This window comes from Cricetulus griseus, chromosome 2 (genome assembly GCF_003668045.3).
Source record: "Cricetulus griseus strain 17A/GY chromosome 2, alternate assembly CriGri-PICRH-1.0, whole genome shotgun sequence".
Classification (NCBI taxonomy): domain Eukaryota; kingdom Metazoa; phylum Chordata; class Mammalia; order Rodentia; family Cricetidae; genus Cricetulus; species Cricetulus griseus.
Window position 1 is genome coordinate 376343830 of NC_048595.1, and position 250145 is coordinate 376593974.

At 48.9% G+C, this 250145-nt stretch overlaps 6 protein-coding genes across 16 annotated transcripts; 2 read left to right on the forward strand and 4 right to left on the reverse strand.

The window, feature by feature from the left end:
• The first annotated feature begins 2963 nt into the window (after positions 1-2963).
• Pick1 (protein interacting with PRKCA 1) lies at positions 2964-22846 on the forward strand. 3 transcript variants are annotated; one of them, XM_027403990.2, is made up of 13 exons: positions 2964-3376; positions 3533-3636; positions 4558-4669; positions 11557-11685; positions 13170-13236; positions 14482-14571; positions 18150-18203; positions 18539-18601; positions 19283-19416; positions 19714-19806; positions 20662-20712; positions 21522-21666; positions 22087-22295. In XM_027403990.2, the coding sequence occupies exons 2-13, from the start codon at positions 3596-3598 to the stop codon at positions 22140-22142; spliced, it is 1035 nt and encodes a 344-aa protein (XP_027259791.1). In that variant the 5' UTR covers positions 2964-3376; positions 3533-3595; the 3' UTR covers positions 22143-22295. The 3 variants fall into 3 exon arrangements, with proteins under 3 accessions (XP_027259791.1, XP_027259789.1, XP_027259790.1); XM_027403988.2 differs by having other exon boundaries at positions 2965-3376; positions 22082-22846; XM_027403989.2 differs by having other exon boundaries at positions 2965-3226; positions 22082-22846.
• Positions 22847-24632: 1786 nt separating this feature from the next.
• On the reverse strand, positions 24633-28921 carry Slc16a8 (solute carrier family 16 member 8). The gene is made up of 4 exons (XM_027403987.2): positions 28649-28921; positions 27891-28034; positions 26874-27656; positions 24633-25117 (listed from the first exon to the last, which is right to left on the reverse strand). Exons 1-4 carry the CDS (start codon positions 28857-28859, stop codon positions 24789-24791), a joined length of 1467 nt encoding a protein of 488 aa, XP_027259788.1. The 5' UTR covers positions 28860-28921; the 3' UTR covers positions 24633-24788.
• Positions 28922-30407: 1486 nt separating this feature from the next.
• Baiap2l2 (BAR/IMD domain containing adaptor protein 2 like 2) lies at positions 30408-56883 on the reverse strand. Its single transcript, XM_027403996.2, has 14 exons — positions 56076-56883; positions 55243-55318; positions 54771-54857; positions 54149-54210; positions 42258-42329; positions 41718-41834; positions 40812-40958; positions 33891-34043; positions 33490-33619; positions 33184-33379; positions 31812-31934; positions 31375-31582; positions 30996-31039; positions 30408-30837 (listed from the first exon to the last, which is right to left on the reverse strand). Exons 1-14 carry the CDS (start codon positions 56124-56126, stop codon positions 30762-30764), a joined length of 1542 nt encoding a protein of 513 aa, XP_027259797.1. The 5' UTR covers positions 56127-56883; the 3' UTR covers positions 30408-30761.
• A 124-nt stretch (positions 56884-57007) lies between these two features.
• Positions 57008-152890, reverse strand: Pla2g6 (phospholipase A2 group VI). 4 transcript variants are annotated; one of them, XM_027403992.2, is made up of 18 exons: positions 152779-152867; positions 152334-152398; positions 144053-144304; positions 84789-85004; positions 83642-83825; positions 80777-80964; positions 78154-78250; positions 77047-77229; positions 72442-72550; positions 71182-71346; positions 69324-69402; positions 67159-67322; positions 65406-65556; positions 60193-60329; positions 59715-59869; positions 58446-58613; positions 57964-58037; positions 57008-57717 (listed from the first exon to the last, which is right to left on the reverse strand). In XM_027403992.2, exons 3-18 carry the CDS (start codon positions 144259-144261, stop codon positions 57573-57575), a joined length of 2424 nt encoding a protein of 807 aa, XP_027259793.1. In that variant the 5' UTR covers positions 144262-144304; positions 152334-152398; positions 152779-152867; the 3' UTR covers positions 57008-57572. The 4 variants fall into 4 exon arrangements, with proteins under 4 accessions (XP_027259793.1, XP_027259796.1, XP_035296653.1 ...); XM_027403995.2 differs by lacking the exon at positions 71182-71346 and having other exon boundaries at positions 152779-152866; XM_035440762.1 differs by lacking the exon at positions 71182-71346 and having other exon boundaries at positions 57573-57717; positions 152334-152371; positions 152779-152890.
• Positions 152891-184101: 31211 nt separating this feature from the next.
• Maff (MAF bZIP transcription factor F) lies at positions 184102-194852 on the forward strand. Of its 4 annotated transcripts, none has more exons than XM_027404001.2 (4): positions 184102-184360; positions 192480-192671; positions 192785-192851; positions 193207-194852. In XM_027404001.2, exons 2-4 carry the CDS (start codon positions 192583-192585, stop codon positions 193639-193641), a joined length of 591 nt encoding a protein of 196 aa, XP_027259802.1. In that variant the 5' UTR covers positions 184102-184360; positions 192480-192582; the 3' UTR covers positions 193642-194852. The 4 variants fall into 4 exon arrangements, with proteins under 4 accessions (XP_027259802.1, XP_027259804.1, XP_035296655.1 ...); XM_035440764.1 differs by lacking the exon at positions 184102-184360 and adding an exon at positions 184557-184844; XM_027404003.2 differs by lacking the exon at positions 192480-192671 and having other exon boundaries at positions 184106-184360.
• Positions 192704-238971, reverse strand: Tmem184b (transmembrane protein 184B). 3 transcript variants are annotated; one of them, XR_004768607.1, is made up of 10 exons: positions 238846-238971; positions 215062-215315; positions 213668-213833; positions 205507-205597; positions 205146-205221; positions 202175-202266; positions 201248-201417; positions 200720-200914; positions 195637-195774; positions 192704-193404 (listed from the first exon to the last, which is right to left on the reverse strand). XR_004768607.1 is itself a non-coding variant. In XM_027403997.2 (9 exons), the coding sequence occupies exons 2-9, from the start codon at positions 215251-215253 to the stop codon at positions 198013-198015; spliced, it is 1224 nt and encodes a 407-aa protein (XP_027259798.1). In that variant the 5' UTR covers positions 215254-215315; positions 238846-238971; the 3' UTR covers positions 196044-198012. The 3 variants fall into 3 exon arrangements, 2 of the variants coding, with proteins under 2 accessions (XP_027259798.1, XP_027259801.1); XM_027403997.2 differs by lacking the exons at positions 192704-193404; positions 195637-195774 and adding an exon at positions 196044-198254; XM_027404000.2 differs by lacking the exons at positions 192704-193404; positions 195637-195774; positions 213668-213833; positions 238846-238971 and adding an exon at positions 196044-198254 and having other exon boundaries at positions 215062-215199.
• Positions 238972-250145: the final 11174 nt, after the last annotated feature.

Consider the following 250145-nt stretch of genomic DNA (forward strand, 5'->3'; position numbering starts at 1 on the left):
ATGGTTGCAAGCTTTAAGTGGCATGACTAAGATAAAAGAGAGGTCAGGGTCTGCTTGGAGAGAATGGAGAACAGGGGGCTTGTGCAAGCAGGAATGAATTGAAAGGCAGAGTCGGAGCTTGACAAGGAACCTGAAATGAGTGGTTATCTTCATTCTGTTTTAAACCCCAGGAGCCCTGCTCCTCTTGATGAAAGGCCTAGAAGTCTCTATGAGGTCTCTGCTGAATACTCCACATGTGAAGCTTGCCGGTGATCCCATGAGACATGCGTGGTAGCCTTGTTCTCCAGTCACCATTCCCAGCTGTCTATCTCACCTGGCACACAGATTCTCTGAGGTCAGACACTGTATCCTCACAGCCTGCCTCTAGAAGCCTTTACCTTCCTCTCTTCCTCTGCTGGCACAGAGCACTTCCTGTAGGATGGAGAGCCTCTTCCTCCAGGAAGCCTGCCTTGGTTAGAGCACTCCTCTGGGCCCACACAGTATCCTGCTCTCCAGGGATAGGGAAGCCCTTGTTCAGGAGTATTGGTACACTGAACAGCCCTTTCTGGTATCTAGATACTACATTCTGGACCTCTGACATCTTTGGACAACACCCACAGAACTGTGCAAATGCAGCCTGCAGGACCCTTCTCCAGATTCTCTCTATAGGTCTGAGAAGAGCCCAGGGATCCGAGTTCAGGACACTTCCCAGGTGTGCCACACACAGAAGCATAAGTACTGTAAGGCCCTTTGGAGACATGGTCAGCCCTGCCCTTTGAGATGGTTGGACTACATGGTTTTCCTGTGAGGCAACAATGAGACCTCTGCCACCTGTGTGACAGAGCTCACTCACAAACCACATTTAAATTCCATCCTTTATTGGTTGCCTTGGGAGGATGGTTGCTCTGCAGGCACCCAAGGACTGTAGAAAAATGGCAATTGCCTAAGGTTCCCAGTGAAATGGTGGGGCTTGGACTTATGCTGTTCATCTAGGGGCTGGAAAGGTGAATTTGATGCAAATTCTGGGCTGGAGGGTGCTGCTCCACTGAGCCCAGTTCAGTACCTAACTGGCCTGTGACTCCAGCATAATGGAGGAAACTGGGGCCACTCCTGCTGTCCTGGTCACTTCTCCTTGAACTTGTCCAGTCCTCTGGACCTCCTGAGGCCACCCCAATCGTCCTTCCTGGTCCCCCATAGAGAACCATGTCAATTTCTACAAGCATTTACTCCCAGCCAGATTGTGCTGGTGACTTGCCCCAAATTCCTTGCTATAAAATTGCAGAGCCTGGGTATGAACTAGGGTTGTGTGGGGGAAAGAAGCTGAGGAAGCCCTGGGTTGGATCCCCAGATCCACATCAATTGGGCAAGCAGCACCAAGGACATGAAGGCAGGAGGATAGAACTTTAAGGCCATTCTCAGGTAGTGAACTTGGGCTACATGAGATCTTATCTCAAAACCAAAACCACCATCCTGAAAACAGAGCTTGGCAAAGCCACTCCTGCCACTGACCACATACAATAAAGGGAAGGTGTCTCAGAGTCCATTCTCCATTGCACAGGGTAGCTGCCAGGACTTGTTCCCCTGTCAGGAGGTGGAGATGTACTAGGATTCTCTGACAGTGATCTGAGCCACAGAGCAGTGGGCACAGGGGAAGGTGGTTGCCATGGTGGCATTCAACACACCTGCTGAGATAGTTCAGCTCCCTGCAGGTGATGGGAGGGCTTCCAGAGGACATGTGGATAGTCATCCCATACCACTGTGGGGTCTCTGTGAACACTGAGGTCAGCAAGGTGTCAATCTGGGAGAGGCAAGATGGCAGTTTGGCTCATATGACTCAGTGGCCAGTGCTGGTGCAGCCTTTGGAGTCTTCCCCTTGGGGAGTTTATTTTGGGCATATATAATCAGCACATTTCAGTAAAAAAGTATCCTGGTGATAATTATTCAGTAATGTGCACATCAGACCTTGAGACATGACTACACTGTAAAGGACAAGTGATATCTTCCATAAAGATGGGATGCATCGATGAACTGAGGAAACAAGCTCAAGATAAGGATCTGGGGAAGTATCAAGTGTGGTCTCAGCCTGCAGACAATGCAAAGATCACTAGGCAGTTAACCATGTGCATTGCCTGCCTTCTGGGCAAACAGGTTCTTCATCTCTCCCTTCAAGTGACAACCCTGTGTGTTTAGCACCCCTGGTTCCCCTAGTGGTTATCTGGGAGCACAAGGACATGCCTCCTAATGTACCCTCTAATCGCTGTGTAAGGGCACTGGTGCCACTCTGCCTGGATGAGGTGGTTTCCAGCACTGTGGTCCTAGCAGGGTCATACTCTTCCAGCCATTTTATTTGACATAATCGTTGGCAGCAGGGGTCGGTGCCTGGAGAACATTGGCCTCCCCAGCTGGGAGGCATTGATGGTGTTTGTTGAGCCTGAGGGACATGGGGGCTGTATCTTCAAAAGGACTCCAGGGCTCAAGGGACTAAGGAGGGGGTTTGGTATGATGGAGCTTTTGCCAAAATACCTCAGAAATATTGACTGAATGCTAATAGGATGTATGTGGGGAAACTGAGGTACGTGCAGGAAAGCCAAACCGAATCTGTCCTTTAAAAGCCCACAGAATATACCTCTCGTGGCTCCAAGTTTACCACAGATGTTCAAAGGGCCCCAGACTGGCGGTAGGGGTTTCAGGACCAAGATCTGGATCTTAACACCAACTGTAAGCATCTCTGAACAAAGTTACTCCCTCTCTCAGGAACTTAATTTCTCTGTGAGACTGAGATCTTGAGGGGACTTCCAGCCCTGGCGCTTTGTGGTAGAGGAAACACTGGCTTTCCTTAGGAATCGGTACTGCAAATGTGAGAGCGAAGGCTGTGAGGTCTGCAGTTCACTGAACTTCGTCGGCCCCAAGATGCTTCCGTTGCCCCGGCAACCGCCGGACCTGCGTGGTCCCCAGAGTGCCGCTAAGGAAGCCGGGAAGAGCCCTGCCCTCCCCAAGATGGCGACACAGCCAAGGGAGGAGTCCGGGACCGCTAGAATGTCTAGACCTTTCCTTCCTTTCCCTTCTTTTCACACGAACAGCGAACTTCCACCAACACTTGTTCTTTTTCCTGGTTCAGAGAGTCTCGGAGCGGAGAGAAAAGGATTGCCTGCAGGGATTGGGGCAAATACCCAAGGGGAGAGGCGGGACTTCCGCGTCCTGCCGGAAGTGACGAGACAGTCGCGATCGCCGCCAGGTGGAACGGCAGGTGGGTTCAGGTGCCAGCCTGGCCCAGGCCTGGCTGTGGGACCGACTCTCTCGGTGAGCGACCGAAGAGGCTCCCAAGGGTCTGGAGACCGCAGGGCGGATTCTGGAATCCGAGCCCATCGCCCTGGCCTGGGGTCGTCCCCTGTACCAAGTAAGAATCACCTGCCCGCCTTCCAGCCTTAGGCTCCCTACCCCAGTTCGGAGGGGAGGACCAGAGGCCCGCTGTCCTGGATGGGGGAGGGGTGGGAGCTTGGGGCTGGCATCTGGGCACTTCAGTTCCCCGAAGCCCTGTTTTTTTCTCTCCCAGACCCAGTTCCCCATTCCCCTCCCGAGCTGGGCAGTTAGCCAGTCGGCCCCAACTCTTGGAACCATGTTTGCAGACTTAGACTATGACATCGAGGAGGATAAATTGTGAGTATTTTCTTCCCCAAGACCTGGGAGCTGAGGACCCAGGTCCCTCGTGTCCTTGGGTGTCCTAGCTCCACACACTTTTACTTCTCGGCGTCCAGAAGCAGAAATGGGCCCAGTCATCACTTCTGAGGGGTGTGACAGATTAACAGATAAATGACGATTCAGGCTGTGTAAGCCCTATGGCATGATCCATCCACAACACAGCAGGTGGAGCTGTCCTGCTGGGGTGGTCTGGGAAGGTGGCAACCTAGCCAGGGTTGCAAAGGCTGCATGGGGATATCCCTGACCTTCCTCCCCAGCATAGATGACCAATAAGGTAGACTTTCAAGAATTAGAAGGTACTCCCAGAGTGTGGAGTAGATTTCATGGCCTTGTGTGTTTTTAATCCTTAGTAAGGGGTGAGCAGTCATTGGTTGTTAGCAAATCGGTCTTCAGTAACCAAGCTGACACCTGAGCCTGTTCATTACAAGACACACCTAAGCTCATTGATAGCCAATGCTGGGTGGTAACTGACAGTATAATTGGAAGATGGCTGGAGGATAGTTGAGTAACTTTATTCTAAAAGGAAGGTGGCTATAATGTCCTGCAATTGCCTGAGATGGGGACAAGGACATAGCCCGGCTGAATCTTTAAGTTTGTTTCCTTGGACTAAGATGGGGAGAGCCTTCCATGCGCATTTCATGTAAGGTCTCTGACCAGGGAGCCTCATTTCACTTTATGGATGAAGAGAACAGATGCAGAGAAAGTTCCTGACCTGAGTCCCATAGCGGATATGGCAGCTCTGGGCTTCGATCCTGTAGTCATGACTCCTGAGCATGTTCTGGTACCAATGTTCTTGCGTAGGAAAAGGCTACTCTGTGTAGCCTGCTCCTTTCAGTCATCCTTTCTCCAGAATTCACCTTCACTTGCTTCTATTTGCAGAGGCATCCCCACTGTGCCTGGGAAGGTCACCCTGCAGAAGGATGCTCAGAACCTGATTGGGATCAGCATTGGAGGAGGGGCCCAGTACTGTCCCTGTCTCTATATTGTCCAGGTATGAGGCACACTTTGGAGGTGGGGGCAGAGTCCTGGGTAGAGTGAGTCACCTCCCTTCTTGGGTGTGACAGAAAGAGGTGCGTTTCTCCACTTTGAAAAAGCTAGCTCCAGGGGCTGGAAGATGGCTCAGTCAGTACAGTGTTTGCCATGCAAGCTTGAGTAGCAGAGTTTGATCCCAAGCACCTGAGTAAAACACCGGTGTGTGGTAGTGTGCTCCTGTCACCATAGTGCTGGGGAGGTGGAGACAGGTGGATCCCTGGGCTTCACTAGCCAGTCAGTCTAGCCTAATAAGTGAGTTCCAGGCCACAAAGAAACACTGAATCCAAAAAAAAGAAAGAAAGAAAGAAAGAAAAGAAAAAACAAGTGGTTGATACCTGAAGAATGAAAGCAAAGAGTGACTGACCAACACACACTTGTGTGTGGAAACATATACACAGAGACACAAAAGTCTATCTTGTTTCTTTAAAATTTTATGATTGGTATTTGCTTTTTTATGTGTGTTTGATGTGTGTGTGTGTATGTGAGTGTGTGTGCCCTTATGTTATGGCGAACATACAGAGGTTAAAGGACAACCCTCAATCAGTCAATTTTCTACTGTGAGATCACAAGTTTGAAATCCACAAACAATCAGATTTGCATAGTAAGCACTGCACTAGCCGAGGAATCTCAGCAGGCCTTCTTGTTTTTGAGGTCTGTTCTTAGCAGGGCTGGCCACCACTCTAAGTGGGACTGTCCCTATTGTTTTTCACCTGTTTGCTTACAGCTTGTTCTGATCTAGCTATCTGGCAGACTCTTGGCCTTACATCATGTGTATTCAACTGAAGTTAGTGCTGGTCCGTGACTAGTGTGTAATAGACGTTCAGTAACAGTCTCCGATGAATCTGTTTGCCAACTGAAGTAGGAAGGCTGTGAAATAATAATGTCCTTGCTGGGCATGGCCCCATATACCTGTGGCCCCTGTACTTAGAGGTGGAGGCAGGGAGGATCAACAATTCTAAGTCATGCCCAGCTACACAATGAATGAGTTTGAGGCCAATGTAGGCTACTTGAGACCCTGTCTCAGCAAATAAAGGAAAGAAAATGGTAGCCCAAGATTCACATGAATATCCCCGAATACCAGTGAGTTTCTTATTCACTCTAGGTCTCAGTTTTCTGATCTGAAAAGTGAGGGTTTAAAGTATGTAACCCATGTTTAGTTCCCAGCACTCCTATCAGGAGGTCACAGACACCTATAACTCAAGTTCCATGGGATCTGATGCTGTCTTCTGTTGTCTCCAGTCCCTGCATACATATGGTACACAGACATTCATTCACACATACATACGAAATTTTGAAAGTTAAATAAATGCACAGGGCCAGGCACTTAGGCAGCTGCACCTAGTCACAGCTGCTATGGTTCCTGGCAGCTGCGCCTTTCCCAGCTGCTATGTTAGTGTTAGGGGAGCCACCCTGTGATCCAGCCACTGCTGTGCAGGTGGGGCAGGCCTGTCACGAGGCCTCCTTCACCAGGTGCCTGGCCAATCTGTGACATTTCTGTGGCCTTGGGAGGATCCACACTCTACCCTATTGGGATACCTAGCAGAGTAGGCCTCGGGCAGATAGGACATTGGGTCTTTGGGAGGATCATCTGCTCCTGCCTCTACCTATGAGGGTGATTTGGTCTCCTCTGCCCCAGGAGACATGAGGGAGGCATTTCCCAGGTTCCTCCTAGTCACATGCCTGCTCAGCATCTGTGCCACTCCCCTCAGCCCTGTGGGTTCAGGACCCGAAGGGCATGCTTGTTTGCATGAACTGCATTATAACATGATGGGGTTTGTTGTGTTTGCGTATAGCAAGTCAGGTGCAGGAGGCCTGTGTCTGCCAGCAGTTCGTGCCCTCTCTCACCCTGCCCTTCAGCTACTGCCGCAGATATGACTCCCCTGCTTTCCTTGGTTTTGTTATTACTTTTAATTATGTGTGTGTGCGTATGTGTGTGCACTTGAGTCCATGCAGACCAGGTGTCAAATCCCTCTGAAGCTAAGTGGGGACTGGGAACTGAACGTGGGGCTTCTGTAAATCAGGATGCACTCTTAATTGCTGAGCCACCTCTCCAGCCCTCCTGGTTTTGTTTGTTTTCTTGATTGATCACTTGTTCTTGGTTCAGGAGATAAGAGTTCAACTCTCTTCTAAAACCACATATCTCCCTCTTACCCTATCTTCCCATCACAGTCACTGTTTTGACTCAGTATTAGCACCACAGGCAACATTCGAGAAACATTTTCTAAATCCCTGTCTAGCTCTGAAGGCCAAGCGGATGGAAAAGGGACAGAAACAAGCCTCACCCTTCTGTAGCACTTAGGTTGAACTTTCTGATGAACTGGTGTCTTTGTGTCTTTCTTTCTCTATTTATTATTTTTTGTTTGTTTGTTTTGAAGCAGGGTTTCTCTGTGTAGCTTTGGAGGCTATCCTGGAACTCACTCTGTATATCATCAGGCTGGCCTCAAACTCAACTCGCCTGCCTCTGCCTCCCGAGTGCTGTGATTAAAGGCGTGTACTTACTAATGTGTGTGTGTGTGTGTGTGTGTGTGTGTGTGTGTGTGTGTGTGTGTGTGTGTGTGTGTTTTGCCTGCATGTGTATCTGTATACCACATCCATGCCTGGTGCCTCTGGAGGCCAGAAGAGGGCATCAGATCCCCTGGGACTATAGTTATAGACAGTAGTGAAACACCATGTGGGTGCTGGGATTCCAACCCAGCTCCTCTGGAAGAGTGGCCAGTGCCCTTAACTGCTGAGCCACCTCTTTAGTCTTGAGTTGCAGGCCTTTAATCCCAGCACTCGGGCAGGTGGATCTCTGAGTTCGAGGCCAGCCTGGTCTACAGAGCAAGTGCCAGGACAGGGCCCAAAGCAATACAGAGAAACCCTGTCTCAAAAAACAAAAACAAGCAAGCAAACAAAAAAAGCAGAGTCTCATGTAGCCTACACTGGCCTCTTATTCCCCATGTAGCTGAAGCTGGCCTTGAACTACTGATCCTCCAGCTTATACCTCAAGTGCTAGACTTAGAGGCATGTACCGCCATGCTCAGCCCATTTTCTTTTTAGCAGAGCTTCTTATTGTCATTGGTATTTCCTGCTATTTGCCCCCATGTGATCTTCTTGCTTTCTGAATAGACTTTTCACAGTCAGACTTTCCCATCCTGTTCAGGCTTCTGTCTGTCCTCAGTCTAACCCCTTGGGAACCTTTGCTCTTCATTCCCAGTCCCAGGCCCCCCTTTTGGCCTCCGTCCCCATCTGGATGGAGCACGTCCTCTGGCTTTCTGAGGAAGAGCAGATGGACAGTGTATATTCTAGAGATCTCTTTTGAATTTCTGTTAATGTTGTTCCCTTACTCCTTGAACATGAGCTCAAGTTCAGGAGTGAAGGTCAAAGGGCTGGGGAGGCGCAGTGGTAGGGTATGTGCCTAGAGTGGTCCATCCCCAACACTTAAAAATAATAAGTTTGGAAATAAGTTTCACTTAGAACTTTTGAAGAATGTTTATTTTTTTAGATTTATGTGTGAATGCTTTGCCTTTGCGTATGTGTGTGCACACCATGCATGCCTGGTGCCCATGGAGGTCAGAAGAGGGCATCAGATCCTCTGGAAATGCAGTTACAGATGACTGTAAACCACTATATAGGTGCTGAAACCTGAACTCAGGTCCTCTGCAAGTACAACAAGTGCTCGTAACCACCGAGTCATCTTTCCAGCCCTTAACACACACACACACACACACACACACACACCACCCCCTACCCCCCACCCCGTTTTTCAAGACTTTCTCTGTGTAACAACTCTGACTGTTTTGGAACTAGCTTTGTAGACCAAGCTGGCCTTGAACTCACAGATTGTCTGCCCCTGCCTCCTAAGTGCTGAGATTAAAGGAGTGCACCACTACTGCCTGGTTTGCATCCCCTAATTTTTATTCTTTAAGTAAATAAAGATTTTAAGGCTGGGTCTAGTGGCCCACACCTTTAATCCCAGCACTAGGGAGGCAGAAGCAGTCATATTGTGACTTCAGGGATATGTAGAGAGACCCTGTCTCAAAAAATCAATAAAAAATGGTAAAACCCACTTATTTAGTAGAGGGGGCTCCTGTATCGTGGCACACGTGCCGAGGTTGGAGTGCAGCTTGTGGGAACTGGTTTTCCTTCCACCATGTAAGTCTTAGGGTTTGGACTCAGGTCACCATGCTTGGTAGTAAGCTTTTCCTACTGAGCATCTCGCTGGATTTGGTTAGAAATTTGATGATGTCATTCCATTATCAACTGTCACCAGCACTGTGTCTTTCTTACTGGGACTTTTACTTATGTGTGTCTTATTCTTATCTATCAAGCCTTTGAGGAACTGGTCATTCTTGCATCTCAGGTATCAGGGTGACAGCTGCAGGCACAACTCTGTTTGTGTCCTCAGAAAGTGACATCATCTGGACCTCTCTTTGATGGCATCCTGCCTTGTGTGGTCCTTACTGCCTCTCTTGTTCTCCAATTGCCACAAATACCCATACCACAGAACTTACCCTCTTAACCATTCTTAGGTGGCATTAAAATATACTTGCAGTGTGGTGCAGCCGTCACCACTGTCCAATTCAGAACTCTGCATCTTTTAAAACTGACTGAGCATAGCCTCGCTGACTCCCTCCTTAGCCCCTGCAGATCCCATGCCCCTCTGTTGTCTCTGTGGCTTTGACTATTCTAGGGACTCTTCTTCTTTATTTTTATTTGTTTGTTTGTTTTTCAAGACAGGGTCTCTCTGTGGCTTTGGAGCCTGTCCTGGAAATAGCTCTGTAGAGCAGGCTGGCCTCAAACTCACAGAGATCCGCCTGCTTCTGCCTTCCAAGTACTGGGACTAAAGGTGTAGGGACTCTTGTACCTTGAACTATTAGAATTCATTGTACTATAGTTTCCTTTGAACTCAAAATAACAAGTTAAGTTTCTGTGTCCCTGCTGTCTAGAACTCTTGTCAATCACTTGTCTGTGTCTGCAGGAAGTTATTTCTATATCTCTAATCTCCACTGTCAGTGCCACATTATTTGATGACTCTAGCTTTGTAGGAAAATTTGAAATCAGATGTGAGTCTCCCAGATTTTATTATTCTTTCTGAAGATTATTTTGGCCTTTCAAAGTTCCTTGATACTCTGTATGAACCTTAGGATTTAGGTTTTTAGAATTTTTCATATATAAAAATGTCCCTGGGAGCCGGGCATTGGTGGCACATGCCTTTAATCCCAGCACTCGGGAGGCAGAGGCAAGTGGATCTCTGTGAGTTCGAGACCAGCCTGGTCTACAAGAGCTAGTTCTAGGACAGCCTCAAAAGCCACAGAGAAACCCTCTGAAAAACCAAAAAAAAAAAAAAAAAAAAAAAAAAAAATGTCCCTGGGACTTTGTTAGGGAGCTCACTGAGTCTGCATATTGTGGAGGGCGGTATTGTGTCTTATGTCACATCTTCTCATCCACAAGTATGGACCATTGCTTTCAATGCTGTGTCCAGATACCCAAGGGGAAGTTAAGGAAGGGATTTATTTTGGCTGGTGTCACAGGTTTCTGTCCCTCAGTGTGGAGCTTGTGGCTGAGTCGTCACATCAGAGGCATCCAGAGAACAGGAGTGTGTGTGCCCTGTGCTGGCTGCCTTTCTCTTTCTCCTTTCCCTCCGTCCAGGCTCCAGCCTATGGGATGGTGCTGCCTGCGTTCACACACCTCCTTAGGTAACCCCTATGGAAACATCCTCACAGACACACATGAGGTCCTTGGGGTTCCTCAGACACCATGTGACAGCAAAGTGCACTTCTCAGTCCAGTCAAGTGAACTATCAAGATGCTGTCAGCTTGACATCGACCTTAAACCACAGCATCCACTGAAAGGTTCATCTTCATCTTACAATCCAGATGTATCCCGGTGTATTAGTTATCTTTAAAGATCTCCACAGTATTGTTTCTGTTTTTAACATGATCTGTTTTGTATGTGTTTGTGCACGTATGCACACGTGCCATAGCATACTAGTGGAAGTCAGAGGACAGCTTGTAGGAGTTGGCTCTCCTACCCCAGAATTGCCCACTGGGATAAGTTTACCACACTGGGGGCTTCTCTAGCCTGCACCTCCCAACTTTTCTAAATTTCCTCTGCAAACCAGGCTTAATGGCTGGCCATTGATCATGCTTCGTCACAGCAACAGCCTCACCTCTTTAGTGCCCGTTTTCTGAGTTGGGCTTCATCATTGCTGTAACAAAATGCCTTTCAGAAAACTTAGTGAGGAAGCACTCATTTTGGTTCCCTCATATTTCATGGCAGGAGCACAGCAGCTGTACCAGTAGCCTTTCTCCTAACCAGGTGTGTGGGGTGGTACCACCCCACTCAGTTCATTCTCTCAGACAACATCTTCACTGACATCTTCACTGACATATCCAAGGGATGCTTCACCAATCTCTATCCGCTCACGGTGGAGGTCAGGTCTAGCATCCATAGAGTCTTTCTGTCTGATAGTGCCTGCTTTCTAGCAGTGTTCATAGTTCCCATTGTCTGCCCATCACAGCTTGTGACTTGTATGATCTGAATTGATACACGTTTAGCTTGGTTACTCCATTTTTCCTTGAAACATTGTAAAAAAAAAAACATTACAAAGCATCCTTTAGACATGGCTCTTTTTTTTTTTTTTTTTTTTTTAAGAAAATTTAGAAACTAAAGATAACATAGACATGGTGGCTCATATTCCTGTGGACTGTGAAAGCCACTGTATTTGCTGTATAGAGAAAATAATTTCACCTGTTGGGATCCACAACGTGTCTGCTTTCGCCTTCCCTGGCATAGCCTGAGGTGGAGGGAGGGCCTGCCCAGGTCCCAGGTCAGTCCCATTGTCCACTTTCCACACACCCACAGGTATTTGACAACACACCTGCAGCCTTGGATGGCACCGTGGCAGCTGGTGATGAGATCACCGGGGTCAATGGCAGGTCAATCAAAGGGAAAACCAAAGTAGAGGTGGCAAAGATGATCCAGGAGGTGAAGGTAAGACCGCTGGGAAAGCAGCTAGAAGCTTACTCCAGAGTGTGAAATGGAGGCTGTCAGGTCCCTGCTGAAGCACCCTGGCTGCCAGGGGCCTAGCAGGCTTAAGGGTTACTGCCTACTTCTTGTATAGCAGTATGAGGGACACATTCTAGTGTCCTGGGCCCCCTGGACCCTCAATTAATGCTAAGTATTCTTGGGACTTGTCCTGGGCCCCCCTAAACTCCCAGAAGTGCTAAACACTCCTGAGGTGTGATGTCCCTGGTTGGAGCTGCAGAGGCAGCTACATGCCAACAGTGACCTCCATGGGTCAGTGAACTCTAGTGACCACAGCTAGGCCATGTTTGCCCTAGAGTTTTGTTGTGGGGACTGCTTCCCAAATTCCCAGGGATTTGGGCTATGGAGAACCCAGTCTAGAACCCACACCTCTTCCCTCCTGCTAGTTCCCCTCCCCAGATGTTCCACTGAGACCCTTGCTCCATGCAGTGTCCTTGTCACTCACAAAACAAGCATGGCCTTTTTCATGTTCCCCAGCAGTTCAGCCACTGGAGACCCTTGTGAAAACTGGCAAGCGAGCTAGCTGCGTGAGAGTGCAAAGCCACTGATGGGAAGGCAGTCCCAGACCAAGGGTGGGGTCCAGCTCGTGTAGACTTGGGCCCAGTGCCTGAGGCCCCAAACCCCAGCCAGGCCAGTGCCTTTCCCTTCCTGTTGCTATCCACCAAAGCTCCAGGACCAGCCCCTACTATCCCCTCCTTTAAAAAATATTTTTTATTGGATTTATTTTATTTTTATGTGCATTTTGGCTGCAAGTATGTCTGTGCACCACATTTTACTTTCTGCCCTTGGAAGTCAGAAGAGGGCATTAGATCCCCTGGCATTGGAGTTATAGATGGTTGGGAACCACCATGTGGTGCTGAGAACTGAACCATCTCTTCAGCCTCCACTCTCCCCTTCTTGCTTCCACTCAGACACACACCACCCTGGCTTCCTCTGATCCTGTCCCCGAGTCACCCTGGTACTTAGTCCTCACTAAGGAAAGGATGACCTCTGTAGCTCCTCCTAGTGCCCCTCAGGCATCAGGCAGACCAAGCAGGGGCTCAGAACTCAGCCATTTCAATCCCAAGGGAACCCTTCACACCCTGCCCCTAACCTGATTGGTTCACTTCGTCTGTGCTGTGGGTATAAGTTTTCAATCCAAGTTTGATGTGAATAGATTCAGTTCCAGTCTCAAAGGCCTTAGGATTGCAAGGGCTAGAGTGACCATGGTGGCCTCCTGTGGTCAGCAGCCCTCCCCTGGGCAGTCACTAGAATATGGATCTAATGAATCCCCAAGTCACTCGGCATCTCCTGCTGGACTGGAGTCCCTGAGAAGTCCTGCTCCTTTCCTTATGGTTGGTGTTCTAGTGCCAGGCAGGTAGAAAATAGTGTCTGGGAGGGCCTGGAGTCTGGGAGCCACTATCCTAATTGTGTCTGTGCTGCTCTTTCAGGGGGAGGTGACCATCCATTACAACAAGCTGCAGGCGGACCCTAAGCAGGGCATGTCCCTGGACATTGGTAAGCCAGGCCAGAGCAGCCATGTGCCATGGGCTCTGGCTTTTTCTGTCCAAGCTAATCCAAAAGGCTAGGAGGAGCCAGGTGCTCCCCTTGTAGCTCTTGACAGGTCTCTGGCCCTACATTCTCACTGCCCTGTGTCTTACACCTCCCAGACTTTGACTTGTGTGCCATGCCTGTATGTTTTGGTTTGTTTTGTTTTATTGGTTTTTCGAGACAAGGTTTCTCTGTCTAACAGCCTTGGCTGTCCTGGCACTCGCTCTGGAGACCAGGCTGGCCTCCAACTCACAGAGATCCGCCTGCCTCTGCCTCCCGAGTGCTGGGACTAAAGGCGTGTGCCACCACCACCCAGTTTGTCATATCTGTTTTTAATCCCCCTCCTCCATGGCCTCTCCTGCAGTGTACTTCCAGGAAGACTCGGGTGCAAACTGGACCTCTGGTGTAGTATTTGGCAAGTTCCTCTGACTAGAAGGGCAGGACCTTAATTCTGTAGCAGCCGTGAGGCAACAATAGTTAGCTACCACTTCCTCTGGGTCAGCCACATGACACAGTGAGAGGCACAAGAGCCACACTCAGATAAACACATGCTCACCTACAGCCCCACAGCCCTTCAGTACAGAGGCTTAGGGCAAATGAGCTCACCAGAGGCTGTCCTGGAACTTGCTCTGTGGACTAGGCTGGCCTTGAACAGAGAGATTCCCCTCCTTTGCCTACCAAATGCTGGGATTAAAGATGTGCACCACCACACCTGGTCTGACATTCTGCTCTTAAGCCCTTTGATTCCAGCCCAGGACCCCTTCCAAGACCTTAGCTGGTTATATGCAGTGACCAGCCAGTGGCTCTTAATGGTGCCTGCTACAATGATGTAATCCACTTGATAACCCACCTCCAGAGCCCTTGCCTTGGTACAAATTGTCTCTTATGCTGGCTGGAAGAGAAAGGACAAGGCCCTCTCTGTCTGGCCTGTCAGCTATTTCTTAGCATGGACAAGCTCTGGGCTCTCAGTGACACCAGTGGCAGACAGCAGGTCTCAGTCCTTGTGCCAAGCACTTCATGTTTATCTGTCTGGCTCCTCCAAGTTGGGACTGAGTGGGACAGGTAGCTCAGGGCACACTGCTGAGAGCCACTGTTTGCTGACCAAACCCTGGGCCGTTCTTTTCCACCCACTGGCACAACCTGCAGCTGTGATGGGGCTCAGGCCTAGACAGCCTGGTCAGCAGCACTCATTGGCCCTTCTCTTTTGCGCAGTGTTGAAGAAAGTCAAACACCGGCTGGTGGAGAACATGAGTTCAGGTACAGCTGATGCCCTGGGCCTGAGCCGTGCCATCCTGTGCAATGGTGAGTTGTCTTTCCACCAGCTCCATGGCTGACTGCCCATCAAGCTAATGGGTCTGAGAGCCCTTCCCTGCTTCAGTGTGGGCAGCCAAGTCACATCTCTGTCCCTGGGGTCCTCTTCTGCTCTCCAAGAGCAGAAACTGTCAACTGTGGGCTTTTAGGTCACTGCTGGGGGGGCGGTGGAGGGAGAGGTACACAGACTTGGGAGGACAGGTGCTCCCTTCCAGCTTGGATGCCTGGCCAGGGTGAGTCCCACCCCACTGCCTGCATGCTCCCTGCATAGCTGCCCTTGTCCTGCTCCTGTGCTGTTCACCTCAGTCCTGCCCTTGACCAGGAGGTGGCGCCGCTGCCCGTCTCCACTTGTTTGCCTGTGCTCAGAGAAGCCATGTGCAGGCACTTTACACACACAGACACATGCACTGGATGTCTCCCCAGGAGGCCGATGGAACTGTGGTCCTGCCATTGCCAGCCTATGCTTATAAATAGCAGTGCTATGCATGTACTCGGGGAAGATAAAAATACCCATATAAACTGTGGGCTCAGCTGGGCACATGGTCTTTATTGGCTGGGAGAGTGGGGGTGGGGCCTGAGCATGTTCCAAATGGGGTACAAAGTGGCGGCTGCTATTTTCAGCCCCGTGGTGCCTATAAATCCTTGTTACTGTAGTCACCATGCATTGAGATGAAATTAGAACTGGTTGTTGTTTCCCCCGAACCATGCAATTTCCCTATCTGGAAATAGGATTTCTAAAATTGAAGCTGTCATGATGTCCCATGACCCAGCTAAAAACAACTATGCCTGCGGGCCCCATGCTCATGCTTCAGAGAGCCGGGACCTAGGCTGTGGGCTACCACAGCCTCCTGAAGACCTCTAAGGTGTCTACCTTCCCCCCATTCTCCCACTCAGGGCCCTTCACACAGCCAGCTTTCCTGTCCAGAGAAAAGCTTCTGCCTGTGCTGTGTCCCTCTTCTGCTCAAAAGCCCCTGACTGAGCAATCTCCACACCAAGAAAGCCAGGAGAGCCAGGCTCTGCTCACACAGGCATGGCTCAATGACTCCAGGCGAGTTGCCTACCATTCTGCCCTCAGCTTCCTCTGTAGAATAGGCCAAGTGGTCCCTGCCCATGAGGTACAGGCTAGATAAGGGCCAGGGGGTCATCAGGGGGCTTTCAGTGTTCTGGCTCCCAGCAGGGTGACTCAGTGTGGCTGCAGGTGTTCTCAGGCCTGGTCAGGGCCTAGAGGGCTTCACCCTCTCATGAGAGGTATGTGTATTTCATCCCCGCAAGTGGGGACATACCCAGAGTTGGGAGCCCAAGGAGGCCATGCTCCCTGCACTCCCAAGCCTGTGTCTAACCTTTCCATCCCTCCAGTCAGCTGCCTCCCATGTCCAGACTGTCCTGAGTTGAGGTGGCTGTTGTTCCTTTACCCCCTCCACCATCCTGTTCTGGTCACTGGCTACTGGCTGACTCCTCTGATGAACTTGGAGCCCCAAGGGCAGGACCTGAAATTTGGTTTTACCACAATCACTCCCCAGACCTAATGTGGTATTGTGTGACAAAACTTTTTTTTTTTTTTCTATAAAGGAAAACATTTAATTGGGGGCTGACTTGCAGTTTCAGAGGTTTAGTCCATTGTCGTCATGGTGGGACATGGCAGAGTACAGGAGGACATGGTGCTGGAGAAGGAGCTGAGAGTGCTACATCTTTTTTTGTTTTGTTTTGTTTTTGTTGTTTGTTTTTCGAGACAGGGTTTCTCTGTATAACTTTGGAGTCTGTCCTGGAACTTTGTAGAGCAGGCTGGCCTCGAACTCACAGAGATCCACCTGCCCATGTCCCCTGATTGCTGGGATTAAAGGTGTGCACCACCACTGCCTGGCTTTTTAATTTTTTTTTCTTATTTATAAGTGCCCGTCCTTGGCTTGGCTTGTTTCTAGCCAGCTTTTCTTTTCTTTCTTTCTTTTTTTTTTAAAGAATTTTTTTTATTAGTTCAAATTAGGAACAAGCTTGCTTCACATGTCAATCCCTTCTCCCTTTTCCTCCCCTTCCCCCCAATTTTTTTTTTTTTAATTTAACTTCTTTATTGATTCTTTTGGAGTTTTACATCATGCACTCCAAATCCTGGTTCTCCCCATGTCCTCCCCTCATCCCTACTGTGCCCCCACAAAAGAAAACAAAAGTAAGCAAGCAAGCAAGCAAATAAAAGCAAAGACAAAACAAAACAACAAAAACCCCTCAAAACCAAACCAAAACAACAACAAAGAAAAATCTCTTTGCTTCTCCTTCTTTCCTGCCTTTCCAATACCTCTTCATTTGTATTGGAGGCTTCGGTGTGTCATCCAGTATACCCCTTTATCCTGTCAGCTTTACTGGCTTTGCAATGAGTCACTGGTCTGGTTCAAGGCCTCTGGTTTCTGGTACACCATCCTCACTGGATCTTCCCCAGAACTCCTCTAGGATATCCTCTGGTCATCCTGAGTCATGGAGATCTGGGGGTATCATTCCACAGGACTAGTTCCTTCATGAGCTCCAGTAGATCCTAGATGGGGTAGATGCTAGGGTAGGCCAACCCAAGGCCCGACTGTGGGCCTGGGTGGTGGTAGCCAAGATGCTGACAAAACTTTTATTGGGACGCCACAACACATGTCTGCTCACCCAGATTGGGAGCCCACGGCAGACCAAAGTACAGATATCACCAAGTCCAAGCTGGTGAATCAGTGAGCTTTATTGGGATCATTGACAGGAACAGAAATGACTCAGAGACAGCTACATTACCAGGACTCATCCCAGCATGGGTGACAGCTCACAAAGCTGGGACCCTGGAGCACACTGCACATCCTGCAGGCAACTCAGCAGGTTGGAGAGTGTCCTTCCCAGGTGCCTCAGTTAGTCCAGACCTCTTCCAGGTAGCTCGTCTTGTTTCTGCTTCTCTCAGGCAGCTTGTCTGGTCTCCCTTCCGAAGTCTAGCTCAGTCTGGGAGGATCACTTTGGCAGCCAGGGGTCGAGTGACTCTGCCCAGTTTCAGGGAGAACTATGTACTTAGTCTATACTTGTTTGGCCATTGGCTGTGATCAGCAAATTCTAGTGAGAGACCTTCCTCCAAGCCCTCCTAAATCCCTTCTCCCTGACCCCAGCCCATCCTGTGCACTTGTCAAAGCCAGCCCTGGCCATGATCAAAAGGCTCTCCTCCTCTCTAACTGCTGTGTAGGGAGCCTTTGCTGCTGGCCCAGGATTTGCCTTCTGGGCCTATGGGAAGCTGCCCTTGGGTGCGGCCTAGGGAAAACCCACCCTCATACACTTAAGACTTTGGAAAGAGCTACACTGAAATGGCTGTCAGCTCCTAGATTGCCCCAGCCAGTGGTAGGTGGAAGGAGGCTCCTGACACGGGTCCTGAGCTAGCTCTGCCTGGCTCTAATTCTCTAGGTTTGCAGGGAGTTGAAGAGTAAACCCTGAGGCCCAGGCTTCCTGGTTTTTGGCAGAGGCTAGTCCTCAGGGACTACCCTTCACTCTCTAGCCTAGCCTCTGCTGGGCTGTTGTCCTCCCTGGCTTGCCAGGCTCACAGCCTCTCCTGTTCTTGACCTCCACAGATGGGCTGGTAAAGCGACTGGAGGAGCTGGAACGCACTGCTGAGCTGTACAAAGGTAGGTAGGCTACCTACTGCTGGTCTACCCTAGGGACCCCTGTCCTAGAGAATGGCACTGGGGCAAGGAAGCTACCTAGAAATTTTTGGAAAGAGTAAATGTATCAGACGCCCCTCCAAATTCCTACAGTCCCAGAAAGACTGTCATATATAAACCCAGCTGCTTGTTACATGGAATCCACATAGAGGGCCAACTCAGCCTTCATCCCCAGGCCTTGGGGAAGACCCTGGGACCTAATGACCAGTGAGGACCTCAGGTCCTCACTTAAAGGCTGGGGGCCAATGTGATTCCTAATTTCCGTCTCTGTCTTCTGTCACTTGGGTCTCTTCCCACAGGGATGACGGAACATACCAAGAATCTCTTACGGGCCTTTTATGAGCTGTCGCAGACGCACCGGGGTAATGGCATCCCCAGACATGCCATGTGACCCTGCAAACCCCTGTCCCTCAGGGCTCAGTAACACCGAACAGTGAAGTATGGCTAGATTCCTCTCTGGGGCTCTTTTCATCCCTATGCCAAGGCCAACTCCCAGCTCTGACCTCCAGCCTGACACCGGGTGGCAGTGACCATGGAGCATCTGGTCCAGCTGGCCTTTGGAGGATGCCATGTATCTCTCGATGCTACTTACAGTGCAGGCAGCCTCTCTTCATTTTGGTCTCTTCAGTACCATGGTGGACAGTAAAGACACCAGCCCATTTATTGGCCAGGAAGGGAAACCCAGACAGGAAGTGGATCCTGAGCTTACGGTGGCAGAGCCTGGCATTCCAACCCAGGGGTCTAGAGTCAGCCTGGTCCTCTGCTCTTGCCTAGCATGACCATCTTAGATTTTCACTTAGCCTTTTGTCTGGCCACTTGAGGGAATAAAAACTAGCCCCTTGGGAGCCTAACCCCAGAATAAGGATGCAGCAGCTACTTGGGAGTATGGTCTAGGCCTCTTGAAGTTGTACCTCCTTCGAATGTAGACCCTTTGAGCAGACCTTGGCTTTCTGCTCATCAGGCCCCTGTCCTGCTGCCCAGCAAGCCCCTGGCTTCTCCATTAGGGGGTCAAGAAAGGGCTTTAAGGCAAACTTGTCATGCAGCCTTTGGGGACGTGTTCTCTGTGATTGGGGTACGGGAGCCGCAGCCAGCAGCAAGTGAGGCCTTCGTGAAGTTTGCTGATGCACACCGCAGTATTGAGAAGTTTGGCATTCGGCTACTGAAAACCATCAAACCGGTGGGTCCCTCAGAGTGCAGTATGTCCCACTGGCCAGAACAGGAGGGACAGCTTAGCACAGGAGGGGTTCTGGGCTGGAGTCAGGTGCCAGATGCAGACACCTCTTGGTCACCTCTATGGCTGGCCAGCCATCAGTTACTGTGCCTCCCTGGGTCCCTTTGACCTCAAGACTCTGCTGGGTCACAATGTGCCCTAGGCCTGACATAGTCTTCTAACCTTGACACATGCCCTTTGTCAGATTTCCAAGTCCACTGGAAGGGATGACACATCTGTGCCATTTGTCACCCAACCTTGTAGATGCTGACGGACCTGAACACGTACCTCAATAAAGCCATCCCTGATACGCGTCTCACCATCAAGAAATACCTGGATGTGAAGTTCGAGTACCTGGTGAGTGGCCTACATTGCTTGCCAGCTGGGGTGAGCCCATCCTGGAAGCCAGCCCTGAGACAAGCAGCCATGACATGGCAGGCAGGATGGGGCCAGACCTCTGCTGGGTCAGGAGTGTGGGGTCAAAGGCCTGACTAATCAGAAGCAGCCTAGACCCTGAATTCCCACACCAGGGAGCTTGGAGCTACCTAGAGCCAGGAGAGCTCTCATTCTATATTGTGTCTACTCCTTGGAACTTGTCACCTTTAGCAACAGCTCAGACTAGGTCTGGGATACTTCAAAGGACATTTGGAGTCCTAAATGATAATCCTATTGTCAAAGAAGCCTAGAAGATGATGTGTTAAGTATTTAGGCTTCTTGCTGTGGCACTTCTCAGTGCTTTGACTAGGCCTGTGCACATGTCTTCAAGGAGCTCCCAAGCTCTTTTGTTCCTCCAGCACCACCGACACGATGCCTTTTGGATCTTTCCTATTCTGGAGATAGAACCCCGGGCCTTAAGCATGCTAGGCAAGTGCTGTACCACTGAGCCACACCCTGCAGTCCCCGGAGCATCTCCTTAGACTTGAATTTGGTTGCTTTGGGATTTCTCAAGCCTTCAGGCCATTGCACCTCACAGAGGAGTGCCTCGTCCCTCTGCTGCCCCTTTCCTGGGCCTCTGTTCATGCCTGCTTCTAGGCTTTCCCAGGTGGTCCAGACCTAGGTGGCCTATGTGGCCACTGCTCTCTTGGTGTGTCCAGGTTCCCAGGTGACCTGAGGGCATAGGGAGGCAGGGCAAGAGGGAGCTGGAATTATGAGGATGGGCATCCAGGAAATTTGGCCACTGACTTCTGGCCTCACCCATCCCATCCCATACAGTCCTACTGTCTAAAGGTGAAGGAGATGGACGACGAGGAATACAGCTGCATTGTGAGTACCAAAGGGGCCCAGGCTGGTATCAGGAAGGCTTGGGGTGCCCACACCTCACCTTCAGAAAGCCCTGGGTCTACCAGAGGTATTGGGTGTGTCAGGCATGCTGGGGTCTTAGTTTGGGGCTGTCAGCCCATTTAACCAGCTCCTCTGGATTGGAGTACTAGCTCATTTGCCATGAAGTGACTGACTCCCCGGGCCTGCTCTAGACCAGGTACCCCAAGTTTGTGAGGCTCCTATGGGAAAAAGCTGACTGATTTTACTTCTGAGCTATGCTTTGATTTAAAAAAAATAGTTGGTGTTTTTGTTTTTATATATAAGTGTTTTGCCTGTGTGTGTGTGTGTGTGTGTGTGTGTGTGTGTGTGTGTGGGTGGTTCCATTTTCATGGCTGATGCCTGTGGAGGTCAGAAGAGGGTGTTGGAACTAAAATTACAAACAGTTGTGAGCAATCATGTGGTTGCTGGTAACTGAACCCAGGCCTCTGCAAGAACGAGTACTCTAACCGCTGAGCCACTCTCCAGCCCCTGATTGTTTTTTGTTGTTGTTTTTGTTTCTAATTTGTGATTTGTTTGCAGTCAGGGTCCATCTTTTGGCCAATATTCATTTATTTCATGTGAGCCGTGTTCGTGTTTCTGTGGTTGATTTTTTCTCCCTCCAAAGTTACTGTTTTGAGCTTCTGTCTGTCACTGGCATCTGAAAGCCCATTGTGGTACAGCTGTGAAGTGGGCCAGCCCTGCAGTTTTCCAGCCCCATCTGTCCTGGGAGGCCCAGGTCAGCCCAAGAGAGCTGACAGGCTTGCCTGCCCCAGGCCCTAGGAGAGCCCTTATACCGAGTGAGCACAGGCAACTATGAATACCGCCTGATCCTGCGCTGCCGCCAGGAGGCTCGAGCCCGCTTCTCCCAGATGCGCAAGGATGTGCTGGAGAAGATGGAGCTGCTCGACCAGAAGCATGGTGAGGGGCTCTAGAGGCCTGTGCGCTACCTTAGTTGGTTCTTTCTTGCCACTTAGCCCCCAGGGTGGGTGCTGTTCTCTCCCTAGATCAGAGATGAGGCCTAGAGAGGGTAGTCTCCCAGAGGCCTCAGGACCAAGCCCTGGTAGGAGTCCACCCAGAGCCTGGCTGGGTTGGGGCCAAGGCTTGGGTCAGTGATCTACTCACTCAGGCAGCCTTCTCTGTTTCCTGAGCTAGGAGTTTAGAGGACTAGGTGGCCAACTAGGCAGTGCCAGGAAGCCTTTGGCTGTGCCCCTTTGCACCCTTCCTAAGGCCTGGGGCCCGGAAGTGCCCCCCAGTGGGAAGGAAGGCCAGCTCCAGGTCTTCCCTGTGAGGAGGCCGCCATAGCCACTGGGCCTGTCTCTCACCTCCTGCCCAGTCCAGGACATCGTCTTCCAGCTGCAGCGCTTCGTGTCTACCATGTCCAAGTACTACAATGACTGTTACGCGGTGCTTCGGGATGCCGACGTCTTTCCCATTGAGGTGGACCTGGCACACACCACTCTAGCCTATGGCCCTAACCAGGGTGGCTTCACTGATGGAGAGGATGAGGACGAGGATGAGGAGGATGGGGCAGCTAGGGAAGTGTCCAAGGATGCACGTGGGGCCACTGGGCCCATGGACAAGGGCGGAAGCTGGTGTGACTCCTGAGTGCCCCCTCAAGTGGACCTGGGGGGCAGGGCAGCGGGAGGACCGCGTCGGGAACGGGGCGGGGCCACTGTAGGACAGTGAAGGCGTGTAGTGGCGCATAAAGGCCTGCTGGCTCGGGGCGCCTGCCTCCCTGCTCCTCTGTCCTCGCACAGTGAACCCAGGCTGCAGCCTGGGACCTGGACTCTGGCCCCCGTCCTTCATTCCCACCTCCCAGCTGGAGGGAGAGCTGGGCCTTGGACAGAAAAGAGGAGGGGCTGGAGCAGGCAGAGTGCAGGACCTGTCCTGTGAGTACCTCGGTGGTGCCAAGCCTGCAGGGAATGGGAGCCGGGTGGACATCCGAGGCTGGGGCCAGTGTACCAGGCCGGCCCCCCCGAGTCCACATGCACACCTTGGCAGCCTATATTTATTTGTTTCTGGCTTAGCCTCAAGGGCTGGATGCTGGGCCTGTATTGAATAAACAGAAACCCAGACAGAATGGATGGGCTCCTTGCAATGGCTCAGACCCTCCTCTGCAACCAGATCTCAGCTGCCTCCTGGGTCATGAGGGAGGGTGTGGGACACAAGGCTTAGGCAGTTTTCTCTGTGTCCATCATTCATCTCTTGAAGCACCTACAGGAGCAGCTTTCTTGTTCCCATAGTGTCTGGGGTTGAGAGGCTCAGGACCATACATGAGAACAATGGAGCTGAGCTTGAGTCTGCAGGTCCCAAAGCCTTGACTGTCACCTGCTCCCACAACTTCCAGCATCATTGAGCACTCTCCCTTCAACCCTTTCTGTATACCTGGTGATGAAGTAAACCTTTGTTTGGGCAAGGGGTCAGGACAGACACTGGTCAAGTGATAAAAGGCTGGCGGGACTACTCCAGGAGTACCTGTTCAGTTCAGGCCCAGGGGCACAAGGGAGATGCTGCCGCTCTTAGGCAGTAGTCTGGCTGGCTGCTTTGCCTGGCTGGGTGTGGCACACACCTGCAACACTTTTATACTGAAATTCCCATTAGGACAAGGATATGGCCATCTTGAGAGCAGAAGGGGAAGGAATGTGCAGAGTTGGCAGGGTCCAAAGTGGAAGAGCAGCTTTGCTTGGTAGCTTTGAGCTCTGCAGTCCTGCAGAGACCCAGGTGGGACTGGAGGGAGATAGCCTATCACCATCCATCCCATGGGGTCCAGCACTGCATCTTTGAAGAGACATCCTGTTAGTGATCACGGGCACAAATCAAAGCCAACAGCTTGAAGCTGGGCATGGCGGCCCATGTCTTTAATCCTAGCGCTTAAGAGGTAGAGACAGGTGGATCTCTGAGTTTGAGGCCAGCCTGGTCTACACAGAGAAACCCTGTCTCAACAAAAAACAAAACAAAAAATTACAGCTTGGGCCCCAACAGTGGCCTCTGTACCCTGGGCTGATTCCTACCCTCCTCATGTTTCCCTGTGTGAAGTGTGGGTAAATTCTACCTTGTTGGATTGTTACGAGAATCAGTGAGATTCATAAAGGGCATAGAATAGTCTTGACCAAGGTAGCACTGTAGGTACATGCTTAGATAAGATGCCAACCCTTCTGGAGTCTGGGAGCCACAGATAATGGAAGTCAACAGAGCATTGCCTGGATTCCCCAAACCTTGGACGGAAATCATGAGGCCCAGCTGGGAACAGTAGTTGGGAAGGGGCCATTTGTGGGAGGGATTCTGCTGAGGTCTAGCTAGAAGAGTTGGGAGTGAGACAGGAAGGTCCTCACACGGGTCCAAGTGCAAGTGTTGTGAGTGATAGTGGACATCTGTAATCCTGGCACTTGGGTAGCTGAGGCAGAATCTGAGAGTGGTCATGGCCCACAAGTCCCTGTGGTAGAGAGCAGGTGCCAGGGCCACTGATGAACGGGCTGCCCACAAAGCCACAACTATGTCCTCCAGGAGTGACAGTCACTAGAGATCCTCTAGAGGGGTGGCCATTCCAGGCAGTGAGGGGACACCCACACCTCGAGAGTCCCTGAGGTTTTTTCTGCTGACCACCTAGCTCCCATGCTCTCTGGAATTGACTCTGAAGTCTACACATGAAGACGACCCAAGATAGGTCTCCACTCCTGACCCTGACCTTGGGCTCTGCTTCTCGTTCAGATGGCGGCCAGGTGTGCTTCAGCATACAGCATCCCCAACAGCCTCTAGGTCTCTAGTGGGGTTCCCCCAACCATTCCTACTGAACTCCAATGGCTCTTCTTACCCCTCCCCTAGTTCAGGTGGCCCAAGCCCTGGCAGAGAGAGGTACAGGAGCAGAATTTGTCTTTCGGTAGACCTTTATCTTGTGCACTTGTCGGTCCACAACAGCTTCACTGGGAACAAACAGCCTGGCAGATGGGGTACCCCAGGAACCACCCCAGGCTGCCTCCCCATGTACCGGGTCCTCAGAGGGGAAGCTGTGTTCTCATGCCCTCTGGCCACCTGCCTGATGTCTACACAGACTCGTGACCCAGCCCAGGCACTTCCTCCACCTCTGGTTCTGGTTCTGGCCCTGGGGATCCCACCCGGGGGCTCAGCACCTCCAAAGCCTCAAGACTGCCAGGCTCCTCAGTGCTGGCAGGCATTGGCTCAGAGTCTCTCTCGGCCTCCACATCCTCGGTGTCACTGGCTCCTCCCTCAGCAGGTAGACCTGATGGGGTGTCCTCAGAGCAGTGCAGGCAACAGTAGGTGGCAAGTGCCATGAAGACTCCTGCCAAGGCCACCTCAGAGCCAGCAAGGTAGAAGATGATCTCATAGTTCTTCAGGGCATCCACCAGGCGGCCTGGGGAGGGGGGAGGTGTCACAACCTGTCAGGGTCTCCTCTGTACTAATTGGATGGGACTTAACTGGTGACACACATATGCCCTATCTTTATTCCCGATTACAAATGCAAAACTCCACATGGATCCTTTCTTGTGGTGTCCCAAATGTCTTCCCCTCCCCTCCCCTCAATCTAACACTTCTGAGGAGGTAATATCGTATTATATTATGCCTTATAGTATACAAGGTTTCCCCCTCCACATCAATGCGAGTCCGCAAGTGACTTGGCCTGCTTGTGGGTGTTAGGGTGGCAGTGGGACTGGACCCTGCTTAGCTCTGGCTAGGACTAAGGGCTTCCCAACTCTTTGTACATAATCTGGCCTATAGGATTTGGCTCAGCATCCTCATCAGGAGCTACAAGCCATCCAAACAGAGCTGGTGAGGCGCCTCAACACAGGCTGGGGGTGTAGGGCTCTGCCTGTGCTCCGGAAGAGGCTTCATATCCTTTCATTGTCCAGGCTCCTTTCCTGGGCACAGTATCTCTGTATGGACGGAAATCTCTGGTTTTGTTTTGGGGGATTGAACCCAGGGTGCCACACATGCTAGACACATGATGACCTGCCACAGCTACATCCCAGTTCCCACTGTGCTGTTCTTCCATGGGCTTCACGTAAGAGTATTCCTTTGTCTACACCAGGTTGTGATCTGCAGGAAGTTTCCTGATGACTATAAGTTCACTCCATCCAAATGTCTCAGTCCCTCCCCTGTCTGGCCATACTCAGCTTTGGGGTGTCCCTCACTTTATCAACAAGCCTGCCTTCTTTCCCTATTAGATCGATCTAACAGCAGGTGGTCCCTGGGCTTCTGCGTGGGCCAGCCTTGAGGCTTTTTGGGTGGTGGACTTGAGAGAGGGTACTTTGGTTCAGGGGCTTTGCCTTTTTTACTGTATCAAGCAGGCAGATAGAGTGCTTGGGACACTGCCATCTGGCTGTCTCTGAAGGAAAGCTGGCTGCTTACTCCATCTCTGTTGCAGCCTGGGCTCCATCGTTGCTTCCTCTCTGCTATTCACTTCTGAAGCCTAACTGTGGCTCTCTCACTTAAGGCTGGCTCCCTGCTTGTTCAGTATAATCGGACAACTCAGGAAGGTCTGGGTGTCTCGGTCTCAGTCTCCACCTTTCCCATCTTAGCTTAGGCCTTACTTGTTCAATGATACTTCACCCAAGCAAGTCCCCAGCCCTTTCACACTGTGCCCCACCCCCTCACCTGCAGAACTACACCAGGATGAACAGAGGACCTGACAGACCAGCACCCCTACTCTCCCCCTGTCATCTGAGCACCCCTTCTATGTTCCTAGTCAGGGCTGGTTCCCTGTACTGCCTTACAGGCTGGGACTAACGCCCACACACATTCAGAGCAGGTTAGCTCTCTGCGAGGGCAGATCCGGGCCCACAACTCAGGCTAAGCTTCCGGATCTAACCCCTTCCCCGGCCCTACCCCCCGTGCTAACTGCTTGAGAAACCTGACATGCCCAAAACGTCTAGCCACATGGCTAGATGGCTATTTGTGTATTTCTTCTTGAGACCGACCTCTGACTTTTCCATCCTCACCCCTGGGGGTAGTCCCTGATTCGGGGAGGAGTTCCCTGGCTGTAGAGGGAGTCCACCAACCAGGCTTTCCAGCAAGGGGGGCTGCCTTCCCCTCATTCCTGGAAGTTCTATCTAAAGGGCTTCCCTTACACAACAGGTCCCATGTTTAGCCACCCTTCCTACGGTGCGCACCCGCAGAGGGCGGTCCTATGAGCACCGCCACGGCCTCCACGAGCAGTACCAGGCCCAGCGCACTGGGGAAGCGGGGTGCACCCACAGTCGCCATGAGCACCTCGAACTGCAGCGCTCCCACCATGCCATAGGAGAGGCCGAAAGCGATGCAGAAAGCCACGAGGGTGCCATAGGAGCGCGCACGCGCGCTGATCAGGTCTGTGAGCCCGTTGGCCAGCAGGGCCAGACTGAAGAGATAGGGGACGTGGGGTCGCAGGCGTGCCAGGCCTGCCAGGGCACCGCACGCCGGCCGCGCCACGATGTCCACGAAGCCCACGATGGACAACAAGAAGGCGGCCTCCGCGTCAGGCACACCCGCATCCTTGGCGTAGTTCACCAGCAGGATGGGGGGCACAAAGAGCCCAAGCGCCATCAGGAACTTGGTGACCACGTACACCACGAAGGCACGGTCGGTGCACACCGCCACGTCCAGCAGGCGGCGGCGAGCCCGGCCACCGGAGGGCGCACGGTCCTCCGCAGGGTCTGGGCACGGTGGAGGCGGGGGCCCTGGTGGCGGCCGCATGATGGCCCCACAGGCGCAGCAGTGCAGCAGGAGGCCCCCGAACAGCAGGAAGCCGCCACGCCAGCCAAAGCGCTCCCCCAGCAGCTGGCCGAGCGGCGACAGTGTGGACAGGAACACCGGGCTGCCTGCCGCTGCCAGCCCGTTGGCCAGGGGCCGTCGCCGCTCGAAGTAGAGCCCCAGCATGATGAGCGATGGCTGGAAGTTGAGGGCCAGGCCCAGGCCTGCGGGCGAGGCGACACGGCTGGGGTGCCCCTTCTGGCCTCAACGGCAGGGCCAGGCTGGGCCGGGACAGGGAGGATAAGTCCGAATCCGGGATGTTGAGCCGGATACTGGAGGGGGCACCCCTTTGGGGGAAACTGGGGACTGAGAGACTTGCAGCAGGGACTCCCGACCTGCACCCACATGTGGGTTACGACACCCACATCCCTGCAGGGGAGAGACATGGGTGCCCTCACCTGTGAGCACCCCAGCTGTCAGGTATAGCTCCAGGAGGCGCGAGGCAAAGGAAGCCAGGATCATGCCCGCAGAAGCCAGGAGCCCACCAGCCAGCATCACTGGACGACAGCCAAAACGTGTCACGAGGATGCTGGACAAGGGGCCTGTGGGCAGAGCAGGGGCACCATCCAGGTTAGACCAATCTTCCCTCCAGAAAATGTGCCAGGCCTTGCCTTGTACCTCTGAGGTCTGAAAGACGGTATTTACTCCCTCCTCCCCAGCCTCTTCAGAGACAAAGAGGGCAGTGTTTGGTTGAGGTCACACAGCTTGACAGGCAGACAGGATGGTGTGTGTGTGTGTGTGTGTGTGTGTGTGTGTGTGTGTGTGTCTGTCTGTCTGTCTGTCTGTCTGTCTGTCTGGTGGCCACCCATCCCTCACTTTCTTGAGAGCCCAGAACCAAAGTAGGAAGGATGGCTTCCACTCTTCATCTCTGAATCCCACCAGACCACTATCCTCCTGAAGGCTCCCACCGTCTCAAACTCCAGCATCAGTGCTATGGGGAGCTGGAATGCTTCTCCAGGTTAATGTAGCCCAGTGTAGGTTTGCTGGCAGGAAATTCCTCCATGCCAGCATTAGGAGGGGGTTTCCATTTCCATCTATGTGCCCTACCTGCTCTTTTCTAGGGCTGAGGCTTCCACGTGCTGGGGGGGGGGCAGCAGTGGCTCTAGATCCCCTACCCCAGATGCTGGACCCCAGGAACTCTGGGAGGAATGCTGACCCGTGCCGTAGAGCATGGCCAGCATGATGGAGGACACCCAGGCTGTGTCACTGTAACCTGCACCGAAGTCGTGCTTGAGCTCTCCGAAGAAGACGCTCACAGCCTTGGGGAAGCCGTAGGCGAAGCCGGTGATCACGAAGCAGGCGCCCAGCACCACCCAGCCCCAGCCACCATCTGGGGGGTTTGCAGCCCGTCGTGAGCCAGTGCCCATTGCCTCTACCTCTGCTGGGGAAGAGGGGGACAAAAGGCCGTGGTGGGTGCTGTAGAGGAGTGGATTAAGACCCACAAGGAAAACAGCCCCGGGCTGCCCACTGAACCCTTTCAGGGTTATAGATCCAGCAAGGGAGGAAGGCCCTAAGTCTTCCCACCTTCCTGCAAAGGCCTGTGAAGGGTGAACGGAGACTTGACTTCAAGGGTTCCTCACAAGGGTTCCTCTCCTCCTGGGACCTAGTAATGACAAAAGAAGGGGTGCAGTGAGTGCCAGAGCCCAGAAGCCACTGTGGACCCCTGAGGTAGGTGAGTGAGTGTGCAGGACTGTCAATATCTGCTATGAGTACATGTAGGTTTGTGGGTTTGTGGACAAATGAGCCAGTCACCCAGTGGGGGCAGATGCCAGCTGCAGTGGCCCTCTAGTTTGTTCCTAACTTTTTTCAGTGACCAGGAATAACTCATGATTAAAACAACAGGGAATACTGGCCTCGTCTCAGCAGCCTTTGGTCCAGCTTGTACCAGTTCTGGAAGGAGTTTGCCCTGTGACTTGGACAAGTCTCCTTTCCTGGCTGAGCCTCAGTTTCCCCACCAGTAGGATGGCTGATTGAGCACCGGTAGACCAGCTGAAAACCTTGGGGAAGAGGAGGGCCTCTGGAAGAGAGACCTGAACCCCAATACTCCATAACCTAGGCTCTCCATCCTTAGGCATGGGATGAGTTCCAAAGTCCTACTGCATCCACCACAGGTGAGGAGGGTGGGGGCCCAGGGAAGCCCTAAAGGCTTTCCCTCCAGGACCTCTCCCCAGGGACACCTGGGACTCTGCCCTCCCCCAGTTTCAGGTTCTGACGTTCCTTGCCCCCCATCCCCAGCATGGCTATGAACACAGGGATGGGAAACTGGGCCCTGGCAGCCCTCCCAATACACTCACCTGGACTTGCCTCACATCTCCTGAGGCCTTCAGGGAGGGGCTGCCTCCAGTTTCCTGAAACTGGCAGATACACCAACAGCCTTGACTGGCTCCTGTGGCTGCACTCTTGCCGACTCAACTCCTACCCCAGGCCTGCGGCTTATAGTCCCCTCATCCCACCCCTGCTAAGAGGCTTTTACCAGTAAGGGAGTTGAGCACAAGTGACCATGAGCCAGCGGGCCAAAGGGCAAGGATACCCCCCTTCACCTTCCGGGTACTTCTGATAGAGGCACAAGCCCTGCCTTGCAGGGGGTGGGGGGATGATCTAGGCATGGGGGTACAGTGCACCATTGCTCCCACCCCAGCCCCAGGTCACATTCCAGGAGGGGCTCCTGGCTTCCCTTGGATAAGGCTAATCCAGTCCTGAGCTTGGCTGTGAGGGGGTGGAGGGACTGGAACAAAGGGAGCTGTGTCCAGCTAAAGGGAACAGGCGCCATTCTTTGGGATGCCATTTGGAGGTGGGGGGTGAAGGTGAGAGCCATAGTGCAACCCAAAGAGTCCCGAGGGGCTGGAGGAAAGACAGCCTAGAGGAGCCCCACCTCCAAGGCCTTACCCTGTCCCCAAATCAGACAGCTTCACTGCCACTGTGCCCACTTTCTTTATTTTTTACCATTTACAAAAGCTAAACAGGGACATATATGGGACAGGGGTGGAGGAGGAGGCATTTGCCTTTGGGGAACAGGCGGGAAGAAGCTGGGAGGCAAGAGGCTGGATCCTGGGGAGTCTTGGGGTCCCTGAGAGCAACAAGCTGCTCTGTGACCCCATCCCCTTCTCCCTGCTCTGTGTTGCAGGCCCAGCCCTCAGGGAGCTCCTGGGCTTCAGGCAGAGGGGTAAGGATGGTCCCCTGGCATCTTGGATCCACGGCTGCTGCTGTTTGCTGGAAGAGCCTTGGGCAAGTGTGCTGGGCCACCTCAGGCCCCGGTGCAGGACGTCGCCTCAGCGGATGAGGGGTGCTGAGCGGTCATTGGTGACAGTGGGACGCAGCTTCACAGTGGCAAAGGGATTTGTACCCCTGTGGGGGATAGGCTAGGGTAAGGGGGGCAGACACCCCCCTTCCCCGTCTGTGTGTCTAGGGAGAGTGGCCAGGCAGCTGGCCAAGCATCTGCTTCTTGCCACCCGCCTCTTTAGAGTCACCTGCTCCCATCTGGCTTCCTGCCCACTGGGACTCACCGTGGAAAGAGCTCTGGGGGTTGCTGTTCCCAGGACATAAGTTTCTGTATGAAGGGAGGGCATGTTCAGGGGCAAAGGGAAGATGGGCTCCCACCACTCACCCCAAGAGAGCACAGGACTGGGAGGTAGAGGCCCTGAAGGGCCAGATTTGAGGACACAGTGCAGCTCAAAGTCTGGTTTCCGAGAAAGCTCTAGGTTTTGCACAGTGCCATGGCCTGGGGCTAACTGCCCCTGCAAGGTAGAGCTGGTGACCCCATGGCCCCAGCCCACTCCTTCACCACCATTACCAAACCACTTCCTATCCCACCAAGAATGGCCAAGGTCTCCCTTGCCGGGCTACTCCATAGGTCTGGCCAGGCTGAGGACAGGTGGGGCTGACCTTGACATCGGTGGCTGCCCCCATGCTGCCCACACTGCTTCGCCTGCTGCTGGGCAAGGGTGTGGGTACGGGGCTGGGGGCACGGCTGGGGACACCGCTGGGGTTCCGGGAGCGAGACTGGCTATCCCAGTAGTCTGATGAGGCTGCAGGGTTGCCTGGCCTGTCCAAGAGGTCATCAAGGCTGTGGCTGCCCCGGAGGGGGTAGGACCTGAGTCAGAGAAAGCAGGGAGGTCCGATGCCCACTCCCACCTGCTGGGCCTGAGGCTGGGGAATGACTGTGAAGGAGCCTTGAGAGAACTACACAGCAGCCTTCATTAGGGGGTAGGAAATATGGGCCACAGTTCTCAAGAGGCCAAAGAGGACAGATTTTTATCTCATATATGCTTCCTAGAGGGAGGGACAGCCACACCCTTGGGGCCCCACCCCAACTAAGGTACCTGGAAGGCAGTTCATTCATTGGGCTCATGGAGGCCATAGAGTTCATGGGAGTCACGGGGTTCATGGGGTTCACTGGCATCTCCTCCAAAGGTTTCACATAGGCCTCAGGGAACCAGCCACTCCTGTAAGGTGGATATCAATGGCCCCTTGAGCAAGCCCTAGTAAGCAGGGCAGCAGGCAGCCTGGGCTCTGAAGACAATACAGACAGTGGCCTGCCTCACCCCACCAACATGGCTTCCTGGTAGTCAAGGCTTAAAAGAGCCTGTGCCACTTAACCTCATGTTCCACCGGGGACATACAGTGATAGCCCTCAGCCATGGGCCCATTTCACAGTGTTCAGCACCAGTTTGGAGTTGGCCTAGGCTAGTGAGTGGCACAGTTATGAGAGTCCCCAGCCACCTGGTTAGGTACCCCTTAATCTTTCAGAAAGCCCACAGAGGATGGACAGCAGACACTGGGAGAATGTCCCCCAGAGAGTACTCCTCATCCAAAAGTGACTGACATAACAATCCATGCCCAGTGAGGAGATGCTTCCCTGACCTCCACCCTGCAGGCGGTGGACAGTTGTATCTAGTAGGCTTTGTGTCAGTGTTCGGCAAGCCACCTGTGGGTCTGTCTGCATGGCTGCAGTTGCATACCTACAGTTGAGACTGTCACTGCCCTCTGCTCCTGGTCCATCAACTTCCACCCCTAACTAGAAGTCACACTACCTCCCTCAGCCCCCACCTCGGCTCACCCACCCATAACTCACCTGGGCAGCCACCCACGGGCCTCCACCAGTGTATCCACTGGTCACCCATCCATACTTTCACCTGGGCCCCCCTCAACCCTATCCCCTACTTGCTGATCGTTCACCGCCCTGTTCTTGTGTGGGACTGCTCCCAGCTGTCACCTCTTGGCCCTTCAGGGCTCGCACATTGGCTTCTATCTATATCTTTCTGTACGCCCTGGGAGAGAGTCACAGGCTGAGCCACATCCTGTCCCTTCTTGCAGAGACTAGAGCCCCTTACACTCCCAAGAGGGCCACTAGTCCCATTTGTGTGGAGACTCAGGGGTGTCTAGCTCACTCCTCCTCCACACTAGGGTGCAGAACAGCTCGTTTGAGTTCTTCGGGGGCTGTGAGCTGTACAGTGCTTGCAGGGATCTCAGCTCCGGCACAGGAGGGTGCAGAGGGGTGCACAGGAGGCATGAAGGCAGTGGGGTTTTGCCGAGTCCCTTTGCCCGCTGCCCATCCCATCTATCCCCTTCTCCGAGGCCCCTACTTGGTTCTTCTCAGCCCCACGAACAGCTGAGTAGACGGGCAGGGATTGGAGAAGGGGACAGGGAGGCCTGGAAACCTCGGTGGAGCACAGACCCTGGGGCTCCACTCACGCGGACGAGCCCTCCAGCTTGCCATAGAGCCAGCCGTTCCGAGCTTCGGGCACCAGCACCTCAACGACGTCTCCAGCCGAGAAGCGCAGCAGCGTGTGGTTGGCACCCTCCGAGTGGGAGACCAGGGCGCGGACTCTCCTGGCACCCCCGCCGCCAGGGGAGCGGGAGCTCTGGGTGCTGGTGGCGTAGAGCGAGGCTGCGGGGATGAGTGAAAGTTCTCCCAGCAGTCCATCCTCAGGCTGCAACCCAGTCCCCAGCCCCTTCCTGGCCCGCCGCCCCCTGCACCTCTGTGCATGGGGTACCCACAGGCAGACGGTGTCCGGGGCAGTGATCGGCGGTCTGGCTCCAACTGGGACGCGGACCTTGCCTCGGCGGGCTCTGGACCGTAGGAGCCGGAGCCATGCCGGCTGCGGGGGGAGCCATACTCTCTCGGGGGCTGCGGGGGAGAGGGCAGGGGGTGGGGCGGGAGGGGCGGAGCCTCGCTAGCCCCACCCCCAGCCCCAGTCCCAGGCGTCGGCATAAGGGTTGGGGACACGGTGGGGCCACCACGGGGGCGCAGAGGCCACCCCCCGACGCCAGGGCGTGAGGGGCGCAGCGTAGAGCGGGGTAGCGGGGGACGGCGGGCTCCAGGCGAAGGGCGGCGATGCCCAGGGCCCAGCGAAGGGCGATGGGGGTGCGAAGGGCGGCGGGGGCGGCCAGGGCCTCACCATGTCCAGCCGGGTGGGCGTCAAGCGGCCCGAGGGGTAGGGCGGCCCCAGTGCTGGGCCCAGCAGCCCCGGGGAGTGGGCACGCGACGGGCTGCGGCTGGCCTCCGTCTGCTCCTTCCACAGCAGCACACGGTTCTGTAGCATACCCCGGGCCTGGATGGAGATACTGTGGTCAAGTGTGGCTCACAGATGCTGGGGCCCCCGACAGGTGTCACGTCTTGAAGATTGCTTAAGATACCACCCCTTATCTGGGAGCCTGCCTTTCCTATGCAAAGGCTGGCACCTTGCAGAGGCAGCGGTGTTGGGGGCTGAGGTGCAGCCCAGACCTGTTGGGGTTAACCATACCATCTGAGGCCTGCCCACCTTTCCCTGGCCCGTTCCTTATCAAGGAAACCATGAGCGGGCCTGTCATGCTCTGGGCTCCACAGTGGACCATGGTCCTTCACCATGGTACTAATCTGAGCAAACTGGATGCTTTATCATATAAAATAAGGTGAACTGGGAAGTTTGGGCAAAGCAAAGTGTCTAGGCCATGTGGGATCTCTTGGGCAAACTGGTTAGCTAGATCAGCCCAACAACCACCGGGCTCTGGATTCAGCAAGACTTTGCCTCAGTAAATAAAGCAGAGCTCAAGCAATGATAACACCTGCCTTTATCTCATTTGCATCTCCTGCTGGCCCTGCTACTATCCCAGTCTTACAGAAGAGGGTCAGAGAGTTCAGTGATGGTCTCACAGCTACCCAGCTGCAGAGGCACCTCCCATGGACACCTTTCAAGGAAGCTGGAGCAGCTGCTGGCACCCTTAGAACTGTTTCCTGCAGCAGTGACCACAGTCCTTACATTGTAGGAGCAGCTGGTCCAGCAGGCCTGGGTCAACACCATGTTTCCTTCCTGCCAGTAATTAGCATAGGAACTCAGAGAGATGCTTCAGGGTCAGTGAACTAGACTGCCTGTCTAGTTTAGAGGGATCTTTGCCCAATTTGGGAGCCCCTGGCCAGGTCTGAAATGCCAAGGCTGGTCTGGCAGCACTTAACTTCCCTCAGCCCTTCCCAGTCCCAGTAACTGGCACCTAAGAAGAGGCAGAGTGGAACTGGGGTTCCAAAGCTAGAGAAGACACCAGTTGAGAATCTTAAAAATATACAGGAGGAGCAGAAAGAGGATTCTTGGATGATAAGAGGAGATGGCTCAGAGGGGAAAAGATCTAGCTGCTCAAGCCTCGTGACCCAAGTAGGAAGCCTGATGCAGGACACACACCTGTAAATTCACCACTCCTACATCGAGGCTCAGGCGAACTCGCCTAGGGTACACAGTGCAGCCAGCGGCAGCAGTAACAAGAGACCCTGTCTGGACAAGGTGGAAGGCAAGAACCCACGAACCACACATGTACCGTGGCACATGTATGCACAAACAAATACTAAAAAGAAAGAAATCACCAGGGCTGTGGTGGCACATGACTTTAATTCCAGCTCTGGGGAGCTGAAGGCAGGAGGATTAGGAGTTTAAAGTCAGGCGGGGGTGGCCCACTAGGGCTGTGCTCTCCTATAATCCCAGCACTCAGGAGGCAGAAGCAGGAGGATGGTTGCAAGTTTGAGGCTATCAATTCCAGCTGAATAGCAAGTTCCAAGCTCGCCTGGGCTATTACATAGTCATGGGTCACCACCAAGGTTTTCCCAGAACATGAGGTGGTGGACTGGGGCACAGCTCCAGGGCAGGCGCTCTCCTAGCATTATGTAGCCATTGTACCCCCTCAATAGGGGCCATCACTGACCCCAATTCAAAATTTTAGACCTTGATGTTTTTTTTATTTAGTTTTTAAATTTTATGTGCATTGGTGTTTTGTCATGGATGTCAGGTCCTCTAGAACTGGAATTACAGACAGTTGTGAGAATTGAACCTGGGTCCTCTGGAAGAGCAGTCAGTGCTCTTAACCACTGAGCCGGGTTTTGATGTTCTTACAGACTTAGATAACTTTTTCAAGTGAAATGTCACATGGTCGAAGGTGTCTTATGCCGGGGCTTTTCACCCTCCACCTTCACCTCCCTGTACATTCCTGTTCTGCCCACCAGGTCTTCCTCTGCCACCCAGAGCCTAGACCCTAACCTGACTTCCTCCAGTGTCCTGGCTTTTGATCCAGCTGAAGAACCTCCTTCCTACAACATGCTCCCCCGCCAGTAACCATCTCCCAGGGGTCCAGCCCTCATCCTCACCCTCTGCACCTCCTCCCACACCCTCATCCTTGGACCTAAACCACCATCCCCAGCAGACCCTCCCCCAACCACCTTTTCCTTCCCACACCTGATCTTGGGCAACAATGTCCCCCTACCTACATAAGGTGGCAGGAAGGATGGCCCCACCAGAGTCCCCATGCCCTTCACACCAACAGAAATGGACATCATAGGCTGGGTTATTCTCTGAAAACACACTCCGTTTCTGAAAAACAGTTTACCCGAATAAGTCAAGCCTATGACATCACCTGGCATGATACATATTATATCCTGACCTCTACCCTCGAACAAGATGAAAAGGACCATATCTAGAAGGCAGTCAGGGACCACACTGATAAACTCCATCAACAAAATGACACCTTCCTCTCCGGGAGAATTCAGTCCTTTTGAGGGACCCAAATTGGAATTCTGGGCACACAGCCACCGAGACCGAATGTCTGCAGCTAGTGGTAACTTACTTAGCTGAGCACATACAATAACATGCCCATCCCAGAGTGAACTTTGACAAGCTAAAGAGGTCACTCAGGGCTCCAATAAAATCCCCATGCTTCCTATTCCATCTCACTGGAGCAATGGTACGGTGAACTAATGTGGACATTAATTCCCCAGAGAGAACTTTCTTACTCCATGTCCATTTTCTTCCATCCAAGTATTAACCAGGCCCAACTGTGCTGAGCTTCCGAGATCAGACGGGATTGGGCATATTCAGGGTGGTATGGTCATTGACCTCCATGTCCATTTTCTGGGTCAGTCTAGCCTGGACATTAGACACAAGCTGTAAAGACTAGAAAAGTGACAAGAACTCCTCAAAATGATTCCTCGGTGTGGGTCTTTAAGGTTTTTAACAGCAGAGAGGATGAGGCTAAGAAGGAAAAAGAAAGAAATTGTGAAAAGGATCAGAGAGGATGCCATGGCTGCTTCCAATTCCTGGCAGCAACTCTCCAAAACCCAACCTAGGCTGTTACCCACTGTCCCAAGGAAGCAGAGTCAGCCTCCTCGTCTTTGACTTTTGATGCAATCAAACTGGCCATTTAGGCTAAGGAGTGTCCTAACCCATGGCCACCTTTCAAGGCTTGTCCCAAGCTGTGGGAAATGGGGCCACTGGAAGGTAGATTATCACACTGAGTGACATGGGTTAGCCCAGACCGACAACCTAATAACAGCAGGAGTCTCAGGCATTCTCCATAATGCACCATGTACACCTAGTTTAGTGTGGCCACACCACCCTCACACATTCCCGTACCCCAGTGTCTTGGTGCTCACTACCATTATTAGGCAGGGATCTCTTGTCTAAGCTTACTGTTTCCATGTTCATCCTTCTCTGAGGATGTTCACACTTTTCCTCCTTAGCCTGGGCTCCAGTGACACCTCCACCCTAACCCAGACCTCCACCCAAAGCCCTCCGTCAACCCCTAGCCCAGGACACCTTGAACACCTCACTAGCTAACTATCATGGTAGTATCTTCATAACCTAGCGAGACCCTTCTACCTTTGTTGTCCAGGACCAAGGTCCTCTCACTGCCACCTCCATGACTCTCAATGACCACAAGTTGAGCAACTACTTTTTTTTTTTTAACCCTGCTAATTTACCTCACAATACTTCCATTCTAGGTGTCAAAAGCCCTTATCAATGACACTTACCACCTGGTCCAGGACCTCAGGAAAATCAATCAGGCCATTGTTTCCCCCATCTCTGTAGCCATTAACCCATAGGCACTTCCCTCTTCCACCACCTCCTCTCCTGACTTCTTGTCTGTCTTTGATTTGGAAGATATCTTCTTTACCATCCCCCTACATCTGTCATCCCAAACCCTTTTCATTTTCACTCAGGAGGATACAGACAGCCTGCACATCGAGCAACTCACCTGGATGGTTCTGCCCCAGGGATTCTGAGACAACCCTCACTACTTTGGCCCTACAGAAGGACCTCACCAACACAGATGTACCCAGATTGCTTCTCCAGTGTGTAGATGATCCCCTCTTCTGCAGCCTTTCCCCCACAGACCAACCTCTAGCACTCCTCAGACCTCCTTAACTCTTTGACTTCCTGGGGATACAGCGTCTCCTGAGACAAAGCTCAGATCTGCCAACTTGGGTCACCTGTCTGGGCCTCCCAGTCTCACAAAGCGCGAGAACTGTACCCGACCAGAATAGAGGAGCTCCTCACCTAGCCCACCCCATGAACTAAGTGTGAGCTGCTTGCACTACTACTTACATTGCGCTGGGAATATGGATCCCCAACTTCTCTCTTGCTTTCTCCCATAAACTTACTCTGTGGGAGCCCTTCAGACTTACACAAGCCTTTTGTCTCCTTTACATGCTAACCAAGAACAAACCCTTGCAATATTCTGTCAAAAAGTGGGGTGCACATATCCTCTCATAGCCTTTTGCTCCAGTTAGACATGATCACCACACCAGCATCTCTGTCTCCAAACTCTGGCCACAGTGACACTGCTTATCCCTGAGGCAAATAAAATCTCACTTCCCAGCTGCTACACATTCTTACTACACACTCACTCAAGGACCTCATTGGCCACCATGCTTTCCCCACACTCCCCCTGGCTCTGAGTCCAGCTTCTCCATGCTTATTTACTAGATCCCACCCTTGTATCTGAGCTAGGCCCGTCCCTCAACCCTTTCACACTCTTCTCCAATAACCCCTTCGGGTCCTCAGACATCCTTCACTTTTTCTCTGATACACTTGGCCTGTCTTGTAACCCTTTGCCCACTGGACCCCAATCAGTTTGACTAAATGTCCTCAAGAAAAGCCCTGCAAAATTCCATTTCAGTGATGTTGGAACATGGAATGAGTGTCTTAGCTCCTACCCTGAACAAGCCTGTGTTGTGATAACACTCCATGGCATGGAAGTCAGGACTGTCCCTGAGACAGAAGAGACCCGAGCATTGTGGCTGCCTCCGAACAGAACAAACTGTGGATGTGTGGACACTAGCTGGTCTTTCCTGGTTTGACATTGCTAGTCCAAAGGCACGGCCAGGGGCCCCCACACAGGGACAAGGCACCAATTCTTCTATTGGATGGGGAGCTTAAGGGGGCATAATTTGGGAGTTAACCATAAAAAACTCTACACAATTTTAGATTGGGATTAAATATCTATAGGACAAATGGCCCCTCCAAACTTTATAGTTGTCCCTAGGACCCGAACCCATTTCTGTTCCTGTGTGCACAAACAACCTAGACCCTGGGCACCCCAGCTCACCAACTCCCTCCTGGGATCAGGGCCCCACAACCACAACCACAATCACAATCACAATCACCCTTCTTTAATCCCAACACCCCTCTCATAAAAATGCTCCAGCTGGGAAATTCCAGCCATGTCTCACTGTCCAGAGCCAGGGAAAAATTCATGGATTTGTTTGAGAGCCAGCCAAATGACACATACCGGGCAGGCATACCCAGCCTAACACAAATCAGCCAGTCAATAGATGAACCCTGCTTAGCTGGAACCCTGGTTCAAATAATTGGCAAGGCCAACTGTATAGGACCAGAATCAAATTGTACCCAGCTGGTTCTCAAGACAAGTGCATCAAAGGGTCCTTGCTTTTTATGTCAGATAGTACTTAACAGTTACTACCCTGGAGGACCATGTGCCAGTCTTCCCCATGCTAGGCTTAGATGCTATCCGGAATGTTTATCAATATCTTGATCATAGCAGTAGAAGAAAGAGAAGCCCCAGGTTCCTTCAGTACTCCTGGGGGTGGCCCTAGAGAGGCATCAATGACAGGGCTCCAACAGTTACAACACAGCCAGCCAACTGACCAATCAGGTTAAGGAAGACCTGCTTTGGTATAACAAAGCATAATCACCTTACAAAATCAAATAGATCCCCTAGCTTCGGTGGTCCTCCAAAACCGCAGAGAACTAGACTTAATGACTGACAACAGGGGGCATCTGTGCCTTCCTGCAGGAAGGATGCTGTTTTCATGGGAACCAACTTGGCCTTTTGAGACCATGCTAAACAATTAGGAAGAATCAAACACAGAGAAAGGCAGACAGTACTTTCTGGAAGGACACCTGACTACTTGGGGACCGTAGGTTGCCCCTTTGGCAGACCCAATCATTATGCTCCTGCTAACTTGACTCTTTGGTTCCTGCCCTTTCAGCTGTCTCACCAAGTTTCTGCAGCAAATACTTTCACTGCCCAGAATTCTTCATGGCCAAGGACTACCAGACGCTATCCTGGAAGGGACTTCTGCATGCCCCCCTTCCACTGTTGAGACCATTAACTCCCTCCAGCTGGAAGAAGACCCCCTTGAAAAAAATCTACAACTCCTTCCCCCTTATTCTCTTTACCCTTCCAGTTAGCAGGTCATACCCCAGGTATAGCAAGCGCCAGCTTGAATAGGGATGGCGGAATTCCCATTTAGAAGACACAGGCTGTGGACTGAGGAGGTAGCTCCATCAACAGAGTTGAGTCCTTGAGGCCAAGTAAAGTGTAAAAGAGAGAACCAACTACACAGTGCTATCCTCTGATCCATTAAATAAATGACTTGCATATGAATGAATAAATGTGTGCATGCAAAACAAATAATGAATTAATAACATATGCAAATGAACACAGAAACAGTGTTGTGAGGTTAATTTCTCCTCAACTGAAGGGGGAGGGAAGGAGCATCCCTGTCTCTTGCATACGGCTGACACCGGAGGGCGTGGCTTGCCTTCCCCAGCCCCACTCACCCGGCCCAAGAACTGCAGGAAGGTGTTAGAGAGCAGCAGGTGCTTCTCAGCCAGGAAGCGGTAGCGACGCTTCTCTTCCAGCTCGGCTGCGCGCTTGCTCTCCGACACAAAAGCCTGCATCTGTGCGTGCAGCCGGTTCACGCTCTCCTGGAGGCAGAAGGAGAAGGTCTGGTTGGGGGGGTCTGAGCCCTGTTCTGGCTCAGATGCCCTTCTCCAGGCCTCCCCTGAACGCACAGTTTGCACCTTCAGCCTGTGTCCTGTCTCTGGTACCCTGCACAGGGGAGTGCAGAGGTGGCCATAGGGAGAATGTTTATGGAAACAGGAATGACAGGATGAGTGATGCTCTATTGGAAGGGAGATTCTGGGGAGAGGAGACAGCAGCTCATTAAAAGGGCAGTAAAGAGGCGGGCGGGGTGGTGGCACGCCTTTAATCCCAGAACTCGGGCAGGTGGCAGGTGGATCTCTGTGAGTTTGAGACCAGCCTGGTCTACAAGAGCTAGTTCCAGGACAGCCTCCAAACCACAGAGAAACCCTGTCTTGAAAAACAAAACAAAAAGGGGCAGTAAAGGACCCAGAGGTTAAATCGTGGGCTTGGGTCCCAGAGACCCAAGGGATGGCAGGGATGGCAGCTGGGAGTGCCCTTGACAGGGACTGGATGTCTCTTTTCAGGCATGCTGTGGGTAGACCCGTTTTTTGCTACCCATTCAAGAGTAACAATGGTCCCCCTCTTTTTTTTTTTTTTTTTTTTTTTTTTTTGGTGAGGCTGAGGGAAGGGGAGGTGCTGAGGGTGGTCTTTGGTGACTCTCCCCTACTGTGCTCCACAGCTGGGATCATTTTGTGTGGAGGAGCTCACAAGGGCTCTAGGGTTTCCCCAGAGACCTATCCCCAGCCACTCAGCCTTCATACCTTCATCTCCCTTGCATTCTTGTCCCTCTTGCGTTCCATGCGCCAGAGCTCAGACATGCACTTCTCCAGGTTGACCGCTCGGTGCCGATACTCAATTTCATAGTGCTGGCAGCTATCCTGGGGTACGACAGAGAGGCATGGGGGATCCCCATATTAAAGAGGCCAGGGCTTAGAGTAGTGGATAAGGAACCAAGGGGCCTAGATGGGACTGTGTACAACCTGGGGCAGGTGGATGCTTGGGGTTGTCTGGTCCTCTCCTGCAAGGGTGTGTGTGTGTGTGTGTGTATGTGTGTGTCTGTGTCTGTGGCTGTGTCTGTGTGTATGTGTCTGTGTCTCTGTGTGTGTGTGTGTGTGTCTGTGTGTGTGTGTGTCTGTGTGTGTGTGTGTGTCTGTGTGTGTGTGTCTGTGTGTGTGTGTGTGTGTCTGTGTGTGTGTGTGTGTCTGTGTGTGTGTGTGTGTGTGTGTGTGTGTGTGTTTGTGCGTGCGTGCGTGCATTGTGCATCCAGTCTGGGAGGGGCTGGGGCAGAGAGACAGACTTACTTTGATGAACTGCATGTCCAGCTTGGTGTTCTTCTCCATGTGCTGGAGCAGGTCTCCATGGAATGTCTGCACCTGAGTGGAGCACAGGTTGGGGGTGACCAGGATGCCCTTGGACCCCAACAGCTTTACTTTTTATCACGATGCTGCCCACCAGGCTATGGCCCACATAACAGAGAAATGGGGACGATAAGGTCGTGTGGCTGGAAGGAAGAATGCAGAGTTTACCAGGCTGCTGGCTTGGAATCTGTCAGTCAATGTGTTGAAGGCTCCTGGGTCTCAATTTTTTAGTCAGTCTGGGCCCTGTGTATTCATTCTGTTTCCTCTGCCTGTAGTTTCTGCTCCATCCTCAAAAGCTGCTTTCCTTCCCTTCTGCTAAGAACCCTTCCTGCCTCCCCAGGCGGAATCCACCACCTGGCCCTCGATGGTTTCTATAAGGCACACACACTCCTTTGCTTTCCCAGCCATGGGGAAGAATTTACTACAGTTCCCTGTCTACAGTCCACTGGAACTGCAGTGAGTATAAGGGAAGTGAAGCTCTGGTCCCCAAAGCATGGCAGAGCCTGGCCTATATAAGAGTCCAGAGCTGCAGAGGCCTGGGAAGGGGGAGGCAAGAGGGGAGCGCCTCACAAGCACCCCTGGGGGAGGGGCAGGAGAAGGCTGCTGAGCCGCGGGTCTAAAGACCTGTACATCAGCCCTCATTCTACTTCCAATGTGCTTTGTGACTTTGTACTAGCTGATGTCTCACTCTGGGCCTCAGTTTCCCCAGATGCTCTCTAAGAACCTGATGAGTTCTGATGCTGTGGACTGGGTAGGGTGCTGGCACATTCTTATTCCCTGTAATCCTCGAGATGCTGGGCAGAGTCAAGCCTGAGCCATTGGGTGTTAGCTGCAAGGGAACAGGTCACCTCCGCCCCTCTGACATGCTCACTTCTGCCTGCTCTGAATGCCTTTCCTGTACCCTTTCTTCACCCGTGGGAAGCTTCCTGCTGCCTGGCCCCTTTCCATGGGGCTAAGGTACCACACAAAAAAGGAATGCTCTGAACTTCCCTGTGTGCAGAGAGTTAGTATGCTGGAACATTCTTAAGGTTCTCCCAAGGTTGTTCTTTTTTTGGTAAAAATTTATTTTTTATGTATGCAATGTTTTACCTGCAGGCCAGAAAAGGGAGCCAGATCACATTATAGGTGGTTTGGGGAATTGAACTCAGGACCTCTGGAAGAACAGCCAGTGCTCTTAACCACTGAGCCATCTCAACTCCATGGTTGTTCATTTGCTCTTTTTTTCCCAACATCACCCTTCCCAAGGGATTGCCACCGCCCTCTGCTGGCCTTCCTGCTTCTGTCCTCCTCCCCTGAACTAAAGGCTCTTGGTATGGAAGCCACACTCGTCCTATTAGAATATAAGTCAAGCAGTGAGCAAGTCTCGCTATGCAGCCCAGGCTATCCTTGAACTCAAAGTCCTCCTGCCTCTGGAGTGTTGTGGTCACTGTATGTGCCACTTCACCTCACTAAGCTCCAAACAATTGGAAAATGAAGTTGGTAATGCCATTTACGGTGACTTCAAAAACATCAGATAGGGCTGTGGATGGCTTGGTGGGTAAAGCTCTTACACAAGAGTGAGGATCTGAGTCAGAAACCCCAGAACCCATGTAAAGCAGTATACAGTAGCCCAGAGAAACCCAGTGAGCCTCTGACAAGATGGAAGGAAGAGACAGAAGAAACTCGCAGGCCAGCTAGCCTGGTATAGACCTTGGCAAACAACGAAGACACCATATCTCAAACATGTAGAAGGCTAGGACTGAGACCTGAGTTTGCCCTCTGACCTCCACAACTGCGCCATGGCTTGGGCATGCCCAGTCCTCACACACAATGAATGCACACATATATAGTGCACACAACACTCACAAAGACTTTAAGACATCCAATAACCAGGAACTAACCTGTCCTAGGATGTGTAAGACTGCTATGGTGAAAGTCTTACAACACTACGGGGGCTCTAGCATATGCGTGATCTGAAGACGTATGGTTAAGGTGACTCCCCACCCCCCAGAGCAATCCTTGTCAAATTCCAGCAGGCTTTCTTGAAGAAACCTACAGGCTGAGTCCATGATTTATAAGCAAATGGAAAGAGAAAAACAAAAACAAAACAAAAAGCTGGGAGGTGGTGGTGCACGCCTTTAATCCCAACACTCAGGAGGCAGAGGCAGGAAGATCTTCATGTTTTCGAGGCCAGGCTGGTCTACAGAGTGAGTTCCAGGACAGCCAGAGTCACACAGAGAACCCCTGTCTCATAAAACCAAAATAATAGTAATAATAATATGAACAACAGATGGATGGATGGATGGATGGATGGATGGATGGATGGATTGCAGGCAAATGATCAAATGATCTCAGCGAAGAGAAGTGGTGTTCTTAGCCAGCCTACTCTCAGAGCTCACCCTCAACTACACGGAGGACACCATGGGACCAGCCTATGGACAGAAAGTCAGCATGGAACAGAACAAGAGCCCAGACATGCTTCCCCCGCCCCATGTCCACTAGTCAGTTTCCAGCCTACTGATGGCTGAAGGAAACTTTCCAGTGGTGTTGGGATATCTGATTATCCTTGTGTGTGTGTGTGTGTGTGTGTGTGTGTGTGTGTGTGTGTGTGTGTGTGGTGTGTGGTGTGTGTATGCTGACTCTACATACAAGGACAGATTTGAGAAGGATCAGAAACAAATGTGAGGTCCAGAAGACAGAGTTTTCAGAGGAAACCAAAAGGACACCTTTGCCATAGAGCAGCAAACATTTCTCTTTTCTTTCTTTCTTTCTTTCTTTTTTTTTTTTTGGTTTTTCGAGACAGGGTTTCTCTGTGTAGCTTTGGAGCCTATCCTGGCACTTGCTCTGGAGACCAGGCTGGCCTCGAACTCACAGAGATCCGCCTGCCTCTGCCTCCCGAGTGCTGGGATTAAAGGCGTGCACCATGCACCACCAATGCCTGCAAACATTTCTCAGTAAGATGTAAGCATGGAAATTCCTGCTCATCGAAGACTGGTCAGGATGCAGAGATGGTGTGGGGGTAAAGGCACTGGCTGATCTTGCTGAAGACCTGGGCTCAGTTCCCAGAACCCACATAGTAGTTCATAATCATCTAGAACTCTAGTTCTAGGGGATAGTCTTTTGGCCTCCACAGGCATTGCATACAAATATACATATAGGCAAACACTCATACATATGAAATAATTTTTAAAAGACTACACTATATGTACATAATTTTTTGTGAGAGGGTTTTTCTGTATAACCCTAACTGGTCTGAAGCTTGCTATATAGACTAGGCTGGCCTTGAACTCAGAGATCTGACTGCCTCTGCCTCCCAAGTGCTGGGATTAAAGGCGTGTCCTACCACACCTGTGAATAGAGGGGCTGGAGAGATGGCTCAGTGGTTAAGTATACTGGTTGCTTTTCCAGAGGACTTGGGTTCAATCACCAGCACCAACATTATGGCTCACAGCCATCTCTAACTCTGGTCCTAGGATATCTGACACCTTCCTCTGGCCTCTATGCTGACGAAACACCCATACACATAAAATAAAAATTTAAAAAATAAATAGGTACTTAGTTATGGCACCAATAGACCATAATATCAACTAGCATGGCACAATAGATAACTCAAGGGTGCAGTAGTGGTGTGCATACATTGGTGGTAACAAGCAGCTCTCTAATTGGACCTAAAGCCTGCTCAACAAGAGGAAAACCATATGTGGTACTGGAAACCTAGCCAACTACTCAGTGCTAATGATGTCACGGCTCTTGGAAGAGAGCCCACAAGCACTTAACCAGCCCAGCACAATCCCTAACTACACTCTAAACATTTGTCCTTATATCCATAGGTAAGTGTGCTTCTTACCCCTCATCAAGGAAGCTTGTCTTTGCAACAGAGACCATTACAGAAACCCACAACCAATGCGGAGTCATGGAGCCCAGTACCAATGGTTACACCTCTAAAATACTCCTGCACCTAAGCTTCAAGGAACACTGTGGAAGAGAAGATTGCAAGATTGTAAGAACCGGAGGATCGGGGTGTTTGCTATGAGATTGTGTCCCATAGCAATGTCAGAAGCTACACCCATAAAGCCTCACCAACATGACTGCCCAAATGTGAGCTGAACAAGGACGCTGATAGACATGTCAGTGTGGGCAGGGAAAACCCACAAGGTCTCAACACTACACAAAGAACTACTTGGCCACTAAGGGATGCCCAGAGTGGGAGAAATAGTCTTCCTTGGGGAAGAGGGCCAACTGGTAATCCAATACCAAAAGGTCAGCCATGAAAACACACATACGAGGGGCTGGAGAGATGGCTCAGTGGTTAAGAGCACTGGCTGCTCTTCCAGAGGTCCTGAGTTCAATTCCCAGCAACCACATGGTGGCTCACAACCATCCGTTATGAGATCTGGTGCCTTCTTCTGGCCTGCAGGCATACATGCAGACAGAACACTGTACACATAATAAATAAAAAATCTTTAAAAAAAGAAGAAATTATACAGACAGAGCAGGTCACAACTGGGGACATATATGTACATATATATGAATGTGACAATTAATGAAAATAAATTATGTAGATAATTAATAAGGCCATGAATGTGAAAGAAAGGAAGGAGGACAATTTGGAAGGGTTTGGTGGGAGGGAGGGGAGGAGGGAGATGATGTAACCTCAAAAATAAAAGAAATAAGTAGAAAGAAAAAGAAAACAGATGGTTAGATAACTGGTCATGGGTGCATGCCTGAAATCTTTGCATATAAAAGGCTAAGACAGGAGAGTGGTGTGAATTCAAGGCCAGCCTGGGCTATGTAGAGCGACACTGTCTAAAAAGCCCATAAAAAAAGAAAAAAACAGACAAGCTAAGACTGGGGAAAGGTGGTCCCTGAATATTTACATCTGACAGAGGCTCATATTTTGATTATACAAAGAACTCCTATAAGCCAGACATGTTGGCATTTTTCTGTAATCTTAGCACTTGGGAGAAAGAGGCAGGCAGAGGTCTATGAGTTTGAGTTACATAGGGAGATCCTGTCTCAAAAAAGGTCAACAGTAAGTACAGCCCAATAAAAATGGCAAAACACTAAATGAATGCTCTCAGGAGACCACACACAGATGTTCAGAGAGCCCATCTAAATCACAGCCATCCAGGGTGTATGAAACAAAGCTACAGTGAGGAGCATACCATAACCAAAAGAGGACAAAACAGAAGACGACTGACTGTGCTGGCAGCCGAGAAGCAGCGATGCTTGCCTGCCATTGTGGGAGCTCAGAGGTCAAAAACTCCAGAAACTTCTTTGGAGTTCTTTACAAAGCGTGGCGGCTCACAATTGTCTGTAACTCCAATGCCAGGGGACCCAAGACCCTCACACACATATACATGCAGGCAAAACACCAATGCTCATAAAAATAAAAACAGATAAATTATTAAAAATAAATAAACTTTAAAAAAAATAATAAATAAATAAATAAATAAACTTGAAATTATATGTTTAATGAGCATGGGGCTGGAGAGAGCTCAGCACTTGTTCCGTAAACATGAGGACTTGAGTTCAAATCCCTGTGTGTGTCCATAACTTCAGAGCTAGGGGGTGGGCAGAGGCAGGTTCCATGAGCATACTGTCCAGCCAGCCCAGCCAAAACTTGGAGCTTCTAGCTCAGTGAGAGACCCTGTTTCTAGGTGATAAGACAGCAATAGATGGAGGAAGACACTGACATCATGCTCAGGCCTTTTGTGCTCATGGGCATGCAGCCTGCATTTAGCACAAAACAAGAGACACCAGGGAAGACAGGCAGGAGGAAGATGAAGAAGGGAGTGGGGAGATGGCTCAGCAGATGAGAGCACTTATTGTTCCAGTAGAGGACCAGAGTTTGGTTCCTAACATCCACGTATAACTCCAGGTCCCGAGGACGCCCTCTCCTGGCCTCCATGGGCACGGCGCACACATGGTGTGCAGACACACATGCAGGCAAGACACTCAGGTGCATAAAATAAAATATAAATAGTTTTTGAAGAATTACATTTCGGGTCTGGGTAGACGGCTCAGTGGTAACGTGCCTGCTGCTTAAATATGAGGGCCTGAGCTTGGATATCCAGCACCCACAAAAGAAGGTGGGCATGGTGGTGTGTTCCTGTAACCCTAGGACTGGGGGATGGAGGCAGGTGGATGCCTGGTGTCCACTAGCGGCCCAGTCGAGCTGAACTGATGCGCTCCAGGTCCAGTGAGAGACTGCACTTCAGAAGCTAAGGTGAAGCGAGATACAAGTTACTGATGTTGACCTTTGGTCCACTCGCATATGAGCATATGTGGGCATTTGCATGTACATGTACACACACGCACGCACGCACGCACGCACGCACGCACGCACGCACGCTGGAAGAAGTATATCACACACCCAAAAATAACCCAGACTGATCAATCTCAAAATGTATTCTAGAAAAAAATATTAGAATTAAGGAAAGGAAAAAGGGGATCACACAACTAGGTGAAAAAGAACAAGTGAAGAACTGGACAGGCAGACTTCTACAGCAGAGCTCAGGGTTCTGGGCCAGGAGAAAAACACTCAAGACATTCCAAGGAAAGGAAGAGAGGGAGTGGGGGGAAGAAATAGGAGTGGGGATGGGAGCAAAAGAGGATGGGAGGGAAGCAAAACGTCTTTTTACTATAACAAGAATAAATGCCACCCAACAGCAAGGACTCAGAGAACAATGTCCCAGGATCCCCTTCTTGTGGGAGCTGCTGAAGGACAGCCAAAATGACCCGAGTCACACTGGCTGGTGGGTGCTGCCAGGCCACAGCCCGAAGATGAAGAAAGCAGAGGCAGGTGTGGCACTCTCGGATGACAGCACATCTGCTCTCAGGACACAGCCCACTGCAACTGCTCTCCAGAATGGTCCATGTTCAGTCAGCAATAGCTGTTCCAAGGCTGCTGTGTGGGGTGTGGGATGCAGCAAAGGGGGCTGCAGAACATCCTACTGCTTCATTCTTCACATGCCCACAAAGAGGGACCCTTGATGGGGGATGAAGGAGACAGGGGTGTGATGGAGAAGCTGATGGGGCAGCTGAACTGGAAGCTCTAGACATTTTATCCTTTTATCAATTGTGTACGTATACCGATGTGTGTGTATACAGATGTGTGTGTATGTACAGATGTGTGTATACAGATGTGTGTGTACAGATGTGTGTATACAGATGTGTGTATACAGATGTGTGTATACATGTGTGTGTGTATACAGATATGTGTGTATATACAGATGTGTGTGTAGACAGATGTGTGTGTAGACAGATGTGTGTGTAGACAGATGTGTGTATACAGATGTGTGTGTAGACAGATGTGTGTGTAGACAGATGTGGGTGTATACATATATGTGTGCAGACAGATGTGTGTGTATACAGATGTGGGTGTATACAGATGTGTGTGTATACAGATGTGGGTGTATACATATATGTGTGCAGACAGATGTGTGTGTAGACAGATGTGTGTGTATACATATGTGTGTGCATACAGATGTGTGTGTATACAGATGTGTAGGTATACAGATGTGTGTGTATACAGATGTGGGTGTATACAGATGTGTGTGCATACAGATGTGTGGGTATACAGATGTGTGTGTATACAGATGTGGGTATACAGATGTGTGGGTATACAGATGTGTGGGTATACAGATGTGTGGGTATACAGATGTGTGGGTATACAGATGTGTGGGTATACAGATGTGTGGGTATACAGATGTGTGTAGACATATGTGTGTATAGACAGATGTGTGTGTAGACAGATGTGTGTAGACAGATGTGTGTATGTACATGCATGCAGATATGAATGTGTGACTCTCTGTTTACAGGCCACTGAGAAAGACCAGAATCAAAGATCAGTTTTGGAGCGTTCAATGTTCCCAGTGTCCACATTATGGTCTCAAAATACCACTTGCCCCAAAACTTACAAACAACATCAGGGCCCAAACACACCGGGGCTATGTGGAGAAACAGCTAAGTCCACGTCAGAACACAGATCCTGTCTACAGGGCACAGAAGCTGGAGATCCAGGCTTCCCTGGCTAAAGACCTTGCACAGAGATAACCATTGCTCAGGACTAAAATAGACACAAGAGGCTGAAACGCTAACACTGATGGTAGCAGAAGATACAGCAATAATGGTGTGAGCGAAAACATCAAGTTAGGGCTGGAGTGGTTAGTATTTGGTGCTCTTGTTAGAGTTTGGCGAGTTTCGTTCCCAGCATCCACATGGGGTGACTCATATAACTCCAGCTCCAAGGGATCTGAGTTTTCTGACCTCCAAAGGCACCTACATACATGTGGCATACATACATAAATATAAGCAAAAATAAATCTTTTCAAAAACCAAATTAATACTGTAGAGATGGCTCCAGCTTTAAGAGGACATACTGCTCTTGCAGAGGACTAGAGTTTGGTCCCCAGCATCTACACTGAGCAGCTCTCAAGTGCCTGTAACTCCAACATCAGGGAATCTGATGCCCCCTTCTGGCCTCTAGGGCAATTACACTCACATGCATATACCCCCACTCAGACACACACTCATGCACATTAATAATAACTCGGTTACCTTCAGAGGAAGATGGGGGAGGAACAGCACTTGTTGTCTTGAGAGCTGAGGGGAGGGGAGGGGAGGGCAGTGAAGTGTTCTGCCTTTTGTGATGGTGAGTAGCCACATGGTGAGTAGCCACAGAGACAGGGAGCATATCTCTATAGGCACTGTGATGGTTTGAGTAGGAATGGCCCCCATAGATTCATATGTTTGAATGTTTGGCCCATAGGAAGCGGCATTATTATTAGGTATGACTTTGTTGGAGTACGTACAGCCTTATTGAAGGAAGTGTGTCACTGTGGAGGTCTCTAATGCTCAAGCTGTACCCAGTGTGGACACACAGTCCACTTCCTGCTGCCTGTGGACCAAGATGTGGGGCTCTCATCTGTCTCCAGTACCATGTCTGCCTGTACACTGCCATGAAGATAATGAAATAAACCTCTGAAACTGTAAGCCCCAACTAAATGTTTTCCTTTATAAGAGTTGCTATGGTCGGGGCTGGAGAGATGGCTCAGAGGTTAAGAGCACTGCCTGCTCTTCCAGAGGTCCTGAGTTCAATTCCCAGCAACCACATGGTGGTTCACAACCATCCGTTATGAGATCTGGTGCCCTCTTCTGGTGTGCAGATATACATGGAAGCAGAATGTTGTATACATAATAAATAAATAAAATCTTAAAAAAAAAAGAGTTGCTATGGTCATGGTGACTCCTCACAGTAACAGAAACTCTAGCTAAGACAGACATATTTAGGGAGCAATGTTCCCCCAGACAACCGGCAGTGCTGGTGAACCTGACTGACAAGTGGCTCTACAGAGTAGGGTGCTCCCCAACAGTAGGACCCAGATAAAGCCTGGGGGGAAAGACCCAAGGCCTGAAGAACACACCAGACCAAGCCAGGAACATGGCGGAGACTCCCAGGAGTTAGGAGGCCAGACCAAGGGGCCCTGTTCAACAGCCAAGGAAAAGAATGGGTACAAACGAAGGGGAGTCAGTCCATTTTTAAAAAGAGGCCTGAAAGAATCGCATCAAAGGCTGGGGGAGGTGGCGAACGCCTTTCATCCTGGCACTCAGGAGGCAGAGGCAGGAGGACCTTTGCGAGTTCAAGGACAACCAGGACTATACAGAGAGACCCTGTCTTGAAAGAGAAAAACCTCATATTCTAGGTCTTGGGATCGAATTTGGGGGACAACCTATGAAGAAGTGCCAGCTCAGACATTCATTGCAGTGAGGGAGGAAGGGGAGGCTGTGACTTTGATGGCAACACTGGAGGGGCCTCCCAGGGCCGGGGTTTGGGAGCAGACCGAGTTCTAGACCTGGGAGCTAACGCTGACACTGGGCTGGGTCATCTTATCATGGTGAGATTTACTGTATTTATTTGTAATTTTGCCATTTAAAAAAAGATCTTTAAGGGCTGGAGAGATGGCTTAGAGGTTAAGAGCACTGGCTGCTCTTCCAGAGGTCCTGAGTTCAATTCCCAGCAACCACATGGTGGCTCACAACCATCTGTAATGAGATCTGGTGCCCTCTTCTGGCCTGCAGGCATACATGCAGACAGAACACTACACATAATGAATAAATAAATCTGTTTATAAAAAAAAGATAAAAAAATATTTTTAAGAAACTTAAGCCAGAGCCTGTCGCTTCTTTACCCAAAGAGTCACTGATAGAGCTACTTTCAGAGAGCAATGGCCAACCATGGCCCTGCTACTGGCTCATCTTCTCCTGGCTCTTGTTGCTCGCTGTAGACTGTGTCCATCCCTGGGTGGGGGGCTTCCAGAGCTCCTCCAGGCCTTCCCCAACACCCCTTCCTCCGCATGGCTTCCTTTACAACCCCCCAAACATTCCCTGCCTTGTAACTTTGAATTTACTGTGAGACACATATGGTTCCTGGCCACCCATTTGGTCTTGTCCCTCTGTGGGAGGGTGAGATTTCTGTCTGTATTGTAGCCATCCCCAATGGGGCCCAGGATCTGTATGGAAAAGAGAACCAAAGGGACAGCCTGTTGTGCTGTTCTACTTGGTGTGGTTCTGGCTGGGGGCCCTGCCCAGTAGTCACAGCCAAGATGTTGGTGCCTGGAGAGGCAGCTCTCCTTACAGAGTGGACCTGGGTGACACTTATCCCTGCCCAGCCCAGGTGAACCACAGGAACGTACAAAGCCAAGTTCTATCCCCCTAGAGAACCCTACCAGGAAATGTGATTATTTCCATTTTTTAGGTAGGTGAAGTGAGATCCAGAGTCCAAGGCACCAGCGCCAGGCTCTGAGCCTGAATTACCCTCCTACCTTCACTTTCATGTGGTGGTCGCAAACACCAGCACCTGCTGGCGCTAGGAAGGAAATGTGGGTGCAGCCTGCTGGGGGGAGGAACACTGTGCCAGACTGCAGGAGGAAGGAAGGGCTGGCAGTTCCTGGCCATGAGGCCAACAAGATGGCAGCCCAGGACCACATCTGTAGAGGGCCAGCTGCTCAGGGTAGCAGGGCTGGGACCCTGGAATGGACAGAACTGTTGGGTGGGTATGCCAGGCATGAGGCCTTTGCTGAGGTGCCTGTATTTGCTCCTGATGGCAATGGCATGGCATATTCAGACCCCCATGGCTGCAACTAGAGAGTTGGAGGGAGGAGCTGGAGAGGGACAATGTCCTGGGCCTGGTACGGTAGACCTTTCTCTTCTCAGCTCCACCACTCATTCTAGAATTGTGGGCAGTGATGCCTAGACCCTGACACTCAGCTCCTTGATAAAATGGGACAGAAAAGGCAGTGGCAGCTAGGATTGCTGTGGCTTGACTAGGCTAACTTGTCTTCATGTTGTCAATGGCCAGTGGAGCCTAAGAGGTCACTCCTAGATGTGGGTATGAGAATGGGCTGGCTCTCTCTCTCTCTCTCTCTCTCTCTCTCTCTCTCTCTCTCTCTCTCTCTCTCTGGTGTATGCACATACAGGTTTGTATGTGTCTATATGTGGGGGACACATGAACATGTGTGTGTACATATATGTGAAAGCTAGAGAGCGACAGCTAGTGGCTTCCTCCATGGCTTGCCACCTTACTTTTTTCAAGGCAGGGTCTCTCACCCACTCACAGCTCACTGACTCACAAGACTGTCTGGCCAGCAAGCCCTAGGGTCCTCCTGTCTTCATTTCCTGGTGCTGGGATTACAGACATGTGCCACCATTTGGTGCTCAGGATCTGACCTGAGGCCCAGGCTTGCATAGCAAGCACTTTACCACCTGAGACTGTCTCCTCAGCCTCTGGGCCCTCGTTCTTGAACCGCAGCCCATCTGCTTGAGTGATTCTGGCCCTGGGGCCTGATACTTACCACCACCTCCAGGTCTGAGTTCAAGTGCCGCTGAGTGTCTGACATCTGAACCAAGATCTCACCTGGAGGCAAGAGGGGCTGCCGTTAGTATGGAGAGTCTGCTCCATCTGCCTCCCTCATGCCAGAAGCCCGCAGGGACAATGCTGGCTGGACTGGAGTCCAAAGTCCAAGGATTTCACACATGGCTTTGGCTCAGGACTTGGTAACTCTGGTCTACAGGGAGGGGTAGGGAAGAACTGAGTACAAGCATGAGAGATGGGGCTCCCAGCACTGGCCATGGGCCTGTGTTGAGGTGGGGGCTTCTGGAAAGGCGTATGTGCAGAAAGAAGGGAGCCCTAGTGAACCCCAGAGCGAGGGCCATATAGGCCCTAGAGCCAAGGAGACAATAAGAACACAGATAAGCCAGATGCATGGCCTTAATCCCAGTGCTCATGAGGCAGTCAGGAAGATCTGTAAACTCAAGGCCAGCCTGGTGTACAAAACGAGTTCCAGTACAGCCAGGGCTACGCAGAAGAAGCCCTGTCTCGAAAACAAAAGCAAACAAAAAACCACAGGCAAAGAGCTCTGGGCTGGGACAGTAGGAGGAGGCTGGGAGTGCAGGGTCAAGAGGGCAGAATCTCACCCAGAATCTGTGATGTGGAGCTCTGCAGAGCCTGCTCCCCAATCTTCTGGATGGCGCTGAAGTACACCTCAGCTGCCTCGGACAGAGCTGCCGGAAAGTCGACAGTTTAGGCCCAGTGCTCAATCTGTGCTACCCTGATTGTGTGGAGGGGACACTGAGATGTGGTGGGGTGGGTAAAAGTACCCTTGGGTGATATGCGAAGCTTGATCCTGCCAGGGAACAAAGAGGCAGCTACTTCGTCTACTGCTGAGGAAGAACTAAGACCTTCCCTGTGTGTCCTGGGGGAGGGCTGCAGGCACCAGTGTGCTCTCGAAGGAGTGGGCAGGGCACCGAGTGAGGAGTGGGCTGTGTGCAAAGTCTCTGGGAGTGTATGTGGGACCCAGGGCTGAGGGTGAGCCCAGCAGCTGATAAGGAGTGCTGAGCTGTAGCCCCAGCGATGGCTGCGGCTGATACTAGGGTAGATGACACTCACCATGGAAGGCCCGGAGGTACTTGTTGCCCAGGTACACCAGATTCTCTAGTGCAGGGTTGAACTGCTCCATGATGCTCTGGGCCGGAGGACAGGGGACACAGGTCATGGTGGTGGAAAGATGGACAGATGGACAGAAGCACCTAGCCCGTGAAGCCCACCTTGACCTCTGAGGTCACCAGAATCCTGGCTCCCTCCTACAAATGCCACAGAGGCATCTAGGGGGAGCCAGTCCCAAGCCAGGAGTCCCTTGCAGACAGCTTCTGCCACACACCTGCCCGAGAGAGGCCTGCTCCCTCCTGACCTGAGGAACCTCAGAGTTCTCTTGGTCTCACTGACTGAATGCAATCATCTCTCTGCTGCCACCCCACTGGGCACAACTCAGCCCATCCTGTGCCCAGGCCTCACCAGAATAGATTCCTGGGGCTGCCGACATCACCCTGCATCTTCCCTTTTTCAAAAAGACCCCTGCGGTCCACAATGTGGTTGGGTTACCACCCTGGGCTGTCTCCAGCTGGAGAACACCCTGAGCTGTGGGGCAACCCTGACACTTAGAATTGGGATTTGACTGCAATCCCAGTAGCACCTCTTCTCCCCTTGCTGACTTTGAACAAGCTCTTTAATCCCTGTGGGTTCAGTTTCTCATCTACCCAATAGGCCAGTTATTTCCTACCTCACAGGTGAGGGTGTGCAAGGGGTGCATGGGGAAGGGTCCTTCATACAATTCTCAAGCCCCCCTCCCCACTCCCACACCTACAGTTTAGCCCAGCCTGGGCTCTCCCCCTGTCCTGGAGCCAGCCTGGCCTCTACATGCTGCCCGTGGTCCATGAGCTCACCTTGTAGATGGCCATGGTGGACCTGTAGAACTGGTCCATTTCGGGGGCCATGGAAGTTGGCGCTGGCACTGAGGAGGCAGGTGGCTTTAGCAGGGCTCGGAATGCTGGGGTCAGTCTCTACAGGTGCCCAGTGCTCTGTTTCACAGGCAGTGGGCAGCGAGGAAGCTGTTGAGTGGAGCCTGCAGATGGAGTTCTGTCTGGAAGGAGGTAGCTGCTTAATTATTCACCAGCTTGGGGGGGGGATGTCAATGCGATCTGGGGCGTAACCAGACCCTGTGGGGACGGGCACTCTGTGACGCAGGCAGGCTCCTGTGAGATGCCCTTTAATTATTTACCTTCTGGGCGTGGACTGGTGGGCATTCATGGATGGGCCACTTTCCTAGGTCACCTCCTACTACAACCCTCCAGTCTTTCATCTGTCCCTGTCCACCCTATAGGGTCTGGAACACACACCTTCCTGCCAGAGCAAGCTGAGGCACCTGTGGAGGACTTACTATTCTCACAGGCCTCATCTCTGTTTGGGATCCTATGCCTTGAGGGGGACCCTGCCCACCCAGTACTCCTGTCCCCAGTGCTGGGGATGGAACCCACTCATATATTCTGGGCAAGTACATCATCACCGAGTTTCCTCTGCAGTCCTAATTCCCTACTTCCTAATGCCGGAGCAAAGATGACACAGATCTGAGTCCCACAGAGTTGGGCCAGGAGTGTGGCCCTTTTTTCTCACTACCCAGCCATGTGTGCAGACTGTTTGTCCTTGCCAAATCTCAAAAGAGGCTCCCATCAGCTTCCCTGGCAGGTGGGCCTGGCACTAATGCTCCCTACTCTATTGTCTGTTATATTAGGGCCAGAGGAGAGGCTGTCCTGGTCATGTCTAAGGTAGCAGGGTTGGGGACAGGGTGCACTCACACACACACACTACACAGGTGAGCTTGAGTCTAGACCCATTTATTTCACAGTTGAGGTGGCCTTGAACCCCTCCCCACTCTCCTTCCAGAGAAGAGTACATGCACAGGATTGACCTTTGAGAGCTGGGAGGACTCTTAAGGTGGGGTGGCTGCAGGGGTGGGGTGATTGGCAGGTGCAGAGGGGCAAAGTCGAACAGACTGGATTTCAATAGCCTGGATTTCACCTGATGATGGGGTGGAACTCCATTTCTGTAGACACTGACTTCAGGAAGTGGAAAGAAGGGGTGGGCTTTGGTGGCCATGGACCCTGGAAGAACCCTCTGGGTACACTGGACACCTTAGTGTTGATCTCACTGATATTTAGGGCAGTTGATGGAGCCAGTTGTCCTTCACAGTCACATAAAGGGGCTGAGGGGAACTCTGGGCTTTCAGCCTAGAGTGGCAAAGTGCAGATGGGTCAGGAGAGGTGCCTTGTGGGAACCTGTTTGTGCTCTGAGCCCCAGTCCTCAGGTAGACACAGCCGCCTGGCCCAGCTTGGCCCCCAGTGTGCTGGGTAGCCTGGCGCACCCCTGCCAGCAGGGCCTGGAGCTCAGGGCGACAGCAGCATTTGGACAAGCTTCTGGAACTCCTCCCGGTGCTCATAGATGTAGACTTCTGTCTCCCAGAGGGCATTAACCAGCACTGCATCATTGACCTCATCCAGCATGATGTCTGATCCTAGTTGGGGGTTCAGTCTGTTGGGAGAAAGGGGGAGAGGGTCACTCAGGATGCTCGGCCTGGGTAGGGACGAGAACTTGGGCTGGGAAGGGGCCAGGGAACAGAGTACTGCCCTGAAGCTGGAAAGACCACATCAAGGGCTGGTGGGTACATGTGTCGATGAATGTCATTAGTGGGGAGTAGGAGCAAGGACCTCTGTTGGTGAGATGGGTGTAGGCGGGCTCACCAGGCCTGGGTGGAGTCAGGTCAGACCCAAACCTTACCTGAAGTACTGGATGCCAACCATCTCGCTCCAGGCCCGGGCCCGGTCCACAGCCCGACCATCTGGATCTGTGCACTGAGGGGAAACAGTTAGTAAGCCCGGGGTCACAGTGCCCTGCTACCCACCCTCCAAGATCCCTGGATTCTAGCCATTCATTAGCAGAGTGATCTGAACAGGTCCATGATTCTGGGCCTCAGTGACTGCCTCTCAGGATCTCTGAGTGGCAGTAAGAGCAGGGACAAAGGGTCTCCCACTCCGTACCGTGCATTTGTCTGCACACATTCTGACCTTCCACAGAGCTGTGTGCACACGGAGACCTACAGGCAAAGAACATTTGAAACCCTGGTGGGACCTGGTCAGCCTGGAGACTGAGTCTGGGCTGCCTCCCAGAATTGGGCTGATAGGGATGGACATGGCAGAGTGTGAAGGCATTGGCCAGAGATGGAGACCTGAGGGAAAGACCAGGAAAGGATACTGACTCACACAGTCTACCACCATCTTGCCCAGTTCCTTGGCTCCAAAAACAGTCTTAGCCAGTTCCCAGGGGTTGCTGGGGCGGAAGACATCTACACAGGTTACGGGCACTTGAGGGGACCTTCCTGTCCCCAGAGAGACGACTATGGAGAGTTTCTTCACCTTGTTGCCTTGGCCCTGGGGTGAGCAGGACAAAGGCAGTCAGAGATAGGGATCAGTAGGGTCAGAGAGAGGCCAAAGCTGAGTGCAAGACTGTGAGGGGCAGAGACAAGGCCTTGTACACGCAGATTCGAATCCTGGACAGCCCCTGCAGCTGTTCCCTGGAAGAGCTGGTATGGGCATGCCAATCACACCTCTAGGACAGAAGAGGGCCTGTGGGTCGAGTGGAGCGAGTCGGTGCTGAGGCTGAGCTGACTAGAGGCGGCCTTGCACTTGCTCAACCAGCTCTGCTGCCAATTTGCTGGGTAACCTTGATGGAATTCCTTCCCACTAAGGGACCCCAACACCTCAGCCTTAATAGGTTCTGACTTTGACTGGACATGTCTGAAACTGCCTGAACTCCTTCAGGAACCCACCCTATCTGCCAAGGGTGTCAGTGCTCCAGGACTATGCTGGGACTTGTGTGACTGTGGAAGCCAGCAGTGTACACCTGGCTAGGTGCCTTCAAGCAGTGCACAGGTACCAACACCCTGAGTCCCCAGGGCATTCAGATAGGCACTGCTATTGGTTGGAGGCTAGGAAACTGAGGCAGGGTCAGCTCACCCACAACACTGCTCTACCTCTCTTGGCACACAGGCCTTGTCACCCTGCTCTAACAACTTGGGTGAGGGCCACTGCCTGCCCTTGGTCACTGCCTCCACACTGCCCTGTGCCTTAGGACAGGTTCCAAGCTCAGGAGCCCTTCCCCAGACCTTAGCCCTCTCACACAGGCCTCCTCCTCCTGCCTCCGCAGGAGATCTTCCAGAACTGACACATATGGGAGAGAATCCTGTTTATGCAGTCTCCAAGCAGAATGCAAGCTCTGCAAGGCAAGCGTGTGTCCCAGCTGGGTAGTGTCAGATGTGCAGCCTCTCCATTAACAGCAGGTGCGGGCTGCCGATCCCGTCATCACAGTCGTCGCTGTGCTCCGGGTGGATGGAGCCTCACAAGTCTCCTAGCACACACTGCCCAGCAGACAGGCCTTGTGTGTTGAACAAATGGGTGAGGACATGTATCAGAGTGGTCCTCTGTCATCAGCAGTGTATGGTCGTGTCCAAATGTGACCTGAGAGGCTCTCACCTTGCGGATCATGTCCTGATTGTATTCATGGATTTCAGTCATGGCATCTAGTGTGGGGTTGTTGGCCAGCAGCCCACCATCCAGGAAACGTCCATTGGGCCGGAAGTAGGTTGGGGCTGCCCCACTGCTCCGGGCTGCTCGCCATACCAGTTGGTCTAGGGGTGGGAAAAAAGGGTGGCTCAATGACATAGACCTGTCCCTTCAGATCTCAAGGTGCAGAGGGAGGAACCAGGAAGTCTATAGAAACAGGACCCATAAGGCCTTGCTGCTGGATCTTACCATCTTGATGAAAGGCTGTGTGTCACTATGGACTTCAGGGGCCTCTTGTACTCTGTGAGGCTTAACAGCCTCCAGCAACACTTGTCCTTAGCCAACCGAGACCAGGGAAGTGATGTGGGTGTCCAGCACCTTATCTGTGACTCCTCATCCCCTACTGGCCTCAGTGAGCCCTTCCCATGGACACATCAAATACACTGACCTGCAGGCTGAGTTGGCGGCTTCAGGTTAATGTTTTGGTTGAAGCGAGGTTCCCGAATGACCTCTGGAGCATCGTAATTGCGGAACAGGTGGAGCTCTGCTGGCTGCCGGTCAGACAGTGTCCCTGTGAGCATCACCCTGAGGGAACAACAAAGGAGAGCTGGCTCAGCCACCCATCATCATCTCAACAGTTTCATGTCCAGGACCCCTGTTCTAAGTGGGCTTCTCCCTGGCTGTCCTCACACAGGTGTCTTCTATAGACCTGGGCAGCTTCATGAAGGGAATTGGCCAACTTTGCCCCACTCACTCATAGCTGTTTCCCTCTATCTAATAACCCCACTCTGGAAATTTCTGGAAATTCACCCAAGAAGGTCTCCAGGGCAGGAGATAGGCTTCACAGAGCCACCAATGGCAGCATCCATTATTAAAACAGGTGACTGGGGGCTGGAGAGATGGCTCAGAGGTTAAGAGCACTGACTGCTCTTCCAGAGATTCTGAGTTCAATTCCCAGCAACCATATGGTGGCTCATAACCACCTTGAATGAGATCTGGTGCCCTCTGCTGGCCTGCAGGCAGAAGACTGTATACATAATAAATAAACAAAATCTTAAAAAAAAAAAAGAATTAGTTTAAAACATAACAACAACAATAACAAACCAGATGACTGGGAACAACTTCACTGTCCATCGGCAAGTCAGCTGCCATAAGCCATGACTCCTTATTCACAGGGTGGCATGACACTGAAGAACAACTGAGGTTGTTCTTCACTTGCTGGGGGTATGATTGCCAAGATACAGGTATATAAGGAAAAGTAAGGTTTGGAGCAGTGCCTTCAGCATGCTGTGAGTTGTTTAAAAACAAATCAACAGGCGTGACTACTCAGCAGGTAGGGGCCAACTCTGGAAGGCCCCTGAGAGCAATGAGCAGACTACAACTCCAGGACATGGAGTGAACTGAGCTGGTGGAGAGTATCCCCCACTGTGACCTTCCACACTTTTCTTTTATGTCTTCTTTCTGCCATTTCAACAGCCCATTAAAAAAGCCCTCTTCCCACCCTGGGAGGGGGTGGGGCTGGAGAAACAGCTCAGCAGTTAAGAGCACCTGCTGCTCTTTCAGAGGACCTGAGTTCGATTCCCAAAATCCACAGGATGGCTCATAACCATCTATATATAACTTTAGTCCCAGGAGACCAGACCTCTGCTGGCCTCTGCAGGCACTGTCTGTAGTACACAGACATACATGCAGGGAAATAGTCACATACATAAAACAACAACAAAAAAGAGGGCTCCTCTTAACCCTGTAACACAAAGAGCCCAGCACAGACCCTTAAAGACTAGCATGTGTTCAGATCCTTGCATAGCATGGTTCTGTGAGCTGCAGCTCCCACCCTGGAGAGGAAGTTCATCCTGCAGGAGCTCTCAGCACCATGGCAGCTGGCCACCCTGTATACTCTGTTACAGAGCCTATATAACTGGAATCGAAGGGCACGTATGTGTCAGTGATGAGAATGGAACCCAGGGCCTCTGGAAGAATGGCCAGTGCTCTTCACTGCTGAGACATCCCTCCAGTCTAAGAGGAGCTGAGAAGATGGCTCGGTGGTCAAGAGTACTTCCTGCTTTTACAGAGGACCGAGTTTGGTTCTCAGTGCCATGTCAGGAGGCTCATAATCGCCTGTTACTCCAGCACCAGGGAATCCATAACTTCTGGCCTCCGAGGGCACCCACACACATGGGCACACACCCACATACACAATGAAAAAATAAATATTTTTTTAAAAGGATAGGACACCTGACAAGACAGAATAAATGAGGGTCAAAAGTCCACCAAGCCGGAGGTCTAATGGGAGACTTTTCTATATTGGCTTGGGACTCTGAAGGATTACACTCCCAGGATAAATACAGACCAGACACAAACATGCCGTTTTGCTGAAAAAAACATATTATTATTTTATACTTTTTTGTGTACAGGTGTTTTGCCTGCATGTATATCTATGCACTGCCTGCTGAAAACAAAAGAGGGCATCATATCCCCTAGGGCTGTAGGCTGTGAGCAGCCAAGTAGGTTCTGGGAATCAAATGTAGACCCTCCACAAGAGCAGCAAATAAACACACTCTCTCTCTCTCTTTTTTTTTTGATTTATTTATTTATTATGTATACAGTGTTCTGCCTGCCAGAAGAGGGCAACAGATCTCATTACAGATGGTCATGAGCCACCATGTGATTGCTGGGAATTGAACTCGGGACCTCTGGAAGAGCAGCCAGTGCTCTTAACCTCTGAACCATCTCTTCAGCCCCAGCAAATAAACACTCTTAACTTCTACACCATCTCTCCAGCCTCAACATGCACCTTCCTCACCCCTGGAAGGTACAGGGAAATGAAACCCTGGAATGGAACAAGGGTGGAACAAACCTGCCTGTCAACTTCTAGTTTGTGCTCAAATCATCTAGGGACAGTCCCAAAGCTTCCATGACAATAACCCCATGAAAGTAGCAGAGCCAGAGGCAAGCCTACCTCCCCAAGGAACAGCATAAAGCCCTCCACGGGAAGTGGGCCCATTCTGAGTTTCCAAGAATATGATTTTCAACACTAAGAAGCAGTGCAGACAGTAAACAGATAAACAGGGAGGGACACACAGGAGAGGTCACCAGGAGAGCTGGGAACAGAGCTCAGCAATGGAAGACACCCACTCTGGGTCAAGGCAGACTAGAGACAGCAAAACACAGGCACAAGCTGCAACAGACCACAGCACTGCAGTTAACAAACGCAGGCTTGATAACATCTTTGTTGTTGCTCTACAATGCTGGGAGCATACTAAGCAAGCACTCTATCTGCAGCCCAAGTCTCATGACATTTTCAGGGGACAGGAGGTAATATCCTGGAAGACCAAAGAGTGCTTTTCTTGGGAGGAGGGTGGGTACACACACCCATATGCACATGTACGAGAACATTTTTTTTTTTTAAGTCAATAGATGGGTTAAATAACAAAGCTACAGAGAGAATCTGTGGACTGGAAAACAGGCAAGCAATTACGCAGACTGCAACACAAAGACATCAGATGTTAGAAAGTGGGCATAGTGGCGCATGCCTTTGATTCTAGCACTCAGGAGGCAGAGGTAGGTGGATCTCTGTGAGTTCAAGGACATTCCGACAGGAAAGTCAGGGGAAGGAAGGAAGGAGGGAGGGAGGGGAGGGGGGGAAGGGAGGAAGGAAGGAAGGAAGGAAGGAAGGAAGGAAGGAAGGAAGGAAGGAAGGGAAGGGAAAAGGGGGGTAAAGATAGAAAATTAGAGAGAGGGCTGGCTGGTTGATTGGCTCAGTAGGTAAAGGCACTGGCTGTAAGTCCTGACAATCTGAGGCCGGATTCTTAGTACCCACGCGGTAGAAGGAGAGAAACAATCCTAAATGTTGTCCTCTGACCTCCATGTTCTCATTCTCTCTCTCTCTAAAGTAAATGCTAAAAATTTTAACAAGAAAATGCAAGGGAGGTTAAAAGCTCTAGAGGAGACAAGTATGCTTCTAATATGGGCTTAACTAAATTTACAGAGGAAATCCACACAAGGAGAGAGACAGGGCTGTGAGGGGTGAGGAATGAACTAGCAGAGACAAAAGTTAAAAAGATGACTCAGTATTCCAAAACCAAAGAAAGACGCCAGGGTTTGAGACCACACAGACACATCACAAGAATCCACCTCTGCATATGTCAGCATCCTAACACTGAGCAGCAACGCTGAGCAGGCAAGCAACCGGCAGAATCTACACACAAGAGACGGTGGCCTCCACGGAAGCAACAGACGGCAATTATGTGCCGAATATTAGAGCCCCTGATTTCATAAAACAAACACTAAGACATAAAAGACCACATAGGTCCTGAAATAATAATAGTATTCCACTCTTATACTTTGATAGTTCTTCCAAACCTAAAACAAATGAACCTCAGAAGTAAATATACTATGTATCTTAGAAGGTTTCTATGCTGTGATAAACACCATGACCAAAAGCAACTTGGGAAGGTTTATTTCATCTCACAGCTCACAGGGAAGTCAGGGCAGGACCATGGGGGCAGGAACTGAAGCAGAGGCCATGGAGGAACACGGCTTACTGACTTGCTCAGCCTGCACTTCCCAGAGATGGCACTGCCCTTCCCTCTGCATCAGTCATTAATGAAGACAATAGCCCACAGCCAAAGCTATTCAACAAGAATAGCTTAAAAGGAATAGCTTAAAAGGAATGAAGAAGAACCCCCGTTGCTGGGCCTTGCTCACTGCTCCACTTCCTCCAGGCAGCCCTCTCCTTTCTCTTGCTTCCAGCCACTCAGTTGGGTGACAAACACTGTTCAATGGCCTGTCTGTGTTAGAGGCCAGGGCTGCAGAGTACAAGGCTGCCATGTTCCTGCCTTTTTTTTTTTTTTTTTTCAAGACAGGGTTTCTCTGTGGCTTTGGAGGCTGTCCTGGAACTAGCTCTTGTAGACCAGACTGGCCTTGAACTCACAGAGATCTACCTGCCTCTGCCTCCCGAGTGCTGGGATTAAAGGCACGTGCCACCACCCACCCGGCACCTTTTTAAACTCATAGCGTAGCCAAGAATGTGGGCCTTGCTGCAGGCATGTCTTCAGAGCCACAGGCATGTCTTCAGAGCCGCAGGCATGTCTTCAGAGCTGCAGGCATGTCTTCAGAGCTGCAGGCATGTCTTCAGAGTTGCAGGCATGTCTTCAGAGCTGCAGGCATGTCTTCAGAGCTGCAGCATATCTTCAGAGCTGCAGGCATGTCTTCAGAGTTGCAGCATGCTGCAGGCTCTTCTGGGGCCTCTTTAGCAGCTTCCCTGCCTGCTGTTTAGCTTACTTCTCTCCCAGCTGGAAGGGAAGTTAGCTCCAGCCTTTCTACCCTGGGGTGGCTCTCCTCCTTCCCTTCCATGGGCACTGCAGAGCTGGTCCAGCAGATACCATGTGACAGAACAATGAACAAGCACGGTCTGGTATGGCAATATCCCATGAAAGGTTAAGGAGTTCACTAGGCCTGCCAAACCTGTCCAGCTGACTTGGAAAAAGCAGGCCCCACTCTCTCCAGGAAGCTCCAGGCCACCAGCTCTGGCCCTCCCAGTCCCTTTCCTCTCCATGGGTACAGACAGTCTCCTCATGTTCCCAGGAGAGGCCCCTCATCTAGACGGGATGAGGTACTGTCCTGATCCCCAGATTTGGGCAGGCAGGAAACGTGGCTTACTTGGGTTTTTTGACATCTGTCATCTTGGTGTGCTCCCCAAACTCCCGCTTCAGGAACTCCTCCAGGGGTCCAGACTCATAGGGCCGTGAGCCCCGAAACACCTCATCTTTCATACGGAAGTACACACCACGCATATAGGCCATGGACTTACCTAGGAAGAAAAGATGAAGAGATGGAGAGACCCCTGTGGGATGGCAGCGCGCTAAGCATGGGCAGGCTTCAGGAAGCATGGGCAGGCACTGGCAAGAGGTGGTAAAGGGATGCATCTGTCAAAGGGCTAGTGGAGCACAAACTTCCGGGCCCTCCTGTAAAACCTGCCCACATAGGCAGAAACCCTTTTAGGGTTCTCTACTTAAATTTGTATCACTAAAAAGGGTCTTGAAGATATAGAACTATACAAAGCTGGTCCCATTTCCCTGTCACAGTAAAAGAGGAACAGCACTGTCCTCTAAGCCTGCAGGCCAGACAGGCTATGGGGAGGTGTCCAGTCATTTCACAAGCTCCTCAGGGCCCAGGGCGTGCAAGCAGAGGGGCCTGCTGAAGCAGGCCTTGTGTCTGTCTGAGGTTGAACTGGGCAGCTTCTCATTCCCCTGCCATAGCTCTTCCAATCTGAAGATGAGCTGGGACTTCTGCCCGTTCTGCAGGAGGAAAATCCCATGCACTATGGGTAGAGCAGGTCCTCTCACAGGCCAGGAGGGACTCTGGGGAGCTGGGCTGACTCCTCAAAGCCAACCCTGGCTTTGGTCTGATGTGCAGTAAGGCCCTCTCTGGTCATCAGATTCCCTGTGTGCTCACCCCACAGAAACAGGGCAAGAATCTTCACACAAGTGAAGCACTTGGCACTAGACCATCGCAGATGATCAAACCTCAGAAGCTCTCCCTGGTAGAAGACTTCCTTTCCAGAGCCTCACAGGAAATGGCCCCCACAGCTCCCTAGGATGGCTGTGCCCATATTCCTGTGGCCTCACTCCAGGGCCCTGCAGATGCAGGTGCCTGTACCCCTTTCTCACCAGGAGCTTCCTGAAGCCAGGACTCAGTTCCACATCCTCAGAGCCCATGAGTACTCATGATGCCTATACTTAGGGTGGAGGGAGGTGTCCTCCCCTGGTGCCTCCAGGGCCTTAGGTCACCAGGATCCTGATTTTGGCAGGTACTTTGGTAAAAACAGGATCTGGCAAACAGCCAGGCAAGGAGTACCACTTGGGGAGGTGGAGACCAGGGACAAGGCCTATAGGGATACAGCTGAGCCTTAGTCTAGGAATGTCCAATCAGCCAGCACCACCCAGCTCAATCACTCCCCAGAGGAGATGCCAGGCCACCTGAATGGCAATGCTGGCCCTATATGGCAACCTCCAGTTATTCCAAATGCCTGTACTTATGCAAGGCTAGCTCAAAGGAGGCAGACTAGTGGCCTGTGAGGTGATGGGCTGAGTCTAGGGAAACCCTTCAGCCTGGGTTCTACCACAATTGTGCCATGCACCTCTGGCACACCCCAGACAGGGTCTTGACTGTCCAAGCAACCCAGGGATCTGGCATCCTGTGACTCACTTATTATCCCAGAAATGCCCATTCTGTCCACTAAAGGTGTTTCTACTGGCAGCAGCTAGCAGGGTCTATGGTGCTGGCTTGCAGGAGTGTGGAGGTGAACAAAGACCACTGAGACATAAAACCCTCCTAAACTGGCTTTGTACTCTGATCTGTGAGGCCAGATGGCCTGCTTGCCCACCCCACCATGCCCAGAGGCTATGCTCACTGTGCAGAATGGCCAGGGCCAGGATGCCCCCAGTGCTGGTTCCTGCCACCCAGTCGAAGAGGTCCTTGGTGGCCACACCTGAGGCCTTCTCGATGGCAATGAGGAGTTGGATGATGACCAGGCCTTTCACGCCCCCTCCGTCCAGGCAGAGCAGGTGATCATGGCTGCAGTGAGGATAGCAGTGGGCCAAGAGGGTATCATGATAGCACTCTCGACCTCATGTCCCCTGAGCTGCACAGCAGGGGACACATGAACAAAGCAATGGAGCCTGCCTTGGAGCCTACTTGCTATTGGGCATGGAACCAGGTGGGTAGGAAAGAAGTGTTTCAGACGTGCAAAGGGAAAGGAAGGGTGGGGAACAAGGAGGAGGCCGGGGTAGGGATGGGGTGAGGAGCAGGGTGGCAAGTGGGATAAGGAGTGGGGTAGGGAGCATGATGGGTGAGGAGCTTGGCTTCCGAGTCATACATTCTTGCAGGCTTGTGCAACCCGCAGCCTGTGAGTTGCATGTGGCTGAGGACAGCTATGTGACTTAAGGCATAAGGGGTGTGTGTGTGTGTGTGTGTGTGTGTGTGTATGTGTGTGTGTGTGTGTGTGTGTGTGTGTGTGTGTGTGATTTTGATGTTATAATACAATTACATGGTTCTTGTGCATGAACTCTGTAGATGACTATGTCAAGTCTCATTGTTAAAAGGTTGTACACTTGGGCTGGAGAGATGGCTCAGAGGTTAAGAGCATTGGCTGCTCTTCCAGAGGTCCTGAGTTCAATTCCCAGTAACCACATGTTGGCTCACAACTATCTGTAATGAGATCTGTTGCCCTCTTCTGGCCTGCAGGGTACATGCAGGCAGAATACTGTATACATAACAAATAAATAAACTTAAAGAAAAAAAAAGAATTGTTTAAAAAAAAAAAAGGTTGTACACTCTTGCCCAGCCCAGCCCAGTCCCAAAGATGGCAGAAAATGCAAGGTGCCAGGCCTCTATGAACATGCCCTGGGACACTTGCTGTCTATGTTCAACCCTCCCTTTAGGCTCATTTTCTCCTCTCAGTTTTATGATTTTGTTATGTTTTTGGTGTTGTGAGATAAGAGTCTCACAGTATCTCAGGCTGGTCTTGAATTCACAATCCTCCTTCCCCAGTCTTGAGCTGTGAGATTTACAAATATGTGCCACCATGCCTGGCTTCTCAGTTTAATTACTGCCTGTAAGAACTCAATTGTGATTGTTGGCATTAACTGTCAGCTTGACACAACTGCTGAATGGCCTGAGAATAGTCTTGATGAGAGACTGCCCATACTGGGTTGGCCTGTTCAGATCTGTAGGAGAGGAAGACCCCAGCCCATTGTGGGCAGCACCATTCCCTAGTTAGCGGGACCTGAACTCTGTACAAGAGGAGGAATCAAGCTGAGCACAAACAAGACAGTGAGTATGGGTGCACTGATTTCTCTCTGCTCTTGAATGTAGATGTGATGTGACTAGTTGTTTGAAATTCCTATTTTGACTCTTCACAGTGATGGACTGTACCTGGGATTAGAAGATGAAACAGACTCCTTTCTCCCATGAGCTGTTTTCTGACTGCTGCTTTACTACAGTAGCAGAAATGAGATTGGGATACCCACTCAGTGCCAGCAGGATTATCTGGAACAGCTGCCACAGCCCCTAACTCCTTGTGGTGGTCCTGCCAGCCTCTGAAGCAACCATTGTTTGATCACACTCCACCTCTGGACGACAAGCTCCCATCTCTGTCTCTGCCCTATCTCCCAGGCCTACCTTCTACAATGCGCCAGGGCACACAACCAGGAAGCAAAATCTGAGGAGGGAGGAAGTCAGGTTGGGAAGCCAGTAGCAGAGGGAAGGAGATGCAGGCATCTCTCCAGAAGGGGTTCAGTCCACCTTCTCCCCATAAATCATAAAGCCAAGGCAAAGACAATGGGACTATATACACTGCATGAGGCCAAGCTCAACCCTGCTGCAAGGCCCTGTGCTGGTCTCTGGAGGGGGCATCATCTGTCACTAAGGAGCCGCCACAAATCCGAAGACTTGGTCTCTACCATGACGGTGCACAGCTAGGAGAAAGCCTCCCAGCACGCGGTGGGGATGAGGAACAAGTCCACTGAGAGCTCCAGGAGAACTTTCACATATCAGCCTGGTCCTCAGTCTACTTACATTCGCTTCTCATCCCTCATGGAGCTCAGGATGAATGCTGGCTTCCGGGCTCGGGAGATGGGCATGAGGTCCTGAAGCTCTGTGGGGACAGGGCAGGACACTCTGGGGCCAGCAGATCTCTCCCAGACCCCACAGGTCTCTAGAGCAAACAGAACTGTGCCCCGTCCTTATGTACATCTCGAACTCACATTCCACCGCCCCCAGCATCGCCTCCTGCTCCAGGAGGGGCTCTCTGCTCCAGGATAAAGCTAAGCTAGATGCCATGGGCCTGCTAGCGGAGCTGGCGTGAGGAGGGAGCCTGATGCTTTGGGAAGGGCTCCCCACCTGTCCAGCTAGCTCCCAGAAACTTCTCGATCCCACCTACAACCTTGAAGCCTGACCTCTCAGGTGTGTCCTGTCATCTGTCAGAGCAGATGCTGCTGACAGCCACCCATGCCTTGACCACAGTCTTTCAGCCAAAAGGGCCAAGCTCCACAAATGAAGGGAAACATCCCAGTCATCCCTCAGACTACCCTTGTCCTGTCCCAGGTCTAGAAACTTCCTCCATGCCTCTGGGCTCAGATCCGCCCATCTGCTCCATCTAGTCGCCACCCTCTGTATACAAGCCCCACTCCCAGCCCCAGGTCACCCTGCATGACTGGGTTGACAGCCACTGTGCAGTGAGGCTACAGGCAGCAAGGTAGGTGGGTGCCAGCAGGGCTTCTTAGCACGCACATGCCATGGAGCAGGCAAGGTACACATGCAGGGGAATGACCAGCAAGACAGCAGATGGGGCCAGAGACAGGGTGTAGGGACGGCGCCTATGCCTGGGTATGCAGCTTGAGAAGGGGTGGGGTGGGGTGTGGAGGTCTAGCTACAGTAGAGTAGGGCAGGCTCAGCGGCTTCTTTAGGCTCAGGCATTACCCATTCACCGCTGCACACCAGGCCCACCATCCAGCCTGGTTTGAGTGACTGCCTGCCTGTGAATGGAGAGAAAAAGGTGGGTGCTGGGGGATTTCAGCTTTTCTGCCCTCCAGAGCTCTGGGCCTGGCTAGGTTGGCAGGCAGAGTTGGGATTGGGGTTTCTACCTCCACAGTTAGAGACGTTTGGCTGCTTAAGACTCAGTTCTGTTTAAGGACTCTCACTCCCAAACATCTTAGGTCCCTGGGTGGGCCAGAACACAGAAGGCCCCGAACAGGTCCCCATCTACTCTAGGACTGTCTCTAAGGGCATCAGTGACACACAGCAGCAAATGTTGGCTTCTTGACCACTTCAAAAAGCCTGTAAGTGCCAGGTGGTGGTGGCACACGCCTTTAATCCCAGCACTTGGGAGGCAGAGACAGGTGGATCTCTGTGAATTTGAGGTCAGCCTGGTCTACAAATTGAGTTCCAGGACAGCCCGGGCTACACAGAAATACCCTGTCCTGAAAAACAAAAACAAGCCCCCCCACACACACAAAAAAAAAAAAAAGGAAAAAAGAAGCCTGTAAGTAAGTGAAGGAGCCAGCAGGGGGCATATCAAGTCTTATGCTACCCAGATTTAAACAATGTGAGAAGTTGGAGCCAGGTGGCCTAGCAGCTCACCAAACCACCCACCCTTCCCTCTCAGGGAATGGGAAGCTGGGACAGTGCCCACCTGAGAAGTACCATTGGAAATAGTCACCCTGAGCCCATGTCCAGGGCATCCTCTCAGGGATCTCACCTAGTGACCTGGTAGGCCTCAAGGATCTGTGGGTCATTTGGTAGCCCACACTGGTTGATAAAGCTTGGCCCTCCTCCCTTCAACTATTTCTGCCCTGAAGCCCTGTTCCTTTTAGTGGGGGCTTCTGGGATTCAAGGGCCCAGAGCTGAGGAGTCGGGAGGGAAAACAGTGGCCTACCTAGGTTGTTTAAGCTGATTGCTGGGGGCTGAGTTTTGTCCAGGGAGAAGATGGGGTGAGGTGTTGCTGCAGAGCTCTGGTCCGTGGGGACCCCCTGGATGAGTGGGAAGCGGTGGTCAGCACCCACAGTTCTCAGCAGACTCAAGAGCGCCTTCCTGGTAATCACTTGTCAGGGTTTGGGAAGGAGAGATGGCAGAGGGTAGACATGGCGTCAACTAGCAAGTGAGACCCTCCCTCTTTACACATGGTCCTCATCTAGCAGGTGGCCTGGCCATGTGGGGTAACTACCCTAAATGGCATGTTGACTGGTCTGTTACATCAAAGCAGCCTCCTGGCACCAGGGAAGGGGTGAGGAGGACTGTGGGATATGGCATGAGGGGGGCAGAGTCATCCCAGTTACTGTAGGCATTCCATCTCTCCTTCACCAGCTGTGATGCAAAGCTATTAACTCCATGGTCAGCAGTTCTCAAAAAAAAAAAAAAAAACAAAAAAAAACAAAAAAAAAACCAAAAAAACAAGGGCTGTCCCTTGCAGAGTCCCAGAGGGATGAGCCAGCCAATGGCACCAATCCCAGGAAACAGAGGAGACCTCGGATAGGTTGCCACAACTAGCACCTTCACCTGCTTCCACCTTGGGCTCCCTGTCTTTTCTGCAGGGTTAGCTCTGAACCCAGGGCTGGGCAGAGCTGGAGAAGGGAGAAGAGGGAAGAAGGGGGAGGGGGAGGGGAAGGGAAGGGAAGAAGAGGGGGGAGGGAGGAGGAGGGGGCCCATCTAGGTTGTTTAAGCAGATGGTGGGGCTGAGAGAAGAGGCCAAACAATCAGGGCCACACCCATGCTAACCCTATACTCATGCAAGCATTCCAGAAGGGATGTAGGCTTCTATGAAGGGAAGCTGCCTCCTATAACTCTGAGGCTAAGCACAGTGGATAGGGGCAGCAATGCACATGCGAGTCTATGTATGCACCCAGCATGTATGCAGTGTGGGCATATGTGAACATGCATGGCACATGCAATGACCCTATGCTTGCTCTGCTGCTGTGGACCTGGTCCTATCCGCACTGGGAGCCTGAACACACTCACCCTGAGGTGAGGACCATGCTCAGGAAGCCCTGGGTGGGCCTGCATCTCCTGTACTGTCTTTGGGGAAAGAGGCCACTCAGCAGGGAGCAGCCAGGCCAATCTGATACCTTACAGCTGGAACTTTCCTCCTCAGTTTCCATGCCCCCTCCCCAACTCTGGTCCCAGACTGCAGAACACATACGTTTGCTGATCTTGGAGGCCATGAAGGCAGGAGTCTCCCCAAAGTCATTAGGGGTATCCACTTCTGCCCCAAATACAATGAGGGCTTTGATCATCTCCATGTTATCTTTCTGTTGGGAAAAGAAGATGAGAGAAATAAGCAACAGCCCAAGACACCACCTACCGACTCCCTCACAGAGACTTGCAGCAGCATGAGGAGACACCGGGGTCCCCTGACATGACAGAGAACAAGGCTTGAAGACTGGTGTTGTCACCAATGACCTTCAGAGCACCCCTCAGGGAGCGCCCAAGAGCTCAGGAAGAAAATGGAAGAACCCTGGAGCAGATGAAGTCCTGAGTGGATGTGTGTTACTGACATGGTGTAGCGACAAGGACCCCAGTGGGAATGCTGAAACCTTCCCAAGTTAGACTCAGGATTGGAAAGTCTTCCTCTCATTTGCAGACGTTGACAATGTGCAAATATCAGCAACCGCAGCTTCCTCCTCCCGTATGACAGCAACCTGAGACCATGCTCCAACGGAGACCCCCACTGAGACTAGCTAACCCCTCCTCTTGCGGCTGCTGGCCCAGCAGAGTCAGCACAGCCCACCCCACCCCACCCCAGCTTTTCTGTATGTACATCTGTTGCTTCTTCATTCCCCTACACCCAGTAGAGTTTCAAGGACCAGCTGACCCGGAAAGATTCACCCCACCTCTTCCTCACAGCAAGCAATGTACCTGAACTGACAACCCAGGAGCCATAGTGGGGTGGTTTGAACAAGAATGGCCCCCACAGGCTCATATATTTGAATGCTTAGTCACCAGGAAGTGGAGCTCTTTGATAGGATTAGAAGGATGAGGAGTAAGTGTGGTCTTGTTGGAAGTGTATCACTGGGGGTAGGCCTTGAGGTTTCAAAAGCCCATGCTAGGCCCAGGTTGGACACACACACACACACACACACACACACACACACACACACACACACACACACACACACACACACCACTTGTGGATCAGGATGTAGCTCTCAGTTATTTCTTTAGCCTGCCACCGTGCTCTCTGTCATGATGACTAACAATGGACTAAGGCTCTGAAACTGTAAGCAAGCTCCCAATTAAATGAGTTGCCTTGGCCATGCTGTCTTCACAGCAACAGTAAGGCATCTGGGGACATGAAAGGGCCAAATGCTGCCAACACTCAGGAGCAATACAGGATGCATGAGGACTGCGATGCCATCTTGCCTGTCCACTCCCCCAGGGGCAGCCTTTAAGGGAGTAACTTCCCGCCCTCAGAGTCCCATGCAGCTAACCCTTGGGCAGGCAAGCACAAACCAAAGGACTGGCTGCCTGGAAACCTAAACTCTATTCTAAGAGCCTGATTTTCCTGCCAAGGGTCTGCAGTGGTACCCAGAATTCTCTTTTCCAAGTAGTTCATGTTCCATTTGGATTTATAGGGACACAGGCAAATACGTGTGTTCTGGTCACCCAAGTCTTTCTTTTCTGGATTTTTACATATGCACTTAAGGTATTGCTATAATAGGGTCTCCAAATAAACTTACATGTGTTTAAAATTAAACAAGCTTATGGGGCTGGAGAGATGGCTCAGTGGTTAAGAACACTGACTGCTCTTCCAGAGGACCCGGATTCAATTCCCAGCACCCATATGGCAGCTCACAACTGTCTGTAACTCCAGTTCCAGAGGATCTGACTCCCCCACACAGACATACATGCAGGTAAAACACCACTGCACATAAAATAAAAATAAAGTATTAAAGATACCAGCTGAGTGTGGCAGTGCACTTGGAGGGCTGCGTTAGGGGGGTGCCACAATTTCAAAGCCAGTCTGGATTGTAAAGCAAGACCTTGTTGGGGGAGGGGAGAATAAATTCACTTGAAGAAGTGATTAAATATAAAACGGTCAAAATGGCCAGTAACTTACCAAAAACTGGAAAAATGGTTCATATGTGACAGTACAGGGAACAAAACCACATCAACAGCTCTCAGAGTAAAGCCTGGGGGACCCATAAGCTTAGGAGAACATTCCAGACAGTCTGTGAAGTTTTTTTTCAAGGCAGGGTTTCTCTGTGGCTTTGGATTCTGTCCAGGAACTAGCTCTTGTAGACCAGGCTGGTCTTGAACTTACAGAGATCTCCGCCTGCCATTGCCTCCCGAGTGCTGGAATTAAAGGCATGAGCCACCACCTCCTGGCCAGCCAGAAGTCTTTTGTGTAGCAGTTCACAACTACATGTGCTCCCTCAGAAAATGAAGGAAGAAAGGAAGGAAGGAAGGAAGGAAGGAAGGAAGGAAGGAAGGAAGGAAGAAAGGAAGGAAAAGAAAAAGACCAGCTCTGCTGAAGGATGCATCAGTAAGAATTAGACAACTGTGTGAGTTACCAACTCAACCAGCTGCTTTGGTTGGTGGAAGGTAGGAAAGACTGCCAAATAAACAAACTAGCAGTGTTCAGCCTTAGGCAAAAAATGAAGGCAATGCCAGGCATGGTGGTATACGCCTTTAATCCCAGCACTAAGAGGCAGAAAGAGAAGGATCTTTGAGATTGAAGTCAACCTGGTCTACAGAGTGAGTTCTAGGTCAGTCAGGGATACATAGAGAGCTCTTGTTTCAAAACAAAAACAAAACAAAAAATGAATGCAGTGAGCCTGTCGCTTTAAGAAAGCAAATGACTATTTTTTTGCTCATGATAAAATTTAAACTTTCAACTGGGCAGTAGTGGTGCAGGCCTTTAATTCCAGCACTCAGGAGGCAGAGGAAGGTGAGTTCGAGGCCAGCCTAGTCTACAGAATAAGTTCCAGTACAGTCAGAAACTCTGTCTCAGGAAAAAATAATTCAAACTTTCAAGGAAAAAAAATCATATCTGCCTATGCTATGATGGGCTTAACCATTTCCTCACATTGAAAGGCTTTCCAGATACGCATTCATTGCACCAGGGTTTTCCAATCGCAATACGAAGTCATGAATGTATAAGGGGATCTCTGCTAAGTACAAGAGGAGCCAGGGGCAGTGGTGTCACAAAGTTCAGGGAGATGGCTTCAGAGAGGCCTCTGTGTTCGTTCATTTGGCATGTCAGAAACTGCCACATGACAAGTTCTGGCATAGCATCAAAGCAACTCAGCAAACATCTAAAAAGGTGTGTACTTTCCAGCCATGGGAGGTGGGGGGGGTTTGGGGGGGGATGGGGGGGATCCAGAACTTCTGATGTGTTTTTACATGTCCCAGGAGACATGAGGATTCATGGTTTTCTGCATAAAAGGATTCACAAAAGTTTCACAGCATGTAAAATAATGTTGCCTTTTTTCACTCATTAATTTTTTTTTTGGTTTGGAAAATAAAGTTTTTCATAGAAATGTTACTGTTAGCTAGGTGTGGTGGTACATACCTTTGATCCCAGCACTTGGCAGGGCAGGCAGAGGCAGGTGGATCTGTGAGTTTGAGGCCAGCCTGGTTTACAGAGCCAGGGCTACACAGAGAAACCCTGTCTTGAAAAAAACAAAACAACAAACAACAAGGAAAAGAAAAGGAAGGGAGGGAGGAAGGGAGGAAGGGAGGGAGGAAGGGAGGAAGGGAGGAAGGGAGAGAGGGAGGGAGGGAGGGAGGAAGGGAGGGAGGAAGAGGGAGGGAGGAGGGAGGGAGGGAGGGAGGGAGGGGAGGGAGGAGAGAGGAGGGAGGGAGGGAGAGAGGAGGAGGGAGGGAGGGAGGGAGAGAGGGAGGGAGGAAGAAAAGAAAAGGAACACATGTTACTGATGCATGTGCCTGGTTTTTACTTTTGAGATAGTCTTACCATGTAGCCCAGGCTGGCCTTGAGTGGTGAGCCTCCTGTTGCTGCCTGAGTCTTGAATTTCAGTGCACTACCAGCCAGCTGTTGGTGGTGCACACCTTTAATCCCAGCACTCGGGAGACAGAGGCAGACGGATCTTTGTGAGTTCAAGGCCAGCCTGGTCTATAAGTGCTAGTTCCAGGACAACTAGGGCTACACAGAGAAAGCCTGTCTTGAAAAATCAAAAAACAAAACAAATAAGTGTACTGCCACACCTTTTTTGTTTCTGACAGTCTCATATTGCCCAGGCTGGCCCTGAATACTGTGTAGCTGAAGGTGGTCTTGAACTTAGCCTTTAGCTCCTGGAGTATGCTACCATGCCTATATTTTTAGCTTGGCCATTTTTCAAAAGTATAAATGGACCAAATAAATCAAAAAGTTGGAGAACTGCAGAACTAGATTCTTCCACGGGTCTAGCCTGTGCTAACAACCTCCCTGGTCTTATTAGACTTTCAGCCTCTTGGGCAATGTGCCCATGACAGTCATGGTACAAAATAGGCTGTCCTTTACTGTGGGCTAAGGCTTCCCTCAGCGTGTCATCTGAGGCTACGTGGATAGCAGGTGGTGCTCTTCCCACAATGGGCTAAGAAGCTCATACTCTTGCTCACCACACTAGAGTGCTTTAAGGCTGAAGTCGGTCTCCTAACAACCAATGGCTGCCCCCAGGTGCTTTGGGCTAAGGGAGGAGGCCTGTCTGACGATGCAGCAGCCAAGGAAAGGACTCTGCTGTTCCTTCCACACCCCCACAACAGCCGGCGGAGCCAGCACAGGGAGGCCATGTGGCCACAGGCTCACCGAGATGGCCAGGTGCAGCGGCGTGTTCCCATGCTCCCCTGGGGTGCCTGCGTTGGCCCCGTAGGTCAGCAGCACCATGACGCAGTCAAAGCGGTTCCGCATCACTGCCACATGCAGGGCTGTGTTCCCCGCAGCGCTTGTGCTGTCCACATCACAGCCCCGCTTCAGCAGCATCCGGGCCATCTGGGGACACAGACCGGGTGGCACTCAGGGGCAGCCTCCTGGGCAGCCCTCCAGGATAAGCAAAGGAAGAGAAGTCCAGAGGCAGGCCCCAGGTCTAAGAGTGACCTTAGCCCTTAACCCACACATACCAGCTCCTCAGGAACCAGGTGACATATACGTGAAGATGCACAAATTGATTCCAGATGCTTCTGTTCCCTTCCTGCAGCTACAAAGGGGTCTCTGGGCCAGGTCCCATAGCACTGACTCCCTGAGGTCCTCCCCGGGATATGTCCCAGGGGCCTTTGCATGGTATCCTGGCTTACTTTCAACTGTGAGGAGGACAGTGCTGAACCTAAAGCCCGGCCAGCCCTTCCTGTAGCGTGATCCTGGACCCATCACTGCAGGGCCAGCTCTTCAGTCCTGACAGGGGACACACTTGCATGCCTCACAGATGTGGCATTGAAGGAATACGTGTGAAAAAGCTGGTGTCCCATAGAGGTGGTAGCCCAGCCCTCCTGCCTATCACATGCAAGTACAGGCCAGGGTGTTGGTGGCCCACATGTGTTGCTAAGCTAGGCTACCTGGGCATCCTCTCAGGACAGAGCCACTGGGAGACCTCAGCTTGGGTGGCCACCAGGCTCTGAGTGGGGGCTGCTGTGCCCAGTGGCCATATCACCATTGCCCCCTTCTACATGTAAGGCACAGTTTTCCATTCATTGCCTTGTTAACTTCCCAAGACCTCCAAAGTCAGGCAGCAGGGTCCCCAGTCATGGACAAGGAATCAAGGCCACCAACCAGTGAGCAGCAGGACAGTGGTGGGACCTCAACTGTTCCTGGGCATGTCTGCCATGCACCCTTGTGAGACTTGTCACCAAGTGCCACTGTCATCCCCTCTCAGGCATCTCCTCTGCCATGCTCTGCCTCTCACAAACTGACTCTGCCTACCTCGGCATTCTTGGCCCAGTGGAGCGGGCTGGCTCCATAGCGAGGATCCTTGCTGTGGATCTGGCTGCTGTCCATGCTGATAATCATTTCAGCACACCTGGGGTGAGAGCAGGACAGTGAGGGACACTGAACTGGGACACCCAGGACTTCTCCTACTGATGAGGGAAGCTGCCATACAATACAGCCAACTAGCTGGCCTGATGATGACCTCCTAGATAGCACAATAAACAGAATTACATTAAACTGAAAAACTGTTAAACAGCAAATGAAATGACTAACAAAATGAAAAGGCAACCTATATGCTGGGGTAAAAATTGAAAACTAAGGCCAGGTGTGGTTGGAATTACATTTGTAATCCCAACATTTAGGATGCTGGCACAAGAGGATTCTAAATTCCAAGCCAGATTGGACTGCATAGCATAGGCCTTTCTCAAAAAGGGTGTGTGGGGGTGGAGCACAAAATGGTTGAGCAGGTGAAAGTGCTTGCTGCTAAGCCTGAGGACCTGAGTTCAATCCCTGGGATACACATGAGCAAGTAAATACATGTAAGACAAGAGCAGTAATAACTTTAAAAAGCAAGTCATGGAGCCGGGCTGTGGTGGCGCATGCCTTTAGTCCCAGCACTAGGTAGGCAGAGGCAGCCAGATCTCTGTGAGTTTGAGACCAGCCTGGTCTACAAGAGCTAGTTCCAGGACATCCTCCAATGCCACAGAGAAACCCTGTCTTGGAAAAAAATTAAGCAAATCACTTATCAGGTATGGCATGGAACATTATAGGTAGGTTATAGCAAGGTTGGGAAATCTCTGCCACGGAATACCTGCTAATGATGGCATTCTTAGTTTGGGGTTGGTTGGAAGCTAGTGGTCTGCTGAAAATATTTTACCTGATAGACACAGAGATGGACATGAATAGCTGTTAAGGGGACTAAAGGGTGTCCAAAATAGCACCACATGTGGTGACACATGTCTATAATCTCAGCATTTGGAAGGCAGAGGCAGGAGGATCAGGAATTTAAGGCCAGCTGGGTTTTTTTGTTTTGTTTTGTTTTATTTTGTTTGTTGTTGTTTTTTGTTTTAAGATTGCCCAAGAGAACTCAGCTTTGGATCTCAAAATTCTACCATCACAATCAAGAGACTCTACTCCATTACACAACCTTGTTGAATCTCCAACCCAGGGATGGCTTTCCCCGACCTGGAATCTTATAGACCCAAATAGACATTTCCCTAAAGAAAACATAAAAATGACCAACAGATCTGTGGCAAACTGTTCAACCTAAGTGACTAAAAGGGAAATGCAAATCAGAACCACTGAGATCCCATCTCTTAGCTGTGAGAACGTCTATTACCAAAGTGCAATAGGCATGGTGCTGGTGAGGGCGTGAGGAGGAGGGAGCACTCAGGTACTGAGCAGAGGAGAGGAAGCCCTCACACACTGAGCAGAGGACCTCCAACATGGGAGATTTAACAGTTCACTACTGGATGAAGAATAGGTCAATGAAAAAAAAATCAAGAAAAAAATTCCTGGAATTAAATGAAAACAAAAAACACAACACAAAACCCCTGGGACACATTAAATGCAGTGTTAGAAGGAAAAAATTATAGTTCTAAGTGGCTACATTGAAAAATCAGAATGAACACTAATAAATGACTCAATGATACAACTCAAGAATTTGAAAACACAAGAACAAGCTAAACCCAAATCCAGTGGAAGGCAAGAAACAATAAAAATTATAGCAGAAGTTAATGAAATAGAGACAAAGAAAACAATACAAAGAGTCCCCAGACTCCATTCTCTGCACAAAAGTCTTCACTGGACTGTGACTCCAGACTCACCAAGGATGACCAGTGGGGCAGAGAGGGCACCAAGGAGGGATCACACAGGCACAGAGAAGCCTGAGGCAGATGGGCAGCATGTGTCATCTGGTGTCCTCTTGGGTAACTAGGCCACCTGTCCCACCTCTGCACTACAGAACACTACACTGTGGGGGGAGCTGAGTCTGACCTGCTCCATGGACAGGGCTTCTCTCATTCACTCTCAAGGCCAGTGCTTTGCACAGAGCCAGGATGAAGACCAACTGAGCCCATTCACTCACTACGGTGTTCTGGCTGGGTGGTATTTTGCAGTATTTTACTATTTAGTTCTCCAACACAAATGGAGCACTTCGTGGGACCTGACAACTTCCAGAGTTTACAGGAGAGCTGGAGAGTGGCCCTGGACTCCTAAGACAAGAGCTTGGTACCTGCCTCCTGCAGTACTGCCAGCTGCGAAGAAGCAATGTGCTAGAACACAAGGCCTTGGACCGTCAGGGCTAGTATCCTTGGGCTGTTAGCAAGCACAGAGCCAAGTGCTGCAGACCTTCCAAGCCTCAGGTTTGCAGCAGACTTGAGAACTGACACATAAAGGCTCATGGTCAGAAACCTGGGTGCCTTAGCACAAAACTCTAAACAGTTTATTCTTTACACAATGGTTCACGGACATGAATGTGCAGATACCACATAACAGCATAACAGTGTTTTCTCGAGGCTAGCTCCTTTGGCAAATTACCTGATGAGGTTTGAAGAACCAGGGCCTCTGCCCTGGGCCCTGCAGGGCAGTGGGAGGGTCATGTGAGGACAAGGCTTACCCCTTCTGGGAGAACTTCATGGCTGTGTGGATGGGAAAGCCACTGGGTCCCATGACGTTGCAGCGGGCATTGCAAAGCAGCAGGACGCGTACCATCTCCTGCTTCCCCATCTGGCAGGCCAGGTGCAGTGGAGTTAGCCCTTGTTTGTTCACCTGGTTCAGGCCAGCTGAGGCGTTCTTTCCTAGGAGCTGACGGGACAACACAGATAAGCTACCTGCCACTCCTCTCTCTAGAACACTCCAGGAGCCATCTTCCTCGGGACACCGAAAGGGAAGGGACATTTGACTCCACAAGAATAAAGAGGAGCAACAGGAAATGAATGGAGTTTGGAGAAGATAAGAAAAGTCTGACAGTGAGGTCAGTGTGTGGGGTGTGGATCCAGCCTGACTGTGGCTCATATGAACACTTCTGAAGACTCTCAACCCAGGTGTGGTAGCACATGCCTGTCATCCCAGTACCAGGGAGACTGAGGCAGAAGGTCAAGTTCAAAGCTAGTCTAGAATACACAGTGAGTTCCAGGTCAGCCTGAGCTACATGAGACCCTGTATAAAAAGAATAAAAAGAACTTTGTTTTCTAGGTGGAGAGATTTTTTTTTTTTTTTTTTTTTTTGGTTTTTTGAGACAGGGTTTCTCTGTGGCTTTGGAGGCTGTCCTGGAACTAGCTCTTGTAGACTAGGCTGATCTCAAACTCACAGAGATCCGCCTGCCTCTGCCTCCCGAGTGCTGGGATTAAAGGCGTGCGCCACCACCGCCCGGCAAGTCTTGTCAATTTGACGTGGCCTGGAGTTATGTGAGACAAGAGGCCTCAGCTGAGGAATGGTCTGGGCCACAGTAACCTGTGAGGATATCTGTGAGTGACTGTCTTGATTATTAATTGATGTAGGAAATCCCAGCCCACTGTGGGTGCTACAATCTTTAGGCAGATGATCTTACACCTAGCTAAGTCAAACATGAGGATCAGGGAGCAAGCCAGAGAGCAGTGGTCCTTCATGGTTTCTGTTTCAGTCCTAGCTTGAGTTCCTGCTCTGACTTCCCTCAATGACAGACTATAATCTAGACATGTAAGTCAAGTAAATTCTTCTCTCCCCTAAGTTGCTTTTGGTCGGAGTGGTTTATTACAGCAACTGAGACACCTTCAATCCTGAAGAATATATCTTTCTGCATGCAGGTATTATGTTTTCAATAAAAGAAATCAACTAGGCCTAGTGGTAGAATGCTTCCCTGGCATGCATAAGGTTCTGAGTCCAATCCTTGATACCGCGCCTTCCTGTCTACCCAAATCCTAAGGTACTCGAGTCTTTGGTATGGAATGTACCGGACAGTACTTGTGATCATCTCTAGATGATGTCTACAACCTCATACAATGTAAATACTAGATGAACAGTTTTCTGGGCTTTGTTTTGGTTTGTTTTTTTGAGACAGGTTTTCTCTATGTAACAGCCCTGGCTGTCCTGGAACTAGCTCTGTAGACCAGGCTGGCCTCAAATTCAGAGATTTGCCTGCCTCTGCCTTCCAAGTGCTGGGATTAAAGGCATGTGACACCACTGCCTGGCCAGATGAACAGTAGTTTATTAGGAAATAACAATGAGGAAAAATTATTCATACACATATGTAATTTTCCTCCATATATGAAACCCACCCAAAGACACCAAAAGTGACAGTGCTAGCAGGAAGCTGAAAGGAGTTTGTCCTTTCACTTGGGGCTCAATGCCATCTCCCTGATGTTAGTTATGACCACTGGGTACTGATGTAACACAAGGAAGGCTGGGGACCCAGAAGTGGGGCAAAGAGCTGGCAACATGGGGGAAGCCTAGGCCAGCCTGCCCCATCCCCAGGCTGCTGGCCCTCAGCAGCTACATTTCTTGCTTCTACTGAACCTATTTTCTGTATCAGGAAAAGATAGCAGTATTCCAGGAAGGCATTTTGAGAATTGAGTAGAACACATAATGCAGACACAAACCAGCATCAGTCAGGGGACAGGTGAGATGCATGGCCACTGGCTAGGCATACCCTCACTCCTCCTCCAGCACTAGGCATGCCTTCCTTTGGATTGCTATGCATTAGACACAGGTGTGTATTTTCTAGCACAACCCAGATGCTCAGCAGAGAGGACAGAACCTGCAGGTCGAGCTGCTCATTCTAGACAATACAGCACAAGGTGGGTGTCTCCCTTTCCTTCTAGCTGAACAGTGGCTTCTCAACAGCACCACTCCATCTCTTAGCCATGACGATGGCTCAATGGGAAAGCACACTGGCTGCTCTTCCAGAGGGCAGAGGTTTGAATCCCAGCACCCATATAGCAGTTCACAGCATCTATGACTTCAGCCCCAGGAGACTGTTACCCTCTTCTGGCCTCTGAAGGCACTGCACACATGGTGTGCACAGGAATACATGCAGGCAAAGCACCCGCACACATAAAAATAATACATTAAAAAGAAAAGAAAATTAAAACATCTTCTGTCCTAGCACAAGCATCTCCAGGTACTGGACAGTCTGGCTTGGTTTGAGTGCCTATAAATTAGGTCAAGTCCCAGTGTACCTTGAGCCCTCCAGGGAGCAGCTGATCTGATACACCCAGCCCAGGGGCTGGCTTTGAGCAGCTACTGAGCTCTACGCCTGACTGGAGTTTCCATGGAGTCCAGCTCACTGAGTTGGAGCACTTCCATGGCTAAAGATGTGTCTCCCTCTAAGTGTCATGGGGTGGGGGCAGGGATGGGGAGCGATGAAGGAACTTAGGCCTCAAAGATCAAGGATGGATGAGTGAGAAGCCTCAGAGTGACCCACAAACCTAAGGCTTCAAAGCAAGTTTCAGGAAGAAGGAGGTGCTTGGTTGCTCTGTCCCCTGCCCACCACCCCAACACTCACCTGCAGCACCTGGGAATTGTCCCCTTGTACAGCGTAATGGAAGGCCGTCTCTCCTTTGTTGTCAGTGACATCCATTTGGGCATGGCAGTACTGTACCAACTCCACCAGGATCTCACTGTCACCCTTGCGGCATGCCAAATGCAGTGGGGTGCAGCCCTCCTCATTCTCTGTGCTGTTGGCGCAGCTGTTGGGGGGCATTGGGGTGAGCAGTGATAGGTAAGTAATAAAATGGAGACCAAAGGCAGGGATGCTGAGAAGTCCAAGTACACGATCCAGGCAAGATTTGAGGGTTCTGGGATGACTCAGATCAGCTCCAGCTCAGCCTGAGCTACTGCATCGTGTCTGCTGAGCTGTGCCAGGCTGCAGTGTGTTCTGCTCACCTGTACCCTTGGGCCATGCCAACAGAAGGGGGCAACAGGATGACAAAGAAAAGGGTCACAGAATACAGAAACTTGTTGAACCTCCATACTTCAGGAACTGTTGTGAGATGGGATACCATGGTGTCCAAGGTCATGCCTGGGAGGTGGACAGCTCAGAGACAGGTTTTGGCTTTGTTTTTGAAATAAGGTCTCACTGTGTAGACTAGGCTGGCCTTGGACTCACAGAAATCTACCTGCCTCTGCCAGGCAAGTGCTGAGACTAAAGGTGGCAATACCATGTCCAGCTTGATAAGGTTTTAGCTAGAACCCAGGCATTAAACCGAGAAGTACAGGGCAGCCAGCCAGTGACTTGCAAGGGCATCCAAGGTGACCTCTTAGGTGAATTTGCTGACACAGCATTTACTACCCGGATATAAAAGAGACCATCCAAGCTTCCAGGAAAACAGTGGGGCTTGGGAAAGAGACTATGATCTGAGCCCCTGTTCAGCCCTTTGCTACCGAAGAGCTAGCTAGCTGTGACCCTGGTCCAGGGCCTCTCTGAGATGACAGAATAGCTGGACACTTTCAATGCCTGCATCTCCTCCTGACTGTCACCAGGGCTCCCATGGAGTAGCCATGGCAGTGCTGCTCCTCTCTCACCCAAGCCATGGGAGAGAATAATGGCTGAGTGGGGATACTGCACCCCAACAGGCAGCATGTGAGTACCGCAGGGCTGGTCACCACCACACTCCAATGGCCCGAGCCTCAGGCAACACCCAGACTCTCACCTGATGATGCGGCTGTGGTGGAAGCACTCCCGAATGCCAAGCTCCACCGCCAGGTGTGTCACCGTCCAGCTGGGGTGGCTTCGGATCAGGTCAGACAGGTGCTGCAGCACCTCCACATGCAGGACCTGCACAGAGCTCTCGTAGAAGGGTGGCAGCTGGGAGGAGAACTGCTGGAAGTTCACCAGGGCATCTGCCTCTGACTCCAGCTGGAAGAGTCTAACGCCAAGGATAGAGGCCACGGAGGTGAGTCATGGGGACAGAGGCTGGCCAGCTGAAGGGCAGTGCCCAACATAATCAGACCACGAATGCCACAAACAAGGCACCCTCTGTCCCAGGCTGCAGTCAGTAGGCTCCCCTTGTTCCAACACCATCCTCAAAAACAGAATTTACTTTGGATTTAACTATCCTTGAAGTCTTTCATCTGGTGGTTTATACCTTACTTAATGAAAGCCATGTCAGAGTTTCCTCTAATTTGATTGTCACATCCAGGAGCCTCCGTCTCAAACTATGGATCTTTGCGTATGGTCAGAACTAAGTGATAGTTAACCTAGATGGCCAACTACAAAATACCATGTGAGTTACTGCTAACCTTGCAAGGGATATTATATAGATTTTAAAATGGTTTAATGTAATAGGGAGGGGCTAGCAAAATATCCCAATGGGTAAAGGCATCCACTGCCAAGCCTAACAACACCAGTTCAATCCCAAGGACCAACATGGAAAAAAGGAGTAGAACAAAGAGTCAACCTTTGACCACCTATGACATGAACCACACTCGACACTATGACAGGACCACACTCTACACTATGACAGGACACCACTCTACACTATGACACGAACCACTCTACACTATGACACAACCCCATTCTACATTATGACATGACCCCACTCTAGACTATGACAAGAGCCCACTCTACACTATGACAGGACCCTACTCTACACTATAACTCGATCCAACTCTACACTACTACATGACCCCAGTCTACACTATGACTCGACACCACTCTACACTATGACAAGACCCCACTCTACACTATGACACGCCCCAATCTACACTACGACAGGACCCTATTCTAACTATGACACCACCTCACTCTACACTATGACACGATCCACTCTACACTGACAGGAATCCAATCTACATTATGACAGGACCACACTCTACAGTATGACAGGACCTCACTCTACACTATGACTCGACCCTACTCTATACTATGACATGAACCCACTTTACACTACAGGACCCCATTCTACACTATGACAGGAGCCCACTCTACACTATGACAGGACCTCACTCTACATTATGACACAACCCCACTCTACACTGTGACAACACCGCATTCTACACTATGACAACACCGCACTCTACACTATGACACAACCCAACTCTACACTATTACAGGACCCCACTCTACACTATGACACGACACCACTCTACACTATGACAGGACCCCACTCTACACTATGACACGACCCCATTCTACACTATGACAGGACACCACTCAAGACATTGAAAGGACACCACTCTACACTATGACAGGAACCCACTCTACACTATGACAGGACCGAACTCTACACTATGACAGGCCCCACTCTACACTATGACAGGACTCCACTCAACACTATGAAATGACCTCACTCTACACTATGACAGTAGTGAACTCTACACTATGACAGGACCACATATTATAAAATGACAGTACCCCACTGTACACTATGACAGGTCCCCACTCTACACTATGACACAAACGCACTCTACACTATGACAGGACCCCACTCTACATTATGACACCTCCGCACTCTACACTATGACAGCACACCACTCTAAACTATGACACAACCCCACTCCACACTATGACAGGATGCCACTCTACACTATGACACCACCGCACTCTACACTATGCCGGAACCACTCAAATTATGAGACAACCTCAATCTACACTATGACACAACCCCACTCTACACTATGACATGACCCCACTCCACACTATGACAGGATGCCACTCTACACTATGACACCACCGCACTCTACACTATGCCGGAACCACTCAAATTATGAGACAACCTCAATCTACACTATGACAAAACACCACTCTACACTATGACAAGACCCAACTCTACAGTATGACTCGACCCCAATCTACATTATTACATGACCCCAGTCTACACTATGACTCGACCTCACTCTACACTATAAAAAGACACCACTCTACACAATGACACGACCCCACTCTACACCATAACAGGACCCCACTCTACACTATAACACGACCTCAAACTACACTATGACAAAATCCCACTCTACACTATGACAGGACCCCACTCTACACTATGACGCCACCACACTCTACACTATGACACGACCCCACTCTACACTATGACAGGACCCCACTCTACACAATGACTAGACCTCACTCTACACTATGACAGGACCTCACTCTACACTATGACAAGACCAATCCTACACTATTACAAGACCACTCCTACACTATGACACAACCCCACTACACTATGACAGGACTCCACTGTACTTTATGACAGGAGCCCACTTGACACTATGACAGGAACTCACTCTACACTATGAAACGACCCCAATCTACAATATGACACTACCACATTCTACACTATGACACGACTCCATTCTACACTATGACACAACCTCACTCTACACTGTGATATGACCCTACTCTACACTAAGACAGGATCCCTGCTCTACACTATGACAGGACTTCACTCTACACTATGACAAGACCACTCCTACACAATGACACAACCCAACTACACTATGACAGGACCCCACTGTACACTATGACAGGAGCCCACTCGACACTATGTCAGGAACTCACTCTACACTATGACACGACATCACTCTACATTATGAAATGACCCCACTCTACAATATGACACCACTGCCTTCTACACTATGACACGACTCCATTCTACACTATGACCCAACCTCACTATACACTGTGATATGACCCCACTCTACACTATGACAGGACCCCACTATACATTATGACAGGAGCCAACTCTCTAATATGACAGTACCCCACTGTACACTATGACACGTCCCCACTCTGCACTATGACACGAGCGCACTCTACACTGTGACAGGACCCCACTCTACACTATGACATGAACCCACTAAACACTATGACAGGACCCCATTCTACACTGACAGGACACCACTCTACACTGTGACAACACTACACTCTCCACTATGACAGGACGCCACTCAACACTATGACACGACCTCACTCTACGCTATGACAGGACCCCACTCTACACTATGACAGGACCCCAATCTACAATATGACAGGAACCACTCTGCATTATGACAGGACCCCACTATACACTATGACATGACCCCACTCTACAATATGACAGGACCAAATCCACACTATGACACAACCCCACTCTACACTATGACAAGACCCCCTTTACATTATGACAGGAACCAACTCTATACTATGACAGGAGCCAACTCTCTACTATGAAGGACCCTACTCTACAATATGACACGTCCCCACTCTACACTATGACTGGACCCCACTCTACACTGACACCACTGCACTCTACACTATGACAGGACTCCAGTCTACACTATGACACAACCTCACTCTACATTATGACATGACCCCACTCTACACTATGGCAGGAGCCCACTCTACACTATGACACGACACCACTGTACACTATGACATGACCCTACTCTACACTGTGACAGGACCCCATAGTACACAATGACAGGACCCCACAACACTATGACACGACACCACTCTACACTATGACAGGACCCCACTCTACACTATGACACGACCCCACTCTAAACTATGTCATGACCACACTCTACACTATGACCGGAGCCCACTCAACACTATGACAGGAACTCACTGTACACTATGACACCACTGCACTCTACACTATGACAGGACCCCACACTACACTATTACAAGACACAACTCTACACTATGACACTACCCAACTGTACACTATGACACAATCCCACTATACTCTATGACAGGACCCCACTCTAAATTAGGACAGGACGCCATTCTGCATTATCACAGGACCCCACTCTACACTATAACCCCACCACACTCTAGTCTATCACACGACCCCACTCTACACTATGACACCACCGAAATCTACTATATGACACGACTCCATTCTACACTATGACACAACTTCACTCTACACTATGACATGACTCCACTCTACACTATGACACAACCGCACTCTACACTATGAAATGACCCCTCTCTACACTATGACAATACCCCACTTTACAATGTGACATGACCCCACTGTACACTATGACATGACCCCACACTACACTATGACAGGACCAACTCTACACTATGAAACAACCCCTGTCTACAATATGACAGGACCCAACTCTACACCATGACACAACCGCACTCTACACTATGATACGAACACAGTCTACACTATGACACAACCCCACTCTACACTATGACAGGACCCCACACTACATTATGACAGGACATCACTCTACATATTACACTACCCCACACTACACTATGACATGAACACTATCTACACTATTACAGGAACCCACACTACACTATGACAGTACCCCACTCTACACTATGAAACGACACCACTCTATATATGACACGACCCCACTCTACACTATGACAGGACCCCACTCTAAACTACGACAGGACCCCACTCTACACTAGGACACTACCGAACTCTACACTGTGACAGGTCTGGCTCTACACTATGACACCATCACACTCTACACTACGACAGGATACCACTCAACAGTATGATATGACCCCACTCTACACTATGACAGGACCCCACACTACATTATGACAGGACATCACTCTACATATTACACTACCCCACACTACACTATGACATGAACACTATCTACACTATTACAGGAACCCACACTACACTATGACAGTACCCTACTCTACACTATGAAACGACACCACTCTATATATGACACGACCCCACTCTACACTATGACAGGACCCCACTCTAAATTACGACAGGACCCCACTCTACACTAGGACACTACCGAACTCTACACTGTGACAGGTCTGGCTCTACACTATGACACCATCACACTCTACACTACGACAGGATACCACTCAACAGTATGATATGACCCCACTCTACACTATGACAGGACCCCACACTACATTATGACAGGACATCACTCTACATATTACACTACCCCACACTACACTATGACATGAACACTATCTACACTATTACAGGAACCCACACTACACTATTACCCGTCCACTCTCTACAATATGACAGGACCTCACTCTACAATATGACACCACCGCACTCTACAATATGACACAACAACTCCATTCTACACTATGACACAACCTCACTCTACACTATGACATGACCCCACTCTGCACTATGACAGGACCCCACTCTACACTATCACAGGACCCCACTCTACACTATGATAAGACCCCACTATATACTATGACACGACACCACTCTACACTATGACAGAAACCCACTCTACAACCTGACAGGACCCCACTCTACACTATGACATGACCCCAACTACACTGTGACACGATCTCACTCTACACTATCACAGGACCCCACTCTACATAAAGACATGACCCCAATCTACACTATGACAGGACCACACTCTCCCCTATGATGCGACACCACTCTACATTATGACATGACCCCAATCTATACTATGACAGGAGCTCACTCTACACTATGACAGGACCAACTCTACAATATGACACGACCCCAGTCCTCACTATGACAGGACCCCACCCTATACTAGGACCAGACCCCAGTAAAATTATATAAGGACCCCACTCTAAACTATGACAGGACCCCATACTACACAATGACAGAACCCCACTCTACACTATGACAGGCTCCCACTGTACATTATGACAGGAGCCCACTATCTACTATGACAGTACCCCACTGTACACTATGACACGTCCCCACTCTACACTATGAAACGAACGCACTCTACACTATGCCAGGACCCCACTCTACACTATGATACCACCGCACTCTACACTAGTACAGCACACCTTTCTACACTATGACACGACCCCACTATACACTATGACATGACTCCACTCTACACTATGACAGGACGCCACTCTACACTATGACACCACCGCACTCTACACTATGACCGGAGCCCACTCAAATTATGAGACAACCTCAATCTACACTATGACAAAAGTCGACTCTACACTATGACAGGACCCCACTCTACACTGTGACTGGACACCACTCTACACTATGACAAGACCCCACTCTACACTATTACAGGACCCCACTCTACACTATGACACGACACCACTCTACATTATTGCAGGACCCCACTCTACATTGTTACAACACCACACTCTCCACTATGACAGGAAGCCACTCAGCACTATGACACGACCTCACTTTACGCAATGACAGGACCCCAATCTACACTATGACATGACACCACTCTACACTATGACAGGACCAAATCCACACTATGACACGACCCCACTTTACACTATGACAGGAGACCACTCTATACTATGACAGGAGCCAACTCTCTACTATGACAGGACCCCACTCTACACTATGACACGACACCACTCTACACTATGACACCACCCCACTCTACAATATGACACCACCGTACTCTACACTATGACACGACTCCATTCTACATTATGACACAACCTCACTCTACACTATGACATGACCATATTCTACAATGTGACAGGGGCCCACTCTACACTATGACAGGACACCACTATACACGATGACATGACCGCACTCTACACAATGACACGACCACACTACAATATGACAGGACAACTCTCTACACTATGACACTACCCCACTCTACACTATGACAGGACCCCATTCTACACTATGACAGTACCTCATTCTACACTATGACATGACCGCACTCTACACTATGACACGACCCCACTCTACACTATGACAGGACCCCACCCTATACTATGACCAGACCACACTAAAAGTATATAAGGACCCCACTATAAACTATTACAGGACCCCACCCAACAATGTGACGGGACACCACTAACACTATGGTGGGACCCCACTCTACAATATGAGATGACCCCACTCTAAATTATGCCTCGAACCCACTCTACACTGTGAGAGGACCCACTATAACCTATGACACCATCGCACTCTACACTATGACAGGACCCCACACTATATTATGACAGGACACCAGTCTACAATATGACACAACCCCACTCTACACTATGACGCGTCCCCTATCTACAATATGACAGGACCTCACTCTACAATATCACACCACCGCACTATACACTATGACACGACTCCATTCTACACTATGACACTACCACAGTCTACACTATGACACGATCCCACTTTACATTATGACAGGACTCCACTCTACATTATGACATGAACAATTCTACAATATGACACGACACCACTCTACACTATGACACGTTCTCACTCTACAATATGACAGGACCCCAGTCTACATTATAAAATGACCCCAATCTACAACATGACAAGACCACAATCTACACTATGACAGGAACCCACTCTAAACCATGACAGGACCCCACTCTACACTATGACATGACACCACTCTACACTATGACAGGACCTACTCTACAATATGACACAACCCCACTCTACATTATGACACTATCTCAATCTTCACTATGACAGGAACCCACTCTACATTATGATATGTCCCCAATCTGCACTATGACAGGACCACACTCTCCACTATGACATGACCCCACTCTACATTATGACATGACCCCATTCTACACTATGACAGGACAACACTGTATACTAAGATATGACTGCACTCTACACTATGAAGTGATCCCACTGTAAACTATGACAATACCCCAGTCTACAATATGACAAGACCAACCTCAACACTATGACACGACCCCACTCTATACTATGACATGACCAACTATAAACTATGACACGACCCCACTCTACATTATGACAATACCCCACTCTATAATATGACATGACCCCACTCAACACTATGACACGACACCACTCTACACTATGACACGAACCCACTCTACAATATGACACCTCCGTACTCTACACTATGACATGACTCCATTCTACATTACGACATGACCCCATTCTACACTATGACAGGACCACACTGTATACTAAGATATGACTGCACTCTACACTATGAAGCGACCCCACTGTAAACTATGACAATACCCCACTGTACACAATAACCCCTCTGTACACATTCTACCCCACTGTACATTATGACAGGATCCCACTCTCTACTATGACAGTACCCCACTGTACACAATAACACGTCCACACTCTACACTAGGAAACGAACACACTCTACACTATGAAAGGACCCCACTCTACACTATGACACCACCGCACTCTACACTATGACAGCACACCACTCTATACTATGACACGACCCCACTCTACACTATGACACGACCCCACTCTACACTATGACAGGACACCATTCTACACTATGACACCACCGCACTCTACACAATGATACCACCGCACTCTACACTATGACAGGACTCCAGTCTACACTATGACAGGACTCCAGTCTACACTATGACATGACCCTACTCTACACTATGATAGGACCCAACTCTACACTAAGACAGGAAACCACTCTACACTATGACACTATCACACTCTACCTATGCCACGACCGCATATAATCTATGTCACGTCCCACTGTACACTATTATAGGACCCCACCCTACAATGTGACAGGACACCACTAACACTATTGTGGGACCCGACTCTACAATATGAGATGACCCCACTCTAAATTATGCCTCAAACCCACTCTACACCGTGAGAGGACCCACTATAACCTATGACACCAGAGCATTCTACACTATGACAGGATGCCACTCAACACTATGACACCACCCCACTCCACACTATGACACGACAACACTCTAAACTATGACAGGACTACACTCTGCACTATGACTGGACACTACTCTACACTATGACAGGACCCCAATCTACACTATGACATGACACCACTCTACATTATGACAGGACCCCACTCTAAACTATGACAGGACCCCACTCTACACTGTGAAAACACCACACTCTCCACTATGACAGGATGCCACTCAACGCTATGATACGACCTCACTTTACGCTATGACAGGACCCCACTCTACTCTATGACAGGACCAAATCCACACTATGACATGACCCCACTATACACTATGACAGGACCCCACTCTACATTATGACACCACCACACTCTACACTATGACAGGACCCACACTACACTATGACAGGACACCACTCTACACTATGACACGTCCCCATACTACACTATGACACAAACCCTATCTACACTATGACAGGACCCCACACTACACTATGACAGGACCCCACTCTACACTATGAAATGGCACCACTCTATATTATGACACGACCCCACTCTACAATGACAGGACCCCACTCTACACTAGGACATTACCAAACTCTACACTATGATACAACTGTACTCTAAACTATGTCACGACCACATTCTACACTATGACAGGACCCCACCCTACACTATGACTGGACCCCACTAACACTATATAAGGACCCCACTCTAAACTATAACACCACCCCACACTACCCTATGACATGAACCCACTCTACACTGTGACAGGTCACACTCTACACTATGACACCATCGTACTCTACACTATGACAGGACGCCATTCAACAGTATGACACGACCCCACTCTACAATATGATAGGACCCCACTCTACACTATGACAAGGCCCCACTCTACAATATGATAGGACCCTACTCTGCATTATGACAGGATCCCACTCTACACTATGACACGACCCCACTCTACACTATGACCCGTCCCCTATCTACAATATGACAGGACCTCACTCTACAATATCACACCACCGCACTCTACACTATGACACGACTCCATTCTACACTATGACACAACCTCACTCTACATTATGACAAGACCCCACTCTACACTATGAAATGACACCACTCTATATTATGACATGACCCCACTCTACAATATGACAGGACCCCACTCTACACTATGACACTACCGCACTCTACACTATGACACAATCGTACTCCAAACTATGTCATGACCTCACCCTACACTACGACCAGACCCCACTAACACTATATAAGGACCCCACATTAACCTATGACACGAACCCACTCTACACTGTGACAGGTCCCACTCTACACTATGACACCATCGCACTCTACACTATGACAGGACCCCACACTATATTATGACAGGACACCAGTCTACAATATGACACAACCCCACTCTACACTATGACTCGTCCGCTCTCTACAATATGACAGGACCTCACTCTACAATATCACACCACCGCACTATACACTATGACACGACTCCATTCTACACTATGACACAACCTCACTCTACACTATGACATGACCCCACTTTACAGTATGACAGGACCCCACTCTACACTATGACAGGACCCAACTCTACACTATGACACGACCGCACTCTACACTATGACATGACCCCACTCTACACTATGACAGGACCCCACTCTACATTATGACACCTCCACACTCTACACTACAACAGGACCAAACACTATGTTATGACAGGACACCACTCTACAATAGGACACTACCCCACTAAACAATATGACACGAACCCACTATACACTATGACAGGACCCCACACTACACTATGACAGGACCCCACTCTACACTATGACAAGACCAACTCTACACTATGACACTACCGCAGACTACACTATGACACGATCCCACTATACATTATGACACTATCTCAATCTGCACTATGACAGGACCACACTCTCCCCTATGACACGATCCCACTCTACATAATGACACGACCCCATTCTACACTATGACAGGACCTCACTGTATAGTAAGATATGACTGCATTCTACACTATGAAACGACCCTACTGTAAACTATGACAATACCCCACTCTACAATATGACATGACCACACTACAATATGAGAGGAAAACTCTCTAAACAATGACACTAACCCACACTATACTATGACAAGAGCCCACTCTACAATATGACAGGACACCATTCTACACTATGACAGTACCCCTCTCTACAATATGATGTGACCACACTCTACACTATGACACGACCCCACTTTACACTATGACAGGACCCCACCCTATACTATGACTGGACCCCACTAAAAGTATATAATGACCCTACTCTAAACTATCACAGGATCCCATACTACACAATGACACGACCCCACTCTACACTATGACAGGGCCCCACTCTACACGATGTCATGACAACACTTTACACTATGACAGGACCCCACTCTACACTGTGACACCACTGCACTCTACAATATGACAGGACACCACTGTGCATTACGACATGACCCCAATCTACACTATCACACCACCCCACTCTACGATATGACACGTCCCTAGTATACAGTATGACAGGACCCCACGCTAAAATATGACACCACCACACTCTACACTATGACACGACCCCATTCTACACCATGACACGATCTCACTCTACACTATGACAGGACCCCACTATACATTACGACATGATCCCAATCTACACTATGATAGGAGCTCACTGTACACTATGACAGGAACAACTCTACAATATGACACGACCGCAGTCCTCACTATAACAGGACCCCCACCCTACATTATGACCGGACCCCAGTAAAACTATAAAAGGACCCCAATCTAAACTATGACAGGCCCCAAACTACACAATGACAGGAGCCCACTCTACACTATGACACGTCCCCACTACAGGATGACAGGACTCCACTCTACAAAATGACACCACCGCACTCTATACAATGACATGACACCATTCTACACTATGACACTACCTCACTCTACACTATGACATGACCCCACTCTACACTATGACAGGAGCCCACTCTACACTATGACAGGACCCAACTCTACACTATGACACCACCCCAATATACTCTATGACTGGACCTCACTCTAAACTAGGACAGGACCACACTCTACAATATGACATGACCCCACTCTGCATTATCACAGGACAACACTCTACAGTATAACACAACCCCACTCTATCACACGACCCCACTCTACACTATGACACCACTGCACTCTACACTATGACACGACTGCATTCTACACTATGACACAACTTCACTCTACACTATGACATGAGCCCACTCTACACTATGAAACCACCACACTCTACACTAAGACACGACTCCATTCTACACTATGACACAACTTCACTCTACAATATGACATGACCCCATTCTACACTATGACACGACCCCACTCTACACTATGAAAGGAGCCAACTCTACACCATGACAGGACCCCACTCTACACTATGACAGGACCAACTTTACCCTATGATACGACCCCACATTAACAGTATGACACAATCTCACTCTACACTATGACAGGACCCCACTCTACATTATGACATGACCCCAATCTACACTATGAGGAACACACACTCAACTATGACACTACCTAACTCTACATTACGAAATGACCCCACTCTACATATGACAGGACCTCACTGTATACTAAGATATGACCACACTCTACACTATGAAACGACCCCTCTCTACACTATGACAATACCCCACTTTACAATATGACAAGACCCCACTGTACACTATGATATGACCCCACTCTACACAATGACAGGACCAACTCTACACTATGACACCATCACACTCTATACTATGACAGGACGCTTACTCAACAGTATGACACGACCCCACTCTACACTATGACATGTCCCCAATCTGCACTATGACAGGACCCCACTATCCACTATGACATGACCCCACTCTACATTACGACATGACCCCATTCTAAACTAAAACAGGACCTCACTGTATACTAAGATATGACTGCACTCTACACTATGAAACGACCCCACTGTAAACTATGACAATACCCCACTCTACAATATGACAAAACCCCACTCTACACTATGACACGACCCCACTCTATACTATGACACGTCCCCACTCTACAGGATGACAGGACCCCACTCTACAAAATGACACCACCGCACTCCATACAATGACACGACTACATTCTACACTATGACACAACCTCACTCTACACTATGACATGACCCCACTCTATACTATGACAGGAGCCCACTCTACACTATGACAGGACCACACTATACACAATGACATGACCCCACTCTACACTATGACTGGACTGTACTCTACACTATGACACGACCGCACTCTACACTATGACACGACCGCACTCTACACAATGACAGGACCCCACTCTACACTATGACACCACCGCAATCTACACCACGACAGGACCCCACTCTATACTATGACGGGACACCACTCTACACAATAACACTACTCCACAACACTATGACACGACCCCACTCTACACTATGACAGGACCCCACTCTACACTATGACAGGACCTAACTCTACACTATGACACAACACCATTCTACACTATGACACGACCCCACTCTACACTATGACAGGACCCCACTCTACACTAGGACACGTCCGTACTCTAAACTATGTAGACCACATTCTACAGTATGACAGGAGCCCACTCAACACTATGACAGGAACCCACTGTACACTATGACACCACTGCACTCTATACTATGACAGGACCCCACACTACAATATGACAAGACACAACTCTACACTATGACACTACCCAACTCTACACTATGACACAACCCCACTATACTCTATGACACGACCCCATTCTGCATTATCACAGGACCCCACTCTACAGTATAACCCCACCCCATTCTATCACACGACCCCACTCTACACTATGAGGCCACCACACTCAACACTATAACACGACTCCATTCTGCACTATGACACAACTTCACTCTACACTATGACATGAACCCACTCTACACTATGACACCAACACACTTTACACTAAGACACGATTCCATTCTACACTATGACACAACTTCACTCTACACTATGACATGAACCCACTCTACACTATGACACCACCCCACTCTACACTATGACAGGAGCCAACACTACAATATGACAGACCCCACTCTACACTATGACATGACCCTACTCTACACTATGACAGGACCACACACTCAACTATGACACTACCTAACTCTACATTATGACATGACCCCACTCTACACTATGACAGGACCACACACTCAACTATGACACTACCTAACTCTACATTACGACATGACCCCACTCTACATATGACAGGACCTCACTGTATACTATGATATGACCCCACTCTACACTATGAAACGACCCCTCTCTACACTATGACAATACCCCACTTTACAATATGACAAGACCCCACTGTACACTATGACAGGACCAACTCTACACTATGACACAACCCCAGTCTACAATATGACATGACTCAACTCTACTCTATGACACAAACCGCACTCTACACTATGACACGACCATACTCTATACTATGACACGACCCCACTATACACTACGACAGGACCCCACTCTACATTATGACACCACCACACTATACATTATGACAGGACCCACACTACACTATGACAGGACACCACTCTACACTATTACACTACCACACACTACACTATGAAATGACACCACTCTATATTATGACACGACCCCACTCTACAATATGACAGGACCCCACTCTACACTAGGACACTACAGCACTCTACATTATGACACAACAGTACTCTAAACTATGTCACGACCACATTCTACACTATGACAGGACCCCACTCTACAATATGATAGGACCCCACTCTGCATTATGACAGGATCCCACTCTACACTATGACACGACCCCACACTACCCTATGACACGAACCCACTCTACACTGTGACAGATCCCACTCTACACTATGACACCATCACACTCTACACTATGACAGGACGCCACTCAACAGTATGACACGACCCCACTCTACACTATGACAGGACCCCACTCTACACTATGATAGGACCCCACTCTGCATTATGACAGGATCCCACTCTACACTATGACACGACCCCAATCTACACTATGACCCATCCCCTCTCTACAATATAACAGGACCTCACTCTACAATATCACACCACCGCACTCTACACTATGACATGACTCCATTCTATACTATGACACAACTTCACTCTACACTATGACAGGACCCCACTCTACACTATGAAATGACACCACTCTATATTATGACATGACCCCACTCTACAATATTACAGGAACCCACTCTATACTATGACACTACCGCACTCTACACTATGACACCACCATACTCTAAACTATGTCACGACCACATTCTACACTATGACAGGACCCCACCCTACACTATGACCTGACCCCACTAACACTATATAAGGACCCCACTCTAAACTATGACACGACCCCACACTACCCTATGACTCGAACCCACTCTACACTGTGACAGGTCCCACTCTACACTATGACACCATCACACTCTACACTATGACAGGACCCCACACTATATTATGAAAGGACACCAGTCTACAATATGACACGACCCCACTCTACACTATGAACTGTCCACTCTCTACAATATGACAGGACCTCACTCTACAATATCACACCACCGCAATCTACACTATGATACGACTCGATTCTACACTATGACACAACCTGACTCTACACTATGACAGGACCCCACTCTACACTATGATAAGACCCCACTCTACACTATGACACGACACCACTCTACACTATGACAGGAACCCACTCTACACCATGACAGGACCCCACTCCACACTATGACAGGACCCAACTCTACACTATGACACGACCGCACTCTACACTAACAATACCATACTCCTCACTATGACAGGACCCCACTCTACATTATGATACCACTGCACTCTACACAATGACAGCACCCCACACTATAATATGACAGGACACCACTCTACAATATGACACTACCCTACTAAACAATATGACACGAACCCACTCTACACTATGACAGGACCCCACACTACACTATGACAGGACCCCACTCTACACTATGACATGACCCCACTCTACACTATGACAGGACCAACTCTAAACTATCATACAACCCCACACTAACAGTATGGCACTGTAGAGAAAGCTGTAGCCACGCCTTCTTAGGGGCTGGCTACAGGTGTGACTGACCAGGCTTGTGAGGGCGTGGTCAGAGTGAAATAGTGGGACTGCGTTTTTGGTTTTGGTTTCTCTTTGCTGCTTGCGACACAGACCTCTACCATGCCAGCTGGCTAGGTTGCTCTGTAAGTAAGGCTTTTCCCTATTAAATACCCTTATATTTCTACCTGACTCCATATTGGTAATTTCCCACAATATCTGGTGTCAGAAGTGGGATATTGGAAACCTACACCCCATTTGGGACAGGCTGTGGGTTCCATCGGGCCCGCGGCCTAGGCCGGGAAAGCGCCCTCTCTCCACAGGTGCTCCCAGCTAGCAGCAGACCCGCTGCTGCTGAGCTGCTCAGAACCATCCACCCAGCTCGGAGACAGTTTCTAGCTGCCTAGAGTCCAGGTAGGCCTCGGCTTTCAGCAGAGGCTTCCCCTGGCCTGCGGGAAAGCCAAATCTGTTTCAGTGGTTGTAGCCGCAAGGCCGTATACTCTCTAAGATAAGCGCAGCCACTTTTGTGACCTCTCTCCACCGCTGACCGACTGCTGCCAAATACCTCGGAATAACTGAATGCCTGTGCGACCTGCTGATCAAACATATTTACTGCATCTGGAGTAGAAATCAGGTAAAATTATGGCGGAATATTTATCATTTGCTAAAATTGGTAATATTTTTGCTTATTACATGAATTCACTGTTTGAGGAGGATGTTAATGTGCCAATTACTGGCCTATATGCCATAATGGCAGTTAGCTTGCTGGTACAAATAGTATTACTAGCCAGAGGACTCAGGAATAGGGATAAGGATAACCTCACCACCTGCTTGCAGGAAATAACAGCTTTACGATTAGGTCAGACCACAATTGTGCAGCAAGTGGAACAGAAATTGGATGATAAGCTTGGCTCTGTGTCCAATACACTAAAGACAGAGCTGTCTGATGAGATGCAGCATATTTATGATAAACACAGAGAGAGCCTCCATGTCTGAGGCCTTAGAGGCTAGGCTGTCAGAAGACCATGACCAGCTAAAAAATATCTGTAGCCAGCTAGAAACTCAGATAGGCAATGTTACCTAGCAACTAGATGCAACGGTGCAAAATACCGAGCATAGGGTTGAAGAATTGGACAATGCCATTCAATCAGTTATTGAAGCATCCAAGAGAGCAGATCAGAAATTTGAGTCTAGATTTGAATGTTTGGAAGATAATTTAGAGTACAGGGCTGACAGATTACATAGGTCCATACGGTCGATTGCTGAGGACTCAAAATCAGTAAATCATGACCTGGAATCTAGACTCCAATACCTAGAAGGCAGTTTACATGCCATCCAGATGCTGCCTAAGGATGATCATATTAAAGACCTAGAAAAACATGTAGATGAGCAGTTAGAGCAATTTACAGATTCACTAACGTGCTTGGAATCTTTTATGATTAAGGAGATTGAAACTTTTCAAAAGGATATCATTGCTAGGCTTAAAGATCATTGGGATGCCTCAGAAGCAGAATCACTCCAATCCCAGGCACCTACTCCACCCAGGTATCGTGACTATTCTTCTAAGGTTGTTACTCGTACACCATTAGTGTACCCAGCTACCATGGTAGAAAAGCCAGCTTCTAAGAAACACCCTCATGGACGAATGGCTTATGAATGGCAACCTATACAGCCGAAGGATCTTAAGAATATTAAAGAATCAGTTGTCTCATATGGTCTCCATAGCCCATACGTAAAACAGCTATTACATTCATGGGCAACCTTTAACAGGGTGACACCCACAGATTGGGAACGATTGGTAGCAGCTGTACTTGAGAATTCATGCCAAATCCAGTGGAAGGCATTGGTAAGGGAAGAGGCAAAGCTCCTTGAGCGTCAGGGCATAAAGGAAGGTTTTGAAGCCCCTCTAAATAAGCTTCTTGGTCAGGGTATTTATGCTGACCCACAGGTTCAGGCTGAATATGATGATGATATACTGTCTCTATGCAGGAAAGCAGCATTAAATGCCTGGGATAAGGTTCGTGAGCCAGGAGAACGCCTAGAAGCTTATACCAGAATAGAACAGGGACCTACAGAACAGTTCCAGGATTTCTTACAAAGGTTAACTAGGGCAGTAGAATTACAGGTACCAGATCCAGAAACAAGACAATCAATTATATATACAATAGCTTATGAGAATTCAAACCCAATATGCAAAAGAATACTTTTGCCTTTAAAGATGAGATCAGCTCCGTTAGAAGAATGGGTTTTGTATGCAGCCAACATTGACTATAATGTGCAAGATACTGGAGCTTGGGTAGGAGAAGCCATCTCCAAAGGTTTAAAACGGCAACAGGAAATTAAAAGTTCTAGAGGTGAGGATGTAAGGGTTTGGCAAGGAGAAGCACCTTACAGAAGTCAACATAGATACCAAGAGGCTAGAGGTTACTACTACTATGAACCAGAACCTTGGGTAGGAAGAGCCTTCCCCTGGAGACCATGAAGGCTCCAGGAACCTACATGTTTCAACTGTGGTAAAATGGGACATACTAAGAGAAATTGTAGACAAATGAATTCTAACAATGCCTCATATGGAAGGCCACTGCCTTTTGGATTGTGTAGAAGATGTGGTAAGGGCAGACACTGGACCAATGAATGTAGATTGACCAGGGACATACAAGGAAACCCCTTAAGGTCGGGAAACCCCGAGGGGGAGGCCTCAAGAAGGCCCCCACATCGAGAAAGGTCAGGTCATTCCCAGTAGCAGTGGAAGACAATCTCTCACAGGAACAATAGATAGTTCTTTGCCTATTGTGAAAAAAGATACTGCTCTAGATGGTAGTTTAAATAGTGATGAAGAATCAAGTGTGAATGGACAAAATGAGAAACGCATATTTTGGCAAGCTTCTATTAATGATAAAATGCCTCAGTTGAAAGTGAAAATTAATAATAAAGTTATTTCTGGCTTAGTGGACACTGGGGCGGATGTAACTATTATTACTCAAAAGTCTTGGCCTCAAAAATGGCCTCTCAGAGTGGCAAATGTACAATTTTTAGGAATTGGAACTCTATCTAGAGTTCGACAGAGTGTTAACTCAGTGGTCTGCATTGGACCGGAAGGACAGAAAGGGATACTGAAACCATACGTGGCAGATATAGCTATAAATCTCTGGGGTCATGATCTCTTACAGCAATGGAATACTCAGATTAATATTCCTCCAGTGTCAGATACAAATTATGTACAATCTTTAGATAGTAGAAAAGATCTGGTAAGACGCTATGGAAAACGGTTACCAACCATCCATGCTGTACAGAAACTAGGTACAAATGATGGACCTTCAGAGGAGCCAAAGGCCCTGCCATTGAAGTGGCTTACAGATGAACCAGTTTGGGTAGGACAATGGCCTATGACCTCTGAGAAGCTAGAGGCTTTAGAAAAGTTAGTACAGGAACAGCTAGACACTGGACATATAGAGGAATCTACCAGTCCTTGGAATTCTCCTGTATTTGTCATCAAAAAGAAGTCAGGTAAGTGGAGAATGCTGACAGACCTGAGAGCTATAAATAAGGTAATTCAACCAATGGGCTCTCTGCAACCTGGAATGCCATTACCTTCCTTAATACCTAAAGGATGGCCTATCATAGTCATTGATCTAAAAGACTGTTTTTTCACAATACCGTTACAGGAAAATGATAGAGAAAAATTTGCATTTACTGTACCAACTCTTAATAATTCACAGCCAGTTAGGAGATATCAGTGGAGGGTTTTGCCACAAGGAATGCTAAATAGCCCTACTTTGTGTCAACACTTTGTACAGCAACCTTTGGGAATAATTCATAAGAAATTTTCACAATCTCTTGTTTATCATTACATGGATGATATTCTTTTATCAGATTCTAATAAGGAAACTTTGGAACGTATGTTTGAAATGTTGAAGGAAGTTCTGCCTTGTTGGGGATTACAGATTGTACCAGAAAAGATACAAAGAGGAGATTCTATTAACTATTTAGGTTACAAGATAGACTTACAAAGAATCAGACCTCAAAAGGTACAAATTAGGAGAGATCGGTATCAAACTCTTAATTCTCTTCAGAAATTATTAGGGGAAATTTCTCAATTACAGACGACTATTGGTGTAGGACATGACTTAAAGCATTTAAAAATGGCCCTTAAAGGTGATAAGGACCTAAACAGTCCTAGAATATTATCTGCTGAGGCAGAAAAAGAGTTACAATGGGTAGAAAACAGAATATTGGATGCACATGTAGATCGGATAAACCTTAATTTAGACTGTATTCTGGTTATCTTGCCATCCAGAGAATACCAGAGCAATTAGCAACAACTATCCCAAAACTGACAGAATTAAATTCATAAAAAAGGCAGTCTGGATTCTTCCACGTATTGTAAGACAAATTCCCATTTCTGGAGTTCTTACCTTCTACACTGATGCCAACAAATCAGGTAAGGCAGGTTATAAAGCAGGTGAGGTAAGTAAAGTAGTTCAAAGTCCATATACATCTGTACAGAAGGCAGAATTATATGCAATTCTCATGGTACTTAAGGATTTTACAGAACCTCTTAATATAGTTACTGATTCCCAATATGCAGAGAGAGTCATGTTACACATTGAGACTGCAGAATTTGTTCCTGATAATACAGAATTAACTTCTCTGTTTTTACAATTACAGGAAACTATCAGAAACAGAAGTAATCCTATATATATTACACATATCAGATCCCATACGGGTCTGCCTGGCCCACTAGCACAAGGCAATGATGAGATTGATCATTTATTAATTGGAAGTGTGCTAGAAGCCTCAGAATTTCATAAGAAACATCATGTAAATAGCAAAGGTTTGAAAAAGGACTTCTCCATCACTTGGCAACAAGCCAAGGAGATAGTGAAAAACTGTCCTACTTGTTCCTTTTATAATCAAACTCCATTGCCAGCAGGTTGTAATCCTAAGGGCATTCGGAGAAATGAGGTTTGGCAGATGGATGTCTTTCACTTTGCAGAGTTTGGAAATTTGAAATATGTGCATCATACTATAGACACATTCTCAGGGTTCCAATGGGCTACTGCTCTTAACTCTGAAAAAGCTGATTCTGTTATTACACACCTGCTAGAGGTGATGGCAGTTATGGGTATACCTGCACAAATAAAAACTGACAATGCTCCAGCATATGTCTCTACAAAATTGGAACAATTTTTCAAATATTATAACATAAAGCATGTTACTGGTATACCACACAATCCTACAGGACAAGCAGTGGTTGAGCGATCTAATAGAACACTTAAGGAGATGCTCAAAAAACAAGCTTGGAAGACTAAACCCCCCAAACATAGGTTGCATAATGCTTTATTAACACTAATCTTTCTTAATGCCAATGAAAAAGGACAAACAGCTACAAAAAGACACTGGACGGTGGAGAAAACTGCTGAACTCAATCAGCCGGTATACTTCAAAGATGTACTAACCTCTGTATGGAAACCAGGACATGTGTTACGTTGGGGTAGGGGTTTTGCATTGGCTTCTACAGGAGAAGAAAAACTTTGGATACCATCAAAGTTGATCAAGATTCGAGTGGAAAAGGAAAAACCTCTCAACGAGGACAAATGACAGGTATTCTAAGGTATATCTTATAAACTAAATAGAAACCTCCCAAAGGAAAGGGAAGTGTTTTGCTTTTATCTTCACAGGAAAATTCATCTTCAGAAGGCAAAGGACACTGCATGGGTAGATGCTTAAGAAAAAAAGGTAGCTATAACCATCAAACAAAAGGAACGTGCTATACGGTAAACTTTACAGCTGTCTCTCAGAGAACTCTATTTCTCTTCATTTCCTAGTCCCTATTCAATTAAACCAATGCTGGATTTAGAGGTAGATTTGGCTTTCCTCCTCTAAAATCCAAGCACATTATTTAACTAAACTTTAGTGTTTCTGTATTGTATCAAGAAGCCAATTGATGTAATACAGAATAAAAGAAGAATTTGGGGACTGTCTTTGTCTTTTCTTGGATCTTTCTCTCAAGGTGTACACCCTCTCATAATTGTTATGCTCTCATGGTTACATTCCTCAGCATGTGTACAACACAAGCAAACATTTCTCTGCTAACTGTTTATGTTTGAGTCCCACACAGCCAATGAAGACCGGCCTGACAGCAATCCCTGGACACCCTGGAAAGAAAATGGGCCACACCTCCTCGACTGCACTGGATTCAAATTGCTCCATTTCAATGGACACTCTGGCCAGAGGTTTGGGTACTGACTTCAATCAAGTTGAGGATTTCAAGCAAGATCTTCAATCAAGTGAATCCCATCTAACATGGACTGGATACTAACATTTTCTTCCTACAGGACCCCACATGACTATCATCGTCCCATTTCAGCAGGAAGTAACTTGGAGAATGCTACGCCCCCTTTCCCCATTGTTGTAAGTTAGGATAGTGTATATACCTAGTTAGGGATAGCTTCCTATTGTCTTTGGTTGGAATTGGAATGAGGTGTTCAGGCTTGGATACCTCTGTCAGATGACTTTAGGGTTTAGTTAAAATAGATAGTTAGGATGTGACATAAGCAGGTTGTTGTATCTTCTTATATTTTACCTTTATGATTGTTAATTTTGGATACTTTGTACTGTTAAGTTTTAATCCTCTTTTAGACTAAAAGGGGAATTGTAGGGAAAGCTGTAGCCACGCCTTCTTAGGGGCTGGCTACAGGTGTGCCTGACCAGGCTTGTGAGGGCGTGGTCAGAGTGAAGTAGTGGGACTGCGTTTTTGGTTTCGGTTTCTCTTTGCTGCTTGCGACACAGACCTCTACCATGCCAGCTGGCTAGGTTGCTCTGTAAGTAAGGCTTTTCCCTATTAAATACCCTTATATTTCTACCTGACTCCATATTGGTAATTTCCCACAATATGACACAATCTCACTCTACACTATGACAGGATCCCACTCTACATTAAGACATGACCCCACTCTACACTATGACAGGACCACACACTTAACTATGACACGACCCAACTCTACATTACGACATGACCCCACTATACATATGACAGGACCTCACTGTATACTACTCACGGCACTCTACACTATGAAACGACCCCTCTCTACACTATGACAATACCCCACTTTACAATATGACAAGACCCCACTGTACACTATGATATGACCCCACTCTACACTATGACAGGATAACTCTACGCTATGACACAACCCCAGTCTACAATATGACAGGACCCAACTCTACACTATGACACAAACCGCACTCTATACTATGACACGAACACACTCTACACTATGACACGACCATACTCTACACTATGACATGACCCCACTATACACTATGACAGGACCCCACTCTACATTATGACACCACCACACTATACACTATGACAGGACCCACACTACACTATGACAGGACACCACTCTACACTATTACACTACCCCACACTACACTATGAAATGACACTACTCTATATTATGACACAACCCCACTCTACAATATGACAGGACCCCACTCTATACTAGGACACTACCGCACTCTACATTATGACAAAACAGTACTCTAAACTATGTCACGACCACATTCTACACTATGACAGGACCCCACTCTACAATACGATAGGACCCCACTCTGCATTATGACAAGATCCCACTCTACACTATGACACGACCCCACACTACCCTATGACACGAACCCACTCTACACTGTGACAGATCCCACTCTACACTATGACACCATCACACTCTACACTATGACAGGACGCCACTCAACAGTATGACACGACCCCACTCTACACTATGACAGGACCCCACTCTACACTATGACAAGACCCCACTCTACAATATGATAGGACCCCACTCTGCATTATGACAGGATCCCACTCTACACTATGACACGACCCCACTCTACACTATGACCCGTCCCCTCTCTACAATATAACAGGACCTCACTCTACAATATCACACCACCGCACTCTACACTATGACACGACTCCATTCTACACTATGACACAACCTCACTCAACACTATGACAGGACCCCACTCTACACTATGAAATGACACCACTCTATATTATGACACGACCCCACTCTATACTATGACACTACCACACTCTACACTATGACACCACCATACTCTAAACTATGTCACGACCACATTCTACACTATGACAGGACCCCACCCTACACTACGACCGGACCCAACTAACACTATATAAGGACCCCACTCTAAACTATGACATGACCCCACACTACCCCATGACACGAACCCACTCTACACTGTGACAGGTCCCACTCTACACTATGACAGGACCCCACACTATATTATGACAGGACACCAGTCTACAATATGACACGACCCCACTCTACACTATGACCTGTCCACTCTCTACAATATGACAGGACCTCACTCTACATTATGACACCACTGCACTCTACATTATGACAGGACACCCCTCTACAATATGACACTATCCCACTAAACAATATGACACGAACCCACACTACACTATGACAGGACCCCACACTACACTATGATAGGACCCCACTCTACACTATGACAGGATCCCACTCTACACTATGACAGGACCAACTCTACACTAGGACACTACCGCAGTCTACACTATGACACGATCCCACTATACACGATGACAGGACTCCACTCTACATTATGACATGAACAACTCTACAATATGACACGACCCCACTCTACACTATGGCACGATATCACTCTACACTATGACAGGACCCCAGTCTACATTATGACATGACCCCAATCTACAACATGACAAGACCACAATCTACACTATGACAGGAACCCACTCTAAACTATGACAGGACCCCACTCTACACTATGACATGACACCACTCTACACTATGACAGGACCTACTCTACACTATGACACAACCCCACTCTACATTATGACACTATCTCAATCTTCACTATGACAGGAACCCACTCTACATTATGACATGCCCCCAATCTGCACTATGACAGGACCACACTCTCCACTATGACACGACCCCACTCTACATTAGGATATGACCCCATCCTACACTATGACAGGACCTCACTGTATACTAAGATATGCCTGCACTCTACACTATGAAGCGACCCCACTGTAAACTATGACAATACCCCAGTCTACAATATGACAAGACCAAACTCAACAATATGACATGACCCCACTCTATACTATGACAATACCCCACTCTACAATATGACATGACCCCACTCAACACTATGACACGACACCACTCTATACTATGACAGGACCAACTATACACTATGACACGACCCCACTCTACACTATGACACAACCCCACTCTAAAATATGATACCACCGTACTCTACACTATGACATGACTCCATTCTACATTATGACACAACCTCACTCTACACTATGACATGACCCCACATTACACTATGACAGGACCACACACTCAACTATGACACGACCTAACTCTACATTACGAAATGACCCCACTCTACATATGACAGGACCTCACTGCATACTAAGATATGACCGCACTCTACACTATGAAACGACCCCTCTCTACACTATGACAATACCCCACTTTATAATATGACATGACTCCACTGTACATTATGATATGACCCCACTCTACACTATGACAGGATAACTCTACACTATGACACAACCCCAGTCTACAATATGACAAGACCCCATCCTACAATATGATAGGACCCCACTCTGCATTATGACAGGACCCGACTCTACACTTTGACACTACCGCACTCTACACTATGACACAACCGTACTCTAAACTATGTCACGACCATATTCTACACTATGACACGACCCCAATCTACACTATGACCCGTCTCCTCTCTACAATATGACAGGACCTCACTCTACAATATCACACCACCGCACTCTACACTATGACACGACTCCATTCTACACTATGTCACAACCTCACTCTACATTATGACAGGACCCCACTCTACACTATGAAATGATACCACTCTATATTATGACACGACCCACTCTACAATATGACAGGACCCCACTCTACACTATGACACGACCGCACTCTAAACTATGTCACGACAACATTCTACACTATGACAGGACCCCACCCTACACTACGACCGGACCCCACTAACACTATATAAGGACCCCACTCTAAACTATGACACGACCCCACACTACCCTATGACACGAACCCACTCTATACTGTGACAGGTCCCACTACAGTATGACACCATCGCACTCTACACTATGACAGGACCCTTCTCTACATTACAAAATGACCCCAGTCTACACAATGACAGGAGTCTACTCTACACTATGACAGGACCTCTGTCTACACTATGACACGACCCCACTCTCCACTATGACAGGACCACATTCTACACTATGACATGCCCAGACTCTACACTATGACATGTCCACACTCTACAATAGGACACGACCACAATCTACACTATGACAGGACCACACTCTACACTATGACACGCCCCCACTCTACACTATGACACATCCACACACTACATTATGACAGGACCACATTCTACACTATGACAGGACCTCCCTCTACACTATGACACCACCACATCTACAATATGACAGGACCCCATTCTACATAATACATGACCCCAATCTACACTATGATTGGAGCCCACTCTAGAATATGAACGACCTCACTGTACACTATGACATGACCCCACTCTGCACTATGAAACGACCCCACTCTACACAATGACATGACCCCAGTCTACACTATGACTCCACCCCACTCTACACTATGAAGAGACCCCACAATATTCTATGAAGAGACCCCACTCTGCACTATGACACAACTCCACTCTACACTATGACAGAACCCCACTCTACATTATGACACCACTGCACTCTACACTATGACAGGACGCACACTACACTATGAGAGGACACCGTGCTACACTATGACACGACCTCACTCTATACTATGACAGGACGCCACTCTACACTATGACACCACCACACTATACACTATGACAGTACCCCTTACTACAATATGACAGGACCCCATTCTACACTATGACAGGACCACACTCTATACTATGACAGGACCCAAATCTACTGTATGACACTATCACAATCTACACTATGACAGGACTGCACTCTAAACTATGTCACGATCCCACTCTACACTATGATAGGAACCACCCTACAATATGACCAGACCCCACTAACACTATGTAAGGACCCCACTCTACAATATGAGACGACTGCACTCTACATTATGACACGATCCCACTCTACACTGTGACAGTACCCACTCTACACAATGACTCCACTGGACTCTACACTAGCACACGACCCCACACTACACTATGATATGACAGCACTCGATACTATGATACAACCACACTGTACACTATGATTCGACGCCACTCTACACTATGAGAGGACTCCACTCTACACTATGACACCACAGCACTGTACAGTATGACACAACCCCACTCTACACTATGACAGGACGCCACTCTACACTATGACAGGACACCACTTTACACTATGACAGGACCCCACTCTACAATGTTACACCACTGCAGACTACACTAGGACACGACCCCACTCTACGATATGACACGTCCCTAGTATACAATATGACAGGACCTCACACTACAATATGACACTACCGCACTCTACACTATGACACGACACCATTCTACACCATGACACGACCCCACACTACACTATGACAGGACCCACTCCTCACTATGACTGGTCCCCACACAACACTATGATAGGAGCCCACTCTACACTCTTCCAGGACCTCACTATACACTATGACAGGAATCTCTCTACAATATGACAGGACCCACTCTACTCTACGACAGGAGCCCACTCTATAAGAAGACACAACCCCACTCTACACTATGACATTAGCCCAATCTACATGATGACACGAAGCCACTAAACTCTAAGACAGGACCCCACTCTAAACTAGCACAGGAACCCACACTACAATATGACATGACCCCACTCTATGACACGACCCCACTCTATACTATGACACAAGCACACTCTACACTATGACCGGAGCCCACTCTAAATTATGACACAACCTCAATCTACACAATGACAGAAGACAACTCTACATTATGACATGACCCCAATCTACACTATGACAGGACCACACTCTAAGTATGACACGACCTCACGGTACACGATGACAGTAGCCCAATCTTCACTATGACACAACCCCAATATATTCTATGACACGACTCCCTTCTAAATTATGACAGGACCCCATTCTACATTATGACATGACCCCACTCTACACTATGAAAGGACCCCACTCAACACTATGACACGATCTCACTCTACACTATGACAGGACCCCACTCTACATTATGACATGAACCTGCTCTACACTATGACACGACTCCACTCTATACTGTGACATGACCCCATCTACACTATTACATGACCCCACTCTACACTATGACAGGACCCCACTCTACACTATGACACGATCTCACTCTACACTATGACAGGACCCCACTCTACATTATGACATGAACCTGCTCTACACTATGACACGACTCCACTCTATACTGTGACATGACCCCATCTACACTATTACATGACCCCAGTCTACACTATGAGAGAACCCCACTCTACACTGTAACATGACCTCACTCTACACTATGACACAACCCCACTGTATACTATGACAGGCCCCCCACTCTACACTATGACACACCCCCACTCTACACTATGACACGACCGACTCTCCACTATGAAAGGACCCCACTCTGCATTATGACAGGAATCCACTCCCCACTATGACATGAACCCACCCTACGCAACGACACGTCCCTAGTCTACATTATGACAGGACCTCACACTACAATATGACACCACCACACTCTACTATGATACGACTCCATTCTACATTATGACACGACCACTCTCTACATTATGACAGGACCAAATCAACACTATGACACGACCCCATTCTACACTATGACACAATCTCACTCTACACTATGACAGGACGCCACTCTACATAACGACAAGACCCCAATCTACACTATGACAGGACCACACTCTCCCCTATGACACGACACCACTCTACATTTCGATATGACCCCAATCTACACTATGATGGGAGCCCACTCTACACTATGAAGGACCTCACTGTACACTATGACATACCCAAACTCTACACTATGACAGAACCAACTCTACACTATGACACTTCTGCACTCTACACTATGACTCGACCGCACTCTAAACTATTTCACGACCACACTCTACACTATGACCGGTCCTGACACTACACTATGACAGGAGCCCACTCTACACTCTTCCAGCACCTCACTCTACTCTATGACAGGAATCACTGTACAATATGACAGGACTCCACTCTGCACTACGACAGGAGTGCACTCTATACTATGACACAACCCCACTCTACAATATGACAGTAGCCCAATCTACACGATGACACGAAGCCACTAAACTATGACAAGACCCCACTCTAAACTAGAACAGGAACACACACTACAATATAACATGACCCCACTCTATACTAGGACACGACCCCACTCTAGAGTATGACAGGACCACACTCTACACTATAACACCACCATACTCTACACTATGACACAACCACACTACAATATGACAGAACAACACTCTACACTATGACAACACCCCACTATACACTATGACACGACCCTACTATACACTATGACATGACCCCACTTTACACTCTCACAGGAACCCACTCAATACTATGACCGGATCCCACTCTACATTATGACACATCCCCACAATACACTATAACAGGACCCCACTCTACAATATGATACCACCGCACTCTATACTATGACACGACTCAATTCTACACTATGACACAACCTCATTCTACACTATGACATGACCCTACTCTACATTATGACAGGAGCTCACTCTACACTATGACATGACCGTACTCTACACTATGACACTACCCCACTCTACACTATGACATGACCCCACTCTACAATATTTAGGACCCCAGTTTACACTATGACACGACACCACTCTACACTATGATTGGACCCCACTCTACACTATGAGAGGACCCCAGTCTACATTATGACACCACAGCACTCTACACGATGACATGACCAGACATTACACTATGACAGGAGCCCACTCTACACTATGACAGAACCAAACTCTACACCCTTACAGGACCCCAATCTACACTATGACACGACTCCAATCTACACTATGACACAACCTCACTCTATAATATGACAGGACACCAGTCTACACTACGACAGGAGCCCACTCTACACTATGACAGGACACCCTCTACACTATGACAGGACCTGATACTACACTATGACACGACCCCACTATACACTAAGACAGGACCCCACACTATACAATGACACAACCCCACTCTAGATTATGACAATACCCAATCAACACTATGACAGGAGCCCACTATACTCTCTTCCAGGGCCTCATTCTACCCTATGACCGGAATCCACTCTGCAATATGACAGGAGCCCACTCTACACTATGACACACACCACTCTACAGGAGCCCACTCTACACTGTGACACAACCCTACTCTACACTATGACTGGAGCCCAATCTACAGGATGACACGACCCCACTATACTCTCTGACAGGACCCGACTCTAAACTAGGACAGGACCCCACACTACAATATGACATGACCCCACTGTACACTATTACATGACCACACTCTTCCCTATGACACGACACCACTCTACTTTTCGACATGACCCCAATCTACACAATGATAGGAGCCTACTCTACACTATGAAGGACCTCACTGTACACTATGACATACCCAAACTCTACACTATGAGAGGACCAACTCTACATTATGACATGACCCCACTCTACACTATGATAAGACCCAACTCTACACTATGACAGGACCAACTCTACACTATGACATGACCCCACTCTACACTATGACATGACCCCACTTTACATTATGACAGTAACACACTCTATACTAAGACAGGAGCCCACTCTCTACTATGACAAGACCCCACTCTACACTATGACACGTCCCCACTCTACATTATGACAGGACCCCACTCTAAAAAATGACACCACCACACTCTATACTATGATATGACTCCATTCTACACTATGAAACAACATCACTCTACACTATGACACAACCTCACTCTACACTATGACATGACCCCACTCTACACTATGACAGGACCCTACTCTACACCATGACATGACTGCACTCTACACTATGACACGACTGCACTCTACACTATGACACGACCTCACTCTACACTTTGACAGGAACCCACTCTACATTATGACATGAGCCCGCTCTACACTATGACAGGACCCTACTCTACACCATGACATGACTGCACTCTACACTATGACACGACTGCACTCTACACTATGACACGACCCCACTCTACACTATAACATGACCCCAGTCTACACTATGACTCAACCCCACTCTACACGATGACAGGACCCCACTCTACACTATAACAGGACCTCACTGAACACTATAACATAACCCCAATCTACACTATGACAGGAACCCACTCTACACTATGACAAGCGACCACTATACAGTATGACACAAACCCACTCTACACTATGACAGGACCCCAACCTACAGTATGACAGGACCCCACTCTACACTATGACAAGCCCAAACTCTATACTCTAACAGGACCCCACTCTACACTATGACACAATCCCAATCTACACTATGACAGGACCCCACTCTACAATAGGACAAGCCGCAATCTATACTATGAGAGGAGCCCACTCTACATTATGATATGAGCCCAATCTACACTATGACAGGAGCACACTCTCCACTATGACATGACCCCACTCTACATTACGATATGACCCCACTCTACACTATGACAGGACCTTACTGTATACTAAGATATGACCGTACTCTACACTATGAAACGACCTCACTCTACACTACGACAATACCCCACTCTACAATATGACATGACCCCACTCTACACTATGACAGGCCCCACTCTACACTATGACAGGACCAACTCTACACTATGACACAACCACACTGTACACTATGAAAGGACCCCACTTTACACTCTCACAGGAACCCACTCAATACTATGACAGGAGCCCACTCACTAATATGACAGGATACCACTCTACATTATGACACATCCCCACAATACACTATGACAGGAACCCACTCTACAATATGATACCACACGCACTCTACAGTATGACATGACTCCATTCTACTCTATGACACAACCTCACTCTACAATATGACATGACCCTACTCTACACTATGACAGGAGCTCACTCTACATTATGACAGGACCCCAAATACACTATGACATGACCTCACTCTACACTATGACCGGAGCCCACGCTAAATTATGACACAACCTCAATCTACAGTATGACGGAAGCCCACTCTACACTATGACGGAAGCCCACTCTACACTATGACACACCCCACTCTACAGTATGACTTGACCCCACTCTACACTATTACATGACCCCAGTCTACACTATGACTCTACCCCACTCTACACTATGAAAAGACCCCAGTCTACACTATGACATGACCCCACTCTACACGATAACAGGACCCCACTCTACACTATAACATGAACTCACTCTACACTATGACACAACCCCAATCTACAATATGACATGAACCCACTCTACACTATGACAAGCACCCACTATACAATATGACACGAACCCACTCTACACTATGACAGGACCCCACTGTACACGATGACATGACACCACTTTACACTATGACAGGACCACACTCTACACTGTGACACCACAACACTTTACAATATCACAGGACACCACTCTGCATTACGACAGGAATCCACTCTACACTATCACACCACCCCACTCTATGCTATGACACGTCCCTAGTCTACACTATGACAGGACCTAACGCTACAATATGACACCACCACATTCTACGCTGTGACATGACTCCATTCTACATTATGACACCACCCCTCTCTACACTATGACAGGACCAAATCAACACTATGACACGATCCCATTCTACACTATGATACGATCTCACTCTACACTATGACAGGACCCCACTCTAACCTATGACACCTCACTCTACACTATGACAGGACCCCACTCTACACTATAACAAGAACTCACTCTACACTATGACACAACCCCAATCTACACTATGACACAAACCCACTCTACACTATGACAGGACCCCACTGTACACGATGACATGACACCACTTTACACTATGACAGGACCACACTCTACACTGTGACACCACAACACTTTACAATATGACAAGACACCACTCTGCATTATGACAGGAATCCACTCTACACTATCATACGACCCCACTCTATGCTATGACACGTCCCTAGTCTACACTATGACAGGACCTCATGCTACAATATGACACCACCGCACTCTACACTGTGACACGACTCCATTCTACATTATGACAGGACCAAATCAACACTATGACATGACCCCATTCTACACTATGACACGATCTCACTCTACACTATGACAGGACCACACTCTACCCTATGACACGACACCACTCTACATTTCGACATGACCCCAATCTATACTATGAATGGAGCCCACTCTACACTATGAAGGTCCTCACTGTACACTATGACATGACCCCACTCTACACTATGAGAGGACCAATTCTACACTATGACACAACCCCACTCTACACTATGACACGACCCCACTTTACATTATGACAGTAACCCACTCTATACTATGACAGGAGCCCACACTCTACTATGACAAGACCCCACTCTACACTATGACACGTCCTCACTCTACACTATGACAGGACCCCACTCTACAAAATGACACCACTGCACTCTATATTATGACATGACTCCATTCTACACTATGACACAACCTCACTCTACACTATGACATGACCCCACTCTACACTATGATAGGACCCTACTCTACACCATGACACAACTGCACTCTACACTATGACACGACTGCACTCAACACTATGACATGACCGTACTCTACACTATGACATGACCGCACTCTACACTATGACAGGACCCCACTCTACACTATGACAGGACCCCACTCTACATTAACATGACCCTAATCTACACTATGACAGGAACACACTCTACACTATGATAGGAACCCACTCTACACTATGACCGGAGCCCTGTATAAATTATGGCAGACCCCACTCTACACTATGACACAGCCCCACTACACTATGACACGACTTCACTTTACACTTTGACAGGAACCCACTCTACATTATGACATGAGCCTGCTCTACACTATGAAACGACCCAACTCTACTCTATGACATGACCCCACTCTACACTATGACCGGAGCCCATGCTAAATTATGACACAACCTCAATCTACACTATGACGGAAGCCCACTCTACACTATGACACACTCCACTCTACACTATGAAATAACCGCACTCTACACTATGACAGGACCTCACTCTAAACTATGACAGGACCTCAGGCTACTCTACTCTATGACAGGACCCCACTCTACACTAACATGACTCCAATCTACACAATGACAGGACCACACTCTACACTATGATACGACCCCACTCTACACTATGACCGGAGCCCACTCTACACTATGACACAACCCCACTGTACACTATGACAGGACCCCACTCTACACTATAACACAACCCCACTCTACCCTGTGACATGATCTCACTCTACACTATGACACGACCCCACTCTATACTATGACATGACCCCATCTACACTATTACATGACCCCAGTCAACACTATGAGAGAACACCACTCTATACTATAACATGACCTCACTCTATACTATGACACAACCCCACTGTATACTATGACAGGACCCCACTCTACACTATGACACGCCCCCACTCTACACTATGACAGGAGCCCACTCTACACTATGACACAACCCCACTCTACACTATGACAGGACCTCACTCAACACTATGACACCACCGCACTCTACAATATGAGAGGATCCCACTCTACATTATACATGACCCCAATCTACACTATGTTAGGAGCCCACTCTACAATATAAAGGACCTCACTGAACACTATGACATGACCACACTCTACACTATGAAACGACCCCAGTCTACAATATGAAGAGACCCTACTCTATACTATGACACAACCCCATTCTACACTATGACAGGACCCCACTCTACAGTATGACTCGACCCCATTCTACACTATGACACAACCCCACTCAACACTATGACAGAACCACACTGTACACTATAACATGACCCCACTATACACTATGACACAACCACACTGTACACTATGACAGGACCCACTCTACACTATGACATGCCCCCATTCTACACTATGACTCGACCCCACACTACACTGTGACAGGTCCCAATCTACACTATGACACCACCACACTCTACACTATGATATGACCCCACTCTACAATATTTAGGACCCCAGTCTACACTATGACACAACACCACTCTGCACTATGACATGACCACACAATACACTATGACAGGAGCACAATCCACACTATGACACAACCGCACTCTACACTATGATACGAGCTAACTCTCCACTATGACAGGACATCACTCTATACTACCACAGGACCCCACTCTACACTATGACAAGAGCCCATCTACACTATGACAGGAGCCCACACTATACTGTGACACAACACCACTATACACTATGACATGACAGCACACTCCACTATGACATGACCCCACTCTATATTATGACATGACCCCATCTACACTATTACATGTCCCCAGTCTACACTATGACAGGACCCCACTCTACACTATGACACCCCCCACTCTACACGATGACACATCAACACTCTACACCATGACAGAAGCCTACCCTAAACTATGATAGGGCCTCACTCTACATTATGACACGACTCCACTGTACACTATGACATGATCCCACTCTACACTGTGACAGGAGCCCACTCTACACTATGACATGACCTCCTCTACAATATGACAGGACCTCATTCTACACTATGACACGACCCCACTATGCACTATGACACGACCACACTCTACACTATGACACGACCCAACTCTACACTATGACAGGACCCCACTCTACACTATGACACTACCCCACTCTTTACTATGACATGACCCAACTTTACACTATGACAGGACCCCACTCTACACTATGACAGGACCCCACTGAACACTGTCACTGGAGCCCACTCTACACTAAGACAGGACCTCACTCTACATTATGATACGACTCCACTCTACACTATGACAGGACCTCCTCTACAATATGACACGACCCCACTCTACACTATGACACGTCCTCACTCTACACTATGACAGGACCCCACTCTACAAAATGACACCACTGCACTCTATATTATGACATGACTCCATTCTACACTATGACACAACCTCACTCTACACTATGACATGACCCCACTCTACACAATGACATGACCCCACTCTACACTATGATAGGACCCTACTCTACACCATGACACAACTGCACTCTACACTATGACACGACTGCACTCAACACTATGACATGACCGCACTCAACACTATGACATGACCGCACTCTACACTATGACATGACCGCACTCTACACTATGACAGGACCCCACTTTACACTATGACAGAACCACACTCGACACTATGACATGACACCATATTACACTTTGACAGAACCCCAGACTACACTATGACAGGAAACCACTCTACACAATGACACGACCCCACTCTACACTATGACATACCCCACTATACACTATGACAGGACCCCACTCTACAATATGACACTACCGCACTCTACACTATGTCACGACCCCACTTACACTATGACAGGATCCCACTATACACTATGAGAGGACCCCAGTCTACACTATGACATCACTGCACTCTACACTACGACATGAACCCACATTACACTATGACAGAACATGAATCTACACTAGGACAGGAGTCAACTCGACACTATGACAGGACTCCCACTACACTATGACAGGACCTCATTCTACACTATGAGACGACCCCACTCTACACAATGACAGGACCCACTCTACACTATGATATTACCACAGACTACACCATGATAGGACCCCACTCTACACTATGACACGACTCCATGCTACACTATGACACAACCTTACTCTACACTATGACATGAACCCACTCTACATTATGACAGGAGCCCAATCTACACTGTGACAGGACCACACTCTACATTATGACAGGAATCCACTCTACAGTATGATATGACCACACTCTACAATATGACAGGACACCATTCTCCTTTATGACAGGACCCCACTCTACTCTAAGACAAGACCACACTCTACACTTTGACAGGACCCCTCTCTACATTAGGGCAGGTGCCCACTCTATACTATGACAGGACAACACTCTATAATACACAGGATCCCACACTACACTATGACACGACCCCACTCTACACTATGAGAGACCCCACTCTACTGTGAAAGGACCCACTCTACACTATGACACCACTGCACTCTACACTATGACACCACGGCACTCTACACTATGACACCACTGTGCTCTACAATAAACAGGACCAAACACGACACTATGACAAGACCCAACTCTACATATGACATGACCTCAGTGTACACTATGAAACTAACCCACACTACACAATGACAGGACCACACTCTACACTATGACACCATAGTCCTCTACACTATGACATGACCCCATTTTACATTATGACAATACACCACTCTAAACTATGACACGACACACTCTACATGATGACAGGACCCCATTTTACATTGTGACACGAAACCAATCTACACTATGACACAACCGCACTCTACACTATGACAGGACCCACACTACACTATGACAGGACACCATGCTACACTATGACACGACCCCACTCTACACAAAGACACTACCTCACTCTACACTATGACAGGATGTCACTCTACACTATGATACCACCAGACTCTACACTATGACAGGAAGCCACTCTACACTATGACACGACCTCAGGCTATACTATGAAAGGACACCACAATACATAATGACAGGACCCCACTCTACACTATGAAACCACCGCCCTCTACACTATGACACAACCCACTCTACACTATGACAGGACCCCACTCAACACTATTACACGACCCACTCTATAATATGGTACGACCCCACACTACACTATGACAGGACTCCACTCTACAAAATACAGGACACCACACTACACTATTAGACGACCCCACTCTACACTATGACAGACCCCACTCTACACTGTGAAAGGACCCACTCTACACTATAAGACCACTGCACTCTACACTATGACACCACCGCGCTCTACACTATGACACGACCACACTCTGCACTATGACAAGACCCCACTCCACACTATGACATGACCTCAGGCTACACTATGAAAGGACACCACAATACATAATGACAGAACCCCACTCTACACTATGACACCACCGCCCTCTACACTATGACACGACCCCACTCTACAATATGACATACCCCACTCTACACTGTGAAAGGACCCCAATCTCCACTATGACAAGTCTTCACTCTAAACTATGTCACGAACCCACTTACACTATGACAGGACCCCTCTCTACACTATGAGAGGATCCCAGTCTACACTATAACACCACCGCACTCTACACTATGACACGAACACACATTACACTATGACAGGACACCAATCTACACTATGATAGGAGCCCACTCTACACTAGGACAAGACCCCCTCTACATTATTACAGGACCTCATTCTACACTATGACACAATCCCACTCTACACTATGACAGGAACCCCTCTACACTATGACAAGACCCATTCTACAATGTGACATGACAACACTCTACACTATGACACGACATCACTCTACACTATGACAGGAACCCACTCTACTATATGACACGACCCCATTCTACACTATGACATGACCCCACTCTACACTATGACACTATCGCACTCTTCACTATGACACGAATACACATTGCACTATGACAGGACACCAAATTACACTACATCAGGAGTCCACGCTATACTATAACAGGACCCCCCTCTACACTATGACAGGACCCCATGCTACACTATGTCAGGACCCCATGCTACATTTTGACACGACCGCACTCTACACTATGACATGAACCCACTCTAAACTATGACAACACCGCACTCGACACTATGACAGGACACCATTCTACACTTTGACAGAACCCCACACCACACTATGACAGGAACCCACTCTACACTATGACACGACCCCACTATACACTATGACAGGACCCCACTCTACAATATGACACTACCGCACTCTACACTATGACACTACTGCACTCTACACTATGACACGAACCCACATTACACTATAGCAGGACACCAAATTACACTACGACAGGAGCCTACTCTACACTATGACAGGAACCCCTCTACAGTATGACAGGACCCCATTCTAGACTGTGACACGACACCACTCTACACTATGACAGTGTCCCACTCTACATTATGATAGGACGCCACTCTACAGTATGACAGAACCCCATACTACACTATGACAGGACCTCACTCAACACTATGACACCACCCAACTCTACACTATGACATACCCCACTCTACACTATGACAGGACTCCACTCTACACTATGGCATTACCGCTGTCTACACTATGACACAACCTCACTCTAAACATAGTCACTAACCCACTTACACTATGACAGGACCCCACTCTACGCTGTGAGAGGACCCCATTCTACACTATGACAGGGTTCCACTCTACACTATGATAGGACCACACTCTACACTACGACATACCCCACTCTACACTATAACAGGACCCCACTCTACACTATCAGAGGACCCCAGTCTACACTATGGCACCACCGCACTCTACACTATGACATACCCCACATAACGAACCCACATTACACTATGACAGGACACCAAATTACACTACAACAGGAGCCCACTCTATACTATGACAGGACCCCACTCTACAATATGACACGAACCCACTCTAAACTATGACAACACCGCACTCGACACTATGACAGGTTCCCAATCTACAATATGACAGAACTCCACACTACGTTATGACAGGACCCCACTCTACACTATGACAGGACCCCACTCTGCACTACGACACTCCCACACTCTACACTATGAAACGACCTCACTCTAAACTATGTCATCACCCCACACTACACTATGACAGGACCACACTCTACACTATGAGAGGACCCCAGTGTACACTATGACACCACTGCACTCTACAGTATTACATGAACCCACACTACACTATGATAGAACACCAATCTACATTACGACAGGAGCCCACTCCACTGTATGACAGGACCCTCTCTACACTGTGACTGACATGACCTCATTCTACACTATAAAAATACCGCACTCTACACAATAATAGGACTCCACTCTACCCTATGAAATGACCAGTCTACACCATGACAGGACCCCACTCTACACTATGACACAACTCCATTCTATACTATGACACAACCTTACTCTACACTATGACAGGAGCCCACTATACACTGTGACAGGATGACAGTTTACACTATGACAGGAACCCACTCTACACTATGATATGACACCACTCTACAATATGACAGGACCCAACTCTGCATTATGACAGGACCCCACACTACTCTAGACAAGACCCCACTCTACACTATGACAGCACCCCACTGTACACTATGACAACACTGCACTCAACACTATGACAGGATCCCAATCTACACTATGACAGAACCCCACACTACACTATGACAAGACCCCACTCTACACTATGACATATCCCACTCTACACTATGACAGGACCCCATTCTACACTATGAGAGGACCCCAGTCTACATTATGACACCACCGCACTCTACACTATGACATGAACCCACATTACACTATGATAGAACACCAATCTACACTACAACAGGAGCCCACTCCACACTATGACAGGACCCCCTCTATACCTTCACTAAGAGGACCTCATTCTACACTATGACACTACCCCAATCTACACAATGACAGGACACAACTCTACACTATGAAATGACCACACTCTACACCATGACAGGAACCACTCTACACTATGACATGACTCCATTCTACACTATGACACAACCTCACTCTACACTATGACATGAACCCACTCTACACTATGACAGGTTCCACTATATATTGTGACAGGACTCTATTCAACACTATGACAGGAACACACTCAACACTATGATACGACCACACACTACAATATGACAGGACCCAACTCTGCATTATGAAGAGGACCCCACACTACTCTAAGACAGGACCTCACTCCACACTATGACATTCCCCACTCTACAGTATGACCGGACCCCACTCTACACTATGACACTACCGCACTCTTCACTATGACACAACCTCACTCTAAACAATGTCATGACCCCACTTACACTATGACAGGATCCAACTCTACACTATGAGAAGACCCCAGTCTACATTATGACACCACTGCACTCTACACTATGACACGAACCCACGTTGCACTATGACAGGACACCAAATTACACTACATCAGGAGTCCATTCTATACTATGACAGGACCCCCTCTACACTATGACAGGACCCCATTCAACAGCATGACATGACAAAACTTTACACTATGATACGATCTCACTCTACACTATGACAGGACCCCACTCTACACTATGTTAGGATCCCACGCTACAATATTACAGGAGCCCACTATACATTATTACACGAACGCACTCTGCACTATGACAGGACCCCACTCTACAGTATGACACCACCGCATTCGACACTATGACAGGACCCAAATCTACACTATGACAGAACACCATATTACACTATTTCAGGACCCCACTCTACAGTATGATACGACCCCACTCTACATTATGATGTACCCCACTATACAATATGACAGGATCACACTGTACACTATGACACTACCGCACTCTACACTATGACACGACCCCACTCTACACTATGACAAGACCCTACTCTACACTATGACACGACACCTCTCTACACTATGACACGACACCACTCTAAACAATGACAGGACTCCACACTACATTATGACAGGACCCCATCCTACACTGTGACACGACACCACTCTACACCATGAGAGTACCCCAATCTACTCTATGACACCGCCACACTCTACATTATGACAGGACCCCACTCTACACTGTGACAGGACCCCACTCTACACTGACAGGAACCCATTCTACACTGTGACTGGACCCACTCTACACTATGAAACCACTGCACTCTACACTATGACACTACACCACTCTACACTATAATAGGGCCCCACTCTACACTATGACAGGACCCCACCCTACACTATAACAGGACCCTACTCTACACTATGATAGGACCCCACTCAACACTATGACAGGACCCCACTCTACACTAGGCCAGGAGCCCACTCTACACTATGACAGGACCCCAATTTACAATATGACAGGACTCCACACTACATTATGACAGGACGCCATTCTACACTGTGACACGATACCACTCTACACTATGAGAGGACCCCAATCTACACTATGACAGGACCCCACTCTACACTATGACACCACCGCACTCTACATTATGAGAGGACCCCACTCTACACTATGACAGGAACCCACTCTACACTATAATAGGACCCACTCCACACTATGACATGACACCACTCTACACTATGACAGGACCCCATTCAACACTGTGACAAGACACCACTTTACACTATGACAGGACACCATTCTACACTACGACAGGACCCCACTCTACAATATGACACAACCCCACTCTACACTATGACATACCCCACTCTATACTGTGAGAGGACCCCACTCTACACTACGACACAACCCCACTCTACACCATGACCGAACCCGACTCTACTCTATGACACGACCCCACTCTACACTATGACAAGACCCCACTCTACACTATTACAGGTCCCCACTCTACACTATGACACGACACCAATCTAAACTATGACAGGACCCCACTCTACATTAGGCCAGGAGCCCACTCTACACTATGACAGGACCCCACTATACACTATGACAGGACCCCAATTTACAATATGACAGGACCCCACACTACATTATGACAGGACGCCATTCTACACTGTGACACAACACCACTCTACTCTATGAAAGGACCCCACTCTACACTATGACAGGAACCCACTCTAAACTATGACACGACACCACTCTACACTATGACACGACCCCACTCTACACTATGACAAGACCCCACTCTACATTATTACAAGTCTCCACTCTACACTATGACACGACACCAATCTAAACTATGACAGGACCACACACTACATTATGACAGGACCCCATTCTACACTGTGACAAGACACCAATCTACACTATGAGAGGACCCCAATCTACACTATGACAGGAGCACACTCTACACTATGACACCACCACATTCTACATTATGACAGGACCACACTCTACACTATTACAGGACCCCACTCTACAATATGACACGACCCCACTCTACACTATGACAGGAGCCCACTCTACACTATAACACGACTGCACACTACATTATGACATACCCCACTCTATACTATAACAGGACCACACTCTACACTATGAGACGACCTCACTCTAAACTATGTCACAACCCCACTTACACTATGACAGGATCCAACTCTACACTATGAGAGGATCCCAATCTACACTATGACACCACCGCACTCTACACTATGACACGAACCCACATTACAATATCAGAGGACACCAATCTACACTACGACAGGAGCCCACTATACACTATGACAGGATGTCCTCTACACAATGACAGGACCTCATTCTACACTATGAAAGGACCCCACTCTGCATTATGACCGGACCCCACTCAACACAATGACATGACACCACTCTACTCTATGAAAAGACCCCACACTACAATATGACAGGACCCCACTCTACACTAGGGCAGGAGCCCACTCTACACTATAACAGGAACCCACACTACACTACAACAGGACCCCACTCTACACTATGACACCACTGCACTCTACACTATCACAGAACCCACTCAACACTATGACAGGAACCCACTCTACACTATGACAGGAACCCACACAATAATATAACAGGACCTCACTATACACTATCACATGAAAACACTCGACACTATGACAGGACCTCACATTACAATATGACAAGGCACAAATCTACACTAAGACAGGAGCCCAATCTACATTATGACAGGACCTCATTGTACACTATGACAGGACCTCATTTTACACTATGACAGTCCCCACTCTAGACAGACCCCACTCTACACTATGAAAGGACCTGACACTACACAATGATAGGACCCCACTCTATACTATGACACCACTGCCCTCTACACTATGACACAACCACACTCTACAATATGACACGACCCCACTCTACACTATGAGAAGACCATACTCTACACTATGACAGGACCCCACTCTACACTATGACAGGACTCCACACTACAATATGACTGGACCCCACTAACACTATGTAAGGACACCACTCTACAATATGACACGACCACACTCTTTACTATGACACAAACACACTATACACTATGACTGGACCCACTCTACACTATTAATACACTACACTCTACACTATGACATGACACCACTCTACATTATGACAGGTCCCCACTCTACACTATGACAGGACCCCACTCAACACTATGACACGACACCACTCTACACTATGATACGACCCCACACTACAATATGACAGGACCCCACTCTACACAAGGCTTTGAGCCCACTCTACACTATGACAGGACCCTACTCTACACTATGACAGGACCCCAATTTACAATATGACAGGACCCCACACTACATTATGACAGGACCCCATTCTACACTGTGACAAGACACCACTCTACACTATGAGAGGACCCCAATCTAAACTATGACAGGATCACACTCAATATTATGACAGGACCCCACTCTACACTATGACAGGACTCCACACTACAATATGACTGGACCCCACTAACACTATGTAAGGACACCACTCTACAATATGACACGACCACACTCTTTACTATGACACGAACACACTATACACTATGACTGGACCCACTCTACACTATTAATACACTACAGTCTACACTATGACATGACACCACTCTACATTATGACAGGGCCCCACTCTACACTATGACAGGACCCCACTCAACACTATGACACGACACCACTCTACACTATGATACGACCCCACACTACAATATGACAGGACCCCACTCTACACAAGGCTTTGAGCCCACTCTACACTATGACAGGACCCTACTCTACACTATGACAGGACACCAATCTACACTAAGACAGGAGCCCACTCTACACTAAGACAAGAACCCACTCTACACAATGACAGGACCCCACTCTACACTATGACACAACCCCAATCAACACTATGACACGACCCCACTCTACACTATGATACAACCCCACTCTACATTATTACAGGACCCCACTCTACACTATGACACGACACCACTCTAAACTATGACAGGACCCCACTCTATATTATGACAGGACCCCATTCTACACTGTGACAGGACCCCACTCTACACTATGTCAAGAACCCAATCTACACTATGAAAGGAGCACACTCAATATTATGACAGGACCCCACTCTACATTATGACACCACCACACTCTACATTATGACAGAACCCCACTCTACACTATGTCAAGAACCCAATCTACACTATGAAAGGAGCACACTCAATATTATGACAGGACCCCACTCTACATTATGACACCACCACACTCTACATTATGACAGAACCCCACTCTACACTATGACAAGAACCCACTCTACACAATGACAGGACCCCACTCAATACTATGACACGACCCAAATCTACACTGTGAAAGGACCCACTCTACACTATGACAACATGCCCTCTGCATTGTGACATGACCCCACTCTACACTAGGAAACCACCACACTCTGCACTATGGCACAACCCCACTCTACACTAAACACAACTCCACTCTACACTATGACATGACCCCTGTCTATACTATGACAGGAACGCACTCTGTACTATGACAGGAGCCCACTCTACACTATGACAGGATCCGCCTCTACACTATGACAGGACCCCACTCTACACTATGACTAGACACCACTCTACACTATGACACGATCCCACTCTATACTATGAAAGGAACCCACACTACAGTATGACAAGCCCACTCAACAATATGACATGGCCCCACTCTATACTATGACACAACCTCAATCTACACTATAGCAGGACCAAAATCTACACTATGACACCACCACACTCAACAATATGACAGGACCCCACTCTACATTATGACACGAACCAACTCTACGCTATGACACCACCGCACTCTACACTGTGACAGGACACCAATCTACACTAAGACACGACCACACTCTACACTATGACACAATCCCACTCTACACTGTGATAGGACCCCACTTGACACTATGACACCACCGCACTCTACACTATGACAGGACACCAATCTACACTATGACACAACCACACTCTACACTATGACATGATCCCACACTACACTATGACACCACTGCACTCTACACTGTGACACGACCCCAGTCTACACTATGACAGGACCCCACTCTACACCACGAAGGACCCCAATTTACACTCTGACAGGACCCCATCTATACCATGAAAGACCCCAATTTACACTATGACAGGACCCCACTCTACACTATGACAGGACCCCACTCTACACTATGACAAACCCCACTCTAAACTGTGACACGACATCACGCTACACTAAGACACCACCCCAGTCTACACAATAACACGAACCCACTCTACATTATTACAGGACCCCACTCTACACTATGAGAGGAACCGAGAATACAATATGACAGGATCCTACTCTACACTATGAAAGGACCCCAGTCTACTCTATGACACCACTGCATTCTACACTATGACACAAATCCACATTACACTATGACAGGACACCAATCTACACTACGACAGGAACCGACTCTACACTTGACAGGACCCTGTCTAACTATTACAGGACCTCATTCTACACTATGACACGACCACACTCTACACCATGACAGGACCCGACTCTACACTATGACACGACTCCATTCTACACTATGACACAACCTCACTCTACACTATGACAGGACCCCATTCTACACTGTGACACGAAACCACGCTACACTATGAGAGGACCCGAATCTGTACTATGACATGAGCACACTCAACATTATAACAGGACCATACTCTACTATGATACCACCGCACTCTACACTATGACAGAACGACTCTCTACACTATGGCAGGACCCCACTCTACACTATGACATGACCCCACTCTACACTATGACAATACCCACTCTACACTCTGATATGACCCCACTATACACTATGACTGGAGCCGACTTTAATTATGACACAACCTCAATCTACACAATGACAGGACCCCACTCTACGCTATGACACCACTGGAATCTACACTATGACAGGACCCCACACTACATTATGACAGGACAACCACTCTACAGTATGACATGACCCCACTCTACACTATGAGAGGACACCAGTGTACACTATGACACCACCGCACTCTATACTATAACACGAACCCACATTACACTATGACACAAGACCAATATACACTACGACAGGAGCCCACTCTACACCATGACAGGACCCCACGCTACACTATGACATGACCCCACTCTACATTATGACATGAGCCCCACTCTGCATTATCACAGGACACAACTCTACACTATGACAGAACCCCACTCAAAACTATGACAGGACCCCTCTCTACACTATGAAAAAACCCACTCTACACTATGACACCACCGCACTCTACACTACGAAATGACCAAACTGTACACTATGACAGGACCCCACACTAACTATGAAACGACCCCACTCTACACTATGACAGGACCACACTCTACACTATGACAGGACCCCAATTTACACTCTGACACGACCCCATCTACACCATGAAGGACCCCAATTTACACTATGACAGGACCCCACTCTACATTATGACAGGACCCCATTCTACACTGTGACACGACATCACTCTACACTATGAGAGGAGCCCTATCTACACTATGACAGGAGCACACTCTACACAATGACAAGACCCCACTCTACACTATGACAGGACCCCACTCGACACTATAACACAAGCCCACTCAACACTATGACACGACCCGAGTCTACACTGTGAAAGGACCCACTCTACACTATGACACGACCCCACTCTACACTATGACACAACCACACTCTACACTATGACACAACCCCACTCTACACTATACACGACACCACTCTAAACTATGACAGGACCCCACTCTACATTATGACAGGACCCCATTCTACACTGTGAAATGACACCACTCTACACTATGAGAGGACCCCAATCAACACTATGACAGGAGCACACTCAATATTATGACAGGACCCCACTCTACACTATGACACCACCGCACTCTACACTATGACAGGAACCCACTCTACAGTATGACAGGACCCCCTCTACACTATGACAAGAACCCACTCTACACAATGACAGGACCCCAGTCTACATTATGACACTACCCCACTCAACACTATGACACAACCCCACTCTACACTGTGAAAGGACCCTCTCTACACGATGATACCAAGCACTCTACACTGTGACAGGACACCAATCTACACTAGGACACCACCACTCTGCACTATGACACGAACACACTCTACACTATGACACCAACACTCTGCACTATGACATGACCACACTCTACACTATAACAGGAACCCACTCTACACTATGACAAGACCCCACTCTACACTATGACAGGAGTCCACTCTACATTATGAAAAGACCACAGTCTACAATGTGACACGAGCCCACTCTACAATATGACATGACACAACTCTACACTATGACAGGACCCCACTCTACACTATGACAGGACCCCACTCTACACTATGACAGGACACCACTCTACACTATGACACAAGCCCACTCTACACTATAATAGAACCCAACTCTAAACTATGACACAACCTATACTATACACTATGACAGGACCACACGCTACACTATGACAGGACCCACTCTACACTATGACAGGAGCCCACTATACACTATGACAGGACCCACTCTACACTATGACAGGAGCCCACTATACACTATGACAGGACCCAGTCTACACTATGACACGACCCCACATTACACTATGACAAGACACCAATCTACACTAAGACAGGAGCCCACTTTACACTGACATTACCGCACTCTACATTATGACATGACCTCACTCTAAACTATGTCACGACACCAACCTACACTATGACTGGACCACACTAACACTATGTAAGCACCACACTATACAATATGACACGACTCCACTCTACACTATAACACAAACCCACTCTACACTATGACAGGACCCACACTACACTATGAAACCACTGCACTCTACAATATGACACGACCTCACTCTACACTTTGACAAGACCCCACTCTACACTATGACAAGATCCCACTCTACACAATGAGAGGACCCCACTCTACACATGGCAGGACTCCAATTTACACTATAATAGAACCCACTCTAAACTATGACACAAACTATACTCAACACTATGACACAACCCCACTGTACTCTATGAAAGGACCCACTCTACACAATGACATCACTGCACTCTACACTATGTCATGACCCCACTCCACACTATGACACCACCGCACTCTACACAACGAAATGACCAAACTCTGATTAAAACAGGACCCCACACTACACTGTGACAGGACCCCACACTAACTATGACAGGACCCCAATTTACACTATGACAGGACCCCACTCTACACTATGACAGGACCCCACTCTACACTATAATAGAACCCCACTCTAAACTATGACAAAACCAATACAATACATTATGACAGGACCCCACTCTACACTATGACAGGAGTCCACTCTACTCTATGAAAGGACCCCAGTCTACACTATGTCATGAGCACACTCTACAATATGACATGACAAGACTCTACACTATGACAGGACCCCACTCAACACTATGACAGGACCGAACTCTACACTGTGACATGACCCCACTCTACTCTATGACACGACCTCACTCTACACTATGACACAACACCACTCTACACTGTAACAGGACCCAACACTACACTATGAGAGAAGCCCCCTCTATACTATGACATGAAACTACTCTGCACTATGACAGGACCCCAATTTACACTATGAAATGAACCCACTCTACACTGGACAAGAGCCCACTCTACACTATGACAGGATCCTACTCAACACTATACAGGACCCCACATTACACTATGACAAGACCCCACTCTACACAATGACAGGACCCCATTCTACACTATGACAGGACCCCAATTTACACTATGACATGACCTCACTCTACACTATGACAGGACATCACTCTACACTGTGACAGGACCCCACTCTACACTCTGAACAGAGCCTTCTTTAATTATGACACAACCTCAATCTACACTACGATAGGAGCCCATTCTACACTATGACAGGACCTCCTCAACACTATGACAGGACCTCATTGTACACTATGACACAACCCCACACTACACTATTTCACAACCCCACTCTAAACTATGAAACGACCTGAGTCTACATAATGTCAGGACCTCACACTACACAATGACAGGACCCAACTCTATACTATGACACCACCACACTCTACACTATGTCACGACTCCAGTCTACACTATGACACGACCCCACTCTACTCTATGACACAACCCCACTCTACACTATGACATGACACCACTATAAACTATGACAGGGCCCCACTCTACATTATGACAGAACCCATTCTACACTATAATATCACTGGACTCTATACTATGACAGGACCCCACTCTACACTGTGACAGGACCCCACAGTAACTATGACACGACCCCACTGTACACTATGACAGGACCCCTCTCTACACTATGACAGGACCCCAATTAACACTATGACAGGACCATACGCTACACTATTACAGGACCCCAATTTACACAATGACACTACCCCACTGTACACTATGACAGGATCGCACTCTACACTATGACAGGACCCAACTCTACACTATGACAGGAACCCACTCTATACTATCACAGGACCTCACTCTACACTATGACAGGACGCCACTTTCCATTATGACAGGACCCCATTCTACACTGTGACACGACACTACTCTATAAATTGAGAGGACTTCAATCTATACTATGACAGCAAAACACTCAATATTGTGACAGGACCCCACTCTACACTATGACAATACCTCACTCTACACTATTATAGGATCCAAATCTATACTCTGACAGGACCCCACTCTACACGATGACATGAGCCCACTCAACACTATGACAAGACCCCACTCTACTCTATGACACCACCCCACTCTACACTATGAAATGACCAAACTCTAATTAAAACAGGACCCCACACTATACTATGACATGACCCCACTCTACACTATGACAGTACCCCACTCTACACTATGATAGGAGTGCACTCTACACTATGAAAGAACCCCAGTCTACACTATGTCACGAGCCCACTCTACAATATAACATGACAAGACTCTACACTATGACAGGACCCCATTCTCCACTATAATAGAACCCTAATCTAAACTATGACACAACCAATACAATACACTATGACAGGACCTCACTCTACACTATGACAGAACCCACTCTACACTACACAGGACCCCACTCAACATTATCACACGACCCCACTCTACACTATGACACGACACCACTCTATACAGTGAGAGGACCCAACACTACACTATGAGAGAAGCCCCCTCTATACTATGACATGAACCTGCTCTGCACTATGACAGGACCCCAATTTACACTATGACATAAACCCACTGTACACTGTGACAAGAGCCCACTCTACACTATGATAGGATCCTACTCAACACTATGACAAGACCCCACTCTACATTATGACAAGACCCCACTCTACACAATGACAGGATTCCCTTCTACACTATGACAGGATTCCCTTCTACACTATGACACGACTTCACTCTACACTATGACAGGACCCCACTCTACACTCTGACCAGAGCCTTCTTTAATTATGACACAACCTCAATCTACACTATGACAAGAGCCCATTCTACACTATGACAGGACCTCCTCAACACTATGACAGGACCTCATTGTACACTATGACACGACCCCACACTACACTATTTCACGACCCCACTCTAAACTATAAAATGACCTGAGTCTACATAATGTCAGGACCCCACACTACACAATGACAGGACCCAACTCTACACTATGACACAACCACACTCTACACTATGTCACACCTCCAGTCTACACTATGACACGACTCCACTCTACATTATGACACAACTCCACTCTACATTATGACAGGACCCCATTCTACACTGTGACACGACATCACTCTACACTATGAGAGGACCCCTATCTACACTATGACAGGAGCACACTCAATATTATGACAGGACCCCACTCTACACTATGACAGGACCCCACTCTACACTATGTCAGGATCCCACTCGACACTATGACAGGACCCCACTCGACACTATGACACAACCCGAGTCTACAATGTGAAAGGAACCACTCTACACTATGACAACACTGCACTCTACATTATGACACAACCCACTCTACACTGTGACAGGACCCCACACTACATTATGACAGTAGCCCTCTCTACACCATGACAGGACACCACTCTACACTATGACAGGACCCCACTCTACACTATGACAGGACACCACTCTACACTGACAAGACCCCACTCTACACTATGACAGGACACCACTCTACACTATGACAGGACACCACTCTACACTATGACACGACCCCACTCTACACTATGACACGACCCCACTCTACACTATGACACGACCCCACTCTACACTATATGACCCCACTCTACACTATTACAGGAGCCCAATTTACACTATGACACAACCTCTACTCTACACTATGACAGGACCCCACTCTACACTATGACACGACCCCACTCTACACTATAACACGACCTCAGTCTTCACAATGACAGGACCCCACTCTACACCAAGAGCCGATCCCACTCTATAATGACAGGTCGCCACTCTACACTATGACAGGACCCCAGTCTACACTATGAGACGACCACACGCTAAACTGTGACATGACCCCACTCTACACTGTGACAGGACCTCATGCTACACTATGACAGGACCTCACTCTACACTATGAGACAACCCCACTCTACACTGTGACATGACCCCACTCTACACTGTGACAGGACCTCACGCTACACTATGACAGGACCTCACTCTACACTATGACAGGACCCCACTCTACACCATGACACGATCTCACTCTACACCTGACAGGACACCACTCTACACTATTACACGACCCCACTCTACACTATGACAGGATGCCACTCTACAATATGAAACGACCCCACTCTACACTATGACAGGACTCTACTCTACACTATGACAGGACCCCACTCGACACTATGACACAACCCGAGTCTACAATGTGAAAGGAACCACTCTACACTATGACAACACTGCACTCTACATTATGACACAACCCACTCTACACTGTGATAGGACCTCACGCTACACTATGACAGGACCTCACTCTACACTATAACATGACCCCACTCTGCACCATGACATGACACCACTCTACACTATGACAGGACCCCAATCTACACTATGGCAGGACCCCACTCTACACTGTGATAGGACCTCACGCTACACTATGACAGGACCTCACTCTACACTATAACATGATCCCACTCTGCACCATGACATGACACCACTCTACACTATGACAGGACCCCAATCTACACTATGGCAGGACCCCACTCTACACTGTGACAGGACCTCACCCTACACTATGACACAACCCCACATTACACTATGACAGGACACCAATCTACACTAAGACAGGAGCCCACTTTATACTATGACACTACCGCACTCTACATTATGACATGACCTCACTCTAAACTATGTCACGACACCAACCTACACTATGACCGGACCACACTAACTCTATGTAAGGACCCCACTCTACAATATGACACGACCCCACTCTACACTATGACACAAACCCACTCTACACTATGACAGGACCCACGCTACACTATGAAACCACTGCACTCTACAATATGACACGACCTCACTCTACACTATGACAGGACCCCACTCTACAGTAAGACTTGACCCACTCTACACTATGACAGGACCCAACTGTATACTATGACTCGACCACCCTCTACACTATGCCGGGATTCACTCTACACTATGACAGGACCCCACTCTACACTATGACAGGACACCACTCTACACTATGACACGACCCCACTCTACACTGTGATATCAATACATACACAATAAACAAAATGTAATAAATTATTTTAAAAGAACAGGAAGATGTGTATTTGTAACAAGTGAAAAAGCGGGATACAAATAATATATAACACAAAGTGATCTCAACCAAGCTAAAAGGTCTGTAAGGATATTTGACAAAATATGTATAGATGCAGAATAAATCCAACATTCCTACCTGATATTTTTCACACCTTTGAAAGACCTACAGAATATGTGGCATTTAAAATGGTTTAGGTTTTTCATGACCGTGAGACACAACTGTCCTGACAACACCAATTGGATCAGAGAGGAAGATGGGCATCAAAGAAACTTGTTAAGGAATTCGCCTTCAACATGGTAGAAACAGCCATTTGGGCAAGAAACTGCTCTTGCCTGGACTCTTTGACTCTATGCTGTATAAATTGGGCATGATGGACCCACAGGACAGTGACTGCTGAACTTGCCAAAACAAGCTGGACGGTATTGTTGCAGTCAGTTGCAAGGTTCCTGCTTCATGGAAGAGTCTGCCAGACATTCTTCAGGACACAGAGAAAAATGACTGACAAACTGCCAATATAGGCAGATGGTTTAAAACTTCCTGCTTCACTGACAAGTGTACCAGACACACTGTGGCTAAGATAGATGCTCCAATGTTACAGAGAAAATTTGGGTAACTGTCCAGGCAGCGAGATGTCTCTGTCAATTCTAGAGTTTATATATTATCCTTCTGAGGTCTTTGATGGAGTTAAAGACAGATAATTACGATTATGGTTTTCCTTAGTTGTGATAAAAGATAAGTTTCATATAAAACTTTAGACTCACAAAGATAAGACAGATGATAAAATATTTTCTATAAATTTTGCCAAATGTTAGTGGACTAAATATTATTAACTATAGTTCTTGCTTGATAGATGTTTTGTTATATATAATTTTACTATCTTAAAGTTAAGCCTTTCTTTTTATTTAGACAGAAAAGAGGAAATGATGGGAGATGTCCTTGTGTATATATGCTTCTCTTATTGGTTGATGAATAAAACACTGATTGGGGGCTGGAGAGATGGCTCAGCATCTCTCTGACTGCTCTTCCAGAGGTCCTGAGTTCAATTCCCAGCAACCACATGGTGGCTCACAACCATCTGTTATGAGATCTGGTGCCCTTTTCTGGTGTTCAGATATACATGGAAGCAGAATGTTGTATACATAATAAATAAATAAAATCTTTAAAAAAATAAAAAAAGAATAAAACACTGATTGGCCACTAGCCAGGCAAGAAGTATAGGTGGGGCTACCAGACCAGAATTCTAGGGAGAGGAAAGAGAGAGAAGCCAGCAGGAAGAGACGCCATGCAGCTGTTGGGAAGACAGGATGCTGGATGTTCTCCAGTAAGATAAGACCATGTAGAAATACATAGATTAGCAGTTATGGATTAATAATTAATTAAGAGAGAGCTAGGTAGTAAGAAGCCTGAACCATTGGCCAGTTTATACTTAATATAAGTTTCTGTGTGTTTATTTGGGGCTAAACGGCTATGGGAACAGGCAGGACAGAAACTCCACCAACACCTACCCATTTCTCTTATTTCTAAATTTCTCCAATGAGCATATGCATTATTTTTCTAATCAGAAAAGAAAATTCTGTTTATTGAAAAGGAGTTGGGTTTGAGTACAGTTCAGCTATGAAGTTGATGTGAGACTTTGGTAAACCCCTCCCCTTCTGAGTCCCACTTGAAACATGAGATAGATTAACTGCACTCCTGTGAGAATGGTGAGAAAGCAGTGTGACAAAGCCAGGCAACTACACGTTAGGGTGGTGACCTGGAGTTCTGGCCATGGTTCTCAACAGTTGGGCTTTGTCTCACACCTATATAAGTGCAGAAGCAAGCTGGCTCTAGTACAGGCAGTGCCCACAGAAGGCTGGTCTGATGGAGCCAGCCTGTCCTCCCTAGCCTGTCCTCCTCAGCCTGTCCTCCCTAGCCTGTCCTCCCCAACCTGTCCTCTGAAGAGTGCACTCAACAAACACCTCCAGGTATTCTCTATGCCAGACATGGGTCTCAACAGAGCGACTATAGGAACAAACCAGTGTGGACACTACTCTGAGTCTGTTCCCTTGTGTATGTGCACCTGTGTGTGTGTGTTGGTTTTTTTCAAGACAGGGTCTCTCTGCATAGCCCTGGCTGTCCTGAAAACTCACTCTGTAGACCAGGCTGGCCTCAAACTCAGAGATCCACCTGCCTCTTCCTTCCAAGTGCTAGGATTAAGGGCATGCATGGCCATGGCACATGGAGTGTCTGTTCTTTTTTGTTCTGTTTTTGTTATTTTGAGACAGAGTGTCTGTTCTTATAGGGGAAGGCAATAACATGAAGTACTCAGAGAGCATGAGGTAATACCTGCTATAAAGACAACACCGATGGTGGAGCATGCCTTTAATCCTAGCACTCGGGAGGCAGAGGCAGGTGGATCTCTGTGAGTTCGAGGCCAGCCTGGTCTCCAGAGCGAGTGCCAGGATAGGCTCCAAAGCTACACAGAGAAACCCTGTCTCGAAAAACCAAAAAAAAAAAAAAAAAAAAAAAAAAAAAAAAAAAAAAAAAAAAAAAAAAAAAAGGTTAATGCTACAAACTTTCCAAAACAAATTTAAAAGAAAAAAAAAAATCTATTGATTTACTCTATCCTCCAAGTCCATCTCCCTATAAAAAACAAAATCCAAAAAAACTTTAAATGCCACATGACTATAATCCCAGCATTCAGAAGGCTGATGCAGGGGATTGCTCTGAGTTTGAGGCCAACCTAGGCTTCATACTAAGTATCATGGCAGTCTGGACCACAGTCTAAGACCCTATCTCAAAAATAAAATAAAAATAAGGAGGCAAGATGGCTCAGTGAGTAAAGGTGCCTGCCTCTGCCTCCAGAGTGCTGGGATTTAAGGCATGCACCACCATGCCTGGTCAGTAATAATATTTTTAAAAGGTAACTCTCTTAAATGGCTGAGAGCTGAGCAGCTACATCACTAAAGATGCCCCAAGTGGTTCACAACTGCTGAAAGAGGCTCTAGTCCACTTGTAACTAAGTAAACACACAATAAAGTTACAATAATGCTCTACTAGTTGCTCAAAGGAATGACTCACAGTTTTTGCACTGACAATATCAAGTATTAGGGTGCATAATATCAGGAAATCTCATTCACAGTGGGTAGGAAAATACATGATCATTACCAACCCAGACTGTCACTGCCTCAGGTTCACCAGTACTCCTGGGGACACGACAAATAGGAAGGTATGCATACAGCAAAAACAAGAAAGAACCTACACTTGCATCAACTATATAATAAATAAATAAACAGTGGCATGCAGTCATGTGCTATTTGATAACAGGGATGCATCCCGAGAAATGTATAGTTAAAAAGTAAATGCTGCCTCCGGGAATTCGGGAGGCAGAGGCAGGCAAATCTCTGTGAGTTTGAGGCCAGCCTGGTCTACAGAGCAAATTCCAGAACAGGCTCCAAAACTACAGAGAAACCCTGTCTCCCTGTCTTTAAAAACCAAAAGAAAGAAAGAAAAAAGAAAAGAAAGTTGAGTGCAGAATACAAAAGCAATGAACACAAAAGTCAGGTTGCTGATTGCCATTCTTTGGTGAAAGAGGCCTCTCGTACAGTGTGTTCTATTTCTCAGCGTGGTGTCAGTAGGTACAGAGATATTTGTGATTAATCTCTGAGCGAAAGATACTCTTCTAGATGTCTGCTGTATTTCACAACTTTTAAATTGTTTATGTATTTGTGTCTGCATGAGTGTAGGTGCATTCTGAGACCAGAAGAGGACACTGGATCCCTGGGGCAGGAGTTACAGTTGTGAGCTGCCTGACCCAGGTACTGAGAACCAAACTCAGGTCCTCTGCATGCACCCTCCCTGCCTCTGAAGGCCTGGAACAGCCTTCTCCCTTCTCCTCTGGAACAAAGCCATTCCTCTTCCAGCAACAGCAAAGGACTGCTTCCTGTGTCTCTATGGTTACCCAGGCTCTACCTCTGGCAAAACACAGCTCCTTACAAGGGTTAGGAGGCCTGTGTACTTGTGGTTTCCTTCAACAGTCTGCATGTTCCTTAAAAACACAGACCATGTGTGTCATCTCACAGGACTGACTGGCCCCAGACTCAGAGCTCCTGTGAACAGATGGATAACGGGATAGCCAGACAGAAGAGCAAGAAGAAAGAGCATTGGTAGAAACCCACCCTGACGTCAGGCAGCCCAACTCCATCAGACCCTGAAATGGAGGCTTAGCTCTGTGGAGTCTCCCCTTTTCCCACTCTGCCTTGCCCTGGAGTCCTGCCCTAGCCTCCTAGGCCCAAGAAGTCCCAGCTTGCCTATTGCCAGCCTTTATACACCAGCTGTCCAACCCCGATCCCTACAATAGTCACAGTACCACCATTCATTTCAAGGGCACCCCAGTGGGCCCTGCTCGGCTTCCCAATCCTTCTTTCCCACCATCTACAGGCGAGAAGACTCAGGAATGATCCACTATTTTCTCCTCCTGGCCCTTCCCTTCAATAATAGGACTTTCGGGCAAAAGAAGCTCCAAAGAAGCCATATCCACACGGATCCCAAAAGCTCAGGATGGAAGGAATGAAAGGAGATGTGCCTATCACCTACCGGAAGCCACTATGTGGGTTCCTAGGGCTGACCAGGATGCAGTCCCAGGTGCGATTGGAAGCATTCTGGAACAGGATCAGCTGCCCTTCCTCTCGAACACGTTCATGTGAGGTATAGTCAGCCACAGATATCTCCTTCACCCGGAATGGGTTTGAGAACAAGTTGGTGACACTACTGAGGGTGTTGACAAGGCGTCCGAAGAACTGCATCCTCCGTGGGGCAGGTGGGGGGGGGACAGCCTGCCCCCTTACTCTGGAAAAAAATAAGGTCTCTGGTCAGCTGGATGCAGCCTCTCATGCCCACTCCCAGGTGTCCTGCGTGGACACTCCATCACCTACCAGCTCTGTACCAATTCTGGACCAGCAAGAACCTGAAAATGACAGAAACTGCCCTGCATGGAATAGCAGGTCTGATGGAAAGTTCCAGACCCTCAGGCCAGGCCAGGGACCTCTCTGACAGAGAACAGGTACTGACAGTAAAGACAGTGGGCATGAATGTGCTGTCTGCAACAAGGCCTGGGCAAGAGAGCAGCTTCTCTCCTTGAAAATCAAAGATGACACTCTGGAGATAGCAAAGCTTGGCATGGGCATGCCAATCCCACAAGCAAAGCCAAGGTCCCCTAGCTATGACACGCCAGACTGCAGCATACCACTAGGAAGGGGGCAGGGAGTGCCTGTCTCTCTGCACCCTGTGACTGGTTTCACACAGAGCTCTGAAAGCAGCCACAGAGGCGAGTCCTCTGGATGAAAGTGAACCCACCAAGTGTGCATTTGTGAACACAGAGATGTGTGTGAATGTCTACATGTGCTTGTGGGGCCAGGGTCAAACCCAGGTATCTGTTTTCAGGTGTTCTTCACCTTGTTTTTGAGACAGGCTCTCTCACTGACCTAGAACTCACCAAGTAGGCTAGATGGGCTAGCGAGTGAGACCCAGGGATCCTCCTGTCTGCCTCTCCAGCACCAAGATCCCAAGTGTGGGCCACTGTGCCCAGCTTTTTTATTTTTTTAAAGGTTTTTGGGTATTTTTCAAGACAAGGTTTCTCTCTGTAACAGTCCTGGCTATCCTGGAACTCACTCTATAGCCCAGGTTGGCCTAGAACCCAGAGATTCACCGGCCTCTGTCTCCAGTTGCTGGGATTAAAGGCCCCGCTTTATTTACCTGGAGGCTGGGGATGAACTCGGATCCCCACACTAGAATGGCTGAGCTACCTCCTTAGCTGAGATTTTCTTTTTTACACTACAGATTAAGTCAGAGTTTCTGCTATAAAAATTGTCTCCCAGTTTAGATTGGAGCCTCAGGGTGTGTGTGTGTGTGTGTGTGTGTGTGTGTGTGTGTGTGTGTGTGTGTGTGTGTGTATGCTAGGGATAGAACCCAGGGTCCCATGTTCATTAGGCCAAACCCTCAGACCCAGAGTTAGAGATCTGTGTTTTCCAGATGTGTGTGTTCCACAACAGCCAAGGCTACAAGGAGAGGCTCCTTTTCAAAAACAAAACAAAAAGATAAAAGATCACAAAATAGCAGATACTGATGATAAATGAGCAGACAACATGAGGTTATGGTTAAAAATAAGACCACAGGGTGGCAAGGTGGCTTGGCAAATTAAGGCACTTGCAGCCAAGCCTGACAACCTAGCTTGATCCTTCTTCAGACTTACATGTGGAAGCGGAGAACTGACTTCTTTAAGTTGTCCTCTGGCCTCCACGTATGCAATGTCACACACATACACACACACACAAATGCACACACATACACACAACAAAAATGGTAAGATGTGATAAAAATCATATACACACTTACTGTAGTAACAGTTGTTTTTGGACATAGTTAGGGAATCTATCCCATGGTCCCGGGAACACAAAACATTCTACTGGACTATATGCCCAGCCTCATAGTCAAGATTTTTGCTAAAATTGTTGATTTAAGAGGATCTTGCCACACACACACACACACACACACACACACACACACACACACACAAATAAATGAAGAAAGGTGAAGTGACATGCCTGAGGTCACATAGCAGACAGGGAAGGCATGAGTGTCACAACCCTCAGGTGAGCAGCTCTCTCACCCCTGCATAAAGTCTTTCTTCTTCTTCTTCTTCTTCTTCTTCTTCTTCTTCTTCTTCTTCTTCTTCTTCTTCTTCTTCTTCTTCTTCTTCTTCTTCTTCTTCCTTCTTCTTCCTCCCTCCTCCTTCTTCCTCCCTCCTCCTCCTCCTCCTCCTTCTCCTCCTCCTCCTCCTCCTCCTTCTTCTTTATTCTTCTTCTGTCTTTTCAAGACAGGATTTCTAACAGCCCTGGCTGTCCTGGAACTAGCTCTGTATACCAGGCTGGCCTCAAACTCACAGAGATCCTCCTGCCTCTGCTTCCTGACTGTGGGGATTAAAGGTCATGTGCCACCACTGCCCAGCTCAAGTTTCTTATGACAAAATTTAACTGAGTAAATATTTTGCACAATTCTTTTTGAAGGGCTGGTAAGATGACTCACTGGGTAAAGCCAATTATTGTGCGAGCCTAGAAATCTAAATTCAATCCCTAGGACACATGTTAAGGTAGAAGGAACTAATTAACTCCACAAAGTTATCCTCTGACCTCGACATGTCCACCACAGCACTCACTCTACCCACATACATGTACAAAAGACAATAGACAAAAGCAGCATACCAGGGTATGTGGAGGTGAAAGGCCTGGTTTCATGGGCAATACTGTTGCTTTTCTTGATTTTCCAAATGGCACACAAAATTACCACAGCTTTATAGAAAGCTATGTAGGCTGAGCCTGGGCTGTGTGTCAGGCCTACCTCAGAGGAGCTATAGCTTCATGCAGATTTGCCAGAGACCAGGCCAGATGCAGAGAAGAGGCCCGCTGGTTTAACCCACTTGCCAGTGGAACCAGCAGCCTCACTTAGAGGAAGGGCCCCATCCCATCACCCTCTAGTAAAGGACACCTCCCATGTGTTGAAAGGCCTGGCTTCCATCCAGTCGGCTGGGGCCAGTGTGACACAATGACATAACTAAGGAAAAGGCCAGGACGCCAGCCCACTGTGACACTCTAACAGCAGCCACTGTTCTCATCAGGTGGAAGAGAGAAAATGAACTCTATGGGACTGTGGGTCACATCCCGGAGCAAGCATGGCATGGCCCGCCAGGGATGCTACAAGGCAAAGAAGACATGTGTGCCTACCTCTTGCCATCCATCCTGTCCCTACCACCTCAGGGCTCAGCTGGGTCCTTCCAGTCTAGATATAAGGCAGAATCAGGCTAGGAACAAGGGGCTACCAGAGCCTCCTCCCCACCTGCCGCCTGCTGGGCTTGCTTCTTACAGTGTCTGTGTTCCTATAATATCCGTTTTCTACTGCTGACCCTTCTGCTCCATGCCAGAACTGGTTTCCTGATGGGGCCATTTGATATAGACTGCCTGTTTCTAGGCATAAGTGCCACAAGTGAAAAGGGACAAGCCCAGACCATCCATGGTAATGGTGCCCATGGTGACTGTTTCACTCCAGTGTCAGGTCAAGCTCTGTGGCCTTGACTCTCTCACCCACTTCCAGTCACAAGTCCAGTGGATCTGCTTGGTTTGTTTCTGGAAGACAGTGTCTGTGGGGTCTGGGACTCTTCTCCCAGAGGGACTGAAGACAGGAAGGCCAAAAACTAGTAGACTCTCATCAGAGATAGGGAGATTACATCCAGGGAGTGCCTCAAATGGAAGGTTCAAAAGACAAGAGTATACATCTGACCACCAAAATGAAAAGCAAAAATCCTGAAGAGACCCTGGAAAACTCTGCAGTGAGTTCCCCAGAAGGGGCTGTTTGGGTTCATGAGGGCCAGTAAGCCCAGGCTCCACCCTGAGCACATGGTCCCTGTGTGGTAGAACATTATTTTAAGGTGTGTGACTTGTTTATGCTGCATTTGTTTAATTCTATGAAGTTGTGATTCTTTGCCTGTCTAAAACATCTGATGGTCTAATAAAGGGCTGAACAGCCAATAGCAAGGCAGGAGCAAAGATAGGCAGGGCTGGCAGACAGAGTAGATAAATAGAAGGAGAAAGGAGGAGAAGGAGCAGCAAGAGAACAAGTAGAGGAGGACATCAGGGGCCAGCCAACCACGGAGTAAAAAGGAAAGATATACAGAAGTAAGAAAGATAAAAGCCCAGAGGGAAAAGGTAGACAGGTTAATTTAAGATAAGAAAAGCTGGCTAGAAACAAGCCAAACTATGCCTGGGCATTCATAACTAAGAATAAGCCCCCATATGTGATTTATTTGGGAGCTGGGTGGCGAAGCCCCTCAAAAAGACCAAAAAGCCAAAAGAGTAAAACATCACACAACATTCCTGGGTAAGGACACTGGAGGATAGAGCTCAAGCTCTAAGGGAAAGACAGAAGGGGATGGGGAGAGCCCCGCCCCCAGCATGTATAGTGAGGGAAATGGGTGGGAGGACAGAGGCCTGCATGGCCACCATGGACAAGCATGTCATCTGGCCTGGCTGCATCCACCTCAGCCATGAAGGTCCTTGGGCAGGTCTCAGAGGAGACAGGAGCTGCACCCATTCTTTGGGGGTCACTCTTCTGCCAAGGCTGCCAAGCTGTCTGTCTTCCCTCCTCACTCTTGGATGGTTTCGGGTGGAAGCTGCTAATTGGGAGCCATGAACCATCCAGTCCATTCTATAGGACCCAGAATGTCCTCCTGCTTATGCCAGGCCTCCTCTTCACCATTCTGGGTCCTTTGTCACTCCAAAGGCAAAGCAAACACTGGACCGGCCCCTTCCTACAAGCTGGCATTTAAGACATTTCTAAATGGAGGTTCATGAAAGCCCAGATCCTGGTCCAATCTTACCCACATGGCTCCTCTGTGCCTATCTACCACACAGACTACAAAATGAATGATGGTAACCCCCTCCCCCACCCCACCCCACTCCCGTGCTGCATGACCGTACCTCCCACTAAATAACTGTACCCCTCACTGAATGACCTCACCAATGAATGACCGCACCTACCTGCTGCATGACTGCACCCCCCCCCACTGAATGACCACACCCCGACACACACTGACCCTGCATGTCCTGTGGATCTCCAACACTTCAGAGAAAACCCAAATTCCAGAGCGCATGTCAGAATCCCCAGGAGAGGGCCAGCCTGCACTCCATCGCCGTCACCCCATTCTAGTCATTCAGCCCCAGCACTACCTCCCAGACTGTCATACTTGTGCCTCAGTGTGCCTAGGTGCTCCAGCACCTTCATTTCCTGGCCTGCATTACTCCCTACCCCATTTAACCTCTCTCCTGACAGACAAGAAGCATGGAGTGAAATAAACTTTTCCTTTCTCATCTCTCAAGACCCAGTTTGGGGGTCACCTCTTCCAGAAGTATAGGGATATATTATTTATGATTTATTAAAACTTGACTGAGGATTCAGAAAGCAAAGTCAGCCACAAGCCATAGAAGCCAAGCACACACCTTTAATTCCAGCAGCCAGAAGCTAGGAAGTGGTGGTCCTAATCTTAGGACTCAGGATTAAGAGGCAGATGGATCTCTCTGAGTCCAAGGCCACCCAGATCTACACAAGAGTGAATCAGTCAAAAAGAGAATTATAGCTCACACCTTTAATCCCAACATTACGGAAGTGTATAAGACAGAAGCAAGGTCTCAGAGAGGCATTCATTCTCCAGGCACACTAAGGAAAGGTTACAGTCTGAGGCTTGGTGGATCTCATGGAGACAGAATGAACCCATTCAGCCTTAGATAGAGGTAAGAGCAAGAGGCTGGCTGCTTTGCTCTTCTGATATTCAGCTTGAAGTTTGAACCCCAATATCAGTCTCTGGGTCTTTTATTTATTCATGTTACACAGAAGCCCTCTTTTCCCTCAGCCTTTCTCCTCTGCAACCCCACACCATGTGAACCCTCACAAAGGGACCATGACACTGCTTTTATTCCTTCTTCAAGGGCATGATACCCATTTCCAAGGGCATGATGGATAAACATTAAGTTTATCATTAACTTAACAAATCAATGGGTGAATGAGAATGAGTGAACATCTGTGAGCCACCAGCTGGCATCCCTGAGGCCAAGGAGATCCCACCTTCCTTTGCACATCAGGCCCTTGTCTGCACAAAGAAACGTGGGTGAACCCAGCCTCCTGCTTTCCTCCAAGGAGTACCTGCCCCCCAGGAGACCTTCCTCCAGTCCTGCTGGGTCTTAGGAGTGCCAGTGAGTGCTGAACTAGTTCCTCCTGGAAAAATCAGCTTCACTGCACAGCAGGGTACCAACAACTAAGCTCATTTTAGCCTGCCATGAAAGATGAATAGCGATGGGGCTGCCTCCACCTGACCCAGACGAAAATGGAGGGAGGAGAGACAGGCCAAAACATCTGAGCTGGTCTCAGATGATGGCTGTAGGGGCTTCTGGGAGCACAGCCAAACACATAACTGCCTGTTGATTCCCACTGGATGTCTCATGATTGGAACGCTGGGGTGCCACACTCCTGAGTAGCTGATGCCTTTCCTGGCCATCCCGCCCCCCTCCCATGGCTGCAGGCTGAGAGCCTGAGCACTGAGAGCCTCAACTTCCTTCCTTTCATATCTGTACATGAAGCCCAGGACTGCACACCCTCCACAAAGGCCACACTTACTTGTGTACACACACAGGGTGTTTAAGCGCAGAAGAAAGCACAGAGAGACACAGTGTTTAGGTAGCTCCTTTCACTGTATCTCAGCAATAACACTGTGCTGGACAAATAGGAAATCCCCTCTTAAGCATGCTATAATAGTTACATTTAACAAGCAAAGTAACCCTTAGAAGGGTGGGGAAAGGCATTAAGCACTGAGCCAACAGTAGGAACCCTTATACAATATCAGCCACATGACTGGTGTCACACTGTGGGGCACAGATCCCCTGACATCCAACAGGGCAAAGGAGGAAAAGTAGGGAAGGCATCTGCCCTATGAACAATATGATCCAGCACTGAACAGTATCTATCATTTTCCCTCAGGTACCATAGCTGGGTGTGGTTCACTGCAAGTGCCCAGCATGGGCAGGATTAAGTCACATGACACTAGCTCAGGAACAAAATTCAAAATTCAAAGTACAATTTCTACTAAATGCAGACTTCTTCATAACATTGTCAACTCCAGAAATCAAGTCAGTCCATTAGAAACTGGAAATACTCAAAGCTGAAGAGGTGGCTCAGAAGTTAAGACTACTTGCTGCTCTTGAAGAGGATCAGGGTTCAATTCCCAGAACCCACATGGCATTTCACAACCTTCAGTAACTCCAATTCCATGTGATCCAGCACCTTATTCTGCCACCAACACACATAGACACCAGGCACACATGGAGTGCACCCACACAGATACAGGCAAAACACTCCAATGCATAAAATAAATATTTTTAAAAAAATAGCTGGGCTGTGGTGGCACACGCCTTTAATCCCAAGCACTCGGGAGGCAGAGTCATGCAGATCCCTGTGAGTTTGAGACCAGCCTGGTCTACAAGAGCTATTTGCAGGACAGGCTCCAAAGCTACACAGAGAAACCCTGTCTCAAGAAAACCAAAATATATAATAATAATAATAATAATAATAATAATAATAACAATAATAAAAATCAGGGACCCTCTACACTGAAAATCCAGCTCCAAGCTCATTAGTATGGTCCTGGCAAGGGAGGTCAATTGGCCTCCCTTCCTCATGCTAAGCAGGAACAGTGCTGGGTGCATCAATATTTGCTCAGTGGAAAACAAATGAATAGTAAAGGTAGCATGAATAAAAGAGTCTGTTTGACAGGGGTGATTAATAAACACTGAAAACATGATCAAAAGGAAACACACTTCCGTTCCTCTCTCTCCTATCACCAGCCCCTTTCCCCTTCCATCCTGCCTATGACACAACAGCAAAGCCATACACTTGTACAGGGTCACACTGGTCACTAAGCACTGTCTTCTAACTCATTCAAATACTGAGCCTCAGGGCAGCCATAGTGGGCAGGAAATTCAGTCGTCTCTGGCACAGTGAGAAAGCTGAGACCTGGACAGAACTTAGCCTCCAAGCCCCACAAACATGGAGGCTGAGACAAGAACAAAACTCTGAACTCGCCCAAGGGTGGAGCTTCAATGATGCCAAACCAAACTTGCCCAGTCCTGTTGTGCTGGCAGGAGAGCAGGTGAGGGAGCCTTAGCGGGTTAGTATTTGTTTGGGATCATGTGAGTAGCCCATTAAAAATATAGGCGCGGATCTATGAGCCCTTGTGCCCTCCCTGTGTCACGCCCAATCCCTGGCCCAGTCACATAGTCACCTGGGTCACAGGCTTCCTGTCACCAGCTTCCAGGTCATCTGTGGCAGTGAACCCAGAATTAGGGGCTAGAAAATTGGGAAGAACACACGTGGGAGACGAAAATCAGAGGCACAGGGGAGGATAAGCAGGGAGTTGGGGGCGGGAGGGGGGCACAAAGGGAGTGATACAGGAAGCCTGTGGCGTGGGGGAAATCGGGCAATAATTTACTGAAGCGGAAAACCAGGAGCACTTAGAAGCGCACAGGAAGGAGTTGGGGACAGTGGGCAGTCCAGGGTGAAAGCTGGGACACTGAATGGGGGAAAAGGTTAATTCAGGAAGTTGGGGAAACTAAGGAAAGCAACCGAGAAGAATTCTGTCACCGGATGGGAGTTGGGGACACCAGGGGATCAAAGGACAGAAGCCGGGAGCACCCGGGGGATAAGACAAGAGTTAACGGAGGACATGCCTCAGAGTCGGAGACACGAGGATGGTCCTAAGCGGGATCCGGGAAGCGACAACCGAGACAGGGACGCCCAGAAGGTTTGGGAAGGGCCATCAGGCCCCGCCCCCGCCGCGCCGTCACTCACCTCGGCTTACTCAGCACTTCTCCGCCCGCTTACTTCCGCAAACAAACGCGCCTCGATCACCAATCGACGGCTCTCCTGCGGCTCTCCACCAATCGACGGAGCCCGTGCGACCCGCAGGCTGTGGCCCCGCCCCCAAGCAGGCCTCTCACGCGGTCAGGAGCCGCCATCTTTTATAACTGCCCAATGGAAGCCGCTTCCGTTGCTAGGGGGCGGTCGGGCTGGAGCCAATCCTGCGTGGCTGTTGGCGGCCATGTCTGCATCGGGCGGAAGGTCCTTTTGACGGCTGTTTGGCAGACATGTTGGTGAGGGCAGAAGGCTACCCCTGACTCGCCCTGACCTCAAGCCACCCGGAGTGGCTTCGAACTTTTTGTTCATGACAGCTCATGAAGCTATAAGAAAGTCAACAAAGCCACGGGACATAACCGAGAAGAACCTACTTTGATTTTGTCAGGTTCTTCCAAACTAGATTGCAAATCAAAATATGGGACTTCCGGTTAGATTGCCTTAGAGCAAACAAAAATGTTAATGGGTGGATGTCCTTACCAGTCCCTTTTCACCTTTTTGTTGTTGTTGTTTGGACAGGGTCTCTAATTGAACTTGGAGCTCGCCCACTGGGCTAACTATCCACGGAGCCCCAGGAGTCCTCTTTCACAGTTTTGAGGTTACAAACACACATTTAGCTTTTTCCTTGGGTCCTGGAATCAAACTCCGGTCACCATGACAACTCAACAAGCGCTTTCCAACTGAGCAATCTACCCACCCCTAAACAAAACTGTTAAATTATAAAATGTTATTTGTTGCCTGAGAACCCTACCTCAAGATGTCAAAGAATGCTGAGTGTGGTAACTACATACTTATAATCCCAACACTTAGATGCTGGAGATTGGAAGGTCAGGAATTCAAACTCAGCCTCAACTAATTCAGTTGGATTCCAACCAGACACTCTTTATCTAAATAAATGAATAAATAAATGTCTGAAAATAGCACTTTTATTAGTAATTTGGTCAAATGATCGCTGTGAAGCTGAGAAGTGACATATGGGGGTAGATGATGGTCACTGAGAAAACTCAACCCTTGTACCTATCTATAGTGGGATTTCGATAAATGACAGTGGAGATTAATAATGCTAATATTAATTAATAATGGTGACTCACTTGCTCCTGATTCAGCAGGTCTCTTCCTCTTCTTCAGCTCACCAGATTCAGTTTAGTTTTTATTTTCTCTAATGAGCCTTGAGTCACAGGCCTGCTAGATCTCCCAGACCACTCTCTGTCCAAATGGAAAGTCTGTTGCTGGTGCTCTTCTAGTTCCTCCACAGACACAAATGCCCAGTTGTGGGGCAGCCAATGCAACCAACCTTCTGTTTAGTTAAGAACCTTCATAGGTAACCAGGAGGTGGTGGCACACGCCATTTAGATTTTTATTACACCAATCACAGCAATTCATCTTCACACAGTATACAAATATCCCACAACAATAAAAGAATAAATAAAAAATAATTTACACAGGTTAGTAAACCCAACTGAAGCCAGGCAATGGTGGCATACACCTTTAATTCCAGCACTCAGGAGGCAGAGGCAGGCGGATCTCTGTGAGTTCAAGGCCAGCCTGGTCTACAGAAGGAGTTCCAGGACAGCCAAGGCTACACAGAGAAACCCTGCCTCGAGAATAAAGAAACAAATAAATCCAACTGCAGTTACCAATAACTGTATAGAGCTCTACTGATTAGAGCGTGGCTTTACCACCATCAGCCATGGGTAGTGAAGTTAGTGGGTAGTTAATCTCTTCTTTTTTTGCAGGGAAGAAACTGTTCCTCTATGCTAAGATTTAAAATTGGCTCAAGTTTTAAATTTGATCTCAGAAAAAGAGATGAAGAGTGTTATTCCTTTGTTTCATCTACTCTAGATGGAACATGAAACCACGAGGATCAACAAACTCACGTGAAGTTTATTGGGGGAGCAGTGAGGAGACGAAGGGAAGGGAAGAAGAAGGGGGAAGGGGGAGAGAGAGGAAGAAGTGAGAAGGGGTGAAGTGGGGAACAGGTGGAGGGCTTGCTTAAAAGGGGAAGCTTGCGCCGGGTGGTGGTGGTGCACGTCTTTAATCCAAGCACTTGGGAGGCAGAGGCAGGCGGATCTCTGTGAGTTCGAGACCAGCCTGGTCTACAAGAGCTAGTTCCAGGACAGCCTCCAAAGCCACAGAGAAACCCTGTCTCGAAAAACCAAAATAAAATTTAAAAAAAATTTTAAAAGGGGGGAGTGGGGAAGCTTGCACATATGTACTGAGTCCTTACAAAGCCCCATAATGCGTGACATAGCCATGACGTGGACACGAAACACAGAGCCCTTTGAGCTGCCTAAGTATGCCTGAATGCCGTCATGCATGTCCAGCTCATTGTCAGAGGCCAGGGTCAGCATAATGCTGGGGTTCCAAGAAAGAGTTTCTCAGTGAAAATAATTTGCCCTCCATATTCTCCAAAATGAAGTTAGGGTGATGGCTATGAGGAAGCTTGCAAAACACAGGGCATCCTGCCCAGTAACAGAAAGGCTAACAGGGTGAGTTCCATTCATAAAAAACACCCACCCTGTGTTCAGAATAGCAGGTTTAACAACACTGCCATACAACTGAATCTGAAGCACAGGAACAGGCAAGGAGCCTGGGTCAGTGGGGCTGCAGAGACACTCAAAGTCCCATGGAAACACAAACAGCAAAACCTCATGGATGATGAAGTAAAGTGTCCTTCCTATTGGTACATCTGGCTAATGAATGACTGCATCAAGAGAGGGAATGTGGGATCATTTGGAAGCAGCAAATGAGCATGCCACAAAAGGGAAGGGTGGGGTGACTCAGGGCTGCTCAATTCATCTTATTTCTACAGCATCTTGAATGGGAGATGTCAGTACTACAAATCAAAGGGCATCTCCTGGGATTGGAGAGATGGCACGGTAAGTGAGGACACGTGTTGCTCTTGCAAAGGCACAGAGTTCTGTTCCCAGCACCCATACCAGGGGGTTCATAACCACACATAAGCAGTTCCGGGGATCCAGCACCCTCTTCTGGCCCCTGCAAGCGCAAGTGCGCGCGCACGCGCGCGCACACACACACACACACACTCATGCACATGCACACACACACACACACACTCACACACATGCAAATGCACATGCACACGCACACGCACACAAATCCTGATGGGGGATGTCCTTCTGTATATATGTTTCTCTTATTGGTTGATGAATAAAACATTGGTTGGTCAGAAGCCAGGCAGAAGTATAGGCAGAGTGACCAGATGAGGAGAATTCTGGGGAAAGAAGGCAGAGAGATGCCATGTAGTTGCTGAAGGAACAACACGCTGGAGCCTTCTCCAGTAAAAGAAGACAAAGTGGAAATATTTAGATTAATAGAAATGGGTTAATAATTAAGGGAGAGCTAGCCAGTAAGAAGCCTGAGCCATCGGCCAAACAGTTTATAAATAATGTAAGTCTCTGTGTGTTTAGTTGGGGGAAAGTGGCTGTGGGACCAGGCGGGCCAGGAAACTGTCAAAACATCCTCCACCCACAGACACATAAATAGAAAATAAAATAAATCTTAAAAAGAAGAAGAAGAAGAACCCAGGTGGTGGTGATACATGCCTTTAATTCCAGCACTCAGGACACAGAGGCAGGCTGATTTCTGAGTTAGAGGCCAGTCTGATCTACAGAGTGAGTTCCAGGACCAGAGAAACCATGTCTTGATAACAACAAGAAAAGAAAAGAAAAGAAAAGAAAAGAAAAGAAAAGAAAAGAAAAGAAAAGAAAAGAAATTGTCCTAAGGGTTGTACTCAACCCTGCAGCTACAAGCACTACAGAGTTTCCCTGGAATCCAGAGGGTCACAGTAGACCAGGCCCCTCCCTCAAGAAGGAGACAGAAATTAACTCTACATTAACAGGGCCAGCTTACACTTACTGATTCTATCCTTATGACAACATTGTGGAGTAATGCTATAATCCCCACTTTATAGATAGAGTGAGGAAATGAATCCCAGAGTTGCATGTCAATGAGAGGCAGAAGCAGGACCTGTTTTACGTTTTCATCCACCACCCTCCAGACAGTGTTCTTGGTGCTGATAAAACTGCAGTTACTAAACCAACAAAGCCCAAGGCCGTGTGGTGTTGGCACCATAGTCAGCAAAGACAGGTGTTCTAGTTTGCTCTCCTGCAGCTATGGGAAAACACTGATCAAAAAGAACTTGGGGAGGAAAGGTTTTATTTGGCTTCCAGGTCTCAGGTCACACGGCATCACTGAGAGAAGCCAGAGCAGGAACCTGGAGGCAGGAACTGAAGCAGAGGTCATGGAGGGGTGTTGCTTACTGGCTTCCTCGGGCTCCTTTGTTATACAACCCAGGCCCATGGCCAAGGTTGGCACCACTCACAGTGGTCTGGGCCCTTCCGCATCAATTGTTGATCAAGAAAATTTCTCCACAGACTTGCCTACAGGCCAACCTAATGGAGCCAGTTTCTCAGTTGAGGTTCTCTTCTCCCTAATGACTTTAGCTCTTGTCAAGCTGACCACACTAGTCATCCCAACTGGCAACCAGCAAGATGCAGTAGTAAAAGGCAATGTGTTTAAAGTCTTTGCTCAAGTTGTCCTGGGGTCAGCAGCTTCCTGTCAACATGGCAGTGACTGTTGGGCAGGCCACCACGGAAGTCACCTGCAGCAACCTAAGGAATCCTTTTTAGCTTTTCAGAGAGGGGAGCACACTTAGCAACAGGATAGCAAAGCTGAGTGTGGTAGCTATCCTATTTAGACCCAGTAATTGGGAGGCAAAGATAAATAGAAATCTGTGAGTTTGAAGCCAGCCTGGTCTAGATGGAGTTCCAGATCATCAAGGGCTACATAGTGAGACCTTGTCTCAAAAAAAAAGAGAAAGAAAGAAATTGAGGAGGGAGGAGAAAGGGTAGTGCACACAAAATTATGGATGTGAATTCTCAAGAGAGAGCTGCACCCAAGGGTCCTGGAATATACAATATTTTTCTGTGTATGATCCTGTATGTCTGCACAAGAGTGCTTGTGCTGGGCTGTAGAGGTCAAAGGACAACCTTGGCTGTCAATCCCTGATTTTCACCTTTAAAACATTTCTCAGGGCTGGAGAGATGGCTCAGCTCAGCAGTTAAGGACATACTAGGCTTCCAAAGGACCAAATTGGACTCCCTGAATGTAGAAAAATAATAATTGCCATCTTGTGCCTTCTATTACTATTTTAGGAACTAACACCCAATTAAGTTTTGGGCTCTTCACATCTGCTTATCCTCTTGTAATGCATACACCCATGTCTTCGGTCAAGAGACCCCAGTTGCAGCCCTATCTCTGCCTGGCAGACGGCCACCTTCTCCCACATCCTAGTTGGCCCGGAGTTGCCCAACCCCTGCTTTATCTCCTGGCAATACATCCTGAAGGCGGCTAGCCACCTTCCCCCCTTCCTGATTCTCTTATCCTACTTAAGCTCCGCTTGTGTGTTTAATAAACGAGACTTGATCAGAATACTGTCTTGTCTCCATCTCTCGAGTCTCTTGCCCTTTTCATCCTCACTCCCTCCCTTAGCGTACCCATTGACTGAACCCACGGGCTGGGGCAACTGGCGCCCAATGTGGCCGTGAGTACGAGGGCATCATTGAAGGACATTGCTCAGGAAAGCCGGGTACATCGCTAAAGAAGACAGAGCAGAGGAAGTTGTTAGACCGGAGCCTGCTGCTATGCCGAGACCTCGGTAAGTGAGTTAGGATTATGGAGCAAGAAATAAGCCAGCATGAGTTATTTGTTGAAGGCCTCAAAAAGACACTTAAGGTGCGAGGGGTTAGGCTTAAGATGCAGGATTTGTTAAAAATGTTTATCTTTATTAAGGAAGTTTGTCCTTGGTTCCACACTGAAGGTACCATAGATGAAAATAGATAGAAAAGAGTGGGGGATACTTTAAAAGATTATTATAGGACTTTTGGACCTGAGAAAAATCCCCAGTACTGTCTTTTCCTATTGGAATTTAATTGATGAAATTATATCTCAAAAACAATGTGATTCTATTGTGGCTGATGTGATTAAAGAGGGAGAAAAATGTCTGAAACCCACTGAGACCATAAAATTAGAGGTCAATAACTTAGAACCCAGTGAGGAAAAGGACCTCATTTGAGAGTGACTCAGAAAAAATTCAAAAAACTAACCAACCGACTCTAGAGAAATTAAGAAAAACCCTCCCCCTAAGCCTCAAATCCTTGGCTCAAGGATCTAGGAGCCAAGCCTAAAATCAAGAAAATATACCCCTCTCTAAAAGAAATTTTCAAAAAATCAACACCCTACAGAAGACAGCCTTAGTGATACAGACTGGGGATATTTGGAGGAAGAGATGGCTGTATATCGTGAGGAGGACTAGCATCCCTACACTGAGAAAGCCTCCTCCCTACACACTTCCACCAACGGCTCCTTCCTTAGCTTACCCTGTTCTAACTCCTCAAAAGGAGTTACAGGACAAAATGCTGTATCTTAAAGAACAGATTCGCCTAGAAAAGGAACATCAGGATTTGATTACACAGCTGAAAAGCTTAAAAACCGGCAAAGCTGCTGATATTTCACAAAAGGGCACCATTAGTCCATCCCCTAGGGGAGCTCCCCTAAGATACCCTTTAACTCCCAGCAACAGATAGACTTTGAAAATCTAACTGCTTTTCCAGTGGCAGAGACTACAGATGACCAAGGCAGAACTTGGCAACAGTGGTCCACTTTTGACTTCCATCTTATTAAGGAAGTTAAAACTGCAGTCTCTCAGTATGGGGCTATGGCCCCATACACTACTGCCATCATAGAATCAATTGCCAATAAGTGGCTCACTCCCTCAGACTGGTATACTTTAACCTTGGCAGAAGGAGATTACCTGTTATGGCAATCAGAATTTGCAGAGGCCTGCAAAGAAACTGCTAAAAGAAGTGCCCAGGCTAACAATGGGTAGAAAGAAGAGATGCTATTAGGTCTGGGAAATTATGAAACTGAAACTCAACAGATGACTATTTTCACAAATTCAAATGGCAGCCACAAAAGCGTGGAAGAGATTGCCCGCCAAGGGAGATATGAGCTCCTCCTTTACCAAAATTAAACAAGAACCTGATGAACCTTTTTCAGACTTTGTTCATCGCCAATGGCTACAGGAAGGATTTTTGGAAATGCTAATTCAGGTACCGATTTTGTTAAACAGTTAGCTTTTGAAAATGCTAATTCTGCCTGTCAAGCGGCTATTTGGCCATATCATAAAAAAAAAAAAAAAAAAAAACAGACCTCTTAGGCTATATGCACCTCTGTGCTGAAATAGGTACAGCTTATCAGCAGGGGCTTGCCATGGTAGCAACCATGCAAGGTACTACTGTTAAACAACTCTTACCTAATCAAAGCAGAAACAAATGTTTCAGTTGTGGAGGATCTGGCCATTTTGTAAAAACTTGCCAACAAAAACAAAGAGGCATGCCTCAAAAGTCTCCTGCCCCAGGACTCTGCCCAAAATGTAAATGAGGAAAACACTGGGCTAACGAATGCAGGTCTAAAACTGATGCACAAGGTCAGCCTCTGCCTCCCAGTAACAACCAGAGAATTGGGTACAGGGGCCAGTCCCAGGCCCCCAAACCCACACAAGTTTATGGGGCAGTCAGCTTTGTTTCAGCAAGCAACAATCCATTTCAACCCTCTGTAGAGCAACACCAGGCAGTGCAGGACTGGACCTCAGTTTCACTACCCACACTGTTTTAACACCAGAGATGGGTGTTCAAGCCATCCCCACAGGGGTCTTTGGCCCCCTACCACCAAATACATTCGGATTAATTATTTGCCAAAGCAGAATGACCTTGCATGGCTTACAAATTCTCCCAGGAATAATTGACAATGGTTATGAAGGTGAGATCAAGGTCATGGTAGCCTCCTCAACTATAATTAATGCTCTTCTGTCCGGACAACACTTTACTCAGCTATTGATACTTCCCTTGCTGCATACTAGTAATAAGAGCATGGCTAATAAAAGAGGAACTGATGGCTTTGGATCTTCAGATGCCTGTTGGACAGAAGCTATATCTAATAATAAACCCACCATGGTCTTAAAATTAGATGATAAAGCTTTCTCAGGGCTGGTAGACACAGGTGTAGATGCCACTATCATCAAAGAGGAAGAATGGCCATCCACCTGGCCTCTAGAGGAAACTCTAACACACCTAAGAGGCATAGGACAGAGTAAAAACCCCAAACACAGCACCAAGCTATTGACCTGGAAGGATTCTGAAGGCCACTCTGGGCAAATCCAGCCATATGTCATTGCTGGACTCCCAGGCAACTTACGGGGTTGAGATCTGCTGTCCCAGATGGGAATGATCAGATGTAGCCCTAATGAGGTCGTAACCATGCAAATGCTTAGAACGGGCTTCACACTCGGTAAGAGCCTGGGCAAGCATGAGACTGGCATTAGACAGCCTATTTCTGCTGTACCTAAGAATGATCACACAGGCTTAGGGTATTTCTCTTAGGAATCATTGGCTGTCCTGTGGCCCACGAAGAAAAAAATCACATGGCTTTCTGATGAAGCCATCTAGGTCTATCAATGGCCTCTTTCCTCAGAAAAACTTGCCTCCACTCAACAGCTGGTACAGGAACAGCTTGAAGCTGGCCATATTCTGCCTAGTACCTCCCCTTGGAATACCCCTATTTTCATCATCAAAAAGAAATCTGGAAAATGTCATTTTCTATAAGACCTTAGAGCTGTAAACAAAACCATGGTTTTAATGGGAGCCTTACAACCCGGTCTCTCTTCCCCTGTTGCAATTCCTTTAGGATACTTTAAAATCATAATTGATTTAAAGGGTTGTTTCTTTGCTATACCCCTATACCCAGATGATCAGAAAAGCTTTGCCTTCAGCCTTCCCTCTCCAAATTTTCAGGCACCCATGCTCAGGTACCAATGGCATGTACTGCCTTAAGGCATAGCTAATAGTCCCACACTCTGCCTGTCCTTCATGGAAGCTGCCATCCAAACAGTTAGAGATTCATGGCCCCAAATGTATATCATTCATGATAGATATCCTCTTAGCAGGACAAAAGGGAGGAGAAGTGTTATCCTGTTATGAAGAATTATGTAATGCTTTAAAAGTAAAAGATAGCCTCAGATAAGGTACAATTAAAGGATCCCTATACCTACTTAGGTTTTCAAATGCTTAAGGATAAAATTCTGTCTCAAAAAATTAAGACTGGATAGGCTTCACACCTTCAATGATTTTCAAAATTATTAGGGGATATTAACTGGTTATTAATCTATCTAAGAATTAGTAAAGATGAATTAAAACCCTTGGATGACTTTTCTCCCCGGTATCCCTGATCCAGCTTCACCTCGACAACTCTCCCCTGAAAGATGTGAGGTTATTAGTTTTCAAACTGGAGCTCAAATAACAGAATTACATGCAGTTATAGCCACCTTTACTGCCTTTTCCTGATTAAGCTTAACATTTATACTTACAGTGCCTATATTGCCCGCTGAGTACCACTTTTAGAAACATAGATCAAATTAAAAATGTCTGTGAGACTAGTAATTTGTTTAGACAACTAACTTCTATCATAAGAACTAGAGAGTTTCCCTTTTTTTATGGGGCACCTTCATGCTCATTCAGGCCTCCCTGGACCTTTATCCAAAGGTAATCGTCTGGCTTACAGATGCCTTACAGTCTTTCCTGTCGATTCCATGCAGAACACAGGCATTGAAGCAGCACATAAAGGACAATCATTACATCATCTCAGTGCTCACACTTTATGCCTTATGTACCAAATTACTAGGGAACAAACTAAACAGATAGTTAAAAATTGCTCAGAATGTATCCCACATTTACCTGTACCCCATCTGGGAGTAATCCCTGGGGACTTATGCCCAACACTATCTGGCAAATGGATGTTACCCATCTTTTAGAATTTGGTCACCTTAAATATATTCATGTTAATACAGATACATATAGTAGATTCATTTTTGCTTCTCTTCAGACAGGAGAAACTACTAAACATGTAGTCAGCCATTTGCTAGCTGCATTTTCTGTCATGAGCACTCCCCAACAAATTAAGTCTGATAATGGACCTGGATATACCAGTGCCAATTTCAAGGCTCTCAGCAAACAACTTGCTATCAACCATGTCACTGGGATCCCATATAATCCTCAGGGACAAGGAACAGTGGAAACAGCTAATCTTCCACTCAAGCTGACTATTAGTAAATTAAAAAGGGGGACTTGGTACCACACCAAAGGCATGCCAAGGAGTATCCTGACACACACTCCCTTCATTATTAATTTTTTAAATTTGGATGATGATGGGAAATCTGCCGCCACACGATTTTGGCACTCTGGTACACAGGAAACTTTGGTCACAGTTATGTGGAAAGACCCCTGAGACAACACTTGGCATGGACCTGACCCAGTCTAATATGGGGACGAGGATCCGTATGCATATACTCTAAAGAAATGAAATCTCAGCTGGGATTTGGTGACGCACGCCTCTAATCCCAGCAGTCGGGAGGCAGAGGCAGGTGGATCTCTGTGAATTCAAGATCAGCCTGGTCTACAAGAGCTAGTTCCAGGACAGCCTCCAAACACAGAGAAACCCTGTCTCGAAAAACAAAAAGAAATGAAATCTTCCAGATGGCTTCCTGAAACATTAGTTAAGTATATAGATGATAATATAAGTCATCCCAGGGGGAATTGCCCCTCCTGAGAATTTTATTCCTTTCTGTTTAAAAAAAAAAATGAAGATTCATACCACACTCTGGTCCGTCTTGCTGTTGGTGTCTCATTCAGAGGAAGGGTTTGATCAAGGACCCATCAATCTAAACGAGTTGCTAGCATCCCTGTATGGACCCCCATGTGAATGTAGAGGGGGGCCCTACATGCGCTGACTTCAAGTCGCATCCCTCCATGAACCGTGGATTGCTGAGATAAGACAGTCTATCTGTGGGCATATAATACTGGGCACAGGCTTTAATCAAAAGTGGCTCTGCTTTACCAAACCTAAAATTGTCCCTAAGGTCAATGGATAACCAGGGTCCTGCCCTGCAGAATGCAATCTTGTAAGCCAGATGAATGCCATGTGCATTCTAAGAATGCACACAAAATAGTCTTACTTTACTGCCATACCCGCAATCACTTACACTGGCACATTTGGAGGTGATTGGTCCACTACACCCCAGGTTTTTGGCAATTACAAATATGCTGCAGCCTCCTGCCAAGCCACCCCAGGAAAACTGGCATGTTGGAATAAAATAGCTCCCATCCACGTCTCTGCTGGTGGGCCCACAGACCAGGTTAGAGAAGCCATGGTCCAGGAGAAACTCCAATTTATGATTGACTCCCTAATTCCTCACATAGATTATCATTCCTTATTGCTTCCCAAATCTAGAAGAGTGGATGTGGATCCCTATACATCAGAGATAATAGCTGCCACTCACTATGCTTTAAAAGCCACCAACCCCCATTTGGCAGAAGATTGCTGGATGTGCTTAGCCTTAGGTAGTCAGTGGCCTTTAGCAGCCCCATGTTCAATGACTCTTTGGTACCCATCAATGTTTCCCTGCTGACAGGTAATGGTCAGCTCAGCATTCATTTTAGAGTTCAACCTACAGGATTTAATTATTCATTGTGCTTCTGTAAACATTTTAAACATGATAGTTTTGATATAGATGTAGGCCAGGCTTCCTTTACCTCTTGTTCCTCAGTGATTTAATGTGTCCACAGCTCTCTGTGCCAGACTGGGACAGATTCTTACTTGTGGAAACCGGTTAGCTGCCAACCAATTGGACAGGGCTATGTGTCCTGGTCACCCTCCTCCCATATATAGAGATTTTACCTGGGGACCAGCCTGTCTCTATACCTAGCATGGATTATCTCATCCCCAGACATAAGAGGGCTGTTCCATTCATTCCCCTATTGCTAGGTCTTTGTGTGGCGGGAGCTCTAGCCACTGGTTCCACTGGCATGGGAGTAGCCTTAAAGACCTATTCTCAACTGTCACACCAACTTGCTGATGATGTACAGACTGTTTTTTTTATATTAATCAATCGTGTTTATTTAAAGTATGTATTCCTAACATCAGAAATTTTTAATGAGAATTTAAAAAAAAAAACAGTAAAGAACAAGTTCACCTTTCCTATTCTAGCCACATAAGCCAGCTACAACTCAGACCTCAGCTGTAGGCTCTAAGGGAAATAGTCTAAAAGCTTCATTGTCCCAAGAACTACAGAAAACTGCCACCCACAAATAAACTGCCAAGGTAAAGTAAATATAGTGTGGCTCTGTCATTCATACCAGATAACCCCAAATAAATACCTTATGAAAAAATTTAAATCTATTAAATCTACTAAAAACACTTAAATGCAGAAATCTCAATTTCCCTTCAATTGGGTCAGAAACCACCACAAACATTATGATCACGGTTCCAGGGACAACGAGTGGAATATTTTAAGCTTAGGCCAACCAACAAGCCCTGGACTTTCCAATAGAATCATTTACTCAAGCCTACCATAAATAAGGACTGTGGCAACACAGGAAGCAAAAGTCAGTTTGCAAGTGAAATTTCTAGAAGCTCATGAAAACAATACCATCCCAAATTGCAGGTGGAAAAGGAAAAAGTTCAGACTATTTTTAAATCCATCCAGGCTCTACAAGATCAGGTTGACTCTCTAGCAGAAGTAGTCCTACAAAACAGGAGAGGTCCAGACTTGCTTACTGCAGACAAGCGAGGCATCTTCTTGACTTTACAGGAGAAATGCTGCTTCTACGCTAACAAATCGGGCATTGTTTGAGATCGAATCAAGAAACATCTAGAAGAACTCGAAAAACGCTGTCGAGAACTGTTCGACCAACCTATTTGGAGTGCCTGGAGTGGATTGCTGCCCTATTTTCTTCACCTATTAGGCCCCTTGCTTGGCTTATTAATTCTTCTACTGCTAGGACCTTTTCTCTTTACTAAATTGATGGCCTTCATTACGATTCAGATAGATGCTATCAAAATGCAGCTATACAGGTTCACTATCATCGCCTTGATTTGGCCGAAATGGGAGACAGCTGTGATGAACTCTAATCATAATCTAATCATAAGTTTTATGACCAAGTCATCTGCAAGATTATTGAGTTCATTCCTTCCTTGGTGAGCTGGGCTGGATAGCCAATGGCGGGCAACAGAGGGAGGGCTGAGAGTGTATGTTCACGATGACCCCCTAAGACAGAAATGGCCATCATGCAATGCCATCTCCAATGACGGGTAGGGTTGTCCACACTCTCGAACCCATGATTCCTGCTGACCTAAGACAGGCACAGTCCCCTCAAGGATATCCCAACCATTGGCCCTCTAATTATATTAAAGAAAATGGGGATCTGCAGAGGACCCTGAATGAAGATAGCATAATAATTGGCATCTTGTGCCTTCCATTACTATTTTAGGAACTAACATCCAATTAAGTTTTGGGCTCTTCACATCTGCTTATCCTCTTGTAAAGCATACACCCATGTCTCCGGTCAAGAGACCCCAATTGCAGCCCTAACTCTGCCTGGCAGATGGCCACCTTCTCCCACATCCTGCTTGGCCCTGAGTTGCCCAATCCCAGCCTTATCTCCTGGCAACACATCCTGCAGGTGGCTAGCTAGCCACCTTCCCCCCTTCCTGATTCCCTTATCCTACTTAAGCCCTGCTTGTGTGTTTAATAAACGAGACTTGATCAGAATACTGTCTTGTTTCCCTCTCTCGAGTCTCTTGCCCTTTTCATCCTCACTCCCTCCCTTAGCATACTCGTTGACTGACCCAGCCGGCTGGGGCACCAGACTCCTTTACAATCACCTGTCATTCCAGCTCCAGGACAATCCAACTTCTTTGTCCTCTTAGGTACCTGCACTCATGTTCTCATACCTACACAAAGATACACACATATACCCAATAAAAAGAACACTTTTTTTTTAAGAACTCTTTGTTATTTTCCACTGTAGGTGCCAGGCTAGCTGGTCTGCGAGCTTTTTAAAATGTCCCTGTCTCCTCCTGGAATCACAGTGTAGGAGGACTGAGATAGACCAGCTTCAAATGATTCGAGGGACCTGAACTCAGTTCTTCACACCACTGAGGCCTTCCTTTTTGATTAGTGGGATTATAGGGTGGCTCTTCAGGACCCCTGAATAGGATTGCTGTTAGGTTTTTGCAGCAGCAACTGGTAATGAAACACGAACCATGAATCAACAAACCCACGCGTAGTTTATTGATGAAAGGGAAAGAGGGGGGTCAGATGGGGGTGGATTGGCAGCCAACCCAAGGAAAGGAAAAAGAGAGGGAAGGGGGGGTAGTACAAGCTTTTACAGGGAAAACCGAGCAAGCACACTGAGGCTTCACACATGCTCAGAGTCCTCATGCAGGTCTGTAATGCATAAGGAGTGACATGTCAGTGTGTGTGCCCCACCCATCATCAGGTGGCAGGGTCAGCCTGGTGTTTCAGTCCCCAACAATCCTACCTCTTGCTATCATTAAAAGGTGGGGAGTTGGGCGTGGCAGATTAGGGAGCAAGGACATCGAGTTCTCAAGACTGCTTCCTGCCGACCTGGGGGGCATTGTCTATCTTTGGGGGACCTGAGAAAGCTGGGGTGTTGCCACATCCTGGGGTAGCTCGTTGTTTCACCACAGTCCTGGCTGTTTGGAACTCTGACACCTCTTAGACCTGGCAAGGACCATTGCCTGACTGAAGAGAGGCTGGAATCCCAAACCGGGGAATAATTTCCCTGAGAAGGATGTCAGAGACTGTCTGGGCTTTTTTGTTAGTGGTTGGAAATGCTTCCTCCCTAGGTATCAGCTTGTACCAGGAGATATTTAACTCGCCTGACTGTAGGTATGTGGGTAAAGTCAACTTGCCAGTCAGTCCCTGGGAGACAGCCCCTGGCCTGGTGAGTGGGAAAGGGGGACTACAATGCCTGAAGTTAGAGTCTGACATCTGACAGGTTTTATAAGAGTGATAGTTTTCAAGAAATGTAAGACCTCAGAAGTGGGCTGGAGGTGAGCCTTGACAAAATGAGACAAAGCCTGACTGTTAGGGCGGAAGAGCTGGTGTAAATAGGACAGAATTTGTCGAGTGTCAGGAGGTGAGTATGAGGATGTGGGTTGTAGTGTATGAACTCCCTGTGGTGGTGAGGTGAATCTTGGTCTCAGAGGGCTGCAGCCTTAGCTGCTTCATCAGCCCGGTTGTTTCCCTTGGGGATAATGGAGCTGTCAGTCTGATGAGACCAGCAGTGGATAATTCCTATAGCTTTGGGGAGGTGAGAGGCCTTTAGGACGGCCATAATATAACCTGAGTTAGTTATGGATCCTCCTTTCGTATTAAGTAGCCCATGCTCTTTCCAGATAGCCACATGGGACAGAAGGATATGAAAAGCATATTTAGAGTCTGTGTAAACATTTAGAGAATGTCCCCATGCCAATTGAGGGCTATTAATTCAGCCTGTTGGTGAGTAGTGTGGACAGGAAGTGCCCGTGCTTCCACCACCCTGGTATTTGACACTATGCCCTAGCCTACTTTATGGGTCCCCTCATGTAAAAAGGAGCTGCCATCTGTGTACCAGGTATAGATGGCTTGAGGTAGTGTGCCCTCCTGTATGTTTGAAAGATGGGGCAATAATTCCTCCAAGGTTTCAATGCATGAATGAGATGGAGAATAGTATTAGGTTGAGGTAGAAGATTTGAGATATTGAGGGGTGGGCAGGATTGGAAAGTAAGTGTGGCATCTTCTACCAGCGCCACCTGGAGGGAAAGAACTCAGGAAGGAAGTAGAGTTTGTAAGCCTCTGTAGGTTAGGAGATGAGACGGGTTGTGGTGGGAGAAGACAGTGATGGGTGACCCTTTGATTCATGAATAAAGAGCTCAGTAGCTGCTAACTCACGTATGCAGGGTGCCCATCCTTGGGTAATCAGGTCTAGCTTCTTCGACAGATATGCTTACAGGTGCAAAGGAAGGTCCTAGCTGGTGACCTACAACTCCAAGGGCATATCTTTCCTTTTCTGCTACATAGAGGGAGAAAGGACGAGTTAGGAAGTTCATCTGGAAGATGAAGGGTTGGGGCCTGGGGAAGAGCCTGTTTGAGTTTCTGAAAGGGCTTAGTGACAAGGTTAAGGAGAGGTTCATGTGGTGATCCAAGAGCTGCCTCATACAGGGGACGAGCAAGGAGAGAGTAAGAGGGGATCCAAGAACGTAAGAAGCCAGCTATTCCTAGAAATGATAAAATTTCCTCTTTAGTAGAAGGAACTGCAAGAGACTCGATTAGGTTCTTTCTGTCTAAGGTAATAGCTTTGTGAGTTGGGGTAACGGTTAGTCCCAAGTAGGTGACCTGAGGAGTAGACAATTGAACCTTAGAAGGTGAGACTGTAACCCCTGCTAGACAGGAAATTTAGAAGAGTGGAGGTGTCAGTCTGGCTAACTTCTAAGGACAGTATTCAAAGTAAAATATCATCTACATATTGTATGAGGTTATATTTGGGGAGAGACAGAGAGAGCAGGTCAGAAGCCAGAGCCTGGCCAAGTAAGTGTGGGCTGTCCCGGAAGCCCTGAGGTAGGACGGTCCAGGTAAGCTAAGTGGAGGCATGAGTTTCAGGGTCAGTCCAGGTGAAAGCAAAGATGTTTTGAGACCAGGTATCGAGAGGGATAGAGAAAAAAAAAACATCCTTAAGATCTAAGACTGAGAAATGAGAGGTCCCTGAGGGAATAGTGTAGAGAAGTGTGTGAGGGTTGGGTACCACAGGATGAAGGGGAACCACTGCAGTGTTAATGAGCCAGAGGTCCTGAACCATTGGGGTTTTTTAGCTGCCAGTATAGGGGTGTGAAAGGGAGAGGAGATAGGACGAAGTAACTTTTTCCTTAGGAGGTCAGAGATGACAGGTTTAAGTCCCTTAAGGCTCTGGAGTGGTAGTGGGTACTGGACTTGAGCGATGTACCTCGAGGGGTCCTGTACTGAATGACAATGGGGGGATGTGTGTGCTGGCATAGGCCCTGCTGCCTGCTGACAGTTGCCGACCTAATTATTTGATCTGTAGTGAATAAATTGCCTTCCCTGCCTGTGGTTCCTCACAATCCCTTCCACTTGCTGTGCATTTCAATACTTTCATATTTATACAAAAAGTTGTGATGTGATGGTCCCTACCTTTAGTCCTAGCTCTCGGGAGGCAGAGGCAGGAGGGTTGAACATTGCAGACCAGCCTGGACCATGCAGTAAGACCTTACCATTGCGCATATATATGTTGGCTTTTGAGACAGAATTTCTCTGTGTAACAGCTCTGGGTGTCCTGGAACTTGCTCTATAGACTAGGCTGGCCTTGAACTCACGGAGATCTGCCTGCCTCTGTCTTCCAAGTGCTGGAAATAAACATGTGCACGGCCACCACCTGGCTGCTATTTTAGCATTATCATTGAAAATATCTCTATGTAAACAGGCAGGGTCAGTTAGTAGAGTATTTAGTGTATTAGAGGTGATCTGCACCCTTGGAGCCAAAGCTGATAAGAGGCAGGGTTCCAGACTATATTTCTTTGTTGCCCCCCTCCCTCATGATAGGAATCTAACCCAAAGCTGTGTGATGTGTGCCATGAGAGTGCTCTGTCACCAAGCCATGTCCCCAAACCCTGAAGCCTTTAGAGCGCTTAGAAGACCTCATTGAGAAGGCAGACTGCATAAAGACACAAATGTCCTGGGGAGAGATCAGGCTTACCTAGAGAAGAGTGCCCCAGACAAAGGAAGCATGAAGGCAAAGGCCCAGCACCAGGCATATGCCAGGGTTTTTCCAAGAGAAGCAAAGAGGCCACTGTGGCTGGAGCACAGTGAGCCAGAGGGGGTGTGGTGGGTAAAGAACAGGGGGAGGGGGATTAAAGGAGCATGAGGGTGTCAGACCCATAAGACTTACAAAGTACCTTGAGACTTTGGTTTTCACTCCCAAGGCAATAGGGAGCCATGGGAGGACTCATAGCAGAGGAATGGCCTGGTCAAATTTATATTTTTAAAAAAAGATTTATTTATTTATCATGTATACAGTGAATGCCAGAAGAGGGCACCAGATCTCATTATAGATGGTTGTGAGCCATAATGTGGTTGCTGGGAATTGAACTCAGGACCTCTGGAAGAACAATCAGTGCTCTTAACCACTAAGCCATCTCTCCAGCCCCCAAATTTACATTTTAACTGAGCATATCTGTTCTAGAGAATGGGCTGCAAAGGTGAGGCAGAAGCCAAGAGGCTGTCGTGGAGACAGTGGCATGTCGTATCCCACCCAATCTCACAAGAGAATCACTATAGTCCTGGTTGGCATTCAGATAAAAGTTGTGAGGTGAAGGAAGTCATAGCTGGAAGGCACAGATTCTTCCTGTGGGAAGCTCTGTGAGGTACCTCGTGAGCAGGACTGGGTATGCCAGCCTACGCCAGCCTACGCCAGCCTACTGTCACCTGCTTCTACAGAGTTCTACTGGATCCCAGCCACACCGATTGTTTACATATGTCTGCCCTTTCCAAAGGCAGGCCTGAGGAGTCCTGACAAAACCTGAAGTATTTCTAGGTTGGTCCTTGATAGGAAAAACACAAAAATAAAAACAAAAAACTGACCCTATTCTTTATTTTTAATAAGTGTATTTATTTTACATCCCAGCTGCAGTTTCCCCTCTCTCCCTTCCTCATCTCCTCCCAGCCCTTCCCCTCCCCCCACTCTGTTCCCACCCCCAATCTACCCACCCCCATTTCTGTTTAGGAAAGGGCTCTCCTGTGAGTATCAATAAAACATGGCATATCAAGTTGCAGTAAGACTAAACACCTCCCCATATATTAAGGCTGGGCAAGGAGACCCAGTATGAGAAGTAGGGTCCCAGAAGCCAGTAAAAGAGTTGGAGACAACCCCTGTTCCCACTATTAGGAGTTCTACAAGAGGACCAAGCCACACAACTGTAACATATATGCCAAGGCCTAGGTCAGTCCATGTGGGCTCACTGGTTGTCAGTTCAGTCTCTGTGAGCCCCTGTGAACCCAGGTTAGTTAGTTCTGTGAGTTTTCTAGTGGTGAGACTGACCTCAATCTTTTTTTTTTTACATAAAAATATAGCATTTAATAATTTCAAATATATTTATTACAATTTATAGATTAGTTAATAATTATATACAAATATAATCTGAGCTATAAAATCTCCACTAGTTACATTTAAAATCATTGATCTGAAGAAGCCAACTCAAAAATCTTGTTCCCAAACTTCACCTTCCTTAAATTATAAAAAATAAAATCTGACAGTTTTGATTTCAAATTACAGATGAAGGGCTGTCCCCACTCAGCACTCAGAAGCGGGGACCCCCATCTGTACAGAACCCCTTTCTCACATGCTACTCAGATCTTTAAAGCACCATTGCAAGACCTGAATGTGTAAAATATTCAGCTAAAACTTCCATGCCTTACCTTGCCTTGGCTTAGAGGTTTTCTTTCCTTGGGAGGGGTGAGACTGACCCTAATCTTAGATCAGGTTTCAAAGACTGAGTAAGAGTTTGACAGCTGGGTTAGGAAGATAAGAACATTCTAGGTGGAAGGAACCATGGAGTAGGAGAGGTGAGGTCAACATCTTGAAGTTACATGGATTGGGATGAAATTACAGGAATGTGTGTTGTTGGAAAGTAATGGGTGAGCAAGTGAGCAGACCACGGAGGTTAGCTGGGGCCTAGAGTGCTGGGCTGTGGCTGGGGCCTTGTTCTGAGGCAGTAAGATTGCTTATGCAGAGAAGCAGTGTGTAAAGCCCTTCTGCTGTGTGAAAGATGACAGCAGAGGACCTAGAGGCCAGAGGCAGCTGTGTGTGGTTAGGCCAATTATGTGGCCCCTGAGGGGCAACTGGGCTGTGTCCTCCTGCCCTCCTCAGGAAGGGAGCAGCTGCCACATCCACTCCCATCCTGAGGGGAAACCCTGACCCCGGTCAGGAAAGGTGGGACTTCCCACGGGGGAGATCCTTGCCCACATACTCAGCATGCAACCAGTCAGCTGGCTGGCTGGCTTCCCTTTGTTCTACTCAGATGAGAGCCAAAGGTTTATAGGCCGAGCTGACACATTCAGAAGCTTGTAGCTCCAGAGACTCAGAGTTTCAAGTACTTGGCTTAAAGGCTCTGTTCTGAGTGGCCTGGCACTTGGCAGGTAATGAAGTCCTTGGCTTTCACTAGCGACCACCAGGAGCAGCGGTCAGCTTCACCAGCTTGGTTGAAGCTCCCGAGCAAAGGGTGTGGAGATGGATGACTTCTAACAGATTAATGTCATAGCTTCTGGGTTTGTTTATTTGAGACAGGGTTTCTCTATGTTTCTTCTGGCTACCCTGGAAATCACTCTGTAGACCAGGCTGGCCTTGAACTCAGAGATCTGCCTGCCTTTGCCTCTTGAGTGCCAGGATTAAAGTTGTGTGCCACCTCCAACGTGGATCCTTGATTCTGAAGGCTAGATTTTTTCCCTGGGACTTTTCTATGGACCAGCAGGCATAGCCCCACCTCTTCAGCTCTTCACTGCCTTGAAGGGTCACTTTATCGCCTGCATGGTGGTACTGTTGTTGCTGCTGCACCATCTTCTTTTTGTGTTTCAGGCTCAGCCCGCTGTGCACAAAGAAATAATCCCAAGTAGGCAAGGACCTAAGAACATCTTCCCCACATTTATTTGTTTGTATGCAATCTATGTGGTGCACGCACGTGAGTGTGTGGGTACACATATTCTTGAGCATGCATTCCGAGGCCAAAGCAGGACAGTGGGTGTCATCCTCTACCTTTCTCCATGCCTATTGCTAAACCAGAAGCTCTCTGTTGGGGCTAAACTGACCAGCCCGCAATCTCAGGCTCTGCCTGCCTTCTCCCACCAATGCTGGGGTACAGACATTCACTACCATGTTTATGTGAGTACTAGGGATTCGACCTCAGATCCCCGTGCTTGCAGAGCAAGCATCTCTGCCCACTGAGCCACCGCCCACACATACCCCAGAAGCCTTTCAGGGGACCTAATGATGCAACACCAGATGCAGACCAGGAGAGTGCTGTCTCCCAACTGGCTAGAAAAGCAAGTTGAGCTAGGAATGGTGTGACACATTTCTGTAAGCCTAGCATTTGGGATGCTGAGGCAGGAGGATTGCTGCAAGTTCAAAGCCAGCCTGACCTATGGAGTGAGATGTTATCTCCAAAAACAAAAACAAAAGTTTGGTTACATAGGCAAGAGTGTTTATGCGTAAGGTGTTTTTTATCAATCCCGGCATACTTCTTCATGCAAATGAAGGATTATATTTACACCAATCACACAGGCTTTCGATCCTAATCATACTCCTAATGTTATTATAACATTGTCATTACAAAGAGGCTTGAGAGAGCCTTTTGCCCCCTTTGGCCTCTCAACTGTATGATTTGGCAACAAGTCATTGATTAAAGCAGTGGAGGCCGGCTCTAGGTAGAGTCTGCTGGTATCTTGAATTTCTCAGCCTCCAGCATTACCAGCAGTGAGTTTTCAGTTTGTAAATTACCTAGTCTAAGATATTTTACTATGTAGTAGCCTGAAGGACTAAGATGGTGCTTGTGAAAATTTGGTCAGTCTCATGAGCTGATGGACTGGGAGAGGACTCAGTGGGCAGAAGCACTTGCTGAGCATGACTGAGGACCCAGAACCCATGTCAAAAGTCACCTGTGGACATAGGCTCCTATTGCCTGAGCACTGTGAGGGGGACAGACTAGGGGATTGTGGGTTGCTAGCCTAGCTCTGGGTTCAGGCTCCCTCTCAAGGGAATAGGGTGGAGAATGATAGAGCAGGAACTTTGACATCCTCCTCTGACCTCCACACATTTGCGTGTATCACACACACACACACACACAGAGAGAGAGAGAGAGAGAGAGAGAGAGAGAGAGAGAGAGAGAGAGAGAGAAGCGAGAGAGAGAGAGAGAGAGAGAGAGAGAGAGAGAGAGAGAGAGAGAGAATGGGTCGTGTTTTAGATTGATAGGTGGGGGTGGATACTGTTATTACAAACAGTCCCTCATTTTCATTGGCTAACCATAAGTTACTTCTCTCTTCAGTGTGGAGGGCTAGGATCTCTTGTTTATTGCCACCACTTAGAGTTCAGGCTGAGAGGCACTCATGGTCACCATGGCAGGGGATGAGTGCATCCAACCCTAGCTTTTAAAGCTACTGGTTAGAAGCAATGTGGCTGGAAACTCAGTGGTCCAAGCGAGCCATGGAGCTGGAAAAGGAAGCAGGAAGAACCTAGACAATTTGTGAATATCTCACCAGACCTCAAGGTGATTAACAAGGCTTATGTTTCAAGCCTTATGATCAACATAAGGTTATGTTTAGTTTGTGATGACAAACTAAGACCTCTGTGCTTGATCAGCTGTTAGTCATGTTTCAGTCAGCCTTTGGACAGATTTCTCAAACCATACACAAATAAGTTTGACATGAGAATACAGTCATTTATATAGAGATTTCCATCAGAGGAAAACGAGAAAAGATGGGCAAGGTCCTATCTGATTAAAAAGACAGAGGCCCGTGCTGGGTGTGGTGGCACATACCTGGAATCCCAGCATTCAGGGGTGGGTGCAGGAGAGTTGTAAGTTCAAGGCTAACCTGGGCTACATAGTTAGTTCCTAGCCAATCTATACTATGTTGCAAGACCTTGGAGACAGGGAAAAAGGGACAGGGAGAGGAAGAGGAAGGGAGGGAGGGAGAGAGAGAGGAAGAGAGAGAGAGAAATCAAAATGAGTCAGAACTTTTGAATATAAGCAACAAAAGTCCAACTTGAATTAGTGTAGGGAAATAAATAAATTACCACAAAGCAAGCAAAGAATTTTTCAGAATCTAAGGAGGAAAGAGTGAGGCAGGGAAGATAGGCAACAGAGTAGTAACCTATAATAGTGTAGTAACTGGAGACAGTGCAGTAACCTAGGACCTTACTTGGATTGGGTTTTACACACACACACACACACACACACACACACACACACACACACACACACACACAGACACTGCTGTTGTAGCAATGCTTGAAGCAGCCTAATTCCCTAATCTGCACATTCTGTACACACACACACCCACCTCCAGACAATTCTCCTAGCAACCCCAGCCCTCACCTGTACACACACATACCCTAAATAAATACATTGTGTTTGAAAAGAAGAGGAGATGGCTGCAGCCTCAAACAATAATGGGCCTGATGAGAGCTGTGGACACACGGAAGTGGGAAAGGATGGGGGGGGGGGCTTCTCACCTGAGCCCCTTCCCTGCTGAGAAAAGCAACATCCGAGGTAGAGATTGAAAAGACAAAGGGTCAGGGGACATGTCAGATGGAGGGATCTGTGGGACTAAAAGCATGGGAGCGGAGAAGCTTGGTGTCTGCAGCTGGCAGGGGTGAGAAGAGAGCTGAGGCGGCAGAAGCAGAGGAGGGGCAGACCCAGGAGGCCTGAGAGTAAGGTCTGCACTTGTTCTGTAGTCAGAAAGGAGCACAGAAGGCTCTGGGTAACAAGGCAGCTAGGCCAAGCTGAGGTTCTCAGATGCTCCCCCAGTCCTTTGCCTGGGGGACAGGCAGGTGACTGGCAGTTGTCCAGGGGAGATAGCTTGACTGGAAGGGAAGTCATAGCTGGGGAGAGGGAATGGGAACCAGAGGAGACAGTGATATGAGACCGTCTAAAACCTGTCACCAGTTAGCTGTGGGCGACCAGCGTTAAACACATGACCTGCTTTCTCACTCAAACTGCTGGGGTGGGAAAGAGGGTGCCACTAAGCTGCTAAAGACACAGGGGAGTTACACAGGGCAAAGCATGGCACTGAGAACTACACTGACAATATGGAGCTGCACATGGCACAAAGGGCAGGGTAAGCTGATGTAGCCTGAGAGACAGGAGAGGTGGAGACTGGGAATGACACCCAACATTTGGATGAGGTTCTGATGCCCTGGGGAGGAGAGACAGTGCAAAGGCCAAAGCTCTGGGAACCCCTTTGAATGGAACTAGAAAAAGAGTCAGGGGTAGGGTCTGACCAGCGAAGGGGATTTGAAAGTTGAAGGGGCAGTGCACAAGACTGCCAAGGTTCTCACAGAGCACTAGTTACAGCAGCAAGAGGTCTCTAGCGCCTCAGCAAAAGTCTGTTTAGGGATAGCACTGGCAGTGCTGGAGGAAGGGAGTGAGATGCTTTGGGGCGTGGCTACAAAGAGGAGAGGGAAATGGGATGGGGGCTGAAGAGAGAGAGGGGAGAAAGGAAAACTTAACTGCTAGGGCAAAGTGGGCTGTGCTGTGGGCATGAGGGTCCAGGAAGTGGACAGGTGGAAATGTGGGTTTGGGGCATAACAAGGAGTGGCTTCTGCAAGGGCATGGGAGGAAGAATGCCAGGAAGGGTGAGGCCAGACGGAAGGCTGAAGGCGGAGCTAGTGGGAAGGTGGAGCAAGAACCGGGATATGGTAAGGGGCCTAGGACCTGCAAGAGGCCCCCTGACATCTGAGAGAGCTGTGATACCTCAGGGGGTAGCACTGTGTCGTCTCAACTGCCGCTAGAGTGGCTGTGGCAGTGATGGTGGGTTCTCTCTTTAGCCCAGTGATGGTGGGTAGGCGTGAGGAGTCCAGCTAAATGGTGGCATCTGGGTCATAGTTTGCCGTGATCCAACATGGTGAGAACTAGACAAGGCAGGCAGTTCTATTCTGATAGTCTCAAGCCTGAAATGCTCCCACATCTGAAACATTTTGATTGCCATCATGATGCTGCCTGATCTTGGGTAACACAGGGACTCTTGGGCAGGCTGGAAGATGGCTTGCCTAGCATGCACAAGACTCTGGGTTTGATCCCCAGTACTGCATAAACCAAGCAAAATAGCACATGCCAGTGATCCTAGCACTCAGGAGGTGGAGGTGGGAGGGTGAGAAATTCAAGGTCATCCGTGGCTACATGGGTTCAAGACCAGCCTGGGATACAGCCCATAAGATAAGAAAACATTTCCCGCCATACAAACAAAACAAAAAGGATGCACTAAAAATATGGTGCAAAACTGGTTTTAGGGTTTATATAGAAGACAAATATGAAACTTGAATGTTGCATTCAATCTCAAGCACTAACCCCCAAATATTTTGTTGAATATATGCAAATATCCTCAGACTCAAAATCTAAAATGCTGTCAGTGGTCTCCAGCATGTCAGATAAAGTACACCCATTGCCACTGTCAGAGGAAAAAGCTTTTAGAGGGCAAAGTACAGGTGGGTAGGAAAACACTATAACAGGATGCAGCATGGTAGAATCCCTTATCCATGACTCCTTTCCCACACTTTCACTTATATGTCCTTAGCTGTGGCCTGAAAATACTGATCTTTGTCTAGACTCAGGAGAAAGGAGATGAGGAAGCCGTGTTCACATCACTCCTATAATACCTATGATTATCCTATTTTATCATTATCTGTGCTAATCTTTTTCTTTAAATGATTCTCACTAGGGAGGCTTTGTGAGAAAGGAAAACAGCTTTAAATACAGTGACATGCTTTAAACAAGAGCAGCTTACCTCGGGGATCCACATAGGTTTGACTACAGCAATAAAGTACTCTCTAAATAGTGAAAAGGTAAGACTGACATGCCATATGGGTTTGAATCAGTTGCTGGGGAGGGCTGGTTGGGACAGTGAAAAGAAAGAGCTGGCAATATACACAGCATGCAGGGGGTTGGATGTAGCTTGGTTGGTAGATAGAGTGCTTGTCTAGCATGCACAAAGCTCTGGGTTTGATCCCCAGTGGGGTGTGGAGGCACACACTTGTAATCCCAGCACTCAGGAGGTAGAGGCAGAAGAATCAGAAGAATCAGAAGTTGGTCATCCTCAGTTACATAAGAACTGTGAGGCCAGCCTGGGCTACATGAGATCCTGATTCAAAACAAAAGAGAACAAGTGAAAGACACTATGAGAATAGGCTGTGGGCACTTAGCCTGGCACAAAGGAAGTGTCTCATTAAAGGCACAATCATCATTATTAGAAGTTGTCATTAATTACCAGTAGTGAGAAACTAGTGCAAGACTGATGGGTGGTGGAAGCATTTTGAGCAATACCGGGTGGCCGAAGGTACTAGAAGGAATCCTTTAGCATCACTTCCACTCGGCAAAGGGAACCATGGAGGTGTGCTGCTGGCTCAGTTGCTAACAGGTATCCTGATGTTGAAAGGAACCAGGAGGTCCAAATGACATCAGCTCACGGGGACTGGAGATCAAACCAGAGACCTAGTACCACATTCTCAATCCGTAGGAGCAAATGAGGTCTAGAAAAATGAAAAGTGTTCCCTGACCCCAACTGAGGTCAGCTAGAAGTGCAATCTGAGCTGACCCCTGTCCCTGAGCCGCTGCCTCTGCTATGAGCCAGAGTCTAGAAAATGAATGGGGAACCAATTGGGCCAGCAACAGTTCTGTAGGGCAGTGCAAGCAGAGGATGACTCTCTAGAAACTGGCAACAAGGTACCTCCCTGCATGATGAGGTGTCCTGGCAGGGTGAGATCACACCCAACTTGGTATGACTAAAGTCACTCACCGTGGGATAAGTAGGTTTCTCAGAGGGAGTGCCCTAGGAGACACTGGAGGCCTCATCTGTGTCTCACCCAATATTATTGATTTTCTGTTACATAATAAGCATGGTATAAAGGCTTGCAGGTGAGTGCACGAAAGTATTTCACAGCCCCCAGAGCAGGTGCTGTTACCATGCTCATCGGAGGAGGTCAGCTGAGGGGACAGTGTTCTCATGATATAATTCAAATTTAAAGAAAAATTATAAGCTTAATTCCCTTATGATTGTCATTAAGAGTCCCCAAATGTTGATATTTGAGCAAATTTTATTGTATTACATTCCCTTCTATTTTTTTTTTTTTTTTTTTGATAGGGCTGTCATGACAGAAGGTCATGGCCTGCGTGGCTTCAGAGCTGGAATTCATTTTCTTACACTTTACACTGGAAGTTGAGGACAAAGCTACAACAGGGTTGATTTCTCCAGAGGCCTCATCTTCCCAGTCTTCCTCTGTGTGAGCACCCCTGGCTCTCCTTGTATGTCAACATTCCCACTTCTTCTAAGGACCAGAATCAGATGAAATTAGTCTACCCTAAAGACCTTATCTTAACTCACACTTCTTTAAAACTGGCTGATATTCTCAGAGTCAGAGGACACAGTACCCACAGGGCAGCTCACAACCATCTGTAACTCCAGTAACAGGGAATCTGATGTCCTGTCTAGTATCTTAGGGCCCTGCCCACATGTGGCGCAAATAAACGTTTGCAAGCAAATATTTGTGCACAATAAATAAATATTTTTTAAAAAGTCCTATTTCCAAGTATAGCCATGTTCTGAGGTGTGTTAGGTATCCTTCAATATCCACAATTTGATGACACAATTTAGCCCACAACATGATGTCTTAGGGTTTTTATTGCTGAGATAAACACCATGATCTAGCTGGGTGTTGGTGGTGTACCGCTTTAATCCCAGCACTTGGGAGGCAGAGGCAGGCGGATCTATGTGAGTTTGAGGCCAGCCTGGTCTACAGAGCAAATGCCAGGACAGACTCCAAAGCTACACAGAGAAACCCTGTCTGGAAAACAAACAAACAAACAAAAAAACCCCCCAAACCAAGAAACAAACAAACCAAAAAAACACCAAAAAAACAAAACCAAAAAACCCCACCATGATCAAAAGCAGCCTGGGGAGGGGAGGGTTTATCTCATTTTACAGTTTGTAGTCCATAGTCCAGGGAAGTCAGGGCAGAAACTTGGAGGCAGGAGCTGATGGCAGAGGCTATGGAGGAGCACTGTTTACTAGCTTGCTCCTCAGGGCCTGCTCAGCCTGCGTTTTAGGACCACCAGTGTTGGGACCCGGCCTCCACGGGGTCTCTGTGAGTTGTTTTCCAGCATAACCACAGGTACCTCCTGTTTTCCTGGCCTCGGTCCACTAGCATCAACACCTGTTGTGAACCCTTATACCTGGGGTTTTTGTAAGTCTGTATATAAGGCTGCTCCACAATAAAGGAGAGACACATTCTCTCAGAAAACACATTCTCTCAGAAAACGACCAGACTTCTTGTCATTCATCCAAATCTCCAGACTTTCACCTGATACTCGGACTTAGTAGTGGTGTAGGCAGCCAGCCACCAGGCCAAGGTTGGCACTGCCCACAGTGAGCTGCTCCCCACCCCACCACATCAACCAAGAAAATGCACTACAGGCTTGTCCACAGGACAACTGGTGAAGGCATTTTCTCATCAAGTTTCCCTCTTTCCAACCGACTCTAGCTTGTGTCAAGTTGACATAAAAACTATCTAGCACAGACTATTCACACGTTTGTATCTCCGTGCCTTCATGGTAGACCAAAAACAAGCTGTCACTTTACCTAATACTTCATGAGTATTTCCTAAAATCAAGAACACTTCCCTACAGCTCACAGAACAACTAGCAAAACAAGGAGGTTGGCAATGCTATACTGTGAGAGTAGGGTAATGTCTGCTATGAGCTACCAAGCTCTCAAATCCATCTGTTTGTTCCATTGCTGGTTTAACTTGGGTCACTAGTGAAGGTTGGGTCTGCCAAGTTCTTCCATTGTAGAGTTACTATTTTCCTTCCATAGCTAATAATTAACTATTCCAGGCCAGCGAGAAAGCCCAGCAGACAAAAGTGCTTGCTGTGCAAGTCTGATGACCAGAGTTTGATCCCTGGATTCCACAATGAAAGGAGAAAACTGACTTCTGAAAGTTGGCCTTCTAGCCAGGGTGGCACACACCTTTAATCACAGCACTGGGGAGGCAGAGGCAAATGGATCTCTGTGAGTTTGAAGCCAGTCTGGTCTACACAGCAAGTTCCTGTCTCAAAAAGCCAAAAAGCCAAAAAAAAAAAAAAAGTTAGCTTTCTGACCTTCACCCCCACCCCCACCATACACACAATAGCAATAAATCAAATAAAAACATAAAATAATAGTTAACAGTTGTCTTGTGAAAAATGACCTTGAAGCTATGAGAATCTCTTTTTTAAGGTTTTTTTTGGGGGTGCCCATGTGAGTACAGATGCCAGCTGGAGGCAGAAGCCAGAGGTTTCAGACACCCCTGAAGCTGCAGTTACAAAAGGTTGTGAGTCACCTGGTGTGGGTAATGAGAACCTAGCTCAAGTCTTCTGCAAGAGCAATATATGGCCTTAACTGTGAGCCAATTCTCCACCTGAAATACCTTTTTTTAAATTTTCAAATTTTATTCATCATCCTCTCTCCTCTCTCTCTCTCTCTCTCTCTCTCTCTCTCTCTCTCTGTGTGTGTGTGTGTGTGTGTGTGAGAGAGAGAGAGAGAGAGAGAGAGAGAGAGAGAGAGAGAGAGAGATGTCTAGGCCAGAAGACAGCTTTGTAAGGGTCACTACTCCCCCTTGACCATTACATGGGTTCTATGGGACTGAACTGTGATGTCAGGCTTACATCCTTGGGTGGCAAGTGTCTTTATCTGCTGAGCCATCTTGCTGGCTCCAAACTATGAGAATATCTTGCCTCTTGTCAAACACAAATTCCTGCTGATGATCATTGTTGCAATGTGTTATTACAATGTGGTGGCTTGATGGTCACTCTAATGCCACCGTTCTCTCCTCTTGAGGGATTTCCATGCTTTGTTTCTATTTATTTCTATCAGGGTAAACTCAACAATTCTCACTTAATAGGTTACGATCCATTACTGCTCTATTTAAACGCCCAAGTTGTCCCAGATTTAGCTAGTCAGAGCTGCCTCAAGCCAGAGAGCCCTGCCCCACTTTTTTTTTTTTCTTACAGGAAGGCAATTTATTAACAGAAAACAACCTGAGAAGTCCTGTCCACAGACAGTGACCACAGCGACCTTCTTTCCTGTGGGGGCTGTTTGAGGGGATGGAGGTCACATCCTCAATCAGCCTGATCCTTCATTCCAAGTGAGCAGGAACTCTGAGGACTGACAGGTTCTGGAGTCGTAGTCTTGTTTCCTCCTGTGGCCCACAGTTTGGTAGACAGGATAACAGTGCCCAGTCCTTGAAGCCGACATGACAGCATATGGGGAGCTTTCACCTTCACCCCACCAGTCCTTCTTGGCAATGGTTTCCTTACCAGAAAGATCAGTGACACTGACAAAGGTGTCACTGAAAGATGCAAAGATGTGAGAGATACCAAATAATTCTCTCCTCCAACCACCTGAGCTCTGAGGTGGAAGACCTATTCTTCATCATTTGCCTTTGCCTTGCAGCGTACTTTTTTTTTTTTTTTTTTTTTGAGTCCTCTTGGGTCTCTGCCACTGGAAGGAGAGTGTGAGAAGGCCAAGCCCACTTTTAAATGTGACAGTGCACAACATGGTTTGACCATTACCAAAACAAGATCAACCTCTATGGGCATCGGGGTGTGGATATGAAGCCTTCCTTACTCCTTGGTGCTCTTAGGCTGGGGATGAGGCCAAAGGCTCTAACCACATGGAGTCCCCACGTGTCGTATGGTCTACCGGATTCCTTCACTAGTTGAGCACCTATTTGCCAGGCATGGCCTCAGCTCTTTAAAAGGTAGGAAAGTGGGGGTGAACAGGAGAGACAGCTCATGACTGTGTGCTTCTAGAGTTTGAGAACATTAGTTCAGAGGCCAGACTTTAAACAATTCTTATTTATAACTTTTATATGTAGCTTAAACTCATTTGTTGTGTGTCTGTGTGTGAGTGCATACATGCCACTGTAAGTATGTGGCGGTCAGAGGACAGCCTTCAGGAGTCGGTTGTATCCTTCCATGTGTAAATTGTGGGACCAAACTCCAATTGTCAGAGTTAGTGACAGGCACTTTTACCCACATGGTGGAGGCAGGAATCACTTGGGCAAGTGGAGGCACAGTTGAAGATCCAGGTCCCATAGGTACAAACAGAAACGGCATTTAAAACCACGAGACTGGATGAGCTCATCCGGGCAAAGGGTGTCGATCGAAGAGAGAAGAGTCCAGTGAACTGTAAAGTGAAGCGACATCTCCCCTGCCACTCTCGAGAGGTGTCACGTGAATGCATCCAGAGGACAAAGTCTGGAGGCTACTGAGAACCCAGGAAGCTCTGGCTGTGGGCCCCTAGAGCGGGGCCCACTAGGGGCGGGGTCTCACTTTGGCTGTGGGCGTGGCCTTGGCTCGGGCCGCAGCTCTGGGACCGGCCAGCGGCCGGGGCGATGACGTCAGTGCATGACTGGGTTTTTATGAATGAAAGGAATCCTGTGCGTGAGTAATTCCGGGAAGCTCGCCTTACAACTGCGCGCGGCTCCGGCCCCCTGCGCCGCCCGCCTCATAACAAAACTCCGAGCGGCGCTACGCGGAGCCGGGTTCCTAGTGAACCGCGGTCCCAGTTGGAGAGGAGTGGGGCTTGAGAGCGGCCTGGGACCGCCACCGCGACAGCTGCGGGGACAGCTGCGACAAGCGCGCACGTAGAGTCGGGCCTGGCAGAGAGAGGTAAGGACGCGTCAGGGACCGGGACCGCGCCTGGGGTGAGCGCTCCGGGTTGTGCCTGGGCCGCGCTGTGGGCGCCCCCGTGCATCTGCCCGCCGAGGGGCCTCCGAGGGGCTGGCTGGGGGACGGTTCGCGGGCCCCGGAGGAAGCCGGGGCGGGGCGGGGGGCGGGAGGCGGGGCGGGGCGTGCACGTACGTGACTCGGTGAGAACAGTCCTGGAGCCCGGCCCAGCACCGTGTGTGCGCGGTTTGTTTACGTCCCCCGGCAGCGGGGCGTGCGCGTGTGTTCTCTGGGGAGCGCCCTGGGTCCCACGGGCTGAGCGCGCACGGGGTACCTCTGGGTGTGTGTGTTTGTCTTTGGCCGCGCGCGCTCCCTGGAGACTGACACTAACCCGGTGTACCTTGAAGTGTGTGCACCGGTGTCCACTGGAGCAAATGCGGAATAAGGACCCGAGTGAAGGAAGTGGCCCAGTCGATGGTTACACCAGGTCTGGAATTTTTTTTTTCTCTCCCTCCTCCCCACCCTCCGCTATCCTCTCACTTCCCACCAGCCGGTACTGCCCGGCCCCAGTTGTCTCCGGAGTTTCCCCTGGTTGGAGCCATGTGACATCAGTGTTTGTTCCTCGCCCAGTGCGGGTGCCTGCAGCTTTAGGTAGAGCAGAAGTGAGCGAGCCAGCCAGCCGTCTCCTGGCCATCTGGTGTACCTGGTAACGAAGTACGTGGAAGTCCCTCTTTAGCCCCAGGTTTTCTGGCTCTGTATGGACTGTTCATCTCTGGACTGTCCCATTCCTCCGGTCCCAGGAGAAATAGAGAAGGCCAGAAAGGCCTTGGCAAAGATTGGGGAAGGCAAGGCTCCCAGGCTACAGTGGCTAGCCTAATCTGGATGTCTGAGGCTGCACCTGCTGGGTCCTGAAGGATGGAGTGAGGCTAATAGCCACACTTCTGGTAGTTTCAGTTCTCAGATGGAACTCGTTAGACTGGACCCCAGGACACACCTAGAGTCCACCCTGAACCAGCAAGATCAGCCGGCAGTATAACCCCTGGTCCTCCTTCGGGAAGGGTTAATGTGGGAGGGGAGCACAGCAAGAAAACACCTGCTTAGGCCAGCAACCTGAAGGACTGCTGGTTCCCGGAACACCATGGTCATACTCAAACTTTCCCTACTTGAGCGTTCTGGAATCCAAGGAGGTGGCAACTAAGCTTGTTAGGGGGCGGAATCAATGATACTTCAACTTTGAGCCAGTGAGTTCTGCTATCACTGTGAGAACTGCAGTGTCCCACCCCCATCTGCGGCAGGGTGGCAGGAGAGCTTAGTCCCTGGCAGCTGCAATGCACAGCCTGTTTACCAGGGGAAACTGGGAAGGCAGAGCCAACCCCAAGGCCTGCAAATGGAGTTGTGTGTAGAGTGGGTGGTTGAGGGGGCTGCAGCCAGGACCCTAGGATTTAGGTGGGTCCATCCTCAAAACTGATCAAGAAACACTCTCCAGTGGGGCTGGGGGGTTAGTGGTGAGGGGAAGTGGCTAACTGGCTCACTGACAGAGGGAAACTTAGCATGGAGAGATTCTGTTTCTCCTTGATCCCCAGGGGTCCATTAGAACCCAGGACCCCTAGGTAATGCCCCCCTTTTTAATGAGTGTCTGGTGCCAGCAGAGGTCAGAAGAGGGTCTTGGGTCCCTCAGAATTGTAGTTACCGATGGTTTTGAGCTATCATGTGGGTGCTGGGAACTAAATTTGGGTCCTCTGCAGGGGCAACAAGTGCTCTTAATCACTGGGCCATCTGTCCAGCTTACCTATTTTTTAAGGGAGGATTTATTTTGGCTCATAGTGTGAAGGGATGGGTATGTACTCACTGCAATAGGAAGGCCTGGTGAGAGCTGCTCACCTATGGCTGTGGTAGTGTGGGCTGCTGGCTCCCCTCTCACTGCACTGGGAAGCTTTGCTGACACTTAGCCTTTGCACAATGGCTGGGCTAGATGCTTAGGGTTGTAGTAAACAGACAGATCCACGGACCACATTCTGGGAAGGGGCCATGAAGGGGAAGTTACTTTGGCCTAAGTAGTAATAGGGCTCCTACTTAGCCAGGGTGATCATGGAAGTCTTCCCTGTGGAGGTGGCTAGGGAGTAGAGTTTGATGGTGCTGTGATTCTGGAACCCAGAGGACAAGGGCTGTGATTCCTTTTTGGCCATTCAGGACTCAACACAGGGCCTGGCACACAGTAGGTGCTTCTTGGATATGTGGATAGTTGAAGAAATGGGCAATGGGTCCATATCCCTGAGCTCCAGGGAAACAGAAAGCAAGACTGTGAACTGTAGGAGTCTTGCAGGAATTTCCCCCAAAATGAGCAGGTGGTGCAGGTAGCTTCTTCTTTCACACACAGAGCTGTGTTCCTTTTGGCCAATAGTCATTAGGAAATCCAATCTGCTCATTTGTTACTTATTAGCAAAAAGAATGCTGGGAGAGTGAAGTGAACATGTTATCAGCTGGGGGCTCCTTTGTGGGCTGGGACAGCTGAGAGCATGGGCTCTGTGGTTTTGATATTTTTTTCTAAAGATTGATCTAAAGTTCATTTTTATTTACATAGGTGTTTGTGCCTTAGTGAATTGATGTGTGCCATATGTGTGCAGATGGCTGTGGAGGCCAGAGGGTGTCAGATCCCTGGAACTGTAGTTACAGGTGGATATGATCCACTTGACTTGGTATTAAGGCCAGAACCAGGGTCCTCTGCAAAAGCAGCAGGTGCTCTTAACCACAGAGCCATCTCTCCAGCCCTATTTTTGTTTTTGTCTTATGTAGCCTGAGCTGGCTTTGAACTTCTGGTCTTTCTATTTCTGCCTCTTGAGGGCTGCCATCATGATGTATATGACCACACCTAACTAGCACAAGGACTTGAAACATGCCAAACATGGTCAAGTTTGTAGGTTTGTGCCTCTAGTGACCCTTTGATGCTATTGGAGATGGAGGTTGGGGCAGAGGAGGGAGTAAGGCAGTGGTGAGGCCACTGTGGTCTTGGTCTGGCTGGAAGAGGAAGTGGCCCCTAGCTGTGCAGGTGGAGGAGAAAGGAGGTCAGGGCTCATAGCCTGGCTGCTTATGCTGTCATGCTTCTGCCTCCAGGAAGCCTTCCCTGGTTTCTTTTCCTTTCCTCCAGTGTCTCCACCCTGCTGGAGGCTTTGGAGCTTTCCACTGGGCCTGAATCTGACAGAATAAACTCGGACATTGCCATTGTCGGGAGGTTGGGCACGTTGAGAAATCCAGGCCCAGAGAAAGGGAGTGACAACCTGAAGTCACACGGTGAGAGTGTGGGTAGCAGAATGGGGCTGGAACCCAGGCTGCTGCTCCCCACACTGCTCAGTTCCCAGTCTTGAGCCCTTCCAGCAGGGAGGAGGCGCCCCGTGCTTACTGCCAAGACCCAGGCAAACACATTTTTTCCCTCTGTCCTCACCAAGTAAGCAGTATGGCTCAGCAGCCAGAGAGGAGCCCATGCCAGTGGGTGGGCCGTCTACAGGATGTCTCGGGTGTACAGCTGAGGGGCCAGAGATGGGGACAGGAAGGCCATGGCCCCTGGCTGGTCAGCCGTCATGTCCTCAAGAATGAGCTCACTCCTGGGTCTCCAAAGAATACTAGGAACCTCAGATCTGGAGTTGGCCCTACTGGCTTCCCCAGGAAGAAGAAAAGCCTCAAGGGTGGGGTCCCTGATCAGGCAGACTAGTGGCAGTGGAGTCTCCTTGCCTTGTGTCCTACAAACTGGGGCCTGCTGCTAGAAGCAAAAGGCCAAAGGTGATGGGAAAATTTTCCCCCTTCTCATGTTGGGACATTCACTCTGTGACTGTGACTGCTGAGTTAGGACATTCCTGGGCAAATGTGGGCCTCCATGGAATTTGAGGATGCCACTGAGGGGCCTGAGGCTAGAATGGTGGTTGATGGGATGGAGGAGAAAGGGCAGGTGCCAGCCTTCCTTGGGTAGAGCATTCATTCATTCCTAGGGTAGAGCATGGTTGCAGTCCCACCTCTTGGGGGGGCTGGATGTGTTGAGGATTCTGAGGCCATGTGAAGGTTCAGTGGAAAACTGAGGCTTTGGGTGTTTGGTTTGGCTTTGTTTTCTGAGACAGGCTTTCTCTGTGTAGCCCTGCCTGTCCTGGAACTCTCTCTGTAGACCAGCCTGGCCTCAAACTCAGAGACCCACCTGCCTCTACCTCCCGGGTGCTGGGATTAACGGCATGTGCTACCTGAAGTTTTGAAAGATTCAGGAGCTGTTATCATCTCACTGGAAAGAAGTGCCTGGTTAGAGTGGTCTGTACCCAGCCAACCAAGTCCAACCTTGACTTCATCTAAGATGCAAGGAGACCAGGAAAGACAACTACCTCGTTAGGGGTCATGGTGTGTTGCCAAGGTTCTGGGCCAGGCACAGCACCCAGCACTTAGCAAGCCCTTAGTTAACCTATTCAGGGAGAGGCTGCCTTCTTCTATCAGGTCTGTTGACTAAGCAAGTACCCCTACCACTTCAGCTCCACACAACTGGCAAGAAGGCCTGGCTATTTGGTATCTCTTGTATATTCCATCCCTAGCTGACCTAAACCAGGTCCAGGCATACACCATAGGTGAAGTGCCTGCCTCTTCCCAGGTGAGGAAGCTGGGCTCATAGAAGGAGCTGTACTGAGGGCACACTGTGAGGAAGTGTCTGGCTCAGTGTGGCTTCAGTCCTAGGCTGTGCCCTGTGTGACTGTGTCCCCTCTGTCACCTTCTTTGGGAATTATCTGGCATTGTTATCAGGAAGACTATGAAGATGATGGAAGGAATCAAGAGTCAGTCCTGAGTCTGGTGGTGGCGTTGGTGGCGCACACCTTTAATCCCAGCACTCTGGAGGCAGAAGCAGGCGGATCTCTGTGAGTTTGAGGCCAACCTGGTCTACAGAGTGAGTTCCAGGACATGTTCTGAAGCTGCAGGGAAACCCTGTCTCAAAAAATGAAAGGGAAAAACAAAAAACAAAAAACTCTGAGAATTCTTCCTGGATTGTAGACTGGCTGCTCTGTGGCTTCTAGAAAGTGCTGTGCCTCTCTGGGTCCCTATTTCCTCTTGGGATGGTCTCTAGGGCCTTTCCTACGTGCTGCTTTGTGGTGACCCTGGCTGGCTATGCTGACTCAGAGCAAGCCCCCAGAGTTGACTGAAACCCTGACACCTGGTCAGGCTCAGCAGTTTTACTAAGATGCCAGACCACCTCTGCCCCTCTGTTTATATGACAAGCTTCACCTAAAACTGTGGAAGAAACTGTCCCATTCTACAGATGGGATAGTAGAGACCAGAGATGTGAAGTAGCTCTCCCCAGGTTGCACAGCCTGGAGAAAACATGGACAGGACTCAAACTCTGGGCTTGCTTCTCAGCCAGTGCCCCCTGCTTCCGAAGACCTGATCTGGGCCAAAGGTCACATGGGTGGGGTCCCTATGCTTGCTTCAATTCTCCTGGCACCTGTGCCATCTGCCTGGCAGATGGCAAGGAGAAGGATGTGGAGGCTAACTAGCAGGTTTCACTCATAGTGTTTCCCTAAGCTGGTCTTGGAACTTGGCTGGGACAATGACCAGCTGGGTGACCATGACAGAAACTCCACCCACCCACACCCCCATTGCCTGTTCCCTGCCCATTTGGGCCCTGGCTGGGCATCCTCAAACACCCAGGGGTGACTCAGCTGTCTGGTATAGGGACAACAAGGAAATGGATGGTTACATCACCAAGGGAGAGAAAGGCTAGGGCAAAGGGGCTGGGGGACAGAGGGTACCTGGCAAGTCCTATGGGTCAGGAAGGGCATCCTACTCTAGGGACAGAGAGTGAGCAGGAGCCTAGCACAAAAACTGAGGGGGAAAGTGGAGGGATGGGAGAGGAAGTGAGAGAGTCCTCCAGGCTGGAGGCAGAATGGAAGGAGGCTAATGGCTGGGCACACGGCCTGCCCAAAGCACTGCATGGTGCCTGGACCCTTGTGTTCCTGCTAGTAGGGACCAGTGGGACCCACGAGAAGTGCCTTGTGGACTGTGGCATGTCAGATTTTTCTTGATGAATAGATACCACCCCAGTGTGTGGCTCGGGCAGGGTACTGTTTAAGAAACGCCACTACAACCAGATACAGTGGCCCACACCTGTAATCCCAGTACTCAGTAACTGAGGCAGGAGGATCAAAAGTTCTAGGCTCTCCTTCGAAGTCAGCACAGGAAGTCTAGAACTTCCCAAGTCCTGGTCTGAGCCCCAGGTGCAGCTTCTAGCTACATCGTAAGGGGGCATGGTGGCTTTTTGTTTTGTAGAGATAGGGTCTTGCTTGAACTTGGCATATAGCCAAGGATGAACTAAAAACTGCAATCTTTCTGCCTCAGCTTCCCCAGCCCCGGGATTAAAGGATGTGTGTCATGCCTGACTTAGTGGTTCTTTATTAGTTTTAGTTTTGTTTTGTTTGAGGCAAGGTCTCATGTAGCCCAGGCTGGCTTTGAATTCATGATCTAACAGGATGCCCTGAACTTCTGACCCTCCTGTCTGTTTCCTGATGCTGGGATCCCTGTCCTATGCACTACTCCCCTGCAGGCCCCATAAGACTCTCCTAGACTTGGGGCCATAGTAGCTGTGTCAGTCAACATAGTGTCTTGAATGGCCAATTTCCCTTTCCTGCCCCACTCCTTCCTGCTGTCTGAGCTGCTTCACCAACTCCTAACCCAGTGGGAGTTCCTCAGAAGCCCCAGACTGTCCCCACCTCGGCCTGAGTCACAACTAAGAATTCCACAGTTGCCACACGAGCACCTTCTCTGGCCAGACACTGTTCTAAGTCTTGCAGTAAACCACAGAGGACTCAACAAGGGTCCTGCTGTTGGAGAGGGGACCTCCTCACAGGGCAGACACTGAGCAAGATGGCATATGTGTGTGAGTGTGAAGATTCAGGGCCAGATGTGTGTGCATGTGGGTGTTAACATGCAGGGTGCAAGTGTGTGTGGAGCCAGAGGTTGGTGCTTCGTGTCCTCTTTGATTACTTGTGGCTGTATATGGACTCAGAGCTCCTGGTTCAGTTAGCCTAGCTAGCCAGCTTGCCCTGGGGATCCCATCTCCACCCCTTCCCATTCTTAGGTTACAGGTGGGCACCACACTCATCCTGTATTTACATGGGTTTGGGGAATCCAAACCCTGAGCCTCTCATTTGCCCGGAACTCACAGAGATCCACCTGCCTCTGCCTCCCCAGTGCTGTGATTAAAGGCGTGCACCACCACCACCTGGTGCTCTTTTAAATTTTTAACGTTTTATTTTCTGTGCATGAGTATTTTGTCTGCATGCATGTCTGTGCACCATGTGTTCAATCCCCAGTTCAGAAAGGAAAAGGGTTGGAGAGATGGCTCCATGGTTAAGAGCACTTGTTTAACAGGGTCTCATGTAACCCAGGCTGGCCTCAAACTTGCTATGTGGCCAACAGTGGCCTTAAGTCCTTGATTTGCTACCTCTCAAATGCTGGATACAGCTGTGCACCACCACACCAGCCTCCCTCCACAAGTTTTTAAAAGTTCACCTGTCTCCCCGGTGCCAAGTACATGGCAAGCTAGCTAATCAGGAACTGGTGGTTGAAGGAATGTGAGGCTTCCAGGCCTATGGGGAAGGCTGTGAGGACCACTGGGCCCACTTTAGGCTAGGGAATAGCTGCTATTCCCTTTAGGGCCATGGAGAGTTAGTTACTGGTGGGCAGACTTCAGGCATTTTGGGAAATCTTCCCAAAACATGACCTTGGACAAATGCTGCTGGGGAGGACACTTGGGTGCTGTATCTTGAGGGAGTACAGGATGGACTTTGGACACTCAAGAGGCAGAGGCAAAAGGATAGGGAGTTTGAGGCCAGCTTGGGCTACATGGTGAGACTGTGCCGTGGTTAAAGGAGCTTGCTGCCAAGCCTAAGGATCTTAGATGGATGCCCTAGAACCCACAGGTGGAAGGAGAAAACGGACTCCTGCAAATTCTGCTCTGACCTCCACACAATTGGTGTACTGAACTAACGCATACAATTGAAACTAACCAAAACATGCATGACCTGGCCCCATGTGGGAGAATGGTCAAAGGGAGGAGTGCCCACTCCCTTAGTTCAACCATTCATTGAGGACTTGGTGTGTGCAGGCACCCACCTTGGCATGCCGAGGCTGTGGTGAGGCTATGGTGTGAGACTAGCACTTTGTTGGAGAACCGGGAAGGAGGGACAAACCATCAGCTGGGATGGTCGATGGTCAGAGAGGACCTCTCTAAAGACGTGGCATTCGGCAAAGATGTAGATAATGAATCACTACGGGCAGCTGGGTGCGGTCTGAAGAGGTAGGTCTGAATTCTGAGATAGGAGCCTGGAATGCCAGGGTATAGAGATTGGATTTTACTCTTAAGACATAAACAAAACAACTAAGATGACCATCAACTTCTTTCTCTCCTAGGTCTCCAGCCCTGAGGGCACCTTCTGCAAAAATGTCTGCGGATCCTTTATCCAGCAAAGCCCTGAAGGTGAGGTGCTAGCTCCTGCGGTCACTCTGCTGCTGTTCCCCCATAGAGCGGCAACATCCCAATTCCCCTTTCCTTCCTGGACCAAGCTGCGGGGGGTTACAGGAGCAGGTCACTTCCCGCTGAACCTGCTTCCCCCATTGAAAGGGGCTTTCCAGGCTGGGTTTCTCAGCTGGGTCCAGGACTTGACGCTTTTGGTTAGGTTGAGCCCTGGGTGGCCTCCTGCTGGTCCCGGTCACCTTTAAGGTCTTGGCTCAAGTCCAGTAACCGCCAAAATGGGGAGGGAGGTCGCACTGGGAAGTGGGACGGCATCCCCAGCATGGGCAGCATGCCTGTTTCCCCACGGCTCGGCTCACAGGTCAAGCGTGAGCTGAGCGAGAACACGCCGCACCTGTCGGATGAGGCGCTGATGGGGTTGTCGGTGCGCGAGCTGAACCGGAACCTGCGCGGTCTGTCGGCGGAGGAGGTGACACGGCTGAAGCAGCGGCGTCGCACACTCAAGAACCGTGGCTATGCGGCCAGCTGCCGTGTGAAGCGCGTGTGCCAGAAGGAGGAGCTGCAGAAGCAGAAGTCCGAGCTGGAGCGCGAGGTGGACAAGCTGGCGCGCGAGAACGCCGCCATGCGCCTGGAGCTCGACGCGCTGCGCGGCAAGTGTGAGGCGCTGCAGGGCTTCGCGCGCTCGGTGGCCGCCGCCCGCGGGCCCACCGCACTGGTGGCGCCTGCCAGCGTCATTACCATCGTCAAGTCGACACCAGGCCCCTCCCCCGCTCCGGACCCCGCCCCCTGCTCTTAGTACCCGCCCCTTCCCCCGGCAACGCCCCTCCGACTCGACTCCCTTCCCAAAGTGCCTGAGTGCCTCCTGCTCCGGGTTTCTCTGCCTGCCACTGCTACCCAGTGTGGTGACTTCACATTCCTTTCCTGGGCTCTTTTTAACTCTTGCAGACCCCCAGACTGGGACCTGATGGCCCTAGGGAGGGGCAACTTTGCTAAGTTGCGGGGAGGGCGTTGGGTCCTGGGTTTCCTTGGGCTGAAAGTCCTTCTCAGAGTGGAAGGAGGTGGTGTAGAGATGGCCCGGAGAAGAGCTGGCAGGAGAGGCTTTGGATTGTACCAGTATGTCCTTCCGACCTTCCCAGGACTTAGGACTGGGTGTGACCTTGTGGGGCTGCCCTGCTGGGAAGCAGAACTCAAGAGACCTCCCAACTCTGCTTGGGACCTGGGAATGTCAGGCTTTCCCAAGCGAAGTCTTTGGAACGACCAGTGAAGCTCAGTTGACAGATGGGGAAGCTATCAGGGCGAAATGACCCAAGGCCACACAGCACTGAGTGTTTGATCTGCAGCCCAAAATGGGGCCTCCTCACTGCTGCCCTAACATTCCAACCATGCATTGACTGCACGGGGGGAACAAAGTTGTAGGAGGGCCTCTGGCCTGGGAGACCTTTGTCTATGTGGGTGGGGAAAGAAGCTGAAGGAGAGAGAAGGTGACACAATGGGATGAGGTGAGGAGCTGGCCAGCCAGAGAAGGGACAATGGGGATGACCTCTGTGGTAGGTAGAGAGACACTACGGTCCTGATGCAGGGAATTTAGAAAAGGGGGTCCCTTGGGATTAAGGCTTCTAATTTGGTCCTGAGTATCTGTGGTAGTGTGGGACTGACCATTGGTCCCCTGGGAAGTCTGGCCCTAGCACCTCCCCTATACTGTATACAGCTGAACCCTTGCACTCTTATTTATTGCACGAATCTAAGTTATTCTAACCAGCCAGAGCCCAGCTTCTCTTCCCAGGGAAATATGTGGGCCCTGAGCTGGACTTTATATTTTATATCTACAAATAAATCACATTTAATCTTATATTTAGGGAAAGCTGGATAGCAACAACAGCAAGGTTTTTTTAAAAAAAAAAATTACCCAGCTCCCAGAGTTATTTATTTTCTGATTTAAAGTGAGCCAGTTATCTTCCTTGAGTATTTTGTAGACTTTCTGAATAAAGTCGAGCTCTTTTCCACAGAGAAGTGTGTATCCTGGAGTGTTCTGTGTGTGTTCTGATTGAGTGGCCTGAGACCAGTTTTGGGTCATGGGAGGCTAAATCACATTGCTGGCTTTTGTAAGCAGGTGTGGGTGGAGACTGGGCAAGGAAAAGTTGTGTTCACACAGTCTTAATAGTCCCAGGCAAAGAGATAAGTCCTAGGTTTTCAAACTGTCTACTACTTCCTCATATGTCTGATTTTCTACAGCCTAGTGGGAACTATTTCCCAGTGTACTTGAAGGCCCAGGGAAGTGGACTGCCAAGTTCTAGCCAGCAGACCTCAACCTTAATCTTAGGTCTTAGGAGGGAGAAGGGAAGGGTACCCACTCATTAAGTCTGCCCTGCCTGGTAAGGAGTGGAATACTCTGGTCTTCAGCCAGGGGAACTGATTTGAACCCAATGGTCTTTTTTCTGGGTGGTACTGACTAGTTTCTTGGCTCTCTAGTTTACTTTGAAATGATGGTGCTATAGAGGCATGGGCTAGGAAAGCCAGGAAGGCTACAAGCCCTAAATGCATAACAAAAGACAGTCCATAGGACTAGGGCAAGGACCTTTTATGTGGCTGGTCAGGGAGGGAGAGGGACCAAGGAAAGGGGCAAAGTTGGAGTGTAGGGAAAGGCCAGATCGTGTGGCTGGACCCACAGAACTGTCTCCCCCTCAAACTAGGGCTGTGCCAAGACTCCTTCCTGAGAGGCCTTCCTCAGGCCTGGCAGCAGGAAGGGGTGGTGGGTGGAAGTGGGAGTGCAAAGATTATGTAGACTGTTTACCTTTGGGTTATACACTCATGCCTGTCACCCATGGGGCAGACCTAAGAAAGGCATGGTGCCTGCAGGGAAGGTAACCATGGCCTGGTTCCTAAGGATGGAGGGTGGGCTCAGAGAAGCCTCTGATCTTCTGGGAGATACCTAAAAAAAAACAGGGAATGAGGCCTAGCCCTCATGGGGATGCGGAGAGAGGGTGAACACTTTGTGGTCGGTTGTCTCTGAAGAAAGGAGAAACATCCAATGGGGATGTGGAACCTGATTTTAGTCCCAGACAATGTAAACACCCCCCATCCGTGACCTGCATATATACACGGCACACAGGAAGAGGGTGAACGCCCCTGCCCTGCCCATGGTCACTACACTTCTAGACAAAAAGGGGGCAAGAAAAAAAACCTCACTGGCAGGCAGAAGAGATTTTGATACAATCTATATTATCTCATATATATACTTCTTCCTGACTTTATTTGCTTGCTTCTGTCACGCATTTAAAATATCACAGAGACCAAAATAGAACGGCTTTCTGGTGGAACGCATGGCAGTCACACAACGAGATACAAAACTAGGGGGCTCTGTCTTCTCATACATCATACAATTAATTTTCAAGTATTTTCTTTTATGTACAAAGAGCTACTCTATCTGGAAAAAAATAAAAAATAAATGAGACAAGATAGGTTATGCATCCTAGAAAGAAAGAATGGGGGAGTCGGGTACAGGTTCCTGTTCCGTGTTCCCAAGGACCACTAGCTTCCTGCCACTGAGCTCCCCCGCAGCCTCACCCACCATGCCAGCAGGCAAGTGCCAGGGGGTGTAGGGACCAGTGGGGACAGGAACCAGCAACATACTTTGGCCTGGAAAGAAGGGGAAAGTCTGAGAAACAGACTGGTGGAAGCAATCCTGGGGGGAGCCATGGCCATGCCCCAAGGAGCTCCCACCTGTCAATTGCCTTCCTCAGCAAGCTTGGGACCAGCTGGCTAGGCCTACTGGGTGGAGCTGAGTGTGGCCCTCTGGCACCCCACATGCTCAGGAAGGAGGCTAAGAAGGTTGCTAGGATGCAACAGCCCCATGAGGGCCCTTCCCACGGACCCTAGGGAAGGAACCTGTTTGTTCCAGAAGTGACCAGGCGGAGAGTTTCCAGTGAAGGCCACAAGGCCAGGCTCTTCTACACCACTCTGTCCACCTCAAGAAGCTACTGAAGCCAAACCCAAATGCTGTGTGGATTCCACTCGCCAGGTCCTCTGCCACCCTACCTTGGAGGCTCCATCCCTGGAGGCCGCTCTGGATGTGAGAGGAGGAGTCAGGAGAGAGAACAGGTGGTCCCAGACAAGGGCACCTGACCCCGTGCCCACCCTCAGAGTCCTGAGTGCCTGCAGCTCAACAAGGAAGTGCCTGGGACAGACTGGGGACTGGGGAGGGGCTTTCATATGTGACTAAGGCACAGAAGAGATGGGCCAGGGGGGCAGAGGGAGCAGAACACCAGGCCCTACATGGCCAGGGAACCCAGAAGGGTCTGAGACCACCCCTACCTTACGCCCGCTGCATAACCATCTCCCCAGCCTCCTCTGGAAGTGGGTTGAGATGTGGGCAACCAGACTTCCCAGGCCCCGGCAGGAGTCTGACTGCTCCATTGAGGAGGTGGTGGGGAACCCAAGCCCTGGCACAGTCAGGAAATATAGGGGGGGGCTCTGCCCCAAACTATCAAGAACTGGACCCAAATGAGAGAGCAGTGTAGGCTGCCGGCTGTCCTCAACAGACCAGAAGAGCCAAGAAGCAGGCCAAGTGGCCATGATGAGAACACCCAAGGGCACATAGGCATGGAGGCACCCTTCCTAGGTGGGCCCTGAGGCCCCTGGGGTCTGGCCCTGACCCCTTGCAGCATGCTAGGCAGGCCTAGATTGGGAAAAGGGGAGGGTCCACAGAGCACTCACATCCCCCCTGCCAGGAATGAGGCAAAGCTCACGTTGGACAAAAATGGACAGGAAGGGCAGGCAGGTGGGAAGATCAGATCAGGTCTGGGTATTGCACGGTGTGGGGTCGGCTGGGCCCGACAGCCTCGGCAGATGTCTTGTTGGGGAGAGGGCTCAGGATGCAGCTTCTGGCCAACACACAAGCATCTGGGCCCAGTCATGGCTGGTTCCAGATGTGTCCCCGGTACAGGCTGGGCAGCAGAGGTGTGGCAGCTACGGCCAGTGTCCTCTGCTCTTGCCCCAATAGTGAAGGGTTGGCCATGTAGACACATTCCTGAGGCTTGTTCCTCTGGAAGTGATATGTGAGTGTTTCTGGTCCAATAAATAAAGGGGCAACAGCAACACTGTGCTGGCTGCTCCCCAGCCTGGCTGGAGGCTGGAGGAGGCACCTCTCCCTCCCCACCAGTGCCCACACTCAGAACTCATCATCAGAGCTGAGCAACAGAGTCTTCTCATTGTCCCGGGCACAGCTAAGGCTGTGGGACCGGGAAAGGCTATGGGTGCCACCACGCCAGGTAGGCCCAGGCTCCAGAGTAGACTGCTGGGTGTACTGCTGGTAGGCAGGGGAGAAGTTGTGGATGGCGTCCTGCACAATGTCGTGTGGGCTCATGGTCTCCTTGAGGCTGCTGGAGATGCTCTTCATGGGGGCACAGCGGCCTGCGGGGAGGAGTCAGGTGGGGCAAGGGCCAGAGTGGGACGAGAGATGCTTGGTCAGTCCCTGGCCCTACTCCTGGGACAGACCCCACCCCAATGCTCTCGTTCACTTGTCCCCTCCTGAGACATGAAAGGGGACAGGGCAACAGTGCTGCTGCTGGCTGGGAGTGAACATGGGGAGCTGGAAAGGAAGTGAACACAAAGGGCAGAGGCAAACCATCCCTGGAAAAGATGCTCACAGATGGGAGGGACTGGGCAGAACTGGGAAAGCACCTGCAACACCCTAAACTCCAGTGCAGGCTTATGGCCTCCACCTGTGAGGGCTGCTGGACCAGGGACCAGAGGCCCCCAGGAGTAGGCTGGCCTGTTGGCTCTCCCTCTAAGAGGGCAGGAACTCACTGCCTTGGCATGCTTCCAACTTATCCATTTGAAGATGTGCCCTACAAGATCAGAGGCAGGGGTGGAAGCACAGTGCAGGACACCAAGCCAAGCTGGAGGGATGAACTCAACCTTGGGCCCAGGACTTGGGACTCTCCACCCTCTGGGTGCCTTGTCTCGGAAACACTGCTAAATGCTCCTGTCATCCCTTGAGTGGGCACTGTGCCCCAGAACCTAGCAGGGTGTATTTCAAAACTATAGAATGGAATGAAGGTAGCCAAGCTCTACAAAGGGCAGCCCTCTTAGGCAGGAGTGCTAGCTGGAAGGAGATGGGTACACAGAGGAGCTACAGAAAGGCATGCCAGTGACAGGACCAGACTGACGTGCAGGACAGACGTGCAGACAAAGCAGAGAGCAGACCTACCGTATGGGCCGTGTGTCAGCACTGCCCGAGGCCAAACCCAGGGCAAATGCGGGGTAAAGGGGCAAGGAGAGAAGCCGGAGGGATAGAGAAGACAAGAGACAGCTAAGTGTAAATTGCCTGCCCACCCCAGGCCCAGTGACACCCCCCACTATCTCCAGACAGCCAGGCTGCTCCGGCTGCACCTGCAGGACGGTACTCATGCTAATGGGTCATCCCGATGGCAGTGACATTCCACCCCACATGAGTCAGGGCCTCTTCCCCACTTCTCCCAGGGTTTGCTAGAGCTATGCTTATATGGGGCCTTGTGCCTCACAAAGCTCACTCCTCTGCACAGATCTGGAAATCCAGGCTCAGAGGATGATAGCAGAGCACAGCTGGTTTTTCACCCCAACCTAATGTGAAGCTGGAAAGGACTGGGTGCCATGGTTATGGTTTAAGAGGATAGACTACCACCCACACCAACAGCAGTTTGTCCTGGATGGGTTGTTTCTTCTGGGGGGATGCATCTAATAGGGGGTGCTGTCTGAGGGTAGTATGTGGAAAGACAGTTGGGTAATAAGGCGGTCCTGGAGAGCCATCACACATAGAAACCCTGGGCTATAGATAACCCAACTTGTTCCTGTAAGTGGCCTGCCTGGCTCCTGCCCAGAGACTATTAAACCAGGGTTAAGGGACATAGATGAGTGTTATCAGTCCTTTTCCTCTAGGGCCCAGCAGGAAGCAGGAAGTTAACAAGTGGCTCAGCACAGAGTAGGTAGGGATGCCATCAAAGATGAGTGTGGCAACCTGAGCATCACAGTGTGGCAGACAGCACAGTCCAGCAGAGGCATTTCAAAGTTTCTTCCCAACCAGGAAAGGGGTAATAGAGGAACTGGGCAGGGAGTCCTGTGCCTGTGGGTCCCTAAGACTCTCCATGCCCAGCACAGGGACCTGTGGTGGGCACTGAAGCCTGGGGAAGGAGGCTGTCTGGCCTCCAGCCATGGAGAAAGCTGACAACAACTAGATGGCAGATGCCTTGGACAGGAGGCCTCCCTCTCCAGCCCCTCCAGTCCCTCACTTGGGCATTCCTCTCAGAGCAGGCCTTCTGCCCGATGCTTTCCCTCACAGCTGCACTTCTAGTCACCAGAAAGCTTCTCAAGGCAATGCATCCTAAGAATCACAGATGTGCCCAGGGCTGCAGAACACTCGCCAGCAACAAGGATTAGCGGTGTACAAGAACACGCTGTGGAAACTGCCTCTGACCCTGCTTCTCACAGGGAAGCAGCTTTCTGTCGCTTGTACCTTAGAGAATCTCAGCAGACAGAATAGGACAGAGCAGACTCGGCACAGTGATTTCTGTTCACTAGTCTCTGTCCCAACTTCCTTTTATTGTTCTTTTTCTTAAACTCATGGTAACCCTCCTGCCTCAGCCTCCTGAATGCTGGGATTATAGGTATACACCCTTCTATACCATCTGTGGGTCTCCTCCACACTAGGACCTAAAGGGTAAACTTAGCTTCCAGAAACAAACTGGGGGTCCCTCTGGGCTCTGACAGCCCCTATGCTCTGACCTCTTTAGCCCCCTTTCAGAACAGACAGGGTCAACCCTTACAAGATGTTGGGTGGTAGAAGGGCCTGGAGCTGACCTCATGAGGCTGGGGTCCTGCCCCAGGAATCTGGCTCATACCTTGAGCATCCAGCCTCTTGTCAGCGTAGACCTTGTAGGTGAAGGCATGCCGTAGGGCCAAGGCTGCGAAGAACATCTCGACACAGATGATGAAGTCCTGGTAGCCAGCAGCCACAGTGCCCTCGCCCACTGACACACGGGCTGAGTTGATCTTGGGGATGGCCCCACATTTCTCTAAGATGGCCAGTAGCATACCTGGACAGGGAGAAGCATGCACCGTCTGGCCACACATTGGACTCCTTCCCATTCCCTTCATCCATGCAGCACCACACACTACAGGTTACAGGAAGGCTCATTTGCTCCTGGAGGCAAGGATGATGACAAACCCAAGGCCTCTGCAAACCCAATTCTCTCAGCTACCTGTCAGTCAGAAAACTGGGACATCACTAACTGTACAAGGCTGCACTGAAGTTTCCTGCAAGCCTCACCCTTCCTGAATGCCCAGTGACCAAGGTATCTCTGAGTTCCAGGGCAGGAGATAAAGGGGTCAGAAATGGGATATGATCACCAGGCTGAGAGGAGGCTCACCTTGCCAGAAGGAGAGAAAGATGACGGACTTGACCATGAAGAACTTGAGGACAGGGCTGTAGGGACTGAGCAGCTCCCGGGTGGCGAAGTAGAAGAGGAAGAGGGCGTAAAGGGCCAGGCTGACGGAGATGTTGTAGATGATAGTCACATAGAGGTACCCACTGGTGACACTGTGGAACAGGCATGCTGTGGCTGGGACCAACCCTGCCAGGGCAGATTGCTCCCTCCTCTGCCCTGCCCACAGCCTGTCCCCAGGGTCACGGCTGTGCTCTTTAGTAAGGCACAATGAGCCACTGCAGGGAGGGGACAGAGGAAGGGAATGTGCTACAAGGGTGGGCCTGCGGGCAGGCCAGCCTTCCACTACCACTGCATTCACTCACATGGCGGCCCTACTCCAAACCCATTCCTGATGGAGGGCACTAGAGGGAAGCCAGGGCCATGCTGGAGGCCAAAGGTCACAGTGGGTACCCTTAAGCTTGCTCTGCTCTCTCTTCCTGACCTCGGTGTGCTCATAGGCCTAGGTGGGCTGTGGTACAGGTTACAGGCATTAAGAAGAACTCACAACACAGTGCCAAGTACAAGGCTGCCTTCACTAACCCATAAGTGAAAAGGTGTGGCCGGATTATACAGCAGGGTCTTTATGTCTATGGCTGAAGACTGCTTCCCAGGGCTCCTTCACTTTCAAATCCTGTCTTGGAGTAGCCATCATCTTCTGAGACTTACCCATGGTTACTACCATACATCCCAAGTATGAACATGGACATGACTGGCTAAAAGTGATGGTCATTGCCAGGCTCAGGCTCAGAGTTTCAGGGAGGTCGGAGCCCCATGTAATTTAGAAAGATCACAGGTATGGCCTCTGTCAAGGTAGGGCACCCACCCTTGTGCCAATATACCCATAGGTCCCAGGGGAGGATGCCTGCTTACTCAAAGTCCCCGTCCCGGTACTTGCCGAAGGCCTGGAGAATAACGGTGCTGACAGCCATGAGTGGCTTCACCACACAGAACTGTAGGGTGGCCTGTTTGGGAGACAGACAAGACAGGATAAAGCAGTGATGTAGGAAAGCACCTGTCTTGGAAGCTGGGCCTATGCCGGTTGCTGGGAAGGAGGAAAAGGGAACTGTGTGCAGGGGGAGGCAGAATGTGTAAGGAGACATGATGATGCTGAGGACTCAAGGACTAAGAATACAAGGCCTCATGGACCAGGAGTAGAAGACACCTCAGAAGATAAGGGGCCTTCAGGAAGATGTAGAAGCAGGATCCAGGCAGAGGGAGCAGCTCCAGGCCAGTGGAATGGCTCAGGCGGGTAAAAGTACTTGTTGCCAAGCCTGCTACCTAAGTTTGATCTTTAGGACACACTGTGGAAGGAAAGAACTTCCTACAAGTCACATCTACACATGCACCCACACAAACACATACATACATACACATACATATAATGGAGCAGTTCATGCAGAGGCTCACCCAGGGCAGTAAGTGGACAAGGACAGGGAGTGGGCACTAGAGAGAACAGCAGGGAGGTGGCTGGGAAGAACAACAGGTCGTGGACCTCACGCCCTGGGCAAGTGAGCTCTAACGAGGAGTTGGCCACACAGGGAGTAGGTGAGGACAAGGGCCTCTGCTTCCTTGACCCATGTTCTGGCCTGAGTCAGGGTTTCTATGGAGCAGGGATCTGAGTAGGCTGGAGACAGCCTTCAAGAGCAGTAAGTTGGGAGAGGATATCCCTCGAATATGTGGGAGCCCTGAAAGGTATGTGGGAATTCAGGCCTGGTTGGCTATTCACTGCAGTCTTTCAGGCAGTCACCTGGTCTCCAATGGTAGCCATCTGGGTAAACCCATGCCCACAGTACAGGGTTTCAAATATGAGGATGGAAGAGCTGGACAGCAGTGTCTTCTTGAGGCTGCCTATTCTATGTGCAGTCAGGCTTTTTCAAACCTGCTCAGACCTGGGAGAGTGTGCTAAGCCACGCTTGACAGTTTCAGTAATCCGGTCGGGTGTCCATACCACCCACAGACTCCCACTGACCTAAAAGTGTTCAACCTCACCCAGAATCCCCAAGTAAAGAGTGGGCATGTCAAACTCCAGTCATGTGGCTTGGTCAGTGTGGCTCTGGACAGGACCAGTGGCTGGAGAAGCAGGGCAGCCTAGGAACCCATCTTTGCTCCACTGAGGACCTGGCCTGTGCTGTGGGAAAGCCCTGGCAGAGAAGAATGTTACAGAAGAGCTGTGTGCTGCTACCAGAAAACCCCACACAATTCCTGGGCTGCAAATCTCCACCCAGAAGGAGTTCAGGGAAGGGAAGAGCAGGGGTTCACACCCCAGTCACAGACAAGAAAACTGAGGCATAGAGCTGAACTGGAAGCCATAGCACTGGAGCCCAAGCCAGCAGGCCCCAGATACACCATGGGGGAGTCTGAGATCTACAGACCAGGTTAGATGTCAAAGTCACATGCAGGTTCCAGGAGTGGGCGGTCCTTCATAGACCTCTGTTGGGCTGGCCTAGGGGGTCACTGATCCAAAAATCTCTACCTCCTTCCCTTCCTCTCTCCTCTTCCCCCCTCCCCATGTCTTCATCATTGGCAGTACTAGAGAACAAAACCCAGGACCTCACACATGTAAGGCAAGTGCTTTTCCACCACTTTGCAGCCCCAAACCAGGAATTCCCACTTTTAACAAGTGTTCCAAAAGACTCAGACACTGGACTCTGAGCCCAAGGACATCCTGGCCCACCCTGTGGCTCTAGAACAAAGACACTATGAGTGCTGGGAGCCTTCTCCTCTCACTGCCAGTCTGCCATGTCAAGGTTCAACAGAGCCTCAGAGCCCATAGGGCAGGGAATGATCTGCACCCAGTAACAGTGATGGTGAGGCCAACTGTGCTCTCTGCTCTGCTCTTAAGAGCAAAACAATGTAATGATCAAAAGTGGCTATGAGTCAGAACTAGGTCTGGACTGGGTGGCTGAACCATGTAAACAAAAGCTCTGCAAGCCCCACCCTGGACTAGGACTATTTTAACCCCTTCTAGGACACTCCATGACTTAGATCCTGAGGCTCCCTCAGGAGGCAGAACCAGTAGCCGAGTTGGAGCCCAGCCGGGCATGTCTGCTGACATGCTGTTGTGTGGGTAGTCATGTTGTGGGCCCTGAGCCCTTCATAGAGGCTGGAAACAGGGTGGTACTAGGGTAGGCTGTAATGTGGGGGGCAAGGGGTAGTATTTCTCTCTTGATTACTTGGTCGAGCTGGAGGGCCTGACAGAGGGCCTGCAGAAGCCAAGGACGGTCATAACGACTGGGTGTGGCACCCTCAGAATCTGTCTCCCGGAATGAGCCAGAGCTATACTAAAGGCTCACATCCACTGTCTCATCTGTTCCTTTTAGTAACCCTTGAGAGAATATAGTCACCCCCATTTTGTAAAAGGACAGACAAGCTCACAAAGGTTAAGCAAATGATCTGAGGTCACATAGTCAGAGAAGCTACAAATCCAATTCCAGCCAGGAAGTGGAGGCCAAGGAAACCAGATGCTTCGGCACTGCCAACTAGCATGTGAGAGAGGGCAGGGACCACACAGTCCTGTCTGCTATGTATCTTTAATGCCAAACCCTCTTGCCCAGACACAGGGATGAGTTTCAAACTGACTGAACAGAACTCCAGTGTGCTCCAAGACTCAGTCCAAATGATCCAGACTCCAAACAGTTTCTCTGGCCCAAGGCTGTCGGCTGCTCCAGGATGCTCAATGCCCACCTTGGCAGATGCCGCTAACTCAGTGCCTCCAGGTCAGATTGGGGACAGCTGGGGGCCAGGGGACCTCCACAGGTAAGGCACTGCCCTCAGAGACACAGGTCTGCACCTGGGTCCCTAGCCTGGTCTTCCTGCCCTGGGGCCGCCGCGGGGCTCATACCTGTTTACAGAACCGCAGGAACCCGATGGAGTAGGTCCTTCCCCAGAGGCAGCACGTGCCATACATGCAGCTTGACCTAGGAGAGACAAGTGGAGAGCGGGAGGTGGGAAGGGTGGGGTGGGAAAGGCCGCCCTCCATATCAAACACGCCAGGGCATGAAGTGGGATGGGAACACACACAAAACAGCCCTGAACGCACCGAATGAAAAGGAAGAACTGTAGGAAGGAGAAACACAAAGAGGAAAGGACAAGGAAGGAGCTACAAAGCAAGGAACAGCAGGGCAGGGCATGGGTGTGGTCTGTATGTCCATCTGCCAAGCTGTGAGGTGCCCACGTGCAGTTTACAAAGCTGTCATACTCACTCAATGGCTTTCCCTCTGATCTCAGACATGATGGCACTCTCGCCCCCAAGGTACTCATAGCACAGGCTCAGGAAGTTATAGATGACAAAGGCTGTGAAGAGTCCAGAGCAAAGTATCCAGGTCAGCAGATCACTCCCTCAGAGCACAATAGCAAGGGAAGGGGCTGGGCCACAGCTACGCTTCGCCCCTGCAGTCTCCTGATAATGTCACACCCTTTCAGGATACAGGGCAGCACAGAATTGGGGCAGAGAGCCATGGACCCCTGAGCCCAAAGGTCCAGCTGCAGACCATGCTTCTATTACTTAGTAGCTGCGCTGTGTGGCTTTAGGCAGGTTTCTCAAGATCTCTGTGCCTGTCTCTTCATCTGTGAACAGGGAAAAGTGCTTCCTTAGGGCTTGCTGTGGGGAGAAGAGTAGTGACCATATGAGGCCCTACCAAAGGCTGGGTTCCCAAGACAGTGTTTGGTAAATGGCGTGATGCCTTTTCTAGACTATGAACACGACACAGGTAGGAACTGAGTCCGACCTCCAGTATCAACCACGGCCCTGGTGCCTGTACCCACAACCAGCACTGAAGGCATGAAGTCAAGGGGACAGATGTGGTACCTAGCTCTAAAGTGTCTACAGCCAAGGCCCAGGGCAGGCCACAGGCCTACTCCCAGACTAGCTCTCATAGGACTCCCTCTGGCAGGCGGGGAAGGAAACCTTCCTTGAGGTGGATCCTCCAGAGAGGCCACAGGGCCCAACATCATCATTTCCTCTTGCCAAGCAGTCCCTGTAATGCTTTCCTGAGGAGGACCTGCCACTGAGCATACACCCTTCCTTCCCTTTCTGTGCTGTAAGCTGTGTGAGCTCTCGCCTGGGCGCTAGGCACTGCATTCTGCTGTCAGCTTAGGCCTGCCTAGGTATACAGGCCAGTGGCCAGTGTGCCATTTCACTCCAAAGAATAATTAGTGAGTCAATAATGGACTTCATCAGTTCTCAGAGAAAGGAAACAAGAGACAATCTACTTAGACAGGACTTGATTGGTCAAATCAGGCTCCCTGACCATCTGGAAAAATCCATCCCCTTCCTAGGAAAATACAGGCTCACATAGAACAGATCCAAACACCCAGCAATAGCATTACACCAGAGTCCTCTACACAGGCCAGAAACAGAACAGAGAGAAGATGACAGGTGACTAGGAGGAGGGAGTAACTCAGGCAGCAGACTGTCACCCTGCCACACTCTCAATATGGTTCCAGACTGGGTCTCTAGGAAGGTCCCTGTGCATCCTGAATACCTACCATAGGCCATGTAGTAGGCCCCAAGACACATCAGTGACCATGGGACCCATAGTCTAGAGAGACGTGATGGTCTCTCCTATTCCTGCCCTGGGCTATTGGATATCTAGAACTTTCTGCTCCGTTCTAGATACCACATCTCAAGTTATAGACAAGAGTATGCCATCAAGAAAGGAGGCTGAGGATCAAGAACAAGCAGGACTATACTGGAAGCTTGTCCACACTCCAGACAGACGCCACTCAGGACAGATCCCAGGAGGACTTCAGCTTAACAGAATGAACATACCTTTCTCCCTCCCTGTTTTTCAGGACAGGGAGCTCATCGTGTAGCTGAAGCGGGCCCCAAACTGGCAGAGATCCTTTGGCCTCTACCTCCCGAGTGCTGGGACTAAAGGCATGCCATTAGAAAGAATGTTTCTAATAAGCACCATCGGCAGAGAAGGAGCTGTGGGCCCTGGCTGGCCATTAGATAAAGGCATCAGAGGCAGGCACCCTCAGCAGAGACCAGGTCCCTGCCAACCCTCAGTGGCAACTCCTCTGGCCAGTAACTACCTGGACAGTAGGTTACAGTCTAAGTCATTACAGCCCACCCAGGCTCTCAGGGGTCGGCCCCATGAACAAACAACTACAATACAGCCTGGGAGATCAGGATGGCAGTGAGAACCTGCTCAGAAGTGTCCTTCAGTTGCCCCTGTACCACCTACTGAATGCTAGGTACTGTAGAGAACTGGCGGTCCTGAGTACATCTGGCTGCTCCGAGCTCTCTCCTTTGTCAAACTTGAGCACCTTCAGCTGTCTCTGCCTCTGCTACATGGAACCTCTGAGTTGATTTGGAAAGACTAAGGTGTTTGGGGCATTCCAGATAACTGAGGATATATGTCTAGAAAACGGAATTTGCCTGCTCTGGACAGAGTCCTTTCTGCTTGGTACACTGAGACTCAGAACATTCTTTCCCACATTTCAGGGGCATGTGAAATCCTAGGCAATCACAGTACCTGAACCAACTCTGGCAGACAGAGGCCTGCCCCTAAGTAAATCTCCCCAATTCAACGATGCTCCAAAGCCCCTCTCCTGTGTGAATCACTCTTAGAATCCTGCTTGTCCCTGCTTCTGGCAGCCTGCATGCCGCTTCTGACCCCTCTTCCATTAGCTCTCTCCTCCTGCACTTCCTGTTGGTGAGCTGTGACCAGTGGCATTACTGGTCAGGGTGTCCTACTGACAGCAAACTGGCCAACAACTCCTTGTTTTTCTTAAACTCCCATCCATTTCTTTATTTGTATGTATGTGTGAACACGTGTGCCAAAGCATGAATGTGGAGATCAGAGGACAAGCTGCAGGAGCCAATTCTCTCCTTTTATCATATGGATCCTGGAGAAAGAACTCAGGTCATCCAGCCCTGGTGGCAAGCATGTTTCCTGGCTGAGCGGTCTCTCTGGCCCCTGGCCTATGGCTCTTTGTTCATTCACTATACCCTCTCTGTCCAAAAAGATGGTTCTTTTTGGGCCACATGTCAAGATTCAATGTATCTAAAATGTGAACTCTGGGGCCATGTGTAATGTTGTACAGCTGTGATGCCAGCACAAGGAAGGCTGGGGCAAGAGGATCGTGAATTTGAGGCCAGCCTGAGCTACACATCTAAACGGTATCTCAAAAACAAGAATCTGAACTCTGAAATGGGGTGAAGGACACTGCATTCCTCCTATGCATGGAAACTCTTTCTAACAGAGAGTTCACACTTCTCTGGGGGGAACAATGGTCTTCTTCCTCGCTTTCACCAAGCAGCATAGAGCAAATCCTGGCCACAAAGAATCAGGCAGGAATCTGGCATTTCAGGCTACCAAGTCATTCTGGGCAAGTTTTACAGCTACTTGAAGTTCTCTTTTCACACTGTATAATTGGTGTGTGATACATACTCTACCTAGTAACTAGGAGGTAAGAGTGTGCTAATGATGAAGGACCCGGGAACTGTAAACACAACATACTGTAGGGAGCAGGGAGGCTCCCAGGACCTCACCCCAAGCCCAATCAGACACCAACTATCTCTCACCCCAGCCCTCATCCTGGGGCATCCTGGGAAAGGCAGCCGGCATCTGTGAGGTTCAGCCCTTGCCTCAGAGAATGGAAGCCCTGCCATCTACATGAGTATAGATATACACTTCCTGAGTATAACACACAAGCATCCCCTCTCTTCCCTCTAAAATGTAATCAAACAATTGGGACTGACTTCATATGAGAAGCAAATTATCAAGACAATGACGAATGCCAATTGGACCACTGTTGGAAACAACAGCAGGAGCTCTGGGTGATGCTTCAGGCTGGCTGTCCTGGGGGGAGGGAAGTACCAACAAGGACCCCAAAGAGCCAAGTGGATGGCTCCCATAATCCAACACTTCAGAGGCTGAGGCAGGAAGATCTCTGCAAGTTCAAAGCTAACCTAGGCTACACAGGGGATTTCAGAGCTAAGTGTGATGACACAGACTCGTAGCAGAAGAGGTAGAAGGGGTGAGTTCTAGGTCAGCCAGAGCTATGAAGCAAAACCTCAAAAGAAAAAGAAAAGAAGGAACAGAGCCCAGAAGCCCCCAGCACTGTTGTGCAGCTCTGATGCTGTGGCTGTGGATGTACACACGGGGAAAGCAGTCAAAGACCCCATGCAGAACTTTGGCCTGTGAGTATCTAAAAGGTAAGAAAGTGGCCCAGCTGAGGGCGGTAATGACATCTACAGAAAATGCAACATCCCCATAGCCCTCTTCCCTGTACCAGTCTGTATCTTCTGAGCAGAAGCTAGGAATAGTATTTTGTGGAGAACCACATTGTGCCTGCATTGTGTCTGTATAAACACGACAAGGAAAACCATCTATGCTCAACTGGGAGGCCCAGTTATCGAGAGCCCAGTCTTAAATAGGAAAAAAATCTGAAGACATTAGAAATTTGAAGATGGTTCCTAATACAAAGGTCAAAAACCAAATCGGGGGCAGCGAGATAGCTCAGTGGGTGAGAGCACTGTTGTACAAGCACAGAGAGCCGAGTTCAAATTCCCACCAAAGCCAAGCATGGTCTTGTGATCCCCACCAAAAACAAACACCACGCTCATGTGTGCACACCTGTAACTCCAAAGCTGGTGAGGGAGGGGGTGGAGGATGTTCGGGGGCATAGCCTGAAGATTGTTAGGGTTTTCCGGCCACCTGGTCTAGCTCCAGGTTCAGAGAAAGACCCTGACTAAAGGAATAAGGCAGAAAGTGACAGACAGGATACCAGACAGCCTCCTCTGGCCTCTGCACCGGCACGCATGCTTGCATACAGCACACATGTACACACACACACACACACACACACACACACACACACACACACACAACACACACACACACACACAGGCAAATCAAACAGATGCAAAGAACTCAAGAGGTGGAGCTGATGCAGAAGAAAACCATAGTTAGTTCCCGCAGAGAAAAGAATACCTTATAGCACCAAAAACAAGGGCCTTGAGAAAGAACAAAGAAGAGCTGTTTAAACATTACAATGAGGTAAATGAAGTAAAACAGGAAAAGCTCACAGGTGACAAACAAGCAACAAACAGCTCCCGGAGAGCAACAGAAAGAGTTGTTCTAGGAGCACATCCCAGAGAGAAACAAAGGGAAAGCGGATGCTTCCAAGGGATTCAGCGGATGCTTCCAAGGGATTCAGCGGACAGCTTCTGAACCATAAAGTACCTCCCTGGGTGAAGGTTTCTGAAGACCTGAAAGATCCACAATGTTTCAAGTCCAGGTAAGGCTGCTGGGAGCCCTGTTCAGCCCACAGGGATCTCAAATCCCTTACACTGGCCATGTGAGTGAGGCCCAAGACTTGGGATTGCCAACCTCACCAAGGCCATGGTTTGTGGCTCCAACTTATACAAACTTCCAACCAAATGGATGCTTCAGTCCACAGCTAAGAGGAGTGAGTGTTCATGCTTGAGAAAGCCATGAAGGCCCTGAAACTAGGCCTCTGGATGAAGAGGGACCTGGACACAAAGATTAGGTAAGCTGTGGCTAGTATTGGGATGACTCTGGCTAGTTTTTACTCTGTTATGTACTTTATATTCAGATAAGTTAAGAAAAACCTGGGTAGTATTGGAACCCAACCTTGCTAAGTCCTTATGTATCTCTTTCCAGGTTGCTAACTAAATAAAAAAGTTTAAATAATTAAATCATTTTTAAAAGAAAAGTATCAAAGACACAAACAAGAAAAAGTCTCAGGACTGAGTTGAGGAGTTCAAGCCTGCCAGGTCTCCCAGGGTGACTATTGCTCTATCTTCTGTGAGATTTCAGACTTGAGGGTTGAAAACAAGATCTAAAAAAAACGGGAAGAATATGCAAATGGCTAGACAGGATCAGAACAGCGCAGACTTCCCAAAGGAGCAGAGCTGAAGCCATGAAAAGTGTGGTCCCTTCCCAGGGATGTCCAATAGAGACAGTTGGGACTTCACGCCAGCACCCAATGTACCTGCTTTGTCAGGAGGCTGGTGGAAGACGGCCCCGATCAACAGAGACAAGAAACCACAACAAAGGAGAAATAGGGCCAGGTGGCTCACAAAGCTCAGGAGAAACAGATACAAGTCCAAGAATGATGGTGAATGACTGAGCCTGGTGACAGCTGAGCAGAGGAGGGCTCACAAGCAAGCACCACAGGCTCCAGAGAAATGTGGTCAAAGAAAACGGCAGTAGTGACAGAGTCACACAGTGTCACCTTAAGGAAAGTAGGGCTGCTCACTTAAAAACCCAATTATAGCATTCAGGAATACATCAATGACAAACACAGAAAACTGAATCACTCCAAAATTAAGACAAATAGTATCTTTGCAAAACCCAGACTTCTACACATAAAGGACAGAGAGGACCAGCCTCCCTATCCAGCTTTGAACAATATTTAAACATATAAAATGCAAACACTAAATACACACCTAGAAAAAAATTGTAGTTCATCCTCCCCAGTAAGGTGAAGAAAAGAGAAGTGTGTGTGTGTGTACATATGTGTGTGCTTTTTTAGTTTTGTCACAGAAACAAAAGAGACCTGAAAAGAGGTAGAAAGGGCCAGGTAAGAGTGAGGGCTGCTGACTCAAGACACTAAAAGCCAGTGACCTCAGGCAGCTGTCAGCTCCAGGTGCTCTGTGCTGTTTGTAAACTCCCTGGGAGATGAGAGGCCAGAGACAATAGTGTTGCTAGGAGATGAGCTTCCAGAGTGGCAGACTTCCTGAGGCCACCTTTCCACAGACTGGGAGGCTGGTTGGAGCTGGTGGGAGGAACAAAGAGGCTTCTGAAGTGGGGGTGCCACCCTCTATCTGCTGCTACTCTGGGGTGCTGAGTAAGGACAGACTCCCTCATGTCCCCACTATTTTCTAGATGTCCCATCTTCAGGGCCCAACCAAGAAGAAAGCCTACATTTGCCCCTAGACTACACAGGACACATAGACACAAAGACACATACACAGTAAAGAACAACCTTTTGCTTCTAAAAGAGCCAGGTGAGCAGAAGCCGTTCCACTTGGGGCTGGCACCTGCACAGAGAAGGATGCTCAGCTCCTCCCTTCCCCAGACAGAGGTTTCCCTGGGGGACTTTCTTGCTTTCAGGAACATGAAGCACAGTGGAGCACTGAGCAGGTCCCTGTCTCCCTCTATAGTCTCTCCTGGAAGGAATTTACATTTGCAGGAGCACCACCAGCCAGGAGGAAGGTGCCTGGCAATCAGTGCAGCTCTACAGAGGGGCTGGGTAGAGCTCACAGTGTGAACGACTCAAGTCCCTTTATTCAAAAATTATGGGACACAGCTTAAAGAAAGAGAACATGCCTGGTGTGCATGAGCCCCAATTCCTCCAACACAAGCATACAAATGGATTGGCCTGGGGATGTATTTTAGTTGGTAGAGTGTTTGCCTAGCATCTAGGAAGCCATGGGTTCCATGCCCAGCACTACATAAACCATGTATGGTAGCATATACTTGTAACCCCAGCACTTGGGAGGCACAGGCAGACCTCTGTGAGTTCAAGGCCAGCCAGAGCTGTAAAATGAGACCCTGACACCACCCCCAAAAAAGTTTCAGGCCAGCCTAGGCTGCATGAGGTCTCAAAGAAGAGAAAAGGAGTGAGCTGCTGTCATGTGTCTCCCAGAGCAGCATCCACTGAAGGGCAGACAGCACCCTGCAACCATGTATGGACAGGAAGGATGTGACATTGGGGAAGAGATAGGGTGAGGGTCAGGCCCACACGGGGCTGGAAAACCAGGCCATGCCAGACCCCAACATCAGGAAACTACCTACTGCCACAGCCGGGATGGAAGCTGATGCGTGTCCTGTAGAGAGAGTGCAGAGGAGGCAAGGGGGGGGGGGCACGGTGGGAGGAGCTAAGGAACAAAGGTAGCAGCCCTTTTTTCTGAAACACAACAGAGCACCACATGGGGACACACGGGGTTGCAGGCCCAGCTGTATAAGTCCTCCTACACATACCTGGGGTTTCTGTCCATTGATGGACCATTTACAAGTTGCCCATAAGCTAGGAAGCCAGAATTGAGGGGGGAAGAAAATGAGCTAGAGGTGGAGCTCCCGCCTCCAGGAACCTGTGAATGTGTCCTGGGACCCACCTCACACCAATTCCACAGCACGTCTGAATCGGAGACTTAGCTACACGTGTACGGTTGGTCACCCATCCATTAGGATGGGAAAGGTGGAGAGCCAGGTGAGGGGGAATCCACATTCCTCTTTGTGAGGTCCAGGCTCCAGGGAAAAACCAAGGCGCGATGAATGTCCCAGCCCCCGGTCCTAGAACTGGATGAGGGGAGTGTGCTGCCCTTGCTCCCACGGCCCCAGCTCCCCAGCTCTCCCTCCAGACCCACTCCACACTGCTCCTCACCCTCGTAGCAGTCGCGGATGGTGCCGAAGTACACGTAGTACTGGTCGTTGGTAAAGAAGAGGAGGCTGAGCCAGGAGTCAAAGGCGTAGATGGGCACGATGAACAGGATGCGCACGATGTGGCGCTGCTCGTTGGGGCAGCGGTAGCAGCGCAGGTGCGCGTAGATCTGCGCGGAGGGCGCCAGGTCAGCCAGGGCCCCAGCCACACCCGCACCCCAGCGACCCCCGTCGGCCCTCTCCTTCCTGCTCCTGTCTCCGCCCTTCTTGGTCTATGGCCCGATGCAAAGTAACCACCCTGAGACTTAGTCCTGCTTAGTAAACTTCCATCGCGAGAATCAAATCAAAGGGACCCACAGACAGCCGGCGTGAGCAGCAGCTACAGACGCCTGTCTACATGGGACAGCAGGACATGGTGCTGTTGAAGCTGGGGTCCTTAGTGTGTGCTGCCCACTCTGCCTTGCCAAAGCCAAGTTCCCAGGGTTGCACAGCAACAGCACTGAGTTAGCTGAAGGGCTGATCAAGGGTGAATCGAGGCCATCTGGCTGTGGCCCCTCTGCCTTGTCCCTTAGCAGATGTAAGAAAGGGTGGGACAGACGGGAGCCTCACTCTGAAGACATGGATACACTTCTGGGCCATGTGGCCATAGTGGTGTGCTCACACTATGCCTTGTTCCTCAATCTGCTGAACCAACGCAGCACTGCAACGTTCCTGGGGAGGCAGAAGAAGGCAGCGTAACAAGCCAGCCCCAGTGCCTGGTCCCAGCTTTCATGACATCACTCTTGGCCCAGCCCAGCCCTGGCTGAGGAAAAGGACAAAATATTCCCATCTGCTGTAAGCCAATCTCTTGAACACTGAGGCACGTGGCAGCTGGGGAGGGACTGCCAGGGGCCTGAGCAGACTCACCCAGCCTACATGGGGCATTCGTCAAGCCTCCTTCTTGAGCACCCAGACTCCCCTGAGGTTGAGTACGGAGGACACAAAACCTGACTTCTCTCCCTAAGCTGCCACCTACATATGTGCAACCAGCTCGTGTGCCACCCTCCTCAGGCTCTTGAGTCTCTCCTTTGCAAAGACATCTCTAACATGGACAGTTCTGTGGCTTCAGCTAGACATGGGCGTGGCCAAAAGCTACTCATCAGAAGTAACTGTCACTTGTAGTTCAAGGCAGACAAGTATCTGTATGTCTCCTCAGATTCCTGATGCTCTGGTTGTTAGAGGAATACAGACGACTCTAGAGCCACAACTTGCCCTTGGATGAGCTGGGGTGGGGAGGAGAAATCACCCAGGAAGCTGAGTGTGCCCACTGCTCCAGCCTGGCTTCCCTAAAGCATATGCTTCGTTGGACTAGAAACCACTCGGGACACTTATGAAGGTCCCCCCTTCACACCCAGGTACCTGGTGGCAGGTGATGAGTAGAGCTGTCCACACAAAGAAGCCGGAGATGGCTTGGGCAGCGGTGGTCATCAGGAACACAGGCTGCTCCATAGCTGTAGGACTGCCCTCAGGGGTTGCAGAAACACCAGAGGAAGCTGCTGCAGTTGTGGGTGATGCTGGGTCTGGGGCCAGCGCAGCCCCCCTCATTGTCATGGTGCCCAGCAGCAGCAGGCTCCCTGAGAGAATCTCTTTGAGTGACTGATGGATGGGCTGGCCTAGAGAAGAAATCTGGGTAAGTACAAGTGTTGGAAACACCCTTTGAGGTCTACATGACTCTGGCCCCAGCCATGTCCCTGCTCTGCCCTTGTCTTGCCATGTCTAGGTCAATACACAATGTTCACAACGACCTTGTGACATTGAGATCTTAGTCAGACCAGGACCTTTGTCTGCCAAAAGTCCCTCACAGCTCCCTAGGAAGGCAGAAGACCGAAACATGGCTGGGAATGCAGGGGTACAGAAGGGCACCACTCCACAGCCCTCCCGAACAGCTTGACCCACCTGCTAACCTGGCAATCTCCACGTGCTGCTGCAGCAAGCTGGGACCCTCATTTGGCACACAAAACTGCCTCATGGCTCCTCTTGTCCCTCCCCTTTAAGAGGCAAGGTTTTGCTATGTGTAGCCCAGGCAAGCCCCGAGCTCACAATCCCCCTGCCTCAGGCTCCTGAGTACTGGGATTACAGATGTGTACCACCCTGATCTGGCAAAACCATTTTATCACTATGGGCATCTACCTGAGAGCTTGGTATTTGAGTTTTCTGACTTCCCTAATGGCTAACAACCATCCATCCCTCGGTCCTGGCTGTGATATCGGCAAAACTTCATGGCTCTTCCCAATTGCACACATTCAAACTTCAAATTATAGGGTCCAGGACTTCACACATGTGAGGCAAGTACTCTACCACTGATCCACACACCAGCTCCCTGCCTATCCACTTCCCCAACAAACCAATTCATTTCATGGTCTACCCTCTTGCCTGCTCAGGGGCAGTACCCATTCCTGTAGTTAAATCCCTAGCACTCAGGCTAGCCCAGCACCCAGGCTGTTTATAGAGAATGTGAGTTAGGTGCCCCATAAACAAGGAAAAGGCAAACAGAGGAAACAACCATCAAGGACATTTCCAGCAGGAAAGCGAAGCTGAGGGTGGATGGCAGCTCTGTGGAAGCAACACTTTTCTAGATAGAGAGCTGGAGTCCCATTTGATGTGGAGAAGTAACCCCATGTGGCCCAGAGAAGAGCTGCTGCCAAGAGCCCAAGATGTTTACCAATGGAGGCCAAGGCTGGGACAGAGACTAGAGCCACTTTCAAGGAGCAAATCTTTTGAGGATCATCCAGAATGTGCTCTTAGAAGTTTGAAGCCTCAGACTATTGCCAAAGTGACAGCATTAGGAGGTTTGGGTGCTTAGGTCAGGAGGGTAGAGCCCTCACAAATGGAATCAGTACCCTCGTGTGAGGCCACTGCCTTTTCTGTAACTTGAAGACAGTACAAAGAGTTGCCTGCCTATGAACTAGAAATGGACCCCACTTGACAGTGTGGTCAGTGCCTGGATCAACCGCCCAGCCTCTAGAACTGTGAGACAGGCCAGTTTCCAGCATTGTTATAGCAGCTGGAGAGGAGGAGCCTAGCTGCCCCCTTTACCCTGGCTCAGAGCCCCATGAGCCTCATCCTCTTTAGTGCTGCCACCTACTGACAAGAGTCAATGCCATCCGCCATCAAGTGACCTGGAAGGCCAACTGCCCAAACCAAGGGCTCTGGCTATGACTCAAGGTGCACCAGTGCACACACAGATGAGATGGATAAATGCAGAGACAGTGAACATCACAGACACTGGGCAAGAGGCCTAACTGAAGCTTTCGTCCCCAGCTTCATCGTCAGCCCAGGTGACAAACCTCACAGTCCCTTCAAGTTCAGGAGCAGACATCCAGGCCAAAATGTAGTGACACCTTCAGCAGAAGACTCCCCCAGGGCTTTGTGGGGTGCAAACAGCTCACACCTGCCCTATAATCTAGCCGAATATTGCCTGCTGTCTACCTACACCTCCTGCCTGGCTCCCCTCAAACACCCTGTCTCCACATCTACCTGTCAGCTCCTGCAGAACACTGGGACCCAGCAGAGTCCCTTACATTGCTCTTTTTCTTTCACATAAACAATCCCTAACCCACCAACTAAAAGACAGATTCAAGACTCAAAAACAGAGAAGGCACCTAAATTGGGAAACTCAAAAATGGAGAAGGTGTCTATATATAAAGACTGGTGGCAAGTTCTGGAAAAAAGACACTGTGACAACCTAATAATAGCTGCTGTAGGCATGGCTGCCAAGTTGAAAGCTAGTGCCTGAGATGTTTCTTTAGAAAGGTTTGCACTGTAAATCAATGTCTCTGCCTGTCACGTGGGGGTGAGTAAAACAAGAACAAATACCCCTAAATTGCCACCATGTTCCCCAAATACTACCTCATGTTTGTTTTCTTTTCTCTCATGGCAACTTTAAAGTGACATTATCTACATCTTGGAAATAGAAAAAAGATGTAGAAAGCCCCTACCAAACGATTTGAAGGTTTCTAGAACATTCTCTTAGACAACAGTTAAAGCAATGCCCTTACTCATAAACATTTAGTCCCAGGTCCCCTTGAAAGGCAAGTGTAGCAGCTCCTCCGTCCAAACCCAAGACTCACTTGGAGGCTGTCGACATCTGCAGTCCAGTCTACAACACACTAAGCTTGCAAACTTCCTGGTATATACAGAGGGTGAGGAGGGGGTAGACCCTGAGCCCCACTCTTCAGTGTGTGCAGAGGGTGAGGAGGGGGTAGACCCTGAGCCCCACTCTTCAGTGTGTGCAGAGGGTGAGGAGGGGGTAGACCCTGAGCCCCACTCTTCAGTGTGTGCAGAGGGTGAGGAGGGGGTAGACCCTGAGCCCCACTCTTCAGTGTGTGCAGAGGGTGAGGAGGGGGTAGACCCTGAGCCCCACTCTTCAGTGTGTACAGAGGGTGAGGAGGGGGTAGACCCTGAGCCCCACTCTTCACAGTGTGTCTAGGAGAGGACAGATACTGAGTCTCACTGTTCCATACCTAGGACACACAGATGTCTTCCTGGGAAGAAGCACTTGCTGACCTAGATCCTGTAGCAAACAAGAACACCTGAGCCTTGGAGAAACAAAAGTGACTATGGCTGGGGCAACTGCAGCTGGTACAGTCCCTACTAATTCACGAGGTTTCTTTGGCTTCCCTTTTAATTACAGTCCATGCTCATCAAGGTGGGAGGAGACATATAAGACAAGGCTCAAAATTCCAACTGCTCTAAAAGGTTGCCTTTTTTCTTTTTTTTGGGGGGGGGTAATTCATCTATGTGTTTTTCAATTGTAGCCCTGGCTGTTCTGGAACTCACTCTATAGGTCAGGCTAGTCTTAAACTCAGAAATCCACCTGCCTCTGACTCCTGAGTGCTGGGATCAAAGGCATGTACCACTGTACCCAGCTAAAAAAATCTCTTCTTAGTTAAACTCCAACTCTCTGGTTAAGAAAGGGGAGAAAGAAAGAGTGAAAGCTTCAGCACTATGAAAGAGGTACTACAGAGTGGTGGGGTGTCTGCAGCACAACCCTGGGGAATTGCCAGCAACCTGGGCAGAAAAAAACAGTCAAAAGCTTAACTACAGTATCCAATCTGAAAAGAGACAAGAGACATGAAGAGCACTTGGATAAAATGATACACAGCCAATGAGTACATCAATAGACAAAAGAGAAAAAATAAAAACCATAGTGAGGTACCCCAGAACTACAAAATGAGAAACAGTGCCAGTATCAAATGCTGGCAAGAAGGCAGAGAAACTGCACCTCACATGCACACTGGTATGAAGATAAAGCAGAATATGGTTTGGCCATTTCTTACCCAGCCCCATAATCCCAGCCCTCAGGAGCTGGGGCAGGAAGATCACTTGAGCTCAGGAGTTCACAAGCATTGTGATGGTCAGAATTAACTGTCAACTTGACAAAATCTGGAATCACCTGGAAGATGGGAGTCTAAGCCTGGGGGGGGGGTCATCTTGACTATGTTAATCTAAGCCAGACTGTAGGGTAGGGGATCAAGCTATGTTAATTGAGGTAGGAAGGCCTACCCACTGTGGGTGACACCGTTCCCTAAGCAGAGATCCTGACTGGCCTAACAGTGGAGAAAGCACACAAGACTAAAGATGTCATGTTGACCATCAGCTGTAAGTTCCTAATGCCATGACTTCCTCACCATGATGGGCTAAAACAGGAACTGTGAACTATAATAAACCCTTTCTCCTTTAAGAAGCCCAAGATAATGCCAGGCATTGGTGGCACATGCCTTTAATTCCAGCACTTGGGAGGCAGAGGCAGGCAGATCTCAGTGAGTTCAGAGGCCAGCCTGGTCTACAGAATTAGTTCCAGGACAGCCAGGGCTGTTACAGAGAAACCCTGTCTCAAAAAAAAAAATAAATAAATAAATAAATAAATAAAATAAAAAAATAAAAGAGTTGGGGAATAGCCCAAATGTCTGTCAATAGGTGAATATTGAAAAAAAAAGTCACTATATCCAGACCTTAGAGAAAGTCTGCCTGGTGGTGGTGGCACATGCCTTTAATCACAGCTCTCTGAGTTAAGGCCAGCCTGGTCTACAGAGTGAGCTCCAGAACATCCAGGGCCACACAAGATAGGCCAAATCCCATCTAGAAAAATAAAAACCCCAACACTAGACACAGAAGTCCTCTTTGTTGGCCAGGGCTATTCCAGAGACTCCTAAAACATTCAGCCTGTGATTACTGCCCCTGGTTGCCCTCGAGAGGTGGAAGTTAAGCCTCTATTGCTGAAGACACCATGCACTTCAGACACAGGCCCAGAGGCACTGAGCTGGAACTAACCTGAATGCCTCCTCAAGGACTAGCTTCCATGGCACATGAAGTCATTACACAAGCTTACAAAAAAGGGAAGCAACCAACAGTCCCATCCAACTATGATACCCGTGGGCTACCATAACAATCAGCATGGCACCATGTTGTAGCAGTAAACAACAGCTTTTTAACTGAACTTAAGACCTGCTTGAAAAGAGAGAAATCATGCCTGGTATTGGAAACCCAGCTAAGAGAAAGAATTTAAAAAGGGAAAGTATCGACACACACAGCACTGGGTTGCCTGGAGATTGTCTTAGTCAAAGTAGCCATTTCAAAAGTCAGAAACTGAGTCCATTTATACAACTTTTCAATGTGACAAAGCTATTAAACCAGAGCTCAGGTGAGTAGTAAGCAGAGGCCAGGGACAATGTGAAGGGTGCTGTGCAAGCAGGTTTCTTCCAGTGATGAGACAGTTGGTGTCCTGACAGTGGTGATGGGTCCATAAATCCATGAGATAAATCACTGAGCACTACAGGCAGACACACGTACTCTCACAGGTGACAATACAGAACCAAGGATGTCTCACAGCCTGGTTCCCATCATGCTGCTCTCTGTAAGTCACTTCCATAACTGCTTTGATGTAGCTATGGCCAACAAGGACATCACCAACAAAAGGAACACTGCACCCACCTTTTATACTAGGTCTGTAACTTCCTGTGGATCTCCATTTGTTTCAAATAGAGCACTGGTTTTTATATTTGTTTTTATTTTTAGATTTTTTTAAATTTTATTTCATGTGAATGAGTATTTTGCCTGCATATATGTAATATCGCCACATACATGTGTATCTAGTGACTTCAGAGGCCACAAGATGGAACAACACAGGAAGTAGAGTTACAGACGGTTGTAGGCCTCTGGGTGGGTGCTGGGAACTGACCCTGGGTCTTCTTTGGGAGAAACAAGTGTTCTTAACTGCTGAACCACTTTTCTAGCCCCAAAATAAATTGTAACGTCTCCAGCATGTAGAGATGCATATTGGCATATTATATGGGTAAAGAAATAGTATGGTGTCATATTCCACACCCATCCCCACTGCCCAAGGCTGGCCTTAAATTCTGTGTCCTGTGTTGGAGAGGTCTGTTCTCTGGACTGGGGTGGAGCTTAGTTGATAAGACTGCTCGCCTAGCATGCCTGAAGCCCTGGGTTCAGCCCCCATTACCGCACAGAAACAGATGGCAGTACATGCTGGCAATCCAGCACTTGGGAGACAGAGGAAAGGGAGCAGAATTCAACATCACCCCCTGCTACTTAGCAAGTTCAAGGCCAAATTGGGCTACATGAGACTGTTTCAAAAGGGGGAAAAAAACCCTCCTGCCCCCCCCCAGCCTGAGCACAGCATCCAGCTTGGGGTCCTTTGTTAAGGGAAGAGAGGAAGATGGAGGAAGATCACACAGAGGGCTACTGAGACCTGTGGGGCAGGAGAGACAGGCTCTTCAGCATGTAAAAATTTTCTATAATGAAACACTCACTAGACAGGACATGAAAACCTCCACAAAAGCAGAGACTGAGTGAGTGCAGAAAGACCCAAGGGAGAGACTGTCTCCTTACCTTGCAGAAAAGCAATCTGAGTGGCCAAACCTAAGGACAGGGAAACTGAGGCTAGACTCGGGGCCAGGAGCCTCCATCTCAAGCACTGAAAAGGAAAGAGCAAACCGCCCCACGCCCCACGTCCCACGCCCCACGTGTGGACACTCATCTACACCAGCTGCAGGAGGCCAGCTTCCTAGAACTGCCTTCAAAATGTCCTCAGGCACATTCATGACATTCCTTCACAGGAAAGGGACGTTGTTTGAGGGGCCCTATGACACCACTATCAGAAGCCACACGCATGGAAGACTCAACTAGTGCAGGGCTTTGTGACCAAAAACTGTATCTGGCATCAATTTAAAAAAAAAAATTAAGAAATAAAAGTTTTTAAATCTGAAATTCTAAGATACTATGAAGTAGAATTTTCTGATTAAAAAAATTCCCAAAGAATCTGAGTTGTGTTAGAGACTTGAAGCAAATGCTTTGTGTTTGGTTTATAAAAACATCTGACTGGCAGAGGAAATGGGAATGCTCCCCCTGAATCCTGACAATCCCTTTACACAGTCAGTGGCTGGGATGGACACTGAGAAATCTGATTTAGAAGAGCCAAAGGGTGGTGGCACACACTTTTAGTTCCAGCACTTTGGGAGGCGGAGGCAGAGGCAGGCCTGGTCTACAAGAGCTAGTTCCAGGACAGCCTCCAAAGCCACAGAGAAACCCTGTCTTGAAAAACCAAAAAAAAAAAAAAAAAACCCGGCGTTGGTGGCACACCTTTAATCCCAGCACTCGGGAGGCAGAGGCAGGCGGATCTCTGTGAGTTTGAGGCCAGCCTGGTCTACAGAGCGAGTGCCAGGATAGGCTCCAAAGCTACACAGAGAAACCCTGTCTCGAAAAACCAAAACAAACAAACAAAACAAAAAACAAAAAAAGAAGAGCCAAGGGAGGCATACTGCCCAGTGCTACACATGTGCAGGGCAGGGAGCTGTTAGGGATGTCAGCCATGAAAACTGGGCATAGAAACACAGATGGCAGAGTCAGGCCTTCAGGCTTTCTCCACCACACTAAAGCTTACCTGCTCACCTGCCCAGAATATGCTGGCCTAGGAAGTCAGAGGGCTTGCACCACCAGTGATACCAACTTTAAAACTCATGACATCTTCAGTTTGTCTTCTGACCTCTATGTCAGATGGTCTTATAGATACAATGTAATGGGAAGGGAAGGTTATATATTCTTATCAATGCATCAAAACCCATATTTAGAAGGTGCATGCTCAAAAAGCCTGGTGTTTGTCTATCTGTATACATGTACTATTATGTGTGCATCCACATGCAATTGTGGAGGGACCAGAGAAGGGTGTCAGGTGTCCTCTATTGCTCTCTGCCTTATTCCCTTGGGACAGGTCCCTTGATGAACCTGGAGCTCACTACTTTCTAGCTAGATCAAAAACAAGACCCAACAATCTTGCCCCACCTATGCTGGGGTTACTGGCATGCACAGCCACATCTGACTTTTTATATGGGGAGCCAAGCACACGTCCTCATGGTTGAAACAGAAAGGGTTCTACACACTGAGTCATCTTACAGCCCACATTCGGTTTTTGTTGGTTTTGTTTTGAGATAGGGTCTCACTATATAAGCCTTGGCTAGCCTGGAACTCAGAGATCTACCTGTTCCTGCCTCCCAAGTGCTAGGATCAAAAAAGCATGGCAAATTTGGGTTGCTGATAAAAGTGTACGAGTACAGCGAGCAAAGGTCACTGATGCAGTTTATCTTTCTGCAGAGGTCCCTGTCCTTATTTCTCCTAGAACAGTCCATTAGCCCCCTTGGGCCCTGGCTGCAGATCACACAGAGTAAAGCCAATCACTTGTTTGGTCTCTCCAGTGGCCAACCTGCCAGTGAGTACTGTTACCCCACCATCCACCACTCAACCTGCCAGCGGGCAACTCTAAAGAGGCCAGGCCTCAAGCTGGTACTTTGTCCCAGATCCTGAGTCAGGTAGTTGAGCTGGAATCTGTGTGCTGTCACCTGAGCTGGACCTGAACCAGGGAGCAAGCTCTAATCTTGAGAGCAGAGTAAGGCACGGACTGTCCTGTTGCCATGGCCTTTGAGCCAATGGGCTTAGCAAACTAGAATCATCCATACTTTCAAAAGGATATAGGGGTGGGGACGTGGCTCAGAAGGTAGAATGGTTGCTTAGTGTGCACAGCACCCTGGGTTCCATCCCTAGTATATAAACCAGACATGGTGGCTCATGTCTGTAATCCCAGAGCTACGGAGGTGGAGGTAGAAGTTTAAGACTAGTGTTGGTTACAAAGTGAGTTTGAAGCCAGCCTGGGTTGTGAGACTGTTTCAACAAAATTAAATGCATAAGTAAATAAATAAATAGGTTATAGTATTGCACATGGCTTGACATTCACACAGGAGTCTAGGCAACCCCCTAAACCTCCCATGCATGCATGGCACCCACCTGGGTAATGCAGCTCACCCACCTAGGTAAAATCTTTTTAACAGTTATAATGAGCCTCACATCAATTCAGGTCAGATTTTTGCTAGAAATGAGTCTGCTGCTGACAGAGGAGGAGGATCTGTGGTTTCTACAAGATCCAGAGTCTACCATGGTGGAGTAGGGACATGGCCAGGGAGCCCCTGAGCTACACAAACTGACTTCTATGTCCACTCACTAATGTCAGGAGTAGGCTACAGTCTTGACTCCCCAGAGACCCAGCCTCTGGCCACCTTCCACGCCTATCTGAGCATCATCAACAGAAACCCTGTGGCCCCAATGTGTAAGCACATGTCTGAGTGTCCAAGTGCTTCTCCTCTGCCCTGGTCCTCATGGTCACAAGACCCCAAATCTCACCTCACCATAAACATCAGCACCACCCCTAGGCCTGGCCCCCTCCAGCGGAGCCTGCCTGTGCTCAGTGTGAAGGCCTGCTTTCCTGTCTCCCACATCCACTACTTTTCTAGGCCCATGATGCTAAGCATGCAGTAGGGACAAGGAAAAAGGCAACTGTGTAAACAACTGAGCAGCAGAGAGCCTGGAGTTGGAGCCACCCTGCCTGCTCTGTGGGCTCTGTCACCAGGCCCCTCCCCATGGCTGACACTTTCCAGTTTGTCTTGAGTACCCGAGTGTCTGGCTGGAGGGAAGGCATGGAGAGGGCAGCGGATGGAAGCTGAGTCATATCCATCTTCCAGGCTGGAAAGGCCACACCAAGGAAAACAAAGGACTGTCACAGGCTGGTAGGCACACAAAGGTGAGTCTGAAGAGAGATGCTTTCACCAGCAGAAACTCAAGCAAAGGGCTAGTTACTTTTGGAATAAGGAAGTTCCCTGAGTTAGGGACACTGACCACAGATGGGCTCACTCCTGCCTTCTCCATGACAACACTGCAACCTTCTGGAGGAGGTCAAAGGTCATGTCTTAGAGTTCCTGCCATTTTCACGGGAGAACTCTGTCCCCAACTGCCTGCACGTCACCACACTCTATCACATGCACAGTGTCACATCTTTGCTGGCCTGTCCTTTTTTGTTTGTTTGTTTTTCGAGACAGAGTTTCTCTGTAGCTTTGGAGGCTGTCCTGGAACTGGCTCTGTAGATCAGGCTGGCCTTGAACTCACAGAGAACCTCCTATCTCTGCCTCCTGAGTGTTGGGATTAAAGGCATGAGCCACCAACACCTCCCAGAACTGGCCTGGTCTTTTCTCTCACAGCTTTTTCAATGATGATGCTATTTGGTCACTCACCACCTGCCTTCCCAGTGAGAGGAGCTCCAGGAGAGCAGGGACGATGGCCTTGAGGGCTGGCTGGCAGTAGGGAGTGGGGGCTAGAATGTGACTGCTAAACACTGATTTGGGGCAGAAGACATGGCATGACATGGCAAAGAAGCAGAGCTCATGGTGGGACTAGCCTGTGGCTAATAGGAAAGAAGGAAGCAAGCTTGAGCAAACTGAGCTCAAAAGCAAGGAGTAACCAATACAACATGCCCTCCACTGTACACCTGAGAGTCAAGGAAGCTGAATCCAAGCAGAAGAGGCTTGAGAGCACAGAATCAGCGGGAAACAGGAAGGGGGTCTGGAATAAAATTCAGCCAGGCCCTGCCTGGCCAATGAACTGTGCCAAACCCCAAAACCCACTCAGTCAACTTCTCTCCCCCAGTACATCCCACATCTGCAGCCTCCTCTAGGAAAAGGCATGGCTGCTGGTCCCTCTGTTGAGGACATCCTCTTCACATTGCCCTTCTTCAACCTTGAGCCCTGGAGCCAGATCACCTATACCTGACTCCAGCTCTGCCACTCTAGCTGTGTGTCAGAGGCAAATTGTGCAACATCTCCCTGCTTGGAACTAAGGGCACATGGTCACACCTAAGTCAGAGGAGCTTCTAGGAAAGATACAAGTACCGTGTGCTGCTGCCATTGCTATTACTAGTCTCATTGCCACCATCTCCTCCCATCACAAGGTGTAGGGTGGGGTGTCACATTCCTATCAGTCTCTGAGCTCAGATTGACCCTACCTCTGCTCTGGTCACTGGTTTTCTTCAAATTTTGTGTGTGTGTGTGTGTGTGTGTGTGTGTGTGTGTGTGTGGTGTGTCTGTATGGTATATGTGGGGTATGTATGTGGTGTGTCTATGGTAGATGTATGTGTGTATGCATGGTATGTGTCTGAATGGTATGTGTGGGGTATATATGTGGTGTATAAGGTATGTTTATGGTATATGTAAGTGTGTGTGCTGTGCAGTGTGTGAATGTGGTATATGCACGTATATGGTATGTATGAGTGTAGCACATGTATGTATATGGTATGTATGTGTGTGGCATCTGCGTCTGCATTACACGCATGCAAGCAGAGACCAGGAAGGTGTTGGGTATTGCTTTGAAGAAAGGTCACTCTCACCGTGAACCTGGAGTTCATGTGTTTGGGCTTGGGCTGGCAGCCAGCAACCCCAACAATCCTCCTGGCTCAGACCCCCCACCCCAGTACTAGGATTACCACAGCATGTGAGACCACAGCCAGCTTAAATGGATGCTGGGACCCAAACTCAGGTCCTCATGGTTGTGCATGCAGCAAGAACCCTTAGCCACCTAGCCCTCCCTCCAGCCTCACTTCATCCCAACCTCCCCACCCCCTTTTTTTGTGACAAGGTCTCACTGTAGCCCAAGCTGGCTTGAAAATCATGTCAACCCCCTGCCTCAGCCTGAGTGTGTTGGGTTTATGAGCATGAGCCACAACACCCAGCCAGATTTTTGTTCATTCACTTCAGATCTGAACCCTTCCAAGCTGTAGCCATGGAATGCCTGCTCAGGCAGCTGCCACCCACAGCCAGGCTGCACTGGCAACAGGTGGGCAGGCACGTCTCTGGAATGTGAATGCACACACCCTGAGAGTTTCGTTCTTGTTTGTTTTACCCCCTGCAGCAGCACCCATTTTTACATGCCGCCTCCCCTCTCCCCATAGGGGCTCCCTGCTCCTGAGCCTACAGGCTGGGAATGTGGGGCCCTTGGGCCTCTTGGGGCTGCTCAGCTTGATCACCTCCAGTGCTGCCTTTGGAATGAAACTGACCCACATCAGAGCCAGACAACAGACACAGGCTGGCCCTTCTCCAGAGAGGATTAGAGGCAAGAGTGGCTGTCCAGCAGCTGGCAGCTTTGCCTGGCCAGCCTTCTGAAAAAATGTCACATGTCTCACGACAGGACAGGGGTCCACCTCCCCACATGCTAATCTCATCAACACCCTCTTTCTCCCAGCCCACACTCCCACTAAAGTCTGAAGCAGGGAGGAAAACTTACCAAACCTGGGCCCGCTGTGGACTGGGGGTAGAGATGTGGAAGCAAAAGGCAACAGCAGAGGAGTCTACACCCTTCCACAGGGGATTACTTATAACCACCTTGAATTCAGTGCTTTTGTTTTGGGCTTCCTTGGGTTTTGCTGTTGTTTCGTTTGCTTTTTTTTAATGTATCTGACTGTGTGTCCGTGAATGTTTGCCTGCATGTTCTGTCTGTGCACCACATGCACATATAGGGTCTGTGGAATCACAAAGAGGGAGATGGATCCCCTGGGACTGGAGTTAGGATGGTTGTGAGCTCCATGTGGGTGCTGGGAATGGAACCCGGGACCTCTGCAAGAGCAGCAAGTGCTCTAAATTACTGAGCCATCTCTCCAGCTCTGAATTTCGTGAGGGCTTTTGGTTTTGTTGTTCGTTTCTTTAAGATGGGGTCTCCTATGTAGCCTCCTTGGCCGATCTAGAACTCTGTATGGAGGCAAGACAGGCTGTTTCTGATCTGCCTGCCTCTGCCTCCAGAGTGCTGGGATTAAGGGCATGCACCATCATGCCCAGAAAATTCAGTGTTTTTGTTTTTTGTTTTCAATAGTACCAGGCTGAGTTGTGGTTACTCAGTTATCTTCCACACTGAGAACAAGTAGACCAATGTACAGCCCCTAGGGCTGAGCTTTGGAGCCTCTCTAAAATGCCAGCTAGCAAATATCCCATCTAGCACTGAGCACATGGTTGCCGAGTCCTGAGCCCCAATATTCCCATGGCCTGTGGGAGCAGGCTGCCTAAGAAAGACAGATGCAGGTGTCTGTTCCTAAGATGCTGTCAGCAGAAGTCTCACTTCAGTCTAGGATCAGTAGGTGGCAAACCCCAACCGATAAAGCCCACTCACAGACGTGTAACAGGGGGAAGCCCACCCTGGTGCATATAACCACCACAGAATGTGCATGGGGCTCAAGAGCAGAAGAGGCCCCAGTCCATGTGGATGCCACATGGGGAAGGCTATACAAACAGTGTAAAATTCAGCCCATGGACACATCCAGGGCAGTGAAAAGGAACAAAGGACAGTTCTACAAAGCTGGATAGCCTCACTGACACATGGTAGGAGAAGCCAGGCTAGAGACTTGCACTGCCATGCACCAGACACTCAAATCAGGCAGAATGAATCCCAGGTACTGAGCTGTGAGCAGTTCTTACCTGGGAAGGAGTGACCACAAGGAGGCCCAGGGAAGAATAGGGTACCTGGGACACAAAGGAAAAGTACCATGTGACAGCAGCAGGGGATAGACATGGCTGTGGGAAGGACCGAGAGCAGTGCAGAGGGAAGGAGAGTAGCCCAGGAGCTGGGTAAGCACAGGCTTGGAGGTGGGGCACCAGGGACACCAGTAGTGCAAAGAGCAGCTTCTCAAGCAAGCATAGCTCAAGGGGCCACCTAAGGAAGGATCTGGACACCCAGGGCTTTAGCTGCCCGGTGAGCTGACCAAAGCAGGTGTTTAAAGTGACAAACCCAGCTAACAGCAGTTGGAGAGCAAGAGGTCCCATTTACTAAGGTCCCATTTACCCTCCTCCTCAGACCCTTCTATGAAAACTAGGTGTGTATTTTTACTGGATGAGGTTGGGGCCTAAATGAGCCTGGCTTTCCCGTGAAGGGATAGCTTGTCCTGGCCTCCCTGCACTGAGCCAGATAGAGTTCAGTTAAGCCTGTTTGATTTTCTGCAAAGGATATAACGTTCACATGTTTCAGCCATCACAAGTGCACGAGGAGCCAGGCTTGGTGACATTCAGGAAGTTGAGGAGGGGAAATTGCTCTAACTAGGAGTTTGGAGCCAGCTTTAGGCGGGTTCTCGAGCCCCTGTTCCTTGCAGGTGGAAGGCACAAAGGATACTCAGCAAGCAATGACCAATGCCAGCACACCCATTCCAGAGGCCCTCTACATACGGGAACATTTCCTTTATTTCACAGAGGGGTCTGGACACAGCGCCCTCCACCTGTGCTTTCATTCAGTGGTTTATCTGCAACAGCCCCTAGACCCTTATCACCTCTGCTGTGACTACACAGTACTCCATTTGGACAGGATATAATTTCTTTGTGTCTCCCTGTAAATAGACACTGAAGTTGAGTCCAATCTTCGGCTATTTCAAAAGCGACAGCGATGCCTAGCCCTGTAAACTGATCACTCCTCTCACATGCTAAAACTTCTGTAGGCTAATTCCTCATGTAGCTTCTGGCAGTTCAGAAATGAGCCTTTTAGACAAGTCAAGACAGAAGTAGAGTACGCTTAAGTTGTTCGCCTAGGAAACAAATCTTGGTGTTGGAAATGACACTTGAGGTGGTGGGGAAAGAAATGGCAGAGAAAAGCTGAGTTTCAACAAATAGAGCTCTGAATGAGGAGATAGTACTGGACCTAGATCAGACCTAACCTGCTCAATGCTCTGCCCATGAACTCACTCACACATAAAAGGGGAGACCCAGGGCTGGATGTGTAGCTCAGTGGTAGAGCCCTTGCCTGGCAATGCACAGGCTCTAGGGTCTATACCCAGCGCTGCCAAAAAGGAAGAACAGAAAGCCTAGACCTAGAATGTCATCTCTTCCCAGCTCCAGCTCTGATGTCCTGATGGACAGAAATGGGTCACCAAGACACTGAGCTGTAACTAATGTCTCTGAATGAAGGTATCAGGTGGGCCTGGTAAGGAGGAAAGAGACAGAGAACTGAGGGTCTCTAGCTTCCAGTTTAGCCTTCCCAAGTGAGAGAAAAGCACCCCTCATCACACCTCCTACCAAAGCTGTGGGGACATCACAGTCATGCAAACACTCAGATTACCTGATATTCACCTGCCTGCTCCTGGTTCATCACTGTTATGTAACTCAAGTGCCCAACAGCCACCCTGCCTAAACATCACTCTCCAGCCAGCCAGTCATGGAGGATGGGGTAGTCTCAGGCAGGAATCCAAGTATCCTTCTGAGAATGAGGATGTGTAACCAGCAGGACTGGGCTTCCTCCTTATCCCCAAATCAGGCCCAGCTACTAGGAAGTGTGGATGAAAGGAAAGTCCCCCTGCCCCCAGCTAAGTGGGAGAGACCTCTGACAGAGAGGGCCAGACAGTCCACCTGTCTCCACACACCCACAGGCCCTAACCCCACAGAGACACCCAGGATCTCCTAAACTGAGATTCAACTGAGGTAAATCCCAATTGTCACATTCCTGCTGCCTTAAGCCACATTGTGACACTCACGAATCACACAATGCCTTCCTGGAGGTGAGGCAGGACCCAAACTATCCAAGAAGGTTCACTCTACCTCACTGCTATGTCACCTGCTTGTGTCCCAGGCCTCTATGTGTGCTCAGTGTGGCCCCACTGTCTGAAGGCCTCACTTCTCCAAATGCCATAATCCACCATCTACACAGTTTTGGCTCAACTGCCCATCAGCCTACCCCAGGCAGAGCAGACTGCTGATGCCTCCTGGGTTCCCACAGATCAACCAAGGCCCTCATTATACATTTTCTACATCTGGCAACGTGGTATGCCAGGCCTTCCCAGGAGGCTGCAAGCAATCTGGGGGAGAGCAGCACTTGTGGACACTCAGGTCAGGCCAGGAAGAGCCAGAATTCCTAGGACCACAGGCAATTCACCCTCTGAGTGTCCGCCTCTCCATCCACAGAATAAGAATAATGATTCCCAGGGCCAAGGCCACTGGACAGTGTAATTTGTGAAGCCCTACACAAATCATATTGAGGATGGAATTGGGGAAATTACATGCCAATATTAACAATGTAAAAATGATCACACACCACACCTTTGCCAGCACCCATCACTGTGCTGTGCAGACACCCACATGGGTGCTGCAGGGATCCCCCACTTACTGCTCACAGGAGATAAACAGAGGCTACAGCAGCAGCCTTCAGAACTTTTCTGTACGTGACCCATGGGCCTTGGAGAACAGCTGTGCCCTGCAGTCCTCAGCCATTTGCCACAGGACAAAGCCTCTCCTGGTGCAGCTTGTCCATAGGGGTTCACCAGGAGAAAAATACAGGTGCTGTATGTCCCTCAGTGTGGGGAAGCCATTTGATAAGAAAATCCTTTTCAGAGTGATAGATGCAATTACCTGGGGGGGGTGGGAGGAATAGCCATCTTGGAATAGGCCATGACACCCAGGTAAAGAACTGGCTAGTCTCAGCAAGGGAAACAGTCTTTCCAAGATCACTGTTCAGACTTCAGGTTGTAACAGTAACAACAGGTGTACAAGCACTCTTCTTCACAACCATGTGACCTGTCAACTCTCCAAACTGTGACCCTCATCCTGGTGACCAGGCTTTCTGACCTGGGAACCCACTTGGCACAGGGAGGTGAGCAGAGGGCTAAGAAGCCCATTGGAAGTGAAGCTTAGGTCACGGCAGTTTCTAGTTCTGCAAATGCCTGGTCCATCATCATCCATGCCACAGCACTGGGCAGGATGGAGGCTGGAGAAGACCTCATCATTCCCATAGAACTTCAAGCGAAGCACCAGGACCAGCATCACTCTTCTCTACCTATGCCCAACTTTATAACAACCTCGGCAAATGCTTGTGACCCCACACTCAGTAAACAGTGAGGCAGTGTAAGCTCCTACCTAAAATGAACATCAAACTCAACACCAAACTCAATGGCAATTCCTTCTTTTATGGGGAGGTGTGGGAGAGTTAAAATGGGGTCCTGTGTGGCCCAGGGTGGCTTTCAACAGCAGGAGCTACTCCACTAGCACCAGCAGGGCATGGGCTACAGCACACTGCAGACCTTCTCACTAAGTCGGCGCTCACCTTGTATCTGACTAACACACAGGAGAGAGCTGGAAATGATTCGGTCGGCACAAAGGCTTTCTGGGTGGGATCTTCCCCCTCCGGTTCCCACCCAGACGAGGGAAAGGGGGTGTCTGCTGTGCTTCCTGCCTTCTCAACCCTGGAGGCGGATACTTGGCACTGCTGGCCTGAGTGATGCAACCTCAATGCTAACAGACAGGCCTGTTCTGAGCTGACCAGCACTCACAGGCGAGGGCAAGAAGATCAGGGGCTCTGAGCCAGCCTGGGCTACGTGACACCTTTCCTCAAACAAAGAAATAAATCAGGCATGGTAATATACACGTTTAATCCCAGGCTTTGGGAGGCAGAGACAGGTAGATCTCTGTGAGTCCAAGGCCAGCCTAGTCAATGTAGATAATTCCAGGACAGCCAGAGATACACAGGGAGACCCTGCCTAAAAATAAATAAATAAATAAATAAATAAATAAATAAATAAATAAAATTGTTAAATAAATAAAATAAATTGCTGGGCATGGTGGTGCATGCCTTTAATTTCAGCACTCAGGAAGCAGAGGTAGATGGATCTCTGTGAGTTCAAGTTCAGCCTAGTCTATATAATGAGTTCAAGGATAGCCAGGGCTATGTAGAAAGACCCGTCTAAAAAAAAAAAAAAAAAAAAAAAAACATAAGTAAGTCAAGGAAACCAACAGGACAACCTGTCCTGATCACATGGAGGAGTTACAACACTTCAAGGATAATCTTGAAGGGCGGCACCATTAACCATCCATTGTTCCATTTGTTCACTCAAAACTACCTCAGCACCTACTCAGGGCAGGGTTCATGCCAGACAGCGAGACACTGATCACGGTGGCAGGAAGATGCCCACCAGAAGCTGCATGCCAGCTGGCTATGTTGCTCTTCAGCCACAGCTGGGGCCACACTATCCCAGCAGCAGCAAGGGACATGAGCAAATGCTGCCTGAGTGCTTGGGCTAAATCCTGCTCCTCCACACCCACATGTGGTTCGGAAAAGCCGAGTTTCAGTAGAGGCTGTTGAGAAAACTACTGGTTAGGGACTGGAAAGATGGGTCAGGGTGAGTGGTTAAGAGCACTGGCTGCTATTGCAGAGGATCCAGGCTCAGTTCCCAGCACCAGCATGGCAGCTCACAATTATCTTTAAAGCCAGTTCCTGGGGATCCAATACCAGCTTTTGACCTCCCTGGGTGTGTGGTACACATGCAGGCAAACACACATACATACAATATAAAAATTAATAGCTCTTAGAAACAAATGTTGCCAGTGACTTCTTAGTGTGTGCTGGGCAAGACATCTATCCCACACTCCATAGAGTAGAACAACCCAGGAGGAATCAGGAGAAAACCTAAAAGCAGGGGCCCACCAAGATCCCTCCATGGTGCTCCCAATTCTACTTCTTCCCTTTCTGGCCTCTGAGAGCCCTGCTTGGTACTTATTTGTAAGGCTACTGCAGTTTGTAGAACCACAGGGTTGGTTTTGTGACATGGATTCAGATCATTGTATAAGCTGCCCCCTCTGACTGAAGCTTACTTTCTCCCCCTTTTTCCACATGGTGACATTGTATCTGTCACTTCATCAGAAAAGCATCTGCCCAGGCAAGAATATACCCTTAAGGCATCCAGGACAATTATAATTGCCCTGTAGCTGGTGTCTCTCTCCCTAGCTAGGTGCACCTCCCCCACATACTGCCTGATACACAGGACGCCTGAAGAAATTAAATGGCCTACAAGGAAATAGCAAAAGCTGGTGAGAACAGGAAAGATAGTGTAGTTGGGGAAATACTAGCCACAGAAGCCTGAGGACCTGAATTTGATCCCCAGCACTTATGTAAAACACTTGTTATTCTAGACTGGAGAGGCAGGGACAGGCAAGTCCCTGGTGCTCCCTGCCAGCCTACCTATCCTGATTAGAGAGCCCCAGATCCGAGTGAGAGATTTTGTGGTAAAAAACAAGATGGATGAGGAACACCAGAGGCTGACCTCTAGCTAGCATGTACATGCCGTGCACTAATACAAACATTGGGTCACAACAGCCCTATAATACCGATGCTATCAGTACTTGTAGTGTACAGATGAGGCAAACTGCAGTTGTCCTTCCCCAGGCTGGCCTTATTGATTGCTTTATAGTATGAGACAAACAATTATCTCAATAAAACAAAGCCTTCCTATGTAGCGCTGCCTGTCCTGGAACTTGCTCTATAGACCAGCCTGGCCTAGAACTCACAGAGATCTATCTGCTTTGCCCCTGACTCCAGAGTGTAGGATTAAATGCATGTGCCACCATGCCTGGCTATCTTAATTTTTAAAAATATGAATTATGCCTCATAAGCAACCTGCCCAAGGACACGGTGCTAATAAAAGCAAGGATTTGACCTGCAATTCCTAATTCTCTTTTCAGGTCACCAGAACTGCTCAGCTCATTAGCTCCCTCTCTCATGCTCTCACTGACTATTTCCAATGCATCTATGAAGTCTCTAATTTTAAACTTTAGTTTTATTATTACTATTGTGTGTGTGTGTGTGTGTGTGTGTGTGTGTGTGTGATGTATTTGTGTATTGTGCATGTATGTGTGTGTGTGGTGTGTGTGTGAATGTGTATGTGTGGTGTGTGTGTGTGCGTGTGTGTGTGTGGTATGTGGTGTGTGTATATATGTATGGTTTGTGATTGTGTATGAATGTGGACACAGGAGTGCCTCTGTGCACATGAGGATGTCAGAAAACAATTATTAGGAGTTGGTGCTCTCCTTCCACCATAGCCTCTAGGGATCAAAGTTGAGTCATCAGCCTTGCACAGCAAGCACTTTTACCCACTGAGCCATCCCGCTGGCCCAGATTCCTGAATTCTCAACTGCCTATCCTAGGACACTCAACTTGGCCCCAACTCTCATGATCACAGCCCATCAGCTATGCTTAAGAGGTATTCTGCAAAGACCCCCTAGTGGAGCATGTACAATCCCACAGCCTCTGCCCAGAGAAGGGATGAGGTTTAATTCCTCAGACTCTGGTAGGACTAGCAAGTCACTGCATCAAATGCCAGCCAACTTGGCCCCTAGCAAAGTAGAGCAGGCAAGTCTTCTCAGAGCTAAAAGACCCACAGCTACATCCAGCTTACCTGGCCCCAATACTGGCTCTCCCCTCTGCTCCTTTCTGCCTATGGTCATACAGCTGAGTGATCCAAGCATGGACGGCGGGTGACAGACCATACCTCCCAGGGGCATTTGAGATCTATGACATGAGAAGCTATGACCCCTGGAGACCAGGAAAAGTCAGTACCCCAATACTTAGGAAAACAAGTCCAGGGTTGGCTCAGCAGGTAAAGTGCCTCTCTGGCACCAAAATACACTGGGCAGATGGCATATGCCTGTAATCTAGGCATTGGAGGTAAAGGAGGATCAGAAGTTCAAGGTCATCCTCAACCACATAGTGAATTCAAGTTCTACCTGGAATACATGAGACACTGTCTCAAACAAATACACAACAAACAAGTTGTTCAGTGTTGCCAAATGACAGAGAGCAGAGCAGGCAATGTTTCCGGGGAGGGGCTCCAGAGGCCTGGCTTGGGACACAGTAACCTTCAGCCCAGAAGATGCAAAAGAAAAACAGAAGCGAAGACTAAAGAGAAGCCAGGGACCAAAGGGGCAGCAAACAGGAAGGAGGCAGGTCATCGTAGAGTTATTTGCCAGAATGAAGGAAGCAAGATGCAGGGTGATGATACAGCGTGTCACTTCCTCTCAAACTTTCAAAGGCTCTTTGTTGACCACACCAGTACCAAACCAAAAACCCTCTGAGAGGGGAGGCATGACAAGCCTCCACATCTGCCTGGGGCTTCTGTTCCCTAGAGCCCTCCTCTTCTTCCTCAGTACCGAATCCCTAGGACCCCTAGTCCTTCCAACTTACCCCATGTCAGAGGGGAAGAGCAAGACTCTGAGATCAACTGACCTGTGATCTGAAAGGTGAGCCCTACCTCACCTGATGGTGGATGATGAAAGGATCATTCTTGAAAGCACTTTGAACTGTGTTGGCACACAGTAAGTGCTCAAGAAACAGGCCGTTTATTCCTATTGTCCTCTGGACCTTCAGAACCCTCTTCCTACCACAGGTAGGGCACTGTCTCAAACGTATTAGTTACAAGCTGGGCTACCTCAGCCAACCACAGACTTTGACATGGGGCAAACCAGAACTCTGGCCTCACTGCCCTGATGGCCAGCAAATTCAGGGCACACAGAAGACACTCAGTAAGTATTTGCTGCCCCGAAAAGCCTCGGCCAAGGTCCTGGGGCAGACCCCACATAGAACTCTGACAGCCCAGCTCCAGACCTCCCAGCACTCACACTAAATCCCCAGTCTCATTTGCTGCTACTGGCTTTCAAAACAATAAAGGGCTGTACCCTGCCTTGCCTAGCAGTTTCTACTCCAGGGACCATAGAGAGAGAAATGAGCACAGCAGGGACTGGAAATAGCACTGAGCCACTCTTGGGGAGAGGACTGGGCCGGCAGGCTGGCCAGCAAACAGGAACAAAACCTCATAGATAGAGAACGGGAGAGAATTGAAGATACGGCTCAGTGGCACACTGCCTGCCTAGGGTGCCTGAGCCCCGATTCAGTGCACAGGACAAAAAGAGAAAGAGAATGACAGAAAGCAGACCCTACACAAGGGTCCAAGTCCACAGAACTCAGCCAGTGTCCTGAAATAGGACAAGCTAGTCACATCCTTCCAGTCTAGAAGCTCTTCTACTCTTTCCTAGTACAACCCCACCACCCTGGGAGCAACTTACAACCCATCCCCCAGGACTGCACAAGAGCACCCAGGTCAGACCCTGGGGGATATTTAGAGCCTCTCCACTCATACTAGCCAATGGGGTCACCATCTATGTCCACCTCCCCAGCAGCCTGGGAGCCTCTAGAGGCAGGTAGCAGGTCCTGTCCCTCCTCCGTGTTCTACTCCAGGGACATCAAGGAGAGAATGAGCATAGCCGGGACTGGAGATAGCCCTGAGCCTGGCACACAGTAGATGCTCAGTAAGTTACAAGGCAACTTGGCAAGACATAGTTCCTGACTCAAGGGTGATGGATTCCACCGGAGCTTACTAGTAAGCTGACATGTGAGTCACTAATTTCCTCCCCCTACCTGCTGCCTCAGTTTCCTCGTCCACAACTATGCACAATACTCTACTCACACAGCTGCTGTGAGAAGGCACTAGGAAAATATACAGAAAAAGCAAAAAGCCCCTGAGGAATGTTAGTCACCCAGCTTGAGCTCAACTGTCCCTTTGTACTGAAGTCAGTTTTTTTGCTGGCCTGCTCCCCCTCCCCACACCTAGCGGTAAACCCACCTCTGTACAACTCTGCCTTTGTCTTGTGTCTCTGGAATCCCTGTGGTTATTTGTTTCCAAGTTTGATTCTGCCCAGCTACCTGAGAGAGAGTTCTCAGATGCCTGGATCATGGAATCTGTGTCCTGGTTAACACCAGCCCGGCTTCGAGGGCCCCCACCCTTCCAACTCTGGCACAGAGTTCCAACACAGAACTCTCAAGAAGTTCAGACATACAGAGCCCAAGGGCCTACCAAACTTGTTGACTCGGGAAGGGATGCTGCAAACAGCCTATCAAGAAAGCCAAATCTCAGCTGGGAGTTAGTGGCAGCACACACCTTTAATTCCAGGTCTCAGGAGGAAGAGGCAGGTGGATCTCTGAGTTTGAGGCCAGCCTAGTCTACAGAGTGAGTTCCAGGACAGCCAGGGTTACACAGAGAAACCCTGTCTTGAAAAACAAAACAAACAAACAAAAGAAAAAAAGCCAGACCTCTCAGACCTGCACCTCTGCTCTGTGTGTGTGTGTGTGTGTGTGTGTGTGTGTGTGTGTGTGTGTGTCTGACTGTGTATGTGTGCTGGCTGAGTCTGCAGCATTAGCCTCCAGGGCACAGATTCCTACTTCTCTCCTTACTGCATACAGCACCTGGCAGTCAGATGAATAATACATGGTCCTTCACCTCACACACAGGAATCAGGCAGACACCTGCTTTGCCTCACCGAGGCCTGCAAGGGAGGGAGGAATGAGATGCCCGGCCTCATACAGTCCCCCAGAAAGGCTACACACTAGAAATGCGGGTCCAGTCCCCAGACTCCCTTGTCTTGCCACTGCCTAAAGCCCCTTAGCACTAGAGTCCTATCCAAGCAAGGTATCCAAGGGTGTGCACAGGATAATAGGCGCAACACACAGGTCGGAAGCACACACTCAACCCAATCTCTAGGATTCCTTTGAACACCAACATTCTGGGGCCCCGGATTCCTATTTGTCCTCCTCCAAATCTACTGACCTGTGTGCAAGGCACGCGCGCGCGCGCGCGCGCACACACACACACACACACACACACACACACACACACACACTCGTCCCCATGTTCGCTTGCACCACCTCGAAAGCCGACCACCCGGCCAGGTCAAGGCCACCGCATCAGGGATGGATGGACGCCTCCCCATCCCGTTCAGTCGTGCCAGGCTGAATGCAGCACACCCACCGCGGCGCGCATAGTCCGCCGGTAAGAGGCTGGGCGCCGCGCCGCCCATCCTGCTCCCCCAGGCAGGTCGGGTTACTCTCAGGGCCCCGCCACGCTGGCGGAGAGGGCACACCCACGGGCCGCGCGGGGGCCTGTGAGTCCCTTCCTCCCGCGGGGAGCCCCCAGCATGGGGCTGCGCCCTCGCCCGGTCCCCGCTCATCCCGAGCATCCCTCCGCCCGGGTACCTCAGGAGCCCATGGCGCTGGCCACTGCGGGCGGAGCTGGAGGCGCCGCAGCCCGGTACCTTCGCCGCCGCTGGCGCGTCCGGAGCCCAGCCGAGTACCGCCGCGACGCGCCTGCGCACTCGGAGCGCCGCTGGCGGGGGCGGGGCAGAAACGCGCGGCTGAGGTCACTCGCCGAGCCTTAAAGGGGCGGCGTGCTGCGAAGCCCCAAAAGCGCATCTCGGGTCAGGAGGACGGCTCTGGCCTCTCACAACTCGCAAACGCACTAGGAGAGACCTAAGGCCCAGATTTCCGAGTGCTACCCACCACAGTCCTGGGATGCACAGACTGACCCGCTCTGACACAGTCCTGGGATGCACAGATTATGCCCTGGACACCCGCGGGCTGGCCAGCGCTTCAAGCTTTTTCTGCGCCTACGCTGAAGGTGAAAGGAAGTCTAGTAGTGGCCGTTTGCGACGTGTAGGGTGGGTGTGAGGCTATGGAGCGTACTTCCACGGAGCGTTTTGTGCAGTTATGCAAAATGAAACTGCAAAGCACCAAAAGAGGCTTTTTCTTTCCACTCCACCCAGCTACCGTGGGTCCTGCCTCATCTCGTTCCAGGCCGCCTAAGAAACCGAATTCTGCAAGTGTCATTCCAGCCCCCTACCTCATTTTGATTTGCGAGGTCCCCTCGTCTTACCCAGTTAACTGAAATGCGTAATAGGCAACCAAGTTTATTTTTATCTCCTGCTCCAACTGTCTACTGACGCCTCTTACTTAGAGGGCCCAACCGCCTCCTCTTCCACACCCGTTTCCTAACAGCATTCCCCCATCACTGCTTCCAGTCTCCAGGTCAGAAAGTCTGGAATCATCCTCGAATCTCCCACTATCCACTTGGGCAGGACATCCTGCCTCCCTAGACTCTGACCCCCTCCACCCCACCCCACTACAGCCATGTGATCCAGGCTCTGCCCAGGTATTGTGGACTAAGAGAGCTCGGATTTTCCAACCTTATCCTCTGCCAGTCTGTGTCAGTGTAATGTGGGAATCAGAGGGATTCCTTTAAAACCTAGGTCTAAGCAGGGCAATGGTGGCAAGCGGGGCAATGGTGGCATGCATGCCTTTAATTCCAGCTGAGGAACACTTGCTTAGCATTCATCAGACCCTGGGTTTGATTCGTTGCACCACAAAAATATAAATAAATAGATGATAGATAGATAGATAGAGATAGATAGATAGATCCCAAGTTAAACTATAGCACTTTGCTCAAAACCCTCCACTAGTTCCTCATTAAATTCCAATAGAAGCTGAGATCTTCAGATGCCTGCACAGGCCTTGATCTGGCATTCTCTTCTCCAGGAATGCCTGACCTTGCCTCCTCCTATCCCTGGGCACAGGCCTCTTGCTGTCCCTACAGTCAGGTGAAGGCACTCAGTTTCCAGGCCCTTGCACCTGCTGAGATTGCAGGTTCCCCAGACACACCTTCAAAGGCTTGCTCTGCTGGCTGCACTAGGAAAGCCAGGGAGGCAGAATTGTTCTACCAGAACAACCTACTAAGTATCTATCAGAATAAGATTGCTGAGCCCCTGACATGCACATTCAACACTTCACTGTGCCCTATTCTCCTAAGAACATCGTTTTTATTTTTTATCCTTCATCTTCTAGTTGAAGGTAAGTTCCAGAAAGACTGTTGCATTAACATTTTCTAGGGAGATATGGACAAACATCCAAGTAGGAGGGCGTCAGCTCACAACAGACCAACAATCCCACACGTCTCCCTCGATGACCCTGTGAGTTTATTGGACTTACTATGGCAGCATGAGTGAGGGGCTACTGACAGCTGTAACGTGTGACTCTCCGTCTGCTGCATGTGGTCTCTGGAGCCTTGGAGATTTAGGGGGTAGAAAATTAATGGAAGGGGGGGTAGTCCTATGAAGCTATGGGGAGGTCATTACCCATGCTGGATTGAGACCTTTAGGTGATGTGGCTTTTTTTTCCCCCATCACCCACCCATCTATCTATAAGCAACCCTTCACTCTGGCTCCTAAAAGCAGCTGTAATAAAATAGGTTCACCAACCTAGACTGGGAAGACTCATTTTTTTGTTCTGCAGTTGGTGTCTTACCTGGGACAAGAAGTTCACATCTCCCCAGGAAAAGTGAATGCAGCAAGGACAAAGATGTCTGACCTTTTGTTTCCTGACATAAACCAGTATCCAATACTGGGATTAAGGTGGCAGTTGTGAAGACAGCATCTGTAGCATGTGCAAATATAATAGCTGGGTCTGAAAGGGAAAACCCTGTGCAGGACGAAAGGTGCCTCAGGGGGTAACGAATGGTGTTTGACAACCTGAGTTTGACCCCTAGCACCTACATGATTGAAGGAGAAAACAAGCTCCTACAAATTGTCCTCTGATTTATATGCATACACAGTGATACAAACATACACACACAAACACTAAATAAATAAATAAATAAATAAAATTTTCAAAGAAAATAAAAAGCCACTGCCAGGCGGCGGTGGCGCGTGCCTTTAGTCCCAACACTTGGAAGGCAGAGGCAGGTGGATCTCTGTGAATTCGAGACCAGCCTAGTCTACAAGAGCTAGTTCCAGGACAGCCTTCAAAGCCACAGAGAAACCCTGTCTGGGTGGGAGGGAAGAAAGAAAGAAAGAAAGAAAGAAAGAAAGAAAGAAAGAAAGAAAGGAAAGAAGGAAGGAAGGAAAAAAGGAAAGAAGAAAAAAGAAAGGAAGGAAGAAAGAAAGAAAAGAAAGGAAGATGTCTTCCCAAACCAGGATTGAAATACCCTTTAGTTCACAACTCCTTTGTTCCCCTCCAGACTTGCTAACCCCTCTAGGGCAAAGTCCTTGCCCCCAGTTGTCACCATATCTACACCACTTACAAACCAGACTCACTTTGATAGCCCCTGGCCCCTTCCAGAGCTGTTGAGCTGAACCACATAGAAATCCATAATTTTAGTCCCTGCACCCCAGGAGTACTCATGACTCTCAACTTACAGAAGCCTTGTTGGCAGGGGCATTGGCAGGTGGTGAATATTTTAGGCAGGAATTGCCAAAAAAGGCCCACAAGACAGAGTGCCCCCCACACACACATTCAAAATTAAAATTAATTACACAATCTAAAAACATAGTCTCCCAACATGGTTAGTCTGGCCATGGAGGAAATTATTAGGAATAATATTATATGATAAAGGCTGGAAGAAGTTTGTGTGGCAACCAGGCTTGAACTCTATTTTTACAAAGTGTTGCAAAGGTTGACAGGAGTTGTAGCAGATAGGCTATCAAAGGAGCCTCCTAAGTAGCAGAGTTATGAGTAGTGATTTTTTTTAATTTTCCAAAATTTGTTTTCTAAAGCATGTAATATCTTCAAACTTAGCAAAGAGTTATTTCAAAAAATGATGTGTTGTCCCCATATGTGTTTTCTTCTCATTTTGCATCATAATTCATCTGAGGAGACAGAGGCCATCTGCAGAGTGGGGATGCAGGGTCAGTTTATCTCCATACCCTATCATGCCTGGCTCAGTAAACAGTCACAGATGAAAGGTCTACCCCACCAGGTGGTGGTGGTGCATGCCTTTAATCTCATCACTCAAGAGGCAGAGAGAGGTAGATCCCTGTGAGTTTGAGGCCAGCCTGGTCTACAGAGTGAGTTCTAGAACAGCCAACCAGGACTGTTTCATAGAGTAGCAGCCCTGTCTTCAAAAATTAAAAAAAAAAGTCTACCCCAATACTGGGAAGGAGACTGAAGCCCAATGTAAAGTTACCTCTCCTTCCAGTCCCCTCCTGGCTTCTGGTAGGGAAGTGTAGAAGGGAGAGCAGGAGCCTCTGGCATGCATGCTGAAGAAGGGCCCAGCTCACCCCCAGTCTCTGTTATCCTCCTGTTTCCAAATACACTGTAGGAGACCCAGTCAGGTGCCCAGAGGGTCAGTATGAGTAGCAGGCAGAAGTGCTTCCCAGCAGAATGGCCTTAGGAATATAGCTTTGTCCTCTGAGCCTCAGTTTCCCCACCTGCCGGTATTTTGCTGCTGTGTCCAGAGCAGTGACTCCTGAAACCCCCAATTCAAGCCCTGTCAGAATCAGACCTTCTGGTAGCAGCAGACTGGCATCTAATACAAAGTAAGCTAAACACAGAAGTGACTGGCTCACTTAAGTTCAAGGTGGAGGATTTGAGGATTCATACATGGTCAACAGGGTGCCTTGCTTTATTCCTTCTGTCTCTTGCTTGCTCCCCCACTGTGTGTGTGTGTGTGTGTGTGTGTGTGTGTGTGTGTGTGTGTGTGTGTGTGTGTGTGTGTGTGTGTGTGTTGGCTGCATTCCCAGTTGGCCTTTCACCCCACTGACTGAGAGTTCACCTCTTTCCCAAGAATTCCAGTATATCCCAGGGCTGCCTGATTGGCCCATCTTGTGATAATGGTATCATCTCTGAGCCAGTCATTGAAGAAAGGAAATGTCATGAGTGATGAGCTGGGCCTGGATGAAGATCCTGCCCTGAGAGACTGTAGGTGATTGTGTTCTTCTGAACCCAGGGTACTCAGGAGGGACAGGTGAGTACCTGAAGAACGTCAGTATTATAGCTGGAGGGAGAAGGAGCACCTGGGAAGAAACTGCCTTGGGGCAGGAGAGCAGATAAGGAAGTTGAGGTCACTCTCCTTGGGTCACCCAGAAAAGACCAGCCTGGTGGGACCGAAATGCAACCTTCCCTAGAGCAGAGACATAAGAAGTAGAGCAAAGCCACCAGGAGGGGGTGGTTCTCTGGAGGCCTGTAGCCTATACAATGGCCAAACCACCTGGCTTGGACTCCAGCTCTGCCTCTGACAGTAGGACAACCTTAGGCAAGTCCTTGAGACCCATGAAACCTGTTTCCTCGACTGTCCCAGAAGCCCCCTTTCAGGGCCAGGGCCAGTCTGGATAAATGAAATCATGCCTATGACACCAGCATTTGAGAAGTAGAGGCAGCAGGATCGGGAATTTAAATCCAGCTTTGGATACATAGCAAGTTCAAGGCTAGCCTCAGGTACAAGAGATACTGTCTCAGAAAACTGAAAAACAAAAATGAGGAAATCTGCGTGCAGCAGTTCACAGCTGTCTTCCAAACTCTTAGAGGTTGAAGCAGGACGACTGTCACAAGTTTGAAGCCAGCCTGGTCTACATGGTGAGTGCAGGCTACCCTGGTCTACAGAGTGAGACCCCGTCTCAAAAGAGAAGGGCTGGTGAGATGCCTCAGTAAGGAAAGGTGCTTGCTGCCCAAGCCTGGTACCCTGAGTTCAACCCTGAGAAACCACAGGGAAAAGGAGAGAACAGACTCCTGCAGGTTGTCCTTAGACACATGTGCACATGCAAGATAAATAAATATAATAAAATGCAGGGAAACAAAAGGAGGAGAGGAAGAGAGACAGCTAGGAAAGATAAGAGAAGGAAAGAATAGAGCTGTCTTAGCAAGAACTTGAGAGTTTAAGGTGAGCCTGGGCTGCAGAGTGAGTTTAAGGTTAGCCTGGGCAACATAATGGGATCCTATCTCAAATCAAAAAGTGAAAGAAAGGTTGGGACTATAATTTAGTGGTGGGGTTTTCACTTGCTTAGCATGCACAGGGTCTTAGGTTCAACCCCCAGTACAGAAAGAAAAGATAAGCGCTGGAGAGACAGATCAGTGGTTAAGAACACTTGCTCTCATAACAGACCGGAGTTCAGTTTCCAACATCCATGTCAGGCAGGTGGTGACCACCTATAACTCTAGTTCCAGAAACTCTGACATCCTCTTCTAGTCTACACACACACACCTGTGTGCATGAGACATACACAGACACACATACGCATAATTTTAAATAAATAATTTTTTAAAGATTTATTTATTTTTTTATGTATACAGTGTTCTGTCTTCGTGTATGCCTGCAGGCCAGAAGAGGGCCCCAGATCTCATTATAGATGGTTGTGAGCCACCAAGTGGTTGCTGGGAATCAAACTCAGGTCCTCTGGAAGAGCAGCCAGAGTTCTTACCCACTGAGCTATCTCTCCAGCCCCTAAATAAATCCTTTATAACAAAAGGAAAAATGTTATTCATAAAACACACACTGGTTATCTCATTTGTGTGAACTCTTGCATGATTTAAAATGTGTAGGCAGTTTCTTTCTTTAAGATACTTTATGAGCACACCTTTAATCCCAGAGCTCCAGAGGCAGAGGCAGGCAGATCTGTGTGAATTCAAAGTTAGTCTGGTTTGCACAGTGAGTTCTAGGCCAACCAGGGCTACACAGTGAGAATGCTGCTAAATAACTTAAGACAGACAGCTCCTCTTCACAATAAAGAATTATACTGGGACCAGGTGGTGATTGTGCACGCCTTTAGTCCCAGCCCTCGGGAGGCAGGGGCAGGTGGATCTCTGTGAGTTTGAGACCAGCCTGGTCTACAAGAGCTAGTTCCAGGACAACCTCCAAAGCCACAGAGAAACCCTGTCTCGAAAAACCAAAAAAAAAAAAAAAAATGGGTTCATTTCAAAGAGGACCCTAAGAGAGACACATATGGGAAAAAAGACAAGATCTCCTGAGTAAATTGTGAGCGGGGAGGGGGGGTGGGGGGGTTGAATAGAAGGGGAAAGAGGAGGAGCAAAGGGTAGTTGGGGGGAAATGTATAGCTCAATAAAAACAAGGTTAAAAAAAAAAGAAATGGGTTAATTTATATGTAGAGCTAGCCAGTAATAAGCCTAAGCCAGTGACCAAACAATTATAAGTAATATTAAGCCTCAGAATGATTATTTAATAAGTGGCGGTGGTGGTGCACACCTTTAATTCCAGCACTTGGGAGGCAGAGGCAGGCGGATCTCTGTGAATTTGAGGCCAGCCTGGTCTACAGAGTGAGTTCCAGGACAGTCAGAGCTACACAGAGAAACCCTGTCTCAAACAAAATAAACAAACAAAAATAAGTGGCTGCAAGGACCATTAGGCAGGAGAGAAACCAGTCCAGTGGGACTGGTAAGACAGAGAAAAGCTTCCAGCTACAATCGCCCAGCTGAAAAAAAAAATAGTTTTGAATCATTTTATGAATTACGTGTATTAATTGTATGCATGTGTCTCTGTGTGGGTATGTGTGGTTGCCACAGGGGTCTGATCCTCTGGAACTGTATAGTTATAGGCAGCTGCAAGCCGCCTTTTGTGAATGCTTGGACTGGAACTCAGAAGAGGACATCAGATCCCCTGGAGCTGGAGTCACAGATTCACAGAGCTTTGCTAGCTTAGCAAGCAACAGTGTCTACTATTTAGCAAATGAGAAATCGAGGCACAAGGACTCAGTGCCACTTGGCAAAAGCCATCCTGAGTGGCCCTGCACACAGTGAGCCTAATGGCTAATTGTGAAATGAATCTAGGATACTTTCCCACCACCTGAGGTGGTGACCAATCAGTAAGAGAAAACCCAGGCTACACTTCTTGTTGAAGTGGTGACATTTGGGACACAGATGGTCATTAGGAAGAACAAGGCTGCTTCTGGGGGAACTTCTAGGGATGTGTGAGTGAATCCGGGATGTGAGCCTATGTTAGAGACCCAAAGAATTCTGCTTTCTTTGCATCTCCCAGCTGCACCCAAACCTGTCCCTATAATGCTGGAGAGAGAGGTGAAGCCCTATACAAAAGCAGCCAACATCTACAGACATGCTAACGGAGTCAGGTCCAGGGTCCGACCTTTTACACAAGCCTAGGCTGCAGCTGTTGAGGTTGAGAAACACAGACAACCCTTAGGAAAGAAAGCAGATAGATAGCTCTTCCGCAGGAAGGGACTCAGAACCTGGGGGTGTGTCTCTCTAGAAAGTTTTAACTGAAGAGGGCAGCACTATCCTGCCAGCTGACAGGAGCCAGCAAGCTGAGTGCAAGCATTCATCTCTCCCTGCTTCCTGACTGTGGCCTCAGTGTGACCAACCTTTTCCTTCTTTAGGTTGTGTCTGGTATTTGTCACAACAGGGAGAAAAGCAACTAATACAGGAGAAGTCCCCCCTGTAGGCCAGGGTCATGCAAGGAGCTAAGCGGCTAGTCCTGGAGGCCTGGGTGTCCCAAGTCTAGAGTTGCCTCAAGTTGTGAAGTCTTCTGCCTGCCCAGGGTAAACCTGAATGATTTGACTTCAAAGGCAAGGGTGGGGCTCGACAGAATTATGGGTGCTTTGATGAGAAGCTCTTAGTATAATTACCTAAGAGCAGTTCTCCAAAGGGCAAGGAGGAGTCAGGCTGCTGCCTACAGGCACCATGGAAGGGGATTCCACTGAGGCCTCCTTAAAGGGACAGTGTTCCTCCCTACAGCCCCAGGGATGAATCTGTAACATCATCACAAACGCTGTTTGCTGAGCATGGCCAGCATGGCCAAAGTACAAAACTGGGATGGTGTCCCATCCCACCAGCCTGTGGCATATGGACACACAGCTGTGAGACCCTTTCATGAGAATAAAGGAGTCCTGAGGCTGGACAGAATGCTCAGTGGTTAAGGGTGCACTCTGCTCTTCCAGACCTGAGCTTGGTTCTCACTATCCTCTCCAGCTTCAGGGATCTGACACCTTCTTCTGTCCTCTGAGGGTACTTGCACACACATGTAAAATACGCTTACACACACACACACACACACACACACACATACACACATACACACACACACATACACACACACACATACACACACACACACACACACACATACACACACACACACACACACACACATACACACACACATACACACACACACACATACACACACACACACACATACACACACACACACACACACACACACACACACACGTACATCCACACATACATATATGTTTGTCTTGAGCCCTTACCAGGTTTTGACCTAGGAGGAATGATAGACTCAGCAAGTTGGTTTTGAATATATATGTTTTACTTCACACTTATATCAAAGTAACACACACAAGCATAAACAAACAATCCTAAGAACCACAGATAATAGGCTCATAGCAGGGGGTACCTCTCCTGCAGTGGCATGTTCAGCTCAGACTTCTATTCCTCTGAATTCAGGCGGTGGAGTCTCCTAAGGGTTTCAGCTCTCAGCTTGATGGGCTGGTTGTTTCAGGTTAGCGGAGGAGAGCTCCAGGACATAGAATCATGGTGTACCCTAAAATTTCCAGTTGTGAGCTGGTCCCATAGATAGCTTGCTAAATCTTGCTAATCACACTTTGCCACACACCACACATCCTCACTCTTATCTCCAATGGCTGGGCAGTGGGCCCACACTCCCTTTCTTTTAATCTTTCTCCAGCCAGGCCTTTGCCTGCCTGGTTGTAAACTTTTGTCTTAATCTCCCTTCAGCCAGGCCTTTGCCTGCCTGGTTACAGGCTCCTTACAATGTTTTTTTGTTTTGTTTTGTTTTGTTTTTGGTTTTTTTTTTTTTTTTTTTTTTTTTGGTTTTTCGAGACAGGGTTTCTCTGTGTAGCTTTGGAGCCTATCCTGGCACTCGCTCTGGAGACCAGGCTGGCCTCAAACTCACAGAGATTCGCCTGCCTCTGCCTTCTGAGTGCTGGAATTAAAGGTATCACTAAACAGCAAAAAAAAAAAAAAAAAAAAAAAAAAAAAAAAAATCTTTTAAAGGGCACTAAAAAAAAATCTGGTGAATGGAGACTTTTCTGCCAGCCTCAATGTTACTTGAAACCACTGACCACCACCTTTACTCCAGGCCCCTCCTGGATGCTCTGCTCCTTCGTCAGAACCCCACCCACCTCCTAGCTTTCTCTCTAGTCTCTCATATCCTCCAGAAATGTAGCCCTGGCAGCTCAAGCTTCCTTGCCTCCTGCCTAGGTGGTGACCATAAAAGCCTCCATAAAAGTCCTTCCTCTAGTCTCCCTGCCCACGACTGCCCTCAAATGAATATCCATCATGTCTGTTCCAACTCACACTGGAGCTGGTGACGAAGTCATGTGAGGGGGCACTGAGGTGCCAAGCAAAGGGGAGATGGCAGCATCCGAGGAGCTTGAATTCCCTTTATAGATGAGGAAGATAGGTCTCAAGGAAGATGTACTACCTGGAGATGGTCAGTCGTACCTGTGGTCTTAGCTAAGACAGGAGTGCTGTGCTTTAAAGGCTACCCTCAGATACAGAATGACTGGGGAGGCAGTGACAGGCGGGTCTCTGTGAGTTTGAGGCCAGCCTGGCCTACAGAGTGTTCAGGATGGCTAGGGAGGTTATACAGAGAAACTGTCTAACCAAAGAACCAAAAACAGACAAACAAAACAGAAAACAGAGAGACACTGTCTCAAAAAAAAAGAAAGAAAGAAAGAAAGAAAGAAAGAAAGAAAGAAAGAAAGGAAAAGAAAGGGAAGGGAAGGGAAGGGAAGGGAAGGGAAGGGAAGGGGAAAAGGGGGTTCCAGATCTAGATAGCTTGTTAATAGGAACACAGCTGCTCTTGCAGAAGACTGTATTTAGGTTCCCAGCACCCACATCAAGGGGCTCACACTGTCTGTAACTCAGCTCCAAGGGATCCAAGCTCTTTCTGGCCTCCATGGGCTCTTGCATGAACATGTGCATACAAACCAATATATACATTAGTTTGAGAAAGAGTTTGAAAAAAAGAATTTAAAGAGAAAAGGGCTTGTTGGAGATGGCTGTCAATAGTGCCTATTGCCAGAAGGTGAAGACCTGAGTTCTATGCCCATCACCCATTTTAAGCCAGCTCTGGCAGCGCACACCTATAATGCCAGGTCTGGGCAAGTGGGACAGGAGTGTCAGTCTAGCCACCCAGAGAGGTTGAGTTGAGTGACAGGCTCTTTGGGAAAATAGAGAGCAATAGAGGAAGACACTCAACATCAACCTCTGGCCTCCACGAGAGTTCATACATGCCTGCATGCTAACTGCTTGCACATTTCCTCTAATTTGTGGGTGTGCATACACACAACACACACACACACACTCACCACAACTACTATTTACACCCACACTCATTTGTTTTTTTTGTTTTTGTTTTTAAAGATGATCGGCTTGCAGATAGCAGGAAGTGGAAGAGTCTTCTGGGTTCAGGCCCACATCTGCATAAAGTGACCTCAGCCTCCTCAGCTGCTGTGATTGCCTAACTTCTCCCAAACCCCCTCACCCCCACCCCAAATGTCTAGTGAGATCAAACCTCTAGGCCTCCTTTTACTTGTTTCCCCTGCTGGGAACAATGCTCTCCCACTCAACAAACTTGCACTTGCCATTTCAAGGCCCAGGGCAAGCATCTTGGTTAAACATCTCCTTTGCACCATACATCTTCCCTTCTTCCTTGGGTGCTGCTTGACCTGGGGCCACTGATAGGATTCTCTTGATGGGGCAAGTCCTTCTGTGTA

What these genes read in the sequence shown, in the direction of transcription:
- Pick1 (XM_027403988.2), top strand. Translation starts at nt 3,596, where the DNA reads ATGTTTGCAGACTTAGACTATGACATCGAGGAGGATAAATT. An exon ending in CCGTGCCATCCTGTGCAATG is followed by an intron (nt 14,572 to 18,149) that starts GTGAGTTGTCTT and finishes TGACCTCCACAG; the next exon opens with ATGGGCTGGTAAAGCGACTG. An exon ending in GCTGTCGCAGACGCACCGGG is followed by an intron (nt 18,602 to 19,282) that starts GTAATGGCATCC and finishes CTTGTCATGCAG; the next exon opens with CCTTTGGGGACGTGTTCTCT.
- Slc16a8 (XM_027403987.2), bottom strand. Translation starts at nt 28,859, where the DNA reads ATGGGCACTGGCTCACGACGGGCTGCAAACCCCCCAGATGGTGGCTGG. An exon ending in GGCCATGCTCTACGGCACGG is followed by an intron (nt 28,035 to 28,648) that starts GTCAGCATTCCT and finishes CTCTGCCCACAG; the next exon opens with GCCCCTTGTCCAGCATCCTC. An exon ending in CATAGGACCGCCCTCTGCGG is followed by an intron (nt 25,118 to 26,873) that starts GTGCGCACCGTA and finishes CCCCCTCCCCAG; the next exon opens with GCCGCCTGGTGGATGCCCTG.
- Baiap2l2 (XM_027403996.2), bottom strand. Translation starts at nt 56,126, where the DNA reads ATGGCCCCCGAAATGGACCAGTTCTACAGGTCCACCATGGCCATCTAC. An exon ending in GTACCTCCGGGCCTTCCATG is followed by an intron (nt 54,858 to 55,242) that starts GTGAGTGTCATC and finishes ACTTTCCGGCAG; the next exon opens with CTCTGTCCGAGGCAGCTGAG. An exon ending in GCCCCGGACACCGTCTGCCT is followed by an intron (nt 33,380 to 33,489) that starts GTGGGTACCCCA and finishes TCATCCCCGCAG; the next exon opens with CCTCGCTCTACGCCACCAGC.
- Pla2g6 (XM_027403992.2), bottom strand. Translation starts at nt 144,261, where the DNA reads ATGCAGTTCTTCGGACGCCTTGTCAACACCCTCAGTAGTGTCACCAAC. An exon ending in ACTGGGCCAAGAATGCCGAG is followed by an intron (nt 77,230 to 78,153) that starts GTAGGCAGAGTC and finishes CTGTGTCCCCAG; the next exon opens with ATGGCCCGGATGCTGCTGAA. An exon ending in GGCCTCCAAGATCAGCAAAC is followed by an intron (nt 71,347 to 72,441) that starts GTATGTGTTCTG and finishes AACCCTGACAAG; the next exon opens with TGATTACCAGGAAGGCGCTC.
- Maff (XM_035440764.1), top strand. Translation starts at nt 184,792, where the DNA reads ATGCGGAATAAGGACCCGAGTGAAGGAAGTGGCCCAGTCGATGGTTAC. An exon ending in CCAGTCGATGGTTACACCAG is followed by an intron (nt 184,845 to 192,479) that starts GTCTGGAATTTT and finishes TGGTGTGTGCAG; the next exon opens with GCACCCACCTTGGCATGCCG. An exon ending in TATCCAGCAAAGCCCTGAAG is followed by an intron (nt 192,852 to 193,206) that starts GTGAGGTGCTAG and finishes CTCGGCTCACAG; the next exon opens with GTCAAGCGTGAGCTGAGCGA.
- Tmem184b (XM_027403997.2), bottom strand. Translation starts at nt 215,253, where the DNA reads ATGACAATGAGGGGGGCTGCGCTGGCCCCAGACCCAGCATCACCCACA. An exon ending in CATCCGCGACTGCTACGAGG is followed by an intron (nt 205,598 to 213,667) that starts GTGAGGAGCAGT and finishes GACTCTTCACAG; the next exon opens with CCTTTGTCATCTATAACTTC. An exon ending in ATCAGAGGGAAAGCCATTGA is followed by an intron (nt 205,222 to 205,506) that starts GTGAGTATGACA and finishes TGTCTCTCCTAG; the next exon opens with GTCAAGCTGCATGTATGGCA.